This window comes from Columba livia, chromosome 5 (genome assembly GCF_036013475.1).
Source record: "Columba livia isolate bColLiv1 breed racing homer chromosome 5, bColLiv1.pat.W.v2, whole genome shotgun sequence".
Lineage (NCBI taxonomy): Eukaryota > Metazoa > Chordata > Aves > Columbiformes > Columbidae > Columba > Columba livia.
Genome location: NC_088606.1, coordinates 42,183,216 through 42,400,256, shown reverse-complemented (window position 1 = coordinate 42,400,256; position 217,041 = coordinate 42,183,216). Strand labels below are relative to the sequence as shown.

The 217,041-nt window shown below is 45.0% G+C and overlaps 5 protein-coding genes across 39 annotated transcripts; 3 read left to right on the top strand and 2 right to left on the bottom strand.

Annotated features, from left to right (window-relative positions):
* The first annotated feature begins 4,932 nt into the window (after nt 1–4,932).
* PHF21A (PHD finger protein 21A) lies at nt 4,933–155,135 on the top strand. Of its 27 annotated transcripts, XM_065064650.1 has the most exons (21): nt 5,834–6,437; nt 7,085–7,171; nt 37,793–37,833; nt 42,370–42,505; nt 49,629–49,661; nt 52,683–52,748; nt 115,516–115,716; nt 119,423–119,677; nt 121,466–121,552; nt 123,787–124,083; nt 125,877–125,975; nt 127,063–127,114; nt 127,929–128,008; nt 128,441–128,501; nt 130,951–131,114; nt 141,897–142,052; nt 143,653–143,728; nt 144,058–144,161; nt 146,079–146,144; nt 148,918–149,040; nt 150,587–155,135. In XM_065064650.1, the coding sequence occupies exons 4-20, from the start codon at nt 42,452–42,454 to the stop codon at nt 148,999–149,001; spliced, it is 1,935 nt and encodes a 644-aa protein (XP_064920722.1). In that variant the 5' UTR covers nt 5,834–6,437; nt 7,085–7,171; nt 37,793–37,833; nt 42,370–42,451; the 3' UTR covers nt 149,002–149,040; nt 150,587–155,135. The 27 variants fall into 27 exon arrangements, with proteins under 27 accessions (XP_064920717.1, XP_064920738.1, XP_064920732.1 ...); XM_065064648.1 differs by lacking the exon at nt 7,085–7,171 and having other exon boundaries at nt 5,827–6,437; nt 52,662–52,748; XM_065064649.1 differs by lacking the exon at nt 7,085–7,171 and having other exon boundaries at nt 5,835–6,437.
* Nucleotides 155,136–156,474: 1,339 nt separating this feature from the next.
* LARGE2 (LARGE xylosyl- and glucuronyltransferase 2) lies at nt 156,475–180,962 on the bottom strand. Of its 7 annotated transcripts, none has more exons than XM_065064633.1 (16): nt 180,836–180,962; nt 174,961–175,120; nt 163,132–163,305; nt 162,578–162,834; nt 162,084–162,166; nt 161,682–161,805; nt 160,981–161,152; nt 160,701–160,805; nt 160,335–160,447; nt 160,081–160,206; nt 159,773–159,928; nt 159,492–159,655; nt 158,930–159,208; nt 158,442–158,588; nt 158,126–158,321; nt 156,475–158,010 (listed from the first exon to the last, which is right to left on the bottom strand). In XM_065064633.1, the coding sequence occupies exons 3-16, from the start codon at nt 163,229–163,231 to the stop codon at nt 157,813–157,815; spliced, it is 2,220 nt and encodes a 739-aa protein (XP_064920705.1). In that variant the 5' UTR covers nt 163,232–163,305; nt 174,961–175,120; nt 180,836–180,962; the 3' UTR covers nt 156,475–157,812. The 7 variants fall into 7 exon arrangements, with proteins under 7 accessions (XP_064920705.1, XP_064920709.1, XP_064920706.1 ...); XM_065064637.1 differs by having other exon boundaries at nt 159,492–159,649; XM_065064634.1 differs by having other exon boundaries at nt 180,715–180,842.
* A 7-nt stretch (nt 180,963–180,969) lies between these two features.
* On the top strand, nt 180,970–187,371 carry PEX16 (peroxisomal biogenesis factor 16). Its single transcript, XM_065064668.1, has 11 exons — nt 180,970–181,161; nt 181,300–181,335; nt 181,569–181,645; nt 182,886–183,019; nt 183,325–183,431; nt 183,930–184,010; nt 184,478–184,630; nt 184,976–185,048; nt 185,343–185,462; nt 185,671–185,735; nt 186,834–187,371. Exons 1-11 carry the CDS (start codon nt 181,005–181,007, stop codon nt 186,890–186,892), a joined length of 1,062 nt encoding a protein of 353 aa, XP_064920740.1. The 5' UTR covers nt 180,970–181,004; the 3' UTR covers nt 186,893–187,371.
* Nucleotides 187,372–187,591: 220 nt separating this feature from the next.
* FREY1 (Frey regulator of sperm-oocyte fusion 1) lies at nt 187,592–189,525 on the top strand. The gene is made up of 4 exons (XM_021287185.2): nt 187,592–188,606; nt 188,793–188,866; nt 188,978–189,180; nt 189,293–189,525. Exons 1-3 carry the CDS (start codon nt 188,539–188,541, stop codon nt 189,112–189,114), a joined length of 279 nt encoding a protein of 92 aa, XP_021142860.2. The 5' UTR covers nt 187,592–188,538; the 3' UTR covers nt 189,115–189,180; nt 189,293–189,525.
* MAPK8IP1 (mitogen-activated protein kinase 8 interacting protein 1) lies at nt 189,392–214,052 on the bottom strand. 3 transcript variants are annotated; one of them, XM_065064630.1, is made up of 12 exons: nt 213,637–214,052; nt 205,979–206,084; nt 199,571–199,804; nt 195,658–195,739; nt 194,547–195,422; nt 193,831–193,906; nt 193,215–193,387; nt 192,815–192,924; nt 192,383–192,502; nt 191,308–191,378; nt 190,885–190,983; nt 189,392–190,446 (listed from the first exon to the last, which is right to left on the bottom strand). In XM_065064630.1, the coding sequence occupies exons 1-12, from the start codon at nt 214,035–214,037 to the stop codon at nt 190,374–190,376; spliced, it is 2,421 nt and encodes an 806-aa protein (XP_064920702.1). In that variant the 5' UTR covers nt 214,038–214,052; the 3' UTR covers nt 189,392–190,373. The 3 variants fall into 3 exon arrangements, with proteins under 3 accessions (XP_064920702.1, XP_064920703.1, XP_064920704.1); XM_065064631.1 differs by having other exon boundaries at nt 213,453–213,768; XM_065064632.1 differs by lacking the exon at nt 213,637–214,052 and adding an exon at nt 208,033–208,118.
* Between the last annotated feature and the right edge of the window lie 2,989 nt (nt 214,053–217,041).

The following is a 217,041-nucleotide window of genomic DNA, read 5'->3' as shown; positions in this document are numbered from 1 at the left end:
AAGGGCAATGAGCCAAAAAGAGCTTCTTTTACTTGATAATGGAGCTACAATTGCTCCTAGGATACTTCATACTGCTGGCTTAAAAATGAGTAACTGTTCCCTAGGCCGTTTGCATCTTGGCACACAATTTCTAGCTCATTGTGATTCTAGACAGTGTATGGGATCTGTAAGGGTGCTTAGTCAGCCTGGCCAGCCACCTGAGAGCCATGAGCAATGTCCCCTTTACAACTGCTCACACCTGCTTGAAGAGAAAAGATTAAAAAAGGGCAAGGAAATCCATTCCTCTTGATTCCCAGAGACAGTTTCACTGCTCAGATCTTCCTTCAGTCTGGAAGCAGCCAGACCACCAGACCCGCTGAAAACAGATGCACCTCCAGAAGCAGTGAGCGATGGCTTGTGAAGGGTGAGATATACTCTGGCCTCCACAAATTGCAGATCGGATACAGAATTACCGTCTGAAATAGCCAGTGTTTTGCTGGAGTTCAGATTTGGAGCCACCAACCTTCCTGAATTCACATACCAAAACCTTCACATGACTGAAGCACTCTAGAGGGGAGCTGGGGAAGAAGGGCTCTGGGAGCTGCTGGCAAGGATGAAATGACAGTGGGTCCCCTCGCAAGACCCCATGCGCTCTGGTGCAACGGGCCAGGCTGCTCTGGGCTACAGTCCTCTGCTTTTCATACAAAATAACTGGCATCTCTGGTAAGCAAAACAGTAAGTAATAGTGAGTTGGAGTCATCCTTTCAAGCCAAACTTTGGAAGAGCTTGCATTCCCAGTGAAATCCCACTACAGACACAACGCTGCACTGACAGGCCCTCGCTGGCCCTGCTGCTGGGGGCAGCCTGTAGAACATGAATTTTGCAAAAGGAACAGGGCAGCCCGAAGACTGAACTACCTTTCCTGGAATACAGGTCCCAGGCAAGGTGCTCCTACAGATGTTTTTAGCCCACTCAGTTGATCGCTTCTCCCAGCCCTGAACCGTGCCAGTAGAGCATCGGAAGAATGAGATTTGATTTGCAGCGCTCCCAGCTGGACCGACTGACAGCTGCTGAGCAAGCAAGACCTTACGGATGGGCCAGGGGAAGCAGGGGTCTGCTTCACTGACTGCTGTAAACAATAGCTTCTATGTAAGGCAATAATCCGTGGTCGAAGCCAGAGGTTGTTAAGTAACACAGTTTGTACTTAGGCTTGTGTCCTTAATGGCGAGTGTCTCGCGTGTGTCATGTTTTCAGGCTCTGACCCAAAACAGTGGTCTAAACCATCTGCTTAATTTTCCTTATAATCTGAAAGTGAGTGATGCCCTGTCCTTTCCTGACCCTGGGAAAGAAGAGGGTATTTGCTTGTATAATAGAAGGAGTCCTTTCCCTGGATCCTGCTGGAGAGATAACCCCATGTTCAAACACCAGTGAGAAAACAGGCATATTCCTGACTGTTTTGTTAGGCTGGGGTGTTTTGCCTGAAATGGTCTTGTGGCTTTCTCTTTTAAGCACAGCTGCACAGGCTATCTCCCGTCTTTTTTGCAGCCGTGTAGTATTCCTACCAAAAGCAATGAAAAACAGCAAAAGGCAAGTACCTAACTCTTAGTTTACTTTTAGGGTCATTTTGTTGCTGAAAACCAAGGGAAGAGCAAGTGCTATGTGCCTACTCAGCTGTCAACTGTATCTGTGACCTGTAGCTTAGGAGCCTTTACGCTTCTTGCTAATTCCATTTACCATGAGTTGCTACAAGACCGTTTCTGCATCTTAACTGATGTCGGAGTTTGCTGTTTGCATTCTCAGCAAATGGCACTGTAAGATGGGCTGGATATAACAAAACTAGCACGTGATGATGGAGCTTGCTATTTTGAAAACTTATTACAATAATTGTCAATAATGACAATTGATTGCTCTTGAGATGCCCCTGCATTAATGCCCTGCATTAATGCTTTATATGGGCTGTCCTTCCTTTTCTGAAATCCACCTGAACTGGTGAAATAACACTCAATGAGAAACATCATCACTAAGCAGCTGCTTGCAAATTCTCATTGAAAGTCTGTTGATTTTTGTGAGTTTTCTGCTAACTTTGGAAAGGCTTCGATTTACCTTGTAAGTGCTCTTAGGAAACAAACTTGGTAAAGGGGACTGGGTGAGTATCCAGAGTGATGTGATCAAGCAGAAAGTGGAAAATCTGGACAAACCAAACTATGGCTTTTAATGAGCACCACAAACACCGCATTTGGAGGCAGAGACACAAAGGGAAACTTTGTGCACAAAGACTCAGAAATCAAAGGAGGGATTTTTTTTTTCTGAAGCTTCTAGCAAGGAAAGCATGCTAGATCTCTGTACGAAGACATTTAGCTGTGCATCTGATGGTACTGTTGCTTCCAATTTCATATATGAAACCACTTCCAATGCTACCAGAAGGTAAATGCTACACATGCACCTATGGAGGCTCTTTTTGCTGATGTGGAAATGAAGGTAAGCAGCACAGAGGCTGGGACAACCCCTCTTCATCGTTGCAAGTCCGGACATAGGAGTGGTGTTTGTGCACAGTTTCTAAAGGAAAAACTTTCAGCATGTCTGTGATAACCAGGAACTGTGGCTTAAACTGCTGAGTTCAGGGTATAAAATGGTCTGAGCTGCTCTATCCAGCTGTGACCCAAGATCACTGCGGGCAGCATGCCTCAAGTATAACCTGCATCACGAAGTAGCCATCACACTCAGAGTTCTAAGACAAACCATGTAAAATTTCTCTGCACATCAACAGTAACAGCTAATGATTATTTTTTTCTTTGAACTTTGTCCAAAGTTCATCTCTAAAACAAACTTCAGTCAAACTGCACATATTGACTCCTCAACAGAATAAACATGCCGAATCTCTAATAACGCTCAATCACTTGTTCCAGTCTCTTTTAACTTGCTTGTTAACCAGAAAGATAAAAACCAGTGAAATAAACATGCTTTACTTTGTATTTATTTTTCTGGTGCCTCTATCAAAAACTCTGAAGGACAAGAGCAATGCTGGTCTGATTGTTTTCAGAGTAAGCTGACTCCTTGCTTCAAACCCTAACCGGGAGTGCAATTAAAATCCTGGCTGTTGTCTAGGTTGTAACGCTCAGCCTCTGTGGCTAGAACTGCTGGTAGTAAAAGTTTACGTGGAGGCGGGAAAAAATCTTGAGTGTCACGTCTGGGATTTTCAGAGGCATTTTTAAATTGGTTATGGGCTCAAGACTGGAGGGGTGAGAGGAGGAAGGGGCTGGACTGTCTCCCAGCCCCAAGAGACATCTCAGTAAACTAACACACAGATCTGACATTAATCAGCTTGATATATTCAGTGGCTGTAAATTAGAAAGAAGCCTAATAAGCAAATATACAACTATTAAAAATGGTGTAATATTTTAATTTTACTAACCATAACACTTCTTGTCACAGTTGGACACTTCAGAAAACCTACTGCAATGGCTGTCAGATTTTCTGGTAGTCCCGTGCACACAGCCTTACCTGTTAACCCATGAACTGTGCACCTATCAGTAACTGTTTGATGAGCAATTGGGTATTTTCTGTGTTTAATGTTTTTTAGTGCTGCATCAACCCTGCTGTTCAGAATCATACCAGGCTTGCAAAAAAAAAAAAAAAAAAAAGAAAGAAAAAAAGGAAAAAAAAAAGAAAAAAAAAAGGAAAAAAAAGGAGAAAAACACACAAGAAAAAAAACACACAAGGGGAAAAAAGACAAAAAGAAGAAAAAAAAGAAAAAAAGAAAAGAAAAAAGGTGTGTGGGGGAGGTAGGAGAGATTGTCTCAAAAAGCCAAACAATATGACATTCAAGAAAAGGCATTTTTTGATTGCTCTATTTGCTTCATACCTTTTCCTTTTTGTGCCTTTAAGGTTTGTGTCTTCCAGCTCCTATCTACAAACCCACAGGCTAGAAACTTAATTAAAAAAAAATAAACCCGAGTTTCTTGCATAATCGTATGAGTCCAGGAGCTACAGCTTTAAGAAAGGCACCAAATGTTGTAAAGTTCACAATTAAATCACATAGAACTTGGCAACGGCTGGAAGAAGTGGAAAATTAACAGTAATTAAATAAACAACGGCTTGGTAGCCCAACTTTCTGACAGTTGAGAGGGAACCGTCCTGTAAATCCCCGCTCATGTTGAGCACACCAGAATCCTCCAGATGATAAAACCGTGCATTACTGCCCAATTACGACGAGTGCTGAGTTACTCATCATGACTGCTTTACGGATTTAGTTTCACAACATCATAATGAGTTCATCCTGGTTTCCTGGAGCATCTGCAGAGATAATGCAAACACTTTCTTTTCTTCCCAACTTGCGAACGTTTTGAAGAAATAAAGTGATGTGAGAGGCTATTAAAAACAATAATTTTAAAAACGGGTTTTGCATTGCATCAACCGCCGGCTTCTGCGAGGGCTCACGCAAACCCCGCAGCGTCCAGGACGGGTCCCACGGCTTTAGCGATGGCAGCTCCCATACGAAGAGGAGGTTTTAAGGATTTCTGAGGCTCTGGGACTTTGCGAAGCCGGAGGCGCACAGGGGTGCGTGCCATGCCTGTAACTTAAGCCAGTTTATCGCAGATCAGGATCGACCTTGCACGGGCCGGGTGCCGGGTTTTGGGCAGCCGCCTGTGCTGTGCCTGGAAACCGGGGTGGGGGGCGGGGGGGTGGTCCCCCAGCCGCCCTCTCACACGCACTCACAACGCCCGTGGGCCCGAAGAGGTGAGGAGCTTTCCCTTCTCTGCTGATCCTAACAGCCCTCCAAGTGAAATTCACGTTTATTTGCCTTTCGTGTCAGTGGGCACCGCGGAAACGTTAAAATTCATGATACGTAACTTCACCGCTTTGAACCTGCCGGCAGAACTTTCTGACTCGCCACGGTTTCTTTTGGGGGGGAGAATTAAGAGGAAGGAGGGAAAAAGGGGGGGGGGGCGGGAAGGAAGGCTGATGCGCTGTCTTTCCCCGCTGCACGCAAGAAAGCAAATGGCAGCATCACTCGGCACTGGAGTAGCAAGTTAATAAATAAATAAGCAAACCCCGCCGCACGAACGGCAAGGCGGAAAGCGGCGGCGGCGGCGGCGAGGAGGGAAGAGCCTCCCCGGCCGCACGGCGAGCGGCCGCGCTGCTTCTGCGAGTAAGATGGCAGTGCCGGGGCGGGGGGCGGAGGGGCCGCTCCCGGTGTCGCACCGGCGCGGCCCCTGCATGGGGATGAGGCCGCCGCGCGCCCGCCCGCGCCCCGCCGCAGCGGCGGCAGCTTCCTGCGCGCGCCCCCCGCCTCCCCTCCCCCCCAGTGGCCCTGTTGCATCAACTTCCTGTGCGGAGCCCCTCGCGGCGAGGCCCCGCGCGGCTCCTCCCGCCCGCAACAGCTTCCTGCGCGCGACCCCGCGCCGGCCCGGCCGCGCGCGCCGCCCCCGCCCGCGCGCCGGCCGGCCGGGCGGGGGGAGGGGAGGCGGCGAGGGGGGGTGGTGTGTGTTTGGCGGGGGGGGGGGGGGGGGCTGCGCGTCGGCCGAGCCCCCCGCTCATCAGCGTGCCCCCCGCCCCGCCCCCCCTCCGTTGGCGGCGGGGCGGTGCGGTGGCGGGGCAGTGCGGCCGCCCGGTGCCCCCCGCCGCTGCGGCCGGCGGCGCCGCTCCGGCAGAGTTTGGTGCCCTACTTCACTCTACTTTAGTTTCACTCACTTTACATCCGGGCTTTTTCCCTAGGCAATGGGGGCCGAAGCACAGCCCGTTCCTTAGGCAAAGGGAAATAAATTCGCCGCACCGACACGTCAAGTAGTCCCCCTCAGGAGGAGCCGCCGAGCCCGCCCTCCCGGCTCCCCCCCTCCCCGGCCCGGCCGGCGGCGCCGTGCCGCCGCCGCGGGGTGGGAGGGGGGGGTGTGGGTCCGTCGGTCCGGGCTCCCCCCCGCTTCCCCGCGGGTCTCCGGCGGCGGGCCGGGCCGGGCGGGGGCGCGCGCGGCGGCGTGTCGGGAGCGCGCCGCAGGCAGGCAGGGAGGCCGGCGGCGGAGGGATCCCGGCGAGCGGTGCTGCGGCCGGGCCGGGTGAATGGGATTGAAGAAGAGTTGAGCTTCTCGGCTTGTTTTTGTGTCACAGTTTCTCTCCTCCTGCGCCTCTCCGGCTTCGTGCCTCCCTCCCCGCCCGCCCCCTCCTCCCCGCCGCAGGAGGAGCCCCCCGCGGAGAGGGGGAAGGAAAAGGACCCCACAGAGGCGAGAGCGAGCGAAGAGGAGGAGGAGGAGAAGGGAGCAACCTACCATCTTCCACTCCCCGCTTAGCTTAAAGAAAGTGAGAGGAGGAGAGAGAGAGAGGCGCCCAGAAGAGGGGGACAGGGAGGCCCGGAGGAGCGGCGGCGCCGGCACCCTCCCCCTATGAAGAAGAGTCCTCCCCCTCACAGAGAGGTCCTGCCAGGGGGACCCGGGCCGGCCCGCAGCAGCACCGCCGCCGCCAGCAGGGTGTAGTATCCCACCTTTCGGATTCGCCTCCTCCTCCTCCTCCCTGCCCCCCCCGCCCCCCGGGCGCCGTCCCCCTCCCTCTCCCCCCGCGCCCCCCGCCGCCGCGGGGCTGGGGGCGCCGAGGATGGCGGCGGCTGGCCCCGCACTCTCCGGCCAACTTGGCGATGAGGAGCAGCAACTTCGCCGCGGCCCCCGGCCCCTCCCTCGGGGGGGTGGGGGGGAAAGCGGAGCGTCCCGGGGCGCCGCCGCGGCCCCCCGGCCTCCCCGGCGGGCGCCGGCAGAAGTTTGCGAGCGGGAGCGGGAGAGGTGGAGGAGGGTGACACTTGGGGTAAAAGGAGGAGGTGACACATTGGGGTTGGGGGGAGGAGCAGGGGAAGGAGATGACACATTGCACTGGGGATGGGGTGGGGGAGGGAGGCTTATCCCCTCCCCTCCGGTTTCCTTCAGGATGATTATTTCCAGGCCCTTTTCTCTTGGTCGGGTCCTTCGCCGAGATGCTGTCGGGGAAGTTTTATTATTATCTGGGAAATGATGCCGCTTTCGGTGATGGATAATTCGTAGTAAAGCCTCTGCTGCGTTGTTGCCTTTTTTTTTTTTTTTTTTTTTCTCCGTCTCCTTGCTTTCATTCGTCTTTGTGGCCCGAGCAGCGCCGGGAAAATTCCGTTTCTTCTGCAACTTGTTATTCTGGAGCCCGGGCCTGCCCCCCTCGCCCTGGGGCTGCCCTTCCCGCACAGGTACGGAGCTGGGCACCGGGGTTCCCCACTCCTGCTCCGGCACGGTGTCGGCATTGGGGACAGCTACTTCTTTATTTTTTACCTCCTTCCTGCGTCTGTGTAGGTGGAGTGGGCATCTCTGTGGGACTCTGCCATTTGGTATAGTCCTCTTGTGCATGCTCCTTTCTTCATTTGTCTTTCTGCGGGATTTTTTTCTTTTGTGGTGGTGTTTGTGTGGTTTTGTTGTTGTTTTTTCCTTTATTCTGAGCTTTGCTGTCGGTAATGCGTTTTCCCCAACCACCTCTGCAGTTTGGTGGGACCTGGCAGGATTCTACGCTGAGGTTTTTAGGTGAATTTGTATTGGATTAATGCATGGATCTCTTCATTCAACTTCTTCTCAAGTGTCAAAATTGAGGCTATGAACAGATGTGTTTCAATATGGAGAGATTTCCAAGTTCCTAATTCTTGGGGGTGGAGGAAAGAGTGCCATTGGAGAGTGGCTTTTGTTTTCGATTGGTGAACAAATGTCATCACATTTCAGTCACGTGCTGTAATATTCTTTGTTCAGCTATCAAAGTATGTTATCTGCTACACCTGTTCTCACTTTTTAATTGTGAGTAACGGTGATTGCTTGCAAATCTTATAATTGTGGATAAGAGCTCTTCCCATCTTTCTCCCCCTCCTACCTCCTGGATGTTTGTTTGGGCCGGAGTGCTGAGCTTGACAATGAACTTTTGTTCAGTGTGGAAACTGCATGTAAAAATGTCCCACTCAGGGTAATAACTTGCGAGTTGCAAAAAAGTTGTTTGAGCATGGAAAAATCAGGTGGGGATGTGTGCTTAGTATTGACAGGGCTCTGGTAAGGGTTATGCTCCTTTGAGCCAGTGAAGTTTTCTTAACTAGATACGTTGTTGTTTGTTATTGGGTTAAATGACAGATGCTGCTGTACACCCATGCAGATAGATGCATCTTTTTTTCTTTGCTGTAGATTTTCAAGGTGTGAGAAACAGAAAGGATTTTGGCTGTCTGTTTACCTTTTTCTTTTTTTTCCTCCCTCCCCTTCCCATTGTGCTCACTTCTAACTATGAAGGCACCTGCTTAGTTTCAGTTTTGTAAGTCAGCTCCCTCTGGCTTTCCTGTGCTTGCCCGGAGCTAGCTGGTGAGACTGAATACACTATGTTTAACTTTGATGAAAAGAGGCTTGTTTTGGGGCTTAGTTTGTGAAGGAAATAATATGCTTTTAAAAGCCTTGGAAAAAAACACCTAACCCTAAAAATCCAGAATTCATGACTTCTACCCGGTTAACATGTCATGCTAAAATAAGCTTATTACTGTTTATGTATAATATACCTCCATATTTAAATAGTGACATTAAATTACTAGTAAGAATGGGATCTTGAAAGAATGAGACAAGAAACGTGCATATCTACCCATATTAGTTGGAGAAGTTAATCACCACACTTTAGTGGCTTTGGGAATTTTAGTTATATCTGGGCATGTTTTACAGTAGCTAAATGAAACTGTTTCTTTTGGACATTTTTGCTATTTTCTAGAAAGGAATTCTGTAGCTAAGTAGATGAAACTTTAAAACGGTATTTTAAAAAAAATAGGTGAAGTGCTGCTCGCATGTTTTTAAACCTTTCAGTGTTACTGTGATAGAGAAATTAGATTCTTTTATGAGTTTTTATGAGCTAGAAGTTTGAGCTGATACAGAGGGAGTGTGAAACAACCTCTTTCTAGGTTGATTTCATGTTGCATAGTAGCATGTACAGAGTATCACTTCAAGGTCTTAAGAGAGCAGTTGTCCAGCAGAAGGTAGGTGCTTGCTCACCGAGTGCTTACCACCAACTGAACGTTCAGCTATGTCATACCCCCAGTGTTTAGCCGCGCTGACCTGGGTGACAAGAAACTTGGAGTTGATCCCGTTATGGGGTTTAGTGATTTTTCAGCTAACTAACAAAGATAACATGGTGTATAATTAAAAATGTCGCACTAAGTCATTGTAAGATTTCTACCTGAAAGCTTTTAATCATGCTCTTCTCTGTGTGCATCTTGAACTGGATTTATTGTGAGGCAGAAGATGGCATTTGAAAGTGGTTTTCTTCCTTCAGGGAATGAAAATAGAAAACTTTCCTTCAAAGAACTTAAATAAAGCAAAAGTAGGAAACTGATGCTGCTTAGAGAAAAATGCTGTTGTGTCTTCCAGATTCAACAGTAAGATCTCTGCTTTCAGTTTAGGTTTTGTAAAGATCTTTCTTTACTCTAGGCCGTTCGGCTTCAGTTGTGATCAAGTATTGGGCCTAAATAGTTCTTACTCCAACTTTTCTCTCTCTCTCCTGAGGTTTTGTGTGTGTGTGTTAAACTTAGCTGTAGAAATTATATGTGATGTTTAAAAAAAAAAAAATCCTTGGACTGGATCAGCACAAAGGAGACAATTTTAATGTTTTTTTAAAAATTTTCTTTCAGGAACACTGAATGTGTTTTAATGGCATCTCAGAAAGTTGTAAATCTCTGTGTGCAGTTGGAAAACTTTAATAGTGAGCTTCGCTATCACTTGGGTTGTTCGTGCACTTCATATGTAATGGTCATAATTGTGTATGAACATATTGTAGCTCTTTGGTTCCTTTATACGTGTTCTCAGGCCCATGAAGAACTTTATTCAGTCAAGTGAATTGATACTACTAGAATTTGTTTACAATGGATTTCTCGTTCATTTCAGTTCCAGTTTGTAGGAATCATGATGGACTATCTTATTTCACATGTTACGGGCATTTTGCACAGGTACCAGAAACTCAGGATGAATGCCGTGTGAGAAACATGTTGGTTTTGGGTTTGTTGATTTTTTTTTGCTTGTTTAAAATCTTCCAGAAAGAACTTCATAGTGTGGTAGGGCTTTGATTTTTGGAGGGCCATCGCAAGGTGATGTGAGCTGTAAAGCAGACCAGCGCTCAGGAGAGGCTCCTTGTGTAGAAAGGGCAGCGCTAAAAACCTATTATTAAGCTACTAATAGTATTTCTTCACTGTCCCCTTCACCCTTTATGCTCACAACTGTGCAGTCACATGCGTAGCTGTGTACTGGAAGGGTAAGACTCCACAAAAGGCCTGGCTCCTGTATGTTCGTGAATTGCCCTTGTTCAATTACTCTGTGCCAGAAAGCAGCTCACATCCTGTTTCTGATGTATTTTAACTGCACAAAGGTTATTTAGGAACAAACCATATACTGAAAAGGAGGGGCAGTGCGCAGAAGGGTTTTGGGATGTCTGCTGAATGCAAGGAGCAAGATATTTACTTCTGTACCCTGTAAAATAGAGGGTGAACTGAAGGATAGTTTTTATAGGGATCTTACATTAATATTTCATATTCAGTATAGCACTAAGCTGGTGTCTGGCTTGTCCTGGTGGTAGAGATATGTATTATGCAGGCCAAAATAAGTTTATTTACATTTGAGGGCCGGAGCAAAACTTTTTTTTTTTTTCCCCTCACTGCAAATACAGTCTCATTAAAAAAAAAAAAAAAAAGCCACTCTGTTTCTTTTATGAGTTTTAAATAATTTATGGCTCTTGTACCTTACCAAGCTCCTCACTGGGTTAAAATTGGTAAAGTATGGTTTTAAGTTTGTTTGACTCTGCTGTTGTTATGTCAAAACCTCACAAAAGCAAAGTGGCGAGTGTAAATATAGATTGGCTATAAAATGTACAAATATCAAAGTGATTTTTAAAATGTACTTATTGCTGAAGGAAGGTGTGCTTGTGTGACAGTGAGGCTTTGCAATTGGAAACCTCTGCTTTTGAAATAATTTTGAAAGCTGTAGAAAGTTCTGAAATGTCCCTTCCTTTGGTCTGAGGATTGCCATGCCTGCTGCCCTGACAAAGCCCCAACTTTGCTACATAATGTTTTGTTTTAATACTTCGATCATCCCAGGGTTTTGAGGAAAGAATGCGTTATTTGGTATAGGCTTTTCTGCAGCATTGATTTTTCTGGTTTACTGTTTGGATCATTTTAATGTCTCTGTTGGAATTATCAGGTATCCTGTGCCTCAAAAAGCTCTTTGCCTAAATGGTCTGACCTATTATTCATTCCCTCTTACCTGAGGTTTCTTGTTCACTGTCATTGCAAGATCTTGCGCTTTGTTTAGAGATTGTATGCTCAAGGAATGCTTTAAAACAGCCACACCAAAAAACAAGTTTCCCCACACACCCCAATACTACCACCCCATCAGCCCTAGCCCAATGTTTGTTGTTACTGGCAGGATTGCATTTGTAGCTGGTAAATAAGGACTGAGGCTCTGCTTAATGCGAGCTTTGTTGTAGGCCATGTTCACACAGCTTCTATGCTTTTTTAATGCTGAATTTCTTAAAATGTGTGTTTTCCAGATTCTGCCCTTCCACCTGACAGTACTATGCTTGTAGGACAAAAGGGAATTGTTATGAAGTTCACTTGCTACAGAAATTGTGTTGTGTGCCTCTTAAGTGAGGGACTCTACCATTGCATGTGTAATTAGAAATAGGTTTTCAAAATGTAGCGGGTGTGTTTCTTGAATGGGTGTACAGACACACGAATGGTTAAAACAAACGAGGGCAGATTTTAGCCTGTGACTCTAAGATGGCCTGTTCTTGGGCTTGGTCTCCAGGCCTGCAAGAGGAGAACTCTAGAAGAGCAGCTGAGCTTACGGTTGGTTTGGTTTTGTTGTTTCTGACGGTGAAATACAAGCTGCTGGTAGGAAAGGGAGAAGGAATGTTGATTCCTTCCCTTGTTCCCCTCCAACCCTGCAGATTCAAGCGTCGTTAACTGTGTGGATCCTGAAGGCAGTGTAGTTGCAAACGGTTAATTGAAGAGATCAAGTGGTATCCTATTGAAGCTTTAAATTGTTTTAACAAAACTTCTGAGTAATCACAATAATTATTTTCTGATAAGCTGGCTGATAGTAACTATGGCAACAGCTGTCTTTGGCCTATGGACAGTATTGCTGTATTGACAAAACCTTTAGATGCTCCTGAGGTCTCTTGCCTCTATAGGGAGGTGCATCAGGGTGTCTTTCAGGTGACTGAAGTGTCACTGTCTTTCTGTTGCCATGGGACCCCATCTTTCTCTTGGGTCAGAGTCTTGGTCCTTTTGCATGTTTTTGTGGGTGCTGCCTGCTAGCCTGGAAACGCTGCAAAGACCAGTGAAACATGTAAGTACTTAGATGGAATTATATTTACGTATTATTGTTTTTTAGTAATAGTAATCCAGAGCTCAGGGAAAAGGGAGGGAAAAGGAGGACTTAATGATTTTGGTCGCTAGTTGTTTCCTTCCTTGATTAAAATCTTAGAACAGACTGGTAGGGGGAGCTGCCCTTCGCTTTACTGAACTGAAGTACAGCGTATTCTGCTCTGAGGCCTATGCTAAGATACAGCTATTTAATTTTCAACTAAGCTCTACTTCTTTTTGGAAGAGAAGCAAGCTCCTGCTTCAGGATGCTGTAGAAATGGAGGAAGAGAGTAATTTTTTTCCAGATTAGTAAATGCTGGACAGTAGAGTGCTCTTCAATAAATATAACAGTCTTAAGGAAAAAAAAATCTTACCGCACTTTAGTATAGTGATGTTAAAAGGCTGTGGCCCATTCTGCATGTGTGAAAGTAGCTAAACTGCTGATTATTCTTTGGGAGTTGCTGGTTAGCTGATGTGTATTTTTAATTAAATCTTTGTCCTCTTAGCTTCAACCTGTAGGAACTGGATATCGATGCAGCTTACCTGATGATTGCTAGCAGCGGTCTCCCCGTGTGGGGTGTATATGTTTGCTGGCCCGTGGAAGTGTGCAATATGGCCTACATCTGGGCTCATCTTTGGCAAGAATGCGGCTCGTGGAAACTGCAGGCCCCAGTAGGCAGTGCAGTGTTTTTATCTCAATAGCTTGCCTGGATTGCGAGGTACTAATGCATCCTGGGACCTGTAGTTTTCATGAGCAGAAGTTGGAGACTGGGGTGTCGAGTAAAAGATACTATAATGTTTTAGAAACGGAGTCGTGGATTCCTTATGCTGTTCTTAGTTGGTCAGCTTTAACCTGTGCTGCTATTACTGTGCAGCAGCGTGTATTTTTATTGACAAGTTCAAGACAGTTGGGTAATATGTTTAGGGAAGAGCAGTTGATTAAAGAAGTCTTTCAAATGCCTGTGTGTTTTTGTACAAAGAATATATAAATAATTGTGCTAATACCTTGCTTCATCTGTGATTGCAAGCATCCTCTTTGATATTCTGGAAGCTTTTAATCTTTCAAGGCAACGATATGGATGGAAACATTTGGCAGAAGGAGGCTTCCGTTACTGGCAATATGGCCCCCATGTTCCCCTTTCAAACTGCCACCCAGCCGTCACAGAGGTTTCTGTCAGAGCAAAAGGCAACTTGAGTGGCTCTTTACCTGCAGAGAACTCACTTCTCTGCTCTGTTTCTTGAGGTCAAGCGATGACGTAGCTGCCCCACATGTCAGAGCAGGGGAGCTGTGGGTGTTAGTGATGTCACTGCTGGTTACCACGGAGACGCAGGGACCAGAAGTCGGGTTCTGGCAGGTGCGACCAGACACGAAGCATGTTGGGCGGCCTCTGTCTGGTGGGCTTGAGCCCTGACCGCTATGCTCAAACTCCCATCAAACTTTCATCAAAGAAGGTGAAGTGTTTCCAGAATAAGGGTAGAGGAATAGTAACTTTCAGATGCTTATTTTTTTATGCCTGTAAGATTTGTGTGTTTTCACACTAGATGTTAACTAAAAACGTTCCGTGGGATTTGCTAAAATTAGCGTGGATGTTAACTTGATTTCAATTGTTAGGCCAGTAGCAAGTTTAGTATTTGCTGTAGTCTCATGTGCCAGGTTTCGGATACTGCAGTTGTCTTCATTTTTAAGTGAGCAAACACTTTACTTTAACTGATCTCAGTTTCTTTGTTCTTCAGTTTGTGTGAGATCATAAAAAAAGGTTTATATTTAAGTGCCAAACAATATGAAATAGACATTTTTTATGTTTTTGAAGAAAATAATAAGAGCTCCAGTCTTGCAAAAAGTCACGTGTATTTTACTTCAAGTTCTGCAGAAGTCAGAGAGACTATCTGAATGCCTAAAACTGGAACCTATATAAGTAGTAGTAGGATCAGGACCTCCAGACTTCTAATGTCGGAAACTATCTTCTTTGTATTCACCCTAATTAGCTTATATCTAGGTCTGTGTGGCAAAATTCTTTTAGTAAGTGTCTGGAAATTCCACTCAATATAAATTTAGGGTTCATATTTACTTTGTAGTTGTGCAAAAAAAAAACCACAAACCCAAACCAAAACCCCCCAAAAAACCCAAACACACCCCCTCCCCCCCACAAACAAACAAACAAACCAAACATTAAAGAAAACTTGCTCTCTCCCTGACTTGTACAGGTTATAAATATCACAGATATTAAGCTGGTAATAGCCTGTTTGAGGCAGGGAATGTATTTTGTCAGCACTGATGCATTGTACACAGTGTACATTGCTGACACTTGTGTTTAAAACTGATACAAAACGGTAAATCTATACAGAAATTAATCTAAAACCTTACATATGCTGTAACTGTAATAGAGTTTGTAAACAGTTAGTAATATAGTTTTCTTTAAGTGATCTCATCTCTTTCACAACCCATGTGGAGCAAATTGCTGACAGGACACATGCTTAGCTGAAATAGTTACTATTAGTATATTGACAAGATTAGAACGGCTGTCATTGTTGCTGTGCAAAGATGAAATTCCCTTTCATTGACTGGGCCTGCACAAGAGGCAGGAGAAGAAACCAAGATACATCATCGTTTCACTACATATAGATTTATCATGGCCTTCAAGGACATTTTACCCTCTGTAGAGAGCCTGTGACAGTGCCCTTTGTAACGCTGCTGTATCAGGATATTCTAGATAAGGAACGTAGGTAATAGGGATGTATAAAAGGGTTTGATGCATGGTTGTAAAGAAAAACTCTCCAAGTACTTCTTATCTCATAAGAGCAAATGTGTCCTGAGCTGGGAGGAAATCCTGGCCCTGCTCAAGTCAATGGGAAGTTTTCCAGTTGAATCAGGAGTACCAAGATTTCATTCTTTCCCCCAAAAAGGTAGTTTTAAGTGATTTTTGCAGGGTGGAAGCACTTGACAAAGTTCGAAGAATCTGGCATCTGTTTAAGGTGCCTTTACTGGCCCTTGGGGGATCTCGCACCACGTATTTCACCTTCTAGTATAATTTCTGTTCCTTTAAAAAGTGGATAATATTGACCTCCTGTAATGCTTTGTAAGAAGTTGGAATCTGTTTATTTGGGGATTTTGCTTAATTTGCTAACACAACAAAATTTTATACGAAAGCCAGAAATTAGTCCTTGATGTGTCCAGGGAATACTTCGTCTCTCTTTTCCTTCTTGCCAGTGTGACAAAACTGCCCCCATTGAGATGTTTAGTCTGAAATTTTAATAACCTCAATTGTTTTGGATTTAACACTCTACCTCCCTGCTGCCCAAAACTAACAAACCTTTTTCATAACTTTGTACGAGGACTACAGTGGCCTATATTACTACTAATGAAGCTTTTTGCTAATTTGCATCTAGCTGGAGCTCCAGATACCTTGCTGTTCCACTGCTGCTTAGCTTGCAGTAATTGTCTCTGATAAGCATCTTTATCATGTAAATCTATTGTTGTATGTAGTATGAATTTGCTGTATTAAGAATGCTTTTGTCAGTGACCCCAAACGGAAAGGATATGGCTACCTGAGCTTCCCTTATTATTACCCTTTCAGAGAGTACATTCTGATCAGGAATAAATTGGGAAGCACTAGCAAGGTTTGTGCTGTTTCTGAACACTAGGTAGCTGTCCTTGAGGCAGTTGCAATTCTTCTCCCAAGGTGGAATCCCACCGTAACCCTTATTTGCATTCTCAGAGAATCTTGCTGAAATCAGTGGATTTGTCACTGTGAAGCTTGTTTCAGAATTGGAGATTTAGCTTCCATTTCCCATGTGCATTTTGGCATATTTCACCAGCTCTACTTTTCCTTTGAATTCCATACTCTAAAGTAAACATGAAAATCTTCCCCCCTTCACGTAATTCTCATCCCTGTATGGCAATTTCTTGGCTTAAAACTTGCAGTGTCGTCTTACTTCTTGCAGGAATTATATTTGGTTGCCTGGCTGTTAATGCAGAACCCTCATAGTTTGCGCAATATTTAATCAAATGTTTTTTCCTGTGATGATGAGCTGAAGTTTTTGCAGATAGTCAAAACCTGATGTTGTTGGCCTGTTAAATGCATGCTCCAGGTAGTTCCTCACTGTGGTAACAGGATCTTTTTAGCTGCAGAGTTGATTATTTCAGCATAGGTCTATAACTGTGTGAATACCAGTACCTCAAATTGTTGTTTTGCACTGACATTGTAATTGCTACAAAATTGCATGAGCAAAAATACTGCTTAGGTTTGCTCCTTCCTCGTGTAAGATAAACACATATGATTCCTCAAAACTTGAGACCTTCTTTCTCATTTCCCTTTTCTAACTTAATTTACCCTTCTCTGCCCGTGATTTTTTTTGTCCAAAAATGTGGAATTTTTTTTTTTCCTTATGCCAAGTATGTTGTAAATACAATGCATGATTTCACCATTGTGTATCTAAGCCACCTTACTCTAAGCCTTTTGAAGACTTAAACTAAGGAAGGGGGCAAGAATCTGTTAAATTCCTGTTTGTTGTGTGTAGAAAGTACTATGTGTGAGACATGCCTTTTTTTCTCTCTGGTATATTAGAAACTCCTGCAGCTTCTTCAGGAACTCTTGTGTAATACAGGAAAAGTGGTAAATACTATCTGCATATTTTTTTCCATAACTTTTGCTGTTTTCCCACATATGCTGGATACATTTCAAGCCTTCAGCTGTGAAACTGCCATTGTGTTATGATTAGATTTTGTTTTCTCTGCATTGCCTTCCATGCTGTGGTCTTTGGTAGTCCAGTAGGCAGTAAGACTCATATGGGTTTTTGTGGGGGATCAGAAGTTTTATTAGAAGGGAAATAAAATCACACAATAAACTTTCATTTATGTTTCTGGTCCTCATAGTTTTTTTCCCCCTCTGCTGTGTAATAACCAGGGTATAAATTGAGAGGAGCTGGGATTTTTCTCTAAGGCATTTTAAAAGGAGAGAAAAAACCAAACAATCAAACAAAAACCAAAAACAATGCCTCCCCCCCCCCCCCCCCCCAAACTATCCTTGAAACAGCAAGGAAAGGAATATGTAAGGATAACACAATGAGAAGAGTGCATGAGTATTTATTTCTGTGTGTGGAGATATACGTGCCTAAACATCTTTAGTAGCACGGCAGTAGGACCATTAAAAATCTGGGCATTAATTTTTAGGTAACAGAATTTGTTTAAAGAGTAACTTTGCAAAGAAGTTACTGTAGTGATGGGCACTACACTAATATCACAGTAGAGCTGTGATTGTAAACATATCATTGCAAGTGTTGGTCTTGATACAACAGTGGCAAGTGCAGTAGTTTAGTCCTTGACACAGTTTTGTCTCTGCTGTTATGCTAAGCCTTCTTGCCACATGGTGGCTGTTTCCATCTCCTAGGATGGTGTTGGAGTGCATCTGTTGTGTATGTGCAATCAGTAGGTAAAGGATGTGATGTTGATGTGAGGGGATGTGAAAGAGGAGTGTCCCCCAGCAGCACGTTACTGTCTGCTCATCTGGGTGAAGCATCGTGAGAACAGGTCCTGGCTCCTTGGGAATAAAAATAATTTGAGGGAGAGGGAAAATTGCCTGCTGCCAGCAGCTTCCTTCAAACTGCTGATCCTTTTGTTTAGAAAGCATAATCATACCATGTTCCACCATACCCTTTCACTCTGTCACCATTGTGAATGTTGAAAATGGTATTGCTTTTCAGTTGGTTAGAGTAGCTACTGAAATAGATAAATTTACAGTTCAGTCTTCCTATTTTAAGTAAACAGTTGAAAATCAGTGGCAGTCCGTGCAAGTAAAAATGTATTGGATGCTTTGTTTTTTGGTAGCTGAAGTCTACTTTCATTGTACAGCAGTCTTGCACTCAGCTTTTTCTTCCACTAAACACTAGTTGTATACGTATATGATTCCATGTTAGATTGGCACAGTGGTTCAGTGTTAACATTTATGTGATCTAGTGTGTAAATCTTGAATACCTTGAATAATCATAGGTTTGATAAATAAACTTCTAATAAGTGTATGATTACTTGGATTCTTCCTTTCAGATTAGTGACTACCGTCAGTACTCCCACACCGAGTGTGACTACCCCAGATACAAATACCATTCTCCAGATGCTACAGTTCCCATTTCTGTGCTTTTGAGGAGAAGTGGGGGGGGAAGGCTTTTAAAGGGTAGAAAGAGAATATAATAAAAGGGGAAGGGAAGACAGAATTTGAGGTTGTGCCTATGTATTTAGAGGGAGCAGAGAGAGTGCTGGCTGACTGGAATGTAGGAGAAGGAAGATCAGAGCACATCAGTGTAATAATTTTGGAGTGCTTCTTCTTGACTCGTTAATACTGCATGGAATTTGGCCCAGGCAATCTGCTCTTGTGAATCAGCATAGTTCATTCATTTGAGTATAGGTGTGCCTGTTATTATTTGAGAATCTGCTCCACTTGAAAGATAACAGGTCAGTTTGGTAAGTAGTATTATTCCCATATTTTAGATTAGAAACTGAGGCAGAAAGAAATTGATTTATTCTGCATTGCAGTAAATGAATTGAAGACCTTAAGTTAGGAATGGAGGCCACTGCATGTGAGTTTAATCCAGTAAATGGCCTGCTTCCTTCAAGTCCCGAATGTTGCTACATTGAAAACAAAAATGAGCCTAAAAATGATTTACTGATTAAGTATGGGTGGTGTACAAATAAACAGTGCTTGTACCAAAGGAGGTGAGATTCCTGTAGAACTGGTTGTATGAAATAAATAGGGCTTTTGAAATTTTGGATATATTTTTATATTAGGTTGTCTTGGGTTGGAGGAAAAGCAGAGGTTTGAATGGGAATGGGAGACCTGATGAGTAGGGAAGATCATGATTAATAAATGTGAATGTGAAATCCAGTGAAATCGGAGTTGCATAGGTAAGCACTGATGCTGAGAAACAGTCCCCAGTTAAGTTCTGCAGAACCTGAAAATAAAAATAGATAAAAGGTGGCGGTGGTTCTTGTTGCTGTTGAATTTGTTGTTGTTGTTCACCTTTCTAGTTCCCTCACATTATATAACAATTAATACAAGAAATTGCATATTATGGTGTAGGCATGATTATGTTTTTTCAGATACTGTTACATAGGAATACATCCTAAACGTATAGGGTCAGAGTTAAGGTTAGTGCTTATGATATTACTGTTTCTGTATAATACTTTATGAATTTTGTACAAAGAACTTAACATAGGTAGTTGTGTGGAATGGTTCAATGTACAGCAAAAGTAACACTGAGTAACTAGTGTCATCAGGTCTGGAGTCTTAACCACATGGTAAAACTATCCTGGGTACAGCTTATGTGAGCAGAATTCTCCAGTCTTCCCAAGTGAGTACTGCTCAGGGACAGATCTCTTATTCTGTTAGTTTGCACAAACCCCCTCTTCCAAGTGGGAAATCAGCACAGTCAGCAATACCCAAATTTCTGCATCTGTCCCAGTGTGCTGGGTCCAGCGTTGCTTCCACCAACTCTTTTAGTGCTGCTTAATGAGGATACCATATTCCAATACAAACATGAAAGGTATGGATCCCTTTTTGTTATATGCCTGTAAATAGCTCACTTAAAGGTGTGAGTCTGCTTAGAACTCCATGTGATTGCTTCTGTGACTACCCATGGCATTGAGCTCTTGGACTCTGGTGGAATATTGAATCATGATCTTTTAAATGCATGCTTCTTGTGCTGGAGTATCTCCAGCTGCAGTCCTTAATGGTACTGCTTGTGGTGTTCGCTGGTATCTTAGGGTATTTATGGAGCTCAGGAACTTTGGCATATGCCTCTTTAATGTTTCGTTGAAGTTGTTAATATTTTGAGACTTGGGTTCTGCATAAGCCTGGGGTTGACGTTTGGCAGTAAACTGGTTTAGTACAGTCTCTTCACTGAAGTGTTTTGATGTTGTGACATCTCAACTCCGTAACTGTGGAGACAGCTTCAAGGCCAAATACAAGGCAACTTCAGTAGCTACTGCATCTCATACTCTACAGTGTGACTTCTGTGAAGTAGAATTCTGGTTTTAGTGATATAATAGATGGGTGTAATGAAACTTCCTGGAGTGTCCTCTTCTGTTAACAATTTAGTGATTGGCATGCTTCTGTTCATGTGCATGTTAGGCCTACTTACGTCACTACTGCTTAATGAAATGCTGTTTCTAAAATAATTCTCAGGTATATTGCCTTGGCATTAAATGCTTGAGATCCGAAGAGAGAGTGTTGGCTGGCACTGCGTTTTTTAGAGAGAAGACTTAAAATTGTTGATTTCATGTTGCCAAAGGAAGCACTTCTGCTTTGTATGCAGGTGTCATGTGAAGTAAACCAACATGAGAACTGTATTGCACTGGAAAGGTTAGCCTGCATCATCACTAAGACCCATGGCTTGGAATTGCAGGCAAATGAGCATAAATCTGGAGACATCCATATAGTTGTCCAGTTCTTCCTCAGCCTCCATGGAGCTTAATGTTTGAGGAGAAGATGCAACAAAATCATGGCCTGTACTTTGGAATATATCGGAATCAACTAAGTTTTCCTGTGTAATAGTTGAAGTAGTATTAGCAGATATGGGGGAGAGCAGAAAACTTCCCTTGAACTTAGAAGAGCAAGAGGATAGGCTTTTTTTTTTTTTCCTCCTTATTTTGAAATGAGATTTGAGAGGTTTCTTGGTACTGCTTGGAGCTCTTTTATAGCTTCCTAGGTACTAGAATTTGCTCTCAGTGAGAGATGGAGTACTTCAGAAGAAAACTTTACAAGTTATGTATTTGGAAGGCAAATTATGCATCTATGATGGGCTTTATTGAAGAGAGAAATGTTGTCCCATGATCAGTAGAAGCACTGAAGCATGAATAAACTCAGTGCACATACACACGCTATGATTAAATCTTCTTGCAGTTCTTTTGGGGATACTAACAAGTTCAATGTGAAACATTCAGCCTATGGCAGCATGGAGTGAGAAAACTTCTAGTAAATATGAAGTTCCCAACTACAAATAAGAGTGCCAGTTTCTTTGAATTGTAAGTTCGAAGTGCTATTTGTTGCCTGTGTAGTTTGCATAAATAATCTTTTGGATGACAAGGATATTATGTTGCTGTTTTCTTTCAGCAGGACCAATTTTTATGCTATTACTGGCCTAGATAACAACTTGCCCTCCCTTCCCAAAACAAAAGAACCCCGTTATCAACCTGTGTGATTCCATAAGCAGGAGGTTATTTAAATAACAAAATGATACTACCCCCTATGTGAAATGAAAACAAAATTTAGTGCACCCTGAAATTGTTTATTTTGTTGTCCTTTTGTGTGACTTGAGAGATTTCTTATGTAAACTAGATCATGGTCAGTTTTCTCACCTGTGTGGCTGAGCATTAATTTTATTGAGGCAATGTTTGCATCTTTGTGAATCTGAACACAAAGCTGCTGCTTTTTCTTACATATTTTAGTCTTTGATACTTACTTATTCCTGATAGGGATGATAAGCTTATTTGGTGCATCCATCTTCATCTTACTGCCTACAGCAGTACTGAAAGGTGATGTATACTGGACACTTGCTTTGTTTTCTAGACCCATTGTAGTCTGGGCTCTAGAAAATGAAACTTTTGTGTTTCTCACAGATTGAGACCTGCTTGTTTATCCTACATGGCTTTCAGCTTGACTATCTTCAAAAGCTCATTTGTCAGAAGAGGAGGAAGCTGTCAGTGATGAGAAAAAAGGCATTCACAAAATCGTTTAGGTAGTGCTTTCTAGCAGGATTAGCAGTACTTGCTACCAGAATTCTGTTCAGTGTTAGTCCTGAGCCTCGGCTTGAGGTTATGTGTTTTCTGTGACAGTAATACTTCTTCAGCTAGACTTCCTTCTTAAAAAGGGGAGCATGCAGTACTGTTCCAGGGTCAGACAGGACCTGATGACTTTGGCAAGTTCAGTTTTCTTGGAGAGGAGTCAGATGTTCATCTACATGTTCCCTTTGAATCCATTGGTTCAGGAGATCTTTCCTCTGGTCAGCTGGGAGGAAGCCAAATTGTTGCCAATCTGAAATGGGTCTTGGCAGTTTTTCCAGCAAAAATCCATGGCTTATGTTTAGTGCTGCTTTCCAGCTTTCTGGGTCTTTCTTAGGAGAGACTAACTGTCTGAATCACCTTGGGTTGACATACTGATTTGTGAGGGGCTTACAAGAGAAATTTTCAGCAGTCTGATGGGTTATGTAAAAGCCAAAAAAACCCCACACCCTTGAATATTTGATCATGTCTTTATTTCAGTGTTGCATTATATTATACAATAAGCATAAACCAGTTTGATTTCTGCTTCAGAAGTTACAATTTCTGCTTTTCACATTACATGCTTGAATTATAGCCTGGTTTATTTACCAGAAGAACCAACCTCCAAAACAACCCAAGACATATACCGGTATGGCTGCTCAGTGTGATTAAATGTAAGAAATAACATACTGTGCTGGACCAAATGTCCATCTAATCCAGCATCTTGCCTTTATCAGTGGCCAGCAGCAGCAGCTGACTGAATGGCGTAGGAAATGGGTGAATTCTGTCAGCTGCTGAAATATTAACAGTAAATTTCTGACAGACACTTGTTTAGCTGCTGCCTGAGATGGAAGCTACATTTGGGCTTTTGCACTCTGAACAGCAACATCAAACTATTTATAGGTGAATTTGTTTTCTGCCTTTTTGAACTCATATGTCTGGCTTCTATAGTGTTCCACAGCAGCAAGTTCCATGCAGTTTTACTGTATTTTCTGTGTACATGGTGAATTCATGAGAGAAAACTAGTTTCATTTGTTTTAAAGATGCTCCCTAATTGTCATTCCTCTCCATAAAATTTCCAGCTCTCCCCTTTTTGAGGTGGAGCAGCCAGAATTACGTGCAGCGTGCATCGCAGCAGAATGTTCCCTGTTTGTTCTCTGTTCTGTTTCTAATACCTTCTGAGATTTTTCTCTGATTTTGTGCTGCTGGGAGTTGAACTGCTGCTTGCAATAATCTCAAAATCTTTTTCATAAGTAGTAATGCCTAGTTTAGACTCATCATTGTGTATTTATAGCTAGGGTTATTTTTTCCTTTGCACTTGTCAACACAGGACAATAAAATGACAAATGACAGTCAATCATCAAGTATTATCAGATCCCCTATAACTCTTTGAAGTTTGCTTTAATTTTAACTATCTGGAATAATGAAAAACATCCTAATCTCTGCAACCTCCCTTTTTGCCAGATCAGTTAAAAGTATGCTCACAGACTCGACCCTTATCCTTTTTGTGGTAATGTCCCTGATTTTGGACTGTTTAATGTTCTTTTTTTTCAGTCTTTTAATATATTCATAAGAAGGGGAAGGTCCTCTCATGGGTTTTATTCTAAGGTGGTGTGAGGTGTACAAATGAATTAATCTTTCTTTTGTTCTTCATGTAACGTGGTGTATGAACCTTTTGCTGGTCAAGATGTATGTATTCCAGTGTCCCTTTTGCTTTGAAGTTAGATGTCCAAAAACTTCATTTCATTAAGCTTACAATCTTCTATATGAATGCTTAGAAGGGAGTGTTCCTTGGAAATATGATATTTTTAAAATTTATCTATTTATTTTAATGATAGTTTAAATGGCCAGTGCTTTGCAAATACTGTGTGTTAGTACTGTGAATTATATCACCTCTGGTAGGTAGTGGCATTCCCTGCCTCTTTTTTCAGTTCTTTCCTCTTCCAGTTTGTGGAAGTCCCTGTCTTCCCTTTTTAACCAAGACTGTAATGTTTTTATTATGACCAGCTGTAAGTTAGTTTTTTAATAAATATCAAGAATCCACTGCTTATCTTTGTCATCTTAGTAGGATTTTCTTAGTTATTGTGTGAAACTCTGGTTTGAAAGCCAAAACTTCTCATACACCTAGAATTGAGCTCAATAAAGGGACATTATGATGGGTTTTAAGGCAGTTTGACTGTAAGGCAAAGGGCAGGTGTTAACTCTCATAGCTCTAATCCTTGTTTAACTAGAACATCTCAGTTTGATTTTTGGGGGGAGATTGTTTTAACTAGTTGAATTTTTAGGAAAGTGGGACCAGACACATTTCAGAGAAGTGTTGCCAGAAAGTAATGCTTCTTTTGATTATTATGCTTCTACATGTGAATTTACCCTTCTCTTGCTGCTCTGGGTATTGATAGGGGATTAGATAATTAGATGGACAGAGTAGTACATGTGTTCTTTCTTATTATATCTGAGGGGTAGGAAGAAAGGCTGTGGCAGGCACTTCTGTCCAGAAGACTTGTAGCCTGGAGGACAAACAGACTAATGCTTCGTGTATGAATGTGCAGATGTGACATCCAGACTGTAACAATTTACTCACTGTGGGAACTGCATCCTTTACTACAGCTTTTCTCAGTGTGTGTGGATTGTACAATTTTCAGATATCTAGGAGGTTTAGATTATTGCTGGGGGGGCCAACCCCCTTTCAACTTCCTTGCTATTTGTGCGTTTGGCAATTTGAATTATTTTACATTGTTATATTCAGAAGCTCTTAGCAGCTTGTGCTCTTGTGTGGGTGCATACTTGTGATGCTTGGCAAGTTGTGGGGAAAAAAAATCAGTAGGTTAGTATTAATCTGTTGTGGAATTTGAACAGTCTCTAGTGTGCTGCGTGACTGCAGCAGGAACTTAGTAACTGCAAAAAGTTTAATTCATAAAAATCACTGTTATCTTGACTGCTTGTATAAGAAGTTTTATGCAGATTTTGAAAAAGTAGGACTGATAGTTTTAGATGTTCATGAATGAGAAGTCTGAATAATGTGCTTTGTTCTTGCAGTACATGTACCTGAAGTAGCTGAAGCTTGCTTCGATTCTATGTCTCCACCTGGACAAACCATTGTTATGTGTATTAGTGAACTTTATTCAGAAGACACTTCCGAAAAAATACAAAGCTAGGAAATGAATACTTGCATTGTCATAAACCAGGTATCATTATTAATAGTGTATTTGTAGTTGGAAGATGAAATACTTTAAGTGATCTGCAGCAGCTGTTTGAATGAACTGGTTCTGAAGTTGCCAATATATGCTGCTGCTCATCCCAGGGTCCTTTGGTCTGTTCACTAAACAACTGTGCTGTCCTCTTCAGGAAAAAAAGTACTTCTTAGCATTCTGTCTTCTTCCAGGACTGGAGCCTACAGTGTATATGAAAGGATGATATACAAGCCACTTCCCCCGCAGAACCTATGCCAGATATTATGTGCTTGTTAATGCAATTTGAGAAAATAGAAAGGGCTGAAATTGAAATTCTTAATGTTTCTCCAATAGATGATTTGAAAATATGCCATTTAGTACAGGTTAAAATGACAATAGGGACTATTATTCACTAGGAGTGACTTCTGAGATGTTAATTGCCTCTTGTTTTAGAATTCTTTAAAACGCTTGTGTTTGTTTTGGTAACTTAAATACCTCCTGGCTGGTACAAGGGTATATGTTTTCTTGCAGCAGAGGGGGGCTGAAAAGGGTGTGGAAAGTGATGTCCTCCTGCTTTTCCTTCTGTCTAGGGCAGATGTTTCTTGAAAGACAAGTGACTGAAATAAACCTTTTAATTTAGTTCAGGTATATTGTGCAGGATAGAGAGGGGAAAACAGCTGCTCAAATTTTGAGATCAGAAAACAAGTTGTAATGGGGAAGAGAAAACAGGTCTTTTCGAGGTGTGTATATAAAACTTGTTCTCACTTGTCCATCTTTTTTGTGTTGGTTGTTGTCTAATAGTGAGTTCTTTAGGACTCTGTCACAGATGTTTTATTTATCATGTGTGTCAGGGTTTCCATTACAATGAGCTAGTTAAATCACTGTTTAAATAATTATATGTTTTTTTTAAAAAAAAGTTGCATGTGCTCTGAGTTGTCTGAAAAACTTTATTTTTTAATTGCTGTGGACCATTCCCTGGAAGGAACAAACTGGTGATGTTTTGTGGATTTTTAAAATTCTTTAAATAAAAAGTACAATGAAACTATTTTGGCCTCCAGTATTCAAGTAAAGTATGTATTTCTGTGTTTAAGTCTTAGTGTTTAAAGTTGGAGGGTGTTTTTGTTTGTTTGGTGTGGTTGTGTGTGGTGGGTTTTGTTTTTGCTTTTTTCACGCAGTAGTCTGTAGGTTTGACCCTCAGGATGTTATCTTTTTTGTTTGGCCTGGTGAAGATGGATTTTGAAACTTCATCTATACCTTAGTTGATGCTGTTGTGTTTCCCTGGTAGTTTTGTGGCAGTCTCGTGAGACTGTGTTGCATCAATTACTTTACCCAAAACGTCATTCTGAAATTTGTTAGAAAATGTTTGGTTTTTTTCTCAGTGTTTTTCCATCTTGCCTAGATGAGAAAGTTCATGCTATATAGAGACCAAACTTTTTCTGTCCTGAACCTGGATGTTACAAAGCTACAAGGTAGATTGGGAATCCTAGGAGCAGAAAAATGTTGAGTTAGATAAAGTAAAAGTCTTTAAGCAGTTGTCAGAATGGGATTAAGCTGTCAGAGAAGTTGAGTTCTCTGTGAGAGAATACTTGAGGTGTTTGGGCCACCACTTAATTGCACTTTTATTTAATAGCTTTTTTAATGAAAATAAACAGGAGTAAGGAATTGGTGTTGAAAGGATGTGTGAATATTGAACCAGTGTTGGACTTGCAGATCTGTTGAGAGAACTGGGGGAAATGTGAGTGTTCGTAGTGCCCAGCAGGAAGCAGGTGAGAAGAGCGGATTTTTTTTTCCCTTGGAGGTATGCTGTGACAACAGTGATGCAGCCTGGCAGACTAAGTCCTGTTGCATTTAAGGAACAAAAAACAACAGCTGACGGTGGCTTGGAAACTGCAGGGTAGTAAGAAAACATTAGGGCCAAATCTTGCGCAGAAAACTGCGACTCGTCTTTTTAAATATAGACGCTACAGCCAAAGGGAGCAGAGAAAAAAGCTGATGAGCTGATGCTGGAATGATCTGGTAGTTGGAGTGTTGAAGGCGAGCAGGGGTGGGCTCCTGCTCCTGTGCAGCAGCGCTGCACGCAGAGCCCACCTGATGTAGGCCCGGTGGTGGTAGCGCCGGCGGCACGGGAAGGCGGATCGGAGCGCCCAGCCAGCGTCTTGTCTCGCTGTGGCGTACTCGGGAGCGCGTACAGCCTGCATGCTGAACACGAGCGCCTGGGCTTGGCTTTGCTTATCACAGTTCTGAGAATGTAATGAAACCCCTTCTCACTCAAGCTTTTATTTTGGGATGGAGGGGGAGAGAAAGGAGCTTTTCAGATTTTGTGTAGTTTGGAGTTTGAAACAAGCATGTTTTACCCGATTCTGTTTACTTTCTTTTTGTTTAGACTTGTAAAGCATGTTGATGCCTTTAAGTGTTTTATCATAATTTATCTACACAAAACTAGAAATTTAAGAGAACTCTAATGCTGTTTATTTTCTTTGCTTAATCTATGCACAGAGCATACTGTAATCATTGTTAAGGGGGTCTTAAACTGGTCTTTTTCTGTCTTTTTTTTTCCTCTATCTTTTTTTTTTTTTATTTTTTTTTTTTACCCTGGGGTTCTTTGTACTCAGCAGATCAGGAATGCTGAAATGACTGCATAGTATAATAAAAGAATAGCTAGTGAAATAAAATAAGTTTGACTAAAAAGCAAATCAAATGTAGAATGAGAATGTATTTTAGTAAATGTTAGCAGGCTGTACTTGGAGCAGCTGTTGTATTTACGCAAGAGTAGAGGAAAATGTGATACCTTTCTGGTAGCAGCAGAGGGTCCCAGCTGCCTTTTTTCAGGGTTCAGGGCACCCAACAGAATCAACAGAAGCCTGAGACTTTTTTGCATAGAACTATGTGAAATTAAATTGCAATATTCTTTCTATAAAAATCACTTCTAGCAGGTAAGAAACATTATCTTTTTCATCTTGTTATTAAAATCTGAAGACAGATTAAGAAACAAGTGATTGTTCTTTGATACTTTTGTCATGTGAACATCTGTTCACTAACAAGTAATTTTCATATTGTCTTCTGATAATTATTCAGAAACGTGTGACATATTAGAGCCAGTGATCTGTAGCGTTGTAAAGGCAAAAATTTATGTATAGTTTCTCATTTTGTGCCATTTTGCTTCCTGTTAAAAGTTCTGCAAAAAAATAGAATGAGCTTCTGTATTCTTTTAGTATTTTTCCGTATCATAAAATGCAGAACACAAGAATGTACATTAGCAGCTGAATTTCATGTTTATGCTGCTGTACTGCATTTACATGAAATGGCTTGTTTTTAATGCGTGTACTAAAACAAATAATTAAATTGAAGAGGCCAGTTTATCATAAGAACTGTGCCAGACAGGAAGTGTGGACCAGTAACTTGTTCCAGCATATTGACATGAAAGTTGACCCATAACAAAAACAGCACAGGTTGGTTTAATTTCAATGTTTAATGGGTGCCTTAAATGATGATTTTTCTCCTTGACCTTTGTACACAATCTTTTCCTGGATGATACAGTAAACAAGAACTGTTATCCCCTGTGCTGTAATGATTATAAGCAGAAAATAATAGTGATTTCTATTCTGCCTGACTAACAAGCAGAACATACAGAATTCAGATGCTTGGCAACTCAGATGCCTCTTTTTCCTCAGTCATCCCGTAGGTCTTCCAGTCTCAAAATGAAAAGAATGTGTCTATGTGACTGGATCACTGAAAATGTAACTTGGAAACCGAACTTCTGACCAGGTGGAGAAAGTGAAAGACAACTCCTTGGTGATGGAGCAAAGTGCTCAGTCTCTTATCCTCTGTTGCATGCTTGAACTTGAGGACTACTGAAGGAAGGAGGTCTCCCCTCTGCTGCTTAATCTTGTGCTTGGTGCTCCTCAGACCTGTCTGTGAATCACTTCAACTTTCTGCAGAGTGTGACACCTCCTTCCCACACTCCCCCCAGAAAAAGAGTGGGCACTGCTAGTGGTAGGACTTCACAGCTGGAAGGGAATGTAACCGGGAGAGCCTTGGTAAGATAGAGTAGCTGCCTGTGGGGGTGTTCCAGCGACAGGATAAATTAGATGAAAGTGGAGAAAACTGGAGGAACAACTATAAAATCTGAGCAGAACTGGGATTTACTGAAACCTCTTGATGTACTGTTAGTCTAATCTTCCCTTCTTCATGCTTGAAGAACTATCGTTCAGTTAGCAGGTTTCATGCACACGCTGAGAGAAGAGCTTTACTGAAGGTACAGCATCTGATTTTAAAAGAGCTTTATAAATACAGAAGTATAAAAGATTACCTGTTGTTGTAAGGTACCCTACCATATAATCACTAATCACAATCTGCATTTTTAAATGCTTGCTTATTATTGCATGTGTACCTAGCTTCTGTCTGATATTTGTGGGAAGGTAACATCACTAGAAGCTTGTGTAGCTAATCTCCGTAAATCTTACAGTGAAAATCTCCCTGTTGCTCCTTGAGATTCTTAGCCTGTGATGCTTTAAGCTGAAGGTCCTTGTGATTGCAAGGCTTGTCTTTTCTCATTGTAAATGCATGATAAATTTATATGTTCAATAATTTTTCACATTTTTCTATTTCTTAATTTTAAAATGCATTGTGTAATTGTGTCTGATTCCTGCCTGTTGCATGCAAGTTTCCCTTCATTAAAATGTTTTGCACAGATTTATTCTCTAAACTGATACTCTCTTTAAGTAGTTTTCACTGTAGTTTGTAACCATGGAAGTGGTGTACAGATATTTATAAGGTAGAAGGAAGAGCAGGGTGTTTAATGGGACCCTTGTTGTTCTGAAATATCTTCAGGAAAAGAAGTCAAGACTCTTGGGATTCTGTATAAATGTGGTAAGTCTTCTGTAATGCAGAATGACTATCTAGAATATATGTATTCACTTTAAATTAATTAATACATTCATGTTTGATAGACCTTTAAAATTTAATATTCTTTCACCTCAGTCCTGTTAGTTGTGGAATCACAAAACTTTGCTCTTCATTGAAACACTAGGATTAAGAAAACTTAAATTTGCAGTCAGTCTGTGCTAACATTGAAATGGAAAGCTTGTTTTTGCTTGCTAGTGCTGTTCTTAAATGCTGCTATTTTGAACTAGCACTTTCACTGTTTCCTCTCTAAAGCCTGGAAGGATGAGCAAAAATACTTGGTTACTTCGAGTCACGTATACTTCCTTCATCCTGCTTCCTCTTTCCAAGAGCAGTATCTTTCCCTTCCTTAACTGCTGAGGATGTGTGTGTGTGAGGAAGGACTGCTTTGTTTTGTTTGATTTTATTCTTCATCTTTAGTGTTTTGCTTTGAACTTTTTTTCACTTGTTTGGCATTTCCCCCTGCTGGCAGATTGAGTTAATAGCACTTCTTTCTGCTGTGGAAATAGAAGGCAGTAGTTGCCCTTGAATGTCACTGTTTAGTGGTTGAGGCGTCGGCTGGTTGTTGTTGTGTGTGGTTTGTTTTTCTGAATGTCTCTGATAGCTAAAATTCAAATAATAGTTTGTGAAGCAGGGGATGTGCCCCTACCTGAAGTTCTCCTCATCAGAAGGGTGGTAGCACTTTCAGTGATAGAGATACCTCTAGTTTTGCATTTCATGCCTGCAGTCTTGCAGCAGTAGCCAGATCATCTTCTTTTGTACTCTGGACCTCTTCCCAAAACTCTTAAGGTACTTCTGCCTCACTAATGCACTATTCCTACAAGCCAGTTCTTTCCAAGATAAAGTGGACTGCTAGAAAGGGAAAAAATAGTTTGGAACTCATTATGAATTTTCTCGTCATATTTAAAAGATTCAAACAAGAAGGCAGAGATCCCTCTGCTCTTAATGGAATTTAAGGGGAAAAATACTTTCATCAGTATGGGAATATTGAGTTTTCTTAATTTTTATCTTGTTCTTCGCATCCTCAGTTGTTAAGCAGTTACTAGGCTTTTCTGTATATGTTTTTTCTAGAAAGCAGTCTTCTCTCCTCCTCACAATTCCCCCTCCTTTTTTCCCCCCAAATAGTCCTCTGGCTCTGAAGTATGAAAGGAAGACAGAAACTTCTCAATGACTGGAATGAGAAATTTACAACTCACCTTAAGAACAGTAGAGGTTAATGACTGATTCTTCTAGGCATATTATTAAAAAAACCAACCAAACAAAAAGACAATCTCTAGATAACTTCCCTTTGAATTTGTTTTGAGACAGAACAGTTGGGTTAGTGTAGCTGGGAGAAGGCAACTCATTCTGTTTTTTTATTGACCTTACATCTTTTTTTTCTCCCACCTGTATGTGTTCTTTGTAAATAAGTTGAAAGTTATTTAAAAAAAATTCAGTTTTAAGACTTAATAGGTTAACTGCCATTTTTTAAAATTTAATTTATAAACTTTTTTTTCTAATAACCCCCATGATTCCGGCAACTTTATGGAAAGTGACAGAGTGCAGCAAAAATGTTTTGAAACAAACACTAAACACTGTCTTCCACTGGTTTACATCTTTACATCTTGTAAATGTTTTAATTTTTGCAAAAAATTCCCTGGCTCCCTGCTTCAAATATGAAACTTTGCTGTTGAACTGTTAATAAAGCATAAACTTACAGACTAAATTAAGAGTGGGATTTCTTGTTAGTGTATGTATAGAGAAACAGTCCTTCTATATAACAAAGTAATTCACTAGAATAGAAATTTACATCGTCCAGTTTTATACATGAACAGGAATTCAGCCATGCTGTGTAGAAGGTGGTTTTGAGCAAAGTGTTTGTATTTCTCTGTCTGCGGTACCGTAACTTTTGAATGCAACAGTACTGTAAAACATCCTCATATGCTGGTTTCTGCGTACAAAAATTGGAATTATACTGATTATAATTTTATGAATGTTAGATGGGGAATACATTGAGCCCTTGGTATCAAGTCGAGAGGGACTTCTGACAAACTTACTAATGGTCATAGGTTAAAGAAGCAGCCTTGCTGCAATTTTCTAGATGAGATTTTTAATAATCCCCCCACTAAAACCCAACACCTGTTTCCCTGACAACCTTTTTTATCATATGGAAGGAAATAGAAAAGCAGGAAGTTGAACTTGGTTGGGGTTGGGTTGGTTTGATTTTCTTTTTTTTTTTTTTTTTGAATGGCAGCACTCTTTTTTTCCTCTAGAAGGAGAGAAGGTACATGCCTGACACGTGGGAAGGATGAGTGTTTTATTTTAAAGATGGCCTAAATGGTTAATCCTTGGCAAGTTAAATTATGCAAACTTTTTTGCTTTCAAGTGTAAGTGGCTTTAGGATGTGCTTCTCTGAAGAAATATACTGAGCGTTGAAAGAAGAGGAGTTTGTGCATGGGTAAAATGCCCAAAGCCATGTACCTTAAATCTGCTCAGGTGAGACATGTGATCCTGACATTTAGAAGCATACTAGTGCTAACTTTCCACTAGGCCAAATGTGTGTTTTCATTTTGCTAGAGAGTGTGATCTCATCCCTCATCCCACCCTATAGGTGCCATGAAAGATGCATTCAGGAAGAGTTACTAGTGCCTGTCCAAGCTGTGGTCACAGGATGAGCAGAGCTAAGAGGGTAATCTTCATCTGCCTACATGTGTGTGACTGCCATAGCAAGTTTTGGTTGATATTTTAAAAAACAGGCTGTGAAGTGGTTTTGTCTTTGCAATGGGGATGGTCTTTTTAGTTCTAATGAGTATTTAACTCATTTTCCAAGTGTTAAATATAGAAGTGCTTCTGCAAAGACAAGTGATAGCATCACACACTTCTGTTTGAACTTAGTTTAATGGTTTTCTACACTGTTTTAGAGAAGGTGAAGTGATCTATCCCCAAATAAAATCAGCTTCTGATATCTTAAACTCTAAATTGCATCTGTTTTGTGGCTAATCATTGCAGCAAAAGGAACTCAAAGCTGAACTGGAACTTGTAGTTTGAATCCTGTAGGTTGTCTGTATGCATCAGTAGGAAATCCAGGCTCCTGGACTGAGTTACCTACCCGTACTGCCGGTGTTGGGTTGGGATAGGGAGGTGAAAGAGAGAGAAGTTATAAAAGAGCAGTCTCAGTTATCTTGGGCGATCCCGTTGGTCCCTTTACCACCTGCCTGGTGTGTATTGCTGGGGCAGACTGGGAGTTCTCCCAGCTGCAGCACTATGATGAGATCGATTCCTTGCCCTGGCACATGAGAGGCTTGTTTTTAATCACAGAAGCAGCAAGATTGGCGCTGCTAATGTGGTCATTGAAACACGAGCCTTATGATAATGAAATAGCTGTATACCCCTGTCTGAGCTGTGTTTGGTCTCTTTTTCTTGAGACTGCAGAAGTCCTGTCCTGTTAAGGAATATGAGGTTTTTTCATTTCTGACTTGAAAATCACAGTGAAGTAACTGTTATGACTTGTTTTCATCGAAGATACTGATAGAGTGCTCTCTATATACAGAATGCCTTTCAAATACAGGAAGGAGAGCTGTTGCTTTGAGGAGGTCACATCTAAAGACAGAGGCCCAGGGAAAACTGTTAATTCCTTCTGTATGCTGTGTATTTTGCGCCAAAAGAGAGAGAACTTTTAATGCTTTAACCTTAATATCGTCAAGCAATGCTCTGAAATGTGAATGTCAGGCTTACAATTGCCTGCATGCAACAATTAATCCTTTTTCCTTAGAGTCCATCCCGTGTGCTGAACAAGACTGAGGTTCTATTGGCAAAAAGTAAAAATTACTTAATGTTGCAATGTGATATGTACATATTATATAAAGTTCCTGATCGAAGTTACGTGATCTAACAGCGAAGATGTGCTAGCTTCTAGAGCAGGGGTGTCAAACTCATTTTCACCAGGGGCCACATCTGCCTCACGGTTGCCTTCAAAGGGCCGAATGTAATTTTAGGACTGTATAAATGTAGGAGCAGTTATAATGGCGAAACATGACTTTTCATTTCTCTGATGTTTTTTCCAAATGAGTCTGTGGTTACAGGAGCTTAAACTTTATTGTATAACTTAGAGGTAATAATAAGTGATTGATGTAACCAAACATCTGAATATACAGATATGTAGCATTTAAATAGCCTTAAACCTTAAGGTGCTGTATGCTAAAATGTTTAACCACCATGTGTAGTTCTTCTGATGTCCTCAGGGCTACTAAGCCTTGAACATAGAAGTTTCGTGTTTGGGATATTTGTTTTTGTAACAGTCCCATGGAATTAGTAACTTTTCTCCTTATTTACAAACTTCAACAAAAAGTTTGAAGTTGATCCACAGAATATGATTGTTTTGGTAATTGTGATGTATTTTTCCTTACATACGTTGTATAGAATTGTTGAAAAGGTTCAGAACTAGGCTTTTTTGTGGGGTGGGCGGGGTATTAACTTCTTTAAGTGTATGTATGTATCAAGCTACCCTTACTGTTAGTAACACCAACGTCAGATTCTCAACAGTCAATCTCACTAAGAGAAACATATTTCTAGAACTTTGAATTTATTTGGTTAATGCTAATTTTAATTGCTTTTTGTTTTTAGCTTGTAGCAAACATAGCTAAGCATTGCTTAAGCTTTTCTTTTGATAGTACACATCTTTTGGAAGGGAGGCAATGTTCTTAATGTGGGTATAGAAATATGACTCCCTGAGCTGGGGTTTTAAAAACCCCCAAATATTGCAAAATATACTATAGTAATCTCAGAGTTAGCCATGCAGACTCACACTTCTGGTATCTTTCAGCCCATTTCTAGAGCCTTCAAAAGCCAAACTCAGTAAAATGAATAGCTGAGATTTTTGTGATGCTTTTCTACTTGAAGTTCTTGTTAAGAGTTTAGCATTTTGCAGGGTTTCTTCAGACTTCTCTGTTGACATGAGTGATCATGAGCTGTCTAATCTTAACTTTCTAATGTGTTTTGTTGTAAGAGTGAGAGAGGGCAGTGTGAGTTTGTGTATGTACTCTTTACTGTGAACAAAAAGTAATCTCATTTCATCTACAGAGCAGATTTTATCTGGTACCTTTTTCATTAATACTATTCTGGGTTGGTTCCCAGAATAATGCAGAGAATTGTGAAGACCCAAAGATAGAAATGTAGTTGGTCATAAACTGTTCTGTACTATAAAAAAAGTCAAGAATAATGGAAAATAGAGGTCTGTTTATGATGTTTGGAGTTACCAGTCTTGGATGTTTGTTCTTTATTTCTGTGTCTCAGTTCCCTATTTAAGAAAGCTTACCTGTATGAGACACAGGTTTTACTCTGGCTCTTGTTAGTGTGCTGCTTATGAGGAGGCCAATTCTTTATTTGTTGTAGAGCTTAGATGTTGAATTTTAGAAAAGCATGCAAAATGAAAACTCTGAATGAAAAGAAATTATTCAACTGATGCTAAATGAGGCAGATGCCAGTAAAAATACTGTACTTGCATGAGGGCAGAATGAAAGTATTTTGTATTTCCAAAGACTTGGCTTTCAAACATTAACCTGTTCTAAACATTCAAGAAAAAGCATGTAGTAAATTACATACAGAAAAGGATGCAACTATATTTCCATTCTCTGCCTAGGTCCTCTGTAAGTGACTTATCCAGCGTAACATAGCCAATTACTTGTGTAGTTGTGATTAAACTCCCAGTATTCCTAACTTTGTCCTCAGGAGCCCCTGGGTTCTCAGCCTGGGGTTGCAGCCCTTCAGAGTGGTTAAATGCAATCCAAAGGTTTGTAACTGTGCAGCTTTTTTCTACATAGTTCAGTCTTGATGAAGCTCGAGTCTTGCTATGGGGGCGAGTCTCTACATGGGGGGAAAAAAAGGAAGGAACAGTTAATTATGCCGTTATTTTTAAGTGACAGTTTTCAGTTCATGTGTGTACTTGTGCTACAAGTAAACTGATATTTCTTTTTTTAAAATAGAAATAATACTTTTAAATTCTGACTGTATTTGCACATGTGTAATACCGACTGTTTTGTTTAGCTTTCTAAAGTCAGTCATCTACAGCAGTGAGATTTTTTAATTATTATTTTTTATTAGTAGCATGGAGATGTAGTTGCTTGTTGAAGAGGGACATGGTTGCATGATGGAAGAGCTTCCTCTGTAGTGTTTTTTGTGTTTTTTTTTTGTTTGTTTTTTATTTTGACCAGTGAAGTAACTGATTGGTACTTGGAGGTGGAGGTAACAGCAAAGGTTTGGATATTGAAAAAGAAAACAACTGAAGTTTGAGAATCACGCCTGTCTCTTCAGCACCCTGAACAGAGAGATTATTTCAAATTCTGTAGTGCCCAGAGCAAATGCACTTACTTTGAATATAGCTTCAAGACAGTCTGTACTTCCCGTTCATAACTTACTATGCTAGCAGTTGGATGTTATTTAAACTAACCTGAAATTGCTCTAAAAAAAATTCAACAGCTTATATTCTGTAATATTTTGTTGTTCAAAATGCACAATAAAATTTGGGACTAGGAGAGTGATGATGCCTATGGTCACTAGCAGCAGTAGGCTTCCTGTGTTCTGTGCTTGGTGTTCATCAGCACCCAGGTTCTGCTGGTTAGTACGAGTAAACTCCTGCGCTTGTGCTGGTCTCCAATGAGTGAGAGATGATTTTGTGGCTGTCTGCTGCTGTATCTCTTCATAAGGCTAAGGCTTAAACTTCAGCTCTGTGATGACTTGTATGTGGTAGAAACTTACCTGCACAGATCTTGTTAGCTGTGGCGCTGAAGCTTAAAATAGGCTAATATTCTACGATTTTACTAGAAAATTGGAGTATTTTGGAGGCTTTTTTTAGCATCAGGCAAAGTAATTGAGCAAATGAGTTATCATTTATATTTTAGATATCTTTTTAGGACTCTGACTCACAAGTTTGTTTTTTTTTTTATGATTCATATGAGGATAATTTAAGAGGTACTACCTTGCTCTGCTGCTAAATGCTGTTCTACCCATGACAGTGGCAGTGTGATGGGCAGCGCATCTTCTCGGCCTCCACAGTTCATGACCAGGCCTATTAGCTTAAACTGCCATTGATTTCAGTTTACATCAGTACTCTGGGATATGGGCTTTAGTGACTGTGCTGACACATCACCTGCCCTACCATCTTTGTTGTGTTGATATAACCTCCAGCAGAGGTGTGGGGCAAATCTCTGGGGTGGGTAACCTTGTCATACTCAGCTGTGGCAACTGACAAGGCTTGTAATTTAGGTGTTAATAAATGTGAAGGAGAGGAGGTATTTCCCCCTGGAGAGGGGAACACAGGCCTTGCACAGAACTAGAAAAGCTTGTATCTGTAATATCTTCTTCCCGTAGTGATAGTAATAGTTGGTATTTTAATCCAGATTACAATTGTACATCTCCTTGGCTTTCCCTGCCATGTAAAAGAGGTTGTATTTCCAAGTGATAATTTATAGTTATCTTCAGTATTAAAAAAAAAAAAAAAATGCCCAAAACCCCCCAAAAATCCCAAACAAAACAGTCCTTCCTAAATCCCAAACAACTCCCCCTCGCAACTTTACAAATATTTGAATTTTCTTTTTCTGTTTCCAACTGTAGTTAAGTTGATTATAATGATTTTGTTTTGTTGTTTTTCTTTTGTAGGAGGGTGTAGAGAGCTGAAGGGAATAACTTTCTCAAAACTGGTAAGTACTTCTTCCCAGGGCTAAGACGGTTTACCTAAGAATAGATGATATGAAGAGCTGGCATCCATTCCTGGAAAACTTTGATGTTGACTGAAACTGAAATCCTATCTATTCTTGTATTCAAAAATTAAGACTTAAAGTAAATGATACTGATGGAAGCTCCAGTCCTATAAATAAAGTCTCTGTAGGCCTGAGATTTGGGCCCAAGGGTCTGTAAGTACAGTCGACATTTAAATTCATCTACTCAAAAATGATAACTTTTTTTTTTTTTTTCTGTGTAATGTGAAAAACAAATTCATTTGAAAGGATTTTTTGGCGCAGAAAGACTTCTGTCTGAAATGTGAAGTTATTCAGAGTCTTTCATACAGCAGGCATCCATGGCGTTTGTGTGGGTCCTACTTTTGTTTTTATATATATCTGTATCTATATATCTATCTTGTCAGCTGTGTTTCTAGTGCAGTTTCCAAAATAGCTGTAGTTTAAATAGCTTTGTGATATTTTAGAGGTTCTGATGTGGATTGTGTTTAATTGAGGTGGTAATAGAGAAGTGCTAATGCACTTACATGATTATTTTGAAGTTTAAGGTTTCATTCAGTTTCTGAATATTTATATGCTGTACAAACATCTACTGCCTTAAGCACTCCAATGCACTGCTGTTATCTGAGTATGAAATTTTAGTTCTTGAAGGAAACACGTAAGAAATAAGGGATTATTTATAGCAAATGTGTGCCAGCAAGAAATTGAATGGAGGACTGCTGCCTCCAATAGTTGAAATCAGTCCAAGGAATGGAAAATTTACCTCCTGCTCTCAGTGTTCTTTCTGGTTGAAGCTTGGAAGTAGGTCTAGATGTACAAGAGATGCATATACTGCACAATCCTCTCCTTTCCTTTTGGAAATCACTGATTCTAGCACTGAACAAGGCATTTGCATGTTTTCCTTCAAAAACTAATGGGATGAAGGATGTTTGCAGACCAATCCATCCATGCAATTTCAATCATCGACAAGCTTTTTAATTAAAATAATTCTGCTGTCGTAAGAGTAAAGTGGAAATGCAGTATGTTTTATGATTAATCCAGGGATGGTTTTATACATCTTCAGAGGTGGTATTCTGTGTAGTTTATGACGCCACTGGACTTAAGTTTTTAAATCTTTGCTTGAAGTTCAGTCTAAAATAATGTAAGTTCAAAAATATTGAATATTTTTGCACTCAGAAAATGTCTGTGACCACTTGCTTATGTAGTTCTATACGTGCTTTCAAGGGAAATACTAGCAGTATTTAACCAGCTGCCCTCGTAGATATTTTTAGACATTATTCTACATAAACCAGAAAAATGCAGTCTAGGATTTGTTGGATGTAAGGAATTATGTCTTTTTTTTTTTTTTTAATTTAATATTGGGTGTTTAAGGTACTTCAGGGGAATTTTAGACAGGGATAACCTTGGATTGTTATTCTTGCCTGGGGAGATAAGTTGTAAGTGTGTATTCTAGAATGTTTCAGTTCTAGAGGGGTACAGCTGAATAACAACTGTGTATATTTCATATTCAGAAAGCAGCAACTTGACCAGATTTTTTGAATGAACATCTTATTTAATGTGTTCTCCCACCCCACCAATGATTTGGATGCTTAGAATAATTCAGAACCTCATAATAAACTCTTCACTATTCTTTGCCTGTTTCTTTGTCTTTGAAGTGGCAGTGATGCATGCCTTGGCTTGAAGGCCCTGCCAAATATGTGGCATCTGATTTGTAATTTATCAAATTCTCATAATTGCTTATTCTGTGGTGTGTTGGGTTTTTTTTTAATGGAGAACACTGGTGCTACTAGCTGACATACAGTATCTGGCAGAGGTGACTGCAAAAGATAGTTCTTTACTGTGTGGCCTTCACTGATGAAGTGGCATTAGTTTCTGTTATGTATCAGATGCTTAGATTTTGAAGAGGAAGTTGTTTCCTATGTTTAAAATGTGCTTCAGCATAATTTTGCAAGCAGAAGTAAATGATAATGCAGAGTGAGTTGCTCTGAGGCTATAATGGGAATGCTAGAGGAGGGGAAGTAGAAAGAAAGAGTCAAGTGTTAGAAAACTTATGCCCCCCCAAAAAAGGAAGAAAAGTCAAATGTTTGTTAATCTCTCTTGCCTTTTCTTGGAAGTTTTAGTCTTATGAATGGAATTCTTCAGAACCTATTTCAAATTTACATATAGAAGGAATAAATTTTAAGGAACCTTAAAATCTGTTAACTTTTTAAATACAATGAAAGAAAAATCTGAAAGTATAACAAGTATTTTGGGTTGGAACTGAATGATTGGTATGTTACTAGAATTGTTTTATTTACTTGTCATAATATATGTTTCTCAATAGACAGTGCATTACATTTATTCATGTCTTCTCCCTGTAAACATGGCTAGGCTGAGCAACCACTTGCTCAAGGCATCTATGAAATTAGGTTGGGTTAAATTTATAAACCATCAATACTACCATTCCTATCTGTCAAATTAAGGTGTGCATTAATAGTAGTTGCTTAATCTTTGTATGTTTTTTTTACAGAGGTATTGTGTTGTTTTCCCATGAACTAGTACTGGGCTTTACAGTCAGATGTATTAGAGATATGAATATTGTTTACATTCCCAGTTGAGATAACTGTCTCTTCTGCTGTTTTGCTCTTAACTTCAAAGTTAATATGTACTTCCAGAATGACACTAGTGATTCATCAGAAATGCGTGCTCATTCATTGAAGACGCGCCGAGAAAGAACCTATGGCCATACCTGCCTGTATCTTTTCCCCAAAACTGAATTTCCAAGGCTTAGGAAAGACTTTTTGCCTCTGTGGTGGGTTCCAGTTTTCTTTAGCCAGTCTCCCACATGGTTTCTTTTGAAACTGCAGTGGTAGGGACTTAATGCAGGCTATAGCTGTTCTTGTCAGAGAGTGGAAGTAATAATCTGGGATTCTGTTTTCTCATTACTGTTTGTAGTAATAGAACAGGGAATTATATGTAATTTCCACGTATCCCTTGATGCAAATTACGTTTTTATAGAGGGTACTGCTGCAAAGGCAGCTGTTTTTGCTCCTCTGTGTCACATGTGGGAGAGGCCCTTGCAGAAGGTCATTTCATATGTTGACTAGAAAGTCTGATCAGGCCTTTGTTATTTAAATAAGTAACTTTGAGCAAACAGCGGAAAGCACTGACAAAGAATGAGTTTAAATGTAATGCTTTTAAAAATCACTTTATAGTCTTCTCTTTTTGTAACATATTTATTAAGAAAGAGAAACAATTTAAGTAAACAAAACACTTCCCACCCCTAACTTCTTATTTTCAAGAGTTAACAAACTTGTCCAGCACTTAAGTTTTCTGTAGTGAGACAATGTTAAAATACTATGCTCTAACTTACAGGAGTTATTATTTTTTTTTTTTTTTTTTTTTTTTTACAGCCTAGGTGTATAATCTAAACTGTCAATATACTTTTGAAAACAACAGTGTCCCATTATGAAGGCCTCTGGGTTGGCCACAATACTAGTGCAATAATTGTAAGCAATTTAAAAACAAACCAAATATAGGAATTATTTTAACACTGCAGTTCTTTAATATGTGGTGTCTGGATGGGAAAAGTGACTGGAAAGGTTGCCGTATGATGTTTTCTAATGGCTTTTATGTGTATGTATTTATTGATTGATTTTTTTTTTTTCATCCAATTTTTATGCAGGTTTTGTTGTTATTTGGGCATATGAGATAGAGACAGGAATCTTAATCCTGTTTCAGAAGCTGATACTTTTTAATGTATTTCTGAACAAAAATCTCTCATCCAACTTTGAAGGGTTTTAGAAGTATGGCTGATATTACTTTTCTGCATCAGAGGTTGGGAGGATTAATTTATTTGTAGTATAAGTGAAGATAGTAAACTCATGTTCTACAGGTAGAATTCCAGTAGAAGATTTTAAAATGAATGGTTGTGAGTTAAGTCTTGTGCTGCGTTATATCAATCTTGTATTCCTTCAAAATAGGTTTCAACTGAAATGACTAACTCAGCTGAAACTTTAGGTAGTGGGTTATTAATATATTAATGTTGTTCTGTCAGATTGCGTGCAGACCATGCCATCTAAGAACGGCTCTAGTATCATGGAAGTGTGTTAATGCAGTACGTTCTGTTTAACAATTTATTGCTATTTGGGTTACAGAATTTTAGTCTCCAGAAAATTTTCTCATCTAAACAGATTTTTAAAACATTCTTGGTAGTTAAATTTTCTAATTTAATATGCAACTGCAATAGGATATTGGTAGGAGGTTGCTGCCTGCAAACTCAGATAAGGGACGAATATGTCAACGTTGGAATATGTGGGAAGTAACAAATTTGGCTAAATGACTCCAAGGCAGGCATTTGGTATAGCCTGTAGTTTTTTTATGTTCAAAAGATCGTTTGTGTTTAGGCAACAAAGCTGCAGTTGAATACAGTTCACTACTGAAGTTTTGCTCTGTTATCTTCTCTTTTCAAATGGTCGTCTTTCCCTCACTAACCAAAAAAACCCCTTTATTTTTCTATAGTGCTGGTGTTAAAGAGGAAACCAGAAACTAAAGGCACTGGAATCAGCAAAGACGCTCGTAGAGAAAGTGGAGAAGGTAGAGGATGGAGCTGCAGACTCTACAGGAGGCTCTGAAAGTGGAAATTCAGGTTCACCAGGTAATTTGTATTCTTTCTTGCTTCATACTTTTAAGTAATAGCAGCATTAGTATTGCTGATAGTATTACTACTAATGGTAGAATTAAGTAATAGCACTACAACTATAGTAATAATTGTTTTATAAGCTTGAAACTACTTTAAGAATTTTGTGCTCTGCGTTTTGACCTCACCACCTGTTGTTTTTCAGCAAATGTGAAAAATCTACATATCAGGCTGTGGGTGGGGATTTTTTTATATCTGTATTTTGTAGCAGTGATAAAAACATTCTGAAAACTCTATGTTCAGCAGCTTCTGTCTGGAAGATTTTTCCAATGTTCTGAAGCCAACTTCAGTATTCAGTTGGCAATGGAAGAATACAGTAGTGGAACTTCCAAGTGAAGCGTGCATAGTGCTGCATAGTCCCATCAGTTGCTTCTCTTCTAGAGTGTCTTCTACATCAGTACATTCTAAACGTGTAATGGTATAGTTTTGCTAACTAAAACGTTGCAGTGCTTGGGCTCAGAAATTTTTACATGTTAATTATTTTTACTGGTAGCATGTCCAATACTATATGGCAGTAGAGTTGTAGTTACAATACAAACGATAAATATTAAAACAAAAAACAAAGCCCAACCAAACAAACCCCACCTGATTTAGCAAATGTAAGAGGACATATGCATATTAATTCTTGGGGAAAAAAAAATTACAGCCATAAATGCAGAGTAGCTACCATCTTGAAATGTTAAATTTATTGATGAGATCTTTTCTAAAGACAGTTTTCTGAGAATTTCTGTTGAATATCTGAAACTCACTGATGACCTGTCTAAACAAGTGTTCTAGATGACTTGTTCAATAGTTACTGCAATGATGAGCATAGTGCAAGAACTTGGATAGATGTGTTAGTAAAATGAAGCTATGTCTGCTTTAACAAAATACAACTTTCAGCTAGGGAAAAAAACTTGAAAAAAAAAACAAGGATGAATTTCCAGAACTATAGACAGATATTTTACTCTTCTCAGAACCTCCAAGGCCTTTGCATTTAAAACTTCAATGTAGTTTTGTTATGGGGTAAGAGAATCCAGAAATTACCCATGGCAGTCTGCTGCAGGTATTAAAATGTTTAAGGCTAGTAAGTATTTTTTCAAGTATTATCTGCTGTATGCTGATCAGAATGCTAGTTGTGCTTGTATTGGTCTAACAACAATTACTTCTTGTGTGTATTGTCATTCTCCTTTATGCCTAAGCTAACCACAAATGTTAAAACTGAATTTTTAATAAACTTTAGCATCTGTTCATAATGATGATGATGAACAGGGATGAAGACTGGAAAACATCCCAAAAGACTTTTTCTTTTTTAAACAACTTCAAGGTTTTTTGACCCTCTTTTCTCCAGCTTTTCTCAATCCTCATTAAAAGTAAGCTCTGCACTGAACTCAATTTAATTAGCTTTTTTGTTGGAGAAACTAGACAAGCCATTATATCATAAGATTGTCTTTTTTCTTCAAGGTACTTTAGACTTGTTTTCAGCCTTAATTATGGGAATCTAAATATTTACAATGGAAAATAACACTTGCAGCAATATGTTGGGTGCTTCAGTAAACTTTTATTGAACTGTGCGTGAGTGGTTATTGCTTGCTCATCAAATGGCCACTGATAGAAATACAACTGTTTTTTCCCACAAAAACCACCAAAAAACATGGAAAGCTTGAACTGTATTGTATATCTTTGAATTTTGTAACTTAAAGAGATACAATACATTCCTACTTTTGGCAGTGCTCAGGATTTGTGGAGAATTGTCTCACTTGTCATCATTACTTACTAATGTTACTTTTTCTGAGGACTCTAAGAAAGTTTGCAGACAGTCACAGTTGTTGTCCTCTTGTAAGTGGTGGGGAGGTGCCTCATGAGCATACAGAGTTCAGCTCTGAACTGTGAGCAAAGGCACCCAGCTCCCTGCTGCAGTGTGTCACCTGCGGCTGCTTACATCACCGTGGAAAATGATGCTCAGGGTGGCTCTATTTTTGTCTGTAGAATAGCTCCTTGTTTCCTGCCTTTTCCAGTTCTCCTCCAGAACTCTGAAGCTTTCATGCTGCTGCTTTGGCAAAGTGTAGTTCAAACTACCAGTAAGGACCCAAAGGAGGTGTTGCATTCTTTAGAAAAAGCTACTTTTTAATTTCATTTTATTGATTGAAGAATCCTCCATAAATGAAGTCTGACCAGGTTGCTTGCTCTGTCAGAGTGCAGCTTGAATATTCAACAGTCTTCCATGTCAAAGCTATATTGCTTGTTCTGAGATACATCAAATCTAAGTAGTTCATTCTGCTACTGTGTTGACTTCATTAAGGCTATTTTGAAACAGTCTGCTCTTCATAATTTTGATCACAAGAGGTGTTAAAGGAGTTATATTTAGCTATTCACACAGAAGGGTTGGGCTTCGTGGATGACTCCTCAAGCTGATGTGTGGAAAGAACAAAACATCCTTTTTGTAGCAAAAAGATCAGTAGGTTTTAAAATACCATAAATTTCTCTTGCAGTTTGGGTGAGTGCAAAAGAACATCATTTTTTGTGTTATGATTGACTGATGTGGTATTGTGTGATCCATAAATTTAGTGGTACTTCATGAACTGTTTATAATCGCTGACTGTATTGTTTTATGAGTATCTATACAAGCACTTTGTATAAAAACTAGCAGATTTGTTGCTTGTGAAACTCTGATGTGGCAGAAAGCACTGAGGGAAAATAAGCTAAGCATGAAAGTCAAAGGGTACCATAGCATCTTGGCTCCCATGACACCAGATGACAGCATGACGAAACAATAATATTCAGTGTAGATAAATGCTAAGTGATGCACTTTGGGAAAACAGTTTTACATTTGCAATAGCAGGCTGTGAATTAGCTATTAGCAGTGTAGAAGGAGTTCTTGCAGAACAGAGTACTTGAATGTCACATGCAGTTTTAAATTTCATCTCCAGATGATAGAGATGAACTAGAGAAGTACAGGAAAGAAGTGCTAAAGTGAACAAAGCAATGGAATGATTCACGCATGCGGAGACTTTCAATCTGACAAAGTGATGACTGATGGGGGAATAGGTAGTGTGGAAAAAATGTAGGAAGAAGATTAATAGAGAAACAGTCATAGAATCATAGACTATCTCAAGTCGGAAGGGAGCATAAGGATCATCAAGTCCAACTTCCAGCTCCTCTTGAGTCAAGTCAAGACTGGTTTTCCATAATCTTATTTGCTTCTCATGCTTGCATTATCAGTAGGCAGATTCAAAAGAAAAAGGAGGTCCTATTACATAAGGGTCCCATAGTTAACTCTGGAACTTATTGTCACAGAATCTTGGGTGTTTTCATGAGTTCAAAAAGTAAACAAGGTAGATGAATGGAAGAAAAATGTGTTACTGGCTATTAAAGTGAAGACATAATCCACAGGTTGAGTGCCTGTGGACCAGAATCAGGGGGAAGTCCAACAAGGCTGACATCCTTGTGGGTGTGTGTTATAGACCGCCCGACCAGGGTGATGGAGATGAATTATTCTACAAGCAGCTGGCGGATGTCTCAAAATTGACAGCCCTTGTTCTTGTGGGTGACTTTAACCTGCTGGGTATCTGCTGGGAGCTCAATACTGCACAGAAGAGGCAGTCTAGGAATTTCCTAGAGTGTATAGAAGACAGTTTCCTTCATCAGCTGGTAAATGAGCCTACCAGGGGTAAGGGCCTGCTAGACCTACTGTTTACAAACGGAGAAGGGCTGGTGGAAGCTGTAGTGGTTGGAGGCCGCCTGGGGCGTAGCGACCATGAAATAATAGAATTTTCAATACTCAGAGATGCAAGAAGAGCCATTAATAAAACCTCTACCCTGGACTTCCGGAGGGCAGATTTTTGCCTGTTCAGAAGTCTAGTTCAGAGCATACCCTGGGAAACAATGCTTAAAAACAATGGGGGTCCAGGAGGGTTGGACATGCTTCAAGCAGGAGGTTTTGAGTGCACAGGAACAGGCTATACCGGTGTGCCAAAAGGCTAGCCGGCGGGGAAGACAACCGGCTTGGCTAAACAGGGAGATTCTGAATGAAAGCAGAAATAAACAGAGAGTTTACCGACTGTGGAAAAAGGGCTAGATCATGCAGAAAAAAATCAGGGAAACAAAAGTGCAATTTGAAGTTAATTTGGCCAATTCTGTTAGGGATAATAAAAAGTCCTTCTTTAAATACGTTAATAACAAAAGGAGGGGCAAGGAAAACCTCCATTCTCTGTTGGACTTTGAGGGAAATATAGTTAATAAAGATGAGGAGAAAGCTGAGGTACTTAATACCTACTTTGCCTCAGTTTTTACCAGTAAGACAGGCGGCCCTCAGGACAACTGGCCTCTGGAGGTGGTTGATAGAGATAGGAAGCCAAATAGTCCCCTTGTATTCCAGGAGGAAATAGTTGGTGACTTACTGAGCCATCTGCATCCTCACAAGTCTGTGGGACAGACACGATCCATCCTAGGGTGATGAGGGAGCTAACGGAAGAGCTTGCCAAGCCGCTTTCCGTCTTCCAACAGTCCTGGCTCACTGGGGAGGTCCCATATGACTGGAAATTGGCAAATGTTACCCCAAACCACAAAAAGGGCTGCAGAGCTGACCCTGGCAACTACAGGCCTGTCAGCCTGACCTTGGTGCCTGGCAGGGTTATGGAGCAGATCATCCTGAATGGAATCACACAGCACCTTCAGGATGGACAAGGGATCAGACCCAGCCAGCATGGGTTTAGGAGGGGCAGGTCCTGTCTGACCAACCTGATCTCCTTTTATGATCAGGTGACCCACCTGGTGGATGAGGGGAAAGCCGTGGATGTGGTCTATCTGGACTTCAGCAAGGCCTTTGACACTGTCTTCCGTAATATACTCCTGCAAAAGCTGGTAGCCCATGGCTTGGACAAGTGTACTCTACGCTGGGTTAAGAACTGGCTGGAGGGCCGGGCCCAGAGAGTGCTGGTGAATGGGGCTGCATCTAGCTGGTGGCCAGTCACTAGTGGTGTTCCCCAGGGGTCAGTGTTGGGTCCAGTCCTGTTTAACATCTTTATTGACGATTTAGATGAGGGGATTGAGACCATCATCAGCAGATTTGCTGATGACACCAAGTTGGGAGGGAGTGTCGACCTCCTGGAAGGCAGGAGGGCTCTGCAGAGGGATCTGGATAGACTGGAAAAATGGGCTGATTCCAATGGGATGAAGTTCAATAAGGCCAAGTGCTGGGTCCTGCACTTTGGTCACAACAACCCCCTGCAGCGCTCCAGGCTGGGCGCAGAGTGGCTGGAGAGCAGTCAGGCAGAAGGGGATCTGGGGGTACTAATTGACAGGAAGCTCAACATGAGCCAGCAGTGTGCCCAGGTGGCCAAGAAGGCCAACGGTATCCTGTCCTGTATCAAAAATAGCGTGGTCAGCAGGACAAGGGAAGTGATCCCTCCCCTGTACTCTGCATTGGTGAGGCCACACCTGGAGTATTGTGTTCAGTTCTGGGCCCCTCAGTTCAGGAAAGACATTGAAGTGCTGGAGCGGGTCCAGAGAAGAGCAACAAGACTGGTGAAGGGACTCGAACACAAGACCTTTGGGGAGAGGCTGAGGGAGCTGGGGTTGTTTAGTCTGGAGAAGAGGAGGCTTAGAGGTGACTTCATAACTCTCTATAACTACCTGAAGGGAAGTTATAGCCAGGTGGGGATTGGTCTCTTCTCCCAGGCAGTTAGCAACAGGACAAGGGGGCATGGGCTTAAACTCTGCCAGGGGAAATTTAGGCTGGATATCAGAAAGAAATTCTTTACAGAGAGAGTGGTCAGGCATTGGAATGGCCTGTCCAGGGAGGTGGTGGACTGAGATTGGACATGGCACTTATTGCCATGATCTAGTAAATGGACTGAAGTTGGACCAAGGGTTGGACTTGATGATCTCTGAGGTCTTTTCCAACCCAGTTGATTCTGTGATTCTGTAATTCTGTAATCTTTGAAGATGTCACAGATATAAATTTCTGAAAGATGGGAGACAACACTCTATACTTGTCCAGTGTAGACATCATGCTTATGCCTCTGTTTGCTATTGGCTAGTACTATTACAGAAAGAAAATGCAGCAGGTAAACCTGTGGTTTATCTGCACAATTATAGTTTTGTTATGCTTTTTTTTTTGATAAATACCATGTTTAGGATGTGAAACTAAATAAACTTTTAAAGATAATTACTTGACAGACTCTGAATACTCTGAGTGGTATCAATGCAGGTAGAATGAAACATATTTTTCTTGCTTGCTTTGTCCTTCTGTTTCTCACTCCTTTTCCTGCTCCTGATGAGCACATGGGAATGAAAGTACAGACTTTATGTTGTTCTTTGCGTGTGTGGAAGGGAGAAGAAATGGGATGAATAAACGTGGCTGTAACCAAAAAGTAAATTGAGAATATTTGGTTTACATTGCTTTTTCATTCCGGGCTCTGGTTTTCTTGGGTGAAAGCCTGGTAATGTTTTCCTTGCTTAGTAATAGACAGCGTTCTCCTGCAGCTGCCTGAAGGAAGTGAAAGAGGAAGAATAGTGAATGGTAACAATCTGTCTGCTTTCCCTTGGATGTGGAGGGCATCTCTTCTACAATGATCTCAATCTCCCTCTGAGGGAGAAAAGTGGCAAAGATACTTCTGAACATGGGTCTTCCATGTGGTACCAGCCAAGACAGCGCACAGGCGGACCCAGAGTACTTGAAACATTCTGCTCTTGAATATACAAACAGCTTTTGTGCCCACAGCCGTTATCTGTGATTTGTGTTTCTTGTGACTGCATGCAAAGAAGGCAGCAGTTCTAGAGGAGACACAGCAATTATGTTATCTTGCCCAGCTGGCTTAAATTGTCCTTAAAAAGGCATCATTTGTTTGAGACCTGTTTAGGAGAAGGAACAAAAGTGGTGGTTTAGTGTGGTAGCTTTACTGTATTAATAAGAATACGTTTGGAAATTATATAATGTTATATATATAAATGTAAATGGATTCTAAGCCTTGCTATTAAAATGCTGTAAACTGAATCCTTTGCTTTTACAAATGTTCTTCAAAAATTTTGAATATTTAACTGTTCAACAAGATCTGTAGTGAAAATCTTCATTGTATTGTTGCATCTTTTTTCTTTATAGAAATTGGTTGCCCAAATGAAGCAAGATCCACAGGTAACTATTTTTGTATTGCATTATTTACTCTTAAAAGTACAGGAAATAACAGTGCATGATACTTGAGAATTTTATTTATTTGTTGATCATGTTCTTACTTGCTAATACAGTGTTTAGAAGAAAACTACTACAAACAAGTCTTTAAACAATGACTATTAGTTTAAAACAAAACCAAAACTTTTGCTGTTATGCAGCCTTTTGCCTCATATTCTTAATAGTTTAAATCAAGCAACTGTTGTGTACTATGGTGAAGTTCAAATATGCACTAAGTTTCAGAGTCTATTGGAAGCTGCTCTTTATAAAATCTGCTATTATTAGAATTTGCTTTTTTGAATATTGGAAGATTCACAGTTGTACAAGGAGAAGATATTCCATCCAAGAAATTTTGTCTGAGCAAAGGATGTAGCTTAAGGCTGTGTTCAGATTGCCTGTCTTAGGTATCCAGCTTCAGCACGGTAGAGTCTGAGGAGTGGGCACGTGGCCTCGGGATGTTTTAGATCTACTGAAGGTGGATAACGAGACACAGCAGAAGTCATCCCTTTCCCAATGACTGTGTAAGCTGACTGGGTTATCTTGTACAGCAATAAAGCACTCCAGTGTGCTCAATGGAGAGTTCTGTGGAGTTCTCCAACCAGTCTGAAATGTTGAGTAGAGTCATGAAGGCCGCTCACTTGAGGCTTGCTGTTAAGTGCTTCCATGCCCATATGTAATTTTCTGAGCATATATTTTTCTCAGCTCAGTGAAGACAGCTTTTTGTAATAGACAAGTAGTTAGACACCTGACAGGGAGGGATGAGCAGTGTGTAGGGTGGTATTGGGGAAATCTGCTTTTTAAAACTTCCTTGTTCTGGTGGGATTTGGGTAAGGTCCACTATTCTTACTTGCTGACCAGCTCTCCTAACGATTAGACTGCAGAGCAGTTTGCTTTCATTTCCCATCTGCTGAAACCCAGGTCATGCTGCAAACGGCCACACAAAGTTAGAATTGTAAAATAGTTTGGGTTGGAAGGGACCTTCAAAGCTCATCTAGTCCAACCCCCCTGCAGTGAGTATGGACATCTTCAACTAGATCAGGTTGCTCAGAGCCCTGTCCAGCCTGGCCTCGAATGCTTCCAGGGGTGAGGCATCTACTGCCTGTCTGGGCAACGTGGGCCAGTGTTTCACCACCCTTGCTGTAAAAAATTTCTTCTTCATGTCTGACATCAATCTCCACTCCTTCAGTTTAAAACCATTACCCCTTGTCCTGTTGCAACAGGTCCTGCTGAGAACTCTGTCCCCATCTTTCTTTTAGGCCTGTTTTAAGTACTGAAGTGTCACAATAAGGTCTCCCCCAAGCCTTTTCTTCTCCAGGCTGAACAACCCCAACTCTCTCAGCCTGTTCTCACAGCAGAGCTGTTCCAGCCCTCTGATCATTTCTGTGGCCTCCTCTGGCCCCTCTCCAGCAGGTCTTTGTCTTTCCTGTGCTGAGGGCTCCAGAGCTGGACATGGGACTCCAGGTGGGGTCTCACCAGAGCAGAGGGGCAGAATCACCTCCCTTGACCTGCTGGCCACATTCCTTTTGATGTAGCCCAAGATACAACTGGCCTTCTGGGCTGCAAGTTCACATTGTTGGCTCATGTCCAATCTTTCATCTGCAGGGCTGCTCTCAATCCCTTCGTTCCCCAGCCTGTACTGATTCCACAGGTTGCCCTGACCCAGGTGCAGGACCTTGCACTTGGCCTTGCTGAACCTCATGAGGTTCACATGGGCCCACTTCTTGAACGTGTCTAGGTCCCTCTGGATGGCATCCTGTTCCTCAGGTGTGTCAACTGCACCACTCAGCTTGGTGTCATTCACAAACTTGCTGAGGCTGTGCTCAATCTCATTGTTTGGGTCCCAGAAGTTCCTGGAGCCAGGAAGAGTAAATCTGGTCTCTGCTTCCAATGCTCTTAATGCAATTTATCCCAGATTATAAAGTGAAATCTAGAAGAAGGGAGGATGACAAATGTACAAAAGATCTGGTTCTGCTAGAATTGTGTATGTATGTTGGAGAAAACTATCTACAAGCTGAGATTGTAACGTATTTCAAAATTGGATGGAGGAATATAACAATAGGGAAGTCGTCCTGAGTATGAAGTTCCTGTAGTTATATTAGTCCTATGTTTTAATATTTTTGTGTAACACAGCAAACCTGCATAACCTAGTGTAAAGAGTTTACAACATAAATGAGAACAAAAAAGTTGAAAAAGAAAAGTGCAGGGAAGCTCACTTCCCTGTCATGTTTCTGAAGAGCTTTTCAGGCTTTAAACTGATTACATATTATTTATTTATTTATTTTTTCTTTTCTTTCTTTGTTTACTTCTTTTTAGCAGAAAAATAAATAGTGTTGGTAAAAAAATTTCTGACTGCATCTTTATAGTGATGCTTACAGCTTTCAAATCTTAAACTTAAGAAAGTGCTGTTGTAAGCAAAATGCTGATATGAATGATGTGTGAAGGCAAATGTAAGTCTCTTAAATACAGTTTAAGGCATAAATGTACCTGGAAATGAAGACTTAGATATGTTTGCCTTCATTTGGCATGTGTCAATTAAGAGTTAATAGCTATGTTTGCTAATGCTTTATACAATCAAATGTATGATAATATCTTTGCATAAGTAGCATAGGTGAGAATACTACAGCATACTATTACATACAATGTGATACTGTTATAGACATTAACAAACATTTCTTGTTTAATTTGTAAGCTTGATGAAATGTACAAATGTGCTTTATAACATGGTAAGCACTAATGGATGTTTTAATGAAATCTTCACTCCAAACTGGGTTGTCTTTCTGAGTGCTGGAAAGGTGCTCTGGTTACTGTTGCACTCAGTGACTTAAGCAAGGCTTTGTTGAGCCTCTTGAATTTTATTGGCTGTACATCCAGAGGTGCTGTATTTGTAGTACGCTAGACAAAAACAAAACAAAAAAACCACCTTCCCGCTACTACTCTATGTTAACAAATGGAATATCTTTCTCACAGATATTTTTTCTTTCTAATCAGAATGCTGATTTGAAGAAACAGCTTCATGAACTTCAAGCCAAAATCACAGCTCTGAGTGAGAAACAGGTAGGGAAACAGAGATGTTTTTAATACCCAGTTCCAAAGATGTCTCTCTTCCCAGCTTCCAAGAGAGCTGCCAAATTTTTGAGTGCAAAAATAAGTGTGGTCAACCAGACGTTTTGGATTTTTGATTTTTTTTCACCAAAAGAGGGAATGATTTATTGTGAGTTTGTAAAACAAGCAACTAGTGTAATCAGTGGAAGTTATAACAATATTTCTTGTGCTGAAACTAAAGTTTTATATTAAGGGAGCTGGGAAAACGAATGAATTTTCACTTCCTTTATTATTATCTTGAAACTTATTCTAAACCAGACCATTGTGGTTTATGCAAATCTTTAGATTTTGTCTTGGTTGGTCCACACTGTGCATCTGAATGAGTATGCTGGAATTTTGCTTTGTGTCTAGACCAACTAAATTCATGTCAGTTATGGGTATCTAGGAGACAATTTAGAAATTAGTTGTGCATTTTTACTGTGATAAATTATACCACAGTTGTCTTATGTTTGCAATTTGGTAGGAATCTTCTTTGAGAGATCTAATGTGTGAGTAATAATTACAACTGAAAGCTTAATAGAAAGATTGTGGAACTTGAAGATGTCTTGTGGGCAACTAGAAAAATAATGAGGCATCTGTTCTTTAACATAGGTAGCATTGAGAGATCTACAAAACCAGTTCTAGTTCTCACTTACATTTTTTAAAAACACAAAACAGCAACACACACAAAACCCTCTCATATGCAACCCCCCTCAAAAACTAAACTGACTTAAGCAGTCCCTTAATTGTATTGCTATTGTGTCAATAATGGAACAAAATTAGGTCAATAGATAACACCATTGAAGAGGGGAAACATTTTAAAATGTGTGCATAGGTGAGAATATAGTTATGTATCAGTGTCACATCTAGATACCTGCATTTGTTTTATCTGTATTTGTTCTGAGAATTACCTTTCCGAAGAAAATGGGCAGACAGTGATTAGCATTTATAGATAAAATTTTGTTTGCTAAAAATTATAGTGTGTTTTAGTATTGGAGAAGTGAGTCTAGGAATGAACATGTCAGGATAATAAAGAAAATGATTTTTTAATGAGACTCCTAATTCAACAAAAGCTGAGGTTTTGCTGATGTGATAGCATGCGTCTCTTGAAGATGATTTATTTTCTAAAGCCAGCATGAGCCTCTGCATGTGGCTATGTCGCACAGCAAGCAGCTTCAGAATTCTCTGGTAAGCTCTGGAGGCCCATGGTAATTTCAAAATTAGCTTGCCTTGGTGCCATGGAGCAAGTCATACTCACTACCTGTTCACATGATCAGCAGGGACAGGCAGTGAGATAAGTGAGGGAGTGGAAGGTAACAAAAAAGTAAGTATATCTTACTGTAACTTTTAAACTTGGATTCATAACTCTTCGATGTTATGTTACAGAGTGGTCTATACTAATATGTATTTTAAATTACCCATCACCAGAAATGCAGCTGTATCTTCTCTGCTGAAAATCACAGCTCAGATTACTGAAAGCACACTTTGTTCGTGGGATGAACATGAGCTAAGTTTCCAAAAGACTTTGAAAATTAAGTTTCTGACTTCACTTCCACCACACAGCAAATATAGTCAACATGAAGTTACAATCCATTTTCCTTCTTTGTATTTTTATGGTTTTGATTATCAGTAGAACACTGTAGAATCTCTTGTCTGTGATTGTCAAAGTTTAGTGTTTTGTTATATCTACTGCTGGACCACAGAGCTGCCAGTGTCCCAGATGATAGTGTTGTTACAGTAGCTTGGCTGTTGAAATGCAGTGGTCATGGCAAATGTGAATTCTAGAAAAAATGCCACAACTTCCTAATGCAGAGGAATGTTTGTTCCCTCTTATTTGTAGGAATCTGTTGTGTAGACATCTGTGGCTTAGCAATGCGGAGTTGAGCATTATTTTAGAGACTACAACAAAGCCCTTTTTTCCGTTTTTACTTTCATTTCTCTTTAGGAAAAATAATTATTATCAATTGTTTTATGGGGGAATTTTATCCAACAATTTAATTTTCACACAGCATAGAGAAATGTGCAGTTTTGCGTAGTAAATAAATGTTTGATATCATGCAGTGCATTTCTTGAGGAGCGCAATATGTGTTATCTCTTGGTTTAGAGCCAAGTAAGTAGTCTTGATGTCTGATGTCCAATGAATAAATTCTGATGGCTTAACTCCACTGCGGGCAGTTATGGGAGGCATAATTGTCCCTGTTTGACAGGCCTTTAATGAAGTGTGAAAAACTAAAGTTCCAGCCTGTGGGGTGTCCCTACTTGAAGATGGTGGTGTGGGGCTGGGACCCTGGTGTTAGAGAGCCAGAATACTGAAATATTTCTGGCTTCTGAAATATTATGTCAGCTTAATGTACCCTTTTCTTTGCTCTCTTATTTAATGAAGTTGCATGAAGACTCGTGCAAGAACGAAGTCAGTGGTAGGTTAACTAAAAGCTTTTAGTTGCTTTAGGACTCCTCTCTGTTTCTGAAGCATTGTGAGTAGTGCCAACACTTGCTGCCAGTCGCTGTGGTGATTCATAGTGGCTTAGGTTCCTTGCTGAGAATTAATAATGACAGCTCAGTTCAGAAGTTTGTGAAATTGAAGAGATCTGGCGAAGTACGAAAAGGAAGCAAGTAGGCTGTGCAGCATGTAGGCTTAAACCTAAAGAAATTCGTTAGTGCATGCAGGATTAAAATGTTGCAGCATAAGGTATGTTTTCTTTTCTTTTTTTTTTAAATATGAAAGAGGTGAAAATAAATACTTTTATTTGTTTCATCTGAGAGATGATAGAGCAATGTAGGCTGATTGTGTTATCATACGGAAGAAAAACTTCAAACAGAGAAACTTATTTGAAGATAATTTGCATTTAAAGGGCAGTAAACATGAATCCTTAAGACGATTATTTTTCTCTGATAGTCTCTTTATGTTATTACCACGGAGTTATAAACTGCGTTTACCTTATTGTTCTAATCTGGGGGCAATAAGGTGAATCCAGTTTAACAGTCTTGTTTCTCATTTATGTGTGAGTGCTGCAGTTTGGAAAACCTGAATGCGTTGGTTTTAAAACTGGTTTCCTGTTTCTTCCCCCACCCCTCTCTTCAATAAAGACAAGTCAAGAGCAAGTTTTCACAAAACAGTTTAAATTGCCAAACCTAAGCTTGGGTTGTAAATATGAATTAATTCTGTTGCTGTGTAGCACTGTTTATTATGTTTTCACATCTTTGTCAAAAAGTAGTAGTCTTAGCACTCTTGCTTTCACTTTGTGTTCTACAGTGAGCTGTGATATGATTCTGTCTTCCTTTGCCATTCTATTTTGTAGACTTTAACCCACAATCACCTATCATGACTCAGCTTTTGTCTTGGTTAAATATACTTCTTATGATAAAAAACTTAAAGAAAGTATTCTTGGACTTTTCCATGGGGAAGTTTACCAACACGTACTTTTTCTCCTTTGGAGGGGTGGAGTGGAAGTTGTTACCAGTGACACTAGAGATAGACTGAGGTAATGCATAAATGGGGAGGAGGCATGTCATCTTGAAATAACACCTTTTTTCTGCTTCTTTCCCTCCATAGTTAATTAAACAAATTATGACCTTGCAGATACATCATCACAGAGTATGTATCATAACAGTACTTTTTTCCAGTGACAACGAAGAGGTCATGTTTGTTTGACTAAAGAAATGTAAAGGAAGAAGCGGGCAGCAAACACATGCTTTTTGCAATATCAAATACAGACAAATTTCTGCATCTGTCCCTATCACAATTTCTTGGAAAAGCCAGAGCAATGTTCTGTCTTAAACGTGGAAGAAAGCTTACAGGAGTAGTCTTCTGACCTTGTGACAAAAAGGTGATGGTAATAAGCATATAGTAATCACGTGGCTCTTTCCTGTGTATTTGAAAATACAATGAAAATGTCTCTTACTGTAGGTGCAGTGAGAAAAGTCTTGTGAAAACTAGACTTGTATTCTAATGCATTTGCTCTTGACATGGAAAGAGTAAAGTGGATCCCTTTGTTACTTTGCTTTCTGAAGAGCTGTATACACTCGCAGGAAAAAGTGTTCAGATAGTTGTTAGCACAGGGATACTTGTGGTTTTATTTTTCATGGGGGAAAGTTTAACATACTTTACTGTGAAGTACAGTTGAAACTGTAAAATATCAGGAAAAGCAAGCTTATATCTATTATCAATAGGCAAATCTAGTGACTCTTGCTTGCATTTAAAGTTTATAGCAAATTGAGGCAGCTGAGGTTGTTCTAAATCCTGTATGTTCAGGGTGAGATTCCTTTTAACCGTGACACTAAATAGCAAGTAAGGGGAAAGGGGATTTGGAGGTTTTTTAAGAATGGCAGTGTAATTTAACCATGGTTTTCTATAGTTGAATAAATGTAAACATGTGGTTTAGACTGATGAATGAAACTTGTTATTTAAGTCTTCAAAAACTGTCAGGAATAGGTTTAAGTATTAATGTTGCTATATTTATTGTGGGTCCCATAACTGAGTAATGAAAAGATTGGTAATGTGCATAAATTCATCCTGTGAGACTGTTCTTCTTGAATGCTTGGCATCCATAGTAAAGGTGAATTTTTATTGAGGCTTTTTGAACACATTATCAGAAAATTGTACCTGAAATATGTTCCATCATATTCTGTGAAGATGAAAGGCTGTGTTTTGGTGAGAGGGAAGTAAGTGTAAGAAAGCTAGAGAGCAGGAGGGAGACTGGATACAGGTAATGGGTAGGAAAGAGCAGTCTGAAACACTTCTGCATAAGGAGACAAGATATGCCTGTGTGTTTTAGGTATACCTAATGAATACCATGAGCGGTTTAGGTCTCAAAATCTGGAAATAAAGAATGAAGTCACTCGCTCCTTACTCCTACCAGTTTTGTCTGGAGTTTCTGATCCCTTCTTTCCTCAAGATACATCAAGGGCATATTAAAATGCTACTTTTCTCTCAGTAATGTTGAAGTGTGCAAATATGCCAAGTGAAGGTACAGTAATTAATAACGTGAGGTGGGTGATGTTTAATGTTTGTTCCAGTTCTTTAGCCAGACTGTATGTATTAGTAAACACCTATATTTTTTTTTTTTTAAGTAAATGGCATGAATGGTAGAGATATGCTAATTTCCATGTAACTGCAAGCATCCATTTATGCCAACTATTTATAAAACAGTCTTAAAATACATGAAAAACCATTTTGAACCTTCCTAGAGTTTGGTTTTAATAATGAAACCCTGTAGTGATATACTTAGCTCTGCGTTCTCCCTTAATTGACTGATTACTTTCTTAAATGGTTTGAAGTAGTGACTAATTTTTCCTGTCAAAAATATACCAGTCAATCCAGATACAAGGAGGAGTAAGTTAACTGCCTCTGTGGCTTGTCAGGCCCTTTTGAACCCTGTGATTGGTGTGAACAGCACCTGTTTAGAAGGTGAATGTTTGTTTGAGAAAACTGCATGAGCTTACTATTTTAATCTTTGGTATTTATTTAATTTGCATCCAAATATGGTGTGAAAATGTGAATATAATGACTTCTCATTAAGTTATCGTCTTCCTTATTCTCAAGATGTACTGGCTGAAACACATTTTGAATGCTGTACAGATGACTGTAGGTAGACAGAGTGCATGCATCTCTCCCTGCTGCCTCTTTTGCCCCAAACTCTTTTGCAAAACTGATTTTATAATCGTTTGCATATGACTGAAATATTGCTAAGTTTTGTCAGACCTTTTGTAATGCTTAAATCTTGATTAAACCCATACTGACATCTAAACTTGAATTTCCCATTCTTCTCTTAATGTAACTCCACCAAGGCTTCTCATTGTTGGTTTGAGAACTTATTTTTTGTAGATCTAATATACATTAGCACTGGAGTAACTTAATTTAGGAAATGCAAGTGGCCATTTCGTTATATCATTAAAAAGAAGAAAAGCACTCCACGCCTTCCTTCTGGTACCCTTCCTTTAGTACAGATTTTCTGGCTCAACTTTAAATTTTTGAGTTCATGCTGTATTTAAACCAGATTTGGATGCAGCTCTAGAACTTCTTTGAGCCTAGTTGGAGACATCTTTCATTGTCATATAAGCCAAAGCATAATTCCAAAATAGCTTGCTCTGCTTGAAAATCAACATTGTAGATAGAAAATGGGCAGTTAAACTACAGTATTTCCTTGAAAATCCCCTGCTGATGGTGAGAGTTGGTTATTAGGTCCTCCTGCATGTTTTGACTTGCTGGATAACCTCACACATCAGTAGTTATTTCAAGGCCTACTATTGCCTTTTCCTTGTTTATACTTGGAGAAAAGTCAGATGAAGCATCAGGTTGTGATGACTGGGATTTAGGATGTTTCATATAGTACCCTTAAAGGTGTCTTAGTTGGAGACTGGGAAAAGGGATTAAATCTACTAAGGGTATTCTTAAAGTGAAAACAAATGAAAATAATCCATTCTGCTCTGTTCTGCATGACTCAGTGGCACAACATAGCAGCCACAGAAATGACATTTTCATTTATTCCAAGTTTATCAGTGTTAGAAGGGGAATCAAATCCAGGGATCTGCTTTTCAGAGCCTTATGGATTTTTGGTTTCTATTGGGGTTTTTGGTCCCCTGCTCTTCTGAAAGCTGTGTTGAATTTTTGAATGGAGAAGAGAGGAAGGCAGTGTGTCTAATGCTTAGAATACAGGCAAAAACTTGTCTTTGCTGTTTGTTCTCTGCTGCCTGTTACTTGATTTGAAAGTAAGCCACTTCCTGAGATTGTGCTTTTTTGCACTATGAGTTACTGAATGTAGTACAGCTATGGGGTAACAGTTTTTATTAGTAAAGATTGTATTATTTAATGGTATTGTGCCAAGAGCAAGACAGACTAGGGTGCTCAACGTTAGGAGGTATTTTTTTCAACATATGGTTTACGTGTTGCACCCTCATAGTGCATTGTGGAACCACTCAGTTCAACTCCTCATGCTTATTTTTGATAAGGACTGAGGTGAACGTGATATATTGCATTGCTTCTGTAGTGCCAATTTGGAATTGTTTTCTGTTAGTTGTACTGGCCATTACAGGTGGACTGGGGGTCCTTTGTGATGGACAGTGGACAAGTAAAAAGGAGATAGCCCTTCCTGGAAGTGATTTAGAGAGAAGATGGCATGAGAGGGCCAGATGCATGTACAATTTTGTAAAAAATTAGTTTAGATTTGACTTTTCTCTTTGAATAAGTGTTATCTGCCCTTACTGCTCCAGTCACTGTGTTTTTCTCATTTTATTTTGGAGACTCTGATAGGCTTGGGCCTTGAAGGGCTTGAAGAGAGAACAAACCTTAGGGATTTCAGGGTAAGAGTGCCCTTGATGGGGTTTCACTAAATCCCTGTGCTTTCTTTTCTGTATTGACACTGTTGCAGTGAGGGAATGCAATCTCCATCCTCAGGAAACATCAGTGTCCACTGAAGTTATAACATGGTATACATTTGCTGTCCATAGAAATAATTAAGAGTATTTTCTTCAAATGTAGGTCAAGTCAATGTGAATTCTACTATTTGTGGGCATTATATATAGTCAGTTTCTTTCCATATTGTACTCCTTTCTGGGTTAACTTTAAAAATACCTGTTCTGATTTCTAGAAACTCCAGAAAGTACATAATCTCTTTAGAGCAACTTTTTACCTGCTGTTGTGTTGCAATAACTAGTTAGCAGACACACCTGATGGGCAGCCTCACTGTTAGGGAATATAGGTGGTGGAGGCCAGGTGGTGTGTGGTTTTTCTTGTTGTGTTTTTTGTTTTAATTAGGTCTATTGTTCTCTGAGTTTTTCTTATTTCCTCCTTTATGGTCTGTCAAAACTGATACTGATGTGCAAGGTGTCTTCCTCAACTTTCCCCCCTTACGGTAGCGTAACAGGTGGATTTAGGCAGTGGCGAGTGCAGACTTCTGACTGAAATTTTGCTGGAATGAAATCTGAATTACTATGGGGATGAATAGAGAGTTGGAGAGAGAGTGCTTGGTTTGGACAAGGGAACCTAAATCTTACTGTTCTGTGTTGCTTTTGTGAGAGACCAGCCCTCATTCTGCTGGCTATAGAAAACTTGTAGGATGAATAGGCTTCAGTTATCTTCTGTGAGTTCATTACCTGTTTTGCCTACAACACTTACCTGATGTATTCTATGGAAAAGAATTATTGTTCCACTCTTTCTTAATAGTGATAAATTATAAGTATGTTCTTACAGTAGACTTTTGAAAGCAAGCAGGGAGAAAGCCCTTGAGTTGTGATGAGCATTTCTTCATTGTACTGTAAACTCACTTCAAGGTTAAGTGAGGTGAGTTAGAAACAAGTAGTTGTGGTTCCTTTTTTTTTTCCCCTTCTTTCTCAAGATTTCCTCAGTAAAGTGTTGGGAGTGTGACGTGGTAAAGGGACACTAGCGTGTAGGAGTTGGACCCACGCTGCACCATGTAGCAAAGAGAAATGAGCCAGCTTTTTCCTGACCCAGTAAGTAAAACCTCAGTGATTGTGCTTATACTTGTTTACCTTATTTTTCCTTTAAAAATAAACAGAAAAATTGCATAGGAACTCTAATATGTGATGTGACTTTAAGACCTATGCTTTAGAACTGCTTAATGTCCTGCAGAACAGCAAGTGGCTATCTTTTTATTTTAGACTTCTGAAAATTTGAATACTTGGCAGTATTTAAGCCTGTGGAGTCTTGCTCCATATCCATACACTCTTTTAATAAATTGCTTTATTTTCATTCCAGTGTGGCAGCTTTTCAGAGCAGTGCTTTGTCCTTTAGGGTTGTGGCCAGCCCAAAGCGAGGTGGAAGCGTCTGATTGTCAGCAGCTTTCTAGCATCAAAAGCTCCACACACACCTTTGGGCTGGTAACAGATGCTTCAGTGATCAACTTGAAGAAAACTGCCTTCTCAAATTCTCCAACTCGTTCTAAATTTTGTTGTGTATCTCAAGAAACAGAAGCATCCCATTCTCTGAGTAAATAATTTGGGGGAAGCAGTTTTACAGCAGCCCAGAACGCTAAGCTCCTAACATTTGTCTGCTGGGCAATTAAAACTGTGTGGCCTAAAAGTACTATGTTCTCTGTTTGAAACTTGGAAACAGAAGATTTTCGACTTCTAAGTTTTTTCAAACAAGAAGGGCTTACTGGCTAAGATTTGGTTCTACCTGCTGTGTATGAGCGACTTTCTCAACATCTTGTCTTCTGTAATATGCAGGAATCCTGAAGTCGAAGGCTGGTTTGACATGTGTTTCTTCCACACAGTGAGACTCTTCATAAATTGGTTATTGGGATGCTTTGGTGCATTGAAATTGTCGGCTTCAAAAGGATGAAAAGCAGCAAAGTCTTGCTCTGTCTCAATGTTATAATCTCTTCTGCTACCAGACTAGGGCTGGTGCTTGAATACCTTATGGAGAAAATGGCCCTCTGTAGGGGAACTTCGTAGTATATAAGTAGCAAATAATTATACTATTGTTTAGAGAACTGAATATTATTCACTTCTTTTGAACTTCTACCCTATTCTTTGGTTACTGTCATTTGGGACAAAAATTCATTGTAGGTCTGCTTTTAATAGAACTTTAGGAACTTTGGAAGCTAGTATGTAAAGGATTTTGATGCACAACACAGTGCTGAAGTGGAGAAGTTTCCTTTTAATCAGATACTAGGCTGTTTTTTCAAAAGCAAATGAGACTAATTTATTTTTATATATACAGACAGAAATAATTTGAAAGATTTTGTCTTTAAATGTAATTTAGCATATGTTAATTTCCTTTAAATAGTCACATAAACATGACTATCACAAAATAGATTTGGTGCTTGTAACAGTGTTCTTGACAGAGAACTGGTGAAAGACTTGATAATTTCTCCAAAAATATTTTCAAATGCATTTGAGTAGTTGTGTAAGGTTTTGTCTGACAGAGCTTCAACAGTCAAGAATGAAATTTCTACGAAGGTCTTAATTTTTGAGCAAAACACAATACAGCTAGATGAGAAATGCAGATACTGCAAATTCAGTTTTGATCTGTTAATGGAAAGGTCTTTTTGAGAGGACTTTTAGTTATGTTATGAAGCTGTGTCTTTAGGAGCTATTATGAATTTATAGATCACTTTGGATACTTAAATATTTTCTACATCCAAGAGTTCAGAGCTATGTGCATCTCCTGTTAACAAGAGCATCAGGTCAGGCCATCAGTGAGTGCCAATGCAGATTTTAAAATCCAAGGAATCCTGTGGCTAGAGTCCAGTTGACTTAGAATATGAAGCCATTTTAATTTTTAACCTTGTCTCTATTAGTAGTCTTAGTTTAGTAATCTGAAGGCCTTTAAATCCTACTTACATGGAGAACTATAAAGAGAAAACTCAAGAATGCATAGAAATCAATACTTAGAATGCAGATGTCTCTGGGCACTGTAAAAATTCAAGCAGATGCACCAGGTGCAGGCAAACAAACTGGCCAGTTGGGCAAGCTAGCCTGCAGGCTGGATGGATCTAACATTCTGTGATCTGCAAGCAGAATTTTTTTTCTGAAGTCACCAAAAATTGCTAGATGTAATGTCAGTCATAAAACTAAAGCAATTAGAAGAGAGGAAATAAATAGCCAATTACTTCTAGAAACAGCTGTGCTAGCTGGGTTTACCTTACTGATGCTCTACAATGTGTGTTTTCCTGGATAAACCAGGTAAAAACACAGCTGGTAGTTTTGGGGGTGTGTGTGTGGTTGGTTTTGTAGTAAACGCCAAATACATTGCTTTTATCCTTTGCATTATGAAGGTGCACTAAGGTAATATAAAAATGTGTCAGATTCTATATCCCCAAACCTTAATTTTTCAAAGAAGAATGCAGGCAATAATCAAAGCGTTAAGTAGGATGGCCCTGCAGCAGCAGGGGTGGGGCACTAATGTGGTGTACCTGCTTATTTTTGTGTGGTAACATCATCTCGGACTGCAATATGGCAGTGCTAGGTTTAACTCTATGGATATTATGCTGAATTTTATATTTGAATATTAAGTTATTGTCTTTGTGTTTAGAACTTGAAATATTGCATTGCTTTTATTCCATTTTTGAGTTTTGATTATAAATGCTACTTCTAAACTCAATTCCTTCAGAACAAGAGTTAGTATTTATTAGGCTTGTACGTTCTCTATGATAATTAGGCATGATCTCAAAGCACCAGCGCTAGTGTACAGTGCAAATTAAGTAATCTAGGTAGCACTTTTAGAAAGCAAAGGTCAAACAGGTTTTTCCCATTTCCTCTGTCTTTATCCTGCTTGTCTCTTTCCACTCCATCAAGTGATGTAAACACTTTTTATTCCATCATTTCATCATGAGTTTTACATCATTTAGATTTAGCTATGCGGAATTAAACTAAGAATCATTTTGGTTGGAAAAGACCTTCAAGATCAAGTCCAACTGTTAACTTGCTGTTCTTCTTCTCAGAATAATCTTTGTGGGTTCCAAATTATTCAAAAGTTGCTTGAATGAAAATTGATGATCATTCAAAGCCTTGCAGATGATAACTGAACTACAAAGGTGAAGGACATTTTATTTATATCTTTGAATGGTGGCTGTTTTGCTAGTTTTTAAAGTGTATATAATTTCTCTATTCAGGAATGGGTCTTTTAAACAGTATGTGAATTATGGCATTTAGTACATAGTTAGCTTCCCTTCTGACCTCTCCTGAGCTAGCAGGAGACCCACTTAACTGACACACATAGAGGCATTTTGAGCTTTAGCTTTCAAAAATATTTTAGTGGGTCAGATGTCTCCAAAATTTCATTACATCCTTTATTTGCCTGTAAAATATTAATGATCTGCTCATGCAATATGCTGATTAAGACTAGAAAATGCTGAGACAAAAAGTTCTTTTTACCACTTATGGTACCCAGGGTTTCTCTGTGTTTAGTTACATGTCTCAAAGCATATTAAATATTCTAAGGCCTCCTGAGTTGAAGTCTGTTCCTTGAAAAGACAATGTTTGACTAACTGATCACATCATCTCTCATAAATTTCTGTATGAAGGGAAAAATGGGTTGTGGACTTCAGTTTGACCCCAGCCTGAGGTGTGCAGGGGGCTGGACTGCATTTTCTTGTTGGTTTATTTTTTTTATTACAAATATTGCTGCAACTTACAGGATAGAGTGTCTGTGTTCTCTTGGATGGGCTGGGATAGCCAATAAATCTGTGAAAACAGAGCCCTGGCCACTCCCTCACTAATATTTTGAAAATTAGTTTTATAAATGTCTATAAAGTTAATTTTCCTCTAGGTCTAATAACAGCCTCAAGTTCGAAGGTCATCCGGAAATACCAGGTGCTGTAATAATCTTGGACTCACTTGATAAACTCTCCATTACGACCCAGGATTGTTACTGCCACGTCAGGCTGAAAGATGAATGCAATTAACTTGGACTGAAACGGGGACAGGAGCATGTCTAAACCAAAAGCAGGAGGAAGGCAGGATGGCAGAGGCCCTGGGGCCTGTTAGCAGCTGGTTCTGAGGAGAAAGCTTGCACTAAGCTTGATGTTGCCCTTCTGAGGTGTTTTTTTCTCATTGGCAGGTTTGGCTATGGGGTAGGTGTACTTCTGTTTGAAGACTTGTGGGAGCTTGGCCTGTTCTCAGATAGTCTCTTGTCTGCCTTGCTCAGGGAGGGGGAAGAAGCAGTGTTTGTACCCTGTTTCCCTGAAAATAAGACAGGGTCTTATATTAATTTTTGCTCCAAAACTTATTACCTTTTTACATATATAGCTGCCTGGAGACTATTTAAATTGTCTTTTTTTAAATTAATTGTAACTAGGGCTTATTTTTGGAGTAAGGCTTATATTTCGGGCATCCTCAAAAATCCTGAAAAATCCTGCTAGGGCTTATTTTCAGGGTAGGTCTTATTTTCGGGGAAAGAGGGTATCTCTGACTGTAGCATACTCTCCCATATTGGAGGAGTCATTACATAAGATGTTCATTGATGCCAAGAGAAAAAGTTTGTGCATGAGTTTGGACTATCAGTTGCACCCAAAAGAACTTTAAACTCTTCAGAACAGTTGCAGCCCTGTTTGCCCATCTAATCTCAATTTGCTGAGTGTTTTCTGGTGTCCATTACCGCTTTCGTACCTGCTTTTAAGGGAAGCTATCCAACTGTGCCATGTGTTTACCTGCATCTCATCCCTGCTCAGACTGTTCCTCTTCCCTGGAGATGAAGACCTTTTTGCACCCTACTTGTTGTTTTTGGAGGTCAGCAAAGAGAAACTGCAGAGAGAGGAATGGGAAGCATCACCTGAAAGGATGGAGCACCTCACCTCATGCCTATTCTGTTTGCATACGCTGCCCTGGTTTGCAGCTGTGTAATGTACCCATGGCAGATCGGTGCTTTCAATGTGCTGGGAAAGCTGCTAAGACGCTAGGCATCAAATGTAGTGTCATAAGAAAGAAAAGCTGCATATTTTAAAGCTTTAGGTAATTTAACGTTTGTATTTAAACTGCTTTGGTAAGGAAACAAATTAAGTTCCATAGGAAACAAGGTAATAAGAGTATCTTTTAAAGTAATCTTCCCCCCACCTCCACTGTGCATTCTGTTATAGGTTGTTTTGAAATCTTCTATTTTGTAGGGCTGAACACATTTCAATAAATCAGTTAATCAGTTGATGTATGGCATATAATTTATAGAAAGAGTTAACCACTGTCTGTGTTGCCCATTATAAAAGATACATTTATTTAAGAAGCTTTTGTATTTTTATTTTTGCAAGAGGCCTTTGGTAACTCAGACTAGAGAAGTACCTGCTTTTTTAAGTGTTCACCTTGTACTAAACAGACCCCCCAAACCTGCTTTTTTAAAACTGCTATTTTCTTTGTCTTTTCCTAATAGTCTTCAAAGACCATAAGCAGGCTGCTGAAGAAATACCTACTTAAGATCACCCTGTAGCTGGGCTCATGATAATGCTTTGTAGTTTCATCATCTGGAGTTACTGAAGCACTGCGCAGGAGTGAGGAAAGTCAGGTTGCCCTTCTTTGCTTCATCTTCCTCTGGAACCAGGGGTTCCAGTGCTGTGTTTCCAAGGCACCAAATTCACTATGTTTCAGAGGCAAAACAGAGTTAGGAATCACATACCTTGTGGTTAGCTAAGTTGTGATTATATGGTCGCTTTGATGAAGCTTCAAATTAGACCGCTGCTGTGGAAGTAGTGACTTGCCTTCCAGCCTGGTCTAACTGCTTATTTCTGCCCCTTTCTTGTGCCAGAATTAGTGCTTATGTTGCTGTGCAGTAACTGGAGTCAAAAAGTTGTCTGGCTCAAGGCTGACTCTGAGACGTGCTAGCTTTTGAGCATGATCCAGTTTGCTCACTGGCTCGCGTGCAGCTGAGTGAATGCTGGTTTTGGCATAAGGAAAGTGGCAGAAAAGGAAGGGCTCAAACAAAGGAAGAGTGAAACAACTTTCATTTGACAGCTGCCTCAATTTATTTTGGACTAAAGAGCTGTGTAAGCACAGCTTTGAACCTAGCCTGTGGCTTGGTAGTCTCCTTTTTCAGGGACACAGTAACAGTAGATGTACCTGCCGCTCCTGCATGGCAGGAGGAAAGGCAGGCTTGGGCTGTGTCTGTCTTGCTTCTCCCACTGGAATAGCTCGTCCTCACAGTAGCCTTATGCATGACGCAGGCATCACACATATCACAGTACACCTGAATGACTGGAATTTAAGTATAGAGGATGGAAATTGTTACACTCATGGAAAATTTCTGTTATAGCTTTGCATTTTGTTTGTCACCATTGTTACTGTTTTCAGTATAACCTTACACAAGAAGTATGAAGATGAAGCACAAAAGGAAATCTAGAAGGTTCTTGAGTGTTCTTTAGAGAACTGGATTTGTATAACTTGAGTTGTCCAGAAGAACAGATGAGGAGGTTTTTTGGAAGCTGTTTGACAGCAGAGAGCAAGCTGAATTCTAAGTCATTATGTCATTATGATTTTTGTTTAGCAAATTTCAAACCGAATTGGTTGGACAAAGAATTTTTAAATTCTGCCTGAAAACTTATGTTGCAAGTCCTGACTGTTGCTATACAGACTGGGGCCAAGCAGAAAGCAACAAGGTGTCTTTGAAATCTCATACTGTCAAAGGCTTTGTTTATGTATTAATATCTGTCTTCAAATAAAACTATTTATGGATGACAGAAAATCAGACCCAAATGACAGTTCACTGTGTGTATCCTCACTCCTGCTGCCCAACTATGAAAAAGGAAAAAACTCCTAAATTCTACTAAAAAGGTTGTGAATTTAGCGCAGCTGTTTTTTTTTTCAGTGGTGCCTTGAACACACAGCACTGGAACCACTGGTTCCGGAGGAGGATGAAGCAAAGAAGTGCAACCTCTGATTTTTCTGGTCATCTGCCCCCTGCAAATCCCTTCATCGTAATTGCTTTATATGGTGGTAGGGTGATGGGTAAAGATGTCTGGGAGGAACAACATCTGTGAAATGTTAACATACTGTTCAATAATTTTTCACTGGTGTGCTGCTGCAGTCAGGTTGTTTCTGGACAAACCAGCAGCCAGGTCAGCCAAAAAGGAATTGTAAATGATAGAAATTAACATAATGGAGCTTAAAAACAAATAAAAAAACCCTCCCCTGTCCTTTACCAAGCTACCACAACCTATACAATTACAAAAAGAAACCCAAAGGAAAGTGTCTCATCCTGTTATCAGTGTGCATCCTCACAGTCTGAAGAGACACTCACTGACAGTAGGCAGAGCTTGGCTTCTTTACATGGAGGAAGTAGGAAACATCCTTTGACCTGAGCTTACATTTGTTATATCCCCCCACCAAAGTGCACTGTTAACAGAGCACATAGTTCAACCTTAGAGACACAGACTCCTACAGGATGCTTCTCAGCAGCGCGTTATGTGTCAATGATGAGAAATAACGTTGTTATGACACAGGAGAGTGAAAAAGATGGAGAAGTTCAGGCATGGGGTACACTCAAGAGCACATAATGCAAGTTTTATTTCTGTAATGTGCATTCAGGGCTCATACCATAATTGGTGTTTTGATGGGGTATGGTGAATGGAAAACTTCAGATACAAAGGGAGGTCCAGAGGTCATCTAGTCCAACCTCCTGCTCAAAGCACATATGTATATCATGAGTACAGGGTGATAGCAATCTCCCAAAAAGGATTGATGGCCTGGACTTGCATTATTTGAATAGAAGTATAACAGTTGTTTTTCCATTTGTATTACTTACAAATGCCTGTCTGAACTCAAGGCATGTACCATCAGTCTTAATATGTTCACTCATATATTTGACAATTTATTTTCCTGGGCTGGAAAACTCCTTCCATTGCAGCATTTTAGGAAGATGTTTTGAAAACACTTGTTTTTCTGAGCCTCTTCCAGGGCATTAACACTGCTGCAGCTCGGCTGGCACTAACACCAAGAGGAGCAGTGCTATATACAAGTTGTTTTGTTACTGTGTTGTCTCTCAACTCCTGATGTGAAAGTAAGCAAGCAGTGCTTTTGTGCATCCAACCATTATTAACTGCAGTGGGTCTGAGCAGGCACTAGGACAAGTAGATAAATGTTTTCATTTGTCCATCTGCAAGGGCTTATTCCCATCTGAAGAGAGTCTTAAACTGAGTGTTCCAGCATCAGTATTTGAGATGAGATCTTTCTTAGTCAAGTTTAGTGTAGAGCTGCTGCTAAACTTGTAATTTTTTTTTTAAATTAGTGTCTTTTTATGAGGAAGTGAGGAGTGCAAAACTTACTGCATTTTCCCCTGGAGTGTCAGCTCTGTTTATTCTCAGTATACAGGTAAAAGATAGCTCTGGAGCTAGCTCCGTCCCTTGTACAGTTAATTAACCCCCCTGCTGTGGGCCTAGATATGTGCTCTTGCTGTTCAGTGATGTGTGTGAATTGACTGAAGAACATGCACTCCTGTGCAGGCGTCTGCAGAGAGAGAGAGAGAGAGAAAGCCTCCAAGAAACACAGAGAAAGATGATGGGGTGGCACATGGCTTCATAATTTGTCATGCTGAATGCTGGCTAAAGCTGCTGAAAATTGGGGATTTCAGCTGCAACAGATAACTACTGAAATGGCTTACCATGGTATGGCAACAACTAGTCAGTTTTTAAGGTGTTACTTCAGGAGCAAACCACAATGGATGGTAGACATCAATAACCTAGAGAAATGTTATTCAGTATTTCAAGCATTTGAAAACTCAGTAACTACATAACATAATACGAGTAACTGTTAAAGGACTGACTTGTGCTCTTAAAACACAGATGTGTGCAATCCGAAAACAAGACAAGATGTAAATTCTGGTAAGTCAGTAAGACTTCACAATAGCAAAGCTGCCTGTGATGTTCAATGAAAGAGAAATAAAATTGTTCCTTTAGTGTGTATTTGTATTGCAGATTTAACCTGGTATGTTCTCAGGATTTTTCGCTCTCCTGTTTCTATACAAACTTCTATACAAAGGGACACACCAAACTTTCACTGAATTTGGCATAGAATGTCCAGAGTTGGAAGGGACCCACAAGGATCACTGAGTCCAACTCCTGTCCCTGCAGGTGACAACCCCACAGTTCACACCATGTGTCTGAGGGTGTTGTCCAGTCTCTTCTTGAACACTGTCAGGCTTGCGCCTGTGACACCTCTCTGGGGAGCCTGTTCCAGTGCTCCACCACCCTCTGGGTGAAGAACCTCTTCCTAATGTCCAACCTAAACCTAAACAATCTTCCTGCTGTTCACTTGGCTTCTGTCATTGCTTACTAAAGAGAAGAGTTCAGTGCCTGTCCCTCTTCTTGCCCTTGTGAGGAAGCTATCGACTGTGATGAGGTTTTCCTTCTGTGTCCTCTTCTCCAGGCTGAACAAGATAGTAACTGGGATATGGCAATACAGTGTCCCCGCTCACCCGTCAGCTGGATGCCAGTCATTCTAGCAAGCTGCAGTGATAATATGCAAGGTGCTTACCTCATCTTCAGGGATGTGATGGATCAGAAATTAAAGCCTTTCTGATGTCCAACTTGAGCTGTGAATTTTATCCTTGCTTCAGACTCCCACCAAAAACTTTCCCTTTGGTCTCTGTTGTGTCAATAGTGGGACAACCCGATCACTCATGCTGAGTAGCCATTTCTCCTGATGGTGTTGGTTTCTTTGTGTACCTTTGGCTATAGGGACTGTCCTGCTGTAACAGGGCTTATGACCTAAATGTGGGTTGGCCCTTGAACTTAAAAGGTTCTTCTGAGTTCTGTTACAGTCCTTTCATATACATCTTATGTGACATGATTTAATACTTGACTAGGTTGCTCACTGGAGATGTGGATTGAAATGTGAATTTTGCTTAACTGTGAGCTGGCAGATGCCAGTCTGTAGTTGAGGATGCACACTGAATAACTTAAGATCTCCAGTATTCTCCTGTAACTTACATGCTTTATCCCATCTGCAAATGCTTCCAGATTTTCCATAGTCGATTGAGAAGGAGTCAAAAGCATTTCTGTAAAAAAGAGCCAGGAGGTATTCCCCCAGATGCTGTGAAAGAGGACATATCAGTGCAGTTATGGCTGTGGAGAAGAGGGCACATGGATCCTCTGTAACGTGGAGAACCTTCAGGGTACAGATACTCACATTTGGAAGTTTGATTTCTAGCACTTTTGAAATGACAAAAATACAAAGAGAAATAGTGTGCTTTCTGTATAACTAGAGTCCCCAAAAGGCTGATTTAAAATTTAATTACACTTAGGATACACTGATTCCTGTTGTTCACCCTAAAGCACCCCAGCCACTCACAGGATGATTTCTAGTTGCTTGGGAGGAGGAAGAAACTGAGAGGGTACTCATGAAAGCATGGCGGGAAGGGAGGACTACAGCTTTGGTCATCTTCGTTGTGAAGTTTATCAAAAGAGGGGGAAAAAAGGATGTGTACCGTCTTTATTTTCCCCTTACTGTTTCACCATATTCTGTCTTCATACAACATGTTTGCAGTGTGTTCTGTTCAGTGAGTAGGTCAAAAAAATAATAGTCTGGAAGTTAGGAACTGCTCTGAATTCTAATTCCTACTTTCCTGTCATTCACTGATGTACTTACAAAAGCCTTTTGCTTCTCTGTGCCAGATCCCTGATCAATTAAACGTGGCTCAGAGTATGTCATCAAGCAACTGAAGATACATTAATTTCTGTTTACAAACTACTTATGCGAAGAACTACCTTACTATGATACTACACACATGGGCAGGGACACAAAACCACCCTGTTGTCCGTATAGACTATTGCCATGTATAAACATTACCCCAGTATGCCTTCTAATTTTTCAAAATACATCTTTTTGGGGTTGTGTTTTTTAAATCCCGCGTGTATGTGGAAAAACTTTAAGATATATTCTGATCTTCCAAGGGAAAACATGCACAAGGCAGTAAAAGCGTTTTCCTTACGCAGTAATGCTTGTGCAAGTGCTGTGAAGTGGTATTGCTTAAATAGCGTATTTAAGGAGGGGAAGAAAAAGCTCATCTCCCAGCAAAAGCAGTTAAAACCAACTCTAAGCTAATTGTAAATTTAAGCATTGAACGATGCAACGTTTTAACAATACATACTTTGCAAACAAATGTGCCTTAGTTTTAAACTGAGGGGTTTAGGCACAGTTGGAGCTCCTTGCAGCAGGATGATCAGTTCAAAGAAGGCTGATCAAAGACTAGCAAACAGGTTTTACTTTCTGTTGAATTTAAAGAAGGCATAATCTAGATAGAAAAAATGTCTTGATGTAAGGGGGTTTTTGTGCAGTTTGGGTAGGATATACTGTTTCTCTGCTTTTTTTCCTTTAGCTATGCTGTATTAAGAGTTGTAAAAATCAGTCTGTTCTCTAGCAACTGATCTGGGGTTTGAGCTGGATTTCAGTAAGTGTCATCACAATACGTTTGTGCTGGCCTGAACCATAGTGCTTAAGGAGAAAACTTTGTTAACATATGGCAAAGATAGACACAGGTTTAAAGCTGTTAACCACAAACCCAAACTTGTCCAGTTTCCTTGATTTACTGCAAATTCAATTATTAAATGGCCTGATATAAATCATTAAATGCACATTTTAAGGTTCTAAGAGAGATTAATTTTTCATTGTTTTCCTCAGACGTAGCTACCCTATCTACAATTTATAGTTCTGAGGGCTAGGAAAATTATTAGAGGATTGTCCTTCAGGATGCCAAAGTGAAATGCTCACATCAGTAATCCTGTTTGGAATGTTTGCTTCTGGTATCATCACTTTCAGATATAAATATTCATATTTCACCTAGAAGAAAAAACTGCTGATTTTTGAAAGTGGGTCATTTTCTTTAAAAATGAATCTTTTGGCAGTTTTCATTAAGTGTATGTAATGCCAGATCAAAACTGGGAAATTATGTGGCAGTGTTTGCCTGTAGATTTATTCAGCTGAAGCTTAGATACCTTGAAAGCTCCTCAAACGGAGAGGACTTGTTCACAGCCATGTGAAGAAGGCTGCAAATGGGAAAAAGCAACGTGTTGTAGAATGGACGTTGTTTGCCTTGTTCTGCTGTTTTATTATTCAGTTTAGCTAATTCATTCAGAAGTAATTATGCTGGAAGTCACGTAAATGAAGATTTTATTCCCCAGTGCATGAAATGAAAGCACAAAAATTGTTCCAACATGTAGAGTTGTAGAATGTAGTGTTTCTACTTTGCAGAATTTAGTTCTGTAGAATAACCTATAAAAGACTCTCCAGATCAATTTGTTAATGGTTGTGTGGTGCTTTGAGATACTAAATTGCATCATAAGCAATAGGGACAAAATAGTGCTATAACCTACTTTGGTTGCTCATACATAAGGAAAGGCAAATTGGTTTGGTATAATGCCACAGTGTCTGGACACCATCTAGATGTGTGTAGGTGGGAGAACCATCTGTGTAGGTGAGCCTAGAAATATAAACACCTATTTAGGACAGGGTCTTAGTGTTTAATAATTTCGCATGTGAATCTGGAACATATTTTCATGCTTCATTTTGCTATGAAGTGAAGTGTGCAAGGGAAGAAAATAGAGTCTGATCTACTTCTGGTAATCTTCACTCTGACATATTTACTTAATCTTATTTAGAAAGTTTTCAGCTTTTTCAGAAAAAAAAAATCTAGATTTTTATATCCTCCCGTGGTTCTTTATTTTTGGATTTGGTGATGGTTTTCCTTTGCTTTGAGAGAAACTCTTAGAAGACAATGGAAATCTAGTAATAGATTTTCATTATTTGCTAGTGAGAAGGTGCTCTCATCATTTTATGTTGGAAGGACAGAAAAAGAAAGAAGAGTAGCAGCCCTAGACATCGGGCTCTACCTTAAGGTAGCTCGTGTATGTCTCTGCTGCAAGGTATGGACCATACTGCATGCTTAGACTACACCAGTTCAGTCCTGTGCTGTATCTCAAACTCATGCTATTAAGTTGTTATTTACAGCAAGATGTCAGGCTGTGAACAGGTGTGGTTGAGGAACCAAGTTATCTTGTGTTCTATCGACTGATTTTTAAATTTTTTTTTTCTTAAACTAAATTCAGCAAAACAATAGGTCAGGAGGTGCAGTGCATGGCATGGCTGACTTGCACATCAGTTTACAGTATTCCTTCAGGAAGTTTCAGCACACTCTGGACCACTCACGAACGTCAGAATAAAAATGGCACAGAAAATGATACTCAAAGGGGCTTTTTATTAAATGTCTGACCTGTTTATCTGTTGCTGTATATGATGGGAGAGCTGAGTATGCTATATAGGTGTCACAGTATGGGGGGGGGGGGGAGTTAGTTGCCACATGCACCATTGTATTATGCTCTCTCTACTGTCCTTGTGTCATTGGTAATTCCTGAGCGTTCACTGCCTATCAGTCAAGGGTGTCTTTCTGTCCTGCTACTGCAGAACATAAGCTGAGCTAGTTTTACGAAAGGGCAGCCTTTATTTGTTTTTTTTTGTTAAAAACAGTTGTCTTAATTTCAGTTTAGGAGGATAGATTCTGAGCCAAAACAAAGAAATAACATCTCAACAAATATTTTCCTGCTTTTTAAAGCAGATTGAGTGAAATGACAGAAGATAAAAAAAAGAGATCAAAATTATTGAACAATATCTTTCAAAGTTTGTTTGAATTTGACTTGATATGAAGCAGAAATACATATTTTTATCAAATAAATTCTGCATGGATGGATTCAGCAATATTTAACAGTAAAAGTTCACAAAACTTTTAACTTTTATAACTTAAAAAAAAGTCAGATCTGCTAAATGGACCAGAATATTTACATTATATAAGTCATGCATCAAAGAGTTTATCTGTGGGTATTGCTAGTTATTTAGTTATATAGGATTTTCCAACCCCTCCCCAGGCTTGATTCTCATCAGTTAAAATCAGTAATTTTTGTGTTCACTTAAATTGGTACAGAATCAAACCTCCCATGGATAACTCCTGTATTTTCTGAATATCAATACATAATATCACTAAGAAAGGAAATAATTGAACTCTAAATCTCCTGTCATGTTTTAAACATGAAATTTACCTCCACTGTCCGAGAAAATGGAACAGTAGTTCTTGAAATGGAAACAGGCCAGAAGAGAACTCAGAAACTTGCTCCAGCCATGGGCAGCCTGTGCAAAGCAGCCTCAGGGCAGCGTTGCCTGCGGTCATCGTCAACAGTATCAATGGCTTATAGAGATACTGAATTGTAGAATGGCGGCGGTGTCTACAACACTTATAATCACTACACCAACCACAGAACTTTGTGAATATTTTTAAATTATTGTTTTTAATGATCTGATCTAAGATATGCATGTAAGGCTTGAATGAACTATGTAATTTATGTATGATATTAATGTAAAAACGCAGGCTCTTTGTGGAAGTGGGTGTGTTCTTAAGCTGTTTTTTTGGTCCTGCTCTCAGTTTTCACCTGTTCAAAAATGAAACTCTCAACCACACTTGGAAAGATGTCAGTTAGAAAATAGAGCCAGTTCTTGAAGTGCTCTTTGGGGTGAACACCCACTGAATTGGGAAGAAATTGTCTTAGAATATTGAGAATGAGAAATGAGTGAGCAGCTCAGGGATTTAGCCCATGTGTAAAGGAGAAAGTAAAAGAAAAACCAGAAGGTAAAAGACCATTAACAACAGCCCTAAGACTAATTAAACTAGGCAATTTATGAAATAACATTGTTTGTTATATTTTTTGCCAACTTTTTGATTACATTCTAGTTGTGTAAAGATACTTTGTGTTTCTGATCAGCTTTATTGATTCTTACATGTGCTGCAAACACAGGAATTGTTGTCCAAACAAAACTGCATTTAGTGGGGGGCGAGGAGGGTTAGTGGGTGGGTGTTTTTTTTGTTTGTTTTTTTGTTGTTGTTGGTTGGTTGTTGGTTTTTTGTTTGTTTTGTTGGGGTTTTTAAATTGTGGAATGAGTTGTTGATCTTGCTTTTTGTATGTCTTAGTTCTCTCTCAAATTTTATTTGTAGTCAGCCTGGCATTGTCTATTTAATATTTGAGAGGAGCCATGGAATAAATCTCCAAAATTAGGTCCTGCTGACTTCCGTGAAGGTGCAGACTTTGAAGTGCCTACTCACCTTCTGCAAATGGAAAACAGACTTCATAGTCATTTGGACCATTGTGGAAAATTTGTCTTTATTTAACTTTAAAATTATTCTTTAAAGATTTCAGCAGGTATAAGAGAGTGTAAAACTATAGCCAGTCTCTGGAGTTCTTTGGAATAGCATTTGGAGCAGACCTCTTGCAAAATTTTTCACTGTTCATATTCTAGTCTTTTGTTGGACTGATACAAATGCGGTCCTGTTTGTTTTTAAACATTGGTAAAACGGATTCATTAAAACTGAGTAATCCTCCTTTAAATTATTATGTGAATAGTGAACATGATGTGAGGTTTGGTACTCAGCTGGTAGAAAGCAGAAAAAATTTAGCTCCTTTTATAACCTTTTGATTTTCCCCCAGTTGCTTCGTGAGATCTTACTAATATGAATGTATTCAGGAACTGTGCTTTATTCTGCTTCACCATCATGTCTCCAGATCCATTTTCCAGTATTAGGCAGTCATTCATACGATGTTTCTCAGATGATATGTCATCAGCTGAAAAATGACCAAAAATTACTTCCTTTTGTAAAATCCAGATACGGATGAAGCCGTGGTAGATTTTGTTATTTGTTTCCGTGGGGCCAAAGTTTCATCTCTTGTCCTCTTTATGTCCTAGATTCTTAGTTGTCTTACTCTGCTATCGACAATACAGTCCTCAATTTCTGTACTATTCAGATGTGCAATTTTTAGATTTTTTAAAAATTATTATTAGGTTCATTCTATTGGTTCTAGTCATCTAGGTCAGCTATAAATCTGGTGCTTGCTTTCTTAGCATTTTAAGGCATGCTTTTTTTTTTTTTGGTATCCCAATGGGCAAGCATGATTTCATGCCATGTCTTAAACATTGCGCTATCGTCAGCTCTGTTCTAGACATGTCTATTATGACAGAAGGAATAGAGACTTCTTTCACTTCCTAATGTGTAGCTGTTAAAATAATCCTTCCTGCTTGCTGATTTAATTGTCACTCTTATTTTTGTATTCCCCCTACTGTTCACCACCCATATTTGCATCAGATTTGAGCTCCTTTCAGTACTTTCAAAGTTCTGTATAATCCTGCCCTTCCTTGCTTATGTTCCCTCATTGCGTTTCCTGTCCCTCCCCCACCCGCTCCACTTCTTTAATGTTCCCACACATCCATCTGTCACTTCTTGAGCAGTTGCTTCCATGTCATCTTCCATGTTGCCATCTATGCATCCTGTGACCTCCCAGGACTCATCTGTGGAAGGGCTCAGCTTGTCCGCATTGAAGTCCCACTTGAAAGCACGCTTCTTTGCTGCTGCTTTAATGGAGTTGAGCTGGATTTTATTTTAAAAACAGAACCTTTGCTGTTTATTATTCCTCTTTCTGTAACTTCTGTTGTTGTATCTAGAAACTGTACACTGCTCATGTTACCAAGTCCCTTTAAGTGCCTAGACAGATACCAGAAAGTCTGGAGTAATTTTAAGCCATTACCAGCAGCAGTTGAGTGTTCTGCATCTCAGCTAATCAAATTCTTCAAATGTTTTACAAGCTGATAATGACCAAACCTGAGGCAAAGTGGCCTCAAGTTTTCCCCTGCAGAGGAATTAGAACATAGAAGCAGGAGTGGGAAAGAGTAACTTCTACAAGGGTTGTAGCCAGACTTACAAGATGATATCTGGAGCCTGAGCTGTCTGGAAAACGAGTGTGTTGTTTGTGTGTCAGTGCTGTACAACCAGTTTAAACAGGTATAACTTCAGAACTCACATTACACTTGCAAAGATTACTAATTAATTTCTTTATGATGTGTGGTATCAGTAAGTGCCTGGGCAGGAATAGGAATCTGTACATGCTAATACTGACAAAACTTGAAGGACAAGTGGAAAGCTCTGCACTGCATTTTTTTTTTTTAACATGCCTCTGCCACCTGTATTGATACTGCATTCATGGTAAAATTTAGGCATCTACTGAAAATTTTAGCTCTGCATGATCTTGCTAGCACTGTAGTAAGAGTGTAGGTAGTTAGGTCGTGGGTTTAGGGTGGGTTTTTTTGGTTTTGGTTTTGTTCCTTATTGGTACAACACTGTTTTGGCTCTAGGTGTAGGATCCTGTCTGAAAAAAAAATTAGAAGCAAACAGATCTGATTTATGTTGCTGTAAAAGAAGGGAGATGTAAGATTAACCCTGATCAATGTCTGTGTTCTATAGCTTGGTGTTTTTGCTGAGAGCAACTGCTTCCAGCTTCCTTGAACTTTACTTTAAGCACGAGTAGGTGCATTGTACGTGTTGATTTCAATATTTTAGAGGAAGTATGCAGTAGGAAAGGTAGACTTTAATTGATCCCACTGAAAATTCTCAGATACAAGCTGTCTGTGTGTACTGAAATGAAATGATGTGCCTTTGCTGGAAACAGCCACTAAACTAACTGGACTTGGAACTTTTGGCTAAGGAGTGTGTAGGATTGTGAATGCATTCTTAGTTACTTGGAGTGCTAAAACCATTAACAGCCCTTCAAGAACATTTTCATTTGTACGTTTTCTTAAAAATCCCGCCACCACTTGTGAGGATATAGTCTGATATTGTGGTATCTGAACATACAGTCTTGCCAACAGCACAAGATATAACTTTTACTTATCTGAGAAGTTAATTTTCCTGTGGTCAAGAAAAAACACTTTAAGGACAGAAAGTAGAAGTGTTTAAGTAGGAGCAGTGTCAAGACTTTATGTCTTGCAAATACTAAAGCAGAGATCACTTATTGTAATTTTTGTATAAGAATTGTACCCTGAAAGTCATCCTTTATATAACCATTCCAGAACATTAATTATGATAAAGTATTTTATGGTATTTCTGTGCATAATATTAGAAATAAGTTTGGTTTAACTATATTTTTGAATTTTAGTTTGTATGTAGTTTAAAAATGAGCTGGCAGGCTTCTGATTGTGCTTTTCATTATGTTCATATTTGAGTAAGTACCTCAACAAGTTGGATAGTTTGTGTTGCTTGAATGATAGAGGCACAGATTGGACTATGTCTTGTGGTTGTTGCTGCAGGCTTCAGTGTTCAGGCACATATGTTATTTCCCAGTGTCTAGTAGCACAGGTAGTTTAGTTGTTTCCTCTAAAGAGAGCTGGATTGTAATACTAAACATCTAATTTTTAAGAGAACATGCCATGTGTACAGGCCAGTTAGTCTGTACACATATATAAATCCAGTAAACAGTAACAGGTTAGTATAGAATTGCCTTCATTGTGAATAATCTTCAAAACAAATATATTTGTGCTTGTGCCTGTCACACCTATTACAAAATATAGAAAATGTGAAGAGACTGATTGCATCCTCAGCAGGTTTGCTGACGATACCAAACTGGGAGGAAGGGCTGACACACCAGAAGGCTGTGCGATTCAGTGAGACCTGGACAGGCTGAAGGACTGGGCACAGAAGAACCTGATGAAATTCAACAAGGGCAACTGTAGGGTCCTGCACCTAGGAAGGAACAACCCAAGGCACCAGTACAGGTTAGAGGTGGACCTGCTGGAAAGCAGCTCTGCAGAGAAGGACTTGGGAGTTCTGGTGGACAACCGCTTGACCATGATTCAACAGTGTGTCCTTGTGGCCAAGAGGGCCAAGGGTGCCTGGGGTGCATGAGAAATAGTGTGACCAGCAGGTCAAGGGATGTGCTTTTCCCCCTCTGCTCTGCCCTGGTGAAGCAACATCTGGAGTCTGTGTCCAGTTCTAGGCTCCCCAGTTTAAGAAACAGTCCAGCAGAGAGCTACGAAGATGATTAAGGGTCTGGAGCATCTTTTGTATGAGGAGAAACTGAGAGAGCTGGGTCTGTTCAGCCTGGAGAAGAGAGGGCTGAGAGAGGATCTTATTTAGGCTTATAAATATTTCAAGGGTGGGTGTCAAGACCAGACTCCTTTCAGTGGTGCCCAACGATAGGACGAGGGGCAGTGGGCACAGACTGAAGCAGAGGAGGTTCCATCTAAACATGAGGAGAAACTTCTTTACTTAGAGGAACAGGCTGCCCGGAGAGGTTGTGGAGTCTCCTTCTCTAGAGACATTCAAGACCCACCTGGACACATTCCTGTGTGATCTGCTCTGGGTGAACCTGCTCTAGCAGGTGGATTGGACTAGATGATCTCCAGAGGTCCCTTCCAACCCCAACCATTCTGTGTTTCCATGATCCCTATATCATGTTAAAAATCTAACAGAAATTGAGAGAGAGAAAGCAGAATGATGAGAGACAGCTGCTGCCGCCGCTGCTGCATGGATTGGCAGCATATTTATAATCAGGCTGGTAGGTAGGTTACTGGGCTTGGCTGTAACACATCAGATACCAGTGATGGTTGTTTGTATGTATATGCGAGGCATTTTCTTTTTTAAAGCAATTCATGTTTCTCATATTCTAAAGAAATTAAAAAAATGGACCAAACCAAATTTTCAGTATTTTAAATAGTTTTGAATAGTCTAGTAATTTTGTATCGGGAAACTCTTATTTAACGGTTTGTTACTGATTTTTTGCATGAATCAAACATGTCAAGGTAGTAGGGCTTGTTTACATGTCTTGAATGCCATCTGAAATGATCATGTCAGGTGAGATTGAATGTTGTGCAAATCTTGACTGTGTATGAAAATAAGTCTGTAACAGTGACCATTCTATTTCACATTTTGCTTTTTTTCCTTCTTTTTAATTGAATTTTTAAACACATGCAGCAGTATTATCTTAAAATTAACCTTTTTTAATATTAGGGCATTTCCATTCATAAGTCGCATGGGGAATTATATAGGCAGGCATTTGTTCCACTTGGAGGTGATTTCTGGCGAGATGTCTGCACAACTTGTTTCACTGCTCAGATGCAGGAGTTTTACCAATTGGTTTGATTTCATGCAAAGGTCAATTCCCTCCAGCCTCTTACTTTCCGCAGTACCCCCAGCTTCTCTGCTCTGTAACTCTGACAAGCTCCAGAAATCCTTAAAAAAAAATAAATCTGAAGTTTTTACATTAGGAATTGTTTTATGCTAAGATTATTCTAACCAGGCTAATGCACAACTAAGCAGTATATAGTCTTGTATCACATCTTGACCTGATCTGCTGCTTAGAATACTCCTTACAAGGCTATAGGTAAAAATATTTTTTACATATTAAGATAATGTATTTAACAGTCCTTCTTTATCAAAATGTGCCATGAGATTGCAATTGATTTGGTACCTTAAACCTTGAAAAAAAAAAAAGATTTTCTATGTTTTGGGGAAGAAAAGGGGAAATAAAAGGGCAGGACGAGTCTTGTCTACATAATGATGTCACTGTGTAAAGAAATGTGAATGTAAGATCTTCACCTTGCTACCTTGTGATTGTGAGTTCTAAAAATTATTAAACAAAATTTCTTTATTTCCTATTGAAATTGTTTACTTACATTTTTTTTAAATATTCCTTTGCTCTTCAATTTTTAAAAGGACTAAGAGGATTTTATTTTTTGTGTAGCATTTATTCACTCCCTTCATCTGAATCAGTTATACATGACTAATTATTTTTTCCCTCAAATGAAAATCTTTCTAAACCTTTTATTTATTTTTGTTGTTCATTACTAAATTTATTATACTTTGGTTGTTTCTGAGAACAGAATTAAGGAAAACACATAGTCAGGTTCCTAGGCCCACTGCTAATTTATATAGTGCCTTGTCATTTGTGTACAACATCTTCTTTGCTGTGCTTTTTTTAAAAATAATCGTTCATGTTGTATAAAACTGAGATTCCAAAAGAAACATTCTGTGTTTTCAATTTCAAATATATTTATTGATTGATTTTGCTATGTCATTGCTGACTGGATTGTCTCTGGTAAGCACGCAAAGTGCTTCAAACTGAAGTAAAGCTGGTTCAGCTGTTATTTCTAGGATTTCTTTTTGCATCTTTAAGATAGCGAGGTGTTCACATTTTAATAGGCTAGTGTTTATAAAATGCCTGTTGCTGTTAGCTGCTGAAGTCCTACATACTAAATTCCTTCATACTTTCATGATATTTTATATATATTCCCAGTGACTATTTCTCCTGTAATTTTATTCTCTTGTTTCCAACACGCTCACTTGGCTATCTCGGTTATCATATCAAGATATAGGGAAAGTAAATTTATATAGGAATACATTAATCTTCTGTGAAGAAGACCTGACACAAAGACATGATTTTGTTTTCTCTGCAAATCTTTGACGCTGACTGCCCGCTGATTCTTCAGCAGCCCAGCAGACTGGTGTCTTCCCACTTTGATGCATTTCAAGAATGCCTTGGTGTTGCTGTTACAGCTCTGTTATTTGCTGTGCACGTTTCCTCTCGTGTCGCCTTATTTCCATCTTTCATTTAACCTGTCATGATTGATACTTCCTGCTATTGGTTTGCTAGGGGTGAAATTCCCTCTTTTGAGGGGTACATGTTTGTGTCTAATAACCTCTTCAATCATACCATTGATGAAATCGGTTTATTTCTCACTTTTTTGCTTCCTGTTCTCTACGGGCTTTTTCTTTGGTTGTTCTAGGCTTTCTAGGAGTCTTTTTCATCTGGTAAAAGGCTTTCTGGTAAGTATCGTGGGTTTAGTTTCCCTGCTTTTAGTGTTTAGAATTGCAAGTGTACACCAGCTGCCCTTTCCTGAAGGGTCCTCTGTGGGCAGCGTTCATCCGTGTTGCTCTGGATGTGTCCCTTCAGCTGTCTGCTGTGTCTATAGGAGTTCCAAGCGTAACTGGAGAAACGGATGGAGCTTGTGAACTGAGCCAAGGGTTAGTTCTGGATTTTTTCCTCCCCTTTTGAAACCTAAAGTAACAATGCGGGCAGCTGTGGTGAAGCTTTTAAGTTTTTGGCTTAGATTCAAAGGGAGTGCTTTCCATTAGAGCATCCCCTGCCTGACAGTCAGATACCAGGGTTGGAGCCAACATCCCCATTTCATGGCCTTCCCCACTCAGGTTCTGCACTCCCTTTCCTTTCCTCCCTGCTTCGATGACCACCACCTTGTGTTTCCTTTCTGCTACTGCACCAGCTTTTCTCGTTGGATTTTGTGTCCCTGGATCTGTTCCAGCCCAGGAACAAAGACCAGACCAGTTCTTCGCGAGCATGTGTATTTTTCATTTGCGTGTGCTCACACATGTCAGCTGCATGTTGGAATGTATTTCCTTCCACCACTCCCCAGTCAGCACCCACGGGGAAGTGTTTCTTTTGTAATTATTTTTATAAAGTTTTTGTTTGCAGGGGTGGGGGAGTAAGCGAAAGTCTCGGTGAAAGTGCTGAGCCAAAGCAGTATCAGGTTTTGTTCCAAAAAATTAAAATGTATGTGTAAGATGTCACATTAAAGTTTATTCACTGGTTAAGAATTGTCAAGGGAAGTGAAGCCAAATTAAGAGCAACAGTGTCCTGCTAGGAAGTTAGGTACCTTGAACTGATATGTCTAAGTACATGCGATCTGTTGTCCTGTGGTGAATAGTCAAAATAGCCAAAGGAGACCACAGGAGTCTCTCTACTGCTGTGTGACAGAAATCCATGCAGGAAGGTGACTTCCCTGTAAGTTTGGAGCCACTTTTTTCCTGCTGCGTGTTAAAACCCAAGCTAAAGTGGGCCCAGGCTGGTGTTTGGTTGCCCCGATTCTGACAAAGGTGGCATTGACTCAGTGTATGATTCTTCATTCTTCTTAGTATTAAATAAAGGCCTCTCTGTGTTTGTATATCAGAACTAACAAGCATTTTTAGTTGAAATTAATTATTATAAAAAGGTAGGTAAGATCACGGGCTAGAAACTCAAACAGGACCTGGCCAGTCTTGCTACAGAATTGGACACCCATTTCGTTAATGGAAAATAATATAACGAAATTTTAAAAATAGGCTATGATAAAAATGTTAGCTCAGACTGTCAAATGTCTAATGTTATACTCCTGGAGAAAACTTGTTTTCACAAGCTCAGAGCCCCATCTGCTTATATTGATTTTACTGCCTTGAAAATTAGTCTTTTTTTTTGCTTAGGCCTTGACTTTACATTTGGAGGACCCACACTTACATTTTTGTTTTTAAATTAATCTATCTGTTTCAGTTTTCCCATATGTGAAATTAAAGAATAATGAATACTCCTTACCAACATTACAAGGTTATTGTGAAGATTAATTATGCTTGTAAACATTATATAAAGGCCTGAATATTGTCAGCAGTATTACTGTGCCTTATTAAGTATTTCCATGGTTCATCCTATAGGTAAATGTAATGTTCAATGATGAGTAGTTAGGAGTTGATAGTTTAAAAAAGAAGAAAAAAAAGATCCTTAATTTAAATTCTTCCTTTGATTTCAAACTGTACCTCCTTAAAATTATTGCAAATCAATGTCATGCCCTGTTTCAATTTAAATAAATCTGATTTTAATAAAGATAACATTAAACAAAGAAGGTTGTTTCTGACATCTTAAAGAACTCAAATGAACCACCTCATGGAAATCACTTGGTACGCTGCTGGAATTAGTGTATGTGTATGTGTTAAATTGAATTATGAGAGTAGTAGTCTCTTCTGCAGGTAAAGAGCATTTTTTCTCATATTTCCATATGCAGTTAGTTTAGTTTTATAATTACTTCTTAAAGACCTGAAAAACAATGATGCAGAAACTTTTCTATCTTAATCTGTAAGTAAAAAGCAGCTGAAGAAGGGCAAGATCTACTAATTCTAAAACGTTGAAGGACATGTTCACTAAAACCAGTGTAATTTTGCATTGTCAGATGGCCCTTCTCTGTTTATCACGTCTGTTTTAAATGCAAATCATGCCTCGATAAACCTCCATTCACCTCAGATACACAACACATTGAATATAATTGCACTGATCTTCTTTAAAATGTATAGTGTTCTGGTACAATATTGATATTCTTCTTGTCACAAAATATAGTAAAAGATTAAAAGAATAAAAATCCAGTAATGTGAAATAAACATTTTTGAACATAGTTATCTATATGTGAATAATTTGAATGAACTTATGTTTAGCTTTATTTTTACTTTAAAATCACGTTGATCTGAGCTACTTTCTGGCTAGCACAAATAGGTAAAAATTTGAGAGACTGTTACTTTTTTTTACAGATTCACTGCCAGTGTGAAACAGCTTTTTTTCTGAAAAGTTAAATACAAATTCAGAAAAGATTAAAACCCAGCTGTTTAACTGAAGGTTTTCCTGTTCAAAGGAAAAATCAAAATCAAAGCTCGCCATCATCTCTGTGCACCCTAATGGATAAAATGTACCCTTAGATTTTAATTGATTTTAACTCACCTTATGATGTAGGGGTACCTATAGATCTTTGTGTTAAGGAATCACGGAGGGCAACAGCATTGTGTGAGTCTTTCTCTTTGTATCCATACGATCTGTTTTGTTTATAATGTCACCAGTGGATGTTGCTGCTTTATCTGGATACCTGGAGAGAGAGGTATGTTAGAAGCAAAGGTCAACAGCATCCTGCTTTTGCTGCAGCATTGTAGGTGGCTGTTTCTGGTTACTATTCTGCTGGTTGTTAGATTACCTCCTTTCCTTCCCTGTGCCACGTGTGTGTGTTATTCCAGCCACAGCTGAAGCAGCAGGGCTGAAGAAACGAGTAGCCTCCAGAAAGGCTGAATTTAGCAGTAATGTAGTAGTAGTGTATAATAGTAGCATGTACCCACAGCCTTGTGTCAGCATCCAGAACTGAACATGTAACTCTCCATAGCTGAATTACACTAACCTGAATAGTTTACATTTTGCTGTTTGATTTTTCAAGAGGATGATTCTACAGTGCACGACTTTTTTAGTGAATGATTTTGTCATTTCAATATTGTTTGGTAGGGTTTTGTGTCTTTTTTAATGGATGGACTTAAATGAAGGCTCTTTTGAGGCTTCATATGAATTACAATTTCACATTTTAGTCACAGCATGGTTTTATCACACCTGTTTGTGCAGGCTACCCTGATTCATATTCAGCTGATGTCATTTCGATGTAACTTGATTTGAAGCTGAAGTCCTGAGCTCATCAGGAAAGAGCTTCTAGTGGCAAATGAGAATGCTGACACCCCAGAAATGCTTTAGAAGGCTTTAAAAACATGAGAAGTAGCTTTTCTCTGTGTATTGAAGACGTTAAAGCAAAAGCTAACTATTTAAAACGAGAAGATGCGGGCCCTCAGACAATATGTGTATTTCATAGTGTGCACATGAAGAAAATATATTCATTTTTAATCATCAAGGACATAACTGATTCCATGTGAAGAACTTTGAAAACAGCTATTTCAAAAAATAATATTGTGTTCATATATCCCAGGTCAAACTTCGGAAAATGTCTTGATACTCATTGATAAGCCTAGACTTTTAAAACATAATTATTTCCCTTCTAGGAGCTGACTTTCAAGTAGGTAGTACCAGCCTCTGTGTATTTCTAAAAGCCTGATTTTGAATTACTGCTTAGTTTCCATGCTCCTTTGTAGCTTTAGCTGAGATCCTGTGACAGTGAAGATGTGCTTTTGCTACAGATACATATGATATAGCTTAGTTTCATAGTTACAAGTCTTGTAACTTTTGCCAGTGCCCTGCGCTGAGCTGTTGGACTGCGGTTTTTCGTCTCTGCAAGAAGCAGGTTTGGACACCTGCAGGTTATTAGAGATGAATAAAAGGAAAGGAAAGAGTCACATTATGCTGCCATTGTGCCTTTGGTTACTGTTCCAATTGCTTTCACATTGTCTACATGAAATTACGCAGAGCGTCTACATAGGTACACAAACATTACTTACAATTATTTGGGGAATTGTGGTCATTTCTGCTGCAATTGAAACTAATGATACAATTTTTAACTCTTTCTGGCAGCTGTTAAACCCAGGTAAAGCTGTACAAGTTGGTGACAGCATTGGCTGAGTTGACCATACAGTTGAATCCTTGAGGTTACAGTTTTATGTGGTGTTACAGTGTATTTCAGAATCCAAAATGTGCAATAAATGTATTATAAATTAAAAAAGGGCAACATTTGGATTTTTTCTAGTCCACGTAAGTGTTTGGGAGTTTTGTAGCTGATATAAATGCATTCTGTACACTGTACTGTGTGGACCTGATATCAGAGTTCTCTTTAACGTGAAAATGATCTTGACAGGCCAGTTTTAGAAGAGGTTTTAAAAATATTAATGATTATGATAGACATTTCAGAAGAAGTTTTGTACAGATGGAGGAGGGACAGCAGCTGCTGCTCCTCAGCTTGAATAACAGAGGGATCATTGTGATCTGCTAGTCAGCCACCCTGTACAGACTGGCCTCATACTTTTGTCAGTAGCTTCTCCTTAAAGCTACTGTTTATATTAGGTTGGTGCAAAAGTAATTGCGATTTTGGACCATGAATTTTAAATCATTATAACTAGGCTCAAACACATCTTTATTAATCAAAATGGAAACCATTACAATCAACAGATTTTCACCAATGAGAAATAAGTTAGTTTATTTCTGTAGCATAAAAATCCATGCTTTGGGATTTGACGAACTCTTAGAAAGCATTTTCTGCATCCTCCTGGTTGTGGAAGTGTTTTCCCTGCAAAAAGTTGTTGAGATGCTTGAAGAAGTGGTGGTTAGTTGGTGAGAGGTCAGGTGAATATAGTGCATGAGGCAAAACTTTGTAGCCCAATTTGTTCAACGTTTGAAGCATTGGTTATGTGATGTGCGGTTGGGCGTTGTCGTGGAGAAGAACTGGGCCCTTTCTGTTGACTAATGCCGCCTGCAGGTGCTGCAGTTTTCGGTGCATCTCATCAGTTTACTGACCTTCTTTCTCAGATGGAATGGTTTCGCCGGGATTCAGAAAGCTGCAGTGGATCAGACCAGCAGCAAACCACCAGACAGTGACCGTGACCTTTTTTTGGTGCAAGTTTGGCTTTGGGAAGTTCTTTGAAGGTTCTTCTCGGTGCAGCCACAGACCTGGTCATCACCAGTTGTCATTCCACTTTTTGTCACGTTTCTCATTCTAATAAAGAAATGGTTCGTTGTTGTTGTGTGGAACAAGAGAAGACGACACTTCAAAACGATGATTTTTTTCATTTTCTGTCAGCTCATGAGGCACCCACTCACCGAGCTTTTTCACCTTTCCCATTCACTTCAAATGCCGAACAACTGTAAAACGGTCAGCATTTGAGTTCTTCAGCAACTTGTCGTGTAGCTGTAAGAGGATCAGCTTGGATGATTGCTGTCAGTTGGTCGTTGTCACCTTCCGATGGACGGACACCACGCTTGTCATCTGCGAGGCTCTTGTGTCCTTTGTGAAGCTTCTTGAGCCACCACTGCACTGTATGTTCGTTTGCAGTTCCTGGGCCAAATGAGTTGTTGATGTTGTGAGTTGCCTCCCCTGCCTTATGACCCATTTTGAACCTGAATAAGAAAACGGCTCAAATTTGCTTTTTGTCTAACACCATTTTCATAGTCTTTATAAAATAAACAGCAAGTAATAAGTCAGTAGCAAAAAAAACACATAAGGCGAGAAAAGCACATTAAAATGATGTATAACAGAACAACATTTTTTAAGAACGTTTTCCAGTATCAAATGCCAAATTTCAACAATGCAAAAACAGCAATTACTTTTGCACCAACGTAATACTTTGGGTTTCCGCATTTGGAAAGACCGTGTGTTTGGTTGGGGGAACAGCAGTTAACGCCGTGTGTTAGGTGAGAGTGCTCAGTGACTCTGTTACAGGAAAAATGCAAATTAGAAAGCCTGTTGGACTCATCTAACAACACTTATTTGCTGGAAGTTGTCATCTTTTAGGGCATTTTTTTCCTCTCCTTAAGAAATGGGGGAGGAAATATTTGCAGAATTAGGGTATAGTTAAACTCAAATAACAAGTTCATTTTTGTTTTTCTGAGGCAACTGAGAGTAGAAAATGTTTTTAAGGAAAAAGGCTGTGAGACTTAATTGAACAGCTTTAAACAATTTAAGGCTGCACATACTGCAACACAGGCTTTCTCTGCTTGTAGTTTGTAGTGAGTGGGCTTTGCAGACCAGACTTTGAGTTGTGATGTTAGAGAAGAGCTCAGTTCTCCTCAGTACACTCTGTATGCATGTTTTTCATTACTTTGTATACAGTTTTTTGAGAGGAAAGTAAAATAAATACATTAGAAACACTTGGTACAGAACAAGACCTAGGAATAATATTGACTTACTTGGTTCTTTTGATGGAGCAGATTACCTGTAGGTAATATGTAGTTTTTCCAGGTAGAGGCTCAAGACACAGTCCTCCCACTAAACTGAAATGCAGCAGAAGCCCTTGCGTGTGCTTTTCGGTGAAACCTGGGTAGCACTGTGCCCCCAGGATGTCTTGCAGAGCTTTGTTCGCTCTGGGGGAGGAGACGTGGCAGTGACTGAATTATTGTAGAAGATGGAATTTTATAGTTTGTGTGCAGTGGACTGGAAGATAGGGGAGTTCCGATAAGGCAGACTAAATGCGAATACTTCATAAATATGGTATGTGGTGGTTTCAAACGCAAAATTAAAATAAACAGACACTGGTGAGGGGACCAGCATTATCTCTCGAGGGAAATCCCTCCTCTTTATTCTCCCTCTTCCTTTTTTGCTGCATCCCTGGCAATCCCGGGCTCTCTTCTGTATTCTGGCTAAAAAGAGATAAGGTGTCACTGGCCCAACTTCGCACACTACCAGGCACTTAGAAAGCTCTTGGGAGAAAGACATGTACTTTTATATTATCTCGAGCTGAAAAGGGAAATGAATGTCATCTGTCACTGTTTGGGCAAGTACTCCAACCACAAGGACATGTGCAGCCAAGCACTGCTGGAGTAATGTGGGTAGATGCCTAAGTGTGCGGAAGAGATGGGATTTCAGGCATTCTTTCTCTTCAGGATTTCCTTTCGGCAGATTTGGACTAATGGGACTCTTGGTGTTGTAAATCTTTCTTTTGTATTCATTCTAAGCACTGCATAAGGTACAGAGATGCCCCAGCATGGTCATCTGAGTCAGCGTGTGTGTCGCCAGAATGTTGCATTTGGTTCCACAATGTGGAGCTGTGCTGCACTAGCCAGTAGGAAAAATGGTTAAAAAAGTAAGAATGAAATAATTTGGAACTCGGTAGCTCTGGGAGCTATAGAAATGGCTTTTCTTGTAAGACAACTCATTTAGATCCAATTCAGTGCTAATGGTTATCCTCGCATTTCACATGCAAATGGTGTCAAACTGACTTTGCTAGCCTGTTAGGTTTCTCAGGCTTATACGCCATTGTTTTACCCACATTATTTAACTTTCTCATCTTACTTTATCTTCTATTAGTTTAGAGAAATCAAAAGCAAAGGAGGAGATAGAGTTAGTAAATTGCCATTGCTTTTCAGTTTCTCAAGATGTAAAAAGTGAAGACTGAAAACACCTTTTCTATGGCATTATAACTGTATTACTGAATATGAATTGTGGAAAGTGAATTTACAGGAAGTAACTTCCTTTTTCAAATTAAATACTTTCTTTTATTTAACTGTTGTGGTTAGTGTATTTTGCTGTTTTATTTCCTTTAAAAGTATTAGCTGCCAGGAAGATTTTAGACAAAGTTAATATTGATGAATAATTTTAAAATAAAAGTTTAATTATTAATAACACCCCAGAAAGTCAGCAATGCCCTGGAACAAAAATGGTAGCTTCCTGAAACAAGATTGCTGGAGTAAGGTTCTTCAATCAGTGGTTTCGAGCAGTATCCAGGAAAACAATTTAGCAGAGTGTGATGTTCAGTGTCTGGCATTCTCATTTTTAAAACCTCTGCTCTTTCTGAGCTTCCTTTAAAAAGTGCTTCTGTTTTAAGCAGAGGGATGTGCTTTACTGGACATGAGACAGAAAAACTGTTACATTTCTGTTTGATTCCATGTGTCCTGATACTTTTTTTCTTAATTATTATGATGCTATTTTTAGCTAAGTCCATCTTTGCAGTTTCCTTATTTAAACTTCCTTTTCAAATGATTCTAATTTTATCTAGAATTTTTGTAGCATATTGCTCCTTAAGTGTTGAGACCCAAATTGAAGGAAAAAAAAGTTTCACGTTTTCAGTCTTTTTGCATTCACCAGTGTCACTTTAGCTTAGATCTTCCAACTGTTAATGGCTTATTTTTGCTTATTAATGTAAACAGCCAGAAGACCTAGTTAAGATTAAAGTTGTTGTATATTAAACAATTGTACTGACAGTTGTTTGGGTTTTTTTTTCCCCCCCCTGAAAACAGTGCAAAAATGTCAGGAAGAGGAAAGAAGGAGTTTTTTCAGAGTGTGTGGATACTTTTAGCTGAATTTCTATAAAGTTTGGAAGCAGGAACTTAATCTCAGAACTATGAAGTTAGGAAAAATCCATTCTTATTCTCTATAGGCTGGAGTTTCTGCTGGCCCATCAGCTGCTGGGGCTTCTGCTCCCTGAGGGCTGCTGGGATGGTGCAGGGCGGCGTGTCTCAGCCTCCACGCGCTGCGACATATGGTGTGTGGGACATAATCAAAATACATGAGAAGCGACTGAAATTTCCAACACCTGTCTTCTGTTGTATGTCCTTGTAATTTCAGTGATGGTATTTTTGTCAATGATGATTTTTTGAAGAAAATAGTCTTGTGAATTGAGTTATTTATGAAAGAAAACCAGCTTTCGCTATTGGTTGCCATAATAAATATGCTACTTTCAGTCCTCAAGCAAGTGGATTACAGGAAGGCTTGAAACAAGGACCTTTCGTTAGCTCTCAGCACGGCTCTCTCTTGACTGAGTTAATGGATAGCGGGAGACATAACAAAAGCAGTTTGTTGCTGTTTTTGCCAAAAAGACAACTATTTCAAAAATAGCATTTGAACGTGCATTGGATTTTCTTGATTCTCTTCCTATTTTGAGGAGATGCACCTGTTTAGAGCTGTGGTTTCATGCAGAATAGTCAAGTATATGGATTTGACACATTATTGTAAAGGCTGGACTGGGTGAGTTTTTTTCTTTTGTATTAGAACTGGATTTCATGTCTGATATTGCAGAAATACCCTTGTGCAATCTACATTAATTCATTTATAAGGCAAAAGAAATAATTTGTAACCCTTACAGGTTGAATGGTTTGTGGCCAGGTTCAATAACAAAATGTTAGAACTGAACAAAACCATGAATAGCAAGCAGTGAGTGTTCCTTGCCTTATAGTTCACCGCACCTTCCGTAAGGCCGTAAATTTTGTACAACACCCTCTTTCTCAGCCTCTGCTTAGCAGAGATGCACATTTAGGAGATTGACTCAAGCCCTGAAAGACTGAAATCTGGGATTCTCAGGAGGACTGGAGTGCCTGTCAGACAGCTGGCACTGGAGCACATCTCTGAACAGCGCTTGCTAGAGGCCTGGCTGTCAGGCCAGCAGTAGAGGTGTCTGCTGGTCTTGGGTGTGATAAACCTCTTTGTGTGTATGGATGTGGCTTGACAGATGGCTTTGGGAGCACGTGGAAATGAGTATGTTTTCAGGCAGCTCGAACTTTGTACATAATGCAGAGCACATTTAAATCGTACTTTGCTATAACTCACAGAAATGCAGAACCGGATTTCTTGTAATATTAGCTTACTTACATTCCTTATGTACATATGTGTGTGTGTGTCTTAATTGTGTTCTTCTGATTTGAGGACAGATGGAACTAGAGCAGTCTTTGCTGCAAGTTGTGGAGCCTGAAAGCCTTTTGCTGGACATCTGCTCAACTGCAGCTCCATTGGCCACGGGGGCAGTTACATCTGAGAGTGGGCGTAAAGTTCTGGTTTGGTTTGGTTGTGGCTGGCAGGAAGTTGTGCCTGAGCTCCTGTGCCACATCTGGGGAGGGATCCCTACCTTGGTGTAGCCCTAGGCTACACCAAGGCTATGTGGGACATAATCAAAATACATGAGAAGCGACTGAAATTTCCAACACCTGTCTTCTGTTGTATGTCCTTGTAATTTCAGTGATGGTATTTTTGTCAATGATGATTTTTTGAAGAAAATAGTCTCCTCATGTTCCCACTGTCTCCTCTGTTCCCACTGGCTTTCCAGCTGCCTGGAGCCGCTAGAGCAGTGCACAGCAGCTGGAGTGGGGCTGGCGATGAAAGTGTCTCAAGTCTTGTTTGATCCTCAGCTGGAGCCTTTGCACGTACCCTAATGTGCATTTGGAGTAAATAACGTCGCACAGAGGTTTAGTGTGAACTGTGGAGTTAAGTCTAGGAACAACTTAGTTAGGAGATTAATCCACAAGGGTGGATCTCAAGACGATGGGACCAGACTCTTTTCAGTGGTGCCCAATGATAGGATGAGGGGCAATGGGCACAGACTGAAGCAGAGGAGGTTCCATCTAAACATGAGGAGAGACTTCCTTACTTTGAGGAGCAGGCTGCCCAGAGAGGTTGTGGAGGCTCCTTCTCTGGAGACATTCAGAACCCGCCTGGACACATTCCTGTGCGATCTGCTCTGGGTGAACCTGCTCTAGCAGGTGGATTGGACTAGATGATCTCCAGAGGTCCCTTCCAACCCCAACCATTCTGTAATGGGAATGAGAACTTTGCAGCATAACTGTAATGCTTCAGTTTCACTACAAACAGATTTAGATCGTTTTTGAGAGCTGAAAAATCTCTAAGGAGTTAAAGTTTAACAGCGGTGTGGGTTTTTTGTTTGTTTTGTTGGTTTTTTTTTCGTACTGCTGCAAATTTTCATCTCCAGTGATGCTTGATCAGCTCCCCCCAGAGACCCAGGAGCGGTCCGGCCCGCCGCCAGCCCCGCTAGATGGCGGCCGTTCCCTCCCGCCGCGGCGGCCGCGCTCCGGCTCCCGCCTGCCGGGAGAGGCGCGGCGGGGGCACCGGCACCGGCAGCGGCGGGACCGGCTCCAGCGGCGCGGGGTGGGCCCGGGCCGGGGGCCGCCGGCGTGGGGCGGGCACGGGTCCCTTCCGCGCTGCGGAAAAAGGTGGATTGCTGCATTCTCCGCGTTTTGTAACACGTGAACGGGAATGGCGTGGTGGTACACACCGTATGTACTTACACTCCGTGTAAATACTTAGGATAGTGGTAGTGGGTTTTAGTGACTTATGTAATTGCTAAGCTTCTGATCTCTCTGATTTATCATTTTAGAAAGTGAGGGTAGAATGTAGCCTTCCTCTGTTGAAACAGAAATGTTCTCAGTGTCTCCCAAGAAAAAGGAAGTTTTATAATAACTTAATTAGCAACTAAATGACTCGTTAGCCATTTTGGTGGTTTGACCACTAGAAAAGTTAAGTGGAAGAGATGCTTCTTACTTATTTTGGGGTATTTTTGTACTGCCAATTACTTCAGATTCTGTGTAAGAGAGATAAATTTGTGAGGCTTTGTTTTTGGGTGTTTAATTTCATTTTGTAGCAGTTTTACCTCATTTTAAAGAATGCAAAACTTTGTGCAGGTTTGTGGTTTTTGTGGGGGGAGGGGGTGGTGCGGTTTTTAAATGTGAAATACCTATGTATGTGCATTAAGAAGGTCATTTCTTGGAAGACCATTACTTGAGGATGTCAGGGTTTCTGCTACTAAAACAACTTCCATGTTCTGTTAAAGTAATCTTTAGTCTGATCGTGCAAATGCACTTGAGTGCAAATTCTTCCAGATGCCGGGAACAGCCAGTACTTCGAACAGCATGAGCTTATCTTTAGTGCTTGTTTTGCATTGACAGATTGTTAGTGTTCAGCTTTCTTACTTTTAAAGACCATTCTGACCCTAATTAATCGAAAATTAATACAGAAACATTTGTGGAGGAAATTTTTTGAGAACATATGTTTTTCCCATATGCACATACATTGTATAATTGAATAGATTTGGGGAAAAAAAAGTACAAAAGCAAAAAACAATAGGCAGGCACCGTGATTGGGTTTTGAACAAAATACAGCAGCAAAAGTACTGAGCGGTCTTACAACAAAACTTCTTTGCTCAGTGTTGTCAAGACTTCACATAACTGAAAACATAGACATTGATTTGACACCTCTGAAAAATGTCAAGTCCAAAAGAAGGATGCGTTTTACAGATGCAACCACTTAAATGTTTGGTCATGTAAAAGCTTACTTTATACTATTTTTTGTTTTATAAATTGGGTTTTCTCTGTTTGTAAAAAGCCTGCTAAGTTATTAGTTTTTCATCTACTTTATACTCTTCTGTTCTGCAAACTTTGATGTAGTTCAAGTGTTATTTGATTTGAATTTAACAGAGCTCTTATTTATTTAGTTGTGCATCTTTAAGACTGATTTTACTGGTTCGGTTCTAAAATTATCATTTACCAGCTGCTAAGAACCAGGCTGCTTCAGTGTCTTGTGCAGGTAATTTTCTATATTTCAGTATAGTCATAAAGCCAAGAAGATAGACAAGCTGTACGTCTGGTGATCCTTGTAGTTCTCTAGTCTCAAGGGCTTTAATAATCCAGGAGAGATTATCCACTTTTTTTTATTTCTCCCCCTTAATGTGTCCAGTCTGGCTGAAACTCAATATGTTACGATACATATATTGAATGCACGAAGAGTGTTAGAAATTTTAACACAGGTTTCCCGATAGTATCAGGCCCTTGCAGAAAGTTAAGTTCTGTAAAACTCGGTGTTAGGGCTCCTTTGGTGCTAGAGCTAGTCTGTAGGAATTATTTGCAAATACTTTAGTATTAACCTGAAGTCCATCAAAACAGTATTCAAAGTTAGAAATATTTAGCTAGGTCACATGGTAGAGCTGTTTTAAGGGGGTTTCCTAGATGCTCTGTGAGATAACCCCTTTATTCCTCCATCGTGTTCATAACCAACCAAGCAAGATGCATAGATACCCAGGGGGAGATCTGCTGTGAATCATTTTACTGTGACAAAGTTTGTAGGAAGTGTAATATATTTGAATCAAAGAAATTAATCCCAGTCAGGAACGCAAGCCTTTTGTCGCTGCAAAATGGAAGAAGCACATTTCAAGCTGCAAACACGCTGAGAACAGTCACTCGGGGTTTTAATTGAAAACTGTCAGTCAGAGAGGAAGAGGTGGGTGGTATTTGTGAAGCAGAGTGAATGTCAGCAGAGGCAAAGGTGCTGCATTGTAGTGCCTGTGTTGGCATCAGGATATACATCTGTAAGAGACTGCTGCTGTCAGCAACGAAGCGGAGGATGAGTGTGGGTACTGTTTTTAATGATGGGCAGATTAATTGATAGTATCAAACAGCGATATATGCATACAGGTGATGCGGCAGTAGGAGAGGGGTCTGTGGAGCTGAAGAAGAGATGTTGTCTAGGGAGTCATCTCAGGGTTTCTGATTTCAGCTCTGTGGAAAACAATCTAAACTGTCCAGAATTGGTGAAGACAGGGCATGTGCCAGGCATTACTTATTCAGCCATCAATCTGGCCATTTGTGTTGACTATACATGGAGACAAAAGATGATTTACTTTTTAATCACAGTCTTAGAAAAGCTGAATATCATGCTATGTATGCAGTGTGGATGGCTTTTCTGAAAACATCTGTGCTGTGGTCAGCTAAGGTACAGGAAGGCTACTGCTAAAGAAAAAATGTACTGTGCATTTAGTGTTGATGATATCCAGAATATGAGGATCCCAAGAGAACAAAATTAATATGCATGAATATGCAGCCTGAGCACTTTCCTAGTTTCAGATACTTGGGTTTCACTGAGTTTGATAGTCAGCAGGAGCACCAGGCAGCTATAACTCCTTGTTAATAACGATCTTTGTTGCTGAATTTTCTTAAAACTTTGGTGTTTGCCCTTGTTCTTTTTTTTAATAAAGAATTCCTTATAGGGGTCAGTAATCCTTCGTGCTGTTGTGGTAGCATGAAAGCGGTAGTTGAATGACCCAGTGGAGTGGTGGATGCTGTGCAATTTGCAAGAACTTTCTTCCATGCTATATCACTGCAGAGTGCACGTTCATGCTTTAAAATGTCTGGGGTATGTGCTTGGCAACAGGGTCTCTGAGTTGAACCTACTGGCCTGGTTATTTGTCCCAGTCTCTTGATACTTACACCAAATTATGGTTTGAGTAATCTTAACTGTGTGTCATCCAGCAGCTTCTCCATTGCCACACCATCCCTTGCAACTTACAGCTTCTTCCTGCTGCTATTTCCAGTTCATTCTGTTCTTCCAATTCAACTGTTACAATTCCAGTAAGCACTAGCACTTTGTAAATTCACTTTTTTATTAGGCTGTTCCTTGTCTTCTGCTTTATATGCAAAACACAGGTAGCAGTTACATGATGTGGCTGCACAGCCCCAGATGTGTAGTCAAAATTTAAGCAGGGTAGTCCAAGTCTGAAACTAATCATGCCCAGATGTATCCATAGTCACACTTCTCCATCCTAATTTGTCACTTGCAGTTAATTGCCCTTAGCTGAGCAGAGTTGTCAGGTGTTTTGATTTTTATTACAGATGCATAACTTCAGCCCTTGGCTCTTCCCCCTCAGTACTGAGGCATTCTGGTCATTCTGCAGAAGCTCTTTACAAATCCCCAAAGTTCTCTGCCTGAGGTGTGGATCCCATCACCACAGCGCATCTCACCGGCTTTGCTCACCGTGGCATGGGGCTAGGGAACGTGGCAGAGCAGGCTGCTTTTGTTCAGCCTCCATCTGCCATGACATGTGCCAACCGTGCTCCTGCCAGTGATGGTGAGACCCTTGCAGCGCCAGGCTGTGGTTTTTGGGCGGGAGATAACTTTGAGCAAGAGGGCTTGGAGTGAAAGAATGAAGAAAAGGAGGGCTGAGGAGCTGGTGGTGACATGTAGGTGCTGACCAGGGTGTCTCAGTGCCACTGTCCACCCACTCCAGGCACATTCTCTGAATCCGTGGTCCCCAGGTCCTAGCTTGTACATTAAATAGGCGGAGAGGCTCAGGCACCGATCCAATCGAGGGAGTTTGTCCTCATCTGGCAGTGCTGGGGGCTCCTGGGTGATGAGGTGGCACTTCCAAGCCAGGCTGATGAGCCCTTGTGTAAATAGCACTGGTTCGTGGTGCTGCAAAGGGGATTGATTTATGAAGAGTAAGTGTCTGCAGTTTTTAATAAAGTGTTTAAAGATATCTGCACAGACCCAGATTTTAAGGCTCTCTGTTCCAATTTTAAATGTTACAGCCCCTCTAATTTTGGATTATTTTGACTAGGCACAGCTGTTAAGCCTTTCTCTCCTCTTCTGCCTCTCCTCTCCCCAAAGAACATAAGCCTCTAAAGGTCCATGGTGATCTGTCTTACTGTGAGCCTTGCCAGCTATCACATATTTAATGAAGGCTATTAACAACCTTGTGATTAAGTTGAAAGGAAGAAAGGAGAGTAACTTGAAATAAGACAGTGACTAAAAATAAAGACTCTACCTAGCTTGTATTGGAAGGTTTTAAAAACACATTTTCAAACTAATGTGCTTTAAAATACACATTTATTAAGAAATTCTTTAACTTGATTCACTTTGGGAACCACATCTATGTATGTCACATCTGAAAAGCTTAAAAAATGCTTTTACAGATGTTTCTTCAGAAGGCATTTTACTCATGTTGTCTAAAACAGTTCCCTAACTTCCCAGCACACTGACTCAATGCCCTTGAGAAGTGAGCTTACCCTTCCTTTTTAACAACTGACCAGAGAAATGAGTAAGAACACACTTAAGTATTTTTGCAGTTTTGTTATTTTCACTAAAGTATCTCCCTGTAACTAATTTTACTTCTTCAGGTAGAATACAGAGTATTTTCTACATCTGAGTGTCTTTTGTAAATGTCATAGAACACCAGATCACAGTAAACAACAGAAAAAACATATCACAAAATAGAACTCATGGCATTAAAGAAGCCATACAAAACAGTGGCATGACAAATTTGTCAGTTCATAATGAGTTAAGTAAATTAATAAAATAGTGTTATTTTGGGCCCTGCTTTTTGCTTTTAATGTCTGATGGTAATTTTCCAATAGTCTAGTTTTAATGAAAACATTTACTCATGTAAATGAGGGTTTCGATTTGTTTGTGTTGACATTATTTATTTTTGTAGAGAAAAATCCCTCCTTTCTCTATCATCTACTTTCAGAAATCTTTTGGAATATACTGAAGAAATGTCATCTTTCCCTTGACATTCATGTTTTGTTTGGGTTTTTTCTTTCATTTTAGTTTCTGTGAAGTAGTGTAAACTCTAGCTTAATTTGATCTGGCATCCCCGCAGTTGAACATTTGTAAGTATCTTGTATTGTGGCCCATCTGGGTTGTCATAGAAACCGGAGACCTCCATCCTCCTTCTTGTTGTTGGAAATGGAATGCAAACAGGGCATCAAAGTGATGTTTTTCTTGTACAAGTGAGAGCCCAGTGAAGAGCCAAACAGAAAGGTTTCTTATTGGTTTTGTGCTCTTGTGGCCTGTTTTAGCAGTTGTTACAGTACACCCTGTTTTCTCTTGAATATCTAGCAGCTGGGTAATAGAAAAAATGTGAGCGTCATGAAAAAGCCAAGCTCATGTGGTTAATCTTGTCCACAGCTTTTTCCTCTCTATCTTTTCTTGATGTATTTGCCTTGGATCGGGCTGCTAACTAGTAAGGAGGTGCAGAGCATGTTACTGCAAATCATTTGCTCTGCAAGTGGCTGAAAGACCCAATTATGTAGCTTGTAAATGTGGCTTAATGTTTCTCTGCACTGACCCTCTATCCTCTTACAAGAAAAAACAGCCAAATAATTCTGGCAAATGTGTCAAAAGTTTTCACTTGCAAAATAGTAGGAATGGCAAGTGATCATTCTTCAAAACTGTACGGATTTAACAGATAAAACTGCAAAATCATACACCGTTTCCCTTCCCCCATGGAGGCTCCAGCTGTGTACTCAGCAGTTCTGCTGGCGTGCTGGTGAATGGTCGTATCTCCTCCCCCGGACAAAGAACCTTTGAAATCGCCGCTGAATACTAACCAACGCAGCCAATTGTGCATGGTTGTGGATTTCCAAAATAGGTTGTGAAATTATTTCCTAAATAGCGACTTGCTCATCAACTGAGAGACAGGCTCCATCAGCACAAAGGGGGCACAGGAACAGTTTGGTTTTGTGTGTGGGAGAAGAATCTTAGTACAGTGTGTTCATGCTGAGCGTGCTGTTGCTGGCCTGAACGCAGCTGCCTCTGTAGCCTCTGCTGCTGGTGCAGTTTCTCGAGCAGTGTCGGTCACTGCGCAGGCTTCTCATCTTCTTTGATTAAAGAAATCAGTTTCTGCCCCTGTGCAGAAGATGGATCCTCTAGGTCAGAGGGCTGCGCAGTGTGAGAACCTGTGCTGAAAGTGTTAAAGTGTTGGAGCAAAAACTCCTCTTTTGTCATTGCTCTGGTAAACTGGAAGAGGAAGATGAGGAATGTGGAGGCAGAATGCTACAGTCCTGCATTATTTGTCTAGCTCATAATAAATACATTTGAAATGCAGAGCAGGAAAAGGCCAATTAATTATTATTTCTATTTACCTAGTACTAGTATGTGTTAAATATTTCAAAAGATTTTTGCAGACTAGGTTTTTGGCCTGCAGAGCGCACAAGCTAATTGTGCAGCCTACTGGCGGGGAAACAAAAGAGGAAAAACAATTAAGAATGTGAGTCTGTGGGGTTAAATCGACCATGGTTTACTGATCAGTTTTTGCATATGTGTATATGAAGTACAGACTTCCTTTTTTCAATGAGATAGTTATTTCTAATACCTTGAAAAATATCAAAGTATGCCCTGCACTACTTTTGTTGCCTCAGACATCGGCGTAGGCCTGACGTGTCAGTGGTAAGTGACCAGAAGTGTGCCCTGTTTTCCAAGTCAATCTCATAAATTAACGCTTTCTCCTGCAAGCCTTGCCTGCCAGTGGGAAAGGACTAATTTTTGCTTGTCAGATTTCACTACTTTTTGGTTCAGCTTTACATTGTCCGCGAGTGCCCTTTGCTTGTGTGAACCTGTTTCTTCTTACTCCTAGGTTTCCTGAATTTCTTCTTTTTTAGCTTCTTTTTTGTTTTCTTCTGAGCTTCCTCATGATCAATGACAGCTTGACTGTCTTCCTGTGCAAACTGACAAACGTGTTTTGGATTAAGTGTGCTTTTGATATGAATATATTTATATGATTCTCCAAACAATTACCATTAAAATCCTACCCTGCTCGTAATGAATACTGCCTACACAGTGTGAAGTCAAGTATTTCTGTTTGCACATTAAAATCTTTACATTGTTTTTGTATTGGCATTTTCATGACAATTGGTTAATATTTTCTCAGCCTTTGGTTGTGGCGCTTCTTTTTTAAAGTACAGTTAGATCACTAGTTAATAACATGCCCTTGCACATATTTACTGATGTAAGTGTGGGGGTGTGTAGTATAGATCTTTAAAAAGCCTATTTCCGCTGCTTACACCCTGCCCCAACTCCAGATGAAATACAACAGAGGATAGTTTTATCAAAACAAACAAATATGCCCTATTTCCTTGAGTGTGTGCCCTGTTGTATTTCTTAGAAAAGAGAAAGAAACCCTGAAGCTTTTTTTTCCCCAAAGCACCCCTGCATTTTGGCGTCAATTTGGTTTATTCAGAAGTAGTATGAGGGAAAATGTTCTCTCAGCTGCTTCTTTCCTCTAATGGCCCCCCTACCTCAGAGCCCACAGAACCTGCTCCATAGTGCTGAAGCTCCCCTTCTGGTTCTCATTTTGTGGAGGTTATCTGAGAAAGAGGGCTTATTTTTATGGACTGGCATTTAAAAGGTTATGCATTATGTGTGTGAGACTTTAATTAGACTCTGGTTGCAAAGACAGTGCAGCTTTAAGGTAGTTCTCTAGGTTAATAATAGAGCTTGTGATCCCAGTATGAGTAAAGTTACCAGACCTGAGGACACAAAGCAAGATGGCTTGCTCTGACAGCCTGTGTTTCAGTTGCTAGGTTTCTGTAATCTTTCAGCCTCTCTCAGCAGCGCAACATGTGTTGCCTTTAAAAAAAATCCATCAGTGCGAAACCATGGGGAGAAAAACTACTGTTCTGTGATTTAGAGCTCTTAGAGACAGGTGTGGTAGGTGTCTTCAGAGATACCCAAGAGAGACCTGCTGACGCTGTTTTTAGAAGTTTGTGCATTCTGAGCTAATGCTTCCAAACATATTCTCAGCTGAATTGTCACGCAGGAAACGCTGAGTGAGGGCCAATGAAATAATACTTCTGAGTTTCACTAAGACTGTCTGATACCTCTGACTGCAGGTTTAGCTGGTCAGACCAGTTTGTAGCATGAAATGTGTTCATCCAGCAACATACTGTGTGTTCTCTGCAATAAGGAGCAAGTCAAGCATATGGTCTGAAAAAAGAACTTGCACTTCATTGTGTGATGAAAACATACAGTACATTTGTTTAATCCTTTGGAAAAAAAAAAAAAAGCCTCTTCAATCTATTATGGGCCTGCAGAGGCAAAGAAGAAAAACCCTGTTCTCCCATAATACACACCTATTACACATATTTGGTGTTGCATAAAGATAAACTGCAAGAGAGTTTATTTTCTATTCCTTACCTCTCTTTGACAGAGAATTTCTTGGAGAATTATAGAAATTTATCAGTTTCAGAGTTAATTTTATATCTGTAGCATTTACAGTCTGTCTTTAAAAGTTTTAACAAAATACTACTAACAAAAATACTCCCCCCCCAGCTAGATACAGAGTTTTAGCCAGGTGCACCAGGACTCTTTTTCCCACCATTTAAAATGGGCTTCTCACATTTGTATTTGTGATACCAACAGTTCTTCAGTCTTCAAGGATTATTACAACAAATCTATAAAAAGCTTCAGTGATTCTGTTCCAGGAGTCCTTCACCAGACGGCGTATTTCTGTATGAGCTGGGTTGAAAGGTCTGTTCACCCACCTCACAGCCCCCCCAAAACCCTCAAGAGGTCTTTATCGACACAATAGAAAAGCAAAGTGCTTTTGACAGGTCTTCTGTAAAAGGAGAATGATGAGCCAGTGTAGAATAAAATATTTCCTTATGAAATACTTTCTAAGAAGTGTTGGGCAAAGAGAAAACATTACCAAAAAGTCCTGAAGAGCCACATTTCTCAGGTGATTAGTTAAAAAAAGGTCCCAACAGCTGCAGTGTTGCATTCTTCAGAGGTGAGCTTGGCCCACTTGTCAGAAAACATTATTCCAAACGGTGTTAGCAGCGATGCTGACTGCTCAGGGAAGTGGAAACACCTCTGCAATGCTTCATTCTGAAAGCAGTTTCAACACTCACTGCTTACAGCCAGGAGTTTTGGAGCTTTCAGTCATGATTCTAACAGATACTCCAGATAAGATGAGAGAGCAAGTTATAGAGGCATTAAGTACACTTCATGTGTACATAAATTGAAAATTATTTTTTACCGAAGAGCTAAGTGTTGCATGGAAGTGTGGTTCTGCTTTCCTTCACAGTGCTATCCTGACTGTCCTGACAAATTTGAATCCCAGCTCAAATAAGATTTCATTGCATTACATTATTGAAGCACTACAGATACATTTTTACAAAACAACAGGGATGCTTTAGATAATTTTATTCGATGTCCTAATCACGTTTGTTTCAAATTTATTAGGTTCTCTTTAGTAGAGAAATGATATCTGACAAAATTCATGTGGTGTCTTCGTTGTTATCAAATGTACCCCAACAACAGCATTTTTTGTTTATCCAGTAAATTACTGTTACAAAGGTACTTGTGTTTGCACTTTGAGCAAGCCTGTCTTAGGGGGAGGATCTGTCTGTCCACTGACTATTCAGCTTTCCTGAGGCAACCTCAGCAGCCTGACAGTTTTGGAATCACTGTGTTTGGTCACATCCACAAATTCTGAATTTACGTCATATGCTGTAGGCTTAGATGGCACAAGTTAAACTGCATTAAAGACTGAATTGGCATCTTTAGATTACATAGAAGAAAATTTTGGAAAATAGATACAAAATCTTTTAGAAAATTACTTAGACGTAGAAAGTGGGTCTTATGTTAAGGGTCTTTAATGGTCACTCTGAAAACCAAGTCTCTTCAGGGTACTTTAGGTGAGTTCAGTAGCAGTGTTTACCTTTCTGTTATAAGTGAAGGGCCACCTGCATTTCCTTTGTGTTGGAGGGAATCTTTGACGACATTCTGGAATAAAATTCCTGTACCATTCTGAACAAGGATGGTGCTGGATTCACAGCTTGACTTGTAGCACAGATTTTGTTTCAGACTCTTCAAAGTAACCAAGACTTAGAAAACAGCAGATCATTTCAAAATATTAGCTGAAGTTTGGGAAACTTACCCTAGTAGAGAAGTAAGTTATATTTATTTATGGAGATGCATGCAGATGCAAATATCACAATATGTTTAACAACAGAAGAGGGGTGAGAAAGGATGATGGAGGTAATAGCAAAAAGAGTATCACCGTCACTTGTTTATATAGGCCAGTTCCATATACAACTTATGTTGTGAAGTCATTTGAAACAGTTAAAAATTCCAATTGGTAGTATAAAATGTCATTTGAAAGTGCAGATTTTGTAGTGTTTCATTTATTTTTAAAATAATTTAGATTCTGTTCCAGATTGTTTACAACCCCTCCTTCCAAATTTGTTTCCCTTTTATCTGTGTAAGCATGTGCCGACATTGTTACTCAATATACACAAATGCTAATCTACCTTCATGCACATGGAAAATAGCTTTCCTGGCACTGAGTTTAAAACTCCCATAGAATACATTATTAATCGAAGAAGTCTCTCTTTTTAGAAAAGCCTATCATTTATGTGGTCACCGTTGAGAAGGTTATAGATAAATATAATGCTATTTGTTAACAGTGTGGTCTTCAGAATATACAACAAACAACCCCAGATGCTGAAAGTGCATTTTAAAAAGATTTAAATTTCAAAAGTAATTCTCCTTCTCTGCACCCTGGTTGCATAGACTAACATGATCTAATTATAACGTAACAACAACTTCTTTTCTATTTCCCTGCATGCTTTAATGTTCTAAATGCGTTTCTCTTGGCAGGTCTCCGCAGTGAGGTGAAAGCACGGTAGCTGTTTGGTTCCCTATTGTGAATAATTCCCTCGTTCTGCATTTGGCTTTCAAATACCAGATCATGTATCTATGAAGTTCAAGGAGCAGAGTTGTGGGGGAGGTGGGTAGGGCGAGACTGGTGTCCATCTGTGTACGATTCAGCTGAATGTGACTGCGGCTCAGCCCAGCTTCTGCCAGGCCTGCAGTGCTGGAGTGTTCCTGTAGCTACACGTGCTGGTCTTGCAGGCTCTGCTGAGCCTTATCAAACACAGCCAGTTGGTGCTGCTGGTGGGAAAGCACAGGGGAGCTCTCATGCGGAAGGTTAATGGAGTGTAATTAGAAAGAAAAATGAACTGCTCAACCACTCTATCTCACTCTACCTGCACTGAGAGTGACAAGTGCTCTGATCTTTTATAAACCCTAGAGCAGAGGTTTAACAGTCTAAAATTATGACAGTATAGCTGTCAAACAAGCAAGCACACTGTGAAGAAGTGGTATGAACTTATGGATAGGAATGTTTACATTCCCTTATGTGGTCTCTTTTATTACTCTTTTTCGTGCTGTGTATTGTCCATATCGATACAACAGGTATCAGATGCATTTTCCCATGAGGTGTCCATCAAAGCCAAAAAGATCTTTGTGTTCCTTGAGTGGCTTCTTCGTGTCTGCACATCACGTTACTGTTATCTTGCTGATGAAGTGATGACACCTTCCCAAGGCATTTTGATAGCAAGGGATTAAACTTTCTTAAAAGAAGGGTTCTGGAGGGAACAAAAACAGCTACTGGGGATTACATTCCAGGAACAAACCGAAATTTGAGAGAATATATATGATTGGAGATTAGATACTACTAATGCCTGATCCTGCTAATTAAATTAGGTACTATGTACATCTGTTGAAAACAATCATGTTCATAAAATAGGTTTTGTCTTTCTTATAGCATGCCTTTTTTTTTTTAATTTCAAAAGAATAGTAATAAACTTTAGTTGTGAAACTGCATCCAGGAAGTAGAGGGAAGACATCAAATCCAAAAAGGACAAGTAGATTAATTCTGCTTGCTAGAGGCCATTATATTCTACCCTGGTACTCCTGTGTGATGTCTTCTGTCTTCAGGAAGACTATAACAGTTTGATCACCAGGAGACATAATTTTTGTCTTCCACATATTTGTGTTCCTGAAAACAGGTGGTGAATTGGGCTGCCAGTTATTCTGAAGGCCTTTTGCAATGTCAGCAGGTTGAATGGCAAAATTTACCCAGGTCACTGTAGTAGGCAGTCCACATCCTGCATTGCAGTGGAAGAGCAAAAAGCAACATCCCAGCAAGCCTGACATAGGGAAATTTTTTCCCATTCCAAGTCTAAAATCACTAAGAATCTAAATATGTAAATAAGGCATACAATAAAAGGCATTAAAGGAAGAAAATAAGCTTGCTTTGCTGAGCTCTTTAACTGTGGCTAGTATCTTGTGTTTCAGAGGAAGGTGCAAAAGCAACCTTGAGTATATCTGGTTGTTTGTGCCTCTGGACATGTTCATAGTCTGTCTTTATGTGGGGTTTCAGTGCTGGAGAAGCTTGCAGGGAACAGTGCTGGCACTTGCACTGTCCCTAGTAAGGGATGGGAATGAGCGGTGTCCTAGGTTCCTCTCCCCTTCACGTGTACTAAATAATCTCCTCCAAAATGTAGCTTAAGCATTTCCTTTATGAATCTGTATAACCTTGTCCTAAAGACTTCAAACCATGTTACGCTGTTACCTTTAGTATTAGGTTATTACAGTATTTAACCATCTCTGCATCTTATTTCAAGTTTAAATTTGTCTACCTTCAACTTGCAACCGCAGAATTATCATTTTACATTTCTCAGAGAAATTAAAAATGCTCCCATCACCAGATTTCTTTTCCATATACAAATATCTATATTTAGTGAGAAGTCACCTCTCAATAAACTGAATATGTGGAGCCCCAGTAAGCCTCACATTACACAGCGTTGTTTGTTGGGTCTCCGATTATGTTTGTGGTATTCCTTTGAACTGTCTTCAGTAGCTCTGCATCCCTTGTGAAAAAGGTAGCTTTCCATTCTTTTGGCAAAAGATTCCATTCTTGGGTGTGTGTAAGAGAGGCAAAAGTTCCCCAGATCTTCAGTTGTTGAGTAGTTTTAGCCTTATTTAGTGAGATGCTTTTTGTGCTGAGATAAATAAACACAGGGACAGTGTCTCCCTCCACTTGCTATTGAAGTTGGGAGGCTAAGGAAGAGCCATTGCTTTGTTTATCAGAGAGTCACTCTTGACTGATCCACAAACCTTGACAGAATTGAAGACCAGCAGTTTGGGTCTTCTGCAGTGATGCAATTTGATGTTTTCTCTGTGAAGCTGGCATTTTTCTTTATTTTGATCATGCTTGGTTAACTAAAGAGGACAGCAGGTATATTTAGCGGACAGAATATCTGTATTTGATATACTTGTTCAAGTGAGTAGGAAGAAGATAAAATGTCTCATTTGAGTGAGGTCAAACTATGACTTTTTGCTCTGATAACTTATTCTGCCTGTGAAGTGGAGATCAACAGTGAATTGCGATGTGATGTTGTTAGTGATGGGTTTTAATTGAATCGGCACTAAACAGTATTTGGCTGACGACACAGGGAAAAGCCTGCCTGCTGCTGCTAGTTGGTGATGTTTGTAAAGCGACTGTGGAAATGAAATATTAGATGCTGTTAACAACATCAGGGTAATCAACAGTTGGTGGTGCAATATAGTTTGAGCATCCAAATCTTTCTGTTCACAAAAGAACAGGTTTGTATTCTGTAGTGAAATAAAACCAGTCATCTTGCTTGATAGTTCTGATCATGCATGAAGCACGTGAGCATGAACTGTGTGTGTTTCCTTTCATGAGCGGAGAGGAGGTGTGATTCAGTCATGAGAATAGCTGTAGGGTGCACAAAAATCCTGCTGAAGCTGATTAATTTTTAGTCAAGGGACTGTGCTACTGTGAAGTAGTACGCTGTAAAATTACTTGATGACTCTCCACTTGGGTTATTCAAAAAATATGAGGAGTTACCAGATTAGAAAGTAGATTTCTATTTAGGATGATCATTTCTAAATCACAAAATAAGTTTACTCATTTAAATTGCTCTACTGTGCTTGCTTAATTCAGACAAATTCAATTTAAGGGATGTCACATTATGAGGTAAATCAGAAGAGAAGTGTCAGGACTTCCTGGCAGAGGTGTTCAGTACCTGGCTGCCATGTGTATATGTGAATGGCTTTCCCATGGGGATGGTTGTTCCTTTGTGTTCTCCTGCATAGCAATAATAATCCGCAGTATTTTTTATGCTGAGATTTCATATCCCAAGCTTCTCTTCATGACAGATTTTACAAGACCACATTACACACTTCTGGAAAACTAGGTTCAGTCAGAGATCATAGAAACATATTTTACGTTGAAGTACAAAAGAACCCTTGTTTCATTTCTGCACAAACTAGGTTGTTTTTTTTTTTCTTCCTAAGGGATTTTTTTTCCTTGAAACAGACAAATGGGGGTAGAACAATACAGAGATGGGCAAGATAAAATTAAAATAAGCACATTTTCTGTGGTAGTCAGCAGTTTAATTTTATTTCTTTAGCCTTTTCATGTTGAGGTGATCCCCACATCCTTTTACCGATTTGTATTTGTACTCGGAAGTATTTCTGGGAAGCAGAAAAACCTAAATGAAAACAAACCTTGTCAAACCTTGTCAAATTAAAAAAAAATTAATTTAATTCCTTTAATTCCATTCTTCCTTAATTACATTCAAAGTACTACACTTAACTGTTTTTCCTGTTCTGTTTTGCCTGTTGTCATACACTTAATTCTCCATTAATTAATTGCTTCATTGTTTAATTATTGTAGCTGTTCTTGCAAGTTTCTTTCCATTAACTAAGAAGGTAGCTATTACATTTATTTAATATATAAGCTGCAGGAAAACATTGTATGTGTGCTGCTCCAGCTAGCTGAGTCTCTGTTCCCTACTTTGTGCAAGGATAAAAAATCTAAAACGAGAAGACAGTGAAGCATAACTTATTTCTCAGTATAACATTCCCTTCCAAAAATTAATTGGTCTTGTGGCGCTGCAAACGGTAAAAGACATGGTACTGAAAATAAAGCAAAGAAGTCACATAAAGCAGAATGGCACAGCAGCTAGTTTTGGTCATTTTCTTTTATAATTCTAGCTATATTTTTAAATCAAAAAAAATATAAGAATTCTCCCCTGTTCCGAATAAAGGGATGAACATTATTTTCAGAACTTACATAATTCATGTCTGAATGACTTCTAGCAGCTTCAAGTAGTGTTCCTCTGTCATGAAGGAAAAAGCGCACATTCTTTTTCAAAGTATGCTCATGTGAACTGTATATTTATTTCAGAATCAGACCTGCATTAATTATTTTAAATAGTCTAGAATATAATGAAGTATAGTAAGTTTACCAGCATTTTTAATGAGAAAAATACTTTTCACGTCATGCCAATGCTATATGACGATATTTTTCTGACAAAATGTCAAAGTAGATTTTTATGGAATTAAGATTTATTTAAATTCCATTTTATACAAGGTAACCTGTACATACTCAGTTATTGTATTAAAGATACTAAGACTGCAAAACAAGCTCATGAATTTAGGGCATACCAAAATTAACTGTACTGTCTCGGTCCATCTCTAGTACTCATCGGTATGAGAAGTGCCTTGCTCAGTTAATCCCATAGGACCATCATGGCAGAGGGGGGAGGAGCATTCATTTTTCTAACATGCCTACAACCGTGTTTGGACATGCACAAGTTCTTGTGTCTTTGTGTAGCTTTTAGCTGCGTTTTCTGTGGCCTGAATGCAGTGTGTGCTTCTTGAGACAGTCACTGGAGTGTTGGCCATGGAGCCATTGACTGGGTATGGTTAAGATTCTGTGTATCTAACAAAAGCTTAGAAAATAGATACTGTTTTGAAAAGAAATAGTGCACATTTCAGTAATCATGCTCAGCAAGGCATTCAAGTGTGAGGTGGACATGGTCTCCCAGTTCCACTGTTGCGTTCCCATTCAGCACACAAGCACCCCTGCCCCAAGAGAGGCTCTTAAAATGGAACGATACATTAACAGGTGCCAGTTTGATCACCTTGACAAAGTAGGAAATTGTACCACACTTTTTTCTTGGAAGAAAATTATTTCTAATTTAGTTGGTTTCTATTTTTTTGTTGATATAAAGATCTGGATATGACTGAAACACAGCCAGAAGTGCAAAATTCCATAAAAATATGGGATAACCACAGAAACAGCTGGAAGAAATTCTATAGTCCTTTGATTATCCTTCCAATGGAATTCAATTCAGGTTGTTTTGTATAACAGGTGTTTTTTTTTTCACTGTCACAGATTCTACATCATCAATTTTTATACTTGGATTTCACTGTTTTAAATTTCAGATACTGGATGGCCATACAATTATTCTCCTTGCTTGAAATCTTTCCCCTCCCAAATTCCGTTCCCAAAATGTACCATCTTTGCAGATTGAAGACTAACCATGTCAGGGCTTCAGGATCTTTTAGCTTCCTTCTGCCACTGAAGTTTTGATATCTTTCTGTTTTGTGGAAAAGCAAAGGTATTTCACTTCTCTTTAGGTAGCGGCAGGGGATGGGGCTGGCAAGGAGAGGGGAGGGAGGCTGGATTCCCTTCATCCTCCTCACTCCCAAGTTGGAGTGTATTGGAAATCAGTACTTTCTCTTACCATTTCATTCACAGCAGCTGTCAGCTCCTACATTGCAAAGAACATTTCTTGGTTGTTGGAGGGAGCAGGTGACAGAGGATCCGTAATAGCTGAGTTCCTGGAGCAGGAAAGAGGGTCGCTAGCAGGCAGCTGAGCAATTCAAACCGCATCAGCTTTGCTTTTGTGATATTAAAGGTATGCATTGCAAGGCTGTTTAGTACTTTACTTTTCTCTCTCTTTTTTAGAAGATTTTTTTTATTCTGATTGTTGCAGATTTTTGAAGTTTAAAAACAGACCCTCCTTTGGATATGTGTGCTTTTCTGAATGTGTTTCCTATATGAAGAAGAAAATATGTCACTAAATGTAACAAGGAATGTAGTATTTTTAGAATTACTGTACTCAGAGAAGTACTTTGTTATCTATTCTTTGATTAAAGTGGAAATAATGCTGGGCTAATAATGTTTTACTGAAACCTTACTAAGCTCTAAGTTTGCTCCAAGGACTTTCCTTATCTCACAGCAACATATTCATGATAGTTTTTTATATGAGCACAGAGAAGACACCTTTTGGCACAGATACATGACCAACAAAACATAGAGACAGATTTCCTGCTTAATCAAGCCAAAGTAATCTTCTAATGTTGTGTTAGGATCTGGCGTGTGGCATGAATGAGAAAGTGGTATCGCTAAATGTCACAATATTGATCACAATTATTACCTTTAAGAGGGGGTCATATAAGATGTCTAGGGCTCTGTGAACTCAGTGGTGTGAACGGTTCTTGATGAGATTAGTGATAAAGATGTCAAGACAGCAAGAGCTATGACATTATGTAGGATGCTTACGGGGCAGTGTTTGCCAAGCAGATTTTGAAGCAGTCTGATAACAACCATTGCAGAGGGCTAGCAGTTACTTTTTAGATAGAATACAATTTGGAAGAAAGGGTGTGATTATTATTTTCTTTCACATTCTAGATTTAAAGAGAGGATTGGCATTTGGGTTTGAGGAAGATTCAGTAAACTTGAAAGATAAATGATTTTCATACATTTGTAGTGTTGCAGGAAAATAAACTATTTTAGGAATACAGGGAGGGTTAGAGCTTTCTGACATGCAGAAAATGATTATGTTGTGTTCATGTTGATGTGTTTATGATTGAGTTAATCTCAATTTAAATTTTTGAGGTTGTCAGTAAGAATTTAATTAAATATTCTTAAATAAGAGTGGGAAGGAAAAACGGCAATGATTACATTTAAAGAATTGGGAATATTTCTTAAGTGGCACTTGTAGATATCTCTAAGGCATGTAGCTTGGACTTTTTACCAGCCTTGGCACATTTCAGTCATACAGATTGTACTTTCTGCAGCACAAACCACCTTCAAAATTGATTAAGTAGAGTCAAATAACTGAAGAACAATTTAAAAATATGGTTTTAGTGAAGTATCAAGTCTGACAGTAGGCAGGAGTTTATTTCAAGCTGCCGTGCTGTTTAATCCCCTACAAGACGAGGCTCTGCTGATGTTGCTGCAGGCGGACACGTGCTGGGGCTGCGGTGCAGCTGCAGAGCCGCGGTGCCAGTGGGACACCCTGGTGCAGCCGGATGGTGTCGGACCCGGAGCGTGGGATGGGACCGTGTGGAGGAGGACACAGTAGAGGGTGGTGCTGAAAACGGGCAGAGATCTGCTCTTAGTTCCTGTGTAGGTGCAACCCTCAGTCTCGTCTGGTTTTGCTAATTAAGCTAAGGAACTTTGGAATATGTTGTTCAGCATCTCCCTCTTGGTAACTGCTAACAAACAGATAATCCCAACAGCCTTGCAGATAGTAAAATGATTTCTGCAGCTTCAGTGTGGTGTTTTTACTGACAGTTGGTAGAAGCAGCTTAATAAACTGCGTAAGCAATTGGCATGCACTGCAAACTTGAGTTTTACTCTCTGAATTTTAAAAGCATTAGATGTTTCTTCCAATTTAATATCTGCATAATGGATATGGATGCCAGGATATGCTGCTGCCAGGCAGCTCTCAGCAGCCTCTAACAGGCTAGCATAGACTTCCAGAGCAGCGGCGGTTTTTCCACTCACATTATCCATCTTGTGCCAAATATGCTGAGCCTCAGTTTTTTGCACAAAGCGCTAATAAAAGTTGTGCTTCAGTCCTGTTTTTCTGCAGCTCTGCACGCCGCGGTTCGGGCCCGGGGGTGGAACAGGCGGTGTGTGAATGCGATGTGACTCACCTCGCTCCTGCTCCCGTCCTCGCTGGCTCTCACCCCGCCGTAGCAGGATGGCAGACGAGTCCTCCCGCCTGCCTTTCTCTCTTTTTTTTCTGATTTTTATTTTTTAATCCTTTCACTTATGTTCCTCCCATTGTAAAGAGCAAGACGGAAATGAATTCTTGGGCCATGGCTGCTTATTTCCTCAAACTGGGGAAACAGCAGTAGAGCACCATTCTCAGTGAATTTCATACAGGCAGCTGTGGAAGACAAAAACTCCTTTCCTGTTCATACCGGGTACAGTAATTCTTTAGCCTCCTGTGGAGTGGATGTGCAGTCCTTTTTTTGGCAGGTATTCCATAGGCTTGTTGCTTTATTTCCTCCCCTACTTTGTTCCATTCTCTTCCCCCTCAGTTTACTCTCTGGAAATGTTTTTTCAGCTCTTATATCTGCTTGCTGACACGGCACTTTGGTTTGCATGTTCACGTGGTCGATCTTTTCAGAAAGCAATTTAAAATGATTGTTCGCTCATTACGTATACGAGTGAGCTGATAGACACAGTCCATTTAAAACTATGTAAAATATCTGAATTAGAAAAATGCCTTTTACACTCCTATTGTTTTCTCCTTGTTGTAGAAGGGAACAAACAATTTACAGCTTTTAGGCTTTGACAGCTTTTAGCACTTTTCTGAACGTGGTGTAGAACAGTTCTTTATGCCGCCCTCCATCACCAACTCCCGGGATTTTCACTGGGTTTGGGCCTGTGTTTCCCTTGCCGTTGGAGCTGAGCGTTTGTCCCCAGCCAGAGCTGTGGGCTCTCTCCTTCTCCTGTACATCTTGAGTCGCCGAGCTCCATCTTCTGCAAAAGGGTCAGTCGTGTAAGCTCGCACTTTTCAACCTTATGAAACAGGGGTGGGGTTTTTGTTGCTTGTATGCTTTATTTGGCTTTTTAAAGTTTCAGTTTTCAGACCTGCCAGTTTGGGACACTGTCCCTTTCGTCACCTTCTTCTGGGCTAGAGATACCCATTCAGATATGAGGCACTGTGCAGTTTTAATTCATCACAAGCAAGATACTTAGAATCAAAAGTCTACAGTACGTCCACTAGAACTATGCAGAGAACAGATATTTTGTTAGCTCAGAATTTCATAATCCTGTGTGAAAGAAATTTGAGGGGAAACAATTGTTTCAGTTGGTTGTAAAAAGCTGGTGTTTTGTTTGTTTTCCTCCATCTCTCTGTTTTGTACTTGATCTTAATAGTAATGCTTCAAAACAAAAATCAAAACATTTGATATTGTCAGAATGTTTTTTTTCTTTTTCCTTTCTATGTAAGTGGAACTGTTTGGGGACCCCACTGTTAGCACCTGGCAGAGGTTTCCTCACCATTTCTGTTCCCAATAGAGCTTTGTCAGTTGAGCCCCTACTGCGTCTGTTGACTTCATTGTCCTCTTCCAAAGCCAACCTTGACCTATGACTGTTCTAGAGTATACATACTCTCTTGATCAAGTGGGCTCCAGTATACATCTAAATCTTTTTAAAGCTAACCTGATTTGGGGGTGTTTAGAATATAGAAAAAAAGTGTCCGTTTCCTGTCATGCCCACGAAAGGTAAAAAAAGTCTTGTGATGTTTTCATCTTTGTCTACACTCAACTATAACATGAACATAAATTGTGAACCCTTATTACCCGTGTGGTGACATGGTATTTTATCCTGCAGGTCACCTGGTATGCTCTTTAAATCTGTTGTGTTACCGTCTAAAGATACACAGTGGCCACCAGGAGAAGAAAGTTCTTTTGTTTATAATTTCAAACTTTTGTGGAAGCTACAGTGTGATAGGAAGCCTTTAAGCTGGGAGAATTAAATGTGTGGCATTTCCCTCCCACATAGGTAGCCCTATTTGATTTCCTTTCAGGTGACAGTAATACTGAACAGAATGACCACACATCCATGCCCTTCCTGTTCCCTACTTTGCCCTCAAACTGGCTGTCTCTCCACTCAGTTCCGATGCCTGGTACAAAACTGTCATCCCCGTTATCATGAAGTCAGCCCTGAGGATTCAACCTGAAGTCATTTTCTGTTTAGGAATGGTGCATGTTTGAAGGAATCAAAAACTCTGGAATGTGAATGCTAACACCTCTCAAGTGAAGATGGGTTAAGGAGGTCTTGCAATAGTTTCTGGTTGGGTTGAATTTTGTTGAGTGGGCTTCTGCAGGGACAGCAAGGTCACTCTGCTGGGCAGCAGTACTGCTCCTCTGTGGCCTATTTTGTCTGTTAGGTAACACCAATAATTTCCAAAAAGAGAAATCCAACTAAGCTTCTGAACACTTCTTTACTTACATTAAATAAATGTACCTTTAGGTGTTATTATCTTCTCTAATATGTGCAGCTAAATAACTGTCATAATTTCTGGTTATGTTTTTGTTTATCTGGTAGAAAAGAGTGGTGGAACAACTCCGAAAGAATTTGATAGTGAAGCAGGAACAGCCAGACAGTAAGTTTCAGATCCAGCCATTGGCACAGTCAGAAAACAAACTACAGACCCCACAGCCACAACCACTACAACAGCTACAGCAACATCACCATCAACAGCAGCAGCAGTCCACTGCACCCTCTCCTAACGTGATTGGATCACAGGTAAAAATTTCTACAATAATTCTTTTTCTTGCTAAAAGTGAAGTTCACTAAAAAAATCAAAGAAAAATGCAGAGAGAAAATTGCAAACTTTCACTTGTGCCTGTTAGTGTACCAATATGAATTTTTCTTCCTGCGCATATGCAGATGTGAGTCTTGTGGGGTTTTTTTTGGCAGTATCCTTGTATCTCAATCAAAAAAGTTATTTAGTGTTTAAAAGTCAAATTATAACCTCACAGAAAAGAAGGGTAGTAATATCACCTTTCTTAAAAATAAATGAAGGTTTAGCAAATGAATCTGTCTTTTCCATAAGTGCATGAATGATTGTCCGTACCCATTAGGTCCCAAGAAACAGTAAAGACTTTAAACACACTCTATGAGGTGTATGATTAAAATATTTTTAAAAGACTCACAGAGTGCCCACTGTATCTGTGAACAAAATGTGAGAAAACAGTTCCCCCTTCTTTCTGTTTGGTTCTTTTAAAACAGGTGTAACTCATATCAAATAGTACCTGAGTTTGCAAGGATTCATCTAGAAGTGTGCAATGTTAATTGCAAAGTTTGAGTTTTAGAAAGTAGAGTCTTTATTGGGGAGGAAGGTACACTGAATTTCATTACAGTATACAATTACTGAACATGATCCCAAAACTCACCAGAGGAAGTGGTCTGCTTCTACTGAGAGGGGAATTCCAGGTTTCTCCTGTTCTGATATTTAGAATCTGAAAAGTATGCTTATAAAACAAGTAGAAAGTGCAGGGAGGTGTTTTGTAAAAAGAAGTGTCTGTGAGGTCTTTTATCCTGTTGATGAAATCTCAGCAGCTTGTGTTTACCTGGCTAGGCGGATGACAGAATTCACCCATGACATTTACTTTATGCATGTCACAGTGAACGACAACCATAGCTTAGACCAGTTGTGATTCTTGTTTTCCCTTTTGCTGAAAGTAGAGGAGGGAGAAATGGTTGGGCTGTTAGTTCCCTCATTAACTCTGCAAGTTGGTTTGGATGCACTCGAAAAACATATTTATGAACATATTTAAATTGTGAACATATTTATTATTATGAACATATTATTATGAACATATATTATGAACATATTTAAAACATATAAAATGAAGCAAACTTAACTAAGGAAGTGACATTTCTGAGCAGCAACATGAAGATCAAAACTGAAACAGAACAAAGAACTAAATATTACTGTGTCCTAAAATTTGTATAGGCAAGCAGTGGATCACTGTTTGCTGTATCGTTGATCTCTGTTTTTCAGTGAGGAAACATGACTGCAAAGGCAGTTTTATGTGTTTCTCCCTGTTCCGCACTTTGCAATCATGCATTAACTTCCAGGTCATCTCTTGGGTCGTAAAAATTGAGGTTTTGTTCAAAGTTAAAGAGCCCTCTAGTGAAACAGTCAAAAAACTGCTACACCCTTCTGACTATCATTGGTACAGTTGTACTTGGAAAGTAATTACAAACTGAAAGGCAGGTCATCCTCTCATTTGAATTAGTAAGCCAGCTTTTATACTTTTCTGGTTTTATTTATGTTGGCATAAATCTAGAGTAACCTCACTTTAGTACACATTTTGCATCTGGGGTTGTGCCTCTGTCCTGTTGCCCCTCAGTCTTTTTCAGCAAAGAAATGTCAAGTATTTTGTCTCTCTATAAGGTTTTTTGGTGCTTACATTAATAAATAATACATCTTTCAAGGTTATTTTCAGAGTAATTCAATTTTTGAATCAAGATATATATGCTGCCTTAATAGTGATATTTTAATATACTTACTGTAGTCCAGTAAGGACAGCTTTTTAAATTTTCATAAAGCACTAACTGCTAAAGTTCATATTATTGCAATGTTACTGTGTCAAATAATGCAGACTTTGAATGCTACTCCAGTATGAATTCATGTACTGAAAACTTTGTATAATAGCCAAGGTATTTAATGCTCAGCGAAGTAACAGGGATATTCAGTCTCTGTGATCTGCTGACTGAAACTGTACTCTTGGTACTTACAGACTTACTAGAACCCCTTCAAAGAGTCACAGTCTTGTATTACAGGATTGATTACACTTTTCTTAAAAATATTCGTGGGTGAATGTAAAGCTTGTGAAAACGATACCCTGCTACATCTCAGTTTAAAAGCTTGAATAATGTTACTGCGTTAGGGGAATGGAGGCTCTTGCTTTGGAGAAGGTGCAGCAGAGGTTGATGAGAAGCTCTTGAATCTCAGATAAAAAGTTAAGGGAATTGTTCATATTAAAACAAGGAGAAGTTAATTATGTCTGGATTTTGCATAAGTGTATAAAATTGAAGCATGAATGATCCTTTGATTTGGCATTGTACAGTGTCTGAATTTTTTTCATGCTTGTGCATAATTAACAATTAGGGGATATAATTTAAGCATTATTAAATTAGAGGTGTGGAGGTAAACTGCATTTTTGTCTAAGGAAATAATATTGGTGAAAATACTGAAGAATCCAATGGGAAATATATTATTTTACTAGAAAGAAGAGAAAGGTCTTGTGTGATTAAAATCGAGCAGTCTTAATCAGGCATGATCAGAACATGAAGAAGACTGCTCAGTCCTTGGTTCTCCGTTTTTCCCTGTTGTATAGCCTAATGCTGACATCAGGAGGGAATGGTGATTATTTCATACTAAGAGCATTTCATCATGCCAATGACTGTTTCCAAGATGCGGTGCCATTGGTACAATGGATTTTTTACACCAAAGAGAAAAGAAATAAGCTCACTTGCCGTTCTGTTGAGTGTCACTTGTCATGAGTTTTCTGTGTATATTGTGTTCTGGTTTTATATGGAGACTCTTTTGCCTTGTTGCCTTTTGAAGGAAATTCATAATTGTCCATTCCCCTTAACATCTTAGAAGACAGTACATTTTAAAACAAAACTGTGGGATTACAGTTGCTTTAACTTTGGAATTTGTGGCTGTAATGTATTCAGGCATTTCACATAAATGCTGGCGTTAAGTGATTCAAAACCACTCTCTCTAAAACAGGCCAAAAGCAATCATGGTGTCACTTGGATGTTCCAAAACCAGCCCATTCCACAGAATTTAAACATAATTGCCTGCAGCTGGACAGATTTACAGCCAGCTCTTGAAACTTCAGGATAGCCCCACTGATATTCTTCAGAAAGGAAGTTAAGGGCTAAGTAACTATATATGGCTAAAACTGAAGTTTGAGATACCCAAAATCAAAATACGTTTTTGTTCTTAAAGAAACAGATTTATAAGTGATTTTTCCTTCTTCCTCTGATGGTGAGGATATCTCTAAATCAAAATTTCATTTGAAAATTTGATGTTTAATTGGTGAGAATCTAGTTTGCTGGTGTAATTCATAAACCTCCACCTTATAGGTTTGATATTGACAGTACGTGTTTGGAAGTAATATGAAACTAAAAGATCCAAAAATGCGTATGCCACTACTAACACCTGATTGTCATTTTTTCAGGAATTGGTTTTGAATCAATCTGTAATGCTGCAGGCTATCAAAATAAACCCAACAGGGGCCTCAAATGAGAATACTTTCTAGCTATCCAGTTTTCAGAGGCATAAGATAATGTGCTTCTCTGAACAGCAGGTAGATAGACTCAGTGCTGCCTTCTCTTTCTCTTACTGTCTATTGTTTCTGACTAACCAACCCACGTCCTGTCTGATACGACGTGTCTCTGTCTCTTACAGTGTATTTTCTGTTTCCCTTAGAAAACTGTAACTACAGCTTCTATGATCACCACTAAGACACTACCTCTCGTCTTGAAAGCAGCAACTGCGACCATGCCTGCCTCTGTTGTGGGTCAGAGACCTACCATTGCCATGGTTACTGCTATCAACAACAATCAGAAAGCAGTCCTCAGCACTGATGCGCAGAGTGCACCAGTCAACCTCCAGACAACAAATAAGGTCACTGGGCCAGGACCTGAGGCAGTCCAAATAGTGGCAAAAAACACAGTAACTTTGGTAAGCGTTTCATGTGTTTGCCCTGCAGATATGTGTGGGTTTGGTTTACAAGAGGGCCATAGGAATAAAAAAAACAAACACAACAACAACAAACACACAAAAAACCAAAAAGTCAGGCTTTTGCACAGAAGGGAGAATGGTAGGGACATGTCATGAGTCTTCACTGCTTGACATTGTTAAAATGATAGTCTAAGAGAAAAGCATTTACTGTTTATGTGGGTTGTTATTACTGATTTGCTTTATAGATTTAAGTCAGCGCTATAGTCACCTCTGTAACCCCTGTTAGTAATTGTTAGTCATGGGGAAGTAATTACTGTTTTGCCCCCTACCTGATCTGTGTGGCTGTGTTCTGCAGAATTCCTCCTCTTTTCTTTGGCAAAGGAGATGTCAGACTTTCTTCATGTGATCAGTTTCAGTTTTCATCTTCAATTTTTTTGAGTCAATTTCTCTCGCTCCCTTTGTGTGATAAAGTCACTTAACTCTACCCACTAGCATATCTTCACTCACCACTTTCTCATACACAGATCCTGTTTCTTTAAGCATATATTTTAAAAGTGCTTTGATTACATTACACAGTTTTTTCCAGATTAGTTAGCCACCTAGAAATAAAAACAGCAATTTTTGAAAATGGGGTTATATAGGCTTCTTGGTCTGGAAACCAGGCATTGTATAGCATCTTGACAGGGAAATTTTACTTCTGGAGTAAAGCCCAAGGCTTCGCTAAGCATAAATCCAATTTATCTTTATTAAGAAATATAGTTTAGTCATGCAAAAGGAAGTAGTTTTGCTTCCTAATGAAGCATATGTTTGCAATCAGAATAGAGAAAGCTATTTGAGTGCAGTTTTTTCTACTGTTCTCTTTTCCCATGTCATCCCTTGCACCACTGTCATCTGTCCTTTGTGTCTGTGCTTCATTCCTTTGCTGAGTAACTTACTTAGGTTTGGGGAGGTGATTCTGTTTTAATAATAGTCCATGATTTATGTTTCTGTAGCAAATTTCATCAAAAATCTCAGAATATTTTCCTGAGCATTAATTAATCAGTACAAGACCTTTATGAAGTAAATGGCAATGTTATGTGGGTGGACAGAAGTACAGAATGGTGGAAAATAACATGGACACAATTTCAGAGGATCTCACTGGGTACTCAGAGTAGCTAGTAGTGCTGTTCAGAGGTTAATCGTGTGACGGCTCCATCCAACTGATCTCAGTTACACAGGGAAGTACTTAGGATGCGTTAAAATCAGATCTGAAAAGTTTTCAGTGAATGGCCTACTTTTGAAAATTTCAAGTTGTGTATTCAGAGCCCCTCATAGCACATTAATATTGCTAAAAGAGTTGTAACTTCCAAATCTTTTCTATTTGTGTGAGATGCTCTTTCCTTCTTCTATATGTCATTCAAAACGAAAGGACAATGATTCATGTAGCAGGATGTCAGTCTGTTATTATTTTCTGCCTGTTGTAAAGCCAATTTTTAACTATTAAGACAAATGGGAATTTTCATTGTCTTCAAACAAAATGGTTTTAGATTGCAGAGCACAGTAGTTAGTACAGTTGAACTAAAAGGAAAGATACCTTCAATTTATGAAGCAAGTTATGTAGGAACTGGAAAGTAAGATTAACTCTGTTTTTGATATTAATACATTTCTAATTAATAACCTGCTTCTGTGAAAAATAATTTACAGAGTGGAAAACTGGGGACATGAGGTCTGAAAATACATTCAGGATGTTGATTTTGGTGAACAATTTCAAAGCTATTTTCCTTTTACTGAACTCTTATGTTCTTACAGCAGGTTCAGGCTACGCCTCAACCCATAAAAGTGCCGCAGTTCATCCCTCCTCCCAGACTTACTCCTCGTCCAAATTTTCTTCCACAGGTGAGTGTGCAGAGAACAAGCAATAGAAGAATGAACTTAATTGTAGCATAGATAGGAGATACTTTCTGTGAACATCATCTTTGTCAGTCTTTCTTGGTGATCTGTTGGAGGAGACAGTTCGTCCTCAACAGGTTTGTGGGTGATGCCAAATTTGAGGGTTCAGTCAATGCTCTTGAGGGCAGTGCTGATGTTCAGAGGGCCCTACACAGGACAGAGGAATAGGCCAGCAGGAATCTGTTGAGCTTCAGCATGGAAAAAAGCAGAGTCTTGCACCTGGACCAACCCCCTGCACAGGTACAGGCTGGCTGGCTGGGAAGCAGCGCTGCTTAAAAGATCTTGGTTGACAACAGTTGAACTAGCGGTGTGCCCTGGCAGCAAAGCAGGCCAGCAGTATGTTGGGCTGTACCAACAGGACCACGGCTGATACATTGAGGGAAGAGATTATCCACCTTTCCTCAGCAATCATAAAGCTGGATCTGATACACAGCATGAAGTTTTGGAGCCCCTGGTTGATAAATTTGAATGAATCCAGAGGGGGAAGGGCACTAAGGTAGCTGGGGAGCAGGAATATATGACCTGCAAGGGGAGGCTGAGGCATCTGGACCCATTCGGTTTGGAGAACGGGTTTTGGGAGCACCCTAACATCAGCCTTATTTCCAGTATCAACAAGGAAATTAAGAAGGTGGACACATAGGTGCTTGGCAGAAGAATTATAAACAATGATCATAAATTGGAACAGGGAAAGTATAGACTGCATATAAGGAAACAGTTCTCTCTTTGAGGACAATTAGGAGTGGAAGAGGCTTCCCAGAGACGTTATGGAAACTCTGTCCTTGGAGTTTTACAAGACCTATCTGAACAAAGCGCTGAGCAACCTGGTCTGCATTTAGTGTTGGACCTTCTTTGAGCAGGAGGTCGAATTAGAGACCTCCTGACCTGCCTCCCAACCTGCATGAGTCTGTGATTATGAAATTTGCATATGATGATCACATATGATCCTACTTGCTTAAAATGAAATGAATCCGTGGAACAGGTGGCTGCAAAATCAAAGCATCACCCAAGGCCTTAAATTGCTCTAATTGTTGTTTGCTGCTCACAAGCAAAAAAGGAAAAACAAGATGTCTCTAGATCATTCTCAAGTATTTATGTGTTTCAACAGAGAGTGACCTCTGTTTGCAGCTGAGCAGTAAAACCTGTGTTTTGTCTTTTTTAGTGGTTTCGGAAAGACACAGATTTCTTCTTCATTAAATAAAACATCTATGAGGAATAATTTCATTTGTAAGAAAGATGTGGTGCCGTGAATAAAAGTCTTAAATTCTTTTAAAAAAGAAAAAAGGAAAGTATAGGCTGGTATCTGATTAAGATTTGGGGATGGTGAGATCAATTGGAATGTGACCCAGTTTTCCGTGATAAAATTAATTATGGAGTATTACAGGTGGATGGGACAATAAGAATCAAATAAGGAAAAATATTTTATTTTCAGAGTAATGTATTCTACTTCTGTACTCTCTAATGATGTGCTAAGTACAAACTTGTACAGATGGGCAAGAAATATGCAAGTATTAGTGGAATATTGAAAGATTCTTGTGGCTCTTTTCTTTCTTGTGAAAGAAGAAGAGAATGATAACTGCATTTACCTGTAGCCTTAAGCATTTTCAATGAGGGGTTGATGTATAATCTTGACAACATTTTTGCTTAGCAAGGTTGGTTTTGCAGGTGTCTAAATAATATATAGAGTTGATAAAGATAACAGGGATTTGCTGAAAAAAGTTCTTTCTTTTAGGGCCCAGTCAATTGTTCATGATTTCTTGGAGGTTCAGTAAAAAGCATTGAGACACACTTTTAACATGAGAGCCTCAGCTATGCCTGTAAATATTATATGAATTTTTGGGGTTGCAAAACCAATATGTTGATTTAGATAAAGATAAGGCACTTGGCAGTAAACATGCAATATAAATGTCTGTGCATCCAAATACTATTTCAGGGACAGTGACTGCATATGCAAATGTTATGGATAGGTTTTATGCAAGTGGGTTTGAAAATGTGGCTTTTCCTTCTCCTAGTATACTTAGAACACTATGCTAAAAATTACCTTCTATAAAAAAATCAAGCAACCTTCTTCAGATTATATAGGCTGAATTCGAAGACTTAGTAAAAAAGTTACATATTTAATAATATACATATGTGATATACTGACATAATAATACCGTTTTTCCTTTTTTTCTTTTTTTTAGGTTCGACCTAAACCAGTTGCCCAAAATAACATTCCTATTGCCCCAGCACCTCCTCCAATGCTTGCAGCTCCTCAGCTTATTCAGAGGCCTGTGATGTTGACAACAAAGTTCACACCCACCTCGTTACCTAACTCTCAGAACTCCATACATCCAGTTCGTGTAGTTAACGGGCAGACAGCAACCATAGCCAAAACTTTCCCTATGGCACAGCTCACCAGCATCGTGATAGCAGCACCAGGCACCAGGCTTGCTGGACCTCAGACTGTACAGATCAGCAAACCAAACGTTGAAAAACAGGTACAGATAAGGACAGGTCCACTAATGCAACGTGAACAGGGTTTATTGCTTTAATGTGCCGGTTTGGAGAGGATGACAATCATGGGGAAGTTTTCAGTGAGTACCATAGATATTCATGTTCCATCAACAGTACAACTTACAGAAAGACTTGCAACTCTTGGGATAGAAGTTGCCATTTTCTTTAATGTGGGCCATTGGAGTATTTTTCTATTGCTTCAGTGTTTTTATGCTCCCTCTACTGTCTTAACTGCAGTATTTATAGGCAAGCTACATTGCAGGGCTGTACTAGTATCTTGGAGATGAAGTACAAACTGAAATCCGTGTTCATATCAAGGCTTTAAGAAACACTGGGAAAATATTTCCTGTGTTGCTGTTTTTCAAAGGGTGGCTACATGAAAGCCAAAATGACGCAAAATCGTTGGGGTATTTAATGTGATAAATGTAGCAATTTCTTCCTTCATCTTGCAGTCTTGTGATTGGAGGCAAAATAGTCTTGCTCAGCTTCTGAAGACTGATAGTTCCCCATGACTAAATTGGATTGATTGAGTGGCAAGGAGACCCTCAGAAATAGAGAATCCTAGATGTTTAGTTTTCGAGTCTCTCTCCAGGGAAGACTTCTATAAAATAAAACATGAGTTTAGTCAGTGTGGATTGGAACTGAGAGCCCTTGCTATTCAGTTCAAGTAAAGCAATCTTCTGTTTTGCTTTTAACTCTTCCATATATTATGTCAGTAATAGTATAATATTGTGTACTATATAATACATTATCTATAACAGATAATAGTTATGTAATTTATATAAACAATAATAGTGTATATTTCACTTACAACTCTTTCATGGATTATCAGGCCTTAGAGTTACCTTCTTCTCTTGAAGTCACCCATGGAGACTGTGAAAACCACGTGCATGAAAGATATTCTCATGCTCAGTTGTGCTTATGAATTCTCATGAGTAGGTTCTTCCGTACCTCGAGGCTCTTCCACAAGTTACTCAGCAACGTGTGCCCTTTTTGTATGATTTGAAGTTGTACTTCTACAATACTATACCTTTGATGCCTATTCCTTCTGATGTCAGCAACATTCATTTACTCTTTGAATAATTATTGGCAATTCAACTGTTGAAAAACATACAGAAGAACAGTAGTGATTTAATAATACATGAATTTTTCTGTAGATTTTCTCCATATCATGCAGGGGAAAAGTTTGTCTCTCTGTAGCTTGCCTTGCTCAGTTTGTGGCCTCCACAGCGATGCCACGGGCTGAGGCTTGTCATGCAGGGTTTGTGATACCATTGCAGAAGATTATGACTTCGGAAAAAAAAAGGCTTCAAAAACGTCTGAGATTGTAGGAGTCGAGAGAGACAGTTTTTGAACCATTCGTAATTCTATGAAATACGAATATTGAGGAGTGAGAAGTACAAAATGCATGTGCCATGCAGAATGGTTTCTACCTGCAAGTCTTCCATGGGATGGTTTTTCTTAAAGTGTCTGTTAGTTTTCTGGTACGGTGTAGTGATTTCTGTAATGGACTTAACTCTTAAGATTATTATTTTTATTGCTTGTGTGGCTGAGTGGGTTATGGGAATGGTGATAAGGCTGTTTCATCCTTTGTTAAAGAAAAACACTGTATTTAACCTTCCTCTCACATCAGATTCCTCAATTAAGTCTTTGTTAGTACGCTGCCAGCTTTAAACTGTTTTTCTCCTGTATCTGTGGAAGTATTTGTTTTGCTTTATTAGCCAAAGTAAAAAAGTCATTCTTATCACTGAATGAGAGAAACACTGTTTCTTTTCAGACTATTAAGCCACATGTGGAAGCAGAAGAGAAGCAAACAGAAAGTCATACAGTTACTCCACCTGCTGCACCGAAGCCAAAACGAGAAGAAAATCCACAGGTATCGGAACACACCCAGAGCTTTCTTCTAAGAAAAAGAGGAAACACCCAGTCCTTCAGAAAACATTTTTCCCCTTCTATTCACTCAAGACTGCTTAACTTTAACATTCCATACATTCCTGTTGAACAGCACTAGTTGATAAGGCTACATAATGAGAAATCTGAATAAAAATAATGCATTGCATTTTTCAGTCCTGGAGTGCATTTGACTTCGGAGGCTTTTGTAAGTTAGAAGATCATAATTTCCCTCTAATGCTTCCTTCAACCAGGAGACTTAGATTACAGTCTTGATTTCCCTTCCTTTGAGGTTTTAGACTTCTGGAGTTACTTTTAATGCTGGAGAAATGTCTTTTTGCTTTATAAAATATTTCTGCTCTGGTGAGCAGGATGGAAAGAGTAATGTATGCTCACATTTTTCCTGGGGTTCATTGCAGTTGGTTTTGCGGGGAAAGAGTGGCCAGAATGGCTGTTGCTTAAAGCCTTTTTGCCATGCAAAGCTTTGGAACTGATTACAGCTAAGTGCTCTACTACATTTGTTTTTGTAGATGGATTCAAACTGACTACTGTGTGAGCATTAACTGTTGTCAGTACAAATTCTGATGTTTACATGTCTGTGCACTTCCTGCATTAAAATTAGAATCCTTTAAGGGAGCCACAGCCCTTATCGAATGGCAAATGTAAACCAGAGTTTCTCCTTGTAGTTCACAATATATAGAGGATGATCTTCAACAAGCAGTATTTTGCTGGCAATTGAACTGTATGGTATTTACTAAGAACCAATCACATAGTTGGTTCAGTGCTGGACTGGAAGTAAAGAAACTGCTTTCTTGTTCCCAGCTCTGCCAACACTGTGATCTGGAGCAATTAGCGTTTCCCTGTATCTCCACCTAGGTTCCCCTCTAGAAAATGGGACTGTTGTCTATCCTCTGCAAAGCAACTTGACATATACTAATAAAAAGTGATTTCTAGAAGCAGAGTATTACTAATAACATTTTTGGTGCTTAGTTACCTGTCAACTGACTTTAAAGGGCCTAAGCTCATCCTAATGGTTAGACTTGTCATGATTTTTTTTTTCTTCCCCCTCACAGAAACTTGCCTTCATGGTGTCTCTTGGACTAGTTACTCATGACCATCTGGAAGGTAGGAAGAATGTCTTAAGTTGGTTCTTGTCCTTTTTTCATGATCATTCTGGACTGGAAGTACAAGTCCAAAATATTTCTGTATTGAATGCACTATTTTCTTGTACCCAAGTACATTTTGTATGTCTGTACTCTTGATCTAACTTAGTTTGCTGTGCATACATTTTTTTCCTCATGCTACATTGAAACGAAACAGTTGCTTATGCAGAGGAGATCAGCGGTTGGGAAGAAAGTATATGGTCTGATGGGAGGAAAGAAATTTGTAACAATCTCATTGCTTCCTGGACAAGCGCTGTATCTACAGTGTTACACCATGGATAATTTTGCTGTAACCGATGTCTAGATTTTTCATTTATTTCATGAGACTGTAATCTGTAGTGAATGAGTTAATAGATTTTAATTGGGTTTATCATTTAAACTCTTTAATCCTATACAGAGAAATGCAGTCTAACATTTCAATGGCTTGCATATTTCTGTACTGTATTTATTTTAAGTATCAACAAGTTTACCATAAACCTTTCATTTTAGATCCCCATTAAGCTGACCATGAGTTTAAATGTCTTAGTCGAGGAGTACTTGGCAAGAAGATGGTAATCATTTCGTTAGTTAGTTGAGCACTGTATTTTTGTATTCCTTGTCAGCTCCTAGTTTCCAAACCTTCAGAAATGAGAAGTATAACAAAGTTGCCTATATTCAGCATGATTTGTGTTCTGTAGAAATCTTCACAGCGCTCCTCACATGCAAAGTGAATTCAGAGGACTCTATATAATTTCTAAGACCCATTGTTTTCTAACCTGAATGCTTTGTTTTACAAGAAATCCAAAGTAAGCGACAAGAGAGGAAAAGAAGAACAACAGCAAATCCAGTGTACAGCGGAGCCGTTTTTGAGCCTGAGGTATTAAGTTTTTGCTGGGGGAATCTGGTAGTTTTGTTCTGATCTTGTGTGTCTTTCTGCCATGTTGCTCCTTCCTAACCTATCTCAGTCCTAACTCGACAGGCAAGCTATCATTTATAATTCAAAAGGCCATTGCAGATTTTTAAACAGTAAATAGATCAGGATGTTGTTCTAATACTTTCTGCCTTCTCCCATGTAAAGCTGACATTAAATGGCAGTGTGTTAGTCTTACCATTAGGTCAGCTTGCGTATCAGCCTGAAGCACTCCAGATGTCAGAGTAGTGTAAAAAAGCCAACCTTCCTGAAGCTGTGCTTCAGAAAAGAGAACAGCCGGTAATCTCACTTAGTACTACTGTGCTCTTCCTCAGCTATTGCATACAGTTGTTGCCAAAAAATGTAAGCCAACAAAAACTGTTTTATTCTTCCCTGCAGCGCAAGAAGAGTGCAGTCACGTACCTAAACAGCACAATGCATCCCGGGACACGTAAAAGAGGTGAGGTACACATAGACCTGTCTTCCTCTTGTATGCCTCTTCCTCCATCTTACATATGCAGTCCCCTTGTTGATTTGAACAGCAAAACAAAGCAGGACTCTACAGTGCTTCATTTGGCCAGTAAATTTCCATGGTAGACAAAGATCATGACTTGTAGGGATTAGCATAGCAGATTTTATTAGGCAGCTCAGTGTTTCATTTCAGTTTCACTCTCCAGAAATAAAAATAAAATACAGTAGACAGAGCAAAGTGAAAGGCGAGATGTTTGAACATCACTTAGTGTTATAAAGCTTCTGTCAAGATCCTCTTGCTAATAACTAAATTGTATTCTTACTGTCAAGAAGGAGGTAGTTACGGAAAAAGTGTCTGTGCCTTGAACAGGAGAGGAAACTTAGTGTGACAAAAGCCTTGTTCCTCACTGGCAGTAGAGTTGGGTCCTTCAAATGAATTTATGTTGTGCAAGAAAGGCTATCGTGCTCATACTGAGCACTTTTCTGCAACCAGAGTGCCACTTGTCCTAAAATAAGAGATGATCTTTTGTATAGGTATGTGTTATTATTCAGGAGAAATCCTGCTGTAGAACAGGTGAAATTTTAAGACTTTGATTGTGGTGAAACAAATGAGTCAGAACAGCATAGGAGGGAACATGATACCAGTTTATGTGCATGGCATCAGCCACACATATAAGACACTCTTTTCCTGATTTTTGATAATTTTCTGCAGTCCTTAAAGACTCATGATACTTTCTCTGCTCCTGAGTTAACTGTCTAAAAAAAGGTAATCAATCAGATTTAAAAAAAAAAAAAAAAGACAACAAAACCACAGTCCTACCTATCACTGGCCGGTTCCATTATCTTTGTTTTTTGGCTGCAAGGTCAAATATTAATTAGACATCTCCTTGATAAAACTCTTCAGTCCAGCAGGCAATATCGCAAAGCCGACACTTTGGCAGCTATACTGTTTCTAAATAAAAGGCATCATTCTCTACTGCCATCCTCTAATAACATGAAATGTGGCTTTTAAAACAATATGATGTAGATTTTGTAGAGAGTTTTGCATTTACTCTGTGGATAACTGAATGTTCTTTCTCCTAGTAATGATTTCTTAATTCTATTTTATAACTCACTGTGAACAGTTACTGTATCAATGAAAACGATTGCATGCTTTTGTACTTGATACTCTCCTAGCTTGTTTTTGCACGCTGACTTGCTATTGTACTTTTTTTTTCTCACACTCTGTTGTGAGCCTGTAGCTTGCATCAGCACCAAATTAGTAGCACACATTTTCAATTGACAAAAGATTTAGATGTATGTATTTGTTTTGTGATTTAATGTAGTAATATATTAGATGAAAAGCTTATGCAAGCATGTGCCCTTGAGAGCTTTAGTTTAATTCTAGATGGTGCTGAGCATGTCAGAAATTTCAGCCCTGGACATCACTATCAGAAATCCGTTTCCAAGGACATACTTAGTTCTGGAACATATCCAGACCTTAAATGCAAGGTGTAGCATGTTAATAGGTATAGACTGACAACCTGTAAACATAAGATCTGGGGAATTATTCCTAGATCCTAACTCCTTTATGTTTACATATCCATAAATTACCTCAGAGAAGGGTGACAGAAATGGTGGTTACATACTGATTTTTTGTTGTCTTGCTTTCCATACATAATTTTATGAATATTTTTATTGCAGATTTTGCACTTCTGCTAGTGTAAAGGAGCATATAGGAGTGGTGCATAATCAGACATGCTTGACTGAGAAAGTCTAAGAAAGAATACAGAATCTGGGGAGGGTTACAGTGGAAGACCAGTGGTAGGTTACAACTCGTAGTGCTGGTGTTACGGGTCAGAAACAGGACCTGCTCTTGAGGTTGTCTAATTTAAAACATGTACCAGTAGGGCAGAAATTGCTGACCTGTGGGCGAGTGAGTTTAAAAAAGGGCGAAGAAGGGGGCTGGTGAGTATTGGCCTCTGATAAAGGACTTAACCTTTTGGTAGATTTATGCTGACGCTAGAAGGATAGGGAGGTGTGGGATAACAGTAGAAGGGATTTAATAGTAGTTATTGTAGCTTCTCTCTAGCTTTGATACCAGCATATTTTCCCTAAGACTGAATAGCCTCATTTCTAGGAGTGGCAGGTATCCCCATGCTGCTTTTGTGGGATTGATTCTTTGACATTCTACAGAGCTTATTTCTATTTCCCTCTGAAATACATCTTTTAAATGTTCTTTCCTTAAAAAAATTCTACTTAAAGTTTTCTAAAAAATGTTTAAATCTTTGCTTCTGTCTTTCCACTTGTAACTTTTATATTAACTTCCTCTCTGTGCTACATCATTTCCTTTTTCACGCTAGCCAATGAGGACCACTGGCCAAAGGTATGTAAGATCATTTTTCCTTTCTTCTTTTTTTTTTTTTTTTTTTTTTGTGTTCCCTGTTGTTAATATGTAGGTCGTCCACCTAAATACAACACGGTGCTGGGGTTCGGGGCTTTGACCCCCACATCCCCTCTGTCCAGTTATCCTGACTCCCCTGAAAATGAAAAGACAGAGACCACATTTACTTTTCCCGCAGCTGTTCAGCCTGTGTCCCTGCCTAGCCCCAGCTCCACAGACGTAAGTAACTCTTGGGGAAGGGTTTCTTTTAGAAAGACAAGCAGAAACAGCCACAAGGAAAATTGTAGCAGATTTTGTTTCTTTAGTCTCACTCATCCTTTGTCCTGATTCAGTGCAGTGGAACAGTCCAGCATTCTTTCAACACCCTTCCTTTTTCCTCCTGCACCTATGTTCTTGTCCTGTAGAAATTTTATTTGTAACTCCTTCAGTGGATTGAAACATTGAGAGGCATATGAGGCATGCTAGATGAGCTCATTTCCTTTGTGCAGTGTCTGAGATCTTGCCTAACTGAATTGAATCTGTCATCCATGAAAAAGGGGGAAGGGGAGAATGAAAAGTATTACTTTCAGACCATAATAACAAAAAGTTGTGATGTTTCTCTAATGAGAGAGGGAGAGAAACCACTTGGGTCACACAGAACAGCCAGGAGCAGTGTTTGCAGCCCTGGGTTGGCAGTTCTGGTGTACTGACATAGCTAGATACATCACCCTTATGGTCAGAGCCCATAATCTGTCTTGAGTGAAATCTAGTCATATTGTTGTAATTAATAAACAAGTGTCCTTAAGTTGATTCAAATATAAGATTTGCTACTCAAAGCACAACCATTTTTAAACTGCTGAGAGCTATCCCGTTATTTCATTGTTTCTATTTCTTGCAAAAACACAATGAAAAAAATTAAAGGTCATGCATAAACTTGAGATGATAAATACTGTGGGAAGAATTTGACTGGGTCACTGTGTAGGTCCAAAACATAACAAAGGGACTGTACACTGGTTTGTCTGAAAGTGTGCTGTGACTCTGCAGTATGGGTGAAACAATTCATTGCACAAAAATTCTCAGGAGTTGTAGTGTACTTCCAGTAAAGTGCTTGCGTTTTAATGACTAGTACTTACTGGGCACAATTTAAAAATAAAAGGGTGCTTGCTTATTTCTTCATACCAGTGCTGCGAAGTCCTGCAATCTGAGTAAGAACAGCCTCTTTTTTCTTCCCCCCTGCCTTGTTTTTTTTAAACATATTGTCACATATAATTGAGGTCTAACCATTTGGGCTTTAAGGAGGAGTTGAGCTGCTTTATTTTCATCTATACAGTTGCACCACTGTAAGTACACAGACTGGGAGACGAACTCTGCTGGCCACATGCAACAGGGAATAGAAGCCAGCTTCTTGCCTCTAACTGTATCTGTTCTGCAGAGGTAACAGGAATAGAAATAGTACAAGTGTGTCGGAGTCACTGAAATAAATAGATGCAATTCTGATACCCAGGGAATATGTATGTGAAATTAAAAGGTTCTCTTTCATATAGTCATTTTTGAAAGCAGAATAGCACTTGACTGTAAAAACCCTTTCCTGACCGTCAACTGAATGGGACTGTTGAACAGCTCCTCAGGGAGAAGGTGGGGCAGCTCCATCTCTGGGCTCATTTAAAAGCAAGAGGTAGAAACAACCAGCAAACATGCTGGAGAGCATATTTTTTACATTGGCCCCAAGAGAAGGACTAGATAATGTGGAGGGGGGTCTTTTCCATCTGATGTGTGTGTGTACTGCTGGGTCTTTTCCCACTGTGTAAGATCTCTCAAAACAGTATAATGAGTTGTTGCCCTGTTTTCTGCAGTGCCCAGCAGCAGCAAGATACATCAAAAATCGTGATTTTCTGTAGCATTCAAATATAGTTCTGAATGCCCTGAATTTTGTGAATTTGGATAGTATTTAGGCCTAGATTCTGCGTTGCTGTAGTGTTCATTGATTAATGAAAAGTATTTTAAAGAAGATAATGTAAGATTACACAGCCGGTAAATAACATTCTCTCTTACCTGAGCCTATTACAATGTAGCACAGTAGCACTCTTTCCCCTTTAGAATCATAAAGAAATTTCCTTTAACATGTTTCCAGACAAGCTGTTTATACATATGCAACAGCACTAACATTTTTTGGGTTTCACTTTTTTTAATTAATTTGTTCCAAAGTCTCATTTAATGCATATTTGCTATCAGTTGGGTTAATTTGGTAGACTTTGCAGAAATATTTGGTGTTGAATTGCATATAAAATAAAATACATGTAAAAGAAGAAAATATATTTCAAAGTGCTCATAATTTTTTAAAAATGAAAAATAAACTATTGAAATGTGAACCTTCAGAGACAGCAAAATATTGGAAAGGAAATAAATATGAGAACTGTTCTTCTGTTACTACATGTTCTGATTCTTACTTGCTGATCACACAGAGAGGAATGGTTTCCCGTTTCTCTTATGGGCTGGAACGTATGTTCTTACAAAATTGCTATATAAGCTTGTGCAGTCACATCCCTTTTTTGTGATTCAGTTCCCCACATTTATCCACTTAGCATGGTGCTGCCTTTTCCCATCTGAGTTTTGAGAACTTAGCAATACTGGTAAAAACCTTTAGCATCCTTGGCTGGAAAAGTGCTACATCATGCTGGAAAAGTCCTATATATTTAAACACCAACAGTATGAGTTGTGTTGGAGGTGAAGACAAAGAGGAAAATTAGTTCTTTGGCATTTAAGGAGTTGTCAGCTTAATTAGATGTAGAATACAGTATACAGTGAAGTGATTGTGCCACAGTTAGTGGCTGCTGCCACCACTGAGGAGAACTGTCCTGCCTGCCACCAGCAGCCTTTGCTCATCTGTTACTGTCTCATGTGTTGTTCCAGCACAGATATATCTTGAGGCCACGTTGTGATCTGCATAAAGGAACTGGCACAGCTAAAAATTGTTAGTCTTCGCCAAGATCATGCCCTAATCCTGTTAGTTTTATAGACACACACATTCTTGTGCCAGCCTCATGCAGGGGACAGAAATGAGTATCTGGGCATGTAGAGAAGGCAGGATCACTTCTCTTGGCAGTGAGGCCAGACCATGTCATATTGAAGAGGGTTTACACTGTTAGCAGATGATGCAAATATAGAAAGGTCTCTTTATTCTAGATAAGACAGAAAATGTCTGTAGTTACAGCCTCCAGCTTTTGGGGACTTAAAAATGAGAACATGACAAGGACACACCTAAATAAAAGGCTATTTCAGAAGTCTCAGTTAAAACAATTGAGCAATTCCTCAGTCTTGCCCATCTTTAAAATATTTTTGCATTACTTTGCTGAAAAGGTCTGATTCCTGTAGGGTTTAAGAATGGAAATTCAATATTTAGCACTTGAGTAATCTTTGTGTTTAGCCAGCCTATGAAAACAAATCAGGCCAAGCACTTGGCAGCAGGCACCATGGCCCAGATCAGCCTTCTTGTCTTTCTCCTGACTTGTCATTCTTTGAATGACAGGGATAAATTTTGAAGGGAGGATGAAGGAGGAATTTAAGGTGGGATTGATAATAAGGGTGGAAGGGTAGAAAGTAGGAACAGAATATGGAAAAATGAAGTAATTCAGCAGGCAGGATTGAGCAAAACTTCTCTGTTGGTTTTTTCCTTTTTTTTTTAATTTGGGTGTGAACCACTTGGTTATGTGAGATTCTTCCTCACGCAGTCGTGGTGTATTCACCTGGAGGATAGCAATTGCCTTTGAAGGTAGCAATTACTCAGCAGTAAGAACAGTGCAAAAATCACTATTCTAGTGATGGTTCAAATCTGTGGTCACAAAATGCCTTTTTGTTAGTAAACTTCTTATATCAAAACAACATTTCAATTGAGAAGGGGCATTAGAGAACATTCAGATTGCAAAGTCAAGCCCATACGAGTTAGGAAATGCAACGATTATTATTGTTTCTAGTAATTCACTTACATCATACATTATGATCAGCTTTATTTATATGGTCATGAACAATTCCTGTTGCAGAATATTTAGTTTTCTCATGTTGCTCCAGTGAAATGTACATATATGTATAGATATTACATATTCAAACACACAAACTACATATACTTCTGATTCAGTACTGTATTATTCAGTTCTATTGCCTAAAGCCAGGCCCTGCTGCTCCAGACACTTTATAAAAATAAAGAAAACTGTTAGCTGTCCAGAAAGTTTCCATTTATTTTCCTGGTCTCTTCATGCAGAGGAAGTAGAGCAAAAAGTGACACTAAATCACTGTTTATGGTCTTTGTTCTGAAAATATTCTTTAGTCTCTTCAGCCTGTAGCATGTTTTAGAGCAACCTCGGTGAACTCTGCTCTTGCCCAAGTTGACAGCCTGTAGCCTTCACAGAGCTGGTCCAGAAGCTGAGATTAGTGGGGTGCATGTCACAGAATCACAGAATGTTTGGGATTGGAAGGGACCTCAAAAGATCATCTAGTCCAATTCCCCTGCTGGAGCAGGAACACCTAGATGAGGTTACGCAGGAAGGCGTCCAGGTGGGTTTTGAATGTCTCCAGAGAAGGAGACTCCACAACCCCCCTGGGCAGCCTGTTCCAGTGTTCTGTCACTCTCAGTGTGAAGAAGTTTCTTCTCATATTTAACTGGAACCTCTTGTGTTTCAGTTTGCACCCGTTGCCCTTTGTCCTATCATTGGTTGTCACCGAGAAGAGCCTGGCTCCATCCTCGCGACACTCACCCTTTATATATCTGTAAACATTCATGAGGTCACCCCTTAGTCTCCTCTTCTCCAAACTAAAGAGACCCAGCTCCCTCAGCCTTTCCTCATACAGGAGATGCTCCACTCCCTTCATCATCTTTGTTGCCCTGCACTGGACTCTCTCCAGCAGTTCCCTGTCCTTCCTGAACTGAGCGGCCCAGAACTGGACACAATATTCCAGATGTGGTCTCACCAGGGCAGAGCAGAGGGGAAGGAGAACCTCTCTGGACCTACTAACCACCCCCCTTCTAATACACCCCAGGATGCCATTGGCCTTCTTGGCCACAAGGGCACAGTGCTGGCTCATGGTCATCGTGCTGCCCACCAGGACCCCCAGGTCCCTTTCTCCTACGCTGCTCTCTAACAGGTTGTTCCCCAACTTACACTGGAACCTGGGGTTGTTCCTGCCCAGATGCAAGACTCTACATTTGTCCTTGTTATATTTCATTAAATTTTTCCCTGCCCAACTCTCCAGCCTGTCCAGGTCTCACTGGATGGCAGCACAGCCTTCTGGCATGTCAGCCACTCCTCCCAGCTTAGTGTCATCAGCAAACTTGCTGACAGTGCACTCTATTCCCTCATCCAAGTCGTTGATGAATATATTGATATATTGAATAGTACTGGCTCCAGTACTGACCCTTGAGGCACTCCACTAGATACAGGCCTCCAACTGGACTCTGCCCCATTGACCACGACTCTCTTGCTTCTTTTCCTTCAGCCAGTTCTCAGTCCACCTCACTACCCGATTGTCCAGACCACACTCCCTCAGTTTAGCTGTGAGGATGCTGTGGGAGACTGTGTCAAATGCTTTACTGAAATCAAGGTAGACCACATCCACTGCTTTGCCATCATCTGTCCACCTCGTTAAGTCCTCATAAAAGGCTATGAGATTGGTCAAACACGACTTCCCCTTGGTGAAGCCATGTTGAAGCCCCTAATGACCCTCTTATCCTTGATACACCTTGAGATGGCACCAAGGGCAAGCTGTTCCATCACCTTTCCAGGGATGGAGGTGAGTCTGACTGGTCTATAGTTAGCCAGGTCCTCCTTCTTCCCCTTTTTGAAGACTGGAGTGACATTTGCTTTCCTCCAGTCCTCAGGCACCTCTCCCGTTTCCCAAGACTCAGCAAAGATGATGGAGAGTGGTCCAGCAATGACCTCAGCCAGCTCCCTCAGCACCCGCAGGTGCATCCCATCTGGACCCATGGATTTATGGATGTCCAGATGGCTTAATTGCTCCCTAACCCAGTCCCCATCAACTAAGGCAAACTCCTCCATTGTCCTGACTTCCTCTGGGGCCTCAGCAGTACAGGGCTCCTCAGGACAGTCTCCGGCAGAGTAGACAGAGACAAAGGCGGCATTCAGTAACTCTGCCTTCTCTGTATCTTCTGTCATCAGGGCACCCACCTCATTCATCAGTGGGCCTACATTGCCTCTGGTGTTAGTTTTATGCCAGGTATTTGAAGAAGCTCTTTCTGTTGTCTTTGACCCCCCTTGCCAGGTTTAATTCTAAGGAGGCCTTGGCTTTCCTAGTTGCCTCCCTGCATCCCCTGACAACAGCCTTATATTCTTCCCAGGTGGCCAGCCCCTCCTTCCATGATCTGTAAACTCTCCTTTTCCACTTGAGCTTACCCAGCAGTTCCCTGTTTAACCACACAGGTCTCCTGGCTCCCTTCCTTGACTTCCTGCGTGTCGGGATGATTTGATCTTGAGCCTGGTAGAAGCAGTCCCTGAAGGCTAACCAACTGTCTTGGGCCCCTTTACCTTCAAGTACCCTTGCCCATGGGATTTCCCCTACCAGTTGTTTGAAAAGGCCAAAGTTTGCCCTGTTGAAGTCCAGGGTTGCGATTCTGCTTGGTATTCTGTTCCTGCCACATGAGATCCTGAACTCGACCATTTCATGGTCGTTGCAGCCAAGGCAGCCCTCAACCTTTACCACTTCAACCAGACCTTGTTAGTGAGGATGAGATCCAGCAGTGCTCCTCACCTAGTTGACTCATCCACCATTTGCATCAGGAAGTTATCATCAGTGCACTGGAGGAACCTCCTGGACTGTGGCTGGCTGGCTGAGCAGTCCTTCCAGCAAACATCAGGGCAGTTAAAATCCCCCACGACAACCAGGGCCCATAATTGTGAGGCTGCTCTCAGCTGTCTGTAGAAGGCTTCATCAACTTCCTCACCCTGATCTGGTGGCCTGTAATAGACACCCACAACAGTATCACCCCTGCCAGCCTGCCCCTTAATTCTCACCCACAGACTCTCAAATAGCTCCTCATCCGTGCCTGGACAGTACTCAATACATTGTAGTTGCTCTCTCATGTAAAGAGCAACTCCACCACCATGCCTGGTTGGCTTGTCTTTCCTGAGAAGGACATAGCCATCCATGACCACATTCCAGTCATGTGGGCTGTCCCACCATGTCTCTGTAATTGCCACCAGATCATAATCTCCTGATCGAACACAGGTTTCTAACTCCTCCTGCTTATTCCCCATGCCGTGTGCACTGATGTACAGGCGTTTCAGGGAACAAGCTGAGCACACCGATTTCACCCTAGGGGGATGGGAGGCCTCCCGGTCTTCATCAATTCCAGAGTGCTGCCCCACTGGTGCAAGCCCACCTACAACCCCATCCCTCTTCGAGTCTAGTTTAGAGCTCTCCAAATGAGCCCTGCTAATTCCTGTCCTAGCATCCTTTTACCCTCGTGAGATAAACCTTCCCCATGTATCACTGTCTGGACTGCTGTCTTATAAAACCAGCTGTTATCAAAGGATCCAAAGCCCTGCCTGTAGCACCAGTCTTGTAGCCAGTCATTCATGGACTGAATTCTTCTATTCCATCCCATGTTGTCACCCAAAAATGGAAGGAGGGAAGAGAAAATAACTTGCTCCCCAGACTTTCACCAACTGTCTCAAGGCCTTGAAATGCAGCTTCCTCCCCACCTATCTGGAAGAACAGCAGTGGGTAGTAGTCCGTTAAGTGTGTACCGGGTTGGGGAGCATCCTGGTGATATCCCTGATCCAGGCTCTAGGTAGACTACATACTTCTCTATGAAGGTCAACTCTGCATATTGGGCCCTCTGTCCCTGTCAGAAGGGAATCGCCTACTACAATTACCCTTCTTTCTTTCTTATCTGAGGCAGTCTTGAGGTGTGGAGTCAACCACCTCTTCCTGTGTGACCTTGCTGTTGGGCCTTGCACCACATCCTCACCTACCTCTTCTTTGAGATCCAGGGCCTCAAACCTATTACAGAGGGGCACCTGGGGAAGCAAAGCAGGTAGGGACGGGGGTCGCTCGTGATGCCGAACTGGAACTTGCTTCCAACCCTCCTCATCTTGGTCCCCTGCCTCTGCCTGACAGCAACAGGGCAGGGGTTGTCTTGGGTCTCCCCTCTCTGCCTGACAGGGCAGGAGGTCCATCGCCTTTTGGGGGGTATCTCCCTGGGGCCTTTCTGACTGGCACTCCAGGGAGTCACTCCACCAGTCGATCTCCTTCTCATACACCCTGATGGTCCTCAGTCTCTCGACCTCCTCCTTAAATTTCACCACCATGCTGAGCAGATCATCCACCTGCTCACACCTCATGCAGGGGGACTGCCTGCCTCCCTCCCCCGGCAGCAGCAGCCTCTGGCATTCCCTGTGGCCGGAAACCTGAACAGCCACAGTTCGGGGCAGGCCCTCCATCTGAGTCTGTCCGGAGGAGACCATGGTCAGCAACAGTCTGGGACACTGGCAATAGGTGAGATGGTCTAACAAGCAAGGAGTGACAACCTCTGCACCTGCTGCACGCGCTGCCACACCCGCTGCTGCAGCACAGTGTGGGTGGGACTCACTCGCTCCACACGCAGGTCGCCCCTCCCAGCGCCTGGTGGGCAGCAACACCTCGCTGCCCTCCCTGAGGCTTTTTCAAGGCTGGGGGCGGGGGTGTGATTGCCACAACATCACATCACAACAAAGTGATGTCACAACATCACATCCAGCCCCCCTTTATGCATATATTTATTAACTGCTCATAAACCTGGAGTGTTTTTTTGGAATCAAACGGTGGCCGGGATTTCGGTAAGGCCGGTTATTAATTCTGAGGAAATGCCCTGAATTTTCTATTACCAAAAATAGGACTGTGAATTTTATGCATGTGTGTTGTCATCTCAGTGCATTCAGCCACACTGCACACTGATCAGCTGTGTCACTTCAGGTTTTGCAGCATTCAGCTGAATTTAGAAGGTTCTCGGTCTAAATTTCTAAATGTCTCTCCCTCAAGAAGCAACTGCATGTGCCTCTTGTGTAGGCCTCTTTCTGCAGGATATTAGACAAAACAGGTTTGGTTGTTAATACACCGATAATTTTGCACCTGAGCCAGTTACCATGTGCCATAGTGTAGTCTGTAGCAATCAAAGCATCTTAACACATGTAATTCTCTAGAATGAGAATTTTCTTCTAAAATGTAAGAATTTTCCTCTTAATTTTTTCCTTAGGTTGCAGAGGATTTTGGTTTAGCTTGTATGACCTCTCCTGCCTTCCTTCTTTTCCTTGTACTCACAGAATGCGTGACAAGGAAAAGAAGTTATTCCCAGCCTGGTTGCATAGCTCACTTCACAGGAGGCATGAAATGTCACTCGTTTAATTCGTTATTTAACACTGAGGAACTATTTGGTGTTAAAGCATGAAGTTATACCATAACCCATCTCTCAGTGACCCCTAGGAGTTATGGAACCAAAACATGGCACAGAGAATTCACTAAAGATTGATCCTTTACGAAACATGACATCAGTGCTAACCTTGGAAACTGAGAAAAGAATAGCCTTCCCTTCAAAGAAAGGCCTCATCAGCGCTAGAGCCGGGAAGTATAAACCTGAGCAGATTGCTTGTGTGTCATACTTCTAATATGTTTAATATTTTATCCATAGTAGAGATTAGTGTCATTTTTCTTGCCTGGCAGCTTAATGTGTAAGTGCATGGCCAAATCTGCTATCGCTCCAAATTGATAGAACTTAGTCACACACATGAAAAGATTGTACAGGTCAAAATGAAACCCTGCACACATTGGTATTTCGTACAGGGGGAACATATACACGCACTTTGACTCAACACACACATCTCAAGATCGTGATCTTGACAATGTGTTATGTGTGTGAAACTTTAACCAAGGTTGGTGAGAATTGCATATTTCAGAGTCCACGTGTGGCCTTGAATATGTCAAGTAGCCAGGACAACCCACAGACAGTGAGAGGAGCAGGCTGGGGTGCCCCAGTTCTCCTCTGTGGATGCTGAGCCACCTTTCTCTCATGCTTCTTTGTCCAAATATCCAAAAAACCAAAACCAGACAGAAATACCACCACTACTCCAAGCATGAGATGGGAGTAAAAGGAGGAGAGAGAGAAAAGAAAAAGTGGCAGAAATCAGACCTACCTTTTTGGGAAGCTAATGGCTGTAGAAAAAAATTCTCTCTGATGGTGATGCAATAGTAACTAAACCTATTTTTTTTTAAGATTCACTGCCTGTAATGTTTTCAATTTTTTATTTTTAAAAAACCTTAGTTAGAAAATCTCTCGTCGTATTGCTTCATACTGGCTCTCAACTTACATTAGCGATGAAACATAAACCACTCTTGATACAGAAAGAGAAAATTTTGAGTCACAGCTTTTTTGATGCAACTTGGGGTAACGTTAAGTGAAGTAAAAAGAATTGTCTCAGAATGTCATTAATTCTGTTCTTTTTCGTTTACAAGCACAACACCTTTTCCTTCGAGTTTCATTTTTAAAGGTGACCTAAATATTTGACAGTGCTCTTTTAAGTCACTCAGCTGGGGTTTCTTACATACTATTACTGGCAAGAGACAGCCTCATCAGCATTCCTGAAGGGGAGTTGTGCTTACATCCAGAAATGAGAAGGGTTAAGAAAATGAGTAGCTCATCACTTTAGGAAAAAAACAACAACAAAACCCAACAAGATAAAGGGGGACTCTTAAAGAAAAAGGTTGTGGGGTGGTAGTTGTTAAAAGAAGCTATGGTAATAAGCGTTTGCTGTAACATTTTGCGTTAGGAGGACAGAGGGACTGTTTGGGAGGACGGATGTCCTGCCTGGTTTTCCTGTTTCACAGCCTAAAAACGTCTTGACCATTTGGAACCCTCTTAGAAACAGTTTGTGCTGTAAATTTTGCATTCAACTAGGATGTAGATGTCAAAGGTCAAAGTTCACTTTTTGCCTTCTCTCTCTCTCTTTCTCTCACCCACACCCTTTCCCCTTAATTTTATAGGGCGATATCCATGAGGATTTTTGCAGTGTTTGCAGAAAAAGTGGGCAGTTGCTGATGTGTGACACATGTTCACGTGTTTATCACCTGGACTGTCTGGACCCACCTCTGAAAACCATTCCCAAGGGCATGTGGATCTGTCCCAAATGTCAAGACCAGGTATTGTTTGAGAGAGGGAGAGTTATATACAGTGCATTATAAGGATTTTTCAGTGTTAAAGAATATAACCAGATCACTTGGCTTACTTAGATCAAGACAGCCTGACACTGAACACTTCTGTTTGATTTGTAGTAAGGCTTGTGTGAATTTGATTGAATTACCTCTGTTGGAATGTGTGCAAATACAAAACTGTTGGGTTTTGCGCCCAGTTTTGGGGTCTCTATTTATTACTCTTGTGTTGTTACTCTTTCTGGATCAAAGCACGCAATCTTTTGGGAGAGGTTCTCTATCACCCACAGAAAGTTTACCATTCATCTTAAGCTCATTGTCTCTTCAAAAGTTGTTATTATTATGTTCTTCTGGACAAATAAATAAAGCGTTTGCACAAGCCTACCTCAATAGATAGAGCAAATATAAGCCCCTGTTTGCTCTTATAAATCAAACATCAGAGAGGTTGTCTTCAGTGATCGCTTTAATAATATCATCCAGCATCAGTATAATGAGGATAGGTGAACAGTTTGGTGGTTCTTCCTTCCAGATCCCTCTCTGAAAGTACACAATTGAAGTGAACAGATTATATTTTAATATTTTGTTTAGAATTGTGTCAAGATTACAAGACAGAGAAGTAAACCGTTGTATTCCTAACCCTTACATGGAACTCATGTTGAGTTCAGGAATCAGCAGCCTGAAGCTGTTATTGGCCTGTTTAATGTAGCATATTGCTTGGTCACCCATGTGACCTCCTGTTAGCCAGATGGTAACGTAAGAAAACAGCCTGACATACAATATGCTGCTCAGAAGAACAAAAATGCAGAACTCAAGTGACTTGGTCAATAGTTAAGAGAAGAGGGAGTGTTACCATTTCTCTATTCCTGCTCTCACCATATCCTTCCTCTTTGTATTTCTGTGATAAGGGGGGAAAACCCCAGGAGTATCACTGTAAAGTGACTAAGTCCTCTATCTTCTGAGACACCTCTCTGATTCACTTATTAAAAATAATAAAATAATAAAAATTTCCTCTCAAAGTTTGTTAGGAGGGAATATGTAGGAAGGATCTGAAAGACGTAAATGGTGCTTACCTTTATGAAGAAAGTTTGACAGCTCTATTAAGATTATTCTGATAAGCAGAGGAGATAAGTCAGTTTTGTGTTTTACTAGCAAGGGAGTGTGGTGTTTGAATGTACGGTGTGGAGACTGTTCTGTGCCATGAAAACTTTTCTCCCAGAACAACTAAGATCAGCGATTTGTCTGAACCACAAAATAATGTTTATGTCTCCTGGCAAGTTTGAGTTCAGATATATTATCCTTTCATTCCTCTTTTAAGTTGTTCAGTTTCATTAGTAGGCTTTATTTGGGGCTACAGAGGGAATTTGAGAAAATGCTGACATTTGTAAGGCACAGGTCTGCTTTGTGGGAGCCACAATACAGTTGTGAATAATTCCCTCTGTTAAATCTCAGAACAGGTTTGTGAAGCTTCTTGTTAACAGGGCTGAGGGTAATGATAGCCATAAAAGAAAATCCTGTCTTTCCCCCTTTCTCCGTTTTGCTTTCTTAGAGGTAGATTGTGTACCAGCTAAATCTCTGAACACTTTTCTTTCAGATGCTAAAGAAGGAAGAAGCAATCCCATGGCCAGGAACTTTAGCAATTGTTCATTCATATATTGCATATAAAGCAGGTAGGAAAATGGAGAACAATACTTTTGTTTCACTGTTAATAATGGAAGATGTTAACTTCTGGAATGGGCTAGAATGGTACTTCCTTTAAAAAGGAAATTAAAGGGGAAGAACCTTAATCACTCGTGAAGTGAAAATAGCAATCTAAATATTTGTTAAGCCTTCTGTGATTCTTGAGTGTGGAGGTGAAATTTTGCGGGTGGTGTAGCGCACAAGTTATTGAATTGACTTAAAAAACAATTACCCTCTTTACATGAAGCAGTTTAGACAACTCTATCCACTGTTGCAACAGGAACATTTTAAATATTCTGAGTAATATTCTCTTTTGCAGCGAAAGAAGAGGAAAAGCAGAAATTGCTTAAATGGAGTTCAGATTTAAAACAGGAAAGAGAACAGCTAGAGCAGAAGGTCAAACAGCTCAGCAATTCTATAACAGTGAGTATTGCCCTCCCAAATATGCACAGGTGTTCTGATGCCAGAATGCAAAGAGAAAACTATGGAATGACTCCCAAGTACTAGACCTGTCTTCCAGTGGGTTTACTGAGAATTGGGTGAGCGCTTTCCTTTGTTTTTTAGGACTTTGGGGAGCAGGAATGAAATACAGGGACCATATACTTACATTGAGTCACTTAGCCATGATCCATGCTGACCATATATTGTGGCCTATAATATCAGCAGGGGACAAACATGACCCAGAGCATTATTGTCTGTGGGCAGTAGATTAAGTTAAATTCTCCAGTGGCTCACTTAAATAGGAAAGGTTGGGCCTCTGTGTGTAATAAGAGTTACAGTCTCAGTGCACTTTCCAGACCTTCCTCATACAAAAGTGAGCGTTTCCCCATGACTGACTCTCAGGCTTTTGACTTGTTGCCTTGGCAGTCAGCAGCTGGACCCTGTGTGTGCCACTGCATAATATTAATTAGATGTTGTTGTGCTTTGATCCAGAAGCTGTGGTTTCCACCTTAGTTTATCACAGTAATTGGAGCATACATATTAATTTGCTCTGTTTTCTCACCTTCATATGCGAATCAGGCTCTTGAGTTGCCAGTGTAAAGTTTGAGCCCCTCACTTAGTGTAGCCTTAGTATCACAGAATGAAGAATACTGAAATCTCCTACGTGGCAGCATCTGTAAGGCTGGATACATAAGTACAGATGTTTCTTTTAAAAACAGATGCACCTTCCAGTCTGCCTGTCTTTACATATTAAAACAAAAGTAAGTGCCCCATGTTTATAGACCCCTAAATGCTGACAATACAAATAAAACAGTTGTGAGCAAACAAGTGATGAGAGGTGCTGCTTTGCAGTTCTGGAGACTGTCATCTTCTGGTCAGCAGTAGCTGGGCATAACCTGAGCAGCACTAGAGCACGAACAGTGTTTCTCAGTGATGCACCCAGGCAGGTGCAAGCCCTTAACGTGAGGGATTGACGGTAGGTAAGGAGAATGGTTTATTTTCTATGGTCATGTCATTGTTTATACTTTCATTGGAACTGTCCGGAAAAGACACATTAGGTCTAAATATTGTGGTGTTTTTATGATGCCATGGGCTGCGTATGAAAATAGTAAAACCAACAATGTCTGCAGACCAGCGTAGATAAAAGGTTTAAAAAATGTAGGAAGGTTGCCATCTTCATGTAAGAACCTGAATGTTACAGACATAGCTACTGTCTCCTCCTTTTTGAGAGTTTCAAATATAGATATAAACAGGTTTTTTGCCCTTGAAACATCATTTGTGGGCCTTTTTAAAACTTGTCATACCCTGACTCTTGACTGATGAGCTAGCTAGGTTACTACCGCTTCTAAGAGAAAAGTGGCCACAAAATAAGATTTTCAAGTGAAGAAGGGCTTGTTTTTCCTTTCAAGTGCCCCTTTATTTATTGAGAGGAGGAAGTGATGTTCCTGCTAAAACGTATGTGAAAGCAAAGGCTATATCCCATTAGCAGCAAACACACATGCTGTCAGCAGTCAGCTGCAGTAGGATGCCTGAGTTTGCAGAACTGAGCTAAAGAAATTTCAGCAATGAAATACTAATAGAAGAAGTAATAAGAACATATACTTGGAAGTTTCTCCTCAAAAGGAACACGAAAGGACGGAGGTGTCTGTGTTCATTTGCAAAACACCGTGGGATGAAGGGAGGCCATACTGGGTGGCAGCTATGTAATTCCTTGGCCCGCAAATACAAATTCTCCTGTGAACACAGCCCTGAGACTCTTTTTTGTCTAGGCTGAGAAAGTGAAATTGTAGCTGCAATCTTTCTTGTGTACTTGCATTTAGATCTGTGAACATCCTATTCCTTCTCTTAACCTTCTTTCATTCATAAGCTTGAACTTATTGCTTTTCTCTTCTGCTGCAGAAATGCATGGAAATGAAGAATACCATCCTTGCAAAACAGAAGGAGATGCACAGCTCCTTGGAGAAGGTAAAACAGCTGATCCGCCTCATCCAAGGCATCGACCTTTCAAAACCCATAAACTCTGAGGTCACTTCAGTAGCCATCTCCAATGGCATGGACTCCACTAACAATACTAATGCTGCCACCTCCACCTTAGCCTCCTCCCCTTCCCAGAGCTGCATGGTGAACTGTAACAAGGGTGATGAGACTAAATAACACAGTGAAGTTAAGAAGGAGCCAAGGGAGGTGGCGGCGAGGAGGAAGAGCAAAATAACGAAACTCTAGAAAAGCAAAACCGGATTTCTTCTGGAAAGTGCAGAATTCTTTAGTTCTTTGGTTCCAGAGAGAGCGTGAAGATGCTTGTGCCAGGCGGCACCGGAGTTTGCCAATTGATCCTTCTTATTCTGTGTGTACATGCAAAGTTCGGATCATGTTACATGAATAGTGCCAGCTGGGGGTTCTTTGCCAGCACCATGCCAAGTGAAATAATATATTTACTCTCTCTATATTTTACACCAGTGTGTGCCTGCAGCAGCCTCCACAGCCACTATAGGTTTGTTTTATTTTTGTTTGGGGTGAGGAGCAGGGATGAGGGGAGGAGAGCAGGTTTCAAATCCTTATTTGCAGAACAGTTTGTTTAGCTAGGGGAAAACAAAAACAAGTCCAAAGAGCCTGTGGGCTTTTCCTGTTTCTAAACTCTCAGTACTATTAAACCAAAAAAAACAGAAATATAAATTATCAAATCCCAGTGCCCAGAAGGGACAAGTCTATCAAATAAGCAGTATTTACTATTGTTTAGACAGGAGATGTACAAAAGGAAAGGAGATGGACTTTTCACTGAGTAACCAGCACATGTACAGGCTGAGGATCTACTGTTCCAACAGTTTGGGGTTAATCCTATTTCTTCACATTAAACAACAGACATACTTTGCAGAATTGGTTTGGGTCCTCACACTCATCCAGAAAGCTTATGTTGGGAACAGGAAAATAGAGGGCCAGAACCCAGGGTCAGCTTGGAGCATTGGATGGAGGTGTCCCAAGAGAAAATGTGCATCGATTACTTGAAAATGAGATTCCAACCCTTTTATATATTTATAAACAACAATGGTATCCTGAACAAAGTAGCACATGACCCAGATGTGTGAACTGAACAGAGAAATGTCCTTTTCTTTCACTTCCTTTCTCTTCTTTTGGTAACAAGAACTAAATAAGGAATAGAAAAGCTGTTTTTCAGGCTGACAGTCTAATTAAAGAGGTAGATGGGACCTTGCATGGTATAGATTAGAAGTAATAGTGTCAGTGAGATACAGTGAGTCTTTGTGAGTCCTTGTGTCATCGTTTTGGGCACTGTTTTTTTATGCAAGGGCAAAATCTTTGTATCTGGGGGAAAAAAACCACACAACTTTTTTAAATTAAAAAGGAAAATAAAAGATATTGAGGTCTTCCTAGTGTTACTTAAAATAAGATCAAGGTAAGAAACATTGTAAAAAAAATTACAAAAGTGCTATTTGTTTCCTAAACAAGTGATTTCTATTAAAAAGGTGTCAGAACTGGAGAAAATGCTGTGTACTTAGAATTTTTTAACACAGACTTTGCTTATTTATGATGACATTCTGCTGTGTTTGTGTTTTAAAATCCAATGGGACAGTTTCCATAGCTTATACCATACATGCTACTGGCCAAACTCTTAAAGAGAATCAAATGCGTACAGTGCTGGATCTCACCCCACCTGGAGGATTTGCCAGGCTTGTCTCTGCTGTTGCCATATCTCCCCCATTCTGTCGTGTGTTTGTAACCCACAGGAAAGCAATTGGCAGCGTGCTTGTTTAAGGCTTTTCTGGTTTTGTGATATGGACTCGTTACAGCTTGAGAATGAGAGGCAATGGGTTGGTTGGACTGAAATCACCTTCTGTTTGATTCTCTTGTTTAAGAAGTTCATCCCTTATGCATAATCCTTCCCCTCTAGATAGCAAAGCTCGCCTCATGCTTCCTGTTACTGTGGGGTCTGTCTCAGTTCAGCGTGCTGATTGTGATCTCTTAGGGTTGTGTCCCAGAGCTGCCTTGTCTCACTGCTGCTTATGAACATTTGGCAAACCCCATTTCCACTGAAAGTACTGGGAAAACTCCCTTTACGTCCAGTGTGAGCAGAGTTGAGCCACTACACACACAACGTGAGGCAGAGTCCGTGGTGTGGAGCCCTTGAGAGCAGACCTGCTCAGTTGCTTCTAGTGGAAGACAGAAAAGCTTTGGATTTCAAGGATGCATTTCTGAGCAAGAAGTGAATAGTCCAGACACTACATAGCATGAGAGAGTCCCTTTGCTGCCACAGCCGTGTATGCTTCTGCAAGTTCTTGGAGCTGTTTTCTTCTCTCTCCTTCAGGTTATCCTCCTGCCCTTTAAGGTCTTGTATTCCCCCAATAGGAACGCGCACTATTTTCAGCTCTGAGCTCAGAACTGATATCCCCAGTTCTCACATTTGTCTGTAGTTGGGAAAGTGACTCTTAGGTGCACTTCTCAGCTGAACCAGTGATAACCTCGACTCTTTTGATGTTTGAGTTCTGTTCTGGAACTAGCAGAGCTGGAAGGATAAGTTAGCACAAGTGGCAGGGAGACAGCTGGGCAGACAGCATCAGAACTGATCAAACTAAAAATATCCTCACATCAACCCAGTTACCAGTGGGAGTCATTACCATAGGGCAGCACTGGGCCAGCAACCTGTAGCATTTAAACAAAGGGCTATGTATGTCAAAGAGTGAAGAGAAAAAACAAACTGAACATGAGGTTTCTTTTTTTTTTTTAGAAAATGAGCCAGCAGCTAACAGCCCAATACTCAGGAGAAACTGCCTTTTTGGCCAGGTTGTTCTCTAGTTGGCCACTTGGGTAATTCTTAACATCATCTTCTGAAGCATCAAGCACCTTCCCGGTAAGAGACAGTCTCTAAGGATAGGTGCACTGAGTCTTTGTGGTTTTCATGTTCTTATTTCTGGTGTTTTCTTCTGAGCTCTCTTGGAAGCACTGCACTATTTGGGGGTAGCAAGTGATGCCTGACATCTTGATAGTCCGTCTGTTTTCTTTGCCAGTTCAGGAGGGGATGGGAGTGAAATTCACTGGTAGCTATATTTAAATTTGGGTGCAGTTAACCAGCCAGGAGACGTTAAAACAGCTATTACTGCTTTTCTGAGGCATCTGCTTGTCTCCGGAATCCGAGTAGACAAGTATAGACTTTTATGTCCCGTTTGTTACAACATTTGTGTTCCAGACTGTAAAAAGACGGCTTTAGTTAATCATTACCTGGTAGAGAAATGATCTCTACTTAGACATGTTGATGATGCTGGGTAGTTTTCTCTCTCGATGATCCTGTTGGGAAGCTTTCCCTTCTGGCTCTGCAGCAGTATCAGTCAATAGGCAAGGAGCATTCCCAGGGCCGCACTGACACTGGAAATGGTGCTGCTACATAGACACAAGTAAATTGCAGTTATCTCTGCCCAATTAGCAACAACAGGGTGGAAGAGGAATTGGCATTTACTAAATATTGAGGAAGATATTTTTTTTTCCTAGCTGCTCTAAAGGTTCCAATCAAGGGAGAAATTTAAACTCTTTGACAACTTAATGTTCAAGCTTGTCATCTGGGTTTGGATTGGTTTGGGTTTTTTCTCATGTAATATTTGAGACAGAGTGAGTTTGTACTGAAACTTCTGCTCTTTGGGAAGCTGTCATAATGACTGGTGTTTTGTACTTCCAAACCACCAGCAATATATTAACTAATTCTTATGTCATTGCTTGTCGTTGGTGGGAAATAAGTGGCTTTTAAATCTCTTCTATAAAGGAGGAGATGAGACCATGGAGGAAGCTCCTATCAGAGACAGTCCTGGCTCTCAGCCCAGTGCTAAGGGCTTCTTTGCTCAGAAAGAGTAAGCACTGCAGAAGTAGTTTTTTCCCTTCTCCTTGCAGTCTGTTCTTTAAACAGCTGGAAAGGTGTGTTGTGGTCAGAGTGGGAAAGTGAGCGTGTGACCTGGCCAGAAGAATTATTTTTGTTAGTAGTATTCTCTTTGTCTTCTCTTAGAGACAGCAGTAGGTTTAGTGCTGTACAAAACGCCACGAAGGTAATACCTGTAAGGATGGTTGGCAGGTAGGGCGAGTAGCATGGATGATTCTTCAAGGACATCATTAGCCAGGAGTTACCATGTTAGTAGGATGAACAAATCGTTTGCATAAGCAAAACCAAGGACAAGCAAGTTTGTGTTGGTGGGAATGATAAATTAGAAGCCAGTGACCTAGAAATTTAAAAGGTGATAATTTTATGTGCAGATCTGATGGGTTTGTTGTTGGTAGGAGAAACGATATTGTATTTTATCCTTCCTAGCTGACCAGGCATTAAAAAGCAAATCTGTATTCCAGCTGTCTAGAAATGCAAACCCTAATTCTGACCTCCTTGGCTTCAAATCATCTTCTTCCCTGTACTGTTGCAGAGACAGCTGTGAGAAGCAGCATGATCAGCATTCAGAAGGACCCAGAGCGAGATCTCCCTCTCAGTCCCACCAGGCTGTGGCAGCCCACAGTACAGGGAGTAGACTCTGAAATTCCCTTCCCATGTGGATGCAGTGGAAAATGTTTGTGAATTCGCAGTGCACATGTTTCTCTTCCTTTTTTTCCCAGCTGGGTTGCACCCTGCCCTCTTTGCTTCTGAAGCACTGATGGCGAAGACGTGTTTTTCAATGAGACATGTTTTTAAAATATCATATTCCTATGTCAAACCAAAATACACTCTTTTACTGTGGGCCTCAGTTAGCTGCTCAGATAACCACTGGAACACCGATATTGCACTTCCTTGTGGACCATGCCCCTTCGGGCAGAATTTGTTGTGTCTTTCAGAACTGTTTTGACCTTTCTTCACCTCCATTTGTCCTCCCTTGGGATTCTGAAGATCCAGGGCAAGTTCAACCTTGCTGGGTTACTCCAGAGATTTCTGACAAGTGTGTAGAAGAGTCAGGAACCAGGAGGAAGAGGAAGATGTTTTGTCGTGCAGCTAATTCATTTGGCATGTAGGCTTCCCCAGCCAACAAACTACCTCAGCAAAGGCCATTCCCAAGCATTCTGTGGATTCTGTAGCTTGTGGCATTCAGAAGGCAAAAGGTCTTCTCTGAAGAACCCTTCCAGCATCCAGCTAGGTACTGGTCTCTGGGGGCATGTGGGCGAGTTTCACAGTGGCACTGTTGGATCCTTGTTTTCAGGCATCAGACCTGGACCAGGGAATGCCCTGAAAATCAGGTGGGTTCAGGAAAACACCAAGGCTGCAGACATCTTGTCTCCAGCTTATTGCCGTCTCACTTATTGCCTTCTTTAAGCATCAGTCCTGTTTGTAACACCTACAGAATGGAATGTAATACTTGAAAAATATGGCTCACTTTACCATTAGCTCCCATTTCCCCCTTGTTTATCTTTTATCTGGGACAAGAACTTTCTGCATCATGTGTCTTGTATAGGCTGAGCACATAGTTGAAACTTGCCAATAAATAAAATTATTTATGCCATGCACTGGTAAGCTTGGTAATTATAGACCCATGAAAAGACGAACACCTCTCCTAGAGGTTAATTTAAGATGTGGGCTTGTTTCAGAAAGCCAAGACCTTACCTGTGTGAGGGTCTGTCTGTATCTGCAGTCAGTATTACTGAATGGAACACAGGCCTTGAGAGCATCAGTGCTGTGAAAGTCACTGTGCTGTGCCCATCCCTGGAGTGTATCGTGTGAGAACAGCCAGGCCGGGTGGGTGCTGCAGGGGCACGCGAAAGGACAGAAGCCTCTTTTGAAAAGTGAGGGCAGTGAGAAGGGGCACAGGGCTGGAGACAGGGGAAAGGAGAGGAGGAAGCAGGAGGAGCAGAGTTAAAAAAGATTACATGAAGTAAAGCAGAGCAGAGGAAAGAAATGGAAAGAGATGAGAAGGAGGGAAAGTGAGGGTAGCAAAAATTCAGGAATGAAATGGGGCTCTGTTGTGAGGACACAGGTATTCCTGCAGTTAGAGGGTTTGAAATTTCAGTGGAAAGACTAGAACAAAAAGGCTTTGTATCCTACCTCTGTTTCTGACTTGGGTTGATCTGTATTCCAAAAAGACCAAGGGCAGTGGGAAAAAAGAGCTGCTCGGCTGCAGGTGGGGAAGGAAGCGGGCATCAAGTCATCCCTAGCTCTGCCCTGCTGCCAAGTGATTCCCATCCTGACGAGAGCCTTTTTTGACTTCTGTGCTACCACATCGGATGTGGCAGAACAAGCAGACCTTGGGGCAGACAGAGCCTGCTCTCATCTGGACTGCATTAATTAAGAATTTTCTTGGCTAGAAATATTCCCAAGACTAGTTAAAGGTTCAGCTCTGCCAGTGTTATTGCACCTACCTAGTCTGGTGTCATGATCAGCCCATTTTAAACCAGTGTCAGCTTCCAGAGGTCCTGGGTCCTGAGCGAGCAGAGGACATGTTGTGGGGCAGGACCTGTGACTCCAGTACTTCTCGGCCACCTCTTGGGAGCATCTGTGCAAGTTTCCTGCTCTCTGGGCTATTGCGTCTGACATTCCTGTGCCAAAACCCCTCTGTGCAGCAACACCTCCCTGATTTCTGAGGCTCTGGTTCATCTAGGGACATGTGCAAAGGGGCACTTCGCCCATGCAGCCAGACAGGGGCATGTGGTGGGTTTAAGGTAACCCTTCAGGAGCTGAGGACCTGTGTCAAGGCTACATTAAGCAGCAGCCCGTGGGGCACCCTCCTGGGAGAGCAGCTATCCCAGCTCCTGTGTGTTAGCAGGGAGTAAGCTCTGTGTCTGTTCTTCTTCACTCTGCAGTATCCAAGCAGGTGTCAAATGCTTCAGACAGAGAAACTCAGCCCAATTCCTCTCAAGGAAGGAAGTACTTAAGGCCATGTTTACTATCAGGAGTGCCTGGGGAACTCAAAACCCATATAAGCTTGGGTTTGTCTGTCCTGGGTAGAGAGGTGGAACAGAAAGGCAGCGAGCAGTGAGCAGTATCAGTCTGCTGGCACCCAGCAGAGTTTGCACCACCTGAGGAATTTGCATCTTTTTTCTTTTTCCTAAATTTACACTTGCAAATGTAGACCTCAACAAATTACTGCCCCTTTGTCACCTGCCTTCTTTTATCTGTTGTTGGAAAAGCAATGAAGTTTTGTTGCATCTGAGCTTCGAGAAAGACCTTTTCTCAGTGAGCAGCCAGAATGGCCTTGGGGATGTAGGTCAAGCAAGGAAGGGAGGCAGTGGCTTTTACCCGAGTCCAGGGCTGGCACAGGCCAGCTCCTGGGACTTGTTCAGTGACCACCCTTGATTTTAGATCCCCAGTGCTGAGGGTTGATAGTGCAGCAGCACTGGGAAGATGCTGTGCATGTGCAAGCAAGGGTAGGGGCTCCCCTTGCTTGTTATCCAGATCTTGGGGCATGCCAAAATTGAGGGGGAAGTTCACTTAAAAAAGACAGAAATCCCTTTGTGCCTCGCATTCCCCTCTGTAAAGCTGGTGCTGGCAGTTCTGACGCTGCGAGAGCTGTTTCTCGTGGTCTGCGGGCACTGGGAACAGGCACTGTTGAAAGAAGAGGTAGAGTCGTGTTCCGTGCTGGGTGCGGCAGGAGGCTGCGTGTGTCTGCTCGTTCTGGCCTAATGTGTAATTTCTAATCATAGTCTCATATGTTTAATTGTCACTGGCAACAAAACAGTAGTTGACGCTAGAGCCAGGACTTGGGTCTTACCCATCAGCTCTCCCTTCCAGAAGGTATGTTGTCTCTGACTCGTTCCTGATGCCATATGTGACAAGGCAGCCAAGACCCTCCTTAAGGAGAGGTTCTGCCACCGCATAAGCCCCTGGGGCTGAGGCAGCTTCCCGGCAGCCCCACACAACCAGATCCAGCAGGCAATCGTGTCCCAGCAGCTGCTTTGTTCCAGTTACAGCTGCAGGGCTGCCCCGAGCACCCTCTTACCCTGGCAGAGGTGTCTTGGCTGCCTCTCCTAGTCCCACAGAAGCAAAGCACAGGTTGCAAACTCCATTAAGCAAAGACTAAGCACCGTAACTGGCAAGGGAGGAGACTGCTAGTGGCAACCTGTTCAGGGTCCTGTGGAGGAAGGAAACGACTTTTCTGAATCAACAGCAGCGGAGCCAGTGGTGCAGACAAGCAGTGGTGAGGTGCTGCTTGCCTGGGAGCTCTGGTGCAGTAGTGGACTTCCCATGTGGTGTTTTGTCTCTTGGGGACTGACTGGCTCTAATCTGCAAATACCCGCCGTGTCGTCTGCAGCTGAGGGCAGGTGGGTTGTGAAGGCAGCTCAGCTTGTGTAGAGAAAATACTCAGGCCTCAATCTCATCGTCACGTTCCTGCAATTGTGCCGGCACCATCTCAGTAGACTTGTTGACACCACCACTCCGCCTGCGTGCTGTGCTTCCTCCAGTCCCTCCACACCCTCAGCATTTTACCGGAGACTAAGCTGTGAAGTGAGAGTCCTGGCTTGGGGTCAGACCAGGAGCTGACACTGAAGGGTGCGGTGTCCGAGCCCCGGTCCCTCCCCAGCCTGCCCAAGTTCTCCAGGTGCTTCTGGTGAACAACCCCCAGTTCTGGTGGCGCAGCCTCCTGCAGCTGCAGGCTGGTGCTGCCAGGGGACGGTGGCAGCTCTTCTCCCAGCCCAGCAAAGCCGTGGCTCTGCCTTGTGTCAGCTGGTGCCACCTGTGCTGCCCCTCTGCCATCCTTGCAGGCCCTGGTGTAAAATGCCCTTTCTGACCGGTATCGCTCTGTTGTCACAGAACCACACCATGAGAACACTGACTCGGGAGCTGGTTTGGGTTTTTTAAATATCTCTATTTTTTTTAGCCTGATGCTCATAGTGATCTGCAGTCTCTTTGCTGCCTTCAAGTCCCTTGTGGTTTCAGTTTTGGTACAAATGTGTTTAGATTTTAGCAAATTAAAGTTGGGGGGAGGGGAACAGAGCATCTGATCAATTTGTATTTATTTATTTTAACATTTTACTAAATAAAACACAATAAAAATGTCTTGTCTCCTTAGCTGTATGTACCAGGCGTGGACAGTGGGTCCCACAGGCACAGGGGATGGTGTGGTGTCCACAGGGAGTTCCCAGCCCCGGGAGGGGGATCTGAGCGTGTCTCTGCGGGATGGCTGTGGCTGGAGGCTTGCTCTTGTGGCAGGGAGAAGGGTTCTGCATTAGTACAAATTATTTCTAGCTGTAAAAGGGGCTTTGCTCGGTCAAAAAAAAAAATCTCCATGGGCTCCGACTCAGCGGTTGCCTCCAGCTGATGCTGCCCGGCAGAGGGCATATGGAGACTAAAACGGAGCTGGGTTTATTTCAGGTGTGGAAATCCTTGTAGGCACGTTTAGGGCTAAGGATTGGCTAGGCTGGCAAGGATTATCTGACAGTGATGGCACCCACTCCTCCTGCTACAGGCATGGCAGTACACCTTCCAAAATACCTGCAGAACCAGCATTTCTGTAGCCAAATAACCATTAAAGAAATGCCCAGGAGAGGCCTGCTCCATCCTGGCACTGCTCCATCTCTGTGTCTCTAGAAAAGAGCAGGCTAAACTACTTGTCTACATCTGATCTATGTCTTAGAGCAGAAGCAGAGCAATATTGGTGAGCAATATTGGCTGTATTAAACAAATCTGGCTGCTGGGGATTGATTGGATGGAGCTGCACCTGGCTTTACAGTGATTAGTAACATCTTTCCAGGCCCTTCCCAAGCAAAGCCTCAACACCTTTCTCCTGGTGTACCACCCTGTCCTCCCCCCAGCAGGTGAAACTAGTGGCTAGTGTGGCCTCAGAGCCAGTGTCTATTCCGGTCCTGCAAAGCCAGGGCTGTTCAGTGGGGGAGCCCTGGTCAAGTCCTGCCACCTGTGTGACGGTGAGAGGAAGGTCCTGTGGGTCAAAGCAGCCAGCTCAGCACGCAGGTCTTGGGGACAAGCCCTGGCACCACCAGAAGAAAACACATCTCTTCTCCTTGCGTGTGATTAAACTGACTGCATGCCTAAGCCACGAAGGCCCAGGCTCCATTTAAAGGTCGCTGCCTGCGCAGGGAACCAGAAGACTCAATCCCACCGCAGTCAGCAACCAACAGCCCTTTTAAAGCTGGCAGGGGGCAGCACACCTGCCCTTGGTGACACAGGCACTTCTTTTGCCTGCTGCTGCCTGGGGCTCTCTAACTGTCCCACTGTGGGGGAAAAGGGAAAAGGCTTTGAACGTGCCAGGCAGAGTGAGCCCAGCGATCCCTTTTCCCAGCCCAGCCTCAGGCTACCCCTGCATTGCTCTCCTCCCACCACCTTCCCTCCAGGGGACAAGTACAGGCTCACACCATAAAAAAATTAATAACCAGGAGCTGAAAAAGAATAAAAAAGCTTTAATTTACAAATTAAATTAAAAAGAGAGAATAAGGAAGAGGCGCTTGTGCCCTTTCCATAGCCTGCACTTTGTATGGCTCCACCATGGACGGAAATCCTCACACCTGCATAGAGCTGGCTCTTGCAGCCCAGAGTAATGCTAAGGAGAGAAGAGCAGAGACTGCAGCAGCAACTGGCCTGGAGAGCCTCCAAGGCCACCAGCAAAATCATCTGGGAGGAAGAAAGGATTAAAAGAAAAACCCCGGACACCCTAATCATTTAGTTCTTGAGAGAAAAGTATTAAATAATTTAAATAGCGTGAGGAAAGCAACATATCCTCTGCGCTCCAGTGTGTGATAGCAGTGGAACAGTGCCTGGCCAAGCTGCTCCTGGCGCAGGGATCCGGCCACAGTGCTTAGCTACGGTCTTGTCCAGTGTCAGCCACAAACCTGATTGTCAAAGGCAACATCTGTGCTGCCAAGAGCTGGGGAGGAGCAGGATGGCCCCCTGCCAGGAATTTCTCCAAGTGTGTGCTGGCCCACAAAGCTGCTGTTCAGCCCATCGCGATGGTTCACAGCCCTGTCCTGCGGGGCACTGCCAGCCCCAGGATGGTGCCTGTCACTGGCATGGCTGCTTCCAGCCAGGAGGCACAGACCCCTTCCAGGAGCTCACTGCTGGGGACAGCAGACAGCCTGTCCTGCGCTGGGTGACTCCCACACCACCAGTACTGGACCAATACAGCTAAAGACCTTGCATCCATATGGATGAGGAGTAACAGTATTTCACCCTGTTAACCAACCAGCCTCAATCTGAGCTTGGACCTGGTCTCCACAACTCCTGGTACTCCCTGGCCCCACCTCCCAGGATGCTGAGAAGCTTCCTCTGAGCCTGCTCCACAAAGGATGCCAAAGGATGCTCTGCATCCTCATCTCCCACTCACCAAAGCCCCAGAGTGGTGTGCAGAGGATTGGGACCTGGGACCAGCGAGCAGAAGCAGAGCAGAGTAAGGCAGAGCTCCCAGGACTCTCAAGGAGCCACGCCTCAAGGTGAGATGAGCTAATGAAAGCTGAGAATCCAAACCTGCTAAAACAGGGGAGGGAGGAGACCCTCTCCCCTGGCACAAGGAGGTTCCCTGTAACACAAGAAGGCTGCTGCTGTGAAAAAAACCCTTGGCCACGCCACAGCAGCTTGACCTGCAGGCACTGCCTGTTCTTGCAGCTGTCATTTCCCATTGGAGCTGTGGGCACCCCATCACTGGGCTGGAGAGGCTGTGCCGCTGGCTCAGGTCCTTCACGCCAGGCTGCAGTGGTGGGCCAGGGCTCCCACTGTCCCCAGGCATCACAGGCTCCTCTCGGCAGTGAGGTATTTGAGCGCAGCAGCCCCATACCGCCGCGACAGGTCCTGGTGGAACTCCTCGCGCAGCGTCTGGAGGCAGCCCCGGTACCCTGCGCTCAGGCGAAACTTGGAGATGTCGAAGCTGGGGGCGTGGGGCATGTGGATCATGAAGGCATTGGGCAGGACCAGCAGCTCATACTCCTGGGGGCAGAGCAGCAGCCCCTACCATCAGCATCGGCTTGGTGGTAGCAACACATCACTGCCCAGCCAAGCCCCCCCCATCACCCAGCGGTGCCTGGAGCAGCCCCTCACCCACCTGTGCATCCAGCTCCATGATGTGGGACACCTTGTTCCAGCCGAAGCCCACAAACCTCTGGTCATACTTGGGGCAATCTCGCCTCACTACAACGTAAGGCTCGAAGTCTGGCTGCCACGCCACGCGGTAGGGCACGGTGGCCGTCCGCCACTTGGCATAGTCAGTTGGGGCATGGCCTTTCGGCCACACATGGTACCTGCAGGGACAGATGGAAATGGGAGACTGCCTGAGACAGGCAGAGGTCACAGGGGGTCCTCTGAGCCAGCTGCCCCAAAGCCCCAAGGCACACGGGTACAAAACTGGCTCCAGTCCCTACCTGAAGGTGTAGAGAGAGCCCATGTCCAGCATGGAGAGCAGCTCTGCTTTGGATTTGGGGAAGGTCAGGCGGTAGTGCAGGGTCTCAAACGCCGGCACGATGAGAGCTGCCTTCCTATGGGACAGCTCCAGCTGCTGGATGGAGCTCCTGTGGTGGTAGGAAGGGTGTGAGGTCTCTCTGGCTGTGAGCCATGGCCACAGCTCCCTTCCTCAGCCCCTCCAGCCTGCCCACCGCTCCAGAAGGGTATTAATGAATTTGGACACTTCAGAGGGGTGCCATGCAGGGGCAGGAGGAACAGGGCACGCCTCACACCCATAGCTGCTGCTTCATCCGCTGGCAACTGACAAAAGCAAGGGCAGGATCCCAAGGTTGAACACAGAGGAAAGAGTTTCTTCATGTTGAGAACTGCTGCCCATGGCATTTCCTGCAAACTCTGGTGCTTGGGAAGCCTGGCAGGCTGAGCAAAAGCCGGCTGCAGAAAGCCTTACCTGAGGTAATCGTAGAGGCCATACATAGGCAGGAAGTCAATGTCCGTCAGAAAGACATATGGCGTCTGCGTGTTGGCCAAGGCCACGTTGCGCAGGAGGTTGATGGGGTAGAACTGCCCCTCCTTGTAGACGATGTGGTAGGCGACGTTGCGGCGGGCACTCAGCACCTCCGAGGCCTGGGCGTAGCGCAGGAACTGCTGGGCCTCTGCGTCCGACATGTACAGCGCCAGGCTGATGGGGCCCGCCCAGTGTTTGCAGATGGCCTCCAACATCTGCAACCTGTGAAGCACAGGACACTGCATGAGCAGAAGACCCGGCCTGTGGGAGCTTGGCCAGCCCCAGACCTGGGTGCCTGCCAGTAGGCTGTGTGCCACCTGAGCACAGTTCAGAGTGAGTGTGAAGAACTGCTGCTCCCAGCTCAGGGTGTTGCTCCTCCCTGCAAAGTGCTGGTGTGAGGGTGAGGAACATGTCTTACAAGATCCCTGGTGGCTCCCAAGCTGTGTAGCCACCCCAGAGGAGTGGAGGTGCAATCTGACTCCACACCAGCCCCACCAGCAAGTACCTGTCCATGGAGAGCTGGGCCACAAGGGTGACATCGGTGGGGTCTGGATGGGCCAAGAACTCATATTGTAGGAAGAACAGGTGGACGCGGTGCTGCACGAGGTGCTGCCGTCGGAAATCATAGCAGGGATCGTCCTCATCCAACTCCTCCAGTGCCTGCTGCAGCTGCAACGCCGTAAAGGTGAGGGAGAGCAGGAGCCCTGCGGGGAGCTGGGGCACCCACATGGGGTCTCTGTCCTCCTCAGGCTCTGGGGTCAGTGGCAGAGTCACAATCGCTCTCACCTGGTTGCTGGGTGGGCTGGGGAGACTGGCGCAACCAAAGAGCTCCCGGCGCAGCAGGTTCCCATCGTACTCCAGGAAGGTCAGGTAGAGGTTGCGAAAGAACTCCACGTGCTTGTTCTTCACCCGCAGCTTCTTGGGCGAGTTCCAGTGGATCACCTTGGGACAACGGCGTGTCAGCCCATGGAGGGGAAGTCAGCAGCACACAATGCTTCTCAAGTCCCCAGACTCCATGCTGACTCCTCCAGACCTCCAGTGCATGTGCTGTCCTTCAGGCCCTCCCCAGTCTCCAAGGCAGCAAACCCACCCACCTTGAGATCTGAGACCTCAGTGTAGCACTGCTCTGAGCGGGTGTGATCAGAGAGCTGCACGTTCCAGAAGCAGGGGAGCCGGTACACCAGGGCTGGGTCCTGCTTTATCACTGCATTAAAGATGTCCTAGAAGAGAGAAAGGCAAGTGCACAGGTAGATGAGGAAGACAGCACAGACCCCCATGCCAGCAGAGCATGCTGGTACTGCATACGGGACTGCAGCAGGGCCATCCACCCCGGCTAAAGGACCATTACCTGATCGGCCAGTGAGGTGGAGAGCATGCTCATGAGCTCCCGCTCCGCTGTCAGGCGCCACATCTGCTCCCAGCTCAGGCGACGCAGCCGGTCGAGCAGGAGCAGGATCACTCCTGGGTGCCGGGAGGAGGACACTGGCTCACCCAGGGAGCACCCAGCCACTACAGAGCTGGAGCACAGCAGCCCACATGCCTTCAGCCCCTGGGACGTGCCCACCCACACAATCCCAGGATGCTGTAGCAGCCACCTCATGCCCACCAGACCCTCCTGCCTCACCTCAGCCTTCCCCAGCCTCCCTGTGCCAAGTGCCACCTCAGCTGGATGCACCATCAGGCTGCAGGGTCCACCCCAGCAGCCCAAGCTCACCCGTGTTGAAGCCACGTCCCAGGGCTGGCCATGGTTTGTGGTTTTTCCAGAGGTTGCCCAAATACCAGTCACTTTGGTTTTCCACCAGCCCAATCACCTGCTTGTCTGAGGAAAGAAAGGGATGTGGATCTAGCTCAAGCTGCAGGTTCAGAGAGCCCAAGCAAACCCACTGCACTGGTGTTGTGGCAGATGGGAACCACCACCCTGAGGGGACAGTGGGCTCACAGAGCCTAGGGTCCTGCCAGGGACCCAGCAAGTCCCAGGGGCACCCTGTCCTCACCAGAAAACTTCCCAAAGACAGCCCAGAGCTCAGCAATGTCAGTGGCGAAGGTGATATCGGTGTCTAAGACGATGACCTTGGAGAGGCTGGAGGGCAGTGCCTTGGTAAGCGTCAGCTTCATCAGTCCATAGATGCCAGAGTAGTGCTTGTTGGGGATCCATGACACCTCCGGCTGCAAGGCAACACGGCCTCAGGGCTGGGGACGACCATGCCCTTCCCCTGCTTGGGCAGGATGGCTGTGTGTGCCTGGCACCACATGCAGGGGGGCACAACGGAGCTGTGGAGCCAGCGGAGCCTAGAGCATCTTCTCCAGCTGCACCACCAGCAGCTACACACCTCTCTCCCCAGGCCCTTCATACACTCACTGGCTGCATCTCCTTCTCCTTCACTCTCACCCAGGCCTGGCTCCTCCTCCAGCCACCAGAACAACCCACACCTGAACCCCAGTTTTCAGTGCTCAGGGGGGCACCCAGCTCTGCTGTGGAGACAGTGCCGCCCCAAAGGGCCTCCCCACCCCTCCAGAACGAGCCCTGTGACCCTCTTCTCAGCTGAACCAGCAACAAGTCCAGAAAGGGGAGCAGGTGAACGAGGGACCAGCAGGAAGAGTGTTAATAAACCCCCTCCCACCAGCCCCTCTCTGCTGCTCCCCTTTGCCCTCTGGGCACTGGGTTGGGACACGGCAAATGGGGGTAAGCGCCTGCCTTCAAGTCATCGGCGTTGTAGAAGCTGATGTGGACGGAGGGGACCATCCAGGACTGGAAGAGCGTCTGGAGGATCTGGTGGGCCACTGAGTCTGTGATGAAGTGGAAGTGGAGGGGGTTTTTCCTGCCAAGGGCAAGCGCAGCAGCACTCAGCACAATGGTGGGAGGAAGAGTACATGGTCCCCATCCCTCCCACCCCTGCCAGGGGAGAAACAACAGCGGATGGAGAAAAATTGGCCATCTTGGGAAAACAAATCCCCCTCTGGCCCTCTAAGCAGTGGCACAGGGGGTAGAGAGAGGCCCTAGCGCCCCTCTCCCTCAGCACTGCCCCTCCAGCAGCCTGCAGTAGCTCATCTGGGAACCCCAAACCAGCAGGCCTCTGGCACAGCACCTCCCCGTTACCTGTGGAAGAGGATGGATTTCACCAGGGTGACCACATCCCGGCTCGCGTTGTGTCCAGCGCACACTATCGCAACGTGCAGAAGCTGCCCAGAGACAAACAGTGCTTTTGAGACTGGACACCCCAACACCCCTTGCAGAGGGCTGTCAGCTCCTCCATGGGGCAATGCTAATGGGAAGAGACTCCATAACCCAGCCCTTCTCCTGGGGGAGGAGCCCCAGAGAGAGGTGGGAGACACCCAGCTGAGAAATGGGGACCAGGAGTCTGGCTGCCACTCCTCCTGTCTGGCCTTCCTCTCTGGAGAAGTAAGACAGCCTCAGCCTCCAACTGCATACCATTGAGCACCACGGAAAAACAGCATGAGGCCCCAGCATGGCCAGAGCACAGGGAGAGCAGTGCCAGGGGGGTTGCACATACTTCCATGCTCAGCCAGGGTCCCAGTCTCCCATCCAAAATCCCCAATCCACCACACCACTGTGCTGCTGCCGTCACCCACCTCACACTTGTGCACTGTCCGCTGCTTGAGGCAGGCCGTGCGGTTTCTCCTCTCACCCGCAGGGGTGTCCCCATCCTCGGCAGAGGTTCCCCACTGCGGGCTGCCATCGCTGCCCTCCCCCTGCGCCTGGCTGAGCTGCAGACGGAGCTGCTGGTTCTCCTCCTCCACCCTGCGCACCCGCGAGGCCAGCGCCTCCCGCTCCACGTCCCGGCTCGGCTGCTCGCCCAGGCAGGGCGGCAGCAGGAGGAAGCGGCCGTCTGCGGAGAAGACACGGGGCATGCGATGGGCACAGCAAGGCAGAGCTTAGCTGGGAGGGACCAGGTGTGGATGGTAGGGCTGAGCCCCAACTGAGAGGTCCCAGCACACCCCATGTGTGCTCAGCCAATGTCACAGTTCTGCTCCCCTGACCCTCCAGGATGCCCCTGGAAATGCAGGGCTTAGATATACCTGCAGTGACTTGCGTGGCTAAAGAGCAAACACCCCAAGACCTCAGCCTCCCCTGCCTACCCCCTGTTGGGGACCATCGCTTGATCTGAAGAGGAGGACCCACTCACATTCGAAGCTGCCCACGAAGAGGTAGAGCCAGGAGAGGAGGACGGCCAGGGTCACAGTGGCGAGCAGCAGCTTCAGCTTCACACGCCAGGAGCACAACATGGTGTGCTGGCAGCACAGGGGCAGTGAGGATCAGGTGGGCAGCCCGAGCCTGGCTGGCCCCAGCATCCTAGAGCCTGTGGAGGGATAGGGGAGCGGAGAGCACAGTGTCAGCAGCAGCCCTGCAGCCCACAGCCAGCTGCCTCCGCATCCCCCAGCAGAACATCCCGTCTCCTGCTCCCTGCGGGACACAGCCTGGCTGAGTGCAGCAGCAAGACACACGGCCTTCATTTTTCTAGTGACAGCCAGAACCAGTCTAGCCATGCTGGGGCATCTGGACCCCTCCAGGGCCTGCCCGGCTACGCTGCTGTGGCTGCACGGTGCTTGGGGGCCCTCAGACATGGGAGGAAAAAAGAAGCCCTCCAAGAGGCTTCACTCCAGCTCTGAACCTTGCTCCTTGCCATCCCGCAGGCAAGGGGAAAGAACGAAGGGCTCCCCAGGGAGGCGAGAGACCCTGGGGTGGGTGGCAGGGCAGGGTGGTTAATGGAGCCTGCCCTTGAGAGGGAGCACGGGTCCCTGCCCACGGCCTCTGGAGGCTGGAGGGGCTGGGACTGCTCTTGAGACGCAGCCTCAAGGACACAGCAGGCTGGGGGGTGCACAGCCCTGGCGGAGCCAGGTGAGGAGCTCCCTGGCTCCTTCCCAGGGCTCCTGCCCTCCCGCCAGCAGGCTCAGGGGACATCCTGCATGCAGGGCTGCTGTGGGCCAAATGCCTCCCCCGCCGCTCAGAGCCACCTGCCCCCGCAAAGTTTGGTGGAAAAATCCTAAACGCTTCATGAAACTTGCTTCCTGGCACTGCTGGCTCAACAGGGCAGGTTAGGGCCCCACGGCCTCACCGCCCCCACTTGCACCACCCGGACTGTGCTGCTTCCATCCCTGGGTGGTGGCAGGACGTGCCCCACCGGGCACAGCACTGGGCACAGCACCGGGCACAGCACTGCACTTTGCTCCCGCACCCCAGCCGAGCACAGGGACAGAAAGCCCATCTGCAGAGTCCTGCCCGAGATCCCACCCAGCCCAGGGCAGGCAAAGCCCCCACAAAGCGAGGTCACATCAGCCTCTCACCGCAGACTGCCCTCACTCCATGCCTCTGCCTGCCTGCCGCAGCTCCATACTGAGCCCCTGCCCTCGGCGCAACATCTGGAGGCTCAACAAAAGCTGCCGTAGGGATGAATGGGCCGGATTAGGGTCTGCTCCCCCTTGCACAAATCCCACTGGAGCCCATTGATGTGCAGATGCCCATGGGGCCACCAGCGCCTGGGGGCTGAAATAGGCAGCCTGGGAGGACATCACCCTGAGCAGCCCATGGGGCCCAAGTGAAAACGCCTGCTCACTGCATGCATTGCCTGCTGAGGGCAGATGGCAAGCTCACCAGGAGCAAGGGACATGCAACAGCAGATTCAGGCTCTGCAAGGGCTGGGGCAAGGCTAGCCTAAGGGAGCACAGCCACCCTAATCCACTGGGGGACACAGCTGAGCCCCTGTGGCAGCCTGCACAGCACATGAGGGGTACACTCCCTTTCTTCACGGAGAAGGGGTCCTGCCGGCACCACAGCTCCCTGGCATTGCCCTGCTCTTCCGCCCTATAGAGCAGGCCAAGCACAGGCATGGCAGGGAAGAGGCAGCTGATGCATGGAGCACACCAGACGCAGGCACCCCTTATCGCTGCCATGGCCATGAGCTGTGGTGGACCTGGCAAGATCTCTGCACACTGCTGCCAGCCTGTCTCTCTTCCTACAACCTGATCTCCACCGTTTCTGCCCAGCCTGGGCATCCCCAAAACTTTGTGTTGAACTTGCTGGAGGAGAGGTGGGGGGTAGTGCAAGATGAGAGATCTCAGCCGGCACAAAGCTCTCTGGGAAGCTGAAGGACAGGAAAGGAACCCTAACACAAATGAAAAAGGTGGAGGCACACAGCAGCACCCCACTGGCTCCTGCTTGCCCCTGTGGCCGCTCTGGGGAGTCCTCAGTGCAGGGAACAACACACTGTCCCCAGCCTGCATGTGAGCATGCTACCAGTACAGGATGGGACCAGCACTAGGCCAGTTGGCAAAGACCCTCCCAGAAGCACTCAAGGACTCCAATCAACCCGCCATAGCACACCCACCCCTCCCACCATCCCTTCTCCCCCTCCTCACCTGGCAGCTCACCTGCCCCCCAGAAGGTGATCTCCTTACCTGCCTTTCCCCTTCTGCTCCTCCCCAGGCGCCTCCCCAGCCGGCGGGCAGCCCAGTGCTGCTGCTCCCGCCTGGGTCTGCCGTTCCCGTCCTCCCTTTACTCCTCCCTTCCCGATCTGACACTTCCCCCCCTCCTCCCTGCTCTCAGACCCAAGCTCCCCCGCACACCCCACGCTGGCCCCCCTTTCAGAGAAAGAAAGAACAAACAACACAAGAGATTAAATTCGCTTTCTACTTAAGAGCCCCCAGCTCCAGCAGCACGGAGTTGCCCAAAGTAAGGCAGGGAGGAATCCACCCTCCCTTCAGCCCCTTTCCACTCCTGGGCCTCAAATATCCCTCCTTTGCTGAGATAAGAGAGGCATCAGGATTATTTACCCCCTACCCAGCGCCTGCCTCCTCCTTTCCGGAGGCAGGTGCATGAGCCTTTGTCCACACAGATGCACGGGGGAATTTGGAAGGCAGCAGAGCCCACGCCGTCTCCCCTCAGCGGGCCGAGGGGCTGCATGGCCAGCCCAGGATGCGAGCATGGTAAGGATGGAGTGCAGTCCTTGCTACCCAGAGAGAGTAGCTATCAGCTGGGTTTAAGTGATAGCCTCTTAGCTGGACAGGGTGTAAATACCACTACAGGTGTGAAAAAGGAAGAGCTGCACGCCGATTTCCCAGGCTTGCTCCAGCCCCACCAGCCCAGGAGGGCATGGCTCCCCCAAGAGTGAGGTGTCCCCCAGACCTGGCCAGCGCACCAGGAGCAAACGGGATGGCAGCCGGAGGAGCTGGAGGCCGGGGCTGGGAATGCTAACTATGCAGAGACAGGCTCTACCTGCAGCTCCCCCCGCACCGGGCCCCAGGGCTGGGGAAAGGCAGCAGGCTCCTGCCCAGGGCCGGCGGGGAAGGAGGAGTCCCCTGCCCTCCTGCCTGCCTTGGCGGGAGCCTGCTGGAGGGTACCCGGAGCAGGCATGGCGTGCTGGGAGAAGGCTGCCACCGACAGCAGGCGGAGCGATTAGGATGCAAACTGTCTGCACAGCAATTTAGATGAAACATAAATGGCCCCCCACTCTGTAACCCAAGGGCGAGCTGGGGCAGCAAGCCCCAGCCTGCCTCGCAAAGGCAGAGCAGCGCCTGCAAAGGCAGCCCCCGAGCCCCAGGGCAGGGGCAGGCTGGGTCTCCACCCAGGCAGCACTGAAATCACTGCCCCGGGAGATGCATTTACCTCCCGCTCAGGCAGCTCCTGCTTGTCCTTGCAGAGCCCTGGTTACAACAGGCGCCTCCATAACGCCTTTCTGCCCAGCCCAGCCCCGGCAGAGATAGGAAACCCCCAGGCTGCCCCACTCCTCCCAGCTCATGGCTCCCCGGAGCAGGAGCCCCCCACTTTGCTCCCCCACCTGGCCCTGGGGCACACACAGCTCAGCCCTCAGGACTGTCCTGTCCCAGGCCATGGTATCCATCACCTAACAAGCGCTCCAGCTGAGGCATCCCAGGCAGCACAGGGTTTACCCAGCTCCTGGGGGAATCCCAGACCTCCTGCCAAGAGCACTGCTGCAGGGAAGGAAACTGCCTCCCGCTCTGGTGACCACCACCACCTCCCCTCACACTTTTCCTGCCCAATCTTGCTTACTCCCTCAAGCGAGGGCCCAGGCCCACTCTGGGTTCAGGGGGACCCAACCAGGTGCTCCCAGCTGGGGCAGAAGCAGGCAGGCTGCTGCTAGGGGAACATAGACAAGGTGGAGGTCTTTTAGGAGATTCATGGAGGTGGGGAGGCAAACAAGCAGGAAGGTGGATACACAGCTTCTCCTCCCTCATGAAATGTTAAAGGTATGGAAAGTGAAGGGCAAGGCTGGAAGTGGCTCACAGGCAAGGGACACAGGGAGTGCCATGGCACATATGCAAGTGTCCCGGATCTCCAATCCCTGCAGCCACAGCGCTCAGCCTCTCTGTCCTCCCTCCTCAGTCTCCTTGCTTGCGCCAGACAAGCGCAGCCAGCAGTAAGATGAGAGGTTTACCAATACTGCTGGTTTGCAGCCCCAGCACAGGGGTGCAGAGCAGAAGTGCTGTTCGCAGCAGGTTATCCTCCCTCCCCCACACTCTCCTCGGGAGCACCCTGCTTCAGCAGGGATCAGGGACACAGCAAATGGGACAGAAAGAGACAGCCAGGTCCCCTCCCTCACTGGGAGAGGCTGATGGCAGACACGGGGGAAGAGACAGCAGTCTCTCCTCATGCCTGGACTCTCTGCCTCCAGAGACAGCAGGGTGATAGCCAGGGGACAGGGAGTGTCAAGCCAGCAGAGCCAGGCAGCTGCACAAACACCGGGTGCACACTCACAGCAACCTCTGAGGCACGGGCAGGAGCCCAGGGCTGGCTGCCCACCAGCCACCCCTCCATGCACAAGCAGCCTTTGCTCCTGGGGCGGTGTGCCCACCTAGCTTGCCCCAGATCCCCAGAGCTGCGCACAGGCGGGCACCCCGCTCCTCTGAGATTCTCTCTTTTTGTAAGAGCATGGCTCAGACCGACTGGCCTTCGCTCTCCGTGACTTGGTGACTATCAGGTGAGTAGTTAATGTTTAGGCAGAGCTGGCAGTGGGAGCTTTCCTGTCACATCAGCATGTTCCCCCCCCGCCCCGGCCCTGAAAGCACAGAGGGGAACAGCCCTGTTTTCTGGCAGTGAGGCTCATGGCAGGGTGGGCATTGTAGCCTGCTGTCACTCATAGAGCTATGGTGCACCCACAGAGGCGATGCTGGGGCACAGCAAGACAGTCTGCAGGTCACAGGGACAGCAGCCCTGAGGGGCACAAGGACAGCCCCAGGCTTGCAGCCCCCCAGCCGTGTCCCCCAAGCATTACAGGTCCCCAGCCAGGAGAGGAGTGACTTCAGAGCCTAGCTGTAGGTGACAGCAACTGCAAATCCTTCTCTCCCAGGTCTCATTTTTGGAACTGGGAGAGCAGCAACATTTTAGCTGACCGGCTTAGGCTGCCTCAGCAGCAGCACAACACAGCAGCTGCCCGGCTTGCAGGAGGTGAGAAAGGGCCTGAGAGCTGTGGTGAGAGCTACACAGCAAGATGGAAAACCAAAAAAAAGCACCACACTTTGAAGAGAGGTAACTGGGGTTGATCTCTTCTGCCCTTACAAAGAGATGGGAGGGGACAGGAAGGTTCCTCGTTCACCTCGGTCACCTTTAAAGCATGTATTGCAGTACTCATCTGACAAAGTGCCTTACAATTTGGGGTCACCTCCCTGGCCCCCTCCCCAGGGCTGAAACGCTGCCACTTGAGGGGGCTGCCCCAGCCGGTGGATACCACACAGGCAGCGCAGAGCAGGGCAGCTGCAGGAATTTACAGAGGCGGAATGGAATTTGGCCAGGAGAGCAGGATTAAAACCCCATGCTCTGGATTACCACGCCGCCCCTCCCTCCACAGTCTTATGATAAGTAAAAAATCAAGTAAGAATTTCACCTTCATATTTCCCTGGAAAGAGCAACCTGTGGTAAAACAGTCTCCATATTGTGGAGATGGGATCAAGCAGCAGCAACAGAGTCAGATACCAGCACATGAGCTGTAAAACAGCGAAGTGTCCTCGTCTCCCCATTGCCCCCAGCACCATCAAGCTGCAGAGAAAATCCCAGAAAGGTGAAGATCTTCCTGGGTCAGCAGTCAGCTGTGCCTCAGTTACGGCTCATTCTTGTGCATCAAGCTCTCCTCAGGCCCATAAGATCATCAGTAAGTACAATTCTACTGCTCTGAGAGTTCAGGTTTTTCTTCTGCAAAGGTCACACTTAAAAGCCACCTTCTCTGACAGAAGCACAGCACTTTGGGAAGAGGAACTAACAGCCTCTGAAGGGTGTTAGTTGAAGCTCTGAGCTTGGCTGAAGCATGGACTTCCGTCACCAGACTGTTTCCTCGTTTCCAGAGGAAACAAGCAAGTTCAGGCTGGGTCTGACACGGGAGCATGCCTCACCGCTTACCTCTCCGTGTCTGAAACCCCAGGAATGCATCAGGGAGCAACTCTTGGCAGAGACTCCAGTCACAAGGCCCTGCTAGATACAGTCCACTTCTGCAGGGCAGCACTGCAGTCAGTCTCCCTGCCCATGACCGGGCACCGGGTTCAGCTGTGCGGGGCAGGCTGGGGAGGCTGGTACCACAGCAGAGGGTGCAAGTGTTGTGTAGGAGGCTTAAGTCTACTAGACATCCTGCAGTGCTTACAAGTTGGGCAGCTGCATCTTGTCACAACTCTCAGGCAAGGCAAGAGGGGTTGACCCAGCTAGCAGCCCCCCAGTGTGGCTCTGGAGCAGACCACCTTCCCCCAGCACTCAGCCAGCTCTGTGCCCAGCGTGCCAGGCACAGGATGAAGGAGCATCCCACACGTCCATGCTGCTCATGGTTTTCCCACAGAGGCCCTGCTTCTGTACAGCCTGCTGGAGTACACCAGCCCTGCTCCAACCTGGCACCTGGAGGTGTCCCCACTGCTTCCCTCCCCCCATGAGACCCTGCCACGTGCTGCTGAGACGCCCCCAACAAGCTCACAGAGGAGATACCTAGTTCAACATACTGCTTCCAGCTTTACCTTCCTGGACTACAAGTTGCTTGATACCAGAAGGATAATCAGCAGGTGAAGTATTGCCACTGACCAGCCTTTTTCTGGGCCTGACAGAGCATAAGCCTGACCCAGGACAGCTGCCCTGACACTATCACAGAGGCTACAGAGTCCTGGATCAAATCTCATCCACACAGCTAGGCACAGTAGAGACCAAGCCTGGGCACTGTACATCCACACAGCTAGGCACAGTAGAGACCAAGCCTGGGCACTGTACAGGAGTATACAAGGGGCAGGATGCCGCCGTCTGCCTCTTGAAAAAGACGACGAACAGCATTTGGGCAGATCTCCAGCTCCCTTCCCTCTGTCAGGATTAGGTTTCTAATATCTGCATTTTTGCTGACGTCTGTGCTGCAGCTAATGGCCAGCTCCAAATGCGTTAGGTTCACTGTGTCCCGGTCTCCGGATGTGCTCCGGGCATCAATACCCGTTCAGCCCTTCTGTTTCTTGATGCTTCCACTGCCGCAGGCTTGCAGCAGTTCCCAGGGTCAGAGCTGAGAGGCAACAGCAGGGTCAGCAGCCCGGAGCTCCTGCTCCTTCCCACGGCAGTCTGCAGCAAGCCCTCTGCCAGCTCCAGCACTGCCATCAGCACGGCTGGAGCACGCAGCCAGCACCATGCCCTGTACAGCACAGGAGTGGGAATTTAACCCTGTGAAGTAACCATGTCTTAAGTTTCCAGATAGCAGTGCCTATGGGTAGGGACTGACAGATTTCCTGTCTGTCCTCCTCCCACCAAATCTCCTTGCTCCGCTGAAACACTCTTGAACAACCTATACCTGGTGGGACAAGGGGGACCATATCCCAGTGCACCTTGACCAGACCTAACAAGCTTGTGGAGTCTGCACTAATGTCATATAAATTAATTAGGTTAATCACAGCAAAAAAAGGAGGCAAAGGGACTCCAACAACCCCGGACCGGCACTCTGCCTGGAAAAGTCCACAAGAAGCACCACACCATCCTTCCCACCACCTCTGGGAAGGTGCCAGGTCACAGCTCCGAGCCAGGCCCCCAGGTGCCCGCCGAGCATTGTCACCAGCAGAGCTGGGTAAGTGGTTTCAACTGAATAGTTACTGATTGAAAACTGCAGTTTCCAGACAGCTCGGACCTATTTGCTACTTCATGACAAGTTTTGGACAAGAACAAAAAGCTTTGTTTTCTAAGCAAAGTCTCATTTTGCATTGCTTTGTTTGAAATTGAGCTGCATTATGTTTACGAGAAAAGATAAAGGGTCTCAAACTCGGCTGTGTTGATTTTTCTTTCCTCCAGCTTTTCATTTTGGGCACTAAATCAAGCAATTAATTATTTGTTCAGCTCTGCTCTCCAGACAAGCTGCGAGCATCATGAGCCAAAGGGACGAAGCAGCAGCACTAAGGAGGGTGTTGGTGTTTTCTGTGCTGCAAGCTCCGTGCAGACCTCAGCTCCAGCTCCCTCGAGGCCAGCAAGCACTCGCCAGGGCAAGGAGAGCACGGCCCTGTGCGAGGGATGGCAGGTGCCCCACTGAAAAGGCAGCCACCCACCCTAGTGGGCAGCGGTTCAGAACACACAACCAAGAGGTCACAGCTGCTGCTTGAAGGACATACTAGGAGCAGGGCTTCCCATGCAAACTGCGCTCCACAGTGCAAGCACATCACACGGAGGTCCCTTGCTAGTCCCGCTGGTACATGGCACCGGAGCAACTCTTCCAGACGCCATTTCTCCCAGTGCCAAACTGGCAGCCTCAGCAGTGCCAGGTACACACACAGGGCACCTGACGAGGAAAGGCAATCCCTTCACTGCCCCTGCAGGAAAAGCAGCTGTGCCACAGAAGGCTGATGCTCACCCAGAGGCAGAGCTCATGGATGCAGCCTGATGCCTGTTCCACCAGGGACTGGCCCAAACTGGGAGCTCTGCTCCAGCAGCCACTCCCATGTCTTCCTTGCCCAGAGCTATTCCTGGCACTGGTGCCCTCAGTGCCCAAGCAAGGCTGAAAGCAGAGCTCGTCCACAGAGGAACGGAACAACTGCACTATAAATAGCAAATGAGAATGGCTCAGGACAGACTCTAAAAAACTCAAGCAGCAATAGTGTCATCCACTCAGGGTGCCCTGGGCATTTTTTAAGACCTGAAGTGATAGTGGAGCTACAGAGAGGCTTACACATTGCAAATAGGCTCTGAGAACATGTGGAGGAAAAACTGCTGGCTGGGCTAAGAGACTGCAAACATATCTGCAAAAACACACACAGGGCATTCTGCAAACTGGAAATGAGGTAAAAATAGAGGGGAAGTGGATCCCAGAGGGGAGGCAGTTCCCAAATCCAGGAGGTGGAAAGGAGAACGTTCCCAACACCCAACCTCCTCACTGACCATTCCCAGCACTCCTACCCTCCTGCTGCTCCTTGTGCTCCCATCCCTGGGGCTTCTCACACTGCTGAGCTAAACCCTGAACTCCCACACTGAAGGACAAAAGACAGGGAAGAAACAGCATACCTCAACTCAGCCGCTAACCAGCGGATGAGTGGCTCAGGACAAAAGCTCATGTCTTCTGCAATCCACAGCAACCCCTGTGCAGCACCCAGCCTGCCCCAGGAGTGGGACAAGAGGTATCAGAGCTCAGCCCAGCCTGTGACCATCAGGGTCAAGTTCTCCTCCTACCTCCAGGAAGAGTCTATCCTTCCCACCACACCCATCCTCCCTCTTCCCTGCTGGTGTTTCCATCTGGAACAGCAAAAACTCCATCTTACCCTTCACACTCACAGCATATGTCATATAAAGGGATCTCAGCTTCCACAGATGAGGACAGGACAGGCCCCATGCAGAACTACCAGGCACCAGCCTCCTGCCCTCGGCTGGGAGCCCCACGCTTTTGGCAACACTGCAGCTCTGCTCCCTTGGGTGCATACTGGGGACCAGAGCGCAGGGCAGGCAAGTGGGAACTTGGGGAGAGGTGTGGACACACCGGGAAGGCTCAAGACCTGAAATGAATCACCCAGCATATAAACACACGTGCACACACACGTGCAGGGAAGCAGCTCCTTCCTCTGACAGAAAAAGGGGTTTTATTTGGTCAGAACGGGAATACAGCACTCAAAAAACCCAGAACCAAGACACCAAACCCTTGCTTTATTGCTCCTGGAGCACCAAAACCAGCCAGGACAAAAGAAGCGAAGATGGCCAATGCTGACTACAAACCCACCTTGAGAATTTCAGAAGCCAACAGCTTCCTTTCCTCCTTCCCCATGGCTCTCCTGTGCCCCCCTTGCCCTTCTTCCTCTGCACAGAAAGCAAGATGAGAGGCAGAAGTCTCAAGTCTGTCTGAGTTTCCATTCTGTGCAAAGCAGCTTGATAACAGACTGGGCAGGATGTGAGCACCCGTTGAGGAAGAGGATTAGTAACCCCCTAATCTGCACATTTTGGAGTCTAAGCACTTTACTGTACTCTCTAATTAAACCACAGAGTGCAGAGATTGCCAGAAGGGGGAGAACATGGAAGAAGAAGGAAAGGAAACAGAGGCTGTGGCTTAAAGGCTGTTCCTTGTGGCTTAAATGCATGGGATGTCATTGGGTAGGGATGTATTTCACCCCAAGTGATTTATGCCGGGGCTGCCAAGCATCCTGTTGCCTGTCCTGATCCAATCTGCAGCAGGAGGAAGAGGAACCTGTACAATGGCCTGGGGACAGTGGAGGAGGGGGCGAGGAGCTCCACCAGACAGAGTGAAGCTTTACCTGCAGCAGCCTCACCTGGCCAGCCACGACTCCCCTGCCTCCTGGGAAACAATACGAGAGCCAGGCTGCCTTTTCTCCTCTCCCAGACCTGCCTGCACAGAAGGGCCCTGTTCAAGCACTTATCTGGCTCCAGGCTGGGGAGGGGCCAGTGCTGCCCTGGCACCAAGCAAGACCTTGATCTCTGCGCCAGGCTCCTCTGGTGCTGCCCAACCAGGGAGCCTTTCCTGGCACAGGTAAAGATGGAAACCCTTTATCACAGCCCATGGCAAACAAAACAGTTTGAACAAAGGCCCATTTCCCTCAAGCTCTGTTCAGGCCTATGTGCCTGTGCAGCATGCAGTGGGGAGAGCCTTGCTCAGAAAGCGATCCAGTCAGTGGGGACAGGAGCCCCCTGGGCTGCAACACACCACGGTGCACAGTATGGGGAGCAGGGCAACTGGTGTCTGGGAACAGGAGTGCCGGGGAAGGGCCTCACCTCACAAAATGCTCTGCCTCCAGCTCAGCCTCATCAGACCAAAGCAGGGGGTGCATGTGTGCAGGGGCAGCCTGTCAATCCAGCGTCCATCTCTTCCCTCACTCCTATTCTTTAGAATTCCTCTCTTCTGTTTGCTTTGTTTCAGCCCTCAATGAACAGGAAGAAAAGGGAAGGAGCCTTGACAAATCCAATCAAGGCGCAGACGCGCTGAGGCTCCCTCCTGCTGACATGCCAAGCCCTGCACTAATGAGGGGCAGAGGAGAGAGAGGCGGCCACTGAGAACAGTGGTCCCACAGAAACATCAGTGCAAGGGACAGAGGGAAAAGAAGCTGCTAGGGCAGAACAACGCCAGCACAAACCCTCTGCCTTCAGAAGGGGGTCTTCCCATTTCCCCTGGAAGCTTGTTCCAGCTCCCAGACACCTACTGCCCCCTACACTAAAAACAGGCAACAGACCATCGTAGCATTTGGGGAGAAGGATACAAACATGCACATTCAAGAGAAGTTCAAGTGAAACAGCCACAGAGATGAGACCACACTTTGTTCCACAGATTCATGTGGGGAATCTGGTCTTTACCTCCAGAGAACCGGGCCACAGGGGCTTACAAGTGCCAGTTTTGTCTCCAGAACCTCCCCACAAGTCCTAAATATCCACATGCCCAGCAGAGAGGAAACCCACAGAGCCATGACCTTCTGCCGTGCAATTATCCCCAGTTTATCAGTTTGGGTACAGAAGGAATAAGACAGGAAGGGAGCACGCACATGTAAACTGCCTACTTAACAAAACAAGCAAGATAACTAACCTTTGGAGTCTGCCAATGTTGCAGGGGTACCAGGAACAGCTGGAGAAGCTGGCAGGGCCTGGTGGCTGCTGCGAGGACCACCTTTTAACCACGGATGGTCAATTTATAAGGCACATAACACATCTCAGCTGTACTTGAGGGTTTTGGAGCCTGCTGTCACCTGAAACCCAAAAGACAAACAGTCACGTGAAGAGCTACTGCGTAAGAGAGCTGTGGGGACAGGCCCCTGCACAGCCAAGAGTGTCATAGATCAGCAGCACCCAATACCTTGGTTCTGTCCCTTTCCTCCAGTCTGTTACAAGGCACAGCCCAGTGTCACCCAAGGCTACCCAGACACCCCACAAGAGAATATCTGCATGCTGCATGTTTCTAGTCCCAGATCATGGCACTGTCCTGTAGCACATTCCCCACCCACACAATGAGGATGTTGCCAGCACTTCTGGGGCCATGTGCACAGCCACGGCCACCACGCTCCATCGCAACACATGTGAGTCATCACACTGACTCTTCAGCAGGACAAGGAGCTGAGGGAGGGATGCAAGTTCTCTGGCCCCCTCCCAAACACGATAGCAGCAGCGTTTAGCTTCTCAGGCAATGAAGGGATTAACTATCATGTCCAGTAACCTGAGATTCTGTGACATACCCTGGGCAGTCCCAGTCGGGGAGTTGAGAGGGTCTGTCCAGATAGATGTACAACAGGAAGAGAGAAGGGATAAAGGCAGAGGAAAGAGAATGTAGGCAAAAACCACCACACAACTTGCACTGCAGGGAGCAGAGCAGCCTGCACATGTCACTTGTTCTCAAAGAAGGAGGAGATCCTCCTCCTCCTCCTCTGCTGGGATCCTGCCAGCAAATCCCTTTCCTCCAGCTCCCATGGAGTTGGGCACCCACACCCTACAACAGCAGGCTGGAATGAATGAGCCAGTCTCCCAGGAGGCTACAGGAATTATCACCTCCTTATTGGGAGAAAGCCCAAACCAGAAGCACAGAGACAAGCAAGTAAGCTGGGGTAAAGGAATCAAAGAGGAACTGGGAGTTTTGATTTAAAGCCCCTCTATCCACACGTCATTGCTTCGAGATGCAGGAGGAACAGAACCTTCAAAGCATGTAAAACCTACCAAAACCATCTTTCTGGTCTGCCCCACCTGCTTTAAAACCCTAAACAGAGAAGTAAGTGTGCAGTGTGCTGGGCTCCAGCCACACCACAGCAAACCCCAGGTCAGCCTGGCACAGCACAACGTAAAACAAGGGAGATATCAATCCCAACAAGGGCTAGAGATAAGAAATACTTTACAACAGGTGTTCACCTGAACAGTGAAACCCACCAAGTCCAGTGAAGAAGTACAGCACTACAACTGCTCAGCAAAACTTCCTCCAGCAACAAAGCCTGACACGACTTCTGCTTTGTGAGTCTCCCACAGTATCTAGCTACCAGGCAGCAGCCAGTGAGAGAGGACAGCTATGGACAGGAGGACACACATCAGTAAACAGACATCTACCCCCTCCATCAGCCCTGTTCTGCTCAGCCTGATCTGTCAGCTCCCACTTCAGATTAGAGGGGTCTAAGCGGGGAACCTCGAAGATGGATAGTTCTGGAGCAGGGGGAACTGGATATGAACCAGAGTGCCAAATCCACCCAGCACACACCACCTTTGCAGTCACAACCCTCTCTCTGGTGCTACCAGAGCCCTGCATTTACAGGGAGCAGTTCAGCAGGTAAAAGCCAAGTCCCTAACACCCACCTGGAATAGAAAGCAGAAGACCAAGTAGTTTCAATTGCAAAGAGCTGGAAGACCAAAGGCACCTTCAGCAGAGCTAATCATGAGTGGGGAGAGCCAGGCACGTGCCTGCCACACACCGCAGCGCTGCCCAATGGCATCTTCCACAGCACAGCCACCAGCATCACTGGGAAAGCAAACTGGCCATGCACAATGGCAAGAGATAACTCTCCAGGGTGAAGCCCACATCCACTGGCCATAACCCAGCCACCAGCAGTTACTTACACAGCACCACGCACAGGGCCTGCAAGAGCTGCAGCATGGTGGGAGAGATCTCCAGCTCTGCTGCCTTGTGCAGGTGGGGCCAGGGGAGCCGGGCTGAGGCTAAAAAGCAGATCAGCAACCACAAGCAGTTGCCCTGCTCACCCAAAAGCAGCTGCAGCACATCCTCTCCTTCAGAATCCAGCTGCATCTCTCCTTTGGAGTGTTTCCATTAACCCAGGCCACCGGAGAACTGCATGTCCAGAAGATTTTTCCAACTGCATCACATGGTTATTAAAAGATATCGCCTCTCCCTCTCAGCCTTTAGCACAGGCAGATTCAGGATATTATAGGAGAGACGCTGCATGTTGCACATTGCTAATGAATCAGGGAAGGGAGTTATCCAAGTAACAGCCTGGGGTTCTAAATGCTTTTCTGGAAAAGGCATCTGGAGGCAGGCAGCAGTCACTATCTCACAGCAGGGCTCTGCACATGTTGCCAGGAAGCCAAAAAAAGAGTCTCCATCCTGAGATGCCAAGTCTCAGCTAAGCTGGGAAGGGCAGGGGCACCCTGACAGAGAATGGCAACAAAAAGCCTTCAAGTCAAAATGCTCATTAAAAGGCCCGTTAAGCTTGTTTGACCTGGGTTTCCCTCCCCCTCAGACTACCGCTTCAAGCAATAGACCTGTCAGCAGCACTTGAGGATCTCAAGGACTACACCACCAACATCCTTTGCCCACCAGTGCCTTTCCAGGTCCCAGGAGGGCTGTCAGAGATCAGATGTGTGAGCTGCCAGCACCAGAAATGCCATGCTCAGAGCTTGGTATGCTTGTCTCCTCATTTGGATTGAGATTTGGAGCTCTCCTGAAAGGTGTTAGCCTCCAGTGAGATACTGTGAGTGAATCAGGCCTCCCATTCTAGGCAGGGCTCATGTGTCAGGGACTAAAATACTCCCTCGACGTGCCTCTGTCTACAGGTTATTTGGAGAAAGTCACAATATATCCCTAGCTATCCCAAAGGATTGGCTGAGCTCACTCAGGAGCAAAGAAAATAGACAGGCACACCACAATGTGGGCAGGAAGGGATCCTCCAAGGAAAGAGGGCCAGAAAGGCCATCTCTTCTCACACCAGGACTTCTCCTTTCCAACCACAGCTGGAAAGGTCCACATCCCAGACCTTACACTGCCAGGCTCCTTCCCTCACAGCAGAAGGACAGAAGGAAAACTGCCAGCCTCCCAAGACACAGCCACGCTTCGATATATCATGTCTGTTCTCATCCCGCTTCCCAGCTCTAACACTAACAAGCACTGTAAGAATATGTCCTCATCTACTCCAGCACCCTGCAAGGCATGTTTTGAGCAAGGCTTACTTAGGGTGAACTGCCTCAGACCCACAGCAGTGCCCCACCTGGGGTGAGGCTCCCCAGAAATGGTTTGGTCTTGCAGATTTGAGCAAAGAGCAAGATGCTGGCAGATAAGCAAGCTGGACTTCAGCATCGTACCCACTGATGGGCTGGCAGAGCATTTGCTTTTTTTGGTGTGCTTCTTTTCGTGCCATTAGTGCTGAGACTGCACCCCTCATCATCACAGCATAGGAACTATTTGGCCTCAGTTACAGCCAGTGGATTTCCAGTAAGCACAAGCCCTCAGCACCCAGACTGACAGTAAGTGCTAAGAAAGGAGCTGCTCAAAGAGCTGTCTGGGTACAGCTGAGAGAGAAACAAGCCCCTCAGCCTAGCCTTTCACCTCCTACCCACTCCCCTGTCACTGTGGGCACCATAAGCCAAGGCAATTTAAGTCTTGCCCAATCTCATGGGCTTTCTGCTGCCCTGAGAAGCCACCCCTCCTACAGCGCTCCCTTGCAGCATATTTACCATAAAAAGGCAGCATGATGCTACTCAAACTGTCCTCCAAACTTGGTCACTGCAGGACGAAAATGAACAGAAAGGGGGACAGGACAGACAGAGGGTGGGAGGGAGGCCAGGGACAATGGATGAAGAGGAAACATCTGCCAAAAAGCTTTTTGCTGAGGGAGAGAACCTCACTATCTGGCTATGCTGTTCAGAGTAGCCCAAGTACTTTGTGCATCAAGCTTCACCTCTGACTGAAGACAAGGTGTCTCTGGCAGTCTCCTAGGCAGCTGGCTCTCAGATTGCTGTCTGGCAGAGTTAGAGCTTCACCTCGAAGGAGAACAGCTCCAGCAGTCTGCACTGGATATGCCCCTAGAGTCACCTACCCCCAGCAAGCTGTTCTCCAGACCTCTGTCACAGGCTTCAGGTGCTACCTCACCCACCTTTGTACTTACACTTAGCAGCTCAGCCACCGTGAAATTCAGAGGAGCTTACAAGTAGCACTGCGTGTGAATGGGAAGTTGGGTCTAATCCATGCAATTTGGATTAAAAAGGTTTGTTTAGTGCCAGACTGTTTGCCAGCAGTATCTCGTGCCCTTTTTGAACTCAGCCTGCTGGAAAAAAACCCCTCAAGGCAAGGGGGAAGAAGAGGAGAGATCAGAAAGGATAAGTGCCTGCCCATGCAACTGTAATTCTTGCAGAGGAAGCTGCAGGCACACACTGCGTCCATTGTGCGGAGGTAACTGGACAGGAGGAAGGAGGGGCAGCTTGGCAGAGCTCTGTTTGCACTTGGGAGACCTGCGAGAGGCCATGAAATACCCTCCTCACCCACCCCACGCACCTTCAGAGGTGGGGCAAGGAGGCGTGCAGCTGTACCCATGTGCACTTCGGCCGACCTTTGCACTGCAAGGTGTGCCGAGGGCCAGGCCCAGCTCCGGGAGCAGCACGCAGCCGGGAGGGGATGGCCGGGCTGCCTCTGCACAGGGTGGCTCTCCCGGCAGAGCAGAAGACAGAGCCGGAGCACGGTCTGTGCAGCCCAGCACCGCTCGGCGCGGCAGGAAGGGTCTGCAGAACCGAACGCAGGTTCGAGCCCCCTCCTGCAACAGGCTGGAGCCTCTCGCCTGTAAGCCGGGGGTTATGCTTAGATACAGTAAAGCCTAGAGCGTGGCTGTGGCTGTGCAAGTCCCGTGCATGCTCCGGGAAAGAGCCGGGACGCGCTGACAGCACAGCCCGACCACCCCTCTTCTGCACCCCGCTCTCCTCCCAGCGCTCCCTCCTGCGACTCCCCGATCCCGGGCAGGGAGAAGCGCTGCCACGCATGGTCACAGAACACCGCGGGGCCGGCAGGTCCCCGTCCCCAACCGCCCCACAGCCTGTTCCAGCCTCTGCCCGCGGTTCGCATTCCCTCGGGGCAGCCGCTCCTCCTGCCCGCACCCGGGCACAGAGCGTTCAGCCTCCGAAAGGAGCAGGTCTGCCCCTGCCCGCCCGGTCACACCTTGCGCTTCCCGGAATAAAGCCCTCGCCAGGGGCAAAGAGGTGACTCCCGGGGAGCGACCCAAACACGGTCCCCGGGTGCCCATCAGAGCAGCCCCCCCTGCCCCTGGGGGCACAGGCTGTCCGGTCGGAACAGCAGCTCCGGTACGTCGGTCCCCGCCGGGTGAAGATGTGGCAGCCGCCGCTCCAGACGCACGCGCTCCCTCCCCATCGCCACCAGCAACTTTTTACCGGCGCCGCCATAGGAACCAGCAGCTCCCCCGAGCGACCCCGGGGCGGCAGGTACCGCCACCGCGCCGCCAGCAGCCTCGCCGGGCTCGGCGCTGCCCGCCTCCTAGGCCCACGCGTGGGCCGAGCCCCGCCTCGCTGCAGCGCCCGAGGAACGTCTCCCTCCCGGGGCTCCCCAAAACTGACCCGCAACCCGGCTCCTTACCCTGCAGCAGCCACGTCCCACTTCGGGACAGCTCTGGCCCCAGGGCCCCTCACAGGCCGGTACCCCAGCCCTCCCAGAAGCCGGTGACCATCAGCTCCCACACCCCCAGCCCGCCCCGTACCTGCCCAGCCGCCACTGCCGCTGCTCCCGGCCCTTTAACCCCCGGCCCCGCCGCCCATCAGCCGCTCGGCGCTCGGCCGCCGCGCCTGGCCCGCTCCCCTCGCCTCGGCCGGGCTGGGCGGGGCGCGCAGGCGCGGTGGCGGCCCCGGAAGCGCGGGGCCGTGGGAGCCATGGCAGCGGCAGCGGCGGCTCCGGGACCTGCCCGTGGCGGCCTGGCGGCGCGGCTGCGCCTGCTGTGCCAGCGCTACCAGGAGTACGTGAGGCGACACCCGGCCGCCACGGCCCAGCTGGAGGGCACCGTGCGGGGCCTCTCCTACCTGCTGCCAGGTGCGGGAGGGGGGCGGCCGGGCCCTGGGCCTGGACTGGGCCCCGCTCCGGCAGCTCCCCGGGGGGCTGTTGCCCAGCGGGGAACCGGGCTGCCCCCGCTCTGGGCGCTGGCTGACAGCCGCTCTCCTTCTTTCGCAGGTCGCTTCTCGGACTCCTACGCGCTGTCCGAGCTGGGTAGGTGGCGGCCGGGATCGCGGGGCGGGCGGGCCGGCCGGCTGCGAGGCTGGTGTTGCCTCGGCGCGGTGCATGGGGGCCGCTCCCGGGAGCCCCGGTGCTGCTGACACCGGGCTGCGTCCTCCGGCAGGCTGTGAAGGAATCGGCACGGCTGGCTGTGCTTCTTCCCTCATCCCCTCCTTGGTTTGCTTGCCGTGCATCCTGTAACAGTGGTTTTCTTGTTCCTTTCTTAGTGTACTCTGCCTCCAACCTCCTTGTGCTGTTAAATGACTGGATTCTCCGGAAGGAGCTGCAGCAGAGCCTGCCCATGGTAAGGCTGGAGTGTGTGGGAGGAGGATATGGGATATGTGCTTGCTTTCTTGCAGAAGCTTTCAGGGAGTGTCTGTAGAAACTACGAGGTCTTTGCTGTAGCCTCTCTCTGCTGTCAGGTGTGTAGAGGCCAGAGGCAACCTCTGCATGAAGGTAAACAGCAGCCCTGCCCCGTAGCTGCTGGCTTGAAGGAGTGGACAGAGCTCTCCCCGGGCCACAGAAATCAGTCCCTGACTTGCACGAGGAGCTCCACTGTTTTTTTGAGAAACTCAGAACTTGAGATAGGTAAAGGTATTGCCAAATAACCTTCACCGTGGCTCTGGACCACTAAAGCTCTGATTCCATCCCTCAGCCTTTGCATATGCTGTTGAGCAAAACAAAGTACCTTGCTTGTATGTCTCTCTTGCAGGAGCCCCAGGCTGGCTCCCAGTACTCAGCAGGCCCTTTGGGGGTGAGGAGGAGGGCACTTTTTTTTCCCCAACAGGCCTCTTGTGTTGCAAGTCTGCCTGCTGTGTGGGTTTGGATGTTAGTAGCTGTCTGGCTGGGATGTCAGACAAACGCGAAAGTCTTGCTTCACTGGTGAAGGCCAAAGTGAATTTCAGCTGTATTATTTCTATTAATGCTTTCAGAGGGTTAAAACCTATGGTTGACAGCACCAGCAAGCTTCTGTGTGGGGAGCAGGGATGCAGGCTGGAAGAGCACCCACTGTCTTGGGATACATGCCTGGGGTCTAGACTGATGCGGTATTCAGCAGCCATTTACTGTGGTGTAACTGTGGACTCTGGTCCCCTTTCCTCTACTCCAAGTATACTCCCTCATCAACTTTAACTGGGGAGGAGGTTTGTTGTGTAGCCCAGCTCCAGGAAAAGGAGGAGGAGAGAGTTTTGCCTTGGAGTTCAGGCACAGTGCCACAGCCCAAGAGACTGTCCTGCTGGGTCAGCCCCCAGCAGGGGTAGAAGGCAATCCAAGGTACAGCTGTGATGTTCTCCGTGTTTTTGGGGTAGCAGCTCTGTGTGATGCTGTGATGTCTCAGTCTGTCCCTGCTTGGAGGTGGAGAAGTGGGCTTGCGTGTAGACTCTGGCCGCAGTGACGACACCACTTTCTGTTTCTGGGGTGGTGACTTCCAAGGCCATTCAGTGCTTGTTTCTGAGAGTCCTGCCAGACTGGGCTGTGCTTCTGCCCCATTTAACTCCCAAGCAGAACCTGCATCCTGTTCCCCTCCTCCCCTCTGTGTTTTGCAGTCGCTGCCCCAGCAGAAGCTGCTGACCTGGCTGAGCGTGCTAGAATGCGTGGAGGTCTTTGCAGAGATGGGGACAGCCAGGGTGTGGGGGGAGATGGGCCGGTGGACCATCATTGTCCTCATCCAGCTGGCTAAGTAAGTGCCATGGGCGGAGGGGAAGGGGCTGTGTGCACTCAGAAAGGGGATCTGGAGGGGACTTGGCAATACCCCAAGAAAAAGTCTGAGCAGGACTGAGCTGCTGATCTTGGAGGCTGTGGGAATCAGGACCCCCACAGTGCACTGGATACTGTGCCACAGAAGGGGACACTTACCGCTCTCATCTTGCTGGTTGCCCTGAGCAGACCTGAGTGTTTCTCTCTTCTGTGGAAGCCACCTTTCCAGTGCAACAGGAGCTCAGCTCCGTAGCCTAGTATTGAAGGCTTCTGTGTGTCTATCCACAGAGCTATCCTTCGTCTCCTTCTCCTGCTGTGGTACAAAGCTGGCATCCAGACGTCTCCTCCCATCGTGCCGCTGAATAGGGAGCAGCAGCAGCCTCTCCGCCCTCAAGGTGACCCCATGGTGCTGTTATCGTTGGCTGGGCACTTTGCTGGGCCACATGTCTTGTCCTGCTAGGAATTACTCATCAGAGCAGCAGCTTGGATGACACAGGGAACTGTAAGGCTTCAGTATGCAGAGCCAAACTGTATTGCACTTTCTGCCTTCTGCAGAGCACAGGGTAGCTTAGTGGCCGGGTTGTCCTGCAGTCTGGAAGGAGGGGGTGGAGGAGTATAAGCCTGGAACCACTGGCTGAACTATGAGTGGAGCTGCATGCCTCCTGGTCTGATGGTGAGGAAGATGATCCTAGGCCTGGGCAACGTCAGGCAGATTTACCTTTTCACCCTCGGACAGCTCTGTATAGTGTTTGCCCCTTCAGGATGGTCCAGTTTGCGCTAGATCAAACTTTCAGTCTGCTCTTCTTGATGGCAATGTAGGGAGAGGTGCTGCCAGCTCTGGGGTAAGGTGTGTTCCTTTGAAGCCTGACCCCTGTGTCTGTTTTCTCCTGCAGATGGGGAAGACAACTCCTTGGGAAGGGATCAGACCTATATTGGCAAGCGTTCCAGCCGTGTCGTGCGCTCTCTCCAGAGCAGTAAGTAACTGGAGCCCATTTTCTGTCCTTGTCTGAGCTGTTTCTGCTCTGTACCCTGTACATGTGACCTGGGCGTGCGCAGTAAAGAGCAGAACCTTGTATTGGAACATATCCTGCCAGTTACTGGGCCCTGTGGGTGTGGGGGTTATCAAAGCGATGGGGTTTCAGGCACAGGCTGCAAAGCCGGGACTTAAATTGTGTTTTCCCAAGTGAGCTGTGTGACTGACACAACCCTTCAGTGTGGTTATGCTTTGAGGAGCACAGACTTTATAAGTACCTCTCCCTGCTCTGTACCCTCTGGAGGCGAGCTCTGGGGGTGCTGGTCAGCTGAAGCAGTTGCTGTGTGTGCAGTTCTTCAAGCTTTCCTGTTTCACACCTTCACAGTGCAGAAAACAGTGGGATGGTGGGGTGGGGAAGCGTGGTAGAAAGGTTTTGTTTGTATTGGTGACCTGATCTTTTTGTTTCAGCCCCATCCCTGCAGTCCCGGCACTGGGGATCCCCCCAGCAGAGGGAGGAGTCGCAGAGCCGAAGAGCAGAGGAGGTGAACCAGACTCCCACCCCTCTGGGTCTCCAAGAAACCATCGCAGAATCCATCTACATTACGCGTCCTCTCCTCCACCGTATCCTGCCCTGGCTGCGTGCGGGCTCAGACTGTACCCTTGGTGGTAGCAGAAGGTGCTGCAGGCTCAGCCCTGGTGCCGCGCCAGGCTTCTCTCTCCCTGCTGCTGCTCTGCTTAGGCAGAGCCCTCGGGACTCCTCCCTTCTCTTATGCCTTGATGCTCACCTCAACCACTGGAGTTGTGGGTGCAAGTGCTCCAGCCCCTTCCCTAAGCCCCCAAGCATCGCCCAAGCTTGTATTCTTGTGCACACGGCAGCGCTTTGCTGGTACCCAGGGGATGGCTTTGGCTACATGCCTCTCATTAGGCATCTCTGGTTCATTCCATTCCTTGACTGTGTGTTCCTAGTATTGAGTTTAGGAGTGTGGGGCCAGAGATCATGGAAACCCTGGCTCCTTTCAGCGGTCCTGGACATCTCGAGGTCAGTCTGAGGAAGAGTTGTTGCGGGTCCTTGAGGTTGCTGGTGGCTGAGCATCACGCTTCCCCTGGTTCCCCGGTCCTGGGCAGGCCTGGGAGAAACATGCACAGGGGCTGGGCCTGGTCTTTATCTGGGAGATTGATACGTTTAGTTATCTTCTGCAACACTTAGAGTGCTCTCCATTCTGGTGCAGCCTGCTCTGTGTAGAGCTGAGAAAAAAGAGCATTTAGAAATCCACTTTCTTTTTCCTGCTGGCTGCTGTTGCCATGAGTTAGCTCTCTGCCCTTCTCCTTCCAGTTTGAGTTTGCTGAGTGATCTGAAAGACCTGAACAGGCGAGAGCGAGCAGAGCTGAGGCGACGAACCATCCTACTGCTGTACTACCTGCTGAGATCGCCTTTCTATGACCGATATTCAGAGTAAGAGGCCCCTGCTAGGTTTTGCTGAAAATTTCCCTTTTAACAGAAGTAGCCTTAGGGAACTGGGTGAGTAGATCTGGAGAGGTCTGAGTGCCTGTGACCAGGTTAATCTGAGCCTTTGCCTAACAGCTGCCATTGCTGTTAGTGTGTCCAACAGTTGGGGCAGGAGGTGTCCTGCTGGACTCATTCATACTCTCTCTCTTCCTAGGGGTAGGATCCTCCTCCTTCTGCGCCTGTTGGCCGATTATGTGCCTGGACTTGGCTTTGTCACACGTAAGTGGGCCCCACCGTTATCTCCCTGTTCGTGTTGGGTGGAGAAAAATCAGGGGAATTGGGCAGAACGTTTGTCCATCAGTTTCCAACCCAAGGAAGGAATTGAAGTCTCTGCGGTGGTTAGCATCGGGTGCATCTGGTATCGATGCTTATATTGTTTTAAACTGGAACAGGGAAGGATGAATTGCTTCCAGGCTCTTGGAGACCTGTGCTTAACTGCGGTGGTAAACCTCCCTGTGCCCTCCCGGGCTACAGAGCTCTGTCTCTGCCACCTGGGCCTCTTCTCCTGGATTCCCTTTCTGCACCTCAGCTGGTACACCAGAGCCCTGCTTTGCAGCCTCTGTTTCTGAACTCTTGATCCCCAGTCTGCAACGCAGGCGCAAGGGGTGAACAGTTGCCTAGAGGTATTGACCCAGCCAGGAGCCAATTTTAAATCAAAGGGCTGAACCAGGTCTGGCTTCTAATCCTTCACTGGAGGATCCGTTTTTTATGGGCCAGAATTTTACCTCCTCCTCTCCCCAGCTGATGTGAAGCTGTTCATGGCAGTGATACGGCATTAGATGAACCTGGCATTGTGGGACTGTCCTTTCCTTGGGGAGATCACAAAGCTGGCTAGCTCAGGAGCCACAGCCTCCAGTCAGTGATTTTTGGAGAGGCTTTGGAGCCTGCATTAAGCTGTGTGCTGCATAAGCATTTTCACTCTACAGCGGTTGCTCCTGGGTCTGCACCTGCTCATTACTGCTGAGCTGTCTTCCCTCTTTCCTCTGCCACAGCAGTGTCCTGACTGGCTGCATGTGGGTTTTCCCCTTGCACATTGTAGCCTCCCCTTCCCACTAGAGCTTGGAGGGAATGGTGTTCCACACTGTGACTGTGCTGAGCACTTGTCATGCCCCACTTGGTCCTGCTCTGTCTCTGCCACCACATCCCAAAATTGTCTCCCATCTTGGCACAAGTAACTGTTCTATTCTTGCATTCATGTGAGTTGTACACTGGAGATTTGGGATTGCTGGAGATCATAATGAGAAGGGGGGGATATACCTCATATACTTGAAGTTCTTGGTTTGTTATCTGCATCATCCCTCCCTTTTCTTGTTTCAGGGCCACTGATGGATTACTTGCCTGCTTGGCAGAAAATCTATTTCTATAACTGGGGCTGATGAGAAGATGATTATTCTCTGCTAAGATCGTGGCTGGACATTTCTAAGGAGGGCAAGCAGGCTGGGGGAGGGATGTTGATAATGTCTAATTTTCAGTTAAACCATCAATGAGAAGCTCCTGTTCTGCAGGGTGGGGTGAGGGGTGTATGTAATCTTTTTAACAAATCTAGCTGTGAATGATGGACACTACATGCGTGAAGAGACCCTGGCCACCTTTCTCTGGGCCGTTCTGTGGCTGCAGCGATGGTGATGGGGCAACCTCTTTTTTTTTTTTTTTTTTTTTTTTTTAAGCACTTCAATTTTCTCCTTTTGTACGGCTGCACTATAATAAAGCCAGGCAGCACAGCGGTTTTTGGAGAGCATTGTCTCCCACCTCATGGCGCCGAGACTGACCTGCAGCCTGCTTGTGTTGGCCGTGCCTGGCAGATCTGCTTGGAGCGGCCTTGTCTGTCAAATAAACACTTAATGGAAAGAACTGAGCTGAAGGACCTCTCCTCCCCTGTGTGTGTGGGCTCCCCTTGCTTCTGGTTGCCAGCAGGTCTCTCTACATGAGAAAGCAGCTTTTGCAGTTATCTACCCTGGGATACACTCTCACTTAGAGCCTTTTTCTCTGGCCTGGGTCAGGTGGGGTTCCACATGTTGCTCAGCTGGTGACTGTAACTCCAGGTGCCTGGTTGCTTTCCTAGCGTCTGATATGTGCTACGAGGGTTTGCAGAATGGCTGCCAGCCAGTGCTTCGGGGCTCGGCCAAGGGCAGAGGAGAAATGAAAAGATTAATTTAGCAAATACTGTTATGCTGCACTTAATGAAGGGCCCAGGAGAGACCTGGACATCCATGGCCATCCTTTTGTGTCTGCTCTGCTAACTGGGGGACAGGTGAGGCATCAGTGCTCAGTGGGCTGCTGTGGAGGCTCCCCTGGCCAGGACAAAGGGGTAGCCAGCTTGTGGCACTGGGTTGCCCCACAGGCAGCTGCCAGTCCTTTGCAGAGGTTGGAAGCTGGAAAGTGCCAGGTGTGGGTGGCAGGAGCGTTCCTGCCTGACCCATCCTTGAGGGACTCGGGGTGCAGTGGTCATGCACGGCCTTGCCTCAGCACCTGGAATAATGGATGTAGTTCCCCCCACAACCTTCCATAGCAGGCCACCATAGTTGGGGACAGCAGGGACTTTGTCAATGTGCACACTCTCTGGTGCCACCCCACTGGCAGCCATGCCCTGTAATGCAGCAGTGGCAGTGGGCAAGAGCCATGAGTGAGGGACTCTGATCCCTTCGTTTGGGCTTTTAGGGAAAGAGGCTGAAGGCTGTGATGTCTGGAAAGTGTTGGAGGGTTTACTTCTGGTGACAGGGAGACACTGAGATGAAGGGGTTTGCTTTTGGAGGGGTTGAGAGGGAGGCAAAGGGTGGTGTTGAGGCACAGGGACACAGCCATGGAGCTTTGGTTGCATGGGAGGGATGTGTACCAGTGCTGGGGGTCTGTGAGCAGCTGGTGAGGCCTGGGCACGGCCAGGCAGCCCAGGACTAGAAGTCCATGTACCAGAGGCTGTGGCAGCAGCGCCTGAGCAGGGACCTGTGCCCTGTCCAACGCAGCTGGTGTTCAGGGACACCGGGGTGTCTGTGACCTCACTGCGGAGCCTTCGCCAGGGTGCACCATGCGGTGCTGGCTCCTGCTGCTTGCCCTGCTACTGGGGGTTGCCCTGCCACAGCCCCTGCCACAGAGGTGATGGCACTTCCCTCTTCCTCCACCTTCTTGCTGCTCTCGTACCTGCTGAGGTACCCCAGGGTACCAAACCCTTGAGAGCTGGCTGGGCTGGGTGAAGACAAACAGCATGTGGGAGCTGTTATGCCAGTGTGGGTGAGCACTGTAGGGTCTCAGCTCACTCCCACCCCTGGTTTTCCTCCACAGAGGCAGCTACTCAGTTCCTGAGGACTTCTCTGCTCCCTTGGAGCTTCCACAGCAACACTTTGGCCTGGTGGACGGTACAGCTTTCTCCTTGCCACTTTCCATGCACTCATCCCTCCAGGTGGGCAGTTGTCTCCAGCCTCATAGGTAGCCCATGGCTGAGCCCAGCTTCTCTGCTTTACCTGCAGATTATGGCATCAAGCCCAAGCAGCCTCGCTTGAGGACCAAGGTGGCCTGGGAGCGACCAGTGGGGCTGCACAGAGCTGGCAAAAGCAAACGCGATGAGCTTGATTTGCTGGAATACTACTACGATGCCCGCCTGTGAGACACTGTGTCCCTGTGCCCACCGCAGCCTGGCCTCGGGGACCACCCCAGACAGCTGCAGGACAGCGTAGGTGTGGGGTGGGTGGGTTTAAGGGTAAACTCTGCTTTGGGTGGGGACTGGAGCAGATGACCTCTGAAGGTCTCTTTCTGATCAGCATACAATGATCTCTGGCCTGCAGGACCAAACCCAAGAAACTCCAGCTCTTCTTGGGTCCCAAGGGAAGGAGCAAGCTAGGGCCCAAACCCACTGCAATGGGACAAAAGCACAGCAGCCATGCTCCATGAACCATCATATTTAATAGTTGTTGCCATCACAGCAGATCCAGCTGAAGCACAGAGACTGCTGGCCACAGGGACCAGGAGACTCTTCTGCCTTGAACTGGCTCCCTGCAGGCTGTAGCCCTTCCCTGCCCTGCTGCTGGCAGGCACCCACGCAACTCTGCACAGTGGCTGAGCCCCACAACTCTGGGGTGGCCCAGCCCTGCCCCTGCCTCCCACAGCTGGGGGGAGAGGGGGAAAGGCGCAGAAAAAGCTCCCCTTCTGAGGGTGTAGTTACTGCAGGGAGGTACGGGGGGGAAATTTTTTCTCCCCAGGGCACAGATACAAAAGGGGAGGAATGGGGATGGGGGCAGAGGCAGGGGTGAGCTGTCTCAGCTCATCCTTGTGCTGGCTCTGGCAGAGGAGACACTGGGGCTCCCTCTGTCATCCCTGCCCAGCAGCCCTGTCCCCAGGGCCTGGCCAGGAGGCGATGCCCAGGAGGCGATGCCCAGCCAGGGCAAGTGCATCTCCCAGGCTGGAAGTAGCATATGGGTCTTGTTTGCTGTAGCTGCCCTGTCTTCATACTGCGAGAGTCCGACTCTGCCACTGCATTAAAAGTCACCTCAGAGGGGTGTGACGGGAAGCTGGGCCATGATCACAAGGAGGAGATGCTGTCACCCCAGCCTGCAGCAGGAAAGGGCCTGAGCACACTGCTGCCTACCCCACCACCGCTCACAGGCAGGGGCACCTAGTGGGTGCTTCTCCCATAAAATAAACTAAGAGTATTTTGTTCAATAAACACAATTTGTCCAGCCACCCCCCACCCCCATGTCCCCCAGCCCGAGGAAAGGGAGTCATGAAAAAAGATGATGCTCCATGCCCTGGGGAGCCCTGCCCCAGGCCTGCTCCTCCTCCAGGCTCAAAGCAGCTCTTGTCCATGCACGACAGGGGGAAGGGGCGAGGTGGCAGCCCTGGCTATGCAGGAGGTGCCTGTGCCAGCCCCTACTCCAGGTAGATGTCCTCCGTGGGGCACGTGTACTCCACATACTCCTTGTAGAATTGCTGAAAAGCTCTCCTGCAACACAGCACCAGGCAAAGCTGAGCAGCATTTTCCCAGCGAGGCGTTTATAGAGCCCCGCTTCCCTTTTCACCCTTGCTCCCTGCCCCACTGGCAGTTTGACTCCTCACCCCCCCATGCCCAGCTCAGCTGCGACAGCACCCAGAGCTGCCATCAGAGCTGCAGGGTCTCCCTCCCCGCTTAGTGCATGACTTTCAGCCATCTGCCTGCAAAGCCTTGCACCGGGCCTTGTTCCAGGGCTGTCGGGAATACGCTGCCCATAACCCTGTCAGCCCTGGCTCTCAACCCAAACCTCTCACTTGAGGGAAGAGGTGCCAGCCTGGGGCTGGATCCAAACCCCACACGTGTGGGGAGATGGCAGGATTCAGCCTGGCTGCCGCCTTCCTCCTGCCCTTTGGGAGCAAATGCTTCCCTCCCTGTTCAGCCAGGACTCACCCTACTGACTCTGCCAGAGGCTTCGTGGACTCCTCTGAGACAAAGACATGACAGGCAAATCTGTGGTCAGCAGGATGCTTGGTGATGAATCCAAAATATCTGCAGGTGGAGAGAGTGGGTGAGACTGGACTGACAGGCAAGCAGGCACAGGGGTCTGGGACCTGCATGCCCTCTCCCCCCCACCAAAACCCAGTGGCCACCAGTTCCCATGGCCCATGCTCAGAGCTGGGATTAATTCCCATCCAATTGTTGCTCTTGCACAAAGCTACAGTGTTGGGCTCACGGGGGAAGGGCAGCCCTCAGGACCAGGATGCTGGGAAGCCTCCCCTTCCCCTTCCCAGCCCTGCCGCACCCAGGGAACAGGAAGGCAGTGAAGCCTCCCTGCTGCCACTGAGAGCCACCCTGCACTGCCTTACTACTCACTTGTTGTTCTTTGGATGGTACCCACAAAAGGAAATGTTCTTCAGCTGGAAAAAATGGCTACACTTGTTTACCTGGGGGAGAGAGAGAAGAACCATCAAAGCTTTCCTCCCCACCGCCCCTGTGGGACAGCTGGTCTCTGTCCCCTGGAAATAAGCACTTGAACTCAGAGGTGAAATAAACCGGAGCCTGACCCTGGGTTGCAATCAGCAGCAGTTTCAGGGCAGGTCCAAGCACCTGCACCCAGGGTGATCTTGCAGGCAGCCGTGCTGGCTCCTACCCTGGCTGCCTCTACCTCCAGCAGCTCCAGCGGGTTTCCCTGGAGGCCCAGGGTTAGGCTGTGCTTTGGCTGGGTGTCAGTGCTGCTGTTTGCCCAGCACACACAGCCCTTCTCCCTTGCTAAGAAGGTTCTCCAAAACAGCAGCAGATAGAAGGTGAATGTATAACTAAACAAGCCATTCAAGCCTGAGTGTTTGAAAGCTCCCAGCCAGAAATGAGAACATATTTATACAAGTTTAAAGATCAACCAAGTTGATGGCATCTTCTAGATACTGGCAAGATTTGTAGCAATGCCAGCCCAGCCCCCTGCCACAGCACCCATGGCCATAAACTAGACCCCAGCTGCAGAGGAGGTTTCCCAGGCTTGTTGCAAAGCCCTCACTTGGCTCTGCCCAGCATCTGGCCGTGCTTTGCTAGGCTACTTACGCAGAACACTAATCAGCAACCTGCCATAACCAGCTAAAGAGATTACAGGGCAGATCTGGATCACACCACTCAAAATAGTAGCAGAAAGGTTTAGGAGCAGCTGACAGACTACCAGCACAGCTCAGCTCACAGCATCCCCGCACAGTGATGTGCTTGGCAGTTGCAAGGGCATCAGCCAGCAGTACAGCCCAAAGCTAGGATCCTGTGAGGCACAGGGACCCTGATGGTGAGTCTACAACCCCATCGATGGTGTTTCTCACACTCTTAGATGGGTGGAGATCCTCCATTCTCATATGCAAACATGGCCTGTAGCACAGGGGGCAGGAGTCAGCAGCCACAGAAGGGACAAGACAAGCAGGGAGCAGGGTGCTACCTTGCTGTTCTCCTTGGAGTCATCAGCTTTCACAGCAATCTTGACCCCACGCACGCTGATCTCCAGGACACAGCTGGAGGGTGGGTTAAAGTGCACAGTGAGGCGGCGCGTGGTGGCAATCTGGGGGGGAAGACATAGAGACAAAGCCCCAGCACTTGTGAGCAGTGATGATGATTCACCCCTTCCCTTCCCTTCCCTTCCCTTCCCTTCCCTTCCCTTCCCTTCCCTTCCCTTCCCTTCCCTTCCCTTCCCTTCCCTTCCCTTCCCTTCCCTTCCCTTCCCTTCCCTTCCCTTCCCTTCCCTTCCCTTCCCTTCCCTTCCCTTCCCTTCCCTTTCCCTTTCCCTTTCCCTTTCCCTTTCCCTTCCCACTGAGGCTCTGCCCTGCTGCCGGGAGCCAGTGCTTCTGCTCCCAGGGCTGGGGTGGGATGTTACCTTCTGCATAGCTGCGCACAGCACATCGTTCCCCTTGTGATAAGGAACTTGCACCGAACCAAGGAACTTCACCCGAAACTGGTCCACCCAGTCACTGCTCTTGGCCAGAGCTGGAAGAGAGAGCATGTAGTGGGGACCATCTCCAGTGACAGGGAACATGGGCCGAGATCCACCTCCCTGCTCCATATTCCCTCCCCTGCCTGCTTCCCCGCCCATGAAGGCTCCCTGCAGCTCTAGATACCAGCTCCCAGTATCACACCAGAAGCTGCCCATCACTCCCTGCCAGGTGCCCAGCTTGGTCCTCCTTAAGTCCGCCTGCTCAGCGCCAGGCTCTGCTCAGCAGAGAGGAGGTGAACACACAATGGGGGACACTAGCAGGCTTCACGCAGAGATGTCATACCTGTTACGTGGTCTGGCTCCTTGGTGACTTCAATAGCGTAGTAGGCAGGAAAAATGCCCCGGTCACCCGTCCGCATGTTGTAGGCTTCATACCAATAATCTTCTGCCTGCACCTCTACCAGCAGTGGGTCATCCACCTCCAGCTCCAGCTCATCCGCATGGCGAGGAACAAACCTGGGCATGGAGTCACTAGCACCCAGCTGGCCAGCAGCACCGGCGGCCTTCTCGCCAGTACGCTGCTGGGGGGAGAATGCAAAACCCACCGCCCACCCAGGCAGGCAGTACCCTGGCAGGTGTAATTAGCCATGGGGAGCTTAGATGCTGAATAAAGCACCTGAGCAGGTTTAGACTCAAAAGGTGGCAGTATCCTGGCACCTAGGGCAGAGGTCTCCCTATTGCACCGCCCATGCTGCTCCTCAGAGAACACCCAGCTGCCCTCAGATGTCTTGCACCTGCAGCAGCCTGGACAGGGCACAAACTACGGGCAACGGTTTGGTCCCCAGGGCTTCCCAAAAGCTGGAAACACTGGAGTTTGGGCTGGCCCCGTCATGATGGCAGGGCCACACCAGCTTTCCCCTGCAAGAGGCTTGGTATACCACTTGCGCTTGCAGGCTCACCTAAAGACAGCCCGGTGGGTCTGCTCCTGCTCCTCCCCGTTGATCATGCAGGAGAACAACCCAAAGGACTCAGCACCTGGGGATAAAGGCAGAGGGTGACATCTCAGCATTGAGGAGTCAGCACCACAGGCAAGGGAAGGACAGGGGCTGGGCAGGCTGCTGAGGCTCCTGGGGGATGGCTCGGCTGAGATGAAGCCACATGGTACCACAGGAAAGGAAGGCATGGCTAGAGCTGCTGCACTGGTGCCCACTGGTCCCCACTGGGACCACGACCTCCCTGCACCAACCCACGCAGCTGTGACAGTCACCAGCACTGTGGAACTGGCCATGCCATGGGAAGCCCTGCCTGGTGGGGCATGCCACCAGCCACAGTACTTCTTCAGGCTTGGGGAGGGGTGACACACTGCAGGAGGGATGCTGTCCCTCTGCAAGACCACCCAGCCTCTTCATCATCATGGCCATACGTCAGTCTAACCAAAAAAGCAGCCTGAAATGGCTCCGGCCACCTTTGCCTGCAGCTCACAAGGCTTTTCCAGGTCCCCCCATGCCTCCCTGGCCACCAGGAAAAAAGCCACAGGCTGTGGCAAGCAGAGCTGTGGCTGGTGTCTGCTGGTGGCTTTCCATCTACAGAGCACACCCTCAGCCTTGTACCAGGGACAAGCAGGGCTGCCTGGTCAGCAGCCACCAGCCCACCCCCCCCGGTACCCAGCACTCACTTGAGGAGCGTGCCCGGCCACTCATGAAGACGTTGAGAAACTTCTTGGAGAAGTGGATGTCCGCCTCTGGGGTGGAGTCCTCCGAGAGGCAGACTGAGTCACGCTTCAGTGCATCCTCCTCATACTCCTCACCAATGGCCGACTCGTAGGGCGAGGAGACACAGTTGTCATAGACAGTGGCTGAGTCACTCTCATCACTGTAGCCTGAGTAGCACTGCTTGAGGCTGACCAACTCCAGCTGCACGTTCTCATCCACCACCAGCGTGTACTTGACTGAGTCGTAGGAAAGGGCGCTGGTGTCCGAACTCACCGATGCTCTCTGAAGGTTGTGCCCTGGCCGAGAGCCACCACTCCCGCCACCGCAGGAGGCCCTGGGCAGGTTTGTCTTGTCGGGGGAGGACATATAGTCCAGCACCTCATCCTCCTCGCTGATGGAGGGGTTGGTTTTCCCTGCCAGGGCCGAATAGCCGGAGGTGTCAATGTCAGAGCTGATGGACATGCGATTCTCACTGGACTGAGACAGAAACGGCTTGTCAGTCTCCAGGGGATCTGAGTTCTTCTGCACAGGTGTCAGGTAGATCTCTTCTGTGGCCTCCAGCCTCACGTCTGTCTGGTATCGGATGCGGTCCCGATGGGCCTCGGGGCCCCTCGATGTTACCACCACCACACTGGCACCGTGTGGTGGGGGCCGGCTGGTGGCCTGGTGCTTTTCCGGTGGCCGGGATGAGGTGACGCAGGCGGGTGCCATCTGAGTGGCAGCTGTGCGCCGGCATGGGCTCTCCGTGGACGTGCCTCGGTCTTTGGTGGAGGTTGTGCTGTTTTGGTGATTGACCTCATCACTCAGGCAAACGTGGTCATGGGGAGGGGTCTGCTCACCTGGAGGGGAAGGAGAGCAGCACTGAGAACCCCACAGAGGGGGATGCTCCCAAGTGATGAATGGGGCCAAGGATGCCACCAGACTCAAGCAGGACATGCCTTGCCTCCACCTGGGACGTTTTCTCCTGTCTTCTGCTCTGGCACCACTTGCCCCAGGGTCTGGCCAGGGGAGTTACTCCTGAGAGCCATGAAAAGGTGCAAGGAGCTGCCCCTGGCCAGCAGCCCAAGAACTCACCTGTTTTCAGAGGGGATGATGACCGGGACACCCGCTCCTGCCAGCTGTGCTTTTTCCCCAGAGAGTTGTTATTCAGAGTGTCCTGAGGAGAAGAACAAAGCCGCCTTGTAGCCCAAACAGTAAACAGCACATGGCACAGCGATGGCAGCACACATCCCTTTGTGGGTCTGCAGCACTCCGCTTGGCTCTCCCCTTGCCTGGGCACGTGGTGCTCAGGGGGACCCCCTGAGAGCCCCACATCTCGCCATGCTGCTGCTGCAAGAGCTGGTGTGGCAGCTGAAGCAGCGCGGGCAACGAGCCAGTGGGGAGGGAGGCAGATGCCTGGCCTGGATGGCTGCACTCATCCGCCCCTGGGAAACTCAGACACAGAAGACCATGGCTGTGGCTGGATGGTCCCAAGCCAAAATATTCAAGGCCTAAGCCTGACTGGAGCCCACCTGGGCTAGGTGAGTATGCTTTGCTCTGATCCCTCTGGCCCTGCTCACCTTCAAACCACCTAATGTTATTAAGGGGGGAAGTCCTAAGGGCCAGGGGATGTGCTGCAGCACAGCTGGGAGCCAGCTACTAGACGGACTGATACCTGCTACTGGAGTCATCCATGCTGGGTATATATAGGGGTATGCACATACACACACATATGTGTGTATTGATATGTATCTATACATGCACACACACATGCACATACATATATATACATATATATTTTTATACATATATATATATATAGTCCACCAGCAGATGTCAATCCAAATAATCTAGAGAGGTGAGGCAGGATCGGGCCGCCCGTGCTGCCCATGCTTGGGGGAGTTTCGGTGGGTGCTGTGTCCTGCCTGCCCTGGGTGGCTGGCCATGGGCCATGCGTGTGCACACTCGTGTGCACAGGGAAACACAAGCTCAGCTCCACTGTGAGACTTGGGGACCAAAGGGCACCAGGTCCCCTCTAATGAGAACCCTCCTGCAGACAGGGGACAAGTCCTCCCTGCCCACCTCTGCAGAGCATGACATCCCACCTGCCACAGCCCCAGCCCCAGTCCTCATCCTCCCCTTCACCTCCATGTTCTCCCTGGCTGCCCACCCCCAGCCCCTCCTCTGGGGCACCGGGTGTTTCTCCCCCAGCTGCAGCAGTGGCATTTTCCACACCTTTAGTTTTTGCTCAAGTACTAAGCCCAGCTGGGACTCTCTGGATTTTCTCATGGCCTTATCACCAACTTGCAGCTATTACCAGCAGTGCAGGAGCTTCCCCGACTTTGCTTTGCTTCCCCACCAACATGATGCAAGCCTTTGCCCTGAAACTCCACCATGTTGCTGCTGAATCATGGCTGTCAGATCTCTGCCTCCATGTGGGGAGTGGAGAGAGCCCCACCACAGGACTTCAATGACCTTCCAGCATGGCCCCTGCCATCCCCTCCTGTGCCAAGGCAAACAATGGTGCACCCCATTTGCCTTTCCCAGGGACACAATGGGCTGGGATGCGGGCCAGGCAAGCTGCTGTAGTGACAAACCCTGCGCGTAAAGTGCCACGGGGCCAGCACATGAGCCAGCCGGGTTGCCTGGACCAGGACAGGAGGCAGCAACCCAGCAGGCAGAGCCTACCAAGTCCACTCATCCCACAGGGCCAGGGCGCTCTGAGGTCTGTAATGCCCAGCCAGGTGGGAGAGACACTCATAAGGTCTTAGAGGACGAACTTAGACAGTCCCTGCAGCTATTTCTTCCCCTCTGAGAAGCTGGGGATGTTCCTCTCACCATGTCCAGGCCACCTGCCCGGGTTGATGATCACAGGGAGCCCAGCAGCAACTGTGACATCCCTGAGCCAGCTCCTGGCCCTGCAAGAAGCTGGAGCAGAGGGTGGCCTCATGCCCTGCCCATGCACACCTTGCCCAGCATGTGGAGGCTGGAGGCACGGGAGGGCAGCTCAGTGCCCTAGCTGAGCATCTCAGAGAGGACACACAGCCATGGTCTCTTCTAACCACCTGCAGGAGCAGGGAGCTGGGCAGGCAAGGAGGGTGCAGGACAGTTTGGCTCAGCTGGAGGCAGATCTCCAAGGCCAGTCCCCAAGGGATGCCATGCACCCTGTCCTCTCTTCAGGGCACCGCATGTGGGCAGGGAAAAACTGCCTTTGGCTAGAGGTAGGTGCCCAGAACAGGCATGCCAAGCACCCTGTAGCCAGCCTGCCTCTGGCACTTCTCCTGCCTCTTGCTAGATGCCACCAACAGTGCTACGCCAGCCCTGTGACCCCAGCCCCGCTGGCTCCAGGCTCCTGCTGCCAGCTGCAGCAAAGCCCCCACCTCCAGCTATGGCTATGCCTGTGGCCCCACAACCTCCAGCATCCCTCTTCAAGGTGACCATCAGCTCCCTCTCCCCAGCCCACTGTCTGTGCAACAATCCCTTCCCACCAAATTGCTCTCCACAGTACTGCTGCTACCCCTGGACACTGGTTAGGACCAGCTGGATGTGGCTGCCACGTGCCACTTTCTCCTCAGGGTCCCCGTGCAGTGTAGGACAAGGCTGGTGCTGTCCCCTTGTCCATTATGCTTGGTGGGGCTCCCCCCGCCTCCCCAGCCCTGCTGCTTTTGTCCCTGGTGCCAGCTGCCCTGCGGGCACCCATCCTGGCTCTGTGCCATCCTCCTCCTCACACCCATGGCCTCAGGCACAGAGCTGGCACCAGCTGCTGGTGCTGGGCTGGTGACACCCAGCTCCAACTACTCCCCATCTGTCACCCACAGGGACACCTGCCTCTCACTTCATACTCCTCAGCTGAATGTCACCACGATGAAAATCCTCCTACTGGTCAGAAGGCATGGCTGAATGCGGTAGCATGGCAAAAATAGCCCCATGTGGTGCGCACCTTGCACAGGTTTGTGAAGTTTGCAGGAGAGACAGGGCAAAGGGACTCTGGACACTGCTTAGGGGGTCAGCATACAGGGCACCGAAATGTTGCCTGCCCCAGGGATGACAGCAACTCCAGATCTGCCTGGGGTGGGCAGTCTTGGGGAAAACCATCCACAACCTTGTACAAAATCTGAGCACGAGCAAGACAACAGAAGCTCCTCATCCTCCCAGCCACCATTTTGGGCGTTGCCATTCTGTCTCTCAAATTTTGCATGGGATGCTGACATTAATGCTTCTGTTGCCGGGCGCCATTTCTCAGGAATGGTGGCCACTGAGTCCCCACCACTAGGCACAAGGCACCTGATGTCACCATGCTGCCCCAAGGCTGTTGCTGCTCTGGCCTGGTCTGGAGCCCAGCCAGCTGTTGTCCAGCGGTACCAGCACTGGGCTCACCATCCCTGTGGCGTGGTGCCCTGTCCCGTGATGGCTCATTCATGCATTAGGTACACCATGCCTCATTTGTTCTCCATCCCTACAGGGTCCCTTCCCTGCTCCCCCACCTTGCCACTGCCCCACAGGCTCTGCTGGGGGTACAGCTCAGCCCTGCCACATTGTTGCCCCTTCCTGGCCTGTTTCCTCTCCACCTAGACAGAAGGGCTGGAAGAAGGACCCACCGGGCCCCTAAGCCCCAATAACCACCCCCACTGAGCGCAGAGCCTGGGCAGGGGACACAGCCTGCAGGGGCTCGGCAGTGAAAGGGGTGGCACGACAGGGAATGAGCACGTCCCCGTGTCGCCCTCGGGCCCGCAGACCGCTCCCTCCGGCTCCGCAGTAAGGACCGAGCCTACGCCGCGCGCGGGCCGGGGATGCGGGCGGCCGTGGGCGAGGGATCCCCGGAGGGTGTCCCTCCCGGCGGGGAGGGACAACGGAACCTTTCCCCGCCATCCCTCGAGCTGAGCCCCGCCATCTCTCTCTCTCTCTCCCTCCATCCCTCCGAGACAAAAGCCCCCAGCAGCGGGAGCATCCCTCCTCCGACCCGGACTCCCCGGCCCGCTCTCCCCGAGCCCCCCCGGCTCGGCCTCACCTGGCTGCGAGGCACCTGCGGGAAGAGGTTGAGAGTTGTGGGTCTCTTCGGCCTGTAGACATCCGTGGTCCCAGCCGGGGGTTCTTTCTGCAGCGGCTCGGGCGCCGTCTGCTCCTCGGCCGGCGCGTCCCCCGCCGCGTCGATGAGGTCGAGCTGGAGCATCTCCGCCTGCAGCCGGCTGGCCTCGCCGCCGCCCGCCGCCCGGGCCCCGCCGCCCGGCCGGCTCACATGGCCCTGCCGGGATTAGCGGCCGCGATCAGGCCACCGGGAGAGCGGGCGGGCCCGCAGCCGCCGCGCCTCCCGCCGGGGCCGGGGAAGGGGGGGCCGGTGCAGCCGCATCGGCACCGGGCGGCCTCTTCCTTTTAAAGGGGCAGGGATGTTATTCCCGCAGCCGGGGAGCCCCGCACCCCCTCTCCGCCTCCCCAGGCAGACCCGGGGCAGCATCCGTCCTTGTTCGCCGCCCCCCCGTGATGGGACACCCCCAGCACCTCATTCCCGGCAGGTGCCTGTGGGTACGTGTAACCATCACATTCACCAAGAGAGGCACAAATGTGCACGCCCAGGTTTCATCTCAGCATAACAAGGACATTTTTTTACAGTGAGATCAATCATTCACTGGAACAACCTCCCCAGGGATGCATAGAGTCCCCATTTGCTGGAGGTTTTCATGACATGACTGGACAGGTTGCTAGATAATCTCATCGAGGCTCCCTTCCCCACAAAAGGTTGGACCAGATGATCTTTCAAGGTCCCTTCCAACCTGGGCTGTCCTATGATTCTTCCTCCCAAGGCAGACTGTGCCCTTTCTTGGTTGCTATTCTGGTATTCATACAACCACACAATGATTTTGTTTGGAGGTTTGGTCCAACCACTTCCTGGAGCAGGTCACTTGGGGCCTTGCCTGTTGCATTTGAATATTCTCATGGATGGAAAACCCATCGCTGCCTTGGGAACTAGTGCCAGTGCTGCACTACTGCTACGTTTTCTCTCTATGGGGTTGACATTTTCTCTGCACAGCTCTGAGACGAGTCAGGTTCCTTCTTCCCCGTAATATGCATTAGGCAGCTGAGGATGGCAGTTACGTTCCCCTTGGCTTCCTTATCCTGAACAAGCCTCTTCTCATACACCCTGCATTTGTACATATCAGGACACAAAGCCATGCAGAAGGGATGCCCGATGAGCTGTCAGCTTGGCCTTAGCTCCCCAGTCACCCGCTGGTGGTGGCTGTGCTCTGGCTGGGGGCCACTCTACTCCTTCCCCATGCACCCTTGGAGCAAGGTGGGCACCACGGCCCACGAGGGCTGCAAGGAATGGATGCTCCCGTGGGTGTGCTGCTGGACAAAGAGGAACCAATGTCCCCCCACAGCTGCAGGTGTTTAAAGGTCAGTGGTTTCCTTCCCAAGGCACCTTTGTTACAGCAACTGGGGCTTGCACATGCACAGTTTGCTGTGACCAGCAATAAAGTCTGTGACTTGGCATTAGCGAGTTGAATTCCCCATGTTATCAGCTGTTTGTGGTGACTGGAAAGCTCGTCAGTGGGCAGTGGTGGAGTAGGGCATGTTTTTGCAGCTGATGCTATCTGTGTGTCCGGCTGCACGGAAGATGTCCCTTGAACCATGTGAGAAGAAACAGCCCCAGCAGCTCTGGCAGCTCCTCCAAGAGCTCTCACTGCTACCAGCTCCTGAACTGTTGGAGTAAAACCAGCACAGGCAGGGCTCTGCCTGCTGCAGGCAGTGTTTGACCCCTCTCATGGGTGACATTTCATCCCACTGCCCCTGCTGCAGTTCTGGCAGGCACAAGATGAGCACCTGGAGGAGCACTGCCAACAAAACCCAACAAAACCTTTCAGGGCTTTAAATGTTTAACTCCCTTGTTTTTAATGTTAGCCTTCATACAACAAGTTCTGTGTTTCTGTGGCAGGTCACACTGTTTGCTTGTGGCAAACCACATGGATTTTAACAAAGAAACAGAGGCAAAGGAAAAAAAAAAGAGGGAGGAAATGCTAGCTAAATAGACTGTACCTAGCTAAGATAGGTGTGTTTGAGTCAACTCGTGACATTCAACCTAGACTGCTAATGATGCTGCCTCAATAATCCTGTAGTCATCACTCGGAAAACTCACAGAGAAGGAAAAGTCCCAGAAGGATGCAGAAAAACAAAACAGTACCTGTTTTGAAGAAATGTGTGCCCTAAGAGGGATACACCTTTCCAGATTCAATAGCTAGGAGGAAGCTACAACCAACTGCAGATACTTATTAATGGCCTGTAGCACAACAAAGTGATTCTGAAACCACACAGCAATAGATCACCTTACCATCTGAGTAGGACCTGCCATGATCTGCAAAGCAAGGGTAAGGACTAGGTGTTGGGCAGCCTTTCTAACTGGAAGGACAATGCCTCACCAGAACAGGCTGCCTCGGGAGTCCTCTGGAAACAAGTTCCTGTAACCTAAGGCCAGGTGAAAGTCTCTTTCCTGCTCCCTCACTGCTCCAGCCTTCCCTGTCAGAGGAGGAGTAACAAAACCTTTAGCTGGGAAAAAAAAATTTTATAAGCATGGGGAAGCAAAAGGGACTCACCAAGCAGATCGAGCAACTGTGTCCCCTCTCCCTACCACCATCTGTGACTGTTCTGCTCCCATCTTCAAAGCACCAGGAGAAGCCTCTCTGCTCCCAGCCTGTTGCAGCTGCAGCTGGCGATGGATCACAGCGGCAGCTTCACGGGACAGGCTCTGAAAAGCCACCCGGACACAGCAGCCGCCTTGCTGCTGTGTCCTTCGCTCCCAGCCCATGCAGCTGGCTCCATGCCACCCACACATCAGCAGGCTGGCTGGGTCGTTGCAGCTGCTTTCCTCTTTGCCGTGGGTCCAGCTGGCCTCCCAGGGGCGAGCAGCATGCTGGGCCAGTGACAGTGAACATCAAGAGGAAGCCAAGCATTTCCAGCAGTCTTATTATGCTGGAAAACCAAAGCGGGTTTTTTGCTTGTGGGGTGTTTGTTTGTTTGTTTGTTTCCTCCACATATCTGCGTCTTCATGGCTGCTTCAGGTCTTTTCATGCAGATGACAAAGGCTCAGCACAGCCCTATTTCTGATTTTTTGCTTTGGGCACTTGGTCTTGCTCTCAGAGGTATTTCCAATAAAGGTAATATTTTTTCTTTTCATTTCTGCGTTAACTATTTTCTGCAGCTCCTGGAATACAAATGAGGCACTGAGCCTTTATTAACCACAACCTGATTGTTTACTGGGATCCATCTTGCTGAAACCAAGGATCGTCACCCCAGATTTCCAAGCCACTAAACCAAGATCAAACTCAAAGGCCCGACGCTTCTGTAGGAACTGTTCCTCTCAAAATGCCTGACTGCCCCACTGGAGCCAGCTGCCATTTGTGAGGTAGGGGTGACATCCCATGACTTGGTGATCCCCGCTCCCGCTCTGAGTTCAGCAGCCCTGAGGCAGCTCCACTCCTCTGCCAAGCGTTCTCCTCAGCCCACCCCTCGCTTCGCTCCTGGTTTTAATTCACCCGAGACTTCTTGTTGAAATTAAGGGGTGCTTCAGCCACATTTGGGAACATTTCTCATTCTTGGTACAAGGTCTCCCATCCATGAGATGCAGTCCTCGTCATTGTATAGAGTTCCTTCTCACACAAACATCAGTCTACGCTTCCTTGCAGTTTCTGTCTAAGCCACTACTTCTGGAAAGCCGCTAAAATAGTCCACGATGAAGTCATCTCCATTTAATCAGGACTGAAAAAAACCCAAACCCCACCTCTGTTTGGGTGTTGACCTCCACACTAGCTGCCCATTCCTGCCACAGGGTTTTGCTGCCAAGTGGCTCTGTCTGGAGCCGCCACCTTGCCAAGGTCACCAGATATCCCCATCCAGCAACTGCCGCCTCCAGCCCTCTGGCAGGGCTTGTCCCCTCGGTCCTTCCCAGTGCTCTCCTGCTCGCTGCTGGGGCAGGTATGGTGTCTTCCCATCTCTCAGGAGACTCATTGCCCAGTTAGGAAGCTTGGAGCAGCTGGATGCCCCCAGTCCCGCAGCTCGCCGCCTCCCCAGAGCTTCTGTTTCTCCTTTCCCCATTGCTCTTTGCTCTGGTGATCTGGCAGCTTGCTCTCACCCTGCATCCCTCGCTCTGTCACCAGGCTTTCGCTATCCAGGGCCAGCCTTCCATTCTGTGTACCACAGGAGCTCTGCACCATTGGCACCGGGAGCTCGCCATGGGCAGGGCATCAGTGCACGGCCCCCCTGGCCCTGGCCCCAGCGTCAGGCTGACTTGCCAAGCCAGCCGTCCCCACGTGATGCAATTAGCTCGGTGATGCTGGCTGCGGGTCATTACTGATTTGCTGGCCCCTGCGCTGCGTGCAGACCCGGCCAAGCTGCTCCCTCTGGGCCTGGCTGCTTCCATCAGACGGATCCTGCAACCCTGTCGCCCCAAGCTTACTCTGGATGGCAATTGGGTTTGAAAGCTCCCTGGCTCTTGCCTTCGATATTTGGGATTGAAAAGCCCCTCTCACCACCATTGTTGTCACCGCTTTCAGTTCTGCTCCTCAGGCAATCCTCCATGTCCCATATAAACCATTTGGACATATTTTTAGTAGGCATTTTTTCTGAGTGTGGTATGCTTCTTCCTTTGCAGTGTCTATGAATAGCACATTGCTTGCCTGGGGGCAGCCATGCATCTCCCTTCCACCCCAGCAGACTCTCAGTGCACCCAGTGTTGGTGCAGAGCAGCTCTGATCTGTCCCTGGGAAAGGCGCGAGGCTCACTGCTGAAACCCAAGAAAACCCTCTGCCAAGGATCAGGTCTCTGCATTATGACACAGGGATGCAGAAACCCCTCAGTTAACTGTTTTAAATGGCAAAACAGTTTATTTTTCCTTACCCTCAAGGAAGAGCTGCAGCAGTTGAGCTGCAAGTACCCTCACCTCCTTATTCTCTGCCTACCAAACCACAGCTAAGGCCTGGCACTCTGTGAAGAAAGAAGAAATATTGTCCTAAGAGCCCAGTGATGCTATAAGCAGAAGATAACGGTGGCAGCTAATGGGAAGCATCCAGCAATGCACCCACAGCCCCAGCCTTCCTCACCTATTGCAGGCAGGAGGATTAACCAACGCTCTGCCCTTGCTGTGGCTGTGTCCTCATGGACACCCAGCACTGGGTTTGCCTTTGGTTTTGCCTCCAGCATTATCCCTTCTTCCTTTTGTGTGCATAGCCCATGAGCCCGGGATTCTCCCTGTCCTGCCCTGGCCATAACATCCCGGAGCAGGAGGAGGCTGTGACCAGAGCAGAGACGTGGAGCAGCAGCCAAATTTCTGCTGGGAAGGTCCTGAATTAGACAAAGGAGCCCAGCAGAACACCTCCACCTCTCAGGGATGAGGTCTGTCTGTACCCTCCTGCCTGCAGCAAGGGATTCCCAACACCACAAACTCATTTTCTAATTTTAAATCTGCAAGCAATTCCTTTCCCTTTCCTCTCCTCACTGGGTCTTTATCAGTTTTGCAGAGAAAATATTTCTCCTGAGAGATGAAATGATTCTCAAACCATTTGATTGCTCCTCCAGAATCTGCATCCCTTTAGCATGAAACACATTGGCAAAATGCAGGCTCCCTGCATAATTCCAAATCAAGTGTAATTCTCAGTTTATCTCCATATTTCTGCCCCTGTGGCCTTCTCATGCAGTTCAGATAGCGGTGTGAACCGCGTCAGGGCCTCCACAGAGTGCTCTGGGGTGATTGAGGTGGATGGGACCTGCCTGCAGAATCTGCACAGGCTTCATGGCTCCCATTATTTCACCTGCTGCCTGCTGGGGCTGGAACCTCTTCCTCCATCCAGTTTCACCAGCATGCCAGGCCTCATGCTTGCTCCACTTCCAAAATGCCCAAGGCAGCTGACAAGCCAGAAGTAATGCCCTGGGTAAGCAGAGGAGGGCTCTCACCATGCCAGCCCAGCTGCACCTCCATGGCCAGGGATGCACATGGAGGCAAGGAGCAGGTCCTGTAAAGGACCCTTGGTGCCACCTCACACATGTCTTTGCTTTCCAAGGATGACCATTGGGTGCCAGGGGCTTGCTGGCCATCCTGCTCAAATGAGGGGGAAGTCTGCAGCCATGCCCAAACCCTTAGGCTCATCCCTGAGGAACAAACTCAAACCCTTCCAGCAGTGTGGACCAAAAGGCACCAGCTTTGAGATGCCTTTTTGTCCCTTCAGTTTGGCTGGCTCAGAAAGGGTCTGTGCTGTGCCCCAGTGACAAGAAGGCACTGTTGAGCAGAGGGAATTGAGATCATGGCAGTGGTAATGCTGAGGAAGCATTGCTGGCATGGGGACCTTGTGGTCCTCCATGGGAGCTGACAGTCCCACCAACCCCACTGTCACTCTCTGCCCATCCCCGTCTCCATCCTTATCCCCATTGCACTTACCCGGGTGGCCAGGCTCTCCTTGCAGTGCAGGCTAATTCCACACTCATCGGTGATCTCAGAGAGGTCTTCATCCTCAAACTCCTCAAGGCTGATGTCATGGGTGAGCCTGGAGGGAGTGGAGATGATGTGGTCACTCACAGAGAAGGCAGGAGGGTGCAGGGTGGTGCTGCCTGCAGGCAGGGACCAGCACCACCCACCCCAAGGTGAGGCTTTCTTGGTCTTGACTGGGGAGGAAGACTGGGAATGGGGGTCCTTCTGGAGGGGACGGGTCTGTCCCCACCAAACATCTGGGCTTGGCATGGTCTGCAGCTGCGGGAGGCAGGAGGAGTGTGCCTCAAACCAGCCCCTGCCTGACCAAAGCCAGCAGGGACACGCAGATTAGGAGAGGACAGGACGGACAGCACAGCCAGGTGATCCCAGGAAGTTTGGCTCCCCTCATCCCAGGTTAGACTCTGGAGTTGTCCCAGCTGGGCACAGACACCCAGCAGGGCAAAGGTTGGAGTTACAGGGAGGGAAATGCTGGGGGTCCTGGCAAGGCACAGCTGGAGGATGGCCCCACTGGGATGGGTGACCACATCAACACCCACAGACCTTGCAAGCATCACAGACCCACTGGCTGTGGCATGACAACCTCCCAGCCATGGCTGCGAGGAATGTCCCAGCCCAGCTGCTTGCAGTAAGAGAGGGCAGTTATTTCCCTCTGCACCAAATTCACTCCTCGAGGTGACTGTGGGTATCCCCGCAGCCACCAGGAGTGCAGAGCCTGCCTGCATGGCCTCAGGAGTCCCTTAGGGCTGCCAGCCCCACAGGCTCATTATACCCCTTCAAGAAGTTTACAGAGATATCCTTTTAGTGCTTGGAAATGCACTGATGAGCAGGCTCCTTGCATGCTTGATTGTGTCCCTGGGGGACAGCAAGACACTTCTGGCTTCTGTGTGCTAAAATATTTCTCCATGGTGGTACCATGATTCTCCTCCCACTTATTCATTACCATAGAGGTAAATAAAAGAGCCCAGGTCAAAAGTCCTCTGCCAACCAACTCAGACTCCCGAGTTTATCTGGAGTGACCATGGGTGCTGCTGCTCCCATTTGCTCCCAGCTCCTCGGGCTGGGAGATGCTTCAGTGGAGGTGCCATGCTGAGCCCAGCACCCTGCTCTGGCTTGGCCCTCACCATCAGGGAAGGAAGGGGAAAGGTGTTTTGTGACCTGCAGAGCTCCTACCCTTGCTTAAAGCATCATGCACACTCCTTGGGGCTCCTCCCTTGCAGTGGCACCATGCCAGTGCTATGGAGGGGCAATACCTCCCTTGTCCCGGTCCCCAGGAGAAGCCCAGGGGGGAAGGAGCATCTTCTCTCCATGTTTCTGAGGACCATGCCAGTGGTGGGCTCCAGGGGCGATGTGGCTGGGAACAGCTGTGCCCATGGGGGCAGCCTCTACAAAATGCATCAGGGGGGCACATATGCAGCCTTCAGAACCTCCCCCCCTGTCTGCTGCTGCTGCCCATGGAGGGAGGGAATGCGGAGCAGGAGGCTCATGACGAGCCTTCAAAGTACAAATCGATTTCTTCTCCGGTTACATGGGTCGCCAGGGTGGGACACCATCAGCTGCTAATGCTCGGCAGGGGAGTGCAGCAGCTGCTGTGGGGTCCTGGCAAGAGGCATAACATTGTTGAGGGGCTGGTAGGGGCTCCCCAGCGCTGCAGGAGCAGCTGGGGTGGGTGGCAGTGCCCCCAGCTCCAGGATGGGGACAGTCAGCCCTGCCCATGCTCTCAGGGACAGGGACATGATGCGCAGTTCTCCAGCACCATCCCTGCCTGCAGATGCCGGTGCGTGGCAGGATGTGGCCAGCGCCTTTGTTGCTCCGGTGCCCAGCTGCCACGCAGCTCCCAGCGCAGCCGGGAAAACTTTAGGCTTGACTGGGTGCCAAGTTTGCTCCTGTCCTGTGGCCACCGCTCACGGAGAAGGGCGATGAGCCCACGGGTGAGGGGCTGCTCCTTGTCCCCCTGCACACCCGTGGGGACAACCTCCCCCCGCAAGGCCCGGCCGGTTTCCTACCATTTCTCCCACTGATCTTCCAGCCAGTGCTCCTCCTCGGTGCTCGACTCCATTTTCAGAGGCAGCTGCATTGAGGAAGACCCCCCTTCCCTGGGGGACACACTCCCACCCCAAAAAAGATCCCTGGGCCTGGGCTGAAGAAGAGTGAAGGAGGTGACTGCTGAGCCCCAGGCACCCGCTGCCCCTCTGCCTGCCCCAGCGCAGTCTGTGGCTGCCGGCGCTGCTCTGTCTCCTCACTGCGCAACCTGGGGAAGCTCATTAAAAATAGATGGAATCAGCTGTCCTGGAGGGGGAAAAAAAAAAAAATAACCTCCCCAGCTGAGCCAGTGCCAAGTCCCTGCACTCTGCCGGGGATGCTGACTGCCTCCGCCTGCCAGCCAGCCAGCCCGGCTCCTGGTCCTGCTCCAGCACCCGCTCCCCAGCACCTGCAGCGGGCATGGGGATCTGGTTACCCCGGCACGGATGCCTGCACCACCTGGCCTTCTCCTCCTGCCCTTGCAGCATCACTGGCTGAGCCAGGCATGGGCAGCTCTGCCCCTCTGTGTCCTGCTGTGGGAGACGAGATCATTCGTCCGGCTTCTCACCAGGTAGAGCGGGGCTGCTCACCGACACAAAGGTCAGAGTGTTTCCAGCACAGTGGGACTGGCATCACGGCCGGCTGCATTCCCCAACTGAAGGGATGCAAGAGGAGCACATTTGCCAAAGGGCAAGCCTGGCCGGTGTGGAGCAGCTGCTCCCGTCTGCCCCCACTGAACCCACCGCCCTGTTTCTGCCTCAGGCAGGGCCACCCCTGAGCTTCCCCAACCTCTAACCTTGTTAAGGGCCAGAGAAATACCTGGTGAGATGCTCTGCCATCTTCCGCCCCTCTTCTGCTGCCAAAATAAATAGGAGCCTTTCCCAGGAGGGGCTGCCAGGTATTGCCAACAAACTGTTGGCACAGTGGCCTTGGACAAACCTCCATCACCCACTTCCTCTCGGACCCATTTGCTACACACTGACATCCCACAGACCATGAGCCTCTGTGGAGCTGTTTGCCCCTTGTCCCATCGGGATGGAGCCAAATCAGCCCTGGGAAAGAGGTGCCCACCCTAATTTTGAGATGGGGACAGGACATCCCCCTCCCCACCAGCTGCACATACACTGCTCTGGCACCCAGGGGTGTCACAGCTCACTACTGCCCGTCACAGTGCTGCCCTGCTGCCCCACTCTGGCACCCACCCCAGGAGCTCTCCTTGGCCCTCCAGCTCAGGGGCTGTAAGTGACAGGTGTGTTTCCACCAACCTGACTGGCACTGCCAGCTGCTTGGGACCCAGCTTCATCCCTGGCTGGATTAAGGTGCATGATGTGCACAGGAGTCCAGCTCACCAGGTGGCCTGGAGCTCTCCACTGAGCTAGCCGGTTGCTGGCTCTCACCCCACCAGTGCCGTGCCACTGGAAAATGCCGCTCATGTTCATCGTCTCTCAGATCCCCGATAATGGTATCCAGGGCTCCATCTTCCCTACCAGCTCTGCCTGGAGGCACCTTGTCTGCTTAAAACCTCCTTACTTGTTGCAATGAATAAAGAAATCTCTTTCACCGTATTACTCCCGCCCTTTCCTCCTCTCACGTGGATGCTTCAGGACTTCCTAGGAGATACAAGGAAGCCTCTCAATTATCCCCCAGCTCCCTGTGCTGGAAACACCCCTGCCTTCCTTTCTTGCTTCTTAAAGGGACTAAAAATACAAGAAAAATGAAACAGCTCTGAGTCCCCTCAGCTCTAACATGGACTGTAAAAGTCTGAGCAGGGTCTACGCAGGTATTTTGGCCATGTTCCCTCCCCAGCGGCAGCAGCAGAGGCACGGGTGCCACCTGTGCGCTGCTGTGGGCAGGCATCATGGTGTCGCAGGTACATGGGGCTTGCCCCTGACCACAAGGGTGGGCAAACCCTGCATCTGAGGAGGTTACATGTTACATCCTCTTCTGAAGGATGAGCTGAGAGACTCCTGGATGCTGGCAGCCCTGCTGAGTGCATGAGAACTGATAAACTCAGGACAGGGATCTGCAAGTGAGGGGGCATATGTGGGTGCATGAGTGGAGGCAGCTGTTACCTGCCCTTAGCAGGAGCAACTTGATTGCAATCCCAATAACAGCCTTATCATCAAGCCTGGCTACTGCACCTCCCTTGACTCCATCCCCTGCCAGGGAATAGGGGATTTTAGCATCACCTCCCAGCCCACCACTGCCGCGCAGGGCTTCCCATGCAGGGACTTGGCCAGGGCAGCACACTGTGATGGAGCTGAGGGCTCCAATGAGCCCGGCTCCCTGGGCTGTACCCTGACACTCTCCTCCCAGCCATTCCTGTGTGGAAGTACTGTAACCACCATCTGTGGGAAAATTAGTACTGTCTTACTAGCCACAGAGACCTTTTTAGTTAAACAGAGGAGAAGGTGCCTCTCTCTCCCTCCATCAAGAAGACATCCCTTTTGTCTCCCATCACAAGAAGACAGGTAGTCCCACTCTGATGCCCAGCTCATCACCTCCAGAAAGGCTCTTCCAACGGCTACAGTGAGCATGGCAGACACATAAAACAACCCATAAAGCTGGAATTGATTTTTGCCTCAGCCTGAAGCTGCTTTCTTGAACTTCCCCAAAAGATGGAGGGGTCCTTCCCCTGGAGACCTCCTCCCCTCCTGAGGCCCTGGGAACAGCACGGGAAAGGTCTGTGATTTCCGCTAGGCTCCCCGAGGAGCAGAACAGTTTCCTCCTGTCTCCTGACCTGTGCAAAAACTCCTTAAGTGTCTCCTCCCCCAGGAGCCTTCCTGACCCAGCAGCTAGATGGACTGGGGAAACCAGAAGGAGATAGAGATCAGTCACTGATCCTGCAGGTCCCAGTTCCATCAGAGCCATAGTCGGGGAGCAGTGGGGCAGGCAGCACAGTGAGCGCTGCAGGGCCCTGCACCCAGCTGCACCCCTGTTGTGCTGGTTCTCCCTGCTCCCTCTTATACTGGGCAGAGGGACACCCACTCCCAGAGAGGGGCCAGAGAGCCCCTTACAGAAAAGTCTGGCCTAAAGCACTGGCAAATCTTGGCAGGGTAAGGAACTGCAACACGGTGTCCCAGGGACAGATGCTAAGGAGCTCTGGTGGGGTGCAGCCCCAGCTGCAAGGTTTTGGGAGCTTTAAGGAACAACAGGGAGGCTGGGTGAGAACTTTTTTATTGCTGTCTCCTAAAATGCTGTTCTTGTCACGGTGAGCAGCCACCTCCTGGCTAAAGGAGGGTTCACCTAAGCATCCTTCTCTTCCCATCTCTTCTCAGATAACATTAAACCATCAACAGCAATGGGGACCTGCCAGATCACCATCTCTGGCCACCAGAGCTTCAGACCCCTGCCCATCGGGCCACATGCTGGCCAGCACCAAGTTCTCTCTTGATTCAAGCCACCTGATCACCTAACAGTTGAACCGGTGCGTTGCTGTTCAGGGAACTAGAAGAGCAGGTGCATGTACCGGAGAGCTGAAATACTCTGTCTTGTAAGCAGCAAGCTGGGGAGAGGGCAGGGCTCCCACAGGATCCCACTGTCATCCACAGGATGATCCCTCACCCTAAACCATGCTCATTGCTACCAGCTCCAGCTGAGCTGCAAGGGATATCCCCTTGCTGAGCACCCATGGTGGGGACAGAGCACCTGGGACAGGCACAGCCCAATCTGTGCCACATCATCTAGCTCAGAAATGTTTCAAACAGGCCTCCCTCCTTGCATGCCGCTCCCCACCTCAGTGTCACCACTGGCCTGCCAGACCCTGGCCCAGTCTCAGGTACCTCATTAGCATCTCCTTCTGCTTCATATCACACACCACAAGCTCAGCACCTGGGGAAGAACTCATGTTCCTGCCTGAACACCCCAGCTCTCCATCTGGCTGCACAGCCTCCCCAGTGGAGGTAGGTTCTTCCCTGGGGCAGGCTGGCAGGGCACCGGGCTCCGTTTCCAAAGGTCTGAGGCACAGCAAGAAGCAGCAACTCATTCTCCTTTCCCAGAGTGTTACTGTTTGCTGGGGAGGAGGAGGGTGCCCAGGGGACAGACACTGCATCCAGGACAGCATCAGGTGGTGAGCCAGACCCTCTTATAGGTCCGGAGCTGCTTGGCAGCTCAGCCTCCAGCCCCTGACTCGGTGGCCAAGCCCCTTCTCCATGTTGGACATTTCCAGAGGCAGCATTTAATCGCTTGATTTGCAGGGTTTACCCAGCCATGTTGCAACAGCTCCCAGCAGCTCTCGCAGGCAGTGCTGCAATACGAGGCGGCTGCTGAAGCCCTGGAGCCACCTGGCAAAGGGGCTCCAGGAGCAGAGGAGCCCTGCAGGGGTAAATTGCCTGAACAGCACCACAGCTTGACTGCACCTGCTTACTTCCTCACATGGACCCGCTGGCCCCCGAGCCACAGGGGCTGGGACCTGCCAGAGGCACACAAGAGCTCAGCCCCAAGTGTGGACCAGCCCCTCCTCCCCAAAATCTCACCACACAAAGCAGCTGGTACTGATCCCTCCTTCTCAGCCAGCTGCCCTGCAGCACCCCTGGGTGTCAGAGGCAAGCAGAGAGCAATGGCTGATGACGGCACGGGCGCCAGAAGCAGCGAGCCTCCCCTAGATGGCAAGCGAACAACGCTGGGCACAGCACCCACGGTCAGCAGCAGAGCTTCCTTACCCACCCATGTCCCCTCCCATCCCAGAGCTGCTTTTGAGGGTCACCAGAGGCTGCAAAGCCCCTGGCCCTGCAGGTCAGCACCTCCGGCTGTCCGTGGCCTGGCCTCTGCCATTGGAAGTCCCTGTGAGCAGCGTCACTGGGTTTCGGAGGAGAGGGAGCCCCCTGCATCCCAAATCGATGGAAGCACTTGGTATTGCCAAGAGGATCAATTCTGGCACTCTCACACCATCTCACTGGGGTTCCTGTTTCACAGGGGTGGGAAGGAAGAGGGAGCACCTGGGATTTCTAGGAAAGGGCTAGAAAAAGGCTTTCTTAGCAGTGGGGAGAAAGATTAAGCTTTTTTTTTTTTTTCATGAGGAAGAGATGTTTGAAGAGAAGACAAGGCAGGTAATGAGGCTGGGGGATTTGGAGGGGGACATGGGGCTGGCAGGAGCTGCAATGGCACATAGGGTGAGGGCCAGCATGGGGGGGGGCTGAAGCAACATACGGGGTGGGTGGGCTGAAGTAGTGATGGGGGGCCTGGAGTGATGTATGTGGTGGGGGTTCAGTGGTGCTGGGGCTGGGGGGTTGAAGGGACGGTGGGGTGGGGTGGGTGGCCGAAGGGTTTGGTGGGGAGGAGGCAGAAGCCCTGGACGAGGCGGGGGCCCGGCAGGGCGGGGGGCTGCAGCAGATGGGGAGCGCTGCCCGGGAAGGCGGGCAGGGGCAGCCCCGCGGGGGTCCCGGGGTGAGGGGGCGGCTGGTACCTGAAATTGGGGGGCGATGCGAGGTGCAGCCCCAGGAAGGGGGAGGAGGCGGGCGGGGATGCGGCTCCTTTCTCTCGCTCCGCCATTCCGTGGCTCTCTCCATGCAGGCGGAGGGCGGGCGGGAGGGAGGGAGGCAGGGAAGAAGGGAGGGGGATGCTGGCGGTGCTGGCGGGGAGGGACATACCTGCCGCCGGGGAGGGAGCGGGGGGATGCAGCCCGGGGGCTCCTTCCTGTGGCCCCCGGCGACAGCTGCAGGACAGATGCGGCCACAGCTGGAGGCGACACCCCGCACTCCGTCCCCAGCCGCACCGCCCGGGCCCTCGGAAACGCCGGCCCCGACGGGGCAGATGTGTCCGCAGCTGGATCCACCCCGTTGTGCCTACAGCTGGAGACAGCGCCCCCCCGGGCAGATGTGCCGCAGGTGGCGGCAGCAGCCCCACAGCCCCCGGTGCGGGGGGCGGCCGCGGTCTCCCCCAGGCCCAGGGAAGCAACCACAGGAGCAGGGCCGGCTGGCAGGCAGTAACCCAGGGCTATGTGCAGGACGCACAGGGCCACCTGCCAGGGTCCCCGCAGCAGCAGAGACATGCCTGGTGGCAGTGGGGGTAGCAGCTAAAATCAGGCTGTGCTTTCCCACAGCACCCGGCTGGCAACAGGTCTGGCAGGCTCAGCACAAACCCTGTCCCTACTGAAGCCTGCCATGGCTGCCAACACAGTGAGGGAAACAAAACAAGCAGCTTATACACAAGTTCCACAGGCACAAGGGGGGAAAAAAATGCATCTCGAGGTTGCAGATCTCTCCCCAGAACAGGCAGACCCACTCTTGCATTCCAGCTGTGGCTCCAGGAGGATATTCTCTTGGGTGAATGCTCTCTACTGCTCCCCTTCCCCACCAGCCCAAGCAGGAGGTTTCTCTCCCCTGCCTCTCCTCCCCATGCTTTGCACGTTGTGCTGTGCACAGAAGTGGATTTTTAGGTCACAAGGCCACTTCTGTACCTGAACAGGAGAATTTTTTGTATTTCCTGCATGCTGACTATGCTCTTGGTTGCTGTCTGTGACAGTCCTGGGTGGGGTGGGTGGCACTGCTTTAGCAGCTCAAACTTTAAAGATACAGCAGGTCACATCAGTGTTCTCTTAACCACAGAGCTGACTGTCATTGAGGCAACAGTATTAGCTCTTGGCCAAGAACCAGGACTGCCCCTTCAGAGAAGAGCAAGCAGAGCCCTCCAAGGCACACAGCCCTACTCTCTCTCTGGAGTCTTGGTCTCCTGCCAGACAAACGCAAAAGAGATGTTACTCCTGGGCCAGCACAGAAACAAGCACACACCCACACGGTCACCACGCACAGGTACCCCTGGGTTAGCCTCCTGACTGGGGCTAGATGTCCCCTTCATGGTTTGAATACACAGACTGAACTGCCTTACATGCAGGACCCAGGATACTCACCAGCATCCATTCAGGGACTGAGAGAGCTTTGACACAACTCCGTCTTGCAGCATAAGCCCCAGCTACCAAAACATGATTCCTCTGCAGCATGGCTGTTGTATGGCCTCTGACCTGGGGCAGGAGATAAGGCTGCCTCCTCCTGCAGTCAGACCAGCAGCAGCACATCTCACCTTCTGCTGAGGCACCAAGCACCAAGAGCTGCCCCTGTCTGGTCATCAGGCCCTCTCTCCATCCCAGCCCTGGCTCCAGCTGGCCTGGCAGGAGACCCACTTCAGCCTTTCTGGTCGCGCTGCTGGTCATTTACATGTATGGTAGAGCCCTTGGCTTCTGGGAGACTGCATATACATCTCCTGCAAAATAGAGACTATGCTTCTGTCCCAGCCCACGTCTCACGTGGGTGTGATACCAGACCAGCACTCTGCTCTTGTTCCACCGGCCATTCTCCTTACTGCTCCCATGTCCCCTCTGCCCCATGACCACAGCGCTGGCTCCCACCTTTTCATAGCCAGGTGTGTTTTCTACTTTCAAATCTTTCAGCTGGTCCCTTCTGAAGCTGCTCCAACTCCTTTGTGCAGAGACATGGGGGACGGGAACCTCCCTAGCCACCAGCACATGGAGCACGAAAACAGCCTCCACTTGAAACCCAAGGTTAGGCAGTTTTCATCTTTAGCCACATCATCATCGTCCCTTCGACAGGGAGATGTTCTGTCCAGCATGGAGAAGAAGCCTCAAACCCAGCCTCTCCAAGTTTATTTACAGCATTACACTCTGTGTAGAGAAAGCTGGACTGAGCGTGCTGTCATTCTGGCTCTTCATCTTCTAAGGCACAGGCTGCTATCTTCAAAAGGTTTTTGTCACGTAGGAGTCACTTCAAGCCCACAAGGTCCTTGCCAGAGACAAAAGAACAACACAGCAATAGCATGAACCTTGACCACACCCTCACTCAGTTAACCAACACTCTGTACACATTGCTCTCCTTGCAGACCAGGCGTGCCCTTTAGCTCCAGCACCCCTCTGAAACACTCTAATTTGCATCTTCAAAACCCACATGTCACATCTTAAGCTTGCTGAACAAATTAGGGTCCAAATTTTAAATGCTTATACATGCAGAATGTTTTAAAATTGTGTCTTGGCTTTTTTGGATTGTTTGCAATAATTGTTTTGCGGGTGTTTGCACTGGTGGCATCTGAACATACCCAAGTGAGGCTAAGGCTCTAGCACCTTCTGTTCTAGATCAGCCCCATTGCCAAACCTGAATGAGAAATGTCACAGCTCCTTGCAAAACCTAAAGCCTTTCTGGTCACTGAGAAAATAATGTGCCTCGTGTAATTCTCCAAAGATTAAAAAATAACCCATAAAACAAATATTCCATTAACTGAGTCCACACATGAGCACTGAGGAGGATGACGTGAAGCACTAGTAGAACTTCACTCCAACTTTGCCCTAGCTAGTTACGAGACTGCTAAGTCACAGTGTATTTAGGTGTACCAGTTCACAACTTCGCAGAACTGCAAGAGAACTTCTCTGCCCCAGTGCCCACCCTCTCAGTCTAAAGGAGCCTCCACACCACCTTGGGGAACATCCTGAAAACCACTGCTCTCATCACAGCATCAAAACCCAACTGCTCTCTCCTCCCATGCAGAGAGCTCAACCTCTGCCTGTTTTGGGGGTGCCTTCATCAGGTCAGATATTGCCACCTAGCCCCAGAAAAGTTGTTATCCCAGGAAGTGGAAATCCCCAAACTGGCACCCATTTCATGATGCTTCCTTATCTCAGCCTCCAGCCATCTTATGCTCCTTCCTGAAAAAAAGATGGTATCTTCACTAATGGTTATTGATGGCTTTTTCTTTCCCCAAGAACTGGTCAAGCCTTTTTGAACTCAGTCAAGCTGTTAGCACCCACAAATTAGAAAGAGCTTGCCACAAAAACATTTATGTGTGGAAGGTGCAGCCTGGTTCAATCTGCCATCTTGTAATTTAGTTGGCCATGTCCAATCCTAAACATTACAGAAAACAGTGAACAATCATCCCCCACTCCTTTATCACACAGTTTCACACACCTTTATCGTTTCAGTTGGGAAAAGGTATCACAGTGCACGAATCCCAGCGTACTTAACAGGTTTATTGCAGGAAGTTTTTCCATTATC

What these genes read in the sequence shown, in the direction of transcription:
- PHF21A (XM_065064642.1), top strand. Translation starts at nt 42,452, where the DNA reads ATGGAGCTGCAGACTCTACAGGAGGCTCTGAAAGTGGAAATTCAGGTT. An exon ending in TGGAAATTCAGGTTCACCAG is followed by an intron (nt 42,506 to 49,628) that starts GTAATTTGTATT and finishes TTTTCTTTATAG; the next exon opens with AAATTGGTTGCCCAAATGAA. An exon ending in AGCTCAGCAATTCTATAACA is followed by an intron (nt 144,162 to 146,078) that starts GTGAGTATTGCC and finishes CTTCTGCTGCAG; the next exon opens with AAATGCATGGAAATGAAGAA.
- LARGE2 (XM_065064633.1), bottom strand. Translation starts at nt 163,231, where the DNA reads ATGTTGTGCTCCTGGCGTGTGAAGCTGAAGCTGCTGCTCGCCACTGTG. An exon ending in ACAACGCCGATGACTTGAAG is followed by an intron (nt 161,153 to 161,681) that starts GCAGGCGCTTAC and finishes GTTGCCTTGCAG; the next exon opens with CCGGAGGTGTCATGGATCCC. An exon ending in GGCCTCTACGATTACCTCAG is followed by an intron (nt 158,589 to 158,929) that starts GTAAGGCTTTCT and finishes CTACCACCACAG; the next exon opens with GAGCTCCATCCAGCAGCTGG.
- PEX16 (XM_065064668.1), top strand. Translation starts at nt 181,005, where the DNA reads ATGGCAGCGGCAGCGGCGGCTCCGGGACCTGCCCGTGGCGGCCTGGCG. An exon ending in CCTCTCCTACCTGCTGCCAG is followed by an intron (nt 181,162 to 181,299) that starts GTGCGGGAGGGG and finishes CTTCTTTCGCAG; the next exon opens with GTCGCTTCTCGGACTCCTAC. An exon ending in GCGGTCCTGGACATCTCGAG is followed by an intron (nt 185,049 to 185,342) that starts GTCAGTCTGAGG and finishes TTCTCCTTCCAG; the next exon opens with TTTGAGTTTGCTGAGTGATC.
- FREY1 (XM_021287185.2), top strand. Translation starts at nt 188,539, where the DNA reads ATGCGGTGCTGGCTCCTGCTGCTTGCCCTGCTACTGGGGGTTGCCCTG. An exon ending in CCACAGCCCCTGCCACAGAG is followed by an intron (nt 188,607 to 188,792) that starts GTGATGGCACTT and finishes TTTCCTCCACAG; the next exon opens with AGGCAGCTACTCAGTTCCTG. An exon ending in ACACTTTGGCCTGGTGGACG is followed by an intron (nt 188,867 to 188,977) that starts GTACAGCTTTCT and finishes CTTTACCTGCAG; the next exon opens with ATTATGGCATCAAGCCCAAG.
- MAPK8IP1 (XM_065064630.1), bottom strand. Translation starts at nt 214,037, where the DNA reads ATGTCTCTGCTGCTGCGGGGACCCTGGCAGGTGGCCCTGTGCGTCCTG. An exon ending in TGGCCGGGCACGCTCCTCAA is followed by an intron (nt 193,907 to 194,546) that starts GTGAGTGCTGGG and finishes CTTTATCCCCAG; the next exon opens with GTGCTGAGTCCTTTGGGTTG. An exon ending in CCTCTGGCAGAGTCAGTAGG is followed by an intron (nt 190,447 to 190,884) that starts GTGAGTCCTGGC and finishes GCTGTGTTGCAG; the next exon opens with GAGAGCTTTTCAGCAATTCT.